Here is a 275,433-nt window from a genome sequence, read left to right on the forward strand (position 1 = left end):
GGTTTGCCAGCACAAGGCTGGGTGTGGGGCTGGTCTAGGTGGGCATCCACAGAGAGGAAGAAGTGTGAAGGAGGCCCAGATGATAAAAATGACCTGGGAGGCTCTCATTAATAATACATCTTCCCAGACCCTGGAATGTCCAAGGAAGGGTCCTGGGAAGTTATATATGCCACGCCCCCAGCTGAACCTCAACAACAGTGACCTCTGCAAACATCAGCCACAGCCTCTCTGCTTCTCTTGGAAAACTGAGGGAGCTTAGCCTCAGTGACCCAGTCAGCAAAATGGGCATAAAATGGTAGCAGCCTCCCAGTGTTCTTTGAAGATAATAATTCGATAATAATGCGCATGAATGATATGGCTCCTTGCCTGAAATTGGCAAGCAAGTAGCTATTACTACTGGTTTTTTTTTTACGGACACATTTATCCAACCAGAATCCTCGGGAACCTGTCCCAGACTCCCATATGTAAGGAAACCCATTCCAGGTCATCCAAGATGCTTTCCACACTTCGCAATTCTTTATTTGTATGTGTGTCCCTTGGTTGTGTCTGTCTCCCATAAGAGAGTCCAAGTTCCAAAGGGAGCAAGGAGAGAGGCTCCGGTCTGGCAAGTTCGCTGCCCCATCGGGCAGAGTACCCGGCATCCAAAGTCAACAAGGGAGTCACCTTTGCCCCGGAGCAAGCTCCGCCCCGGTCCATCCCTGCCTCTCGCCTGACCTTTCCTTCCAGTCTTAAACTGCGAGAATTATATTGGCCTTTTATGTTTCATCTGAAAGTGATTTCCTTTCGGGTCTGCGTGTGCAAAGGTCTTAAAATCATTACTGTCAGGGCCGGCCCCGTGGCCCAGGGGTTAAGTTCGTGCGCTCTGCTTTGGCAGCCCAGGGTTTCCCCAGTCCGGACCCCGGGCACAAACCTAGCACCGCTCATCAGGCCATGCGGAGGCGGCGTCCACATAGCAGAACTAGGACCCACAACTAGAATGTACAACTATGAACTGGGGGGCTTTGGGGAGAAGAGGAAGAAAAAAAAAGATTGGCCACAGATGTTAGCTCAGAGGCAATATTAAAAAAAGTAACATAAAATGATTATTGTCTCTTTGGAATGTCCTGTCCCCGACATTCCTACCCCCCATATTCTGGGTCTCTGTTTCCCCGTGTATTAACTGTGTGTCTCTGAGGTTTTGACAGCAGGGCACTCACAGACCCTGGAGGGATGGCCCCTCCCAGGGTTAGCCAGTTGCTGGAGACAGTAAGCTATTCTCCTGCTAGTGGCTGCACCTTTCATACGTAAACGATCAATCCGAGCCCAGACCCCAGAGCCCAGGCAGTCCTTTACCAGCTCCTACAGTTCCCGGGCAATATTCCCCTCCTCATCACCCTACGCCAGGCCCCAGACAACTTGGGACAGCCCCTCCAGCCCAGAACTTTCTGAAATTATTCAGACTAGCCAGTCTGAAACCCACTTACCCGGCCTTGTCCATTCCTTCCCACAGAAGCCACAATAAAAGCTTTTGCCACATTTTCCCCTCACACCTGCTTCTTGACCAACCCTGGTGCTTCTCCCATGTGGCCCTGCGTCGCATGGTGTGGGCCCTCTTCTTGGGCACTGTAATTATCTTTTCAAAGGCAATTGTCTCCCTTGCCATACCTGAATAATAATAAAGTCTACTTTTTTTTTTGTGGTGTGGAAAATTGACCCTAAGTTAACATCTGTTGCCAATCCTCCTGTTGCTGCCAAAGTGGAGTGTGTGAACTTAACCACGACAGTACTGGGCCAGCCCCAAAACCTACATTTTTAAACACTCTGAATGAGTCTCTGTGGTAGATGGCGTAAAGACTTCCCAAAAATGTCCACGTCCTAATCCAGAGGACCTGTGAATATGTGACCTTGTTTGGCAAAAGGGACTTCGCAGATGTGATTAAGTTAAGGCTCTTGAGTTGGGGAGATGATCCTAGATTATCAGAGTGGGCCCAATGCACTCTCAAGGATCAGCATAAGAAGGAGGCAAGGGGGTGACAGTCAGAGCAGGAGATGTAGGGGCTGGCCCAGTGGCGTAGTGGTTAAGTTCACGTGCTCCACTTTGGTGGCCTGGGGTTCACGGGTTCAGATCCCAGGCACAGACCTACACACCGCTCATCAAGTCATGCTGTGGCAGCGTCCCACATAAAAAATAGAGGAAGACTGGCACAAATGTTAGCTCAGGGCCAATCTTCCTCGCCAAAAAAAAAAACAAAACAGAGAGAGAGAAAGAAGGAGATGTGACCACAGAAGGTTGTGGACAGACTTCTGGACAGACTCTTGGTCTAACAGGTGAATCTAGCAAGCAAACTGCATCGGCTTTAGAGTGAGTACAGTTACATCCACGCTGTGCTGCAAAGCAGCCGTGCAGGCCACCGTCAGCCTGTGTCAAATGAGCTTGCAACCCCACACCTCATGACAGAGGACGCCAGCTAGATAGGCCCACAACAGGAAGAGATAAAGGGAACCTTGCTCTCACTTTTCCCAGCTGCATTTCTTAGAGATTGAGGGGCTAATTGATGACCCTGGTCCCTGCCTCCCTCCACACACAGATGACATCAGCATCTCTGAGCCTGTTTGATGTATAACCAAGGAATTTTGTGTGCGTGTGTGTGAGGAAGATCAGCCTTGAGCTAACATCTGTGCCAACCTCCCTCCATTTACTATGTGGGACGCCACCACAGCATGGCTTGATGAGCGGTGTGTAGGTCCACACCTGAGACTCGAACTTGTGAACTCTGGGCCACCAAAGCAGAGCATGCAAACCTAACCACTACACCACTGGGCCAGCCCCAAGGAATTCTTGTTTATGTCACCTTCAATGCATAATCTAGAGAAAAACGCAGATGTATGCTATCTCTTTTTTGACATATATGAAATCTAGTTGTCAGTTTTCCTTCCTCTCCCCTGCAGGTACAATGTTTTGTGAAAAAGCTATAAGCTGCACTTAAACTCACGTACTCCAGAGCAGTTGCTCAGAATACTCTGTTGAACTGCTGCCAAGACTCAAAGTCCTCACCTTGATTATCAAAGAGGCTTGTTTAATTAACCTTGACCCAGACTCTTTATTTCAGTCGGCAAGGTCAAAGTGATTCAGAGCCATGAGCCAAGAAATGGTGGCTTCTAGAAGCTGGTAATTCAAGGCAAGGAAATGAATTCTTCCCTCAGAGCCTCCGTCAGGAGCACAGGCCTGCAGACACGATGCTTTGAGCCCCGTGAGACCCATTTTGGACTTCTGATGCCCAGAAGAGTAAGAGAATACATTTGCATGGTTTTAAGCCACTAAATTTGTGGTGATTTGTTACAGCAGCTGCAGGAAACTAATACAGACTTTCTCCTTCTTTCTCTGGGTCTCCATCCCTCCCACCTCCCTTCTCTGAGTCCTCCTTCACTTCATTCACTAAAACACTAAACTCTTCCCCGTGCATCTCCTCACCTTTTTCGTGGTCATAGCAGCGACCAGAACTCTCAAAGTATTAACACCGATACTATTCCTGATGGTGGTAATTTCTTACAGCAGCCACGCGACACGAATACACGCTCATACGAAGTAGCTAACAGTTCTATAGCACTTATAATGTGGCAGGTGCCAACCCAAGCACATTATAAACAACAATTCATTTTATCCGCACTAAATCCCTCCAAGGTAATTATCATCACCAACCCCATTTGACAGATGAGGCAAAGAAGACAAGCCACGTCACTTGCCTAAGGTCCCACCGTGAGTGAGTGGCAGAGCTGGGAGTGGACCCCCAGCAGGCTGTGGCCAAAATCTGCACTCTCAAGCAGGGGCAATGTTCTTTTTGACACTGAATCTACGCTCAAAAAATTCTGGTGAATAAATGGTTTCATGAATAAAGGCTGTGTTCTCTTCCCGGCACGCTGTCCACCCATCCCTTGTGTGGTTGACAGTTTCTGTGTGACCTTTAATTTCACAGGTGGTTTTCTAACACTTAATGTGACCCGGGTCATCGCCTCCTTTCTTCCTTCCTTCACACCCCATCGCCTGCAGGACGAGCTCTTTGACTCACCACAAATGGCCCAGTGAGGTGCCCTTTCTAGGTTTATTTTTCACACGCCCCCTGCCACCTCACATCCTGGGTTCTAGGCTCTCACTTCTAAAGGGACCCAGCTTTCTCTTGCACGGGTGGTTTTGTCCGTCTGGAATGCCATCTCTCCTTCTAAGCCTGGGAAGTCTCCATCAGAATCTCCCAAAATGCAGTTGGATCATCATCCGATCTGCCCAGCCTTCCCCGGTCCCCAGACTGGGCTAGGAGTAACCACCCCCCGGCCCTCCACACTGCCTAGTGTTTGCACCGTGACGGCAACATCATCCAGGACTCTGTCCTTCTGGAGCCGTGTATGCGTCTCCTACTGCTGCTTAAACACAGGATCACAAACTTAATGGCTTAAAACACGAATTCATTATCTCCTGGTTCTAGAGGTCAGAAGTATAAAATGGGTCTTGATTGGTTAAAAGATCAAGGTGTCTGCAGGGCTTTATTCCTTCTGGATGTTCTGGGGAGAATCTGTTTCTGGCCTTTTCCAGCCTCTAGAGCCGCCTGCATCCCTTGGCTCGTGGCCCCATCCTCCAGCTTCAAAACCACCTTGTCTCATTTTCAAATCTCTTACTCTCTTCCATGGTCACATCTCCTTCTCTGATTCTGACCCTCCTGCCTCCCTCTCATTTTGTAATTACATTGAGCCCACTAGATAATCCAGAATAATCTCCCCAACTCAAGATCCTGCACTTAATCACACCTGCAAAGTCCCTTTTATCAGGTAAAGTCACATACTCACGGGTTCTGGTGACTAGGACGGGGGCATCTTTGGGAAGGGGGCATTATTATGCCTTCTACCGGCTGTGTCTGTTCCCCCCACCAGAGGGGGGCAGGAAATGGGGTGAGGTTCATCTCTGGGTCCCCAGCATCGTCCAGCACATGGCCAACAGTAAAGTGAGTAACAACGTTTGCTGAATGAATATGTGAGTCATGCCAATATTGTCGTGGGTGCCACAACAAGAAGCTGCCTGAATTAGTCCCTGCTGCTCCTGCTGAAGACCCTTCAGGGTCCTCTCCAAGCCCTTCGTGACTTCTCCCCTGCTTGCCTCTCCAGCCGCATCTTCCATCACACTCACCCACCATCTTTTTCTTCAGCCGCACTGGCCTTTTTTCAGTTCTTAAAAAGCTACTTAGGGGCCGGCCCAGTGGCGCAGCGGTTAAGTTCAAGCCTTTCTCTTCTTGGCAGCCCGGGGTTCGCCGGTTCGGATCCTGGGTGCAGACATGGCACCAGTTGGCAAGCCATGCTGTGGAAGCATCCCACATATAAAGTAGAGGAAGATGGGCATGGATGTTAGCTCAGGGCCAGTCTTCCTCAGTAAAAAGAGGAGGATTGGCAGCAGTTAGCTCAGGGCTAATCTTCCTCAAAAACAAAAAACAACAACAAAAAACATACTTAGCTCTTTCCCATCTCAGAGAACTTGCTCATGCCATTCCTCTGCTGCTGTTCTCCCCACTATCAACCCCGCTGGACCGGCAGGTGCACGAGGACAGAGAAAGCATCTGTCTCATTTCCAGTGTATCCCCAGGACCTGGCACAGATTAGATGCTCAATAAATATGTGTGCTCTGTTGGGAGGACTGTCTGTTGAGTGACCTTGAAGGCTCTTTCTGGAATTCCTGGCTATGACAGGGCTGGGAGAGAGGCTTCCCCTCTCGCCAGGATTTCAACTTCCTCCGAGGTCTCTCAATGATGCTGCCAGCAAGTCCTGGAAAGCGCTGGCAGCCAAACTCACACAATTTGGTACCCAAGCTCCAAATGGATTTGCCACACTTTCAAAACCCTCGTTTTGCTTGTCCTGTAAAGAAAGCAAGAGAGCTAGGAAGTGGGTGTCTTTTGGGGGTAGAGTGTAGCAAGCAGCACCCCAGCTGAGCAGCTCCTGCCAGAAGACATGAGGGAATGGGCTCCCACGTATTTGCTGACCCTCTGCCCCAAAATGCCACTTCATGTTCTATGCCCTCCGTTCATCCCCTGGCTCTCACTGTAGGTCCCAGAAACTCTGTCACATCCTTAAGCTCTGAGGTCTGCCTCCCACGATGGAAGGTGCCTGACCTGCTGAGCAGAGGATTTGTTCTCCAGACCAGTGGTTTTCCTTATTTAATTATAAGTTAAAGAAAACAGAGTGGACACAGTTCAGCGAGTGGACTCTGGGACCACACTGGTTGGGTTTCAATCCCGGCACGCCCACTTTCTGGCTGTGTGACTTCGAGCAAGTTTCTTGTCCACTCTGTGCCTCAGTTTCCTTATCTGTAAAATGAGGCTGCTTCAGGACCCACTTCAAAGATTTGTTGTGAGGATGACACACAATAATATTCAGAAAGCCTTTAGAACAGGGGCAGGCACCAGTGGCCCAGCATGAGAGCCTTGCTGAATAGACTCAGGCAAATAAAAAGGTCGAGAAAGGTACAGAGAAAATGACAAGACACTCTTGGATGCGATGCCCAGACTGGCCAAGCCTTAATGGATTGCCATGGTTGTTTCAGATCTCTTTTCATCAGGCATAAAATGTGACAGAGTTGAAGCCCCGTGTGGCCCGTCCCCAACCACAGTATCCCCTTTCTGACTTCAGAGGAAACTGCTCTCCTGAACTTGGAGTCTTTCTTTCCCATAAGTGTTTCCAGTTTTTTTCTTTTTTTGTTTTGAGGAAGATTAGCCCTGAGCTAACATCTGCCACCAATCCTCCTCTTTTCGCTGAGGAAGACTGGCCCTGAGCTAACGTCCATGCCCATCTTCCTCCACTTTATATGTGGGATGCCTCCCACAGCATGGCGTGCCAAGAGGTGCCATGTCCTCACCCGGGATCCGAAACGGCGAACCCCAGGCCGCCGAAGCGGAACGTGCGCCCTTAACCACTGCACCACCGGGCCGGCCCCTCCAGTTCTTTTTGAAATAAGAATGTACCTATAAACAATACATTGTACTGTTTGACATGCTTCTGTAGGTCATAGAAAAGGACTGTTTGCCTGTCATGTCACTTAATTTTTTTTCTCCAAAGTTTAAGTTTTTGAGATTCCATGCCAACAAATTGTGAGGTTAGTTCATCTGCTTTCCTTGCTACGTGGCGTCCTGTTGTTAGAATTGGCCGCGGTTTATTCGCCACTGTCTTTCTACCGGTGGCTGCTTCCAATTTCGAGCTATCACACTCAATGCTGCAACAGGTGTTCTTGCACGTCTTCTCGGGCACAGGTTTGAGCTACTCAAGGGTTGATATCTTCTGTCTTGGACAGAAATCGCCAGACCACAAGATACGCTCATTTTCTACTTTACCGGATATTGAAAAATGATTTCTCTGGGCATATGAATGCACCACCAACAATTGTTAATTATAACTCTGTATTCTGAAATCATGTAAGAACTTGCAAAACAGTACAGAGTTCCTTTGGACGCTACACCCAGCTTGCCCCCAGCGATATCGTAGACAACCAGAGCACATTGTGGGAACCCGGAACTGATATTGCTACATTATTTAATCGGGTACAGACCTGAGTCTGTTTTCACCAGCACTTATTCGGATTTACATGCACTTTAAAAATTTTCTAGTGTGCAGCTCTACAAAATTTTTCTTTTTTCTCCCCAAAGCCCCAGTACGTAGCTGTGTATCCTAGTTGTGATGTGGCGTCCTCTGTGCAATCCCTTCACATTTTTATTCAGCAGTTAGTGTGAGCTTGGAACCTGGAAGTCTCTGTGCGAAACTCAGATCTTAATTAAATGTCTACAAGGGAAGAGAAACGGACGAATGTGCTGTAGGTGAAGTTGGCCAGCCCTTTGCCAATGGACTTAGAGAATAATCACTTACTATATTTTAGAGTAGACCCCAGAGCTCAGTTAACCCTCTTAACTCTGTGTAAGTAAATGCTATGGTGACCTCTGTTTTCCATAACAGAAAAGTGAGGTTCAGAGAGGGAAACCCCTTGCGAAAAACAGTACAGCCAAGAAGTGGCATGCAGGGGTTTGGAACACGCCAGCCTGGCCCCAGGGTTCTTCAGAAGGAGGACAGCCTGGTTCCTAAAACCCTGGTCTCTGGGAGCAGCCAATTTGCAGGTCTTCACATCTCGGCTGTGAGATCTCAAACAGATGACCATGGTTCTCCGGGTCGGCTTCTCCCCCTGTAAATGGAGAGCAATAGAACCTAGTTGGCGGGTCTGTGGTCAGAAGTCAGGGATGAGGAAAGGAAGGCGCGGAGCCGGGGGCCTGCGCCACAGCAGGCGCTCTCTAATACTAGTAATTATTATTATCTTTGCTGTTACCATCCTCGATCCCTCTCTGGACAATTCCTAACGGTGCGCCGCGTTCTGACCAAGAGCCCGGGGAAGGAGGAAAGGAGACCCCCGAGGGTTGAAGTTGCCAAGAAAAGAGAGCCCCTCCCCTTATGTCACGTGGTTAGATGACTCCCGAGGCCAAGCATGAAGTGTTTCTGGTCCCACCCCCCGTAAGGCGGGGCCAAAGGGGCGCTCTTCCAATGGTAAGCCAGATTTAAATAACCTCCTTCTTTTTATTGGAGGGACTGGAGGGGTGCGCAGGCCCGTTGGCCAATGAGAAGCGGGGCAGAGGCAATGAGGGCGGGTAAAATGACCACGCCCCCTGGTGGGCGGGGCGTCAGGTGTTTAATTACCGCTGCGCGAAGGTTGCCAAGCCTTGCGACTCTTGAGCTTCGGCGATGGCGCTGTGCTGGGGCATCGTGTCTGCCGGCCTCATCTCCAGCGACTTCACGACTGTGCTACGGACGCTGCCTCGCTCCGAGCACCAGGTCCGCCCTCCCTCCGGAGTCCTGGGGAAGAGCAGGCCGGGGGCCCGGGACTCCTGGGGCTGAGGGAGGAGGGAGTTAGGGTTCTGGACTTCTGAGTCCCCAAGGCAATGAAACCACCTCTAATTCCCTACTCACTCTTTCTCCAAGTCTGTCCTGTAAACACGAGCTCCGTGAGGCTTGGGAGGGTCTTGATCTGAGCTGCTGTCAAGAGGAGTAATTTAGGTATTAGAGGATTTAATAATCGCTTCCCCAGATCTCTCTTTCCCAGGACGCAGATGTCCAGTTTCTCCCTCAGGCCCGCATCCCTTCTCCGTCCTCTTGGAGGATGTAATGTTTCCTCACCCCGGGGCCTCCTCCATCGCCTCCCTCCCATCCACCCGTCTTCCACGCCTGCACCAGCCCCTCATGTCTGACCCTGGCGGCCCTCCAGGTGGTGGCAGTAGCGGCCCGCGACCTGAGCCGGGCGAAGGAGTTTGCGCGGAAACATGACATCCCCAAGGCCTACGGCTCCTACGAGGAGCTGGTCAAGGACCCGAACGTGGGTGAGTGGCAAGGGCCGCGGGGGCCCCCAGGGCGCTGCCTCCTGGCTGCCCCGTAGGAGATGAAAGGCTCCGCAGGGTGGGTCAATCCCTTTGGGCTTCTGGGCGGACCTTGGGCTGGGAGGCGGAGCTATAGGAATGGGTTTGGTCTGGGATTGGCTGTCTAGGATTAAATTGCGTTAAGAGGCCAGGCCTCAGCGGTAAGGGGGCGGGGGGCTGAGGGAGGCTGTTCAGGCGTTAAATATGCCCTGCGGCCGGGTTTCCGTGTTCCCAAGTGGCCTGGATGGAGAGCAGGGACGGTGTAGTTGGACAACAGCCTGGCTCCGGAGTCAGGCTGCCTGAATTGGCATTCTCTCTCTGCTTGCCCCTCTCAGTTTCCTCATTGGTAAAACGGGCAAAATCATAGTATCCACTCCTTGGTGGTGTTGTGGGGATTAAATGATTTAATATGAGGATTTCAGAAGGCTGGAAATAATCTGAAGAAAATAGAGGGATGGGAGAGGATGGTTAGCTCCTTCCTAATGGGACACTAGGGTTTGACCACTGCCTAGGACTTCCTCCCGGGTTGGGGGAATCGGGGTTTCTTGGGTGCTGGGGGCGGGGCCTCTGAATTGTGGGCGGGGCTCCGAAGGTTGCGGTGGGCGGGGCTTCTGATCTCTGGCCCTCCTTCCCCCAACGCTAGAGGTGGTCTACATTGGCGCCCAGCACCCCCAGCACAAGGCTGCGGTGCTGCTAAGCCTGGCAGCGGGCAAGGCCGTCTTGTGCGAGAAGCCCCTGGGCGTGAACACTGCGGAAGTGCACGAAATGGTTGCTGAGGCCCGATCCCGAGGCCTCTTCCTTATGGAGGTGAGAGCAACGAAGCACTGCTTGCCACTACTAAGCATGGTTGTCGGTGGACATTTTTGGAGGAACACCAGGGAAGGGTTTATCAAGAGTTAAGACCACAACAGGTACTGGGGTCGACGCACTTGCGAGGATGTGGTTGGGCTATGCCAAGAACTCCACTGGCACCATCCATCATGGGTGGGAGCCGTTGCTTTTGACCCTTAGCAAACATGGCTGCCTGAGGGGTCCTTTGTCAGCCTTTCAGAAGAAGATGCCAACAGTGAAAGTGGCCAAGAATGGCAGTGGGGCTTGGTTTGGGTGGATTTCCAGGGATACAGGTTGGAAGAACCAAGGAACTCCCTGGACACCCTCAACACCAAGCAGCCTTAGTTTTTGCCCCTATCAAACTTGCCTACTTAGAGGGGTCTTTGACATCTTGCAGATTGCCAGGAATAAAAATGGCCGCCAAACGCCAATGACTAGTGCCAGCAGTTAAGATGGCCCCCCAGAAGCTATTTTCATGTTAAAGAGCATTGTGGTTCTTAAACGCCTTGCTGTAGGTCCGCCAGTAGTAGCAATAGCTGCCATTTACGTCCCCGTGTCCTATCTGGGTATTGTATGCCCAATATTGCCGAGGCTCCCAGTCTACAAAGTTCCATATGCCCAAGAAATACACAGTCAAGATTTAATATGGTTCCTCTGGTTCTTGCGGTGCCTTGTCAGTGCCAAAATTCTGAGTTTATCGCCTCCTCATTTTTACTGGCACCTAAGGTGTGCCAGATCCAACTGTAGGAACCGGGGACTCATAATGTCCAAGACACAGGCTCAGTTTTCAAGGAGCTCAAGGTCTGCCACAGTCATGGAAATGGGTGATCCCAGAGTTGCCCATTCAATGAGGTTTGCCCAAGTCAAGGAGGTTTCCGGCAGGTAGGGGCTGACCTGAGCCTTAAAGGAAAAGTAAATTGCATGGGTAAATAAAGCCAGAAGGGGAAAGCAGAGTTAAGATTTCAAGGGAACAAGAATGGGCAGACTTTGTGTATTTAGTATGAACTTGATCTTAGGTCAAGATTTCTGGCTTTAGAGTCAGAGGCATCTAACTCCCATCCCCCAGTTCCTGGCTCTGTGACCTTGGGCAAGATATTTGACTCAACTGAGCCCCAGTTTTCTCATCTATAAAATGGACATAATGACAGCTACCTGGCAGGGATGTTGCGAGGATTCATTATGCAAAGTATGTAGGTAGTTTCTTGCTCAAAATGCATCCAATTAACAGGAGCTGATATTAGGCAATGAGGAGCCATAGAAGGGGACTGAGTAAGAGTGAGAAAGGGTCAGCTCTCGGAAAAGGAAAGGTCCCACTGGGGCCATATCGGGATGGACTGGAGGGGGCCGACTGGGTATATGAGCTGACTAGGTCTGCTGTAACAAAGTACCACTGCAAACTGAGTGGGTTAAACAAGAGAGATTTACTTCCTCACAATTCTGGAAGCTAGAAGTCTGAGATCAAGGTGTCAGCAGGATTGGTTTCTCCTGAGGCCTCTCTCCTTGGGGTGTAGATGGCGCCTTCTCCTCCCCGTGTCCTCCCATGGTCATCCCTCTGTGCATGTCTGTGTCCTAATTTCTTCTTATAAGGACGCTAGTCCTATTAGATTAGGGCCCACCCTAATGACCTCATTTTAACTTAATTACCTTTTTAAAATCCCCATCTCAGGGGCCGGCCCAGTGGTGCAGCGGTTAAGTGCGCACGTTCTGCTTTGGCGGCCTGGGGTTCACTGGTTCGGATCCCGGGTGCAGACATGGCACCGCTTGGCAAGCCATGCTGTGGTAGGCATCCCACGTATAAAGTAGAGGAAGATGGGCACGGATGTTAGCTCACAGCCAGTCTTCCTCAGCAAAAAAAGGAGGATTGGCGGCGGATGTTAGCTCAGGGCTAATCTTCCTCAAAAAAAAAAAAAAAACCCGTCTCCAAATACACTCACTTTGGGAGGTACTGGGGGGTTAGGACCTCAACATATGAATTTTCTGGGGACACAATTCACATTGGGGGACTGGGGTAATGGTCCAGATGAGGAAGGACAAGGAAGGGCAGAGCTGAGGTCATGGGAATGGAGCGGCGAGGGGAGGGCAGAGAGAGTCAGGGTCAGGGGGCACACAGCTCAGGGACCGTCAGGCTGTGAGAGGAAGAGGGAGGGGTCTTGTTTGGAGACTGGGGAGCAGCGGGTAACCCCTCAAGATTGGGCCCCAGAAGGGAGAAGACCTGGTTGGCTGCTTCTTGGGTTCCGACCCCTCTCCTTCCCTTCCCGCGTCCTGATCTCGCCCCTCCGTGGTCCCCAGGCCATCTGGACCCGCTTCTTTCCTGCCATAGAGGCTCTGAGGGCTGCTCTGGCCCAGGGAACGCTGGGGGACCTTCGAGTGGCCCACGCAGAATTTGGGAAGAACTTAACCCACGTACCGCGGTCCATAGACTGGGCCCAGGCTGGCGGGGCCCTGCTGGACCTTGGCATCTATTGCGTCCAGTTCATCTCCATGGTCTTCGGCGGGCAGAAGCCAGAGAAGATTTCAGCCGTGGGACGGCACTACGAAACAGGTACAGTCTGGCCTGGGCTAGCTGATGCTCAGAGAAGTGACCCTCTCTTCATGGGAGCACCGAGCTAGGAAATGTCTCCCAGCCCTTGACACTCAGATTAGACAGCTGGAGGAACTTCCGGAATGAATCAGAGAGCATCTGAGTTGAGTGTGTGGACAGGCTCTGTATTGGGATTTGCTGTGTGATCTTAGCCAAGGGACTCAACATCTCTGAGTCTTAATTAGTTACAGGTAAAATGTCAATAACAGGGCTGTCATAAGGAGTTAACGAAGTAACTGTTGAGGCAACTGGTAAGCAGTTAACAGAAACGATGATTATTTTTTGAAGTTGTCTCAATTTGTTCTGCATAACAAGCTACCCCAGAACTAAGTGACCTCAAATAATCATCGTTTATTAGCTTGTGATTCTCTGGGTTCGGCAATTTGGGCTGGGCTCAGCGTGGCTGGTTCTTCTGCTGGTCTCACTCAGTCAGCTGGCTGTTCCACTGGGCTGGATGGTCTACAAGGGCCCCACTTATATCCTGGAGGTGTTGGCTATTGTCTGAGGAGCCTTGGTTCTCCTCCAGGGGCCTCTCCAGCTGGCTAGCTCCGGCTCATTCACATTGTGGGCTCAGGGTTCCGGGGGCAGCAACAAGAAGGCAGGCCCCAATGTGCCACACGTTTCAAACCTTGGCTTCTGCCATCTTTGCTCCTGTCCCACGGCCCAAAGCCAGCTCAGATTTCAGAGATGGGCAAACAAACTGTGCCTCTTGATGGAAGCTGCTGCAAAGTCACATTGCAAAGGAGGCACTCATAGATTAATGAGGGGAATTCCTGGGGCCGTCCTTGCCAACGGCACCACAGAAGGGAATGAACAGCCAGGAGAACAATACGTGGGGGGCCATGTCACCCTTCAGAAAACTGTGTCAGTCTAATGTCTGGCCCATTTCTAGGCTCAATGGGAGCTACAACAGATTCCATGTATCAGGCTCTTCCTCTGCATTAGGCTTATTATGGGGAGGGTCTCCCTGAGGCAGATAGAAGACAGCTGTCCCCATTTCACAGATGAGGAAACTGAGGTACAGAGAGGGGCAGTGACTTATCCGGGCTCACACAGCAGACCCAGGCTAAGAACTTGGGCTTATCTGAAACCAAAGAGAACGGGGTCAGTGAGTCCTTCCAGCCATGGCCTGCCTGACGCGTTCTAGAACCAGGCTAGTACTTTACATGCTGTAGTTAATTTTTAACTAATGCTTATTTATAAGCATTATGTACATCATATGTCACATATACATAAGCTCTTACTGGGATCTAAATAGGCTTCTAAATGCTTTATGCATTTTACATCATTTAATGTCATATTTGTACAACCCCAGGAGGCAGGTTCTATGATTATGCCCATTTTAGAGATGAGAAAACTGACTCTCACAAACCTACACGAGAGGTATTTACAGAGGCGGAAACTGACGCTCAGAGAGGTGAAGTCTCTCTTTTTTTTTTTTTAGCATATATTTATTTATTTACTTATTTTGGTAACAGCTTTACTGAGATATGATTCACATACCATACAATTTATTCATTTAAAGTGTACAATTCCATGGCTCTAGTATATTCACAGAGTTGTGCATTTTCACCATAATTAATTTTAGAATATTTTCATTACTCAAAAAAAAAACCACACCCACTTCTCCCATGCCCCCCAGAGCCCTAAGCAACCACTAATCTACTCTCTGGCTCTATGGATTTGGCAAATGTTGGATGCTTCACACAAATGGAATCCTTCAATATGGGTCCCTTTATGTCTGCCTTCTTTCACTTAACGTTAAGTGTTTTCTGGGTTTATCCATGCGTTAGCACGGATCAGTGCTTCATTCTTTTTCAGTTCTCTAATTGTCGTATTAGAGACGAGATCTCTCGCCCCAGGTTCCTGCCCAAGGCAGGATTTGAGGCCAGGCTTGCCCCTGTCTTGTGCTTTCCCCCAGGTGTGGATGACACCGTCACTGTGCTACTCCAGTACCCAGGAGGGGTCCACGCCAGCTTCACGTGCAGCATCACCGTGGAGCTCACCAATACGGCCTTCGTGAGCGGGACCAAGGGCATAGCCCAGGTGAGGCGCCACCGGCCGAGCTGGAACCGGCCCAAGTGCTGGGAAACACGGCCCTTCGCAACAGGAGTGGGCCAGCTGTGGCTGCTGCAGCTGGATACGTGCTGAACCAGCGTCCTCCTACACTGTTGCTAAGGAATCCATCCTCAACAACCAGGCTATGAGACGGGGTTTGGACCTCCTGGCTCCTTCCTAAGGGTGAACCTATCAGTCTGCCGAAAATCCTTAGGGCTGAGGAGAAACCAGTTCTTGTGTGTGTGTGAGGAAGATTGGCCCTGACCTAACATCTGTTGCCAATCTTCCTCCTTTTTTTTTTTTCTCCCAAAAGCCCTCCAGTACATAGTTGTATATCCCAGTTGTAGGTCCGTCTAGTTCTTGTATGTGGGACGCCGCCACAGCACGGCTTGATGAGCGGTGTTAAGTCTGCGACCTGGATTTGAACTGGTGAACCCTGGGCCATTGAAGCAGAGCGTGCAAACTTAACCACTACGCCACTGGGCCGGCCCCCGTGAGAAGCCAGTTCTTATCAACCATGGTCAGAGGGCAGTCTGACCTTTGGAATTGCTTGCAGGACAGGATCTGGGCATTAGCAAAGGGCGGCTTCCTGGGGCCATTTGTTGCTAGAAAGATATCTTGTTCTTAGCGGAAGAATGTGGACCTTGCCCCAGACTCGAATTGCAAAATTTGGACCTTGCCCTGGCTGTATCTCTATATTTCTATTTTGGCCTAGACTTCAGGATAATTTAGACTTCCCAGGGCTCTGGGGTGAAAAAAACAAGTCGCCTAGTGGTTAAGAATAGGTGCTGGGGACCAGCCCCGTGGCCGAGTGGTTAAGTTCTCGCGCTCCGCTGCAGCGGCCCAGGGTTTTGCCGGTTCGGATCCTGGGCCCGGACATGGCACCGCTCGTCAGGCCACGTTGAGGCGGCATCCCACATGCCACAACTAGAAGGACCTGCAACTAAGATATACAACTATGTACTGGGGGTGATTTGAGGAGATAAAGCAGAAAAAAAAAAAAAAAGATTGGCAACAGTTGTTAGCTCAGGTGCCAATCTTTAAAAAAAAAGAAAAAGAAGGTGCTGGATTGTCTAAGTCTCCTCGCAAAGGGGATTCACACAGATGCAAAGATAAGCTGTCTTCACTAGGACTAAGCATCAGCTTAGAGAGGACTTTGCCTCTGGGGAGATGAACAGAGAGGCTTCTAGTGTCACATCCGTGCTGCTAAGAAACAAACCCCCAGCAGCCGGGGATGGGGGTGCAGGGACCTCACTGAGGATAGAGGGCTACTACTCCTAGCCACCAGGTGTGAGAGCGGGGCATCACCAGGCAGGAGCCCCCAGCAGCCCTGTTGGGGAGGGCAGTAGGGCCACCTCTTATCTCCCTCCAGATCCTCCACCCCTGCTGGTGCCCAACAGAGCTGGTGGTAAACGGGGAGCATAAGGAATTCCCACTGCCCCCAGCCCCCGGCAAGGAGTTCAATTTTACAAATGGAGCAGGCATGACTTACGAAGCCAACCATGTCCGGGAGTGCCTGAGAAAGGGTAAGGATGTGGAGGACAGGGTGGCAGGGTGGCAGGGTGGCGGGGCATGCCTGGGAGGGGAGGTGGGCCCCTCCCCACCAGCCACTCAAGCCGCTGATTAGAACTACATCTCCCAGGACTCTCTGGGGCATCCATCTGCCAGAACCTTATATTACTGTGCCTCATGGGATTCTGGGAATTGTAGTTCTGTGGGTCTTTCGGGCATGAGTAGGAGGGGTCCCTAATTGCACTCTCCCCTAGGCCTGACGGAAAGTCCTGTGATTCCCCTGGCGGAAAGTGAGCTCCTGGCTGACATCCTCGAGGAGGTGAGGAAGGCCATTGGAGTCACCTTCCCACAAGACAAACGCTGATGCATGCCGTGAATAAATAAAGACATGGCTTCCACAGAGATCTTGGAGGTGGTGATTTGGTGGGAGCTGCAGAGAGCCCACCACCAAAGGGGTCACGAGAGAATAAACTTGCTGGAAGGATGTGGAGAGGGGAGGAAGGCGGGGTCAGGACCACATTTTTCACAAGCTCCTGGAGCAGACCCTGTGGGCAGATCCACAGTTCGCTTGCCTCAGGCTGTGACCTCGGGCCGGGAACAGTCTGTGGGAAGGAGGTGTCCCAACTGTACCCTCCCCCAGCCTCTCTCTGCTCTTGTCTCCTTATCAGTATGGTACCCACCACCCTCTGGTGGGGATTAAATGGGAACAGGTATATGAACAGCACAGCACACAGTAGGTCCTCAACAAATGTTAGCTGATGGCCCTTCACTCTGAGGTCAGGCCTTTCCTGAACTGGCCTTCAGAACGTCCAGGCCTCCGTGATGGCACAAAGAGTCATTTTGACGGGAAAGAAGGGATGTGCCTTCACCAGAGTTTCAGTGGCCTTACTGGCAGAGCCTGGGTCATATGTCCCAAATTACAAGCAGTTGGAGAGCAGCTATATGTAGGTCCTTGGCCAGCCAATTAGGGTCAACTCTGTGCTCTAGGCAAGGTCTAACTTTCACATTTTCCTGTAGTTGTGAGGATAGGTGAGGTTATGCTGCAGTAACAAATAGCCCCCAGATCTCAGCTTAGCACGACAGGTTTATTTCTCACTCGTGTTAGCTTTTGGCCAAGGGTTCTGGTCTGTATGTGTCTGGGATCCAGGCTTAAAGAGCCACTACAATCTGAAGTCCTGCCCATCGCAGTGACTGAGGAAAGAATGCCCTGGAGGTACCAAAACTTAAATGGTCTGACGCATAACGACATACATAACCTCTGATGAGTTATTGGCCAGAACTAGTCACATGGCCTCAATGAACCAGAGGGAGTCCAGAAAGTTCAATTCTACTAGGTTTTAGAAGATGGAGATGGATATATTGCGTTTATGACACTAGTCACTCTCACTTTGAACAAGTAAGCAATTTGCAGAAATCTCAGAACAGAACCCAATGGGATGTGTGCAGCATCTGAGTTAGGCCTGAAAAGGCAAAGAGGAGGGCCTCCCTTTCAACCTTTCCTGGTACCGGAGTGAGGATGTGGTGTTGGGCATTGGTGTGTCCATCTTACACCATGAGATGGAAGCGTGTGTTGTGGATGGTGGAGCAACAAGCTAGAAGGATAGAAGAAAGACACGATTACGGAGGCCGGCATGCCCCAAGATTTGCAGGGTGAGTTGGAAAACTGGAGACCTGATGTTTCGTTCCAGTCTCGTTCCAGTCCAAGTCGGAAAGCCTGAGTACCAGGAGAGCTGATGGTGTAGTTCTCGTCCAAAAGCTGGCAGCTTGAGACCCAAGAAGATTTGACGTTTCACTTTGAGTCTGAAGGCAGTCAGGCAGAGAGAATTCTTTCTCACTTGGGGGAGGGTCCACCTTTTTGTTCTATTCAGGCCTTAATTGATTAGACAGGCCCACCCACATTAGGAAGGGCAATCTGTCTACCAATTTAAATTTTTTTTTTTTAAGATTTTATTTTTTCCTTTTTCTCCCCAAAGCCCCCCCGGTACACAGTTGTATGCTCTTCATTGTGGGTCGTTCTAATTGTGGCATGTGGGACGCTGCCTCAGCGTGGCTTGATGAGCAGTGGCACGTCCGCGCCCAGGATTCGAACCAATGAAACATTGGGCCACCTGCAGTGGAGCGCGCGAACTTAACCTCTCGGCCACGGGGCCAGCCCCAACCAATTTAAATGTTAATCTCATCCCAAAACACACTCAAAGAATCACCCAGAGGGGCCGGCCCCATGGCCGAGTGGGCACTCCGCTTCAGCGGCCCAGGATTTTGCCAGTTTTTCTTTTTTTTTCCTTTTTCTCCCCAAAGACCTCCAATACATGGTTGTATATTCTTAGTTGTGGGTCCTTCTAGTTGTGGCATGTGGGACACCACTTCAGCGTGGCTCGATGAGCAGTGCCATGTCTGCGCCCAGGACTGGAGCCAACGAAAGACTGGGCCGCCTGCAGCAGAGGCGCAAACTTAACCACTTGGCCACGGGGCCGGCCCCAAATATGTATCTCAATGCACGGAAGCTGAGAGGAGGGCTTTTTTTTTTTTTTTTTGAGGAAGACTAGCCCTGAGCTAACATCTGCTGCCAATCCTCCTCTTTTTGCTGAGGAAGACTGGCCCTGAGCTAATATCCGCGCCAATCTTCCTCTACTTTATACGTGGGATGCCTACCACAGCATGGCTTTTGCCAAGTGGTGCCATGTCCACACCTGGGATCCGAACCAGCGAACCCTGGGCCGCTAAAGTGGAATGTGCACACTTAACTGCTGCACCACTGGGCCAGCCCCAGATTTTGCCAGTTTGGATCCTGGCCATGGACATGGCACCGCTCATCAAGCCATGCTGAGGTGGTGTCCCACATAGCACAACCAGAGGCACTCACAACTAGAATACACAACTATGCTCTAGGGGGCTTTGGGGAGAAGAAGAAGAAGGAAAGAAAAGAATCACCCAGAATAAAGTTTGGCCAAATATCTGGGCACCCTATGGCTCAGTCAAGTTGACACATAAAATTAACCGTCACATAAGTTCACACACTCCACTTCCGCGGCCCAGGGTTTGCCGGTTTGGATCCCAGGCATGGACCTACACACCTGCTCATCAAGCCACGCTGTGGCAGGCGTCCCACATATAAAATAGAGGAAGACTGGCACAGAGGTTAGCTCAGGGCCAATCTTCCTCAAAACAAACAAACAAACAAAAAAAGAGGTGGAGTCCAGCTCCCCTTCCCTTGAAACTGAGTGGGCTCATGACTGATTTGTAGCTGTCACAACGAAGCAGAAGTGATTTTGCACGACTCCGGGGGTTACATCAGGAAAGGCGTGCAATTTCTTCTCTGTTAGCTGAAACCCTCTTGAAACCTTCAGCCATCACATAAATAGCTCAGCTGCCCTGAAGCCACCAAGCTGGGAGGGAGTCCTAACTATCCAACACAAAGAAACCACACAGGAAGCCTTGAGGCTCCGTTAAAATAGATGTTCCCTCTGGTCTCAACTGTTTGAGCCCCTCTGCTGTTCCAGCTCCAGCTGCCGAGTGACCCCAAGCTGCAATGCCCACTAAGCCTTTCCCAGTCCCATCACCCATAGGCTTATGAAAGATGATAAAAGGGTTGTCACTGTTTTAAGCCACTAGGCTCCAGGCTGATTCGTTACGCAGCAATAGCTAACCAGAACAACTGGTACTTTTACAGCAGCAGAGATGGAGTCACTTTTAATATGTCTAGGCAGAAGTGGAGCCCTGAAGTCCTACTTATTGTTCTCCACCCTAGAAACTTTCCTAGGTCAGCCCCCAGGGCCCTCTGCCCTGGAATAACTCAGCCGCTAGAACATCTGTTCTTCCTCTCCGTTGCCGCGCTTCCTCAGCGTGCAAAGTGTTCTTCCTTTCCTGGCTCTCAGTGACTTCTACGTCCTGGTATTCACGTCCTTGTGTAATCTCCTCTCCTCTGACAGTGCAGGACCTAGTGACCTGCTGCTAACTGTGGAAGTGATGAGATATCGCTTCCAAGACTACGTTATAATCAACGAGGACTTCCGTCTTGCTTGCTCTCTTTGATGAAGCCAGCTGCCATGTTGCAAGCTGCCCTATGAAGAGGTCCCATGGCAAAGAAGTGAGGATGGCCTGTAGCCAACAGTCCTCAGCCCAACATCTCTCAAGGAACGGCACCTTCCCAACAACCATGTACGCATGCTTCGAAATGGACCCTTCCCCAGTTGGGCATGTAGATGAGATCAGAACCCCAGCTGACACTTTTTCTTATAGGCTTATGAGAGACACTGAAGCAGAGGACCCAGCTAAGCCACACCCAGGTTCCACCCATAACTTACATCTTGTAATAACTTTAAAATATGTATGAACTGTATTTTTCTTTGTTAGAAGAATCGTAAAATATCATTTTATCTCTTTTCTCTTGGGATATACATCAAAGAGAAGATTCTACTAGATTCCTTGTCTTATAACAACATGTAAGAGATATTTCTTATTACCAGTGGCCCATGGAAGGGCTGTGAGCAGGGGACGGCCAGGGCCAGCTCTGGGTACAGAAAGACCCTCCTAGGGGCCAGCCTAGTGGTGCAGTGGTTAAGTACGTACATTCCACTTCTTGGCAGCCTGGGGTTCACCGGTTCGGATCCCGGGTGCGGACACGGCACTGCTTGGCATGCCATGCTGTGGTAGGCGTCCCACATATAAAGTAGAGGAAGATGGGCACGGATATTAGCTCAGGGCCAGTCTTCCTCAACAAAAAGAGGAGGACTGGCAGTAATTAGCTCAGGGCTAATCCTCCTCCTCAAAAAAAAAAAGACCCTCCTAGGTCCACAGAGGGGATGGACAAGAGGGTCTAGGAGTGGGGCTGAGTAAGAAAGCTCTGTCCAAATGATACAGCTGTCAAGCTGGAGACCCGAGAGCACCCATGAGAACTGTACAACTTTGGCAAGTCCATCCGCCTCTCTGGGCTCAAGTTTCCTCAGCTGTAAACAGGCCGTAATTATCCTAGGTGTATTAGCGATCTATTGCTGTGTAAGAAATTGCCCCCAAACTTAGCAGCTTCAAGCAACAATAAACGTTTATCATCTCACACCATTTCTGAGGGTCGGAAATCCATGCGTGGCTTAGCTGGCGGTTCCGGTTTAGGATCTCTCAGGAGGTTGCAGTCAGGATGCTGGTGGGGACGGCTGGCATCTGAAGGCTTGACTGGGGCTGCAGGATCTGCTTCCAAGGTGGCTCACTCTCACGGCTGGAGGATCCTTGCCGCACGTGTTTCTCTGGAGGATGACTGCTTGAGTGTCCTCGCCACAAGGCAGCTGCTTCCTCTAAGGCGAGTGAGCGAAGAGACAGTTAGGCAGAAGCTGCAGTGACTTTTATGACCTAACCTAGGAAGTGACACTCTGTCATTTCCACAATATCCTCTTGGTCACACTGGTCAGCCCAACTCACCGTGGGAGGGGACTACACAGGGACATGAACACCTGGAGGTGAGAATCACTGGGGACCATCTTGGAGGCAGGCTTCACAGGGTCAGCATCTTTATTATCGTAAGCAATTTGGACTTCAGAATTATCTAAAAGGTTTTCTCCCTTCTACTCAACAGCTGTACTGTTTAGACATCTGTGGCTGCATTCAAAGCCCTTTCTTCCCTTCTCTGTAACTAGGGCAGAGGGCGGGCTAATTCCCTGGGCCGGACTAACAGACACAGATGAAGCCAGCTCCAAAGCTAACAGGAAACACTATTCTCCCAAGGACATGCTTAAAACAGAGAAACTTTGTTCTCTAAAATCATAAAGTGTTGGACATTCTATCAGTAAAAATGAAACATCCCACTCTTGCCTGTAGGATCTAAGTCATTTGATCCAGAGTAGCATCCTGGATTTTCAACCCGGTGCACAGTTTCAGATAAAGGGTTTCTGGACCCGACACTCCACATCTACATTCATCTTGTAGTTTCCGAGGATCCAGGACCCTGGTTCCTCTCCACAGTCCGCACCTGACGTTGCCCCTGCCTCGCTTCCAGCCTAACATTTGGTTGTCACTTAAACTCCATTCTTCCTCCAAATCCTGTAATAACCCTACTTTCTCCTTTGTTTTTCAAGATGCCCCAGGGTTTCTCTGTGGTGTGGCCTTCATCATCGCAATGGGTCAATAAACTTGACTTTGTCAGACTATGTTCCTGGCAGTGTTACACTGATGGACTAGGACATCTATAATCTTCAAGTGCCAGGGCTCCCAGCGACACTCGGGACAGAGCTCCTTTCTCTTATATGTCCAAACCCTTTATCATCTGACCCCAGCCTATTTTTCTGATCTGAGTTCTTTTTTTTTCTTATAAAGATTTTATTTTTCCTTTTTCTCCCCGAAGCCCCCAGGTACATAGTTGTGTAGTTTTAGTTGTGGGTCCTTCTAGTTGTGGCATGCAGGATGCCACCTCAGCATCGCTTGATGAGCGGTGCCATGGCTGCACCCAGGATCCAAACCCTGGAAACTCTGGGCCGCCAAAGCGGAGCACGGGAACTTAACCACTCAGCCACGGGGCGGCCCCTGAGTTCCTTTTTATTATTATCATTTTCTTTTAGGGTAGATATAATAATTTCCATACTGTAAAGTGCACGTCTTATGCATACAGCTGAGTGACTTTTTACGTGTTTCTACCCAAGTCATCACCACCCAGATCAAGATATGGCACAGTTCAGCCACCCCAGGAACCTCCTTTGGGGACCCTCCTGGTGCATACCTTGCCAATCTATCACGGTAGATTAGTTTTGCCACCTTTTCAACTTCAGATTCCTTTTACTTTCACTCACACATACCTATTCATAGGCTTTAGTCATCGGAAATGCCCTGCCCCAGTGAATGCCATTTGGGGCCTATAGTGTTCCTCTTTGATGGGCACTGGCTGTTCCTTCCGCCCTGGGAGGGCTCAGATCCCACCCGAAACTTCTGACAACGTTGCACGAATGAATGAATGAAGGAAGGAAGGAAAGTCACAGCGGCGACGGAATGGGCGCCCCGGCGGGAGGGCGCCACGACCGGTTCCTGCCGGGAAGCACCGATCGGACAGTCACGTGACAGGGGCCGCGCCCCCCCGGCAGGTGCGGCAGGTGAGGTCACGTGACCGGGCGGCCGTGCGGGGCGCGGCCATTTTGCGGGGCGGTCACGTGAGAGACGCACGTTCCGCGGGGCGCTCACGTGACTGGGGGCGTGCTGCGGCCGCCCGGGCGGACCCGGCGAGAGGCGGCGGCGGGAGCGGCGGTGATGGACGGGTCCGGGGAGCAACCCAGAGGCGGGGGTGAGGCGGGAGGCAGACGGGCGGGAGGAGGGCGAGCCCCCTCGCCGCCGGCCCCCCGATCCGTCCCGCCGGCCCGGGGCCGCGCGATCTCCAAGCACTCCCGGGCAGAAACTCCCGGATCCGGCGCTGCCAGCCAGCAGCCCCCTCCCTCCCCGGGGGTCCCCGGCTCTTTGGCCTCCGCGCCCCGATCCCTTCCTGCCTGGCGAGCTCGGACCCCCGAGAAGCTGCAGACCCCACAATCAAAGCCCCCGGGCAGGCCCGGGCTTGTCGCCGGCACCACTTCCTGGTGGGAGGGGCGGGTCCTCCCCTCTGCCCCCTCAGGCCAGGGGTCTGGATGCTTAAAGTGTTCCCTCAGCCTCCTCCCCCGGAAGAATGTAGGTTACAAGCCCAGGCTTCCTGCCCTTCCTCCATCAGGGACTCAGTTGTCTGAGCCCCCCAGGCACTTGGTCCAGGGGGACCCGGAAATGCAGGGCCCCCTAGCGTTGTCCTCCCTCAGGGATCATGAGCCACCTCAGTTCCCTGGTTCCCCTAGGACCCAAGAGTCCAGGCACCTCTTCCCTCCTTTCTCCTCTAGGGCCCACCAGCTCTGAGCAGATCATGAAGACAGGGGCCCTTTTGCTTCAGGGGTGAGTCTGAGGCCTGATTATCGCGGAGCGGATTGGAGGAGCGATGCCCCATTCTGATTCTGCACCCTCCCCCGCTCCATTCCCACTCCAGTTTCATCCAGGATCGCGCGGGGCGGATGGGGGGAGACACACCCGAGCTGGGCCTGGAGGAGGTGCCCCAGGATGCGTCCACCAAGAAGCTGAGCGAGTGTCTCAAGCGCATCGGAGATGAGCTGGACAGTAACATGGAGCTGCAGAGGTGTGGCCCCTGGGACCCAGGAGTCCCAGCTCCCGACCCCTCTTCCCCTCGGAGCCTGAAGTCCAGGCTCACAGCCCCCTTTACCCTCAGACCCAGGGGTCCAGGGCCCCGCTGCTCAGTTCAGCACTCTGGACTCCCAGCCCTCCCTCCCCACCCCCCTAGGATCTTGAAACCCTCCTTCATGGAGCCATCTTCCCCACTTTCCTACATGTCCCCCTGTCCCTTTTGCCCCGTGCTGGCCTCTTGCTTTTCGCTTCAGCCTGGCTTGGGCCTTAGTTTCCTTATGTTTGGTAGAGGGTGGATGCCAGGGTGTCCACACTGCCTGGCCCTCCCTCCCCAGCACTGGCTTTCCTCTTTCCTGCAGGATGATTGCGGCCGTGGACACGGACTCCCCCCGCGAGGTCTTTTTCCGAGTGGCAGCTGAGATGTTTTCCGACGGCAACTTCAACTGGGGCCGGGTTGTTGCCCTTTTCTACTTTGCCAGCAAATTGGTGCTCAAGGTGGGCGGCTGCAGGGCGACGAGCCCAGGGAGGCGTCCCTCCGGCCTCTGAGAACCTGGGGGTCGTGAGGTCCACCCCTGTGGCAGCCCAGGAACCAGAGGGAATGGAGAGAGATGGTTATGGGCCGATTGCTCCTTCCTTCATTTATTCATTCAACAAACATTTATGGAGCCTACTATGTGCCTGATCTATACTCAGCACCCAGGATGCAGCACTGAACAAAGCAGGCTAGGTTCCTGCTCTCCTGGCGCTCATGTCGTGTGATAAGTGCTGAGAGAAGTAAACTAGGGTGATGTGATTGTGTGTGGTGGTCAGGAAAGACTTCTAAGAGGAGGTGACCTTAAAGCCAAAGTTGGAATGACAAGAAAGATGCAGTCATATATGAGGATCGGGGGAAAGGCATCTGGTAGAGGGCACAGCAAGTGCAAAGGCCCTGAGGTAGGACCAAGCCTGGTGTGTTGAGGGCAGTGAGGGAGCCCGTGTGGTTAGAACAGAGCGAGGAGGGGGAAGGGGTGGGAGATGAGGGCAGATGGCAAGGGGTTTCTTGGGTCACTGTAAAGACTTTAGCTTTACTCTGAGTCAGACGGGAGTGACTGGCTGGTGTGAAACAGGAGAGTGACTTAGAAATTTAAAACATTATGCTAGCAGGTAGAGCACAAAATTAATTGTAGAGTCTAGATTGCTGGTATGTGGCTGTTGACTGTGGAATTCTTTTAACTTTTCTCTGAAAATTCTCATGATAAAATATTGGGGGACGGGAAGCCCAACAAATTGTTCTGGGCATTGTAGGTAGAAAAAGGGATTATGGGGCACAGGGCAAAGGCTGGGCAGCTGGTGAGGGGGCACCTGTAAGAGTCCTGGCGAACGATGGCTGACCTGGACTCAGGTGGTAGCTGTGGAGGTGGGGAAGGAGGTTTCTTGATGTGTTTGGCAAAACCGAGCTAATGAGGCTTGAATGTTGTGCGTCAGGGGACAGGAGTCAGGGTGATGGTGGGGCTGCATATGGAGCTGGGGACAACAGGGGAGAAGCAGCCCAATAAAAGGGTGGGAAGGGCAAGTTCAGGGAGCTAGAGAGAGGTCATGGGTAAGGGAGGTGTCAGGTCTTACCTGGTCTGGAGTCAGAAAAGCCCTCTCTGGGGAAGTGACATTAGACCTGAGCTCTGCAGAATGAATGAAAATTCGCTTAGCTGAGGCCTGTTTAGGCAGAAGACTCGGCATGTGCAAAGGTCCTGAGGCAGGGAAGAGTCTGGTGGGAATGAAGACATGGAAGAAGGTCAATGAGGCACAGCAAAGAAGTGGAAAATTGGAATGTGATCGAGTCAGAGCCTTCACACAGGGCCTCATGGGCTGAGCTCTGCCTTTTGGTCTTTATCCCCAGGGGTACTGGGGAGCCATGGAAGGTTTGTGAGCAGGGCAGCTGAAAGCGATGAGATCCAGTTTACAGTTTACAAAGCTCATTCTGATTAAGTGGAAAAGAGACTGCAGGGGGGGCAAGAGGGGAGGCAGAGAGTGGAGAAAGGAGGCTTGGGGCCACTGTCCCCAGACAAGGAAGACAAGGCTGAGTCCCTAAGTCCCACCCCACTCCCCGCAGGCCCTGTGCACCAAGGTGCCCGAGCTGATCAGGACCATCATGGGCTGGACACTGGACTTCCTTCGAGAGCGGCTGCTGGGCTGGATCCAGGACCAGGGTGGTTGGGTGAGGCCTCTGGGACCCCTGAGCCCACCACCGAGCTGCCCCCTCCCTATTTCTAGATCATCAGATGTCACCTATAAAGCATTTCCTCACATGTCTGATCCATCCCCCCCCCACCGTTCATTGGGCACCCACTGACCTCTCTGTGACCTCTGACCTCCCGCTGACCCTTGACCTAACTAGTGCCTTCTGGCCTCCTTGGTGCCTCCCCTTCCTCTGGAGTCCCTCAAGTCTTCTTTAGTACCTGGTCACGCCCTCTGACCCCTCTCCCTTGCTGATCCCTGAAGTGACTGCTGTCCCTGTCCCCAGGACGGCCTCCTCTCCGACTTTGGGTCACCCACGTGGCAGACAGTGACCATCTTCGTGGCCGGAGTGCTCACCGCCTCGCTCACCATCTGGAAGAAGATGGGCTGAGGCCACCAGCTGCCTTGGACTGTGACTCTTCTGCATAAATTATGGCGTTTTGCTGGGAGGGGCGGGGATGGGGGCAATTTTCTTACTTTTGTAATTATGGGGGGGTGGGGGGGTGGCCTCGGGGGGCAATAAACCTCCTTGGGCCACACTTCAGCGTCTGAGTCACTGGCGCACTCCCTGACTGTCGCAGGGGACCCAGCTTCACGTGCTGACACAGCTTTTTCTGAGGGTGCCCAGCGCCCTCTGTGGGTGCTCACCCTTCCCAGGGCCCCGGAAGCAACTCAGGTCACATGTGGCAGCTCTGGGGCGTTGTGCTGGAGGCAGCACTGGGCCAGGCCTGAGCCCAGGGGTGTGGGGGGAGAAGAGGGCAGCAGGGTGCCGAGCAGGCCTCCTGGGCCTGGGGAACTAGGGCCTGGAAGCTTCCACCAGATGGGACCACAGGAAGTTGCACTTTACTAAAGTGGAGAAGCGCAGAGCCAAGGGGAGGGGAACTTGGGAGGTGCTGGGGAGGGCGCTGGGGCCCCGTGGGGAAGTTACTGGAGGTCCGAAGGCTGAGGGGGCTGGGACCAGAGGGTCCAAGGGAGAGGATGAGGCCCAAGACTGCTGTGGGGGAGAAGGGGGGCAGGGAGCTGGGGTCTGGCCCAGGAACTGGGTGGGGCCCCCCAGGAGAGGAGCCGGCCCCAGGAAGATGTTGAGCTCAGAAAGGGGCCTGGCAGATTTAGAGACAAGCAACCAGAATGAGATCACTCAGAGTCAGTCTGTTGTCCCCTCTCCCTGGGTCCCTGTCCCCTTCTCCCTGGGTCTCTGTTCCCCTCTTCTCTCTGGATCCCTGTCCCCCTGTTTGGAGTCTCTTTCCCTCTCTCTCTGGGTCCCTGTCTCCCTCTCCTCCGTGGGTCTCTATCCCCCTCTCCTCTCTGGGTTCCTGTCCCCCTCTCTTTGCGTCCCTGTCCCCGTTTGGAGTCTCTTTCCCCCCCTCTCTGGGTCCCTGTCCCCCTCTTCTCTCTGGATCCCTGTCCCCCTGTTCGAAGTCTCTTTTCCTCTCTCTCTGGGTCCCTGTCCCTCTCTCTCTGGGCCCCTGTCCCCCTCTCTCTGAGTCTCTGTCCCCCTCTTCTTTCTGGGTCTGTCTTCCCCCATGTCCCGCGATCTCCCCCAAACCCCATCTCTGTCCATCCTTCAGATCATCTTTGTCGCACCCGTTCCTCATTGCTCTCCCTCCCCCTGTGAGCACTTTCCAAGTCACCTCTCCACCTGTGGGACGTGCCTGAGGCTAAAGGTCTTCAGGATGGAGTGAGAGATTTGGTGAAAGAGTAACCCACAGAGCCTGGTGACCATGTACCTGGGGCAATCGCCCCTCCCCCAGAGACACCAAGTCCGGGGAGAGATGTCAAACAGCTAAGATAGCAGTGAGGGGAGGGGACAAGATGGCCACAGGCAGGAGCCCAGAGAAAAGACCAAGGGAACTAAAAAGACAGAAAGACGCGGGGACAAAGCACTGAAGACGGCACCTTGGGGGAGGGGAACAGACTTGGCTCTGAGCCCGGTCTAGCGCCCGGGGGCCCAGCCAGAGAGCAGGCAGCCCCCCCAGAGATGAGGTCAGCGTGTGCCCACTCCGCCCCCGGGTCCCAGCCCCTTCCTGCAGCTGAGTTCAGCATGACTCAGCACGGCTGCTCGCCTGGCCATGGACACCCCTTGAGGACCCCGGACAACCGCCTGGCCCAGCATCCCCTTGGTCAGCAGGGACCCCGCCTGGGCAGCTAGGAGTGGCTCCTCTGCCAAGCAGGCCCTGACCTCCCCCCAACGCCAGCGGCTTCAGCTTCGCTGCCCCAGCCCGCTGGTGGCCTCCATGAGGGCACTCCATAAGGCCAAGTTTCTGTCTTTATGTCTGTCTCCCCCTCAACTACGGGGAGCTCCCAGAGAGCGGGGATGTGGTTTGAGCAGCTCTGGCCTCCGGCCACCAGCCTGGACCTGGCACACTTTAAAAACGCCCATCGGTCGAAGACAGACACCCTGTCCACAAGTCCCCAGACCCTCCTTGTTTCCCCAGGACCCAGGCTGTTCTGGGTGTCCTTGAAGGGCAGGTGTCACGCAGGACAGGGACAGCTTCAGAGAGAGTGCTTCAAAGCCAAATAGAGTTCCCAGAGTCTCCAGCTGCCTTCGAAAGAGTCCTCAGGAAACGCAGCCTCAGCGACACCCCAAAGCGCCAGTGTCATTGTACGCCTCCCCTTTTCTGCTCCCAGAAAAACAGTGCACCCCTGAAATAGCCCCAAGGCATTCCAAGTGGCTCAGACAGTATTTGAAGGGCTCCAAAGGGCTCTCCAAGACCGCTTACTTAAAAAAGCCCCTACTAGGCTTCCAGAAGCATGTGTTTCCCACTCCCCGGGGCTGAACCGCAAGGCTTTCCAACAACTATCCTTTTAATCCAGCAGATCACCACAAAGGCTTAAAAACCTCTCCTGGGAAGGCTCCAGGAAAACACAGACTTCCACTGCGAACTCCAAGGCTCCAGAAACGCCCCCACTTGTGAGCGAACCGCAGGGCTCCAGGGCCCCCCTCCCACCCATCTCCCAGAGAGATCCCCAAGGTTCCAGAACTATCATCTCATCGCCTTCCAAACTTTCCAATGATCCGGCGACCCCTTAGCTCCCAGAGCAAACCTCAGTCATCTGGAGGACTCTGCACCTCTGAGCAACCCGAGGGCTCCAGAACAGTCCATACTCTCGGAACACAACCCCAGAATCCAACCTACTTTCCTGAGACACCCCCAGGACCCCAGCATCATCATTTTCCCAGTGTCCCCAGGGGTTCTAGGGTCCCCACTAGTCTTCCACCTACCAGAGAGACCCCCAGAATCCCGTGACTTCCCAGAATCAGCCCCAGGACCTTGGCCTCCCGCGCAACTCCCCACCCCCCAATTCCTCATTTCACAACAACCTCGCGCTACAGTCGCGTGACTTCCCCATCCCCAGGCTGGGGGTCCGGGACTTCTATCGGCTCGCGATTGGTCGCGCGCGGCCCCAGGCCCCGCCTCCCGCCACCGCTGATTGGCCGATCGCACTCCTTGAACGCCCCACCCCCCAGGGCCCGCGCGCTATAAAAGAAGCCGCCTTCGCCACGCTCCCTTGCAGTGCGCTAGGCGTCCCACGGCTCTGTGTCTTGCTTCAACAGTGTTTGGACGGAACAGACCCCTGGGACTCCTCTTTTTCCAGCCTCCGACCACCCTCCAACCTCTTTTCCAGTCTCAGCCTTCGGACCAACTTCTCAACCATCCTCTACCTCCGGCGGGATCCACTAATACCGTTCTTTTGAGCTCAGCTCCTTACTGCCGATCAACCATGAGCTCCCAGATTCGTCAGAATTATTCTACTGAAGTGGAGGCCGCCGTCAACCGCCTGGTCAACCTGTACCTGCGGGCCTCCTACACCTACCTCTCTCTGGTGAGGATCCCCAGGACGCCCCCGGCCCAAGTTTCCCCCAGCTGCGTACCTCTGGCCTTCTGCGCACGCGCTGGCTTTCTTTGTCCCGTCGGGTAGTCGGAAGGCGGAGTCCGCACGCCTGGCCTCGCCTCCCGCTAACCGTTGTTCCCGCCATCTCTTCCCGCAGGGCTTCTATTTCGACCGCGACGATGTGGCTCTGGAGGGCGTATGCCACTTCTTCCGCGAGTTGGCGGAGGAGAAGCGCGAGGGTGCCGAGCGTCTCTTGAAGATGCAAAACCAGCGCGGCGGCCGCGCCCTCTTCCAGGACTTGCAGGTAAACAGGGTGCGGGCAACGGACTGCATCTCCCGGCAGTCCCTGCGCGCGAGGCTTGTTGACCGTTTGTTTAGGCACCGCGTGGGCTTCTGGGAGATTGAGTCTGGTCATGTGCGGGCTGTCTATTATGATTGGGAATGGAGGCGCACCCAGTTCCCCCAGGACGTGGCGGTGTAGACTGCGGCGTCGTCTCCTGGGGGTTGCTGTTGTAGGAGACCGGGGAGGTGGGGGGTGGGGGTTTGGATAGGAACCCTTAGACGGTTTTTTGCGCTAGGCTCTTTACCCCCGCAACTGCTGGGAAATGTCGTTTTAGTCCTTTGCTGGGTAAGTGGCTAGTTCTGAGCTGTTTTCTGTATAGAAGCCGTCCCAGGATGAGTGGGGTACAACCCTGGATGCCATGAAAGCCGCCATTGTCCTGGAGAAGAGCCTGAACCAGGCCCTTTTGGATCTGCATGCCCTGGGTTCTGCCCAGGCAGACCCCCATGTAAGTACTCTGTTCATCTGTGTCTACTTACCTTGAGCTACCCAGACATGAAGCTTACGTTCTAAGCATTGGCCTCGTGATTGGACAGCTATCCTTCTGAGCCTCGTCACCCATCTGTCATACTATTGTAAGTGGCAACATTTTCTCTTTTATCTTTCAGCTCTGTGACTTCTTGGAGAGCCACTTCCTAGACGAGGAGGTGAAACTCATCAAGAAGATGGGCGACCATCTGACCAACATCCAGAGGCTCGTTGGCTCCCAAGCTGGGCTGGGCGAGTATCTCTTTGAAAGGCTCACCCTCAAGCACGACTAGGAGCCTCCGGAGTCCAGCGGCCTTTGAGGGGGCCCCTTTGGTATCCCCCTGGCGTCAGAGCTTCTGCCTGAGCCTCTCCCTGCAGCCACTAGAGATAGCTTTTTAACTAGCCTGGAGCCTTCTGCCCAAGCCTGGACCAAATGGAAACAATAAAGCTTTTTCCAGCAGCTGGTGGTTGTGTGTGTCTGTGTGGTGTGGGAAATGGGGTGGGATCTGTTTTCACAAGGCTTCTAGCTGGACTGGGCTGGCAAGCCGGGGGAGTTGGCTCCACCTGTCTTGCCTATTCCTAAGGCTTGTCCTCACCTGTGGGGTGTGTTGCAGTAACGGGTTCTCTGGTTCGCCAGGCTGTTAACAGTCCCTCCTAGATAGGAGAGCCCAGATTCCAGGGAAGTCTAAAGACCTGGGGTTGGTCACTGGAAGCAGACACTGTTAAAGAGATACCAAACAGTAACAAGAAACGAGTCTGTGCCAGGCCCTGCCAACCTCTGGCGGTTAAGTAGAATTAGGAGCTCCTTTCTGTGGGTGAGTTGAGGCTATTAACGTAGAAATTGCCCGTGGCAACCAGGAAGCACACCCAGGGTGCCACACCTGCTCTCCAATTTGAAGCACAGCTAGGAAGAACTCAGAGTGTGTCTGAGCAGCTGGGAGCATGGGATGTGCAAGAGATGCTGAGCTGGGGGTTTGGGGCTGAGCACAGAAACGGGAAGGTGAAACTTGGGGCCAAATTCAAGTGGGAACTGAAGCTGGAAGAGGGTTTACAGGCAGCTGCTGGGCCCAAGTTACGAAACAATCAACTCTGACCCACTCCCCCTTCCCTGATTTGGGCAGAAGAATCGAAGAGGAAGTGGCTGCTGGACTCCTGTTGTTGGGTCTGCTCCCCACCGTGACCCTTGCTGTCCCTGCTCTTTCAGGGAGGGAGCTTCTGTGTGTCACACAGTGGCCAACAGGAAGGATGATCGCACTCCCAAATCCAAAAAATTGGAGCTTTCTACGCCCCTGAAAAGCGATTGCTTTGGAGATGCACGTATGGCCTAGTGAAGACTAGATCGGAAAAGGAAAAGATTTTTCCTGAAAACACAGCCATCTAGGGGACAGTAGAGCCAAAGATCAGAGGCCACAGGGTCCTAGAAACATGCTCTAAACTAGTGCTGTCCAATAGGACTTTTTCAATGATGGAAGCGTTCTATATCTGCGCTGCCCGATAGGGTAGCCACATGCGGCCACAGTGGCTGTTGAGCACGTGCACATGGCTAATGCTGCTGAGGGATTAATTCAAATAATCACACGTGGCTCCGAGCTACCCTACAATCCTTTTTCCAGTGACACCCCTTTCTGCCAAAGGGAGCTTGAGCCAAGTTTTCGCCATTTGCAAGTCAAGTCCCAAGTAAACACAACAGAGGTGCGTTCCCTTGAAATAAGATGGGAATCAGACTGGCAATCCTAATCTCTTCCAAGACAGCAGGATGAGACAAGGGATCAGGGACCCAGGGGTGGGCAGGGGGAGGAACAGAGGAGGCCACAAGGAGAGGGGGGCCAGGAACAAGGCCCCTCATGTCGGACCAGACCTGAGATTCTTAAATATAGATGTATTTTTTCATCTCTGGACACACTTCAGTCACACTCCTTCCGCCCTCCCCCTTCCCAACGGCAAACTAAGTGCATTAGACACAGCACAGCACACGTGAGGGGCCCCTCCGTTTCACCAAAGCTGGGAGCGGGGCACAGCTTGGGGATGGAAGAGCCTCGAGGTAAATATAGAGGTTCTAGAACCCAGTGGGCCCAGTTTTAGACCAGGGGAATGGGACCAGGATGCAGCACAGTCTTAAGGTTCTAGATTCAGCAGCCGGCACCTAGAACCCAGTGGTTTCACGGTGGGTCTAATGATTGGGGATTGTGGCTGGGAAGACAGCCAGTTCTGTCCTCAGCCGAGGGGTTCCCTGGAGGCCACAGAAGGAGCCTGGAGATATAAGGGAGAGCTCAGACGCACGGAAGGAGTAGGATCCGGTCCAGAAAAGGCCAGAAAGGCATCTAGACCAAGACTGTCTGTTCTCCAGTAGGAATGAGAAGCCAAGTGGTTCTGCCCCCTCCTTGCTTGGCCAAAGTGTGGAGGAAGAGGGGGGCAGAGATGGAGAGATCCTGCAGGCAGAGCTGGACAAATCAGGGAGGGCTGGATCCGAGTAAACACCAGTGCCCTGGCCTGCAGCCCGAGTTCTGGAGTTGAAATGGAGGAACTTCTGCATTCAGTAAAGTCCCTGAAAGTGCCTAGTTCTGGACTTGATTGTCCCCATTAGCAGGGATACCACGCGGTTTCCGGAGCTTGGTGGCCCCCAGGCCAGGCCTGAACATGGCATGCTCAGAGGGCTGTAGAATTGCAAACCACAAAGGGCTCTAGGAGCCTGGAAGGCAATAGGCCAGGTTTCCTAAAACCTCTGGCACCACAGTAGGGTAACGGCAGAGTCCTGGCCTCTGGGACCCGGGCCAGGCCTGGGGGACTCCAGGGCACAGATTGTGCATTCTGGAACCCAAGAAAGGCACAGCGTTGTGGGTTCTGGAGTGTGGGGATTCCAAGAGCTAGCTAGAGGGGGCTGGACTGTATGGCGGAGGGGGCGGGGCTGTGGACCCCACAGAGGGTTCCGGATTTGGAGCAGGGTTTGGGAACAGCGCCCTTCAGCATCCACCCTCTGGATGAGGCAGGCAGTGCGGGCGGGGAGTGTGGGGCAGGAGACTTAGTTGCGCTCCTCGCCCAGGGAGCTGGCGGGGCTGAGGGGCTCGCTGGGGGTGCTGAGCGAGCTGGAGGGCCCCGTGTCCACCGAGCCGCGCTTGCTCCCGCTCGTGGAAGAGGTGCAGGAGGCGCGACGCGGCCACTCCGGGGCGCGGATGTTGCGCCGGTCCTTGGCGGCCTCCTCGTCCTCGTCGTAGCGCTCACTGTCTTCATCGGGCGGCACGTCCCGGGGCTCCTCCTCGTCCTCGCTCTGGTGCGGGCTCGAGTGTCGTGACAGTGAGGGCGACGGAGGCACCGATGCAGGCCGTGGGTAGCGGTAGCCCTGGGTCTGCGTACGGACGGGGTTGTGGGCACAGACTGCAGAGTGAGCGGAGGCCCCTACAATCCTGCCCAGGCATCCAGGGCCCCTGACGCCTTCTGATCCCAGGAGGGAGGGACGCCCCACCCTACCCCACCCCAGCCCTCCAGCTCCTGGCCCACCAGAGAGACCCCGGGTCCACTCACCGCATCAGCCTCGCGGGGCTCGTAGGTGAAATGTTCTGGAAAGGCCTTGGCCAGCGCCATGTGGCGCGCGGACATATAGTACTTGAGGGAAAGAAGTGAGTGGGAGGGGAGGCGTCAGGGGGCGGGAGCCGGACCCCCGGCCACCCCTGCAGACCCGGAGCGAGGCGAATCCTGGCCACATCCGTTATGCAAATGAGCACACTCTGAGCACCTCCAGTTGGCCCCTATGCCAATTATCCATCTTCCTAGCTCCGCCCCTCAGGTAGATAAGCAGAGCTATGATTTGACAGTCTCTGAGCCACATCCCAAGAACACGGGTGGAATTCTCCAGTCGGGTACGTCTTTGGCCACGCCCTTATGCAAATAGAGCACTTCTGACCAATGAGGTCTTCCCGCAAACGTTAATTTCTTAAAGGGACAGCAACTGCTACAGGTAGGAGGAGACCGTGTCCCCTGCGCCAGCCTTTGAGCTGAGGAATCAGAGGCCCAGAGCGGGAAGCGGCCGATTCACTAGCAGAGGACAGGGAAGGGAGTTATACCCGGCCTAGGTATTTCCAGTCCAGAAGGTCGGAGAGGCGCTCCGTGCGGTTCCGCTGGATGATGCGCTGCCGCCGGCTCTGCTGGCAGAAGCTGTAGAGGAAGGAGGTAAGCTGCGAGCAGGAATCATCCAGGCTGCGGAACCGCCGGTCCAGAATGTAGATGCCTGCAGGGGCCAGGACGGGGGCTCAGAAACCAGACTGGGGAGACCTTCATTCTCCCTGGGACCCTGTGGCACCAGGACCCCTCCTTCCCTGGGACTAAGGAGTTCCACCCCCTCCTCCCCAGGATCCAAGAGTCCCGGCTCTCAGTCCGGGCGCTGACCGTAAGCTGAGGGGTCTGCGATGTGTTCCTCCATGAAGCAGCCGAAGCCGGAGAGGTTGGTGGAGATACTGGGGATGCCCATAACCGTGCACTCAGCTGCAGGAAGGCGTGAGAACAGCCCACTTAGCACTTAGCAAAGTCTTAAATCTCAATAGACGCCTCAACGGCGCCCTCTACTGGCATCTTTACCAAGTGCTGGGCGCTGAGCCGAGCAAGTCAGGAGTGGAAAAACCAGGCGGGGCATTGGACTATCACAGTCTTCGAGCGGAAGCTAAGAGGCTTAGCAAAAGGGAGTTCACTTGCCCCAAGGCCTCAGGATGAGGAGAAGTCTTTAGTTGGGCGATAAGGATGCTAATTTATTGAATACGTACTCTGGGCCAATGTCTATCATTTTACTTAATCCTCACAACCTGTAAGATACTTTCTTGGGCCAGACCATACTGTTTTGGTTAAAACAGCTTCAGTCTGTTTTGACAGGAGGTAAGAAAAAGTCTCTCACTATTACTATTGCTGTCTACAGAGCACCTACGATGCCTTGTTTCCTACCTTAACGCTGAGAATTGGTTCAAGGAGTTTGTTATAATTCTCGTGGAAATGTTTCTAAAAACCTCTGTAAGCTGCAAAAGCAGGCGCTAACTATAAGGGGGCTTATGGGAAAAACAGGGTTGGGGCCGACCACACAAAACCTAGGCATCATTTTAACCATGGATGAAAGAAAACTGGCAAAATTCCTAATTATCATGCAAGCATAGTTTAAAAGACTTGTTAAATTACTCATAAAGTAAAAATTACTACGGCAAATGTGGTATTTATTTAGCCTGAAAAACATGCGAAAAGATGTGAGGAAGGGTTGAGTTTGGGGAAACCACAGCAAAATGTCCCCAAATGAGGGAGAACTGCCCAGGAGCTGTTTCGGCTCGAAGCTGGTGTCTGAAGGGAGCCGACAGGAGGAAGGGGGAGGCGATGGGCACCAGGAACAGCTCCGAGTGACTTTGCCACATTCTTTTGTGTTCAGTGAACTGTGCATTCAGCTGCTTTATTTGGGGGGGCCAAATGTCAGCCATGTGAACTGTGACATCAGTCCTCCAGTTAAACATCACATGAGCTACTGTGTTTACAAAAACACACTGTAGCAGAACAGACTGTTGCCATTGCCCCTGTTTTTTTAGGGTTTTTTGGTGAGGAAGATTGGCCCTGAGCCAATCTATTGTCAATCTTCCTCTTTTTGCTTGAGGAAGATTGTCGCTGAGCTAACATCTGTGCCAATCTTCCTCTATTTTATTTGGGTCGCTGCCACAGTATGGCTTGACGAGCGGTGCTAGGTCCGTGCCCGGGATCTGAACCTGCGAACCCCGGGCTGCCAAAGTGGAGTGTGAGAACCCAACCACTACGCCAGCGGGCTGGCCCTCTATTGCCCCTGTTTTGCAAAGGAGAAGCCTGAGGCTCAGAGAAGCAGAGTGCCTTGCACGGGGATTGTGCCAGATCTGCCCAGGACCCTACCGCCATGCTGCACTCACCTGGTGTGTAGCCCCAAGGCTCATAGTAGGAGGGGAAAACCCCAAGGTGGCAGCCACGGACAAACTCCTCATAGTCCACGGGGAGCAGGGGGCTCGTGGAGGAGAGGAACTCTGGGTGGAAAATCACCTGGCAGGGAAAAAGAAGGACACAGCCCAAGAACCTTATGTCGCTACTCCTCAGATCCTAGAGAGGCCCAGAGAGGGTGGGAAATTTGTCTAAAGTCACACAGGTGAGTGGCAGGATAAAGATTTGAATCCAAGTCAGCTTCGGAAGCTAAGGTTCTTTCTAAACATAGCGATCTTTTGATAAACTATGGGAGATGGGGAATGGAAGGCCCAGGGTTCCCTCTGCATGCCCCCGCCAGGCCCAACCCACCCTGGCCGCTGCCCTCACCTTGACCCTGTCAGCACTACTATTGAAGAGGCCGATTCGACGGATGGTGGTCAGGATAGGGTCCGAGGAGTCGTCCAGCATATTGTGGGTGCACACAGGGGGAAAAGACTGCCGCTGTGGGGGCCACAAGGGGAGTGGGGGTAAGGAAAGAGACATGCTGACCCTGGGGATCCAAGGAGACTACAATTCCTACCAGGTTGTGGGGTAACCAGCCCAAGAGATTCCCAGGGGTTGTCGATTTCCTGCTTGACTCTATCTGTAAAGGTTCCCTTTCCCCTTTAACCACCATGAGCTGAAAAGAAACTACAATTCCCAGCTGTCTTTGAGGCAGAGCCAGGGTTAACATGCCCCACGGACTACAGGGAGTTGCAGTTATCTTGTTCTGTAGTCTTGGCTATATCATCAAATTCAAAGGAACTTTAACTCCCCCCAGTAGACCAGGCCAGAGACTGTGCCAATATGGTGGCAAGCTTCAGGGGCTGCTGGAAGTTGTAGTTTTTTAATGAAAATCCTGGATCTCTTTCCATGTTCCCTTTAAGTGGCTTGTAATTACCTCGACTTCCACCCCCCACAGCGGCCCAGAAAAAGCACAATTCCCAAGAGTCACTGGAGGAAGATAGAGCTAGTGTGATAGAAGTCCAGGGGGCTGCTGGGATGTATAGTTCTTTGCAAATATTCCATCATTTCTCTCAGTAAAAGTTCTGCACACCTTCAGTCTACTGACTCCAGGGGCCCAACAAACTACAATTCCCAGCAGCCCCAGGGCAGAAACACCCTCAGTGAGGCAAGCAGCCTTGGGGATTGTTGGAAATTATAGTTTGGCCAAAAACAATTCACACCTTGTTTATGCAACTTGGCTGTCTAGGTTTCCATTCTCCAGGAAATGGCTCACCAACCCTGGCCATAGGTACCAAAGACCCTTGACTCCAGAGAACAAAAGAACTCTAACTCCCAGAAGTCTCTGGGGTAGGGAAGTGTCAATATAGCAGAAAGACCCAGGGGCTGCTGGGAATTGCAGTTCTCATTTGGTGACTGCCGATCTTCTCTAAGGTTTCCCATCCACCTAATTCCAGTTACCTGCCAATAATGTAAAGAAGCTACCACTCCCACGAGTGTTTGGAGACTAAGACACAGGCAAGGGGATAAGAAACAGCGGCTGCTGAGAGTTTTCAATGTTCTCTAGGAAAAGATAAGTGTTTTAGCTGACACGTTGGCTCTAGTGTAAAAGAGGCCCAACAAAACTACCATTCCCAGCTGTCTCTGGGGAGAGAGGTGGAGCTAGTACGCAGCAAAGCCCAAGGACAACTGGGAGTTGTAGTTCTCCTTTTGTGGCTAGCTTGACTTCCTAAGTTCCCTTTCACCTGTTGTCCATTGACCCTGGGTACTCAAAGAAATTACAATGCCCAGCAGCCCCTGTGGCAGAATGAGTCTCAGGAAAGCAGGCTGCCCTAAGGGCTTCTGGGAATTGAAGTTCTACCAGTCAGTTCACACTCTTCTGTGGACCTCAGAATTGATTCCCCCGATAAGAGCCGCCCAATAAAGCAGAATTCTCAGCAATCTCTGGGGTCAGAGCTAACACGGCAAGCTGCCTCTGGGGCTGCTGGGAGTTGTCACCTCTCTGCTCAGGGGTCCAAACCATACCTGCGTGGCAAAGATGGCTCTCTTCATCATAGTGAAATCCTCCTTGTCCAGCATCTTGTTCATGTCCGGGAGGCTCCCACTGCGAAGCGAGCAGAGGGATGCATCTGAGATTGGGTGGAGAGAGGGGTTAGGGTCCAGGAGGGCGCAGGGCTGAGGGCGGGGCACTCACACCAGCAGGGATTCGTAAAGCTTCCTCCCGAACTTCTCCTTCACTGTGTTCGCCGTATCCCTGGAAGGGGCAGAGCGACATCATATACACACCAGTCACTTATTGTAGGCTTCCGGGGCAGCTGGGAAACTGAGGTCTGAGCAGAGAAGCCCTGGGGATTCTGGGCTGGAGGATGGGGACCCAGGGAACAGGCCCTGGAAGGCTCGGATCCCTTGTGCCTTGCATCGGCTGTGTGGCCAGGGATAGGTGGCCTTCCCTCTCTGACTTCAGTAACTTATCTGTCAGACAGGGACAAAAATAGAATCAACCTCAGAGGTTTGCAGTGAGAACTCGATGAGGTCATGACAAAAAGTGCACAGTGCCCGGCACACAGTGAGCCTTCCAGAAATGTCAGCTATTATTAGGACTTCTCCTAGTCCTGGCGGTGGCAATGCTAAGCCCCATTTTATAAAAAGGGAAAATTATGTTCTGAGAGGAAACTTTATGTACACGAGTAATGCTAGCAAAGAGCGCCACCCTACAGCTCCAGTGACATCCCTCTGCTCACAGCCCTCCCAGAGCTCTGGCCTCATTTTCTACCCCATCTCTCTAAGGCACTCTGCTTCAGCTCCACTGGCCTCCTTGCTGTTTCTCAAACATGCCTCAGGACCTTTGCACTTGCTGTTCCCTTTGCTGTTCCCCACATACAAACAGGACACCCTCCCTCATTTCCTCTATTGGTCTCTACCCAATGGTACTTTCTCAGTGTGGCCTGTCCTGACAACTGTCTCATATTCCAGTCCTTTTATTTTTTTGCCAGAGCACTTTCTAGAATTTTCTAGAATGTGAGCTCCATGAGGGCAGGGATTTTATCTTTCTTGTTCACAGCTGTGTTCCCAGGGCCTGGAACAGTGCCTGGCACACAGTAGGTGCTCAGTGAATATCTATGGCTAATGAATGGGTTTTACAGATGAGGAAACTGAGCCTTGGAGAAGGGGAGTGGTTTGCCTAAAGTCACAGAGCCAGCAAGGGTCAGTGGCATGAGTGGGACCTCACTGGTTTCATATCAGAACCCTGATGGTGCTGTCACACTTGTCCTGCCTGCGACTTCTTACTGCCCCCTGTGCTGGAGGCATCTTAAGCAAGTGACTTCAGTAGGAATTGGTGGGGCGGGTTGATCCTGTTACAGATGACAAAACTGAGACTCCAAGAGGAACACTAGACCCGGAGCACAGAGCTGGGCGTGGGGCCGGCCGGGTGCCCGGGCCAAGGCTGCTGACCAGAGCTGCTTGCGCACGGCTTGCCCCTTGAGGGTTTCCACGTTGAAGTTGTTGGTCCGAGCCGGCATGATGAAGAAGGCGACCACCGTCTGCTCGCTGCCATTTACCTGGGGCCGAGGAAAAGGGGCCGAGGTCAGGATCACCCACCCTTTCCCCTCCCCCAAGACCACTAGGATCCTGCCAGGCCCCTTCCTGTCAAGGCGAATTATAGGACAGAGTTACTATCCCCACTGAGACTCGGATCTTCTTTCTGGGTGTCTGCACCTGCCCTACAGACGGGGTTCCCAACCCCCACCTCCCCGGGTCCTGTTCTCGCCGGTTATGTACTCATCTTCTCATCCTCCTTTGTCCCCTCGTAGCCCAGGCCTTACTCTGAGCAGATAGTTGAGCCGGGCCAAGGCCTCCAGGAAGACGTCAGCCCCCTTGTTGGAGAACTCGTAGCGGCCGGCGATAAAGAAATACAGGGTCTTATCCAAGTTGAAGTCCAGGTGCCTAAAAAGCCACAAGACAGGGTGAAGCCAAGATCCTCACCCTCTAGCCCTGGCTCAAAACTACAAACCCCAGAAGCCACAGGGGCAAAGAACATCTTAGACAGTACAGAGGCATCATGGGACTCATGGGACTTGTGCCTCTTTTCTCCTTAAACGGGGATCTCCTGCAATACTCAGCCATTGTTCTGACGCTCAGGAACTCAAGAGTCTGAGCCCTCAGCTGTCCCCTCCCTTAGACCCGGGAGTCTGGGCACCCAACCCCCACCTCTCTCAAGACCTGGGTATCTGGCCCACATACCCATAAAAATGGCCACGCACAAACTCCTGGATTCGGGCCTTGCTCTGAGCATGGAGGTTCTGGAACTCATGCATGGCAGAGAACTTCTTCACATTCAGTCCATTGGGGGTCACGATATCTAGGCATGGGGGAGAAGGTCCCATGTTTCACTTCTTCATTCAGATCAATGTGGTTGAATGAATAAATGAAGGTAATTCCAGGAATATTAAGGAGCTGGCCAGCCAGAGGCCTTCTGGGAGTTGTAGTTCTCACATCCATTGAGAATTGATGCTATAGCCTGGGAAGAATAACTGGTTCTAACACTGCTTTTCTCAAAAACAAAATCCAGTGAACCTCCATCCTCTTTCAGAAGACCAATATCCACCTTAGCCAATAAAATAATTTTCCCTTTTCTGAAATGAATGTCAAAGAAACTACACCTCCCATTAGCCTCTAGGGTACAGCCCGGCAGCCTCATATGCAGGCCATCAACTTAGGGTCTTCTGGGAGTTGTAGTTCTCTGCTCTTTACAATAAGAAAATTGGTACGGGCCTTGGCGTAGACCGTCAACTACCTCATTCATGTCTCGGGACCCCCTCCTATGCCCCACCTGGTTTCCTCTTGAGTAGGTGCTGAGCCTCAATGGCGGTGATCTGGGACACGGTAGTGAAGACGTGAGTGCAGTGGGCTGCCGCCCGCTCCATGCAGTAACGGTGATAAATTTGCCTCTCACCAGCTTCCTTGTCCACGTTGAACTGGGCAGGAAGGGACGGTGGTTAGGTTAGGAGAATGGGCAGAAGACTGGAGGTCCAGATTCTGGGGTCCTGGGCGAGGTTGGAGCCGGAAGCTGGACTCCTAGGTCTGAGGGAGGAGGGGCCTGGGGTCTTGGACTCCTGGGTCCTGGGACAAGAGGGAGCTTGATCTCCTTGGGCTTCGCAGACAGCTTTGGGCTGTCCTGAAATACTGGCCGCCCCCACCTGCCACACTCCCGGCTCACATTCTCCAGGTTGTTGTAGAAGTCCACAGCACCGGCACACAGGTATCGCCCCAGCAGCGTGGCGTGGGTGGTGAAGATTGTAGCCACAGGCAGCCGCCGGGCACGGCACAGGCAGAGCCCGATGCCCGCCAACCACTCGTGGAAGTGTGCAACCACATGTGGCTTCTCCTCGCTCTGGGCCAGGAACTGTGGGGCAGCAGAGACAGGGCCACTGTGTCTCCACGTGTGTCGTGAAGATGATCAGCCATCCCCAAAGTGGACGAGCAAACTGAGGAGAGATAAATCACCTCCACTGCACAGAGTGGGCCGCCAGCCCCTGCAATCCCCATTGGACAAGGAACTGTACAAATCCTTGAGGCAGCCAGACCCCTGACCTCCTCCCCAGAGGCTGATGGGAGCTGGGGTTTTTCAGCCAACCTTCTAAGGCCCAGCAGGGCTGAACTGGAAAGACTGAAGTTTCAGTGTTCCCAAGTCCTAGACACAATTCCTGGAGACCTTTATCTCAATCAAGAGTAGAACTGCACCCAATAGTGAGGACTACAACTCCCAGAATGCCCTAGGAGCAGCCAGTTCATTAACTCTTTGTCCCAGGGCATGGGAAACAAAGTTTCTTGAGCCTTTTAAAACCTAAAATGGGGGAAGAACCAGGATTCCTGGTTCTCTAATAGGCTGGGGTTTCCCAAACATCCAGGGTGCCATCTGAGAGCTACGTCCAGCGAAGATCAGAGTAGAGAACTACAACTCCCAGAATTCCCTGGGGGGGGGGGTGAGCCCTCCAGCCAGACCAGCCTTCCCAAGAGGTAATGGCTCAGAATTCTTATATTTGGAAGACTGCAATGAATGAAGCGGAGTTGGGAGTTTAGGTCTCTGAAGAAAGAAGTGTCTGGACCCCTGGATGTCCAGGTTCCCAAAGGTCAGAGCTAATCCTTGGATTAAAGGACCTACAACTCCCAGAATGCCCTGGGAGAAGCCAGCCACCCTCTGACCTGGGGCTGATGGCCATTGTAGTTTTGGGCCTGGGGTGGAAAGGAGTGACATGGGGACTGGTGGTGGGGCCTACCTCACCCAGGAACCAGGTGGTGAGGAAGCCAAAAAGGACGGCGTCGTTGGCCTCACGGTCGTACCAGGGCACCCCGATGTTGCAGGTGTCCCAAAGCTCTCCCTTCCAGCGTTCCAGGGCCCAGGCTGAGGCCCCCACATCCAGGAGCACCACCAGGGGGCCCCCCTCGATCAGCCAGCGCCCGAAATACACCTGGGGGGCCCAGAGGGAGGCTCAGGGTTTCGGCCACACATCTCTGGGCACAGCACTTGTGGTTCTCTCAGCCACAGACAGATGCCTGGGCTTCCAGCCTTACTTCTTCCACCTTCTGTCTGCTAATTTCTCACCCGCTGCCTGATTTCTCTCTTTGCTGTTAGTTATTCCCACCACAATCTTTCTCCTTCTCCGTTGCAACATTTCGCTGTCCCTTGCTCAGTTTCTATAACTGCTGTCTCTCTCCCATCTGCTGCCTCCTTTCTCTCCTTAGAATCACACGTTTCCCACGTCCTGTCTCTACACCCCGACTGCCTTGTTTTCTACCCGCTAATCATTTGTCCAAGTTGCTGCCTCGTTTCTGTGCTTTCTGCCACATTTCACCAACCACCCTGTTGCTTTCTCCCACGATCTTTTCTTCCTGCTGCTAATTCCTGGATACTTCTGTTACTGTTCTGGCTGCCATATTTCTTCCACCCACTGCCTTGTTTCTAACCCTTTCGCCATATATTTGTCACCTGCTGCCTCTTTCCTCTGCCCTTACGTCCATTTTGCACTCTGCAGCCACATTTCTAATACTGTCTGCCCTCCTTCCACGCCCCAGGGCTGCATTTTTCTACCCACTGCCATGTTTCTAAGCCTCGCTGTCTCATTTCTGCCCCTGCCACATTTCTCCAATCTGCTTTCCTCCTGAGACCATGGCCTAGGTCTGGGCCTGCTGCCACAACTCTATCCAGCTGACAGATAGTCATACGCCTCCCTAACCTGGCTTTCCCCAGCCTGGGGAGCCTGACCCCAGTGTCCCTCCCCCTCCCAGCTGTTGCCTGCCCTTTTGCTGGGGGGGGCTATTCTTAGGCCCCCAGCACGTGGGGAGCAGCTGCCATGGGGGAGGGCTGAACTGCTGTAAGGTTCCTTAGGGACACATTCGGGCCTGACTGGACTCCAGACCCCACCCGACCCCAGAGGCTGTGAATGAATGAAGGAATCAACCACTGTACTTCTCGCTCCCAGACCCCAACCTGTCTGTGCTTCGGCCCCGCTGCCTCGTGGCCCTCTCCTTGGGTGGCAGCCCCCTCTGGGCTCATCCTTCAGCCCTCATCGGAGGCCCTGGGACTCTCCACTCTTTAACCCCTGGCTCTGCCCATCTGAAACTCAGTCCCCTGGGTCTCTCCTCTCTTCATCAGTATTCCATCTTCCCCTCTCCTTCTAGGTCTTTCTCTCTGAAACACTGGGCTGCCTCTCATGTATATCCAGACTCTGTCTATCTCCCTATTGCTCTAGCCCCTGGGGCCACCATCACCTCTTGGGACACAGTCTCTTGCCATCCGTCTCTCTCCCTTTGTCTGCCTGCCCACCTCACTCTGCAAGCTCCGCTGTTTATAGTAATAACGATGACGAGGATGATGATAACCACGACACAACAGCTCACACGCATTGCTAACTTCACGCCAGGCACCAGACTGAAGACTTTATCAACTCTTTCACCCTCCCAACAACCCTACTAGGGTTCATAGCAAGTTCATTAACCAAGGGCACACGAGCAGGGAGGGGCGAAGCTGAATTTGGACTTCAGCCTCCAGAACCCCTATTCTGGCCGCCTGCCTCCCCGCAAGCCCACCTCCCCCAGGTTCTGTCTGGCTGCCTTTCCATCTAGTTTTTTTTCTCTCTCTGGGTCTGAGGATCTTGACCTCTTGGGACCATCTCTTAGTCTGCTGTCTGTCTGTCCATGCATCACATCTTAGAACTTGGGGTTCACCCCACACCTCCCGGGGTCCTGCCTCTGCTGCGTGTCTGTCAGTCTTACCTCCTCTATGTCTGCCTGGGAAAGTCCTGGGTCGCCCCGGGTTTCTGTCCAGCCCCTGCCTCTTCTGCTGCTGCTCCCACCCCGACCTCGGGCACCCGCCTCCCTGCCCTTGGCCGCCCATGCCCCACCTTGCAGCCCTTGCTGTTCATGGAGTCCAGCGTCCTCTTCAGGGCCGGGGTTGGGGGCTCGAGCAGCTCCACCTGGGTCCTCACGCCTTGCTCCGTGTATGGTCCCACCAGGTAGTAGTTGTCGCCCCATTCATCCCCTGTCACCTTCGCCTTCGTCTGTAGCACCGTGTAGATGCCACCCACTGTGGGCCCAAGTACGTGAGGGCAGGCCCCAGCCGAGGTCCACAGCTCTGGGACCTGGGGTGGGGTGGGGCGCCATGGGAGGTGCCGGGGCCCCGGACCTCTGGCTTAGAGGGAAGAGGGGACTGGTAGCCAGCCCATCCTTCAGAGTCAGAGGGAGGAGAGGATACAGTGCTGGAGGGCAGTGCTCCTGAGTCTGTGGGAAAAAGGGGGTGGGTCGGGACTGAGGGAGGAGGGGGCTCAGGCCAGATTTCTGAGACTGAGAGAAGGGGCTGAGGGCTTGGGCTCCTGGTCCTGAGAGAATTAGCATGACAGAGCTGACAAGGATTACCAGGACCCAGGGTCCCGAGTTCCGGGCTCCAGGAGCTGGGTCTAAAGTCTCACTCAGCCTCTAGGACACGCTCTGGGAGAATCTCTCTTCATGGCCCTATTTCACTTCCTACAGTTGCCCAAGAGAAGCTGGAATTGTCATTCCTTGCCTCCCCAGGGACTCTGCCGACCTGTCCCCCAGTCTCTTCTGCCAGCTGGGGACACAGGCATGCAGGGCCCTGCCCCTTCCATGACTCCAGTGCAGACTGAGGAGTCTGGGCCCCGAGCCTCCTTACCTCCTGGGGCTTGGGCCTTGGTGACACATGGCTCTGTATTTGCAGGTCCCCTCCCATGGTGAGTGTCAGAGCCAGTCCCTTTCTCTCCCAAAATTCAGCAAAGCAAAACCCCAGCTCTCTCCCTTTTAAGGAGTGAAACTGCCTAGCTCCTGGGATTGCGGCCCCAGGCTTCTCCAAACCCAGAACCTCAGGCCCTTTGGGGCCCAGGACACAGAAATCCAGGCCCCCTGCCACTCCCATCCCAGGGCCCAGCCCCTGACCAACTTAGGACTTCCCAGCCTTCCCCCTTTCCAGTACGCATGTGTCTGAGGCCACGGGTTCCTCTAATCTTAGGAATCCATAACCCAGGCCCTCGGCTCCTCCAGAATCTAGGCATCCAGGCCCCAACTCTCTCTCTCCCTAGGGTTTAAGAATTAGGGTCTCCAGCCTCCTCCCATCTTTACTGTCAAGTGACCAGTTCCCCAGATTCTCCCACCGCGACTCATGCATCCTATCTCCCATCCGATCTTCCAAATCCGGAGTTACATCCCCAGTCCCTTCCGCCAGGGCCACCGTTCTGTAACACAGCCACTTCCCAGGTTTGCACTAGGAAGTGCCAACCCCCCATCTCCTTCCCTGTTCAGGACCCAGGTCTCTGGTCTCTCGGAAACCTCCCTCCCGGACCTAGGAATCTTTCATTTCAGCCCCCTCTCCCCTAGGACCCAGGACCCGGGTTTCCAGCCTCTTTTCATCTTAACAGTCAGGCGACTCATCCCCGCCCCCTAGGTCCCAAGAGACATACCCCAACCCCTCCTGAAGGACATAGGAGTCATAGGCTCCTTGCCCAGGACCCAAGGGTCATGCCATGTAGCCCCGGCTCCCTGTTACTCAAGAGTTCCGGGACCCCATCCCCGACTGCCCTTCTCTTCCGGGGCCCCCAGCCTGGCGTGCTCACCCTTGTTGGCCACCTCCCAGGCCACCTCGAAGAGCACTGTATTCTCCAGGTCGAATTCATCCTCCCAATCGTCCAGTCCTGGCAGTGAGGACATGGACAAAGTGCGGTTTAGAGGCATGGCTGAGGCGGGAAGGGGGCTCCGGAGGCCACAGGTAGGGTCCCCGGAGGTGCTTGGGGAATGCACTGGGCAGGGTGCGGGGGCAGGCAGCTGGTGTCCGACGGGAAGCTTGCAACGCCCTCGGCTTCCTATTGCAAGACCGTATCCCCAACCCGCAGCGCTCAGACGTACGCAGGAGGCGGCCGCAGCGTCACTGAGCTGAGTGGGGCCCTGCAGTGTAACCTTGCGGCCGCCAGGAGGCGGTGCCCGCCCCCCGGCCAGCGCCATTGGTCCGCGCCCGGGGGCCGGGGCTCCCGCGTCTCCTGATTGGTGGACAGAATAGGATTCGCTCTGCCCCGCGACTGCCTTAGCGGTCGCTGCGAGCTCTAGGAGACGGGGCTTGTAGCTGCGAGAGCTGATTGGCCCTCAGCTCTGTCAATCCGAAGCTTGAGGCCCCAAAATTGGAGGGAGGAGGAGGGAAGAGGGTGGAATAAAGAGGAAAGAGAGCGTGGGGGACGTGTGGTTGCCCAAAGTGTTGAGAATTTTGCAATCAGCCTCAGCAAAGAGGTCTGGGTAAAAAGAGGAGGAGCCAGGAGGCGTTGGGAACGGACCCAGGAGTTCCGGGCACCCATCTTCGAGCTCAGCCCCAGCAGATGGGCGGGGCCTAAAAAGTGACGCTACGCCCCCACGAGGAGAGTTTGCATATTTATGAGGGAGCACAGAGATCTTTGGAGGACCTATCAGGCTAGAGGGGTCAGAATGCTTCGTTTCTAGCGCATTTCCGTTTCCGCTAGGATATTGGCGGTTGGTGCGCATCATGGCAACCGTGGTGAGTGCTGGCATGCGGAGGACTGAGGAGGGAACCGGCACTCCCGGGTCTAAGGAAGGAGAGGCTGGGGGCTCGGGTTCCTGGTGCTGAGTGGGGAGGGGGCTGGGGGCACAGACTCCCGAGTCTGAGGGAGGAGAAAAGGGGCTGGTATCCCAGAATCCTGGGTTCGACTGGATGTTCATGGTCTCGGTGGTCAGATCTGACCCCATCATGTTGTAGGAACTCTAACTTCCGATCCTCTAGGCGCAATCAACGGCCAGTTCTGCAGTCCTTTGTCCTCAAGTCTGATTTGGGTTGTAGTGTCTTGGGCTCCCAGCCATCCAGGAGCCTTGGGTTGTCGATGGTGTGAATGGCACCTGAGTGCAGGGAGAAGCGCAGGCGGGGACCTGTCTTATGTGGTTGAGATCGTAGAGTCGCTTAGTGAGTCTTGAGCCAAAAGAGAAAAGTGTTGAGAACCCAGAGGGTGTCAGTGGGGAGGGAGAAAGGGCTAGGAGTCCCAGAGCTTGGGATCTTGTCATGGGATTGTTTTGGTCATTTTCGTATTTCCAGCGCCTCATGCGGGGCATGCGCGGTGTGGATGCTCAATATGTCGTACTTGAATGTTTGAATGAATGAATGCATGTGAACTTCGTAAAAGAGAGACCATATACACTGGGGCTGGCACCAAGTACTTGCTTGAGAAACATCTGAATGAGGAAGGGAGGTGATCTTACCTTGGGGGTTGGACTGGGCTTCCCGATGCCTCGTTTCCCATGGTGACCCCAGTCAAGATGGGGGAATGGTGGGCTGAGAGTTACTGGTGCCTGGGGGGTGAAATTTGCGCCTGTTTCTGCTACCATGGCAAAGAGGGTGGCTAGGGAAGCGGAAGAGGGAAGGGCAGTGGCCACACTCCTGAGACCCGTCCCCTGGGCCTGGATGAAGTATTGGAAGTGTGAGGGGATGGTAGGTGCTGAGTTTCAAAATGCCCTCTGTTGCCTTGGGGTCAGAGGGCAGCAGGGGGAGAAGAGGCTTATGATGAAAGGAAAGTCCTTGTCGGAGGCGGGTCAGTTGATGCTGGGATTGCCGAGGGTTGGAATTCCTGAATCCCCGTCTGGTTTTTTGCCTTGTATAGGGTCTGAGAGGCTGTGTAGGGGTGTGTGGAGTATGTTGTCATTTTCTGATAGTGGTTGTGGGCGGTGTCCACTGCTGTTGGGTTCCAGCCTCCTATGAGGAGAGAGTAGGAGGGAGGGGTCACAAACAGCAAGGAAGGACGCTTGTGACCACGTGGTGGCCAGGAAGTCTAAACTCTTGGTTCCAGAGAGAGGAGGCTTCCACTGCGTCAGCTGCCTGCCTCGCCACTCGTTCTGGTGGAAACAGGGGACCTGGGGGAAGCAAGAAGGGTTGGGGGCAGGTGGCCGAGGGGCTGGTTCAGTATGCTGACCCCTTAGGCCTCTCCTTCCTTAGTAGAAATTATGAAATATTCCAGTGTCAAAAAATAATCGAACAGGACCCACCACCCAGATTTTTTTAACGACTTAATTGAGATAGAATTTCCATACCACACAATTTACCTGTTTACATTGTACAGTGCAGTGGCTTTTGGAACATTCACAGAATTGTGCAACCATCCTCTCAGTCAATTTGAGAACACTTTCATCACCCCAGAAAGAAATCTTGTACCTTTTATCTGTCATCTTCCTATCCTCCCATCCCTCCAGCTCTAGGCAACCACTAATCTACTTTCAGTTTCTATGGATTTGCCTGTTCTGGACATTTCATAGAAATGAAATCCTACAATGTGTGACATTCTGTGTCTGGCTTCTTTCACTTAGCATAGTGTTTGCAGGGTTCGTCCACCCTGTGGCAGAGATCAGAAGTGCATTCCTTTTTATGGCTGAATGATACTCCGTTGTATGGACAGACCACACTTTGTTTATCCATTCATCCGTTGATGGACATTTTATATTGTTTCCACCTTTTGGCTATGATGAATAATGCCTCTGTGAACATATGTGTGGACCTCCTGAGGGGGCTTCTTGAATTGTCCCAGGTGGTGTTTATCCATCTCTCCTCCCCAGACGAGAAGGGGTGGTGGCTGGCTCCTCTCCTCTCCTCTCCAAGGAGAGCTGGGGACACAGGAGGCCTGAGGACCAGCTTGTTGAATGGGGTCAGCACTTCGGTACATCATTCATTCAAACCCCGAATGTTGGACCCCAAAGTGAAGAAGAGAGGTGTCGTCCTTGCCCTTCGTGGGACTCAGATCTCGAGCAGAGAATGCTGGCCCCAGCAGTCTCCTTCCTGAAAGTCAGATTACACGAGGAGATCGGGCTCCTAGGGGAGGCCCTTCCGTCTGTCTGGACCTCCAGAGACCCTGAATGTAGGCCAGCAGGTGCGGAGGCCAGCGAGGGCCTCCCTTAGTGAACGACGCTGGATCTCATTCAGTGAGGGGGCGGCGAGAGCAGGCGGGACTCAGGGACTTGGACGTGCAAAGGCCAAGTGACAGCTGGGACGGTGCAGTGCAAGGGTGACTGGGAAATCAGCAGGGGCCGGACCACGTCCAGCCTGATACCTGCTCTGCTGGGTTGGTTCTGTCTTTACCGTTATGGGGGCGGGGAAGACTTCATCCTTCACCAAATAATTCCTGGGCACCAAATATGTGCTAGGCCCTGGAGATGAAGCTGTGAACACGACAGACACGGTTCTTCTCTTCCTGGGACTCAGTAGTGTAGTGGGGTCAACCAACTGGCATTAAGTCCGTGACAACCGAGAAGTGGGGGGACTGACTGTGTTTGGGCTGTCAGCCTGTCAGTGGGGAGAAGGAGAAAGGACTGTTTCCTGGGAGGCAGGCGGGAGGGACAGAAGAGGAGCTGGTGGGAACTGGGACCACAAGAGCTCTTCTGAGGTGTCCTCCTCCATCCCCAGGCAGCCACAACCAAGGTCCCAGAGATCCGCGATGTGACGAGGATCGAGCGTATCGGTGAGTGAGTGTGGATCAGGAACAGGACCGAGACCCTGCCTGCCCCGTGCTCAGGAGCCCCCCGCGAGGGAGGCAGCCTGCGCACCATCCTCCTGTCTGATGGGCAGGGTCCTGAGTTGCCAAGTGGGGCCAGATGGCGCGTGGGAGACCATGCCGGGCCCCAGCACCAGGCCGCCCTGCTGCTGGCTTGGATACCCTGGTTGGGCCCCTGGGTGTACTGTCATTCCTCTCGGAAATCCTAAAAGCGGGTGTTTGCTGATTGCTTGCTGGGGTTGGCCCTGAACTGAATGTCCCATACACCCAGCCCACACCGGGACATTAGTTCCTTGAGGCAGGGACCGGGTCTGGCTCAATTCTAGCTGCGTCCCCCGCACAGGACCCAGCAGAACAGACGCTCACCACGTAACCGCTGAATGCATGAGTTTGCATCTCACTGAGCCCTTGCATCAGCCCCACAAGGTGTGTGCGTGTTGTGACTGTTGTCCCGTTTTTAGCTGAGGAAGCCCGAGATTCAGAGCAGTCGAGCCACTAGTCCCAGCTCACACAGCAAGCTGAAAGAATGAATTTGTTCACATTCATTCATTCAGTGCCTCCAAGCGAGGCAGCAAGGAACTGTGGCTACAAGCCTGGGTTCTGGAAGCATACTGCTGCGTGCCACCTCTGAGCCATGTTGCCAGGGGCTAGTTCCTCTCTGTGCCTCAATTTCCTTACCTGCAAAATGGCGCTAGGCTGGTGGACCACATAGGTGGATATAAGCTTCCGTAAGGTAATCTATATAAAGACCTTAATATGCGGATGCCAGTCCTGTTTCAGCTGTGAAAAGCCGGACGCTGCTGGAACTGAGGACCCAGTAGACTCTAGCTGCACCCAGTACCTGCCCTCGGGGTGCTCATAGTCTAGTGCAGGGGTCAACAGATCTTTTCTTAAAGGGCCAGATAATAAATCTTTTCTCTGTCAAAAATATCTAATTCTGGTGTTGCAGTGCGAAAGCAGCCACACAGTATGTAAGTGAATGGGCGTGGCTGCGTGCCAATAAAACTTTATTTACAGAAACAAGTGGCTGGCTCCCAGGCTGTAGTTTGCCCGGCCCTGGTCTAGTGGAAAGCAGTGAAATCCCAAGTCTTTACCTCTCACTGGCTGTGTGGTCTTGGGCAAGGGACCTAACCTCTCTGAGCTCCCTCCTCTCATCGATGTTGTTGAGGCCCTCAGGTGATTATTGAGCCCCAGAAACACTCCAGGGTAATAATAGCTGGGACTCTGATTTCTCAGGGCCGTGTGGAATGAAATTAGACCTGCAAGGGCACTCAGGCTGTGGACACAAAGTAACTGTGATCATTAGCCCTTGTGGTCAGTTTGTGATCCGGTTCTGTGGTTACTAGTCCTCAGTGACTTGGGTCCTGCTATGATCTATCCCAAGGGCGGCTCCCACTAACGAGCAGTTACCATGTCCAGCCGTCCTCCTGGTGAGTGGAGATTCAGGCCCGCCACCGGACCCAGGAGGAGACCAGAGCTCGGAGGGGAAGCCCGTCGCCTCGGGCCACACAGTGCCATCAGCTGGCCAGTAACCGTATCTTCTGGTTCTTTCCCCACACAGGCGCTCACTCCCACATCCGGGGGCTGGGGCTGGACGATGCGCTGGAGCCGCGGCAGGTAGAGCTGAGGGGGTGGAGTGGGAAGGCTCTTGCGTGGAGGCCTCAGGCGGAGGCTACCCCGGGCCCTGGCGAGTGTGGGGACTATGTATGGTCTCCCAGACCTTTGGCTACATATTTGTAAAATTCAGCCACATGTAGAGTTTTATTCGTCTTAAAAAATTGGAGAGACCTGACCCTGTGGTGTAGTGGTTAAGTTCAGCTTGCTCTGCTTTGGCAGCCTGGGTTCGTGGGTTCAGATCCCAGGCGTGGACCTACACCACTCATTAGTCTTGCAGTGGTGACAACCCACATATAAAGTGAAGGAATGTTAGCTGAGGGCTAATCTTCATCAGGAAAAAAAAAATGGGGGTGGAAAAGGCTTTTTTAGCTTTTTCCCAAAGTCCCGGCCAACAACGTCCTCTTTCATCTCACTAGCCAGGAGGTGGTGAAAAGGCAGTGGTGGCCCAGTAGGAAGTCACTTTGTGCTCTCTGCCTCCCACCCCACAGGCATCCCAGGGCATGGTGGGGCAGCTGGCAGCCCGGCGGGCAGCTGGCGTGGTGCTGGAGATGATCCGGGAAGGGAAGATTGCCGGGCGGGCCGTCCTCATCGCTGGCCAGCCGGGCACTGGGAAGACAGCCATTGCCATGGGTAAGAGACCTCTCCAGGCAGGAGCTCTTCTGGTCTCTGCCAGGTCCTGTCTCTGGTGTAAGTCAGGGTCAGGTTCAGCCACATTTAACAGATATCTCAAAATGGCAGTGGCTTAAGCACTCAGAGTTCCTTCCCTCACATAGAAGAATCTGTACACCAATTAGGTCTTGTTGAGTAGTTCTGTGACGTTTCCCTTCCTGCCTCAGCATCCTCTGCACTTGCTTCCATGTCAGGGTCACCTCATGTTCCAAGAGGGTTGCCTAAGTGCCAGCCTTCCCACCCGTACTCCATGTAGGAGGAAGGTGAAAGAGGAATTGCAGTTAGGGTGTACCTCCCTCCCTTTAAAGGTAGTGCCATTTAAGCAACTGTCTTGGGGCTCCCACATGCTTTCACTTATATCTTATTGACTAGACCTTAATCACCTGGGCATACTTCTGCAAGGGAGGCTGAGACATTAAAACATTTTTCTGTTCTAATTTGGACCATTGCTATCTTAATAAAATGGGGGTTCTGGAACTAAGGAGGAAGGGGAAGATGGGTAGTGAGTCTCTTGCAATCCACTAGCCATTTAAGATCTTTTTACTCACAACTGCCCCTCATTCTCCTTGTTGAACTCCTATCCATCCTTCAAAGCCCTGTTCGGGGCTGGCCTGGTGGTGTAGTGGTTAAGTTTGCGTCCTTCACTTCAGTGGCCTAGGGTTCGTGGGTTTGGATCCTGGGCGCAGACCTACACACCATGTCTCAGGCCATGCTGTGGCAGCATCCTGCATGCAAAGTAGAGGAATATTGGCACAGATGTTAGCTGAGGGCCAATCTTCCTCATCAAAAAAAGGGGCTGGCCCCGTGGCCGAGTGGTTAAGTTCGCGCGCTCCGCTGCAGGCGGCTCAGTGCTTCGTTGGTTCGAATCCTGGGCGCGGACATGGCACCGCTCATCAAACCACGCTGAGGCAGCATCCCACATGCCACAACTAGAAGGACCCACAACGAAGAATATACAACTATGTACTGGGGGGCTTTGGGGAGAAAAGGGAAAAAAAATAAAATCTTAAAAAAAAAAAGAAAGAAAAAAAAGCCGTGCTTGGGCATCTCTTCCTTGTTGCAGCGTTCCTTGACCCCCTCTTTTCCCACTCACTCCCACCGTGTGCTCAGACTGTGGGGCCAGGCAGTGAGAATCAGGGAACAACCAGGTCTTCAGTTACGATAAAGCAGCACTCGTTCGGGTGCCCTGGTGTGCCAGGCCCTGACCAGACACTGGGGACCCTTAGATGAGTAAAACTGAAGCCGTGACTGTGAGGAGTTTCCAGTGTGGGGGAGGGGGTCAGGGACAGAGTCCCCTTCAGGGTGATGTTTGCTATAACGACAGGGGAGGCTCCTGACCCTAATGGGGGGAGTGTGGGGGATGGTAGTTGTCAGGAAAGAGTTACCAGGTGAGTCAGTGCCTGAGCTAAGACTTGCAGGGAGTCTCCCCTACCGGCAGGGAGCAGGGCATGCGGGCGCAGAGGGTGGCCCACATCTGACAAGGAAGAGGCCCACGTCACTCTTGCATGAGGGTTCACTGGCTTCCTGTCTGTGAGTGTCGGCTCAGAGCTGGGCGGAGCCCTGGGAAGGGGCTGGGAGGAGGGCTCGGTGCTTGGAGTGATTGCAGGAACAGCCCTGCTGTCCGCCAGCCAACCCAATGTCCCAGGCCACAGAGAGGGCCCATCCCTGTGCAGGTTCCGGGCTACGTGACGGGGTCAGGGCCGAGCACCAGTGCACGCCCACCCGCCCCCATAATGGCTTCTGTGCCAGCATTCGCTCTGTTATCATCCCTCTTGTACAGAGGGCAAACAGGTCGGGGAGCGGATGAGACTTCTCACGGCCAGGTGGTGCTGGGTGTGGTACCAGCATTCAAACGCGGGCCTTCCGGCTCCAGAGTGTCACTCTCACAGCTCTTTCAGCCCCTTGGCCTTGAACTGCTCGGCACCCCCAAGCCCTGAGGCTCAAAAGCTCCTAGGGGTTGGGAGACCAGCTTGGCGAGTTTATAGGGTCATATGGTTTGCCCTCCGGGCAGTGTGGGGGTTCTGATCCGGGCCTCCCTGGGCAGCCCGCTGTCCCTGGCTTTCTCCATCTCCCTGTCTGCCCCACAGCGCTGATCCCCTCTCTCCTACTCTCCTTCTTGAGGAGGTAGAAGCGGTGCTTTGAGGCAGAGTAGGTATGGGGACCCGGCGGCGCCAGGGCGGCCCCACCTACCCAGACCACCCCCTCCACAGGCATGGCACAGGCCCTCGGCCCTGACACCCCGTTCACGGCCATCGCGGGCAGCGAGATCTTCTCCCTGGAGATGAGCAAGACAGAGGCGCTGACGCAGGCCTTCAGGCGGTCCATCGGAGTCCGCATCAAGTGAGTGCGGGAGCGGGTTGGTGCCAGCTGCCAGCAGCCTTGGGACCCCCTGCCCTGGCCGGCTTGTCCAGTGCCCAAGGGCTCATGGGACTTAGCGATTCCCCAGGGCCCGGACATCGGGTTCTGTCCTCAGCTCTGCTCTCTGACCAGGGAGGAGACCGAGATCATCGAAGGGGAGGTGGTGGAGATCCAGATCGATCGACCAGCGACAGGGACGGTGAGTCTGCTCCCGAGTCTAGGCCGCCTCTGCGGCTGGAGGGTGGGGGTGTCGGGTCCACGCTGAGGTGAGAATCCCATGGAATATTCAAACTGCAGATTGGAGCCATCTGCGGGCCCACAGCAGGGGGTTTATCCATTTGTGGGAGGCGCTGTGAGCAGTTCAGACCAAGTGATGGAGGGGCCGGCCCTGTGGCGCAGTGGTTGGGTTTGCGGGTTCCCATCTGTGCACAGACCGAGCAGCCCCCGTCAAGCCATGCTGTGGCGGCATCCCACATGAAATAGAGGAAGATGGGCACAGATGTTAGCTCAGCAACAATCTTCCTCCAAAAAACCCAAAAAACCAAGTAGTGGAATGACAGAGAAGGTCTGGAAGTTTCTCACAGTTAGTTTCTAACAGTCTTTAAAACCTGTTCTGTGGAAGCTGCAGCTTAGTACCGAAAGGCATTTTCCATCCAGCGTATGTGATAGATGTGAATTACGCCCTTTTTATAAGCTAGGAATTTAACCTTTTTGTTGTAAAATGAAACAGATGCAGTCATGTGTCACTTAACGAGGGGGGCACATTCTGAGAAATGTGTCATGGGGCGCTGCCGTCGTCGTGCGGACATCACGGAGTGTACTTGCCAGACCCAGCTGGGAGAGCCTACTGCACACCTAGCCTGTATGGTGCTCATCTTAGGGGACCCCCATTGCGTGTGTGATGCTGTTGACGGAAACAGCATTTTGCGGCACACGACTATAGAAAGAAACGTGAAATACGCATGTGGTCTAATAAATTATTGTAAATAAATATTATTATTATATAAAGCGAATGTCCTTATAACCACCATGAAGATAAAAAACTAGAGCACCAGCCCTGATGGCCTCGTGGTTAAGGTTCGGTGCTGTCCCCTTTGGCAGCCCAGGTTCGTGTCCTGGTCGCGGAACCGCACCACCTGTCCGTCAGTACCCATGCTGTGGCGGTGGCTGCCGTGAAAGACCTAGAAGGACCTACAACTAGAATATACAACTATGTCCTGGGGCTTTGGGGAAGGAAAAAAAGAAGAAAGAGAGGAAGATCGGCAACAGGTGTTAGCTCAGTGAATCTTTCCCAGCCAAAAAAATAAATAAAGGAGGAAAAAGATAAAAAACTAGAACTTTGCAAGCTCCCCAAGCCCCTTCCTTGTACCTCTTTCTACAACACCCTCAAGTCCCTGCAGAAGTAGCCACCCTTCCCTGGTACCCCTTCTTTTCACGTCATTAGTTTTGTTGGCCACCTGTGCATTCCTAGACACTATACTTTGTACTGCCTGTTTTTAAAATTCCAGTCTAGGGGCAGCCCGGTGGCATAGTGGTTAAGTTCACACGCTCCACTTAGGCAGTCTGGGGTTCACAGGTTCGGATCCTGGGCACAGACCTAGCACTGCTTGTCAGCCAGGCTGTGGCGGCGTCCCACATAAAATAGAGGAAGATTGGCACAGACGGCAGCTCAGCAACAATCTTCCTCTAGCAAAAAGGGGAAGATTGGCAATAGATGTTAGCTCAGGGCCAATATTCCCCACCAAAAAAAAAAAAAAAATTCATAGTCTAGTTTTCCCTTCACCTCTTCCTTTACCTTATAGCTTATCTGTAGGTCTCTCTCTTTATTTTTAATTGAGGTAAAATCACATAACATCAAACTAGCCATCGTCCATTTTGAAGTAAGCAGTGAGTGGCGTTTAGGACATTCACACGGCTGTGCAACCACCATCTCTATCTAGTTCCAGAACATTTCCATCACCCCAGAGGAAACATGTACCCAGTAGGCAGTCCCCCTCCATCCCCCTCGCCCTGCCCCCCCCTTCTGCTCTCTGTCTCTGTGGATTTGCCTCTTTGGCCATTTCGTGTAAATGGAATCCTGCAAAGTGTGACTTTTTGTGTCCGGCTTCTTTGGCCTGGCGTGGTGTCTTCGAGGTTCTTCCCTGTTTGTAGTTCTATCTTAAACATTGAGTCCCAGCCACTAATGAAATGCTGCGTAAAAACTCCACACGCTTGAAGCGCGGGGGATGCCGCGCCGTCACCTTCTGTTTCCGTGTCTTGTGTGGACCCCTCGTCTGTTCCTTTGCTCCTCGTGGTCCGTGGAAATAGATCCAAAGTGCATCATTACATCGCCTTACACCTTTAACACCTGTCAGCAGTCTCTTAAATTAGTCCCGTCTATTGGCAGTTAAATTCCAAATTGTAAAAATATGGTAGGAGAATATTTATTTATTTATTTAAGATTTTGTGTGTTTTTTTCATTTTTCTCCCCAAAGTCCCCCAGTCCACAGTTGGACATTTCCAGTTGTGCGTCCCTCTAGTTGTGGCATGTGGGACGCCGCCTCAGCGTGGCCTGATGAGTGGCACCACGTCCGCACCCGGGATCCGAACCGGCGAAACCCTGGGTCACCAAAGCCCAACATGCTAGCTTAACCACTCGGCCCCGGGGCCGGCCCCTGAGAATATTTAAATAGAAAAAACGCTGTTACCAAGAGAGTTCTTTAAATGGGATTTGGATTACAGGAGAAATCCATGGAGACATCCTCCCTTTAAAAATGTGAAAACCAGACTCCCTTTATCTCCCCCCCAGTCCCAGCCCTTTATCCTGCCACCTGTCCCTTTGAAAGGAGCAGTCACTGTGGCAACAGGCCAGGGGAACGGGAGGTGGCTGGGGATGCTGGGAAAAGCCTGGAAGCCGTTGACTCTGCTTGTTTTGGGACAAGGTGTGGCATTTTTGTTTTCTTAGCTGTGTTTAGCTTAGCTCTGTTTTCTGGGTTTGTGGTCGACAAAAACACCTTTTATTTGGGTCTGAAAAAGGAATGTCTGCGTGTGACCCCTTGGCCGTTTCTTGGGACCTGGGGCCCGTGTTCTTACAGACTTTATCTTTGAGGTCTCTGTGTGTTTACTGGTAGCTTTATTGAGGAGCAGTTGACGTACGAAAAGCCGCAGGCGTGGAAAGTTGACAGGATGTTAAGTTCTGACATTCGTGTTCACCCGGAAGCTTCCCTGGGTCATGACTGTTTTGAAGCTGTGTCAGGGGGACATCAGGGCCCTCTCTAAGCCCCTTGCTTGGCCTGTCACCCCTCCCAGGGCTCCAAGGTGGGCAAGTTGACCCTCAAGACCACGGAGATGGAGACCATCTACGACCTGGGCACCAAGATGATCGAGTCACTGACCAAGGACAAGGTCCAGGCCGGGTGAGCACTGGGGGCCGTACTGGGTAGCCAGGGCGGGGGAGCTCGGCTCCCTCCTTGCCTCACTCCAGCCCTGGGCCCCTCTGCCCCCCACCAACCCCCCGCAGGGATGTGATCACCATCGACAAAGCGACAGGCAAGATCTCCAAGCTGGGCCGCTCCTTCACCCGCGCTCGTGACTACGATGCCATGGGTTCCCAGGTGGGTCAGGGCTCGGGATCCCCTCGCTCCAGGCACTGGAACGGTCCATGTCCTTCATCACCCCCGTAGCCCACAGAGTCTGGGTCCTCCTGTCAACTCAGTGCCATGTTCCTGCTACTCCTAGTCTTTCTCTGTACCCTCTAGGACAGCCGGGGCCCCTCAACTTGGCCCTTTACCCAGGGTTCCTGAAGTCCTCCAGGAACCCCATATCCTTCAGCTCTTGAATGTTCTGGTCTGGACATTGGGCCCCTCTTGGGCTGGGTTTTCTGGATAACCCCCATCTGGATTCCCAGCTCCATTCCAGGGAGCCCCAGTCTCCCCCAGCTCTTTTGGGCTCCCCCTTCACGCTCTGCTCTGCCCTTGTCTCCACCTCACCTTTGGCCCCATAGACCAAGTTCGTGCAGTGCCCGGATGGAGAGCTCCAGAAACGCAAGGAGGTGGTGCACACCGTGTCCCTGCATGAGATTGACGTCATCAACTCCCGCACCCAGGGCTTCCTGGCCCTCTTCTCGGGTGAGGCCCGTCCATCCCGCCCTGTCCCAGCCCCAGCCTGGTGGCTTCCCTGACTCACCGTCTTCCAGGCCTTCCCTCCCCTCCCCCGTCCCCAGTACAGGCCTCTGGTGACCGTGCCGTCCCCTTGTGTGCCGTCCTCTGTTCTCCGTCTGTGAGTGTAGGGTCTCCCTCCCCTCTGTTGCTGTCTGAGTCCCTCAGTGGTCTGATGGTCACACATCCCTGCCCTTTCCCTCCTGAGTTCTGTCCCTGTTCCTCCTCCGTGGGGACGTTCCAGCCTCCCCAGCCCTCCTGTCACTTTGCCACTCCAGTCTTGGTCTCTCTTCCCTCTGTCCCTGGCATCCCGTCTTCATCCACCCTCAGGCCCTCGATCCTGGTCTCCTCTCTGACGCCCCCCCATACCACTCCTGCCTCCCGCAGGCGACACAGGGGAGATCAAGTCAGAGGTCCGCGAGCAGATCAATGCCAAGGTGGCCGAGTGGCGGGAGGAGGGCAAGGCAGAGATCATCCCCGGGGTGAGAACCGAGGCATGGCCCGGGGGCGGAGGATGGGGACAGGACAGACGGGCGGGGGGCCACAGGCGGGGGTTTGACACACGCCCCCCTGGCTCCCAGGTGCTGTTTATCGACGAGGTCCACATGCTGGACATTGAGAGTTTCTCCTTCCTCAACCGGGCCCTGGAGAGTGACATGGCGCCTGTCCTCATCATGGCCACCAACCGCGGCATCACCCGGTGAGCCGGCTGCCAGCTCCCTCAAAGGCCTTTGGGGCAAACGGGGTGCTCTGCGCAGCGGGTATAGCCGCAGGGTACATGGGGACGTTTGTTGAGTACCTCGGTAGGAGAGGTATGGGCATAGCTGCTGTAACCCAGACAGGAGGCTGCACTTTCCCCCTAAACAGGGCGGCGGGTGGTACAGGGTGGGCAGGCAGCTCCACTCCACAAGGAGGTGTAGGCACCGTGTTCTTTCTGTTTTGCTGTTCTCGGCTCCCCTAGGGCTGCAGTTCCCAAACTATGTGCCGAGGCACCCCCTGGTGTTACAGAAAGCACACGAGGGAACTGTGGGCTATTTTGAGTTTTGGAGGCACGCACAGTGACATATGTTAGACACCACATAAACCACTACAATTAGGTCACTTGGACATAAGTACTTAATTAACAGAACTCTTAGTGTTTCTTTTGGCCTAAGGATGCCATGGGAAAATTCCTGAGACGTGAAGGGCACAGGTTCCGAGAAAGCTTGGGAACCTCTGCTGTAGGGTGTTGCCAGCACGCCGGGCCCCGTTGTCCCGGCTGGCTCTTTTCCCCGCCTCATCTGCGTTTTGGCCCACAGAAGGGAGAAGGAAGTGGAGGCAGGCGGTCCCCCATAGGCTAGGGCCCGGAGGCAGCAGCCAGCGCTTCCACCATCATCCATTGCTCAGCACTTCTGGGCTGCACGGCCGCGCCTGGCTGCGCGGAATGCCCGGGAAGGTCAGTTCCGGTGCTGGAGCCAAGTGCCAGCTGAGACTGGCTGGTGGGGCTGGTTATCGCGGAAGAAGCGGACATGGCTCTGGGTCCACATGCTGGACATCGAGAGCTTCTTCCTCACCTGGGCCCTGGACAGGGACGTGGCGCCTGTCCTCAGGGCAGGCAGCGCTTCCTGGAAGGACTGCTTGGACCCTCAAGAACGGCAGGATACTCCTGCTGTCCCAGGAGGCAGATACTGTCTCCGGAGGCAGATAATGTCCCGGCCCCATTTTACCGATGACGACAGCAAGGCCGGTGACTTGCCCGAGGTCACACGTAGAAGGTGGCAGGGCCAGAATTCCATCTCTGAATGACTGAGAATTGGCAGAGACCGGCTGCCAGCGTGTTTGTAGCAGCCACAGAGCAGGGTGTGGGACTGCACACGGGGCCTCCCCTGGGAGAGGCCACAGACCCAGGCGCTCCTCATCCTTGGCAGATTCTGTATTTGCATATCTGCTTACTCGCTAAAATTTACACTCATACATACATCGCTTAACGACGGGACACGTTCTGAGAAAAGTATCATTAGGTGATTTCGTCGTTGTGTGAACATCATAGAGTGAGCTTACACAAAGCTAGATGGCGCAGCCTGCTGCACAGCTGGGCTGTGTAGTGCTAGTGTTATGGGACCGCCATTGTATATGCAGTCTGTGGACTGAAGTGTTATGTGGCGCGTGACTGTAATTGTAACCCCCAAATCGGTGTTCGAGACCGTTTCTTGGTCATTCACGGCTGTGTGCAGAGTGGCAAAAAATTTGAGTCACCTGAAGTGGACACTCCCAACTGAGGTCAAACTAGGCAACGCTCTGCCTTCTTGTTTCAGCTCTTGTGCTGTAAACAAGTGTCCTTTTCATGATCTATTTAGTGCCACATTTGTCACTTTGGATGCTTTTTTGTTGGTGATTTTGCTGTTTAAAATGGCCTCTAGCTGTCCAGCGTCAGGAATACTGGGATGTGCGTCACAGAGGAAAGCCGTGTGTTGGACGAGCTTTGTTTGGGCCCCAGTTAGAGTGCTGTTGGCTCTGAGTTCACTGTGAATGAGTCAATACTGGATATTAAATAAGATATCTTCAAACAGAAACACATAAAACCAGGTTATGTTTGTTGGTTGACAAAAATATTGCAACCAAAGTCTCCCAAGACCCTAACCGTGTATTTCCCCAGGAGCTGTGGCTCAGTACTTGCTAATGGAGTGTTGGCCCCCACTTTCTAGAATGTAACTGCCGCGTGTACGAGAACTGACTGTTTCCTAGCGCCTGCCATGGGCCTGGCCCTGTGCCGGGTCAGGTGCAGCAGGGAACAGGGCTGCACGGGCCCCCTGGCTCGTGGAGCTCTATGTCAGGCAGGAGAGTGGGACCTTGAGCCAGTAATCCCCAACATAGACATCTAGCTAAAACCTCATGGCTCTGTGGGGCAGTGACGCAGTCAGGAACGGCTGTGCACACCGCCAGCTGGGAGCTGAAGGTTAAGTGGTATTTGGCCCAGTGAGTGGGCTGTGGTGGGGGTGTGGGGATTTTCCGAGTAGAGGGAATGGAGAGCCGGGTTCAGGGAGTGTCGCCCTGACAGCCCTCCCTTCCCCCTCCTCCCCAGGATCCGGGGCACCAGCTACCAGAGCCCCCACGGCATCCCCATCGACCTGCTGGACCGCCTGCTCATCGTCTCCACCTCTCCCTACAGCGAGAAGGACACGAAACAGATCCTCCGCATCCGGTGCGGGCAGGGCTGCCTGACGTTCAGGGCGGGACCAGGCTGTGGGCCTGCGAGACGTAGGGCTGGGCTGGGCATCCAAGCTGTGGGCCCTGATCTGGGGTGGGGGCCATGTCGAGAAGGGAGGGGATGTGCCGGTGACTGACCGTGGAGAAAGAGCCCTGGATGGGGGCGGTCAGGAGGCCCAGGTTTTAGGCCCAGCCCATGCCTCAGTGTCCCTTTTTGCTCAGCCTTTTGTGCTTCTGAGGACACAGACTCCAGATGTCCCCCAGGAGGTCCAGCAGCACCCAGGGGGAAGGGCCACGGGGTTGCTGTGGTCGGAAGCCCAGCCCGGCTGAGCTCCCTGACCCTGCCCGCCCGCAGGTGTGAGGAGGAGGATGTGGAGATGAGCGAGGACGCCTACACAGTGCTGACCCGCATCGGGCTGGAGACCTCGCTGCGCTACGCTATCCAGCTCATCACGGCCGCCAGCCTGGTGTGCCGGAAACGCAAGGTCAGCCGGCTGAGAGCCTGCAGGGGCCAGATGGAGTGAGCGAGTGACCTGCCACGCCAGGGGCTCTCAGTGGCTTGTTGATTGAGTCCTAGAACATGCGTTTTCAAAGGCCGGGAGCTTTGGTCTCAGGTTTCTGTCTGTATCTCCTGGCCTGACACACAGCGCTCGGTAAATACTTGTTCACTGCAAGTTGATGCTAAGTCCATTTGACAGATGAGGAAACTGAGGAATGGAGAGGTTGGGCCCATAGCCAGGAAGCAGGATTTGAACCCAGGCGATCTGGCCCCAGAGTCCCCACCCTGACCCCCTTCCCAGGGAGGGGCCCCACTGAGGTCTCTCATCCCCCTTTCAGGGCACAGAGGTGCAGGTCGACGACATCAAGCGAGTCTACTCGCTCTTTCTGGACGAGTCGCGCTCCACGCAGTACATGAAGGAGTACCAGGATGCCTTCCTCTTCAACGAGCTCAGTGAGTGGACCCCGCCGCACCCGCCCCCGAGGGTCGCCCACCCTGCAGAGGTGGCCTGGGGAGCTCAGGCCCTGCCTCTGGCCCTACTGACCACGTGGCCTTCCTTCTTCCCACAGAAGGCGAAACCATGGACACCTCCTGAGCTGACGCCACCCTCGCCCCACATCCCCCGTTTTCTACTAGAGTTCTGACACTGTGACTTTGTATAAAATGGTTCTGAAACTGGACCCACTGTGTGTGTGTATACACGTGCACACGCACCCTGAGCCCAAAAACAACCCCACAGTGTGTAGTTCAAGAAGTCTTTATTGGGAGGGGATGAGAGGAACGTCTGCTGGCCCCAGGAGTTGGGGTGGATGTGGATGTGAGAGGTTGGGATGGGGGATCCTTAGAGGAAGAGGAGGCCTGGGGGGCACAGGCCAAGGGCTGGTCTCTGAAAACCCCGCAGTCAGTGGTCTTGATCTGGCAGGGCCCGCAGTGACAACTGAGGGCCACGGGGAAGGAGACCATGGGGTCCACACCAGGCGGGCAGCCGGGGAGCCGGATGGAAGCAAAGCGCAGCTCACGGTAGGTGCACACTGGCTGGGGAATGGCCGGCAGGGCAGCTGGCATCACCCGCACCTGGAGAGAGGGGGTGCAGCATGAGCATCTGCCTGGGTTGGGCCCTCCCCTGAGCCCCCCCACTGCCCCTCACAGATCCCAACTCAGGTGTCCAGGGGACCCTCTGTGCTCTCCCTCCCACACACCCAGCTCAGACTCCAGTTCCCCGGCCTCTACCCAGGGGGCAGGCCCCTTGCACCCCCGCTGCCCCCTCCCGTCCTCTGTGGGCCCCCCCTGGGCAGCTCACCATGCTGGGGCAGTAGCCGGCACAGATGCTGGTGGTGAAGGTGATGCAGATGGGGCAGGCCTCCTTCTCAGCAGCCAGAGTGGCGTTGATGGGCCGGCACAGTGGCCGCAGTGGCCCCCTGGATGCCCAGACCCCGCCAACACTCAGCAGCATCCACAGCAGCAGCCCCTGGGACAAGGCCAGTGCCTCAGGGCCAGCCTGAGACCTCAGCCCTGGGCCCTCACCCTCCCGTCCCCCAGATACACATTGAGGGACCCAGCTCCTCTGCCTGACATCTTCCATTCAGGGCCCGCCCTCCACTTTGATCCCCCATCCCAATACCCAGGGACCCCCGATACCCCAACACCTCAGATACCCCACTCAGGCCCTGCCCTACCCGCTTCCCTCCTGGCAGGAAGCCTGCTGGCTGTCCACACCTTTGCCAGGTCATAAGACGCTCCCTCTTCGCGCCAACTGGACCCTGGATGGAGTTGCAAGGGGCCCAGGGCCCTACAGCCTTACCTGGAGCGTCTCCATCCTCGGTGCCTCCTCTGCCGTGTTTACTCTGGTCTTACACTACTGATCTTTGCTGGTGCTTACCCTGGTCTTATACTACTGGTCTTATACCCGCAGGCTGTGGGGGAGGCAAGGCCACTGGGCATGCCCGCATGGCAGGGTAACCTGGACACTAATCCCCCCGGGGGCGAGAGGCGGACAAGGTCAGGGAGGTGCAGGAGTGGCTCCCTGGAGCAACCCCTCCCCCCACTCGCTGAGTGGCTAGGCGCCTTAAAGCAGGAGACACCCAGGTGAGACCAACTTCGCAGACTCAGTCCGCAGGGGCTAGAAAGGTCGTGCTGGGGACACATGAAGTAAGGTATAGGAAGCCCTCTGCCGTGCCCCACACCGTGTAGCCGGGCCTGGAGGAACCCAGGGGGAGGCTGGAGCTCGCCCCTCCGACGACCCTCAAATGGAGATGGGCTGAAGCTTCAGGTTCACGCTCCACCAGCCGTGAACTGAAAGCCATTCCTGTGCCAAAGTCCAACCTTAGGAGGGGCATGGCTTCAATATGGGGTTCTGTGCTCAGAGGCGGGGGGCTGCCTGCACCCAGACGCGCCCCCCCTCCACAAGGGCCTCAGCGGGAGCCCGATCTCCCCCACACTTAGGCCCCCAGAAGCCAGGATGCCGGAGCCGAACTCAGCAGAGTGCGGTTATAGGTTCTTTAACTCTCATTGAGTAAGCTCTCCCGCTCTGCCGCCGACGGCGCGGCCCGCCCGCTGGCCCACCGAGCCGAGCTAGTTTTCCCGGCTCAGCCCAGGCCCCGCAGCGGAGTGGGCGTGCCCGGTCTGCCCCGCCCCCACGTGGTGGGTGGGGCTCCGACCTTTAGCCCCGCCCACCGCGCCCGTGTCGTGGTCTTCTAGGCCCCCGCTCTCCCCGCCCAGGGGGCGTGTCCGGGGCGGGGCTAGCGCGCCCGGCTCAGGCAAGCGCCGGCTTCAAGCTGCCGTAGCGGGAGTTTTCGGTGCGGTAGGCTTGCGGCACGCTGTGGATGCCCGGCACGGGCTTCCAGTGAAGGCCGCCCCACGGCAGCTCCAGCGGGCAGAAACGGTCGAGCCGGCGCAGTGGGTGAAGCGGGGGTCCGTAGGACTCCTGAGCCAGAGGCAACGCTCCGCGGTGCGGCACGGCTGGCGTCACCGGGCGGACACGGGGCACGCGGATCTCCGGTGGCCGGGCCGGCCAAGAGGAGCACGGATAGGCCTGGGGCGTCTCCTCGAAGGTCCAGGAGGTCAGCGAGTCATTGCGGCGATATCTAGACAACTCCTTCCTGTTTAGGGGGAGGAGGAGGCAGGATGGGGGGACACAGCTGGATTCCAGGGAGGAGGCTGAAGTTCAGACCTCCGAGGCTGCCCGCCCGAACTCCTGCGTTTCGAGGTGAGGACACATTTGCAGGAGTCGGGGACCCCATGGGAAGGATGGGGCTGGGAACTCCTAGCCTGGACTCCTGGATCCTCGAGTACTTAAGGGTCTGGAATATAGGGTTTTCGCATCCTTGGGAAGGAGTATCTGTGGACTCCAATATCTAAGTAGGCCCCGCCCTGGCCCCCGAGATCCAGAACTCCCTCTTCGGCACTCCGCAGGCTTCATGTTCCTGAGAGTCGACGCTAAGGATACCGGGGCGCTAAGAGGGAGGGGGCTGGGTCTGAACTTCCGCTTCTTGCAGGAGCAGGAGCTGAAGGCCGAGACTACTGAGTCGGGGAGGGGGAACCGACACCGGGGCTCGGCGTCCCACCAGCCTGTGCAGGGGCTGTGCAGGGGGCGGTGTCGAGCGGGGCCCCAGGCTCACTTCGGGTAGGCCCGGAAGTCCCGTGCCGAGGTGGTCAAATAGAGCTGCTGGCGGTCCAGGATGGCCTGGTCGGATACTGGGAAAAGCCGGCCGGCCAGGTCGGGGCTTTTTGTCTAGGGGATTAGAGCCTCATGAGAATCCGGGGAGGAGGGGTGAGCAAGAAAGAAGTTTCATACCCCGTTCCAAGTCCTGGCTCCCAGATTCAGAATCCTTCCTTCAGCCTCCTCAGTCCTTCTAGACCAGGCCCTCACGCCCCCCGCAGAATCCGAATTCCTCCTGACCAATCGCACGCCAGCACACTTGACCTTCCCTCCCCAAATCAGAACCCTGACCAGCCTCACCTCCAAAGTCCAAACCCTTTCTGCCCGTCATCGAACACAAAGCCAAGCCCCCAGCCACAGAAAAACTTCCCGGCTCCGCCCCCAGACTCAAAACTTCCTGGTCCCGCCACTGGAATTCAGTAGCACCTCGAGCAACAATTCTTCCTCGCTTCACCCCAACGGAGAAATGTCTACCCGCGACCCCATCCAGGAATATTCCAGGCCCGCCCCCACGTACAGTCGGCTGCCTAGCTCCGCCCCCAGCCTCAGATCCCCCTCCTAGCCCCGCCCCAGGATTTACTAGTTGCGCCGCCAGCCTCAGAACTGGGATTTCCGACCTTCGGTCCTCTGCTCCCTCTGGTCCCGCCTCAAGAGGTTCAAGTCCCTCCCCCAGTCTATGGAGCCTCCTGATTCCGCCCCAGACCTTTTAGCCACAGCCCCAGACTCAAAATTCCTTCTGGCCCCGCCCCAAGTTCTGCTAGTCTGGTCCCTAGCCTCAGAGGCCCTCCCATCGCACCGGCGCGGCCTTCAACCCCGCTACCCGGGACTGGCCCCCGCGGTGGCGGTCCGCAAGCTCCAGGGGCTGGTGCCCGACGTAGAAGGTGGCGCTCTGGTCCAGGCCGGGCCAGCCGGTGTACTGCGCCTTCGTCTCGCTGCACTGGTGCTTTGTGATCAGAGGGAGGCGCCAGCCGCGGTGTCTGAGCTGCGGAAGGTGATGCGGGGACCCAACGTGAGGGCGCAAGGGACTCCAGTGCGGTCCACAGCCCCAACCCCCACGGACCTTGGCATCCCAGAATCTCACCTTTTCCCCTAAGTCCTTGATCCCCACAGTCTGCGTCGGGTCAGCAGGCTCTGCGGCCTTGGGCTGCGCGTAGGGCCCGCCGTGGGTCTTGGGCGCGTGAGCCGAGCCGGAGGTCGTCTCCCATCTGCTGATGACCTCGTCGAAAGCCCAGATGTGCAAGTCCTGCTTTGCGGCCGGGGGCAGGGGCTCCGCGACCGTGGACTGGGGAGAAGGCGCGGGATGTCAGCTGAAAAGACTTGAGAGGCGGGCCGGTGAGGCAGTCCCAAGTCCCCTTCTCCCTCCAGTTTCAGACATCCAGGTTCCTTGGCCCCATCTCTCAGACCCAGGACTCCGAGACCCTCCTCCTTCGATCTGACAGGAGCCGGAGCTCTCAGTCCCCTTTTCTCTCCACGCCGGGCGTCTGGGTCCCCAGGCAGCTCCTTCAGACACACGACTCTAGCTCCCCAGTCTCCTTGAGGCCAGGAGCCTCTGGTCCTCTCACCTGCACAGTGGGCGGGGTAAAGGGCACGGATGGGATAAAGTGGTGGGCGACGCCACTGCTGGTGAGATGCCAGCTGGGCCAGCACCCAGGCATCTCGGTCCCAGAGATGGGGCGCCACGGGGGACCATGGCGCGGAGCTAGGGTCGGACCGGCCATGGTCCCACCCCAGCCCCGGAGCCAAGCAGGAGCAGGCTTGTTGTTGCCGTTGCCCGGGGCGACAGAACCCGCCCACTCTGAACCCAGCCAATGGGGGGCCTGCAGGCGTGTGGATGGATGGATGGATAGAGTGAGAAAAAGACCCACGCACAGAGGGACAAGGACTTTGAGAGAGGGGCACAGAAACGCAGAGAACTCGGGAGGGGGGAGACCCAGAAGAGAGAGAGTAGAAAGTGGGGAAGAGAAGGGGAAATAGAAGTTTCAGAGTTGTAAAGTTTTAGAGACATAGAGACGGGGGGGGGGGGGGGGGGGGGGGGAGGGGACAGAGATCCAGAGAAGGGGCAGCATAGAGAGAGCTGAGGGGGGGGGGGTCGGAGATCCAGAAAGGGGGTCCAGAGACCCAGAAATAGAGGAACAGAGACCCAGAAAGGAAGGAGGACAGGGACCACCCAGCACATCAGGGAATCCGTGAGAAACACCCCCCTTTCCCACAGGGTCCCAGCCCTCTTGGCTGCCTCCTCCCTCTGCCCAGCCTGCCCACCTCGGGGGTAACGATTTCCAGACTTCCCCGGGGCCGTCCCTCCCTCCCTCCCTCCTTGTGTGTGCTGAAGGAGCCAGCATCGGCCTCGGCTTCGGCTGTCCCGCCTGCCTTTGATTTGGTTGAAAACTTCCACCTGGGGATGGGGGTAGGGGGCGAAGAGGGAGAGACCCACAGGGAAATACTTAGCAAAAAAAACGGGGGGGGGGGTTTCGGAAAGAGCTTTGATGAGTGAGAAAGAATTACAGACTAGAACGGGGGAGAGCCGGTGGGAAACAGACACAAAGAGAACTATTGACCCAGAGACCAGAGACAGGAAGTGAGATGAGAGACAGAGAGGGATGCGGCCAAAAACAGAGTGGGAACCATAGAGCCAGAACACAGAGATGGAGAAACAGAGGCAGCCAGAGCCCCACGCTGCCGAGCGGCCCCCAGCCTTCCCAGTCTGTGTTGGTGGGGGATGGGGGATGTCTATGCCCTTAGCCCAAAGCTGGTCTTAAGAGAGTGTGTGTGTGTGTGTGTGTGTGTGTGTGTGTGTGTGTTGGCAAGAGGCATGAGGCCATGGAGCGGTAATACAGGAAGGGGTGTCCTGAGGGTGTGGGATGTACCCCTGACTTCCCTTGTCACTTCCTCACGTTAAACACCTGTAGGTCAAGGCTTCTGCTTCCTCAGCCCCCATTATCTCATGCTACCAACCCATTCTTCAGACAGGGAAAACAGACACTGCCTTTTTTCTCTTTTTTCTTTTCTGTTGCTTTTTTTTTTTTTTTTTTGAGGAAGATTTAGCCCTGAGCTAACATCCGTGCCCATCTTCCTCCACTCTATATGTGGGACACGTGCCACAGCATGGCTTGCCAAGCAGTGCCATGTCTGCACCTGGGATCTGAACCAGCGAACCCCAGGCTGCCGAAGCAGAACATGGAAACCTAACCGCTGCGCCACCAGGCCGGCCCCAAGGCTGCCTTTTGCAGCCTGGCCCAGGGTCCCACTAACCCCCTCATTCAGGCTTCTGGGGCCCGTTCTCCTGTTGGATTTTCCTGGCTCACTCAAGGCCTCCGTGTGTCCAGATAAGCCCGGATCCTAGCCAGGGGGCAGGCCAATTGGTCAGAACCTCAGGCCCTCCTCAAGGTGTACCAGTTTAAGTTCTACTTCATTCTCAATGGGGGGTAAAGGTTGAGACAGGGTAGGGGGGTAGAAACCTGACTCCAACTGCCCACCAGAGCCAAACTCTCTAGCATCCTGACTCCCTGCCATTCAACCCTGCTTGTGTTCCTACTGTGACGGGGGTCTCACTACCTCAAAACAGAATATTCTAAGTCAACATTCACCACCTGACCAAGTAAGATTTCTCATTTGAACCCTAGCTCCCAGCTAATTGCCTCCCCCACCCACTTCTTGACAGATCCCCTCCTTGTCACTCTCTCCAGAGTGCACAAGGTGATGTCCTCTGAGATTGTGTGGTCAGCTATTTAGAAGCCAAGGGCCTCCAATGGTCAAATCCACCAGAGTTGATCTGACAAGTTGTGTATTAGAGCTGATAAACAGTAGGCACTCAGAAAATATTGGCTATTATTATCATCATCATTACCCTCAAGTTCATCCAAGAGAACTCCTATTCATCCTTCAAAACCCCATTTGGTTTCATCACCTGTCTTGCCCAGATTGAGCTCTCAAAATCAGAGAGCTGTGATTTTGTGACCATTTGATATGTTCCCAAACTGAGGCCCAGAGCAGCCAGGTGCCTCCTGCGGTCCCTCAGGATCCAGTTCTCTTCCTCCTCTGCCTGCCTAGTTCCAGGGCATGGGCCTAGGCCCTGCCAGTCCGGCTGAGGAGAGTGCAGACGCAGGCAGTGTCAATTCGAATCCATCGCCAGCCCACACGGCCCTGGGCATCAGTGGTCAACGCCCGCACGTAGGACTGCTTGGCCTTACACTCAGACACCCAGTGCCTCCGGTCCACACCCCGGCAGCCCCCTCCACCTCCACCAGGGCCACCTTCCCCAGCGCTGTCAGCCTTGCAGCGGGTCTCGAAGAAGTACTGGCGAAGGGGACTGCCACCAGCCGCAGGCACCTCGCCCAGCACCTCCACCTCGCGCCCCCGCAGGTCCACGGCCGTCCGGCGGTCTGTCACCCAGCCGCTGACTGCGTCGCACACGGCCAGCTCTCCCCGGCGACTCGCTGGGGCTGTCTCGCTCACCCCCCGCCGACTGCGGTTGGCTGGGCTGCCCGCTGGCTCCCCAAAGGCCCTGGCCTCCAGCAGGAAGAGCAGAGGGGGGCCCGCGGGAGCGCCCCTGGACAGGGCTACACGAGGGGACAGGAGGTCCCACTCAGGGGCTGGAAATGGGGGCAGTGGCGAGGGTGGGGGATGGGGCTCCATGGGGACACTGGGGAGGAGGAAAAGTAAGAGGATGGGGACGGAGCATGAGGGGTGGGGGCGCATCTCGCTGAGCACCTGAGGAGAGAGAGAAGGAAGCCGGAGTTAAAGAAGAGGGTAACAACTTAGTCGGGGGGCAGAAGTTGGGAATTCCAGGGGGACCTGCACCCCAGAATCACGGAGAGGCCCTAGTTCTAGAACCTTGGGGGACCCCTATATTCTAGGACTTAAAGAACGTCCAACTTCTAGATTAATCTTAATTATTCTACTACTATTACTAATCTTAGCCAACAAATGGGGAAATACAAGCTCAGAGAGGTTAGTAACTTGTACCAGGTCACATAGCCAGCAAATAAATGCAAGAGGTGGGACTTGAACCCTATCGGAGCAACTCCACTCTGTCATGCTGCCTCTACAACCCAGAGGAACCCTAAGTCCTGCAGCCTGGGGGAGGTTTGAGGTTCCCAAATTCTGAGAGGCCACGTCCTGGAATCCCAGGAAGACCCAGGTTCAGCTCAGGACTGCCACTTAAGGAGGCTGTGAAATTGATTCGGGAGTGGAAGACACTGGTGGGGGCACTGTTCTCGACAACATTCTAGAAGCCTGTGGTTTTGGGAAGGGGTGGCACAGAGGGGACTGGGATGCAGCAAGTGGTTACCAGACCTGTCAGCACCTCCTCCGCCTCCGAGCTCCGGGGCTGGGGGCCCCCAGGCTCCGGGGGGCCCCTGTGGGGGACACAGGTGGCCCCCTCCTTCCTGACATCTCAGGAGAGGGAGGGGGCAGCCACCTAGGGGAGGAAGCGGATGGGCAGGTTATATAGGCTGGTGGGGGAGGGGGCCTGAACCCCTGAGCGCTCCCCTTCCCGGTGTTCCTCTTAAAGCGTAGGGGACCCAAAAGTCAAGGCTGCACCCCCTTCCCAGAGGCCCCTTCCCTGCCCAGGTGATGGCTCCTGGCTGGGATGGGAAGCAGATGGGGGATGAGAGGGGAGGGGAGAGGCTGTGGATGGAGGAGGCTGGAAAAGATTACATCCTCCTCAGCCCATTCATCTCCCAGACGGAGCGGGGGCGGGGCTGGCCTGGACACCCGGGTCCCTGAGGGCCCACACTCATGAAGCCCTGGGTCCCCGAGGCTGCTTCCTGGAATGTTCTCTCCTCGCAGGACAGGCCAGGGCCCGTCCAAGACGTCTGCTACACATACCTGGAGTGGCTGCCTGCTCCGGCTGGGAGATGGGGAAATGGCAAGGGGGAGTGTGAAGAGGGGCGCATGTTGACCCAACCGGGACCGGGCGTCTAGATCCCCAGCTGCCTCCTCCCTCAGACCGGGAATCCTGGTCCCCAGCTGCCTCCTCCCATAGGAGACCAGGCGCCAGCTCCCTCTTCTCTCTGACCCAAGAGCCCTGGGCCCCAGCCCCTCCTCCTGCGGGAGCTCAGACCCCCGGCTCCCTCCCTTAGATGCAGGATCCAGGCCCCCAAATCTCTACTCTCAGACCCAGGAGTCAGGACCCCTAGTGTCCTCCTTCCCCAGACCCAGGAGTTCTGGAGGTCAAGCCCCTCCTCCCCAGGTACTCAGAAGTACGGACTCCCAGGTCCCTCCTCCCCGAGAAGATTTAGGCTGGGGTTCCAGACTTCTGAGACCCTGCTGGGGTAACCGGCTGCGGATCCGGACACTTTCCTCCTGCCTCAGTTTCCTCAGCCAAGCCCCGCCCCCGCCGGCCCCGCCCCCGTCCCTCCCTACCCGGGGGCAGGGCGACCCGGGCGCCGGAATCCCGGGGGAGGAGGCGCGGAGGCTCTTACCTGGGGCGCCCTCCTCGGCTCCCGCGGCTGCCCCTGGCGCGGCGGCGGCTCCTCCTCCTGCTCGCTGGCTGCGGGGACGCCCGCGCCTCGCGGCTCGCGCTCCGGAGGGCCCGGCCGGGGCGGGGCGGGGCGGGGCTGGGCGGGGCCGGCGGCGGGGGAGGGGCCGGGGTCCCGCCTTCCTCACGCGTGCCGGGCCTCGGAAGGCCGGCCCGGCTCCCGCAGCCAGCCCTCCTCCCTCAGTCCCCGGAGGCCATGCCCCCAGCTCCTCCTCCCTCAGACCCAGGAGGCCATGCCCCCAACCCCTCCTCCCTCCGACCCAGGGATCCAGGCCCCCAGCCCCTCTTCCCTCAGACCCAGGGGTCCCGGCCCCCAACCCCACCTCCCTCAGACCCAGGAGTCCCGGCCCCCAACCCCTCCTCCCTCAGACCCAGGAGTCCGGGCCCCAGCCCCACCTCCCTCAGACCCAGGAGTCCAGGCCCCCAGCCCCTACTCCCTCAGACCCAGGAGTCCAGGCCCCCAGCCCCTCCTCCCTCAGACCCAGGAGTCTGGGTCTGAGATTCCTTTGCCTTCTTTTGCCAATTTAGTGTCAATCCCGGGGCAGATTCCCACCCTCTCTCTCATCCCCACTTTCCCAGGAGCCCCAGGCCAGACATTAACCAGCTGGGCTTGGGCAGTGATAAGGACCGAGGCCGGGGGAGACAGTGGATGTGGGGGGCTCTCCCACAGTCGTCTCTCCTGGAATTTCCTGGGTGGGGACTGCGGAGAGGGTCTTGTCCTGAGCTCAGAGAAGGGAAATTCAAGGTATTATAGGACTCAGGGATAGACAAAGATAGGATTTGGTTAGAGAAAGTGAATAGTGACAGATGAAGGGGGCTGGGGGAAGGCACAGAAATGGAGTGGGAAAGGGGGCAGAGTCCAAGAGAAAGAGGAGGACAGACACCCAGAGAGAGGGGACACCCCAAGAAAAGGAGACAGAACCCTAGAAGGGGGACAGAGACCCAGAGAGAGAGACCTAAGACAGACGGAGATCAGACGGGAGCTGGAGCCCAGGACAGTCCTACTGGAGAGCCCTGCGCCCCTCCCGGGGAGCTATTTTCAGGAGGAAAACTGACACCCACCTTGGGGGGGGTCACCCATACACCTCCCTCAGCCTAAATATAGCATGGCAAGGTGGCAGGAAGGGTGTCCCCAGATTAGGGTGTTCCCCTCTCCTCCCCATCTCAGCCAAGGCAACATAGAAGGCGGCTACAGTTGTTTATTGGGGTGGGGGAGGGGCACCTCCCAGTCTCTAAGTGTCCACTCAGGTCACCTCCCTGACCTCTCCACACTTCCCTCCATCCCTAATCTCCAAGCACGTCCCACCCCCAACAGAGGGACTCTATGTAACCCAGTCTATGATGAGGTAGCATACGTGAGTTTTCAAAGAGTAATGGGAAGCAGTCCCGGTCCCCCTCTCTGGGTCCCTGTCCCCCTCTTTGGGTCCCTGTCCCCCTCCCTCTGGGTCCCTGTCCCTCTCTCTCTGGGTCCCTGTCCCTCTCTCTCTGGGTATCTGTCCCCCTCTCTCTGGGTCGCTGGTCGCCCTCTCTCTGGGTCCCTGTCCCCCTCTCTCTGGGTCCCTGTCCCCCTCTCTCTGGGTCTCTGTCCCCCTCTCTCTGGGTCCCTGTCCCCCTCTCTCTGGGTCCCTGTCCCTCTCTCTCTGGGTCTCTGTCCCCCTCTCTCTGGGTCCCTGTCCCCCTCTCTCTGGGTCCCTGTCCCCCTCTCTCTGGGTCTCTGTCCCTCTCTCTCTGGGTCTCTGTCCCCCTCTCTCTGGGTCCCTGTCCCCCTCTCTCTGGGTCCCTGTCCCCCTCTCTCTGGGTCCCTGTCCCCCTCTCTCTGGGTCCCTGTCCCCCTCTCTCTGGGTCCCTGTCCCTCTCTCTCTGGGTCCCTGTCCCCCTCTCTCTGGGTCTCTGTCCCCCTCTCTCTGGGTCCCTGTCCCTCTCTCTCTGGGTCCCTGTCCCCCTCTCTCTGGGTCCCTGTCCCCCTCTCTCTGGGTCTCTTCACCCCTTCTGTGGGTCTCTGTCCTCATTCCTGGGTCTCTTACCCCCTCCAGGCTGCTGTGAGAAGTGACTGGCTAAAAGTTGTATTATTTTCAACTTTTCTCAAACCCTTCCCATAACCTGTGCCTTCCTCTCTCTCTGTATTAAAAGGTGGTTGGATTACGTCAGAGGTTTCCAAGCTGAATTTCTTAGCTGTGTTCTGAGTTGACAAGAGGGACTCCCTAAGAGGAGTGTCCCCCTCAAACCAGTTCCCCTCTGATGTGACACAGTCGTGTCTCTCAGTAAGATTTCATTTAACCAAAAAAAAAGGGGGGGTGGTTATAGCTAAAAGTAAAAACGACAACACTCTGTGAACCACTGGACGGGTTTTAATAAATTAATACGATAAAGTCCTTTGAAAGATGCCTGCCACATAGGAAGCCCTATATGTGTTAGTGATTTAACCCGCCTCCTCCTCCTCGAAATGCCCTTTTAGTACTGAAAGACCTCTGAAAATGTTCTGGCTCCGTGAGGGTGACACTCTCCCCTCTGAGCCTCAGTTTCCCTGTTTGTGAGGAATGAGGCTGTTGGACTCAGGAGGTCCTGTGTATACCAGAAGGCTGATGGGGACACATGGGGTTGGCCACAAGCCACAAGCCCTGGCCCCGGGGGACAGGCCACGCGACCTTGGGAAGCCACTCCCATGCTCTAAGACTCTGGTTTCTCCCCTGGAAAGCAGAGTGGGCCCCCCAGTTTGCCTGACAGTCTCCCTGAGCTGCGGGAGGATGGGGTGGCACGCCTGGTCTGGGGTCTCTGTGATTCTGTGGAACAGAGATTGTGCGTCTCTCTTGGGTTCAGGGGAGCTGCATTTGTCTGCCTTTTTCTTTTCTGGTTCTCCTTCTCCGGGGCGCTCTGGTTTGTTTCCAGCCCTGGATGTCTGCCTCTCTCTCTCTCTGAGTGCCTGACAGCCCCCCTCTGGGTCTCTATCCACCACTCTTGGTCTCTGTCCCCGTCCATCTGGGTGTCTGTCTCCCCCTCTCTTTGGGTCTTTGTGCCCCTCTTCCTTGAGTTTCTATCTCTTCCTTTCTCTGGGCCTCTTGCCCTCCCCAGGTCTCTGTCCCCCTCCTTTGGGTTTCTGTCCCCCCTTCATGTCTGGACAGAGTACAATTTCTTCCTCTTTCCCCTTTCTGTGTGGCTCTGATCTCCACGTCTAGAAGCAAAATGGTAGGGGAGGACAGACAGGGGGGCGTTGAATGGCAAAACAAAGCAGGTGTGGGGTAAACGGAAGGAGTGTTGACATCTTCCTAGTTCACCCAGAAGCCCTCTGCGTGAACAACTGAATCCACGGATACAGAACCCAGCCCCACCCCTTGAAGTGAGTGACACTGGGCAAGCCAGTTCAGTTCGTCTCCCAGAGTCTACAATACCACACTCTCTCCCTGAAACATGATTCCTCCCCAGTGCTGTTGTCCTTGGGTCCTTTTCCTACCATTAAGTGCAAAACAAACCAACGTGGCCCTATGGAGCTCATACATACAGTCCGACTCAACCCAACATTCCTACAGGACTCACAGTGACATGACGTAACTCAACTCCGCATGGCCCTACAAGACTCAAACAGTTGTACCACCCAACTGAACCGGCCCTACGAGACTCACATGGTCATACAACTCATTACAGCTCAACTCAATGTAGACCTGAAAAACTTCCAGCCACATCACGGCGCTATTCAACCCCATGGAACCCTGAAAGACATACAGTCATACGTTCCAACCCAACTTAACCTCATGTGACCCTGAAAGCTCACATTCTATCACTTGACTCTTTGAATTTCTACATGACTCACAAGTTCACAGAACCTAAAATAACATGGCCCTAGAAGAATTGCAAAGCCACACAATTTCCAACGTGTCTCAACTCAACTCCATGACACCATGCATGAACACGCAATCACTCCCAACAATGCCATGGGCGGCCACCCAACCTGACCCAACATTGCCCTAGAGGATCATCAAACCACAGAATCTCGCACAATGCAGTTGGACAAGACTCACCCAGACTCGCAACCAAACCCAACCCAACATGGAACTGAAAAACTCACAAAGCTATGTGACCAAACCTATCTCGACACTACCTCTAAAGGCTTCACGAGGCTTTCACAACCCAATGCAACACAAACCAACAGAGTCTCCCGTCAACTCGGCATAACCCAGTGCCATTCATTGCCACCTAAGGAGGTACCCGCAGGAGCTACCAAACCACACAGCTGAAGACCCAAAAAGACTCTCAGCATTCCCCAACTCATTACCGCTTAACCTAGTTCTTCCTAAACCCAACACCCTCCCCCGACCTTCCCCTCCACCCACCCCCCTCCAAGGAAATGTGAGGTCCTGCAGATCTCAACTGTCCCTCACACTTCAGTGACCATGTGTTTCCCAGGGGGGGCCCAGAGTGGAGGCGGTAGCTCGGGTACCTCTCCATCCATCAACCCCCCATTGACCTTGCCCTCCAGTGGGCCACAAGGCTGCGTGTCCACATGGCTGTACATCCCGGCCTCTTCACTGTCTGTCTCCCGATGGTAAAAGTAGCTGAAGTTGGAGACAATGACTGGCACAGGCAGGGAAATGGTCAGCACGCCGGCAATGGCACACAGAGAGCCCACTATCTTGCCACCCACGGTGACGGGCGCCATGTCTCCATAGCCAACTGTGGTCATGGTGACCACTGCCCACCAGAAGGACTCAGGGATGCTGGTGAAATGGGAGTCTGCCCGGTCGGCCTCGGCAAAGTAGACTGCGCTGGAGAAGAGGACCACACCAATGAAGAGGAAGAAGATGAGGAGGCCCAGCTCACGCATGGAGGCCCGTAGTGTCTGGCCCAAGATTTGCAGGCCCTTGGAGTGCCGGGACAGCTTGAAGATGCGGAAGACACGCACCAGTCGGATGACACGCAGGATGGCCAGTGACATGGCCGGCTGGCCCACCCCCCGCTGCCGAGCAAGCTCAGTGCCCAGTGCCACAAAGTAGGGCAGGATGGCCACAAAATCGATGAGGTTCATTACGTTCTTGAAGAAGACTGCCTTGCTGGGGCAGGTTGCCAGGCGCACCAGCAGCTCAAAGGAGAACCAACAGATGCACAGCGTCTCCACCACAAAGAATGGGTCATCCAAGCGAGGCGGGGGTCCGGGTACCTGGTTGGAGCCGTTCAGCCGAGCAGGGAACTGCAGGGAAGAAGGGGTTCAGGGAGGACCATGCCAGGGCTGGGACACACTCGAATGGGCATATTTCTTGTTTAAATATCCAACTGCTTATCTACAAATTAGTCAATAGCCGCTGCCCCCAGACCCCCAGTTACTCAGATGTCTTCATTCCTTCCCAGGATCATAAGGATGGTCCCTGGACAGCTGACTTTGTGATCCCTGATCCTTCACTGGCGGGGCCTCCCAAAATGATGCTATAATGGGGTTCAACATCTTCTCTCCCAAAGTCCCACCCCTAGCATTGATTTTTTTAGATAGGGAGGGCCCTCGCACCTGCCCTACTCCCATGTGCCCTGCCCTCCCCAACTCAGCCCAGACTATATTGGGTAAGACTTTTCTGTACCCCAAACTCTCGGCTCCTCCTCTCATAGTCCTCAGCCCGACTTTCTTTGTAACAGATTCCTCCTACCCCCGCCCTCAGGCCCCACCCTCAGCTGCTTTCTTTGGGCCCTGGCTCTCACCACCTCCAGCCCATGGTTCCCACTGGTTACTGTGCAGACCTCAGATTTTTCAGGCTCTCCTGCACCCCTCAGCTTCGATTTCTTAATGTACTTGTCCTCTTGGCCTTCTGATAGGCCTCCTATTCAAATCCTCAGTCCTGGTCTCCATTAAGCTATACCTTCCCCACCCTCAGTTTTTAATCCCCTGGTCAGGCCCTGTCGCTGCGGTGCCCACTCTTCACAGCCCCTTGCCCCATTGAAGATAGGCCAGGTCCTCCTACCAGGTCTCCAATGCCCCGCCTACCCACAGCCAAGCCCCACCTTCCTGAGGCCCCCGCCTCCCACTGCCCCTTACTCCGCCTTTTGATTGGCTAGGTCTTCGTGGACCCCGCCCAGCTCCTCCCAAACCCCGCCTCTCTCCACCCGGGCCCCGCCCCCTCACCGGGCCAGCGGCAGCCACCGCGGCGAGCCCAGGGCTGTCGCGGTCGTCGCGGAAATCGGGCAGCGTCTCGAGGCAGAAGACGACGATGGAGACGAGGATGACGAGCACGGAGACGACGGCAAGCACGCGCGCGGCCTGCGAGCTCTCGGGGAACTCGAAGAGCAGCCAGAGCTGGCGCGCGAAGGCGCGGCGGGGCAGGGGGCGCTCGGGCGGCAAGGGGCAGCCCTCGTCCTCGCGCAGGCGCGCCAGCGCCGCGGTGCCCAGCCCGTAAAAGGCCACCTCCTCCAGGAAGATGTCGAGCGGCACGTGCGCCGGCCGCCGCAGCCGCCCGCCCGACTGGTAGTAGTAGAGCACGGCGTCGAAGCTGGGCCGGTGCCGGTCGAAGAAGTACTCGCGGCGCGCGCCGTCGTAGAAGCGGCTGCGGCGCACCGGGTCCCCGAGCAGCGTGTCCGGGAAGCGGCCCAGGGTGCGCGCCCGCGTCTCGAAGCGCAGCCCCGCCACGTTGAGCACCACCCGCTCGCAGCAGCCGCACGGCGGCAGGCACCGCGGCTCCATGGCGCGCGCAGCCCCGGCGACCCGCGGACGGACGTGTGGCCCCGACGCCCGACCCGGCCCGTCCCCGCCTCGGCCACCGCCGCCGCCGCCGCCGCCCCAGCCTGGTGTCCGGTGTCCACGCGTAAAAATAGCCCGGCCGGCCGGCCAGGGCGCGGGGGAGGGGGCGCGGTGACCCCGGCGGGGCAGAGGGTGGCCGCGCGCCCTCTGCCGGGGCGCCCGCCTTTCCCCCCAGCCGCCGCCGTGCCGCGCTCTCTCGGCTTCCATCCCGATTTCGGTTCCCCTTTCCCTCTGTCTCTCCATCGCTCGGGATCTCTGTCCTGCGTGACTCCGGGTTTCCATGTGTCTCTCTCATCTCTTTTTTATGAGTGTCTGAGCCCCTCTTTTGGAGTCACCAAATTTCCAACCCTCTTTCTCTCGTTCTCTTGTGTCTCCGCGTCTGGTTCTACCTTACTTTGGGTCTCTGTCAGAGATGTATCTCTGAGTATCTCTATGGATCACTTATCTCTGAGTTTTGTCGTTGTAGGGGGTCTGTGTCTTGGTGTCTCTGGATCTCTGTCTTTGTTTTGTGTCTTGTTTCTCGGGGGTCTGTCCCTATTTATCTCTTGTCTCCCTTGGTCTCTATCTCTCCCCTCTGTCTGAGTCTTTCTGCCTTTCTGCTTCTTGTCTCTCTGGGTTTCTTCTCTCACTATCTCTTAGCCCTGTGTGTCTCTGTCCTGGATTTCTCCGGGGCGCCCCTTTGGGTCTCTTTCTTTCCCTGTGTCTCTGAATTACTGTGGGTCTCTGTCTCAGGGCCTCTGGACCCCTCAGGGTCTCCGGAGTCCTAATCGCTGAATCTCTAGGTCGGCTCCGCCAGTGTCCTCGTGGTTGCTGGGTCCCAGGGACTCTCCAGCAGCTGCAAACCATGAGCATGTGCGCCCCACACCCAGTCCCCTCGCCCGGGTCTCGTCCGGGGTCTCCACCTGAATTCTCTGCCAGACGTTCTGAGAATCCTCCAGGTCCTGAGCTGTAGCCCTGAATAGTGCAGACGGAGGCGGGGCCTGCCAGGAACAGGTGGGAGGTGGGCCGTGGAGATGTCTCAGGGTCACTCGAAGGGACCGAAGGACAGACAGACTGTGGCCTTCCAGCCACCGGTGTCCAATGACACCGCGTAAAAATAGCCGCATCTAGCCTATCGGAAGGGCTTCGGGGGAAGTGGTGGGGATTGGTCGCCGGGACTCCAGGGAATGGGGTCCCGGGCGCCCTCTGCTGGGGGACTGGAGAGAGACACTGAAGGTTATAACTCCCTGCGAATTCTGGCGCTCTGCAATTTCTTCCTGGGATGCTGTGTCACCAGCCCTCTGGATTTCTGTGTCCCTCTCTCTGGGTCTCTATCCTCCCTCTCTCGGGTCTCTGTCCCCCCATCTCTCTAGTCTTTTCTCTTCCGTTCTCCCTGGTCTCTGTCTCCTTTCTTCTCTGTCTCCTCTTTTCTCCCATTCTCAGAGACCACAAAGACACCCCTCTTTGTGGTCTCTGAACTCTGTGTGTGAACTGCTCCCTCCTCTCTGCAGCCCTGTCTCTTACAATCTTCTTCCACTGAGCCTGGAGGGGGTGTCCCTCCTTGCCACTTCCAGCCAATTCTCCCTGCCTCAGCTCCTTTGAAGCTCAAGCTTTCCATGGAGGCTTCTTCTCATCCTTACTTAATGAGCTCATCCCTTTCCATTCTGGCCACTCCCGATCTTTCATAGAAGATTTTGGGTCCTACCCATCACTCTACAACTACTGTCATTATTCTTAGTAATTTCAATATCCCCATAGATGGTCCTGCTGAAACCTGGCCTGCACTGGAAAATCTGGCCTGTGCTGGATTGTCTTTTCCAAAAAGGACCATATTTTTTGTCCTACCAGGTAGTCCCAAGGCTTGCCACACCCTATCTCGTGGAGTCCATGTCACCAGCTTTTGACGACTCCTTCAACTAATAGACCACCTCGGAAGGAATACTGTGATTTCTGAGGTTGGGTCAAAAGGCAACTTTCCGCACCACTCTTTTCCCTGGGACACTTGTGCAGGCCAGATGGCGAGGCCCATGTGGAGAGGACGCTAGGGTACCAGCCCTGAGCCCTGGCTTGACTCACAGCTGATCACCAGCACCAACCTGCAGCCGTGTGAGTGAGCCATTCTGGAAGCCTGTCCTCCCCCAGCCAGGCTACCCCTGCCGATGCTCCTGGAGCAGAGATAAACTTTCCTCCCCAAGACCTGCCCACATTGCAAACTTGGGAGGGAAATAAATGATCTTCGTGGTTTTCAGCCATGCAGTCTCTGGGTGGTTTGTTACAAATGCTGCAGGAATAGATAACCAGAACATGACTTCTCGCTACTCTGAGCCCATCATTTCCATCGATCTTGCCCTCCGCCCCATACCAGCCGCCCACTTTCTTTCTTTCTGTTTTTTAAAGTTTTCTTGAGCTACAATTCACATAGCATACAATTCACCCATTTAAAGTGTACAACACAAAGTCTATGCTCTCCTTTTTCCCATCAACTGAGTTTTAAAACCTTTGAAGTCCACCAGCATGAACAGTGCATTGACTCTTACCTCTTCATCATGTCTGACTCCCCCCACCTTGTCCTCCCCTTGCTTCTTTCTTCTGCTTCCACTGTTCCACGTCCACCCATAAAATCACTCTTCCACACGTCTCTAACTCCCTTGCTTATGACCCCCTCCAGGGCACTGTTGGGGCCAAACCCTAACCCTAGTAAATCCTTCTCTCACCTACTCTGTGCCTTCCCAGGGGGCCCTGAGCAAGGCTGGACCCCAAAGTACCCTCCGCCTCCCCAAGATGGCTGTTACCCATCTTCGTTCTCCTCGAACACCCTACAGCGCCCTGGCCCTTCAGTCAGCTGATTGCCTCACTCCTCATTCCACTGAAAACGTAAAAGCTCCCAGAACGCTTCATCTGCCCGCAGCCCATTCTACCATCTGCCCGGATGACCTGCTTTTCATCCGTCCCACCCCAATCGAAGACCAACATCTTGCCTCGTGTCCTGGATCCCATCTCCCTGTTCTACCCGCAGACTCTGCTCCTGTCATCACTCTTACTTCTCCTGTATCATCAGTGTGGGAGGCAGAATGATGCCCCCCTGAAAGATGTCCACATCCTGACCCCCGGAACCTTTGAATATATCACCCTATATGGCTAAAGGGACTTTGTGAACATGATTAAATTGAGTCTCTTGAGTTGGGGAGATTATCCTGCATGATCTGGGTGGACCCAACGTCATCATGAGGGTCTTTATAAGAGAGGTAGGAAGGTCAGACTCATAGAAGAGGCGAAGATAGAAGTAGAGGTCAGAGAGAAGATGCTACACTGCCGACGTTGAAGATGGAGGAAGAGGTCATGAGCCAAGGGATGCAGGCAGCTCTAGAAGCTGGAAAAGGCAACCAAACGAATTATCTCCTAGGGCCTCCAGAAGGAACCAGCCCTGCAGACCTATTTTAGACTTCTGGCCTCCAGAAGTGTATGCTAATAAATGGGTGGTTGTAAGCCACTAAGCTTGTGGTAATTTGTTACAGCAGTGACAGGAAACTAACACAGCGGGTCTCTCCCATTCCTTGATATCATTCCCACGTTATAATAATATCTTTTTTTTACTTTTAATTTTGAAATACTGTTAGACTTACAGAAGAGTTGCAAAGATTGCACACAGATTTCGTGAATATCCTTCACTCAGCTTCCCCTAATGTTGGCATCTTACATTGCCGTGGTATATTTGGGAAAACCAAGAAATTGATGTTGGTGCAATGCTGTTGCGTGAAGGACAATCGGATTGCCTTTGCTTTTCCACTAATGTCCTTTCTCCATTCCAGGAGCCAACCCAGGATACCACATGGCTTTTAGTTGCCACGTCTCCTTATCTCCTGCAATCTGTGCTCGTTTCTTACTTTTTCCTTGTCTTTAATGACCTCAACACTTTTGAAGAATACTTGTCAGTTACTTTGTAGACTGTCCCTCAATTTGTGTTTATCTGGCATTTTATCTTGATTAGATTGAGATTATAAGGTTTTTTGGGGGGTGGGGGAAGAATGCCACAGAGGTGAAGTCCTCGTCTCATCACATCATATTAGGGGCACATGATGTTGATAAGCTTTATCACGAGTGATATTAATTTTGATCACTTGGTTAGGATAGTGTCTGCTGGGTTTCTCCACTGTAAAGTTATTTCTTCCCTTTGTAATTAACGAATATTTGAGGAAGCCATCTGTTTTGTTCAGTCAAGTTTATTGAGATTTAATTTACATAGAATAAAATTCACCCTTTATAGCGTACATTTCTATGAGTTTTGGCAAATGTGTAGTCATGGAACTGCCACGACAATCAAAATATAGAACAGCTCTGGGGCTGGCCCATGGCCAAGTGGCTAAGTTTGCGCACTCCGCTTCGGCGGCCCAGGGTTTCGAGGGTTCGGATCCTGGGTGTGGACATGGCACCGCTCATCAGGCCATGCTGAGGTGGCATCCCACATGCCACAACCAGAAGGACCTACAACTAGAATATACAACTATGTACCGGGGGCCTTTGGGGAGAAGAAGAAAAGATTGGTAACAGATGTTAGCTTAGGTGCCAGTCTTTAAAAAAAAACAAAAAAGAGAACAGCTCCAACACCCCCCAAAGTTCTCTCCTTCCCTTTGTAGTCAGCTGCTTTCCCCAGCTCCAGGTCTTGAAAAGTACTGCTGTTTTCTCTCCCTCCATCCCTGTAGTTTTGCTTTTTCCAGAATGTCAAATAAATGAAATCATGCAATATGTAGCCTTTTGAATCTGCCTCCTCTGCTTAGCATAATGCACTGAAGATTCACTCCTGTTGTGTGTGTTAATGGTTCTTTCCTTCTTAACACTCAGTGCTGTTCCAAAGCCTGATGTACGCCCGTTTGTTTATACATTCACTGTATATGAGAGACATTTGAATTACATTTCATTTTTGGCGGTTACAAATAAAGATGCTATAAAAATCCATGTACACGCTTTTGTGTGAACATAAGTTTTCAGGTCTCTTGAATAAGTAGCTAAGAGTGGGTTTTCTGGGTTGTAGGATAAGTCCATGCTTAACTTTTTGAGTGTGTCAGGAAGATTGGCCCTGAGCTAACATCTACTGCTAATCTTCCTCTTTTTGCTTGAAGAAGATTGTCGCTAACATCTGTGCCCATCTTCCTCTATTTTGTATGTGGGATGCTGCCATAGTGTGGCTTGATGAGCAGTCCTAGGTCGGTACCTGGGATCCCAACCAGCGAACCCCAGTAATATGGTGCATATACTGCGTATTATATAAAACCTGCGTGGGAGCCAGCCCCGTGGCATTGTGGCTAAGTTTAGTCCTCTACTTCCCTGGCTTGGGGTTCGTGGCCCCCATCTTGGGCACGGACCTATGCACCACTCATCAAGCCCCGCTGTGGCGACATCCCACATACAAGATAGAGGAAGACTGGCACAGATGTTAGCTCAGGGCCAATCTTCCTCCCAAAAACAACAACAACAAAACAACACATTATGAAGGCAGGTTTAGCTTTGTTTATTTCCTTTAAACTTTGTATTTTGAAAGAATTTTAGAATTACAGAAAAGCTCCAAAAAATAGTGGAGTTCCCACGTGTACATAAACAAAGCAATTATGTCCAAATATTTTTTAAAGTACGTGCTTTTATACTACGTTTCTTGAAACGTGAAATTAGTCACTTACATTTTGTAATAATTTCTGTAATTATTAAACAGGCAAGTGGATCTATCCAAAAAACTTAAAATACAATACTTAACTCCTGATAAGTCTGCAGAGCCCTAACTAACAGGGCTGCTGACTCTGATCTCAGGGCCAACATGGGGTTCCTGTCATCCGTCCTAAAACAGGCCCTTTACACTTGCTGTTAACCCTGCCCGGATCTCTCTTCCATCAGGCCTCTGTTCAAATGTCACCTCTTCAGCAGAGCGTTTCATCATCTTCCTTTCGTTTTTTTTTTTAAGATTTTATTTTTCCTTCTTCTCCCAAAGCCCCCTGGTACATAGTACATAGTGTATTTTTAGTTGTGGGTCCTTCTAGTTGTGGGCTATGTGTGACACCGCCTGAACATGGCTTGATGAGCAGTGCCACGTCCGTGCCCAGGATTCGAACCTGCGAAACCCTGGGCCGCTAGAACGCGCGAACTTAACCACTCGGCCACGGGGCCAGCTCCGCCCTCCTCCTCCTCCTTTGTAAAGTACCCCGCTCTCACCCTCCATCCTCTTACTCTGCGTTATTTTCCTCTACTGTGCAGACCACTATCCTAAATTATATTTATCCTTTTAAATGCCTTGTCTCCCCCAGTACAATGTGAGCTCCAAAAAAGAAAAGATTTTACTTTAGTCACGTGCTACATCCCCAGAGCCCAAACGGTGCGTTCGCTGAATAGCTGTAGATTTAACACGTTAGACACCTACGTAATCACACTATTCACGGAGGGACTCTTTGCCAGCCGGCGGAAGGGTATATCACAGCGCACAACGAAACACGCATGCGCGGAAGATCGGGGAAGTGTGTTAGGGAAAGGGGCGGAGCATCGAGAAGAGTCTCGCGGACAGAGGCGGTTGGAGGCCCGAGCGCGAGGCGGAGGGGGAACGCTTGGTGAGGAACGCGCGTGCGCACTGCTGCCTCTAGCCTGCCGCGGCAGAGTTTAAGGTGCCCGAAGGCGGGGGTAGTGACCTCGCGCCTGCGCAGTGTCCGCGGCGGCGCCAGGTCCTTGTGTGTGGGTTGGCCTCGACTCGCGCGGCGCGTGCGCAGTGCCGACGGCGGAGGGATTTGAGGCCGGTTCCACCCCTTGCCCCTGTCGCGAGCCGAGGCCGCGCGGGCTCGTGAGCAGCGGCCTGGTTCGCGCGCTAGGTGGGAGACGGAGGCGGACGGGCGCAGACGCCACCGGAGTCTAAGCCAGAGTACGAGTCCTTGCTGCTGAGGGGCCGCCGCAGCCGCTGCGAGCCCTCGGACCGTCGCCAGGCCGAGGAGGGCGCCGCGCGGCGGGTGAGTGTGACTGAGTGGCCTTACCGGGTGCGGGGCCGCTACCCACAAGCCCCCGCGGTGGGCCCCAGTCCCTTCCTCGCGGCCGGGCCCCCTTCCCGCGCCGCCGCCACAGCGCCTTTCTGCATCCCTTACCCCGAGTCCCCTGGGCACTCAGGCCCTCTTCCCGCAACTCCCCCGCGGTCCCTTACCCACAGGCCCTTGCGGTGTGTTGCCTTTTTTTTTTCCTTCGCTTCCGCGGCGTCCTGGACCCTTACCCACAATTCCTTTCGCCTCTAGGGGCCTAGGTCTGTTACCCACAAGCCCCTGGCTTGAGGGGTTTGTTGCATATGACCCTCTCCCGTTGTTCGGAGACTTCCTGCGACCCTTGCCTTCTAACGTGTTCCCCAAGGTCTGGGACCTCCAGCCGCCCCTGCTCTGGATGTCCCTTGTAAGGGCCCTTGATTGCCCCACCAGCCCCCAGGGAACCTCTCGCCCCACAGTTCCTTGCGCAGGACTCAGACTTTGCTCAGAAACCCTTTTTCCATCTTTGTTTCCCTTACCGGCCTTGCCCCACCCTCGCACAGCCCTCCCCGAGAACTTGCTTTCTCATTCGGGTCTGCTCCTTTCCCCCGTGACATAGGATCCCTCTGAGCCCTGTTTCCCTCTTTTCTTGGGAGTCAAGGAATGACAGGGCCTTCCTCTCTCCCCGCCCAGCCTCACCCACGGCTGTCTTGCTTCTGCTCCCAGACTTGGCAAGATGACCCAGTTCCTGCCGCCCAACCTTCTGGCCCTCTTTGCCCCCCGTGACCCCATCCCGTACCTGCCACCCCTGGAGAAGCTGCCCCATGAAAAACACCACAATCAACCTTACTGTGGCATTGCGCCCTACATCCGAGAGTTTGAGGTGAGTTCCCTACGCAGACTTGGAAGGGTTTGGGTTTTACGGGCCGGGGGGCCGGGGGGGGGGGGGGGGGGCCTTGATTTGGGAGTCTAGCCTCTGGCTGTTTTCTAGCAGTGTGATTTAGGCAGGTGACGTACTCTTTGTGATTCTCAGTTTTCTTGTCTTAAATGGGATTGACAAAACATGCCTTGTAGGGTTTTTGTGAAAACTCAGTAACTAGCAGTTGGGGATACGGGCGGGCTCTGGAGTCAGGTAGTCCTTGGCGCTCGCCGTTGATCAGCTGCATGACCTTGGGCAGGTGGTGTATACTCTTAGTGCGTCGATTTCTTCATCTTTAGCAGGGGATGGTAGAGTTTTCCTCATAACACTGATGGGGAATTAACTGCAAAATTAGTGTTGCGGGGCCTGGCCCCAGTCAGTCAGCAGATGCCCACGTGCATTACTGTATTTACTGTTTTTGTGATGTTCATGAAGTTTTAGCACCGTGCGAGGGGGTGCTTAAGACCATCGGCTTGAGAATTTCTGCTCTGCTCCTGCAGGGTAAACACGAATACACGAGTTAGGCTCCAGGGCCTCAGTTTTTTCATTCGTGAAATTGCGAGAACAGCATTCATCTCCTAAGGTGCCTCCGAGCCCACCTGGGAAATGCTGGCCCGCAGCCAGCAGCCAGGAGAGGGAAGTTGTGGCCTGGAGGTGGAGGGAGTCACGGAGCAGGAGTAGCAGAGAGAACAGAAGATTGGCCCTTTAGTGGGATTTGCCTCCCTCAGTGAACCATTAAACTAATTTAGCGGCTGCAGGCCGGTGGCACTCCGTGACAACGTGGTCATGGGCCAGTTACTGCTGCGGGAGCAGCTGGTGAGACGTTCCAGGACGGACGGCCCTCAGAGAGCATTCGCTTGTTTGCCTCTGAGCCCTGTGCTCTCAGCTGCTTTTGCCTCAGGCCTGATCCCGATTCCTCTCTGTGATAAAGGACAAAGCTGGTGTAGATTGTGCCTTTGGTAAACACAAAAGAAGTCATTTTATCTTCCTAGTATTTTTAAAGAAAAACTATAAAGTTAAAAGATTGAATTTCTATGGGGCTGACCCGGTGGTGCAGCGGTTAAGTGTGCACGCTCTGCTTTGGTGGCCCGGGGTTTGCTGGTTCGGATCCCGGGTGTGGACATGGCACTGCTTGGCAAGCCATGCTGTGGCAGTATCCCACATATAAAGTAGAGGAAGATGGGCGTGGATCTTAGCTCAGGGCCAGTCTTCCTCAGCAAAAAGATGAGGATTGGCAGATGTTAGCTCAGGGCTAATCTTCCTCAAAAAAAAAAAAAAGATTGAATTTCTGTTATTGAATTCAGTGGGTATAAAAACTCTGTCAGATGGTTGTACAAGTTTGTGAACACTTAGTCCTGATTTCTTTGCTTTTCTTGTCACAGACCAGTAACGGTTTTCACATAGCATCGGTCCCAGGACCACACTTTGATCTGCACCACTCCCCTGCCTCTGCTGGTGGGGGAGCTGTCCATGTTTGTTTGCTTGTGTGGGGGGTTGGGGTCGGGGGATGCATGGCTGAGGTGCCTATTATTTACGGGATGGGTGTCCCTTGCCATTTCCCCCAGTCCCTCCTACGCTGTCACCTCTCTCTCTGTTCCCAGGATCCTCGAGATGCTCCTCCCCCAACTCGAGCAGAAACCCGGGAGGAACGCATGGAGAGGAAGGTATGTATTTTTTGCCTCCTGCCTCCGAGTCTTTTTTACCTCTTTCTCCAGGATGTTCCCTGGTATCAGGGCTTCTGTCTGCATTCACTTGTCCACCTTTCTCCTGACAGAGACGGGAAAAAATTGAGCGGCGACAGCAGGAGGTGGAGACAGAGCTAAAAATGTGTAAGTCTCTCCTTCCTCCTCTCACCTGTCTTTTCCTTCAAACTCTCCTGCATTTCTTTCCCTCAACCTCAGGATCCTATTTTGGGAAAGTGAGGTTGTTAGTTCACTTTTTTAGCCCCCAGTGTTTGCCAAGTGCTGTGTTTGGCATTAAGCAGGAGGACGCAGAGTAGGAGTAGGTAGAAGGGAAGCCTGGAGCCTCAGGCTGCGTCCTGCAGGGCGGTGCACTCGGAGGGGCCACCAAAGCCCGGCTGGGTCTCACAGGCTGAGGCAGTGAGGTCCGGGTTAGTGAGGTACTTCTGGCTCCGCCTTAGCTCCCTGGCCCTTCGGCTGGGGATGTTCCATCCCTTCCAGGTACAGGAGGAATTGGAGTGCAGGACAGGTATGCTGTAGCCATTAACCAGACTTCACAAGATGGTCTCCTGTCAGCCTCAGCTGGCCCTTTCTTGTTAGAGCGGGGGCCTTGTGGTCGGAAGACTTGGCTTTTCCTCCTACCCCCAAAAGGCTGGGGTGAATCACTTCACTCTGAACCTTATTCCCGGAGTGGCGCATTTTCCCGGACTGCTTGTGCAGATGCCTGACGCCTGAATCCGGGGCATCTAGCTGAGCACACTCTTGAGCCCTGACTTTCACCTCAGCTGCCTTCCTGTCTTGTCTCCAACTCCTCGAAGGCATCTGAGACTCGTGTCCAAACCGCAGTCAAGCCCCCCCCGCCCGGGTCTGATGTCCTTTGGGTGTTTCCTTCCTTGGGACATGGCCATCCTGCTTTGCAAGCTGTGACCTCAGTTGTTGCCATCCAGTTTGTTTAACATTACCTTTCTTTTTTGCCCTTTCCCCAGCCTGTCGCTGATTCTCTGTCTCTGCCAAGTCCTGTGGGTCTTTTCTAAGTACCTTTCTGTGTTAACAGCTTCCTTTTGCTCTCAGCATAAAGCCCAGAGTCCCTTCCCTGCCCGCTGTTCCAGACTCGTCATGCACTGTGCTCCCTTCCCCTCCGGCCTTAGCCACACTGACCTCTTCTCATGCCTCATCCTTTCCGGATGGTCTCCTGTCATTGGGCCTTTGCCCAGGCTGATCCCCCAGTTTCTGATGGTACCTTGGTTTATGAGTAACGGCCCTTTGGATCTTCATGCAGCTGTCACTCCTCAGGGAGGCCTTTCCTGACTTGCTTGCTCAGGTCAAGTCCCCTTGTACGCTGAGAGCCCTGAGTTCTGTGGGGTGATCGCTTCGGTCTGCAGGGGGGATTTGCTGGTAAATACCCATCTCTACGTGGGAGGGTCGCGCTTGCTCTGAGAGGGCAGGTTTGGGTGGGATTTCCTCAGCACCGTGGCCCCAGCTCCTGTAGGACCTGGCACACGAAATTCTTGGTAGCACTTAACTTGGGAACTCCTTCAGCTCTGTTGCTAGGGCACAGGCCTTGTGGTCTGACCCACCTGAGTGTTAATCCTGCCTCTGCCACTTACAGCCGTGTCACCTTGGATAAGTCACTGCTCCCCTTGGATGTTGTTTTCCACACTTTAAAAATGGGATTCTGGCACGTTAAACACCGTGAGGATGCAATCAGCCAAATTCGAAGTGTGGGAAATCGTATAGGACAGATTTGTGACGCAGTTTCTCAACACAGGACAAAGACAAAAGGACAGCAGGGAGTGGACCGTGTGTATTAAAGAGTTGAAAGACACATCAACCAAATGATAAGTGTGGAGCTTGTTTGGATCCTGATTTAAATGAGCTAACTATAGGGGCCGGCCCGGTGGCGCAGCGGTTAAGTGCGCATGCTCTGCTTCGGTGGCCCGGGGTTCACGGGTTTGGATCCCGGGTGTGGACATGGCGCTGCTTGGCAAAATTCATGCTGCGGCAGGCGTCCCACTTATAAAGTAGAGGAAGATGGGCATGGATGTTAGCTCAGGGCCAGTCTTCCTCGGCAAAAAGAGAAGGGTTGGCAGCAGTTAGCTCAGGACTAATCTTTCTCAAAATAAAATAAATGAGCTAACTATAAAAATCTAGTTTTGAAACAATTGAGGACTTTTGGACACTGGGTCTTGGTGAGGCTAAGGAATTAATGTTAACTTTATAAGGTGTAATAACTGGTTCTAGTTTTTTAAAAGTCCTTGTCTGTTGGAGACTAAAATGGTGCATCTGGGGTTTGATTTAGAATACTCTGGTGGGGTGGGGGTGGGTATGAAACAGGTGGCCGCGCCTTGATAGTTGCAGCTGGTTCACAGGGCTTCGTCGTGCTGTCTCTACCTCTTGAAGTGTTTGAACTTCTCCGTAATGGAAACGAGGAAGGAAGGACTGGGTCGAGTGCAGTAGTGCTCCTGCGCCCGAGAGCCTCGAGCTGCGGAAGCTTGCTGTGCCTCGTCACACTTCACAGCTGCCGTTCAGGGCCGCGCCGTTTGCCGAGCACTTGCTGTCCTTCGTGTTACTGGCTTCTCACAGCTCCCAAGTGGGGTGTGGGGTGCTACTCCCATTTTTAACAGGAAGAAAATGGAGGTGTGTCAAGGCCGAGTCTGCTTACCCAGAGAGAGTTCTGACATGTTTTCTCCACCCCCTAAAAGCCCAGTGAGGTTTCCCAGAGCCACAGTGCAGTCCTTTGAGCCCCTGCTCTGGGCTGCCACCTAGATGATCCCTGTAACCAAGGACTTCCCGGGGGCAGGATGGAGTGTGGTGGCGGAGTGTGTGTGCTCACTGGTGAAGTGCTGACTGACTTGGGTTCTCTGCCACCCTCTTTCAGCTGATGTGTTCTTTCTTCAGATACGTAGGTACTGTTGGGTTGACTGCACCAGCTTTTAACTTGTCACACTGCTGGGCTTCTGGGGGGCAAGAGCTACAGAGACTCACGCAGCGTGCCTGAGGTGGCTTCCCCTTTGACTTGCTGGGCCGCTCCGGGCCGCCTGGCAGGAAGCTCCGCTCTCCGCTGTTTGCGCTTCATGCAGTGCCCCAGGCGGCAGTCGTGGGCCTTCTCTGGAGGCTGCAGTGTCCTGCGGTACCTGTTAGACCGCCCGCTGCCTGGTGTCGGCGAGGCATGTTTCCTGTTGCTGCTGTGACACCTCCGGGTCTCCCCTTAATTTCTTATTAGATTCCCTTAATTAGTTATTCCCTTAAATTTGGGCTCAGTCTTCTGCTTTTTAAGAAATTCCCTAAAGTCATCTTGAACTTCATTTATTTGCAGCCAAACCCTCTCACAGGAAATGGATCTGTGACTTTGTCTCTGGCTTCTTGCAACACCCAGACTATCTTCCTGAGAAGCTGGTGCCTGGGGGTTTAGTGTGGGAATGTGGTAGTCGGACCGCCTGGGCTGAGCCCTTGGGCTGGGAGGCAAAGCCCAGCTTGGCCTCTGCTTCTCTGACACCTCCCCTCTTCCGTGCCTTGAGGCTTGGCTTTCTTTCCATTTGCAAAACAGTGGTGAATAATTCTCAGCATCCAGCGCAGTGTGTGTGGGCGGCCTAATTATGCATTCTGTAAATTATTAATATTAGCTTTCTTATATTCTCCCGGAATGTGGCAAGTCCTCCTGAGGGTTACACTGTATTGTAGAGAAGCTGCCTCTGCGGTGCAATGGGCAGGATGCCTTTGGGGCCTGGCAGGAGACAAGGGCCGTGGTGTGTGCTGAGGCCACCACACTTGGTGACAAGGACTGCTTCCCAGGCTGGACCCATCAGAATCGCCCACAGAATTGGTTTTGTAATAGATTCTGGCTCCTTTCTCTGGAGGTAGTTACTCCTCAGTGGCCTTGCGATAGTAAGGCTGGGAGTAAGAATCTGATCAGCCGCTGGCCAGCTCCAGCACCAGCCCTGGGTTCCTCCCTGAGGCCATGGGGCAGAGGGAAGAAAGCAGGGCTTGGCCCCTGCTCCCAGCCTCAGGGTTTGATCTCAGCTTTCCCTGCGGGCTGTTGTTGCAGGCCATGCCAGTGGGGGGCAGTGTGGCCCTGCAGTTGAGGGAGGAAGCTCAGCATACCCAGGGACGAGGCTGCCTCTCCAGAGATGCCTAGCTGATCACTCACACCTGGAGGGACCAAGGTCGTAGGATATGTAGGTCTGAAATGGCAGTTGGGCCAGCCCCCGTCCTGTTGCCTTAAAGTCAGCCTTATCCCCTCTTGCCAACTCTGCCTAAATGGGTCACTCGGATAGAGGCCACTGTGCTTCAGGGAACTAGAGCTCAGAGAGGGTGTGCTCAAGGTCACCAGGTCAGCAAGTTTTCTTCTAATGGGCATCTGCTTGCCTGTCTGTGTCTGTTTGGCTACATGAGACTATGGACACCTACTTACAAATTCTCTTCTTCCTGCACAGGGGACCCTCACAATGATCCCAATGCTCAGGGTGATGCCTTCAAGACTCTCTTTGTGGCTAGAGTGGTGAGTCCCCAGCTCCTCTTCCCCGGAGCCTCAGAGGAGTCTGGAACCCTGGGCTGCGGAGAGCTTGAGTGTGGGACACAGGACAATAGGCTAGGTCCCGGGAATGTTCTGAGGGCTTTGGGATGGCTCACTTCTCCCACTTAACTTCCTATGTGTCTCCTTGTAGAACTATGACACAACAGAATCTAAACTCCGGAGAGAGTTTGAAGTGTACGGACCCATCAAAAGAGTGAGTGGGTGTGGCAGGGGGTATGTGGATCGGGGGTGCGGGTAGGCAGAGGGAAGGCTGACTTCCAGCCTTGAGGACGGATCGCGTCATTTCAGAGTCCATGGCCTGGCTTTACGTCCTGACTCCACTTCCATGCAGCAGGCTTTGGGTAGCAGAAATAAAAGTAAGAAGCAGTGATTGCTCGTTGTTGATTTATTTTTAGAGCAGGGGTTGGCAAACCGAAAACTTCCTGTTTGTCAATAAAGTTTTGTTATTTGTTTAGCACTGTCTTTCTGTAAGGCAGCGTCGGGTAGTTGCGACAGACACTGTGTGGCCCTCAGAGCTGGAAGCATCTGCTGCTGGCCCTTACAGAAAACAAATGCTGACTCCTCTTTGAGGGCAAGGCTTTATGTTAACTGAGATTGCTTCATTTGATTTAAAAGCTAGTTAAATGCTCTGGGCAGTAGTGAGGTCATCAAGCACCTAAACTGCTAAGACCACTTCCATTTGAGCATCAGTCATTCTGGGCTCTTGAAGGGCACAACGAGGGTCTGAGGCCATGTGTCGCTGGCATCACAGGCTGTGTGATGGACGGGGTGGCATTTCTGAGTGTTAGAGCTAACCTCTGCCCGCTGCCCCCAGATACACATGGTCTACAGTAAGCGGTCAGGGAAGCCCCGGGGTTACGCCTTCATCGAGTACGAGCACGAGCGAGACATGCACTGTGAGTACCCGCCGGAGCCCTGCCTGCTGACCCTCCTCTCTGCGCCCCAGCCCCTCCCGGCGGCTGTCCCCACCCCCACCCTGCCAAACCTGACATTAGCCATGTCTCTTCTCCTCCTCCCTCTGTTTCTGATATATCTTTTTTTTTTTTATATACGTGTTTTTTAAAAAACAAAAACCAAAATCCCCTACAACGTGTGTGTGTGTGTGAACCCGGGGAGGTAAGTGTCACACGTTGAACCTTAGGGGCAAGGAGGGAACTGGGTGGGGGCTGGGGCCACTGGAGGTGGGGGAGGGGTCGGATTTTTGGGGAGCCTCTCCCCATTCCCCCCACCGGAGTTGGGGGCGGCCAGGTTGGAATGAGGACTGGCTTTTGAACCTGCCCTCTCTTACTCCCAGCAGAGCTGGGGCTGGGCCACCCGACCCTCCGCCTCCCCACCCCTGGCGCCCCACCCTGTTCCTCAGCAGGCAGTGGGCTGGTAGGCGTGTTCAGCGCCTGCCCCCCTATCTCCAAAGCCCCCTTTGAGGCTGCGGCGGCGTTCACATGGGCAGGGATGGGTGGGTGGGGGCGGGCAGGGCTGCGGCGTGTCCAGGGGCCGCCGTATTAATTGACTGTTCTTATTGTCACTGCAGCCACCACGCAGCTGGCTTGCAGCTGATGCTTACGCTCCCCTTACAACACCTCAGTGTATGGTTGGTATAAGGGTTTGTATCATGGGTAAGATCACTCAGCACCGCACACCAGCCCAGCTTAGCCAGGCAGCTCAGGAGCAGCGAGGTGTCCCTCCTCCCGCCCCCAGTCACCCCTCAGTCTCCCCGCACCCAGGACCCTTTCCTTGTTTGGGTGCCCTTTGTCCCTCCTGCCCTCCGATCCATATGCTCTCTGATGATCTTACTGATCCCAGGAGGAGAGGGAGGAACCCTGATGGGAAAGGCAGCTGGCCTCTCCAGTTGGGCTCCACCCAGACCCCGACTTACCTGTCTTCATGATGTCAGCGGCAAGGTGGCGGGAATACTGAAGATGGGGTGCGCTAGGGCCAGGGCTCCATGTGGAACCCTTCACCCTTCGCTCACCTGCCCCCGTGCCTTCTGTGGGGCTGTCACTGGTGACCCTGGAGAATCTTTTTTGGTCGCTAGATTCGGGGTGCTCTGCCCCCCCTTTCCGTCTGCCTTATCACGGTCGAGGCCTCCTGAGGGGCTGTGGTGCCAGCCGCTCTCCAGAGTGCATGGAATTGGGAATTGGGATGTGGGAGGGATCAAGTGACAGGCTGCAAACTGCTGAAGGTGTTGTAGAATTTACTGAAGACCCTTCCACTGTCTAGAGACCTAAGAGAGGGAGAGAGAGAGAAGCCTAGAAGTACACACGTCACATGTTTTCTTTGCTGTTACTCCCGGGTTGGGCATCTTTTGGGGTTTGGGACACTGAACCAGAGCAGGGTTCCTTTGCTTGACTGTGTTCCCGGTCCTTAAAATTCCTTTCCCCACTACCCTCCTCTGGGTTCAGGGGCCAAGTGGCCCCTCCTCTGATCATGGGCAGCACTCCATCTCCTGGACCCCCGAGGCTGTCACCTTGTGTGCCAGCCTTTGGCTGAAGCAGATGGTGGGAGGGAGCGTGGAGGTCGAGGTGGAAAAGTCACTCTGTACTGAGAGGGGGTGGGGCGTGTGCCTAGGTTAGCGTGGACTTTACTGGGGAAAGGTGAGGGCCGACAGGTTTGCTAAGGCCTCCCCAGCCTTCTTTTCAAATTCAAACAAGGCGGTCCCAGGGCTTTCCAGCTCCCAGACTTAATGTTGATTCTTGTCTCCCCCTTTTTCAAGGCCTCCGTGAGGTTTCTTTGGGGTCCACCACTTCCTCTGCCTGTCTCCAGGTGGTGCAGGAGATGTGGTTCCTCTCCCTGTCTGGGGCTCCCTAGGACCCCCCCATTTCCCCTCCCTGTAGCATTAGCTGACCTTATGGTGGTGGGTGTGGGGTCTGTGCGCGTGCTCAGGTAAGCTTGGGGGCTCCAGGTAAGCGGTCCCGTGTCCCCCCCCGGGAAGCCCGCCTCCTCGCCAGGCCCCCAGGAGTTGCCGAGCCCCCCCATTCCCGCTCGGTTTGGACACCCGCAAGGCCGGCATCGGTAAATGGCACCTTTTTCTCTTCCTCTGGTTGTTATTTGGGTGGGGAGTGGGCTGGGGCGGGGCAGGGTATTGTGGTTGGTCGACGACAACCCCCTAGGCCAGGGCTGGGGGTGGGAAACAGGGACTTTTTGGGCCTTCCCCACAGCCCCGTGTGAGACAGGCCAGGGGATCGGGCCTGCCCTTCGCTGTGCCCTGCCCAAGAGCAGGAACACGCTTTTGCCCGCATCTCCCCCTCTACTCCTCCCCCTTCCCCACGCTCAGGCTGGGGTGGGCTCCCGGCCTGTGTTGCGCTGGGGGTGTGGAGGGAGAGACGGGCTAGGGGCTGGGGCTGGGTGGCAGTCAGTCGTCTCAGGTAAGGCAGGCATTTTCAGTAGCACCGCACGTCTCCCAGGCCTCCCTCCACTTTCCCTCTCTCCCACCTGCTGTCGGGGGCCGCTCCAGGCCCCCTGGGAGCCCCATACCCTGCCCTTCTGCTCCCTGCCATCTCCTGAAGATGTCTCCCATCCCCTCTGGTTCATTTTCTGTTCTGATGTCTGTTCCTGCCACGCTCACCCTGCCCCCCCAAAAAACAGAAAAAGAAAACTGGTGTGAACTGGGGTGCGGAGGGGCCCAGCTGGGCCTCCTCCCCCAGCATGATGTTTTAGGGTGCATGCCTGGGGTTGTGGAGGAGCCCTCCCCCACAGCAGAGTCCAGCCTTAAGTTAACCTCCAGTTTCTTTGCAGCGACTTTGGCCGCCTTGGCGGGAGGGGGCTGCTCTATCAAACGGGTGTAGCAAGGGCCTGGGAGCCCCAGGGGATGGGGGTTGGGAGTGGTCTTGCCCCCCCAACAGTGATTGGGGGCGATAAGGAAGCAGGTGTTGAGATGGAGCAGGCCCCTCCCTGGGTTGGGAGAGGGTTGGTCTGGCTGTCAGTTGCCTGGCTGTCTAATGGGCGTGTGCGCGCGCGTGTGTGAGTGCACTGATGGGGACGTGGGCGTGGGGATCCTGCAGAGCTGGGCCCTGTCCTGACTAGAGGACCCTCTGGGGACTCCTCCCCCTCCCCCCTCCCCACGTCTGTTGCAGCCGCTTACAAGCACGCAGATGGCAAGAAGATTGACGGCAGGAGAGTCCTTGTGGACGTGGAGAGGGGCCGAACTGTGAAGGGCTGGAGGCCCCGGCGGCTTGGTGAGCACACCCTGCCTGGGTCGGGCCCTGGGGGTCTGTGCTTGGCGGCTTCATCCTTAGCTGTTTCTTCTACACCCTTTGCTGCTTTCTGTCTTCTCTCCCCATTAGCCAGCTGCTCACTCCCTCCGCCTCTCCAGCTCATCCTGTCATCACCATCATATTCCTGGTGTCTGTCTTCTCCTTCTGAGTTACCGCATAGGAGCAGGAGCACTGGCCTGAAGAGGCCAGTCCGGGATCGAACGCGGGCTTGTGCTTACTAGCTGATGGGTTCCCCTTTTCCTGCTTCATTTTCCTCATTGTGGAAAGTGGGAGTAACCTCAGAGTTCACTAGTCAGTGCCTCAGATGCCCCCCTTGGCTGGAGGCGTGTGGTAGGTCTTGTAAGTGTCTCCCTCTCCTCTGCTTACACTTTGCTCTTGCTCATTCCATTGGAGGTCTGTTTGATCACCAGCTGTGTACCAGGCTTGTAGGCAAGAGCAAGACATACATAGACAGCCTTTGCCCTCAGAGCCTCCTACGTTAGTCCCCCTCACTGTCTGTCTCTAATCATCATTCACCATCCCAGTCAAGGTCAGTTTGGTTGCAGGTATCAGAAGGGTGTTCGAGCTTCCTAAAGTATAAACGGGCCTTGTCGTACAGGATCCGGATGTCATTTGGAGCGCAGAGACTTGTGATGCTGATGGGCCTGGTAGCTGGATCTTAAAGCTGTCAGGAGCCACCTCTGGCATCTCTGCAGCTCCCTTCCACCTTGTGTGCTGTCTGTGCAGACTGGTCTGCTCTATCTCCCTGCACTGGCCCTGTGTGGCGTTCTACAACTCCCCGCTTGCCACCCAATCCTGGATAAGTCTCTGCGTTTCGAGGTGGGCAGATCTGAGTGGCTCAGCATTGGGCCTGGGCCTAGGCCTGGGCCTGGGGTTGAGCTCCTGCCGTCCGCACACGCCTGTTGAAGACTGACTCCTGCGAGGGCGAGTGACAGTTCTCAGAGACGAGGGTCTTCCCTGGGCAGGCATCCCAGGCGGGTCCAGTGCCCTCTGCTCTTAGTCCTGCCTCTCGGCCCGCTGTTCTCACTCTTGGCTTGCCTGTGCTGGGTAGACCACACACTTACCTGCTGAGTCTCTGAACTTACTAGACAGATTCTTATATTGCTGTCTGGTTTCCCTGGGATGGAATGAGTTCTTCAGCCTGCTATTTCCTGTTTTTATTTCCAGAATCTTGTAGTTTGATTGGCATTCAGACTTTCTGATAGTGATAGCTGGTACATCTTGACCTAGCTTGTGTGCAGAAATACATATAAGCCACACAAGTTTTAGGAAACAGTAATTACCTTTCTGCAGGCAGTACATACTAGTATTTTGTATTCTGCTGCTTTCTTTCCTTTCTTAGTATATTGACGGCAACCTACAGATGGATGATGTGATTCACTGCTGGGTTGTGACCTGAAAATCGAAAACACTGGGCTATTCTGTCCCATACCTGGGACATTCCAGGTGCCTCATCAGTTGCCTGGCCCTATTTGAATGTCTCTGATAGCCAAGCAGCCTGTTTTTTTTCTCTCTCTCATTGCTAAAGCTCATTATATGGAGCTCCAGCCTGCCTCTCTGAAGCTTTCTTCCAGGGAGGGAGGACAGAAGAGAGCACGAGGGGACAGGTTCTGGAGTCAGCTGGGAGTCCTGTCCCAGCTCTGCACCTTCCTTGCCCAGTCACCGTGGGCAAGTGACTGAGTTCGTTTCCCCATTTGAAGGAGACTGTCCTTGTGTTGAGTCGTTTGACTGCTGCACATAGACCTTTATATCATGGATGCTGTACCACATGCTGGTCACAGTGAGCAGAGCCCCGACTTCCTTGGTGCATCACAGTCTGCTGGGAGAGGCAGGTGTTCATCAGCTCACACACAGGGATAATTTGAAACTCCACTTGAAGTTCTGGGAAGGAAATGTATGTGGTGTGTAAAGTGTATAGTGGAGACCGGCTTAATCCGGTAAGTCAGGGCAGGCATGCTGAGGAAGTGATGTTGGAGCTAGCGTGTCGATGGTGAGTAGCAGTTAACTAGACGAGGAAGATGAGATGCCAGGGGAAGAGATGAATGATCCAAAAAACTGGGGCAGGAAGGAGATGGAGAGCATGAGGAGATTGGAAAATGCCTAGAATGGAAAGAGCCGGGGGCGCTTGGTTTGAAGGGCCAGGGCCAGCCCTCGTGGACTCTGGGGGCCCCTTGAGGAGGAGTTGGGACTTCAGGCAGCATGAAGCCCTTGAAGGCTTTGAAGCAGGTCATGTTTTCCTTTAGATCTGTGTGCTTTTGGGTTTGTGTGAGGACAAGGATGTCTCGAAAGGAGGGTCTGTGAGGAGGCTGTGTGTCACGCGTAGTGGCTAAGAACGTGAGCTTTGGAGTCTGATTACAGCTGTTTCCCTATTCTCTGTAAAGCCCGGTTGTCATGTTGAAAGAGTGCACCCAAAATGTCCTCATGGCCCTTGGCCCCACAGACACCAACAGAGGTGGTTGGTGTCCGTCTCTTTGCTCTTGGATGCCCCTCATCTTCCTTCCTTCAGTGCCCTGCCCAGACTGACCCTCTGTTCACCTGTCCCCGCCCCCAGGAGGTGGCCTAGGTGGTACCAGGAGAGGTGGGGCCGATGTGAATATCCGGCATTCGGGCCGTGATGATACGTCCCGCTACGATGAGAGGTAAGATTGGGCAGCCAGTTTCCTGGGACGGGGCGGTCGTGTGGGGGGAGCCCTGCCACAAACCTCTGCCCACCTTATCCAGGCCCGGCCCCTCCCCGCTTCCCCACAGGGACCGGGACCGGGACCGCGAGCGGGAGCGCAGAGAGCGGAGCCGCGAGCGAGACAAGGAGCGAGAACGGCGACGCTCCCGCTCTCGGGACCGGCGGCGGCGCTCCAGGAGTCGCGACAAGGATGAGCGGCGGCGCTCCAGGGAACGCAGTAAGGACAAGGACCGGGAACGGAAGCGGCGAAGCAGCCGGAGCCGTGAGCGGGCACGACGTGAGCGGGAGCGCAAGGAGGAGCTGCGTGGTGGTGGAGGAGGTGGCGACATGGCAGAGCCCTCTGAGGCTGGCGATGCGCCTCCTGATGACGGGCCTCCTGGGGAGCTGGGTCCTGATGGCCCTGACGGTCCAGAGGAAAAGGGCCGGGATCGTGACCGGGAACGACGTCGGAGCCACCGGAGTGAGCGGGAGCGGCGCCGGGACCGTGACCGAGACCGGGATCGCGAGCACAAGCGGGGGGAGCGGGGTGGTGAACGGGGCAGGGATGAGGCCCGAGGTGGAGGTGGGGGTGGCCAGGACAACGGGCTGGAGGGTCTGGGCAACGACGGCCGAGACATGTACATGGAGTCTGAGGGAGGCGACGGGTACCTTGCTCCAGAGAACGGGTATTTGATGGAGGCTGCACCAGAGTGAAGAGGGCATCTGTTTTATTTGGACGTGTTCCTACCCACCCCCTGCTGTCAGCCTCTCCCACAACCTTGGCCGCCACCTAAGTTTGCCAGCCAAGGGTAGGAGTCTCATTTGTTCTGGTTCCTTGGATTTAAAAATAAAATTAATTTCATGTTGATAATGGGCACCTTGGTTTCGTCTTCACTGCTCTTAATATCTTCCCCAGGAGGCTGTCACCTGACTTTTGATGGCCCTGCTTTGGTGTGAGTTCCACAGCATGCCTAAACTTGAGCTTTCTGACCTAAGCCTGGGGCCTCCCCCGTACACCGGAGCTGTCTGAAATGGGGTAGATGCGAAGTCCTCCCTAAGGGTTTTTGATGCCCTTGGTGTCTCTTCCTCCTTTTCTTACCTCTCCTGCACATGCCCGTGTGGGGCTGTTCATGCCCCTGTCTTGGTGGGAGGGTGAAGCTGTAGGCGCTAGACCACTCAGTGGAAGCGGCAGCTCCGAATGTGTGGAAGGGACGCTGGTGTCTGAGGTGGGGAACAGGAAGAAGGCTGAGGAAATGAAATGTGAGAGCAAGGTAGAAGGATAAGACGACTGGGGAGAGCAAAAAGTCCGCACAGGGCCAGGGTGGAAATGGCCTCCAGCTCACTGTGGAGTTTACTCCTAATGATGGCAGAGGAATAACAAGCAAGAAACAGAAGTTGTTCCATCAGCAGTTGGGGTTTCAACACATTTCTGGACAGAAGATTAAATCAGACGACGGTGAGAAGTCTTCAGTCTGGTGACCATTTGGGAAGGAAGCCAGTCAGCCTTGCAGAGCCCCAGAGGCTGCAGACTGCAGCTCCAGGCGTAAGGAGGCTGGGGGCCCGAGGCAGGCTACACAGAATAGTGGTCCTGTTTCAGCGCTCAGCACGTCCGGGAGCCGGGCATTGGCTGCCTAGGCAAATACAAGACCGAAATGCTTTCATCTTCTGGAAGTTTCTCAGCCTAAAGGAAAACTTGGCCTGAAAACCTAGAGGCAGTCTGTCAGTTAAATCTGCCTGACATCCATGAGGATTCTGGTATGCTGTTTGAGTCCTTAGAAGCATACCAAACCAAAGGTCACAGGAGTTTGAAAAAAATCCTGCAACAAGAGACAGCAAGATAAACAAAAACTGGTCCTGGAAGAAACAGGGAGTAGAACAGAACTTAAGATCTCTAATTAGTATACTCATTGATATCCCGGATATTGCAACTGGACTTCTGGGATTGGCTAGGGAGAATAGCCCATTTCGGACTAGCCTGACACAGACCAGTTATATAAAGACTGGACAAAATATATAAACACAACTCATGAAAGGCATTGGGGGGTGATCCTTAAGAAAAGGAGAGCACTCAGGAGAACTTCACATTCACCCTGGCCTTTTCCTTGAGGATATCTGCCAATTTAGCATGGGGGAACAGATGCACAGTGGCAGTCCCCCACTGGGCTGAGTTCACAGGGCTTGGACCAGAGACAGCTGGGTAAAAATTCCCAGAAGGGGCCTTGAGCCCCCAAATCTACATGGAATCTTCCATCAAGGCATTTGTCCACTCCTAAGCTGCTCGTTGTCCTTGCATAACCGCCAGGGGACTCATCAGAAAGCAGTAAGGGAGGCCAAGGAGCTGAGCAGAGGTCTCATGACGCATGCAGTTCTGGGGGAGACGGGTTTGGGTCCATGGCCTGCCAAGGTGGAGTGGCCATGCTCGAGATCTCCAGAGTGACACACTATTGGAGTAAGGCCACAAGTGACATAGACTAGGCCTAAGAAAACCTAAAACCATGGGGCCAGACCGGTGGCATAGCGGTTAACTTTGCATGCTCCGCTTTGGTGGCCTGAGGTTCCCTGGGCACAGATCTACATACCCTTCATCAAGCCATGCTGTGGTGGCGTCCCCCATATAAAGTAAAGGAAAATGGGCACAGATGTTAGCTCAGGGCTAATTTTCCTTAAAAAAACCCCCCTAAAACCAGACCTCATGATTTAGGTGATCTCTCTGCCAGGAGAAAACCTAACCCCCTTTGGAGGAAGATATTCAGAGCTTCTACAATTTTTAGTACACAGTGCTCAGCAACTACTAAAAAACTATCAGACACACTAGAAAGAGGACTTGAATTACAGAAAACCAAGAGAAAAAAATAGATAATAGAAACAGACCCAGATGTGACTCCGACGTTGCAGTTATCAACACTGAAATAACGACATGTTCACAAAATAAGGGAAGGATGGAGAATTTTAACAGAGATCTGGACTCTCTAAAAAAAAAAACGCCCAATGCAAATTTTGGAACTGGGAAACAATAATTGAAATTAAGAATTTAGTCAGTGCATTTGATAGTTGACTAGATACTAAATAACCTGAAATGTTCCTGTTAGAAACACAAGAAGTGCTAGAGGGAAAAAAGAACTAGACGAACTTTCTTGAAAGTAAGAGAAATCTCACAATCTTTTGGGGAGGTTAACTGAGGATATACTTCACGAAAATGAGGGATTTAAAAGAAGAAACCGGACCTAGTTTAGCAGACCGGAAGACGGGAGTCCCAAGATGGCAGGTTCTAGAGAGTACATGCTCCAGACTGGGATCAGCGGACTGAAGTTTCCAAGGAATTTCTAGATGAAAAGATTCAGTAAAATAACTGTTGCGATGGAGAGCTTGAAAGAAACTGAAAATGTAATGGAAGAAGCAAAAATAGACAGAAATCAGAAAAAACCAGAAGCTTGTTCGAGAAAGGAAATGTAATCACAGAACACTGCCTGGCCTCTGCAGTAGACGGTAAGGACTTAGACAGAACGTGAGCACTTTATAGATTGACCTAGAAACTAGTACCTAAAACTACTGTGGGAAGAGAGGGAAAAGGTGGGGAGAGCAGAAAACCAATATGCAATATATTACTGACATCTAACATTGATAAATTGAGGAACAGCATGTTTCTTAGATAAAGAAGCAACCAGCAGATTAAACATCTCTAAGTCGTCGCCTCTCGCGGTGGGGAGAGTTAGAAGGACAGGGGCCGGGGCTTTTCAATATTAGCCCCTCTGTATCATTTGATTTTGTTTGTAACTGTAAATATGTTATTTTTTGCTAAAATTAGAAGAGAAAAAGAAATCCTGTGAAGGAGAGGGATAGACACCTTGCTCCAGTCCTCTCACTTTGCAGAAGCCCTTTCCTGGGCTCGACGTCCCCACCCAGCGAATGGGGCAACAGCCAGACATCCCCACAGTCCCGTCTGCATTTCCTACACTTCTTTGGCCTCTAGAGAATCTGATAGCAGTGCCCACTCCCTTTTTAAAAAACACTCTCTTCTCATGGTTTCTCCTACCTGCTTACCTTTCTACCTTTCTGGCCTTTCTTTGTCGTCTGAAATGCTAGGAGTGTTAAGGACTCAGTCCTAGGTCCTCTTCATTCTGCATTCTGTCCCCAGCATTCTTGTCTGCTCTTACGGTTTTATTTACCACCTTTGCCCCAGTTCCCCAAACTGCTTGGATACTGCACGGGCCCCTAAATTCAAAATAGCCAGGATCCCTCCTCCAGCACAGACCATCTTAGCAAAAGGCCCCATAAGCACTGTGATACCCGCTTCTCCACTGCCCAGTGCTCAGACACCGTTAATTACCAAGACATGTCCAGAGACAGCTCCACATCTGTCCAGCTGTCCTCTGGGCCTCTGCCCTGGTCCAAGCTCCACGGGCTTGCTGGGAAGCCTCCTGACTGGTCCCCCTGCTTCCGCTCTTGCTCCCATCCAGTCCACAGTGGCCAGAGTGATCTTAAAAGACATCTTTAAGGAACCCTCATACACTGTTGGTGGGAATGCAAACTGGTACAGCCACTATGGAAAACAGTATGGAGATTTCTCAAAAAGTTAAAAATAGAAATACCCTATGACCCAGCCATCCCATTACTGGGTATCTATCCTAAGAACCTGATATCAGAAATCTCAAGAGTCCGTTGCACCCCTATGTTCATCGCAGCATTATTTACAATAGCCAAGACGTGGAACCAACCTACATGCCCAGAAACTGATGATTGGATAAAGAAGATGTGGTATATATACCCAATGGAATACTACTCAGCCATAAAAAAAGACAAAATTGGCCCATTCACAACAACGTGGATAGACCTCGAGGGCATTATGTTAAGCGAAATAAGCCAGTCAGAGAAAGACGAACTCTATATGACTCCACTCATAGGTGGAAGTTAGTATATTGATAAGGAGATCTGATCGGTGGTTACCAGGGAAAAGGGGGGGTGGGGGGAGGGCACAGAGGGGGAAGTGGTGTACCCACAACATGACTAACAAAAATGTACAACTGAAATCTCACAAGGTTGTAATCTATCATAACATTAATAAAAAAAGAAAAAAAAAAAGACACCTTTAAATAATATATTTTACTCTTAAGAGTCCCCATGAAGTCCAAAATCCTCAACAAGCGTATGCCAACACACAAGGCCACGCACAAACTGTATCCTGCCAACCGTTTAAATCCTCATCATAAGCCGCTCCTATCGTTACTCTGCTGTCCAGCCAAGTGGGCTCTTTCTGCCTGGAGAGTGACCCATGCCCCACCTCATAATGATCTTACCTCCAAGGACTCTGTCAATGTCCCTCCTAGATCGTCACCTCCCCACTCCCAATTCTGACCGCAGTCCTAGTTGACTGTCTACCTCCCCTCTCCCATAGACTAAGCGCAGGGAGGGCAGTGGCTTATCTGCCCTGCTTACCACCGTGTCCATCGCCTTGGGCCCAGATGTTTAACGTACGTTTGTCCAATGAATGTGGAAAAAAGGGACAGAAAGGGGACAGACAGGCGTGGCGGGCAAGGCAGACAGAGGCCGCCATAGGAGGGGTCGCAAACCAGACAGACCGACGCTGGCTGAGGGCAGGGCGGCGGGACCCGCGGCCGCAGGTGGAGCGCCGCGCACGGCGGGCCGCGCCTCCGCAGGGGGCGCCCGTCGCCGGGGGCGTGGCCTCGCGCGGCCCCGCCCTCCTCGCCGGCGACCGGGCGGGCGGGCGGCTCGCCGCGGCGGCGCCGACATGGCTGCGCTGGTGGAGCCGCTGGGGCTGGAGCGGGGTAAGCGCGCCGGGGGCCCTGCCCGCCCGCCTGCGGCCTGCGCCCTGGACCCCGGTCCCCGCCCCTCCCCCGGCAAAGTCCGGGCGGGCGGATGAGGCGGGGGTGGGCGGGGCGGGCGCCGGGAGTCCGGAGGGCTGTGGGTGTGGGAGGGTCCCTGGGTGAGCAGGCCAGGGAGGGGGCGCCCGCCGCACACCCCCGCCTGTGCGCGTAGGGGGATGCTGGGGACGCTGGGCGCCCGGCTGGCCGTAGGCTGTCCGTTGCCACCGGCGACTCTGCGGGTGTCCGACTGGGACGCGGCTGTCCTTCCCGGGGTCTGTCTGCGCTCGCTCTTACTCGATCTCTGGCCGCATCTCTCCGCTCTTCTCTGCGTCTTCGTGTCTCTGACTGTGTGTCTGCTGCGCCCCGCCCCCGCCCCGCAGACGTGTCCCGGGCGGTGGAGCTCCTCGAGCGGCTCCAGCGCAGCGGGGAGCTGCCTCCGCAGAAGCTGCAGGCCCTCCAGCGCGTCCTGCAGAGCCGCTTCTGCTCTGCCATCCGGGAGGTGAGAGCTGCGCGGCGCTGGGGCACGAGCGGGCGGCCGCCGTCCTCCTCCTGGTCGCCCGGAGCTCGGAGACTACGCCTCCCAGCAGCGCCTGGGGCGGCCCGCCTCGGGGTGCCTGCGCTTCAGCACCGGGGTTCTCTGGGAGTTGTAGTTTCCTCGGGCTCTGGGTTGCGGGGGCGTGGCGGATCCTTGGGTGGGAGGGTCTGGGGGCCTGGATTCATATGTCCGAGGAAGGAGGCGGGTGGCAGCTCCCTGATGCCGCTGCGTCCTCATCAGGTATATGAGCAGCTCTATGACACGCTGGACATCACCGGCAGCGCTGAGATCCGGGCCCACGCCACTGCCAAGGTAGGCGCTGCCCGGACCCGCTCCCCATCGCTCACGGTAGTCACTGAACTGCATGGTCTAGCTCAGGAACTTTTTTGTTTCCTTAAAGATTGGCACCTGAGCTAACAACTGTTGCCAATTTTTTTTCTCCTGCTTTTTTTCTTTCCTCCCCAAATCCCCCCAGTACATAGTTGTATATTTTAGTTGTGGGTCCTTCTAGTTGTGTCATGTGGGACGCTGCCTCAACATGGCCTGAGGAGTGGTGCCATGTCCGTGCCCAAGATCCAAACCCTGGGCTGCCCAAGCAGAGTTGGGAACTTAATCACTCGGCCTCAGGGCCGGCCCCTCAGGATCTTCTTAATGTCAGTCATTTCTGTTTCCTCCTTCATGATTTTTGCCAAGTCTGTGTACCACCCTTACTATTACTTATTTATAATTTATTTTAAATAATCTCACTTTCTTTTTAAGGTTTTATTTTTCCTTTTTCTCCCCAAAGCCCCCTGGTACATATTTGTGTATTTTTCAGTTGTGGGTCCTTCTAGTTGTGGCATGTGGGATGCCACCTCAGCATGGCTTGATGAGCAGTGCCATGTCGGAGCCCAGGATTCGAACTGGCGAAACCCTGGGCGGCCGAAGTGAAGCGAGGGAACTTAACCACTCGGCCGCGGGGCTGGCCCCCCCATTTTTAACTTAAACAAGTGTCACATAAAGGCATCTTTAGCAACTACAAATAGAAACTAGTACCACATGCCTGATTAGAAGATAACCTTAAACATCTATACAATGAAAACAAACGAACTAGCGGTAAACACTGAAATCTTAGTGAACTACAGTTCCATGCTGTTTCTTGCTGCTTCCTAGAGGCGCTGAGCTCCTTGCAGGCTTTGTTTTTGTGTGTTAAAAAGCGAGACTGAGGGGCTGGCCCCGTGGCCGAGTGGTTAAGTTCGCGCGCTCCGCTGCAGGCGGCCCAGTGCTTCGTTGGTTCGAATCCTGGGCGCGGACATGGCACTGCTCATCAAACCACGCTGAGGCAGCGTCCCACATGCCACAACTAGAAGGACCCACAACGAAGAATACACAACTATGTACCGGGGGACTTTGGGGAGAAAAAGGAAAAATAAAATCTTGAAAAAAAAAAAAGCGAGACTGGTAAGTGTCCAGTATTCAGGACACACGACAAATGGAGACTTTCTCTTGGACATGTCTGAAGGATCAAAGTGAACTCAAAGGGACAGATGTCATTACAGAGTGATCGTGTGATGAGCGGGGGCAGGCGCCCTGTGTGCGGGGAAGGTGATCTGGCCTCAGTCGCTCTCTCTGGCCCAGATCCTCCACCCCAGTCTGCTTGCCCACCATGGAGGGGCCCTCACCTCCGGCTGCTTTCTCTCTCCCAGGCCACGGTGGCCGCCTTCACAGCCAGTGAGGGCCATGCACATCCCAGGGTAGTGGAGCTGCCCAAGACAGATGAGGGCCTGGGCTTCAACATCATGGGGGGCAAGGAGCAGAACTCACCCATCTACATCTCCCGTGTCATCCCTGGAGGCGTGGCTGACCGCCACGGAGGCCTCAAGCGTGGGGACCAGCTGCTGTCGGTGAATGGTGTGGTGAGTAGGGGGCTGAGGTCGGGCTGGGGTCACAGTCTGTCCAAGGTAGCATGGTCCCTGTTTTTGACCTTCATTCAACACACACTGGTTGAACACTGCCTCTGTGTCCAGCCTTGTGCTCGGCACTGCTGCGGGCCCTGAGAGAAGTTGACCTCAGCTGCTACATTCAAGGACTCCCTCTCTGATGGGGGAGACAAACTCTGACTAAAGTAGTCCTGACCCAGGGAGATAATACTGAGGAAGCAGAAAGCATTGGACGAGCCCAGATGTGGCACTGGACCAGTGTAGATGAGGGAAGTTTTTGTAGAGGAAAGAACATTTGAGTTGGGTTTTGAAGAATGAGTAGGAGTTCTCCAGGCAAATAAGGTGAAGATGGGTTTTACTAGCTGAGAGTGTTGTAGGTAGAGGCTGTGACTCTGCTTTCCTGTGGGCTGAAGAGAAAGGGCTTGATTCTGATGGAGGTCTGGGGCATCCAGGTAATCACTGTGGTTAGAGTAGGTGGAGGCATAACTGGGTGGGTGGTTGGGGCCAGCCATGCAGGGCCTGAGTGCCAGCCTGAGAAGCTGGGACTTTGTTTCAAGGGTTGTGGGGAGCCATGGGACCTGTGAGTCGTGGAGGGGTAGGCTCAGCTTGGAGGTATAGAAGGACCTCTTAGGGACTCCGTGGGGGATGGACTGAGGGGACACTGGAGGCCAGGCCAGGGAGGAGGCTACGGTGAGAACCCACAGGGGAGAGGACAAGGCCTGAGCTGGAGCCAGGGTGGTGGAGACAAAGAAGAGGGAGTCGGGGCAGGACAGATAAGGCTGGGGATTAGTGGGCTGTGGCGGGGAAGGGGACAGAGATGGGCAGGGAGGTCTGGCTCAGTGACTGAAGGCATATGGGGCTTGTCCCTGACATAGAGAACCTGGAAGGTTTTGGGGGAGGACACTGAGCCAAGAGTTATGAGGACACGAGGTCTTGGCATCTCAGGGTTGGTACCAGGCTCCCCAAGGGATGGTCCCATTTCCGGGGTGGGGGCTGGGTGAGGGCGGTGGGCCCCAGGCCCAGCTGTCTGTGTACCGCCCTGCAGAGCGTTGAGGGTGAGCAGCACGAGAAGGCAGTGGAGCTGCTGAAGGCGGCCCAGGGCTCAGTGAAGCTGGTGGTGCGTTACACCCCTCGCGTGCTGGAGGAGATGGAGGCCCGCTTTGAGAAGATGCGCTCCGCCCGCCGGCGCCAGCAACACCAGAGCTACTCGTGAGCCCTTGCTCCCACACCCCTGGGGTGTCCACTGCCTGCCTTAGCTCCAGACTCCCAGACCCGGCCAGTGATTTCTGGGACCCTGATTGCCACCCCCAGCCCTGGCTCCTCTCCCCTGGGATTCTGACCCTTGACCTGACCCATGCACTCACCCCACAGTGTTCTGGCTATATCCCTTGGGGACTCCTGGCTCACTCCCATCCCAAGATCTGGAACCTCCTCTCTCTGGAATCCCTCAACCCACTTCCCTGGGCCCTTGGCTCTGGAACCCCGGACCTGGCTCTCTCCCAGCCCTCCCGGGATCCCCTCCCCTGAGCCTGGCTCCCCTCTCTTCACCCTCCTTGCAGGTCCTTGGAGTCCCGAGGCTGAAACCACAAATCTGGACCCTCACCCTCATTCCTTCCCCTGTACAGTATTTATTGTCACCGGCTCCTTATTTAAAGATCTTTGACCCTCACTGAGTGTCTGTGTGTCTGTCCTGCATCCTGGGTTAAGAGTGTCTTGACATGTGGGGGAGGGAGAGAACCTGAGGTCGAGACCAGGCCCTGAAGAAGCCCTTTTCAGAGTCTGGGAGCAGAGTTGCACACTCTTCCCTACGTCTGAAGGCGGAGGCTGGCGGGCTTGCTAGGGACAAGTCCAAGGCCAGAGACTGGAACCCGGTCTGGGTCTGCGTGCAGAGTCAGAACTGAAAACAACGCGCCCTACCCTTAAGAGAGTCTGAGGGCGGAGGCCAAGCCCCTTCCTCCCTAGCTGGTGGGATGGTGGAGTCCCGAAACGCTGCAGGAGCCAGTGGGCGGCCTCTGTGTGGGCGGGGCGGAGCGAACCATTAGCCTCGTCCGCCGGGGGAGCCCTGCAGGCCGTACTATCGTCTGCGGGGGAGGCGGGGGTGGGGGCGCCGCGTGCAGTTCCCCAGGCGGGCGCAGGGGGGGCAGAATAAGGTGCACTCGCCGACCCGGCGCTCATCCCACCTTCCAACCCGAGCGCGCATCTCCGGGAGCCGCCCCCGCCTTAAAATCCAACCTTTCCTCTCATCTCGCCGCCGGCCCAGCCCTCCCGTCCCGTGCGGCGCCAGGGCCAGTGTGCGCCACCGCCGGGATCCAGGGTCGCGACTCGCGTTCCACGCCGAGCGCCACTCGCTCCAGGTGACATCATCCCCCTGCCAGGCTCCGCCTCCCGCCCCAGCCGCCGCACGCCGCGCGCCTATTGGCCGTCGCGCCTTGAGCCCCGCCTCCCGCTCTCCGCCCGCGCGACCCCTCCCGGCCCGCGCGGAGGCGGGGTTTAGCCGCCGGCCGGCGCCGACGCCGCTTCCCATTGGCCACTCAGGGCCGTCTGTCAGCCTCCTGTTAAAGGGGCCACGACCGCCCGGGAGCCGCGCGGGGGGGGAGGGAGGAGGAATTTTTTTGGGGGGGAAGGTGGGATTTGGGGGGCGCTGGTGGGCACCCCTGGATCTGGCGGCTGCGGCCTTGCGGGGGGAGGCCGAACGGTGACTGGGGCAGGGGGCTATTTTCGGGGGTAGAGGGCTGAGACCGTGAGGGGAAGGGGGGTCCCCAGCGCCCAAGCCGGAGCAAGAGACGCGGAGCCCGCGCGAGCAGCGGAGACAGGGCTCCGGAGCCTCAGATCCGGGCCCCGGCTGCCGCCAGGGGCCCCGCCCGGTCCCCCCACCCCACCCCACGTCCCTCCTGCAGCCCAGCTCCGCCCGCAGCCGCCGCGGACCAGGTAGGTAAGAGACCCGGCCCGGCCCGCCTGGCAGCGCCCACCCCAGGGACCCCTCGCCGAGATTCCCCCGCCTCCCAGCGATCCTGGATTCCCTTCTTCATCCCCGGGGACCCCAGAGCCCAGGTTTCCCAGCCCAACCCCAGAGACCCAGGCGTGCCCCTCCCGGCTCCTAGAGTCCCCAACCGAACCCTAGAATCCCAGGCGTACTGCCGCCTTGCGCCTCCTCCAGGGCCCAGGAGCCTGGATTTCAGTGCAGCCCCGGGAACCCCCTCTGGACCCAGGTCCTCCTCCTCAGCCCCGTCCCGGGAGCTCCAGACACCCTCCGCGGCTGTGTCAGACTCCCCCGGCGAAGGCCGGCCGTCCCCCGTCGCGTCCGCATAGTCCCCCATTCGCGCACCCCGTCTGCCCATCTCCAGCCCTCCGGCTTGAACAGCCGGCCGCGTCCCTCAGTCCAGGCCGGCTTGGCAGCCGCCCTGGCCGCAGGCCCGCTCTGGAGCTGTCCATGGTCAGCGCACTCGGCAGCCTCGCCTCCCCCACCTCCCGCTGCCGCCGCCGGAGAGGGGGCGCCGGCGGCGCGGGGATCCCCCCCGCCGCGCCTTTGACCCGGGGATACCCGGGCCCTCCCCGGCCCGGGCGCCCGGGCCTCAGGGTTCCGCTGGTCAGTCTCCCGGCCCCATCCTCGGCACCCCAGGTTTCTGGGACCCTATCTCTTTCTGAGGAGTCAGGGCTTCTGAATGTTCCTGCCCGGTCCACCTTAGGGACATTGGCATCCAGGGATCCAGCTCCCACCCAGCTCTGGGAGTGCTGTCAGCTTTAGCTGTGGGGCTAAAAGACCCAGCTGGTAGCCCTCACCCCCTCAGGACCTGGGAATAGTTTCCCAGACTTTGTCCCCTTTAGAGACCCAGTTCAACAGCCCCTGTGCCCCTCAGACAAATATACCCAGCCTCCTGGCACCCCAGCATCTGTTCCCTGAGGGATTCAGGCGCCATGACTCTCTCCCTGTTTCAGGAGTCTCGGAATGCAATTCTTAATGCATTTCTTAGGCTTCTGCCTACCCTCCACCTTGGAGACCTAGAGGCCCTGTGCCCAATCTTGCATACCCTCAGGGACCCAGGAGTTCATCTCCCAGTGTCTGTACTGCCCACCAGCCTTTGCCCAGGCTGTCTGCCCCAGCCCTGCTTCCCAACCTCCCATCCCTTACTTCCACAAGGATTCAGAAGTCCAGGTCGCCAGCTCTGCCCCACCCCCCTACCCCAGGTTTCTAGCTCCTCAGCTCTTACTCTTAGGGACCCAGGTCCCTATGGCCTCACAAGCCCCCATCAACTTGACATCTCTGGGGACCTTGACAAACCCCTGCCTCATCCCCGTACCATCTCAGGCGCTGGGACCCCTGGGACTCTTCACTCTCTCCCCTGAGACCCAGCTTCTTAAGATGTTTCCAGCACCCCATTGCCTCCTGAGGCCCATATGGTGATGTCCCATCCTCTGAGTACACCCTCTCAGGCTGAGGAGCCAAACATACATCCCTTCTTCCAGATGCGCTCTGTGGCCTAGGCTCATTCTTTGATCTAGAACCTGCCCACTCTCTTCTACATTTCTGGTTAAACATGTGCCCCTGGGATGCTCCATGTTCTAGAGTCCTTCTAAATCCTAGAACGCTTCCAGTCAACATCTCTGTTCCATCTTCACCCAAGGCATGTTCTAAATTCTAGGCTAGGTGCCAAATTCCAGGCACGTCTTTCCCCAAGTGAATTCAGATGTCTAGATAATACTCCCGAACCACATTCTGATCCCACCCTCTCCTCAGACATGTTCCAAAGTTTTAGAAACCAGTCCTTGCTTGTTCCCTGCTAAAATTTCATTTTAGGTGTGTTCTAGGTTCCAGCCACGTCCTTGCCATTGTTCTAGATTCCATTATCTTCCCAGGGACATTCTAAGTTCTAGAATGTGAGTGTTCCAGCTATGTGCCCTCGCCTTTCTCCAAATTGTGTTATCAATTCCAGAATGCACTTCCTAGTTTTAGGTTCCATCCAATTCTACACTCTTAAATATAGAGGATTCCCACTGAAGTGTTCTACATTATATCTTCTTTCCTCAGATTCTAGGTTCTAGAACCATCCATGGCCACCTTCTCTGTCCATCTTTCCCCTAGTGTGACCTTAATTTAGAACTTGTCCCCTGGTGGATTGTGGGCCTCCTCCTCCATCTGCCACTTCAGCATTCCAAGCATGCTCTAGGCTCTTTCCTCTTCTGGAGTTTTCAGCCTAGAAATGTCCTCATTTCCAGAACATCCCCACCCCCCTTTGCCAGCTCAGTCCTTATGCCAGTAAATTCTCAATTCCCGGCATGCATCCTTCTGCATCTTCCCCCAGGCACTTGTAAGTTCCAGGCAAACTCCTTGCTACTTTCTAGGTTTTTCTTCACCTCCTGGGCATTCTGAATTCTAGAGCATATCTTCTGTCTTCTGAGTTCTAGCATTATCTAGACATGATAAAACCGAGAATGCAACCCCTGCTATATTTTGTGTTCTACCTTCATCGCTGGTAGATTCTGAGTTCTAGACTGTGTCTCCTGACTAGGTTTGTTAGGCATTGCATTAGGTATGTTCTTAGATATCATTATGCTCCCCTCTGTGTTTAGGGTTCTGGGGTGACCCAGATATGCTTTACATTATTGATGGCACTTGGCTGATTCCAGGTTCCAGAACTGGGTTCTAGAATATGCTCCTCTCCTTGGTCCTACGTGCGGTCTTACCCCAAGCACATTGTAAATGTGGAAGTGTATGTCTGCATTCTGTACCGTGCCTTCATGCCCGTGGCTTTCTAGAGTCTACACTGAGCCTTGCTGTGTTTTATTTCCTTCTGGGTGAATTTGAAGTTCCAGAGCAAGCCTCCCTCAAGCACGCTGTGGTGCATCTCCTGAGTAGGTTCTGGGTTTTAGATACCACGTCGGTTTCTGGCCTCAGGCTGGCCTGCCCTCTTATAAAACATTTTCCTGAATCTGGCCTCTGAGTCTTGGGATTCAGGTGTCTAGATTTCCAGATGCACCTCTTCAAAGACCCGGGGTACAGGAGCCCAGCCGCCTCCTCTCCCCTGTCCCAGACTTTGGACATAGTCTGCACGTTGGGTGGGGCTGGGAATTATCTACTCTCAGAACCGGTTATGCCGCTGCCCGAAGGGGGAGAAGGAAAGGAGGGAACACAGTGAAAAGTCTCTCCTGCTTTCGGCCGGGCCAGCCGGACCCGTCTGACCTGATGTGTGCAGAGGGAGGGGCTCAGGAGACCTCGCTTCATTTCTGCCCACAGCTCCTGCACTTGGACTCCTGGGTTCTGGGGGAGGGGGGGTCTGAGGCTGGGATTTCTGGGTCTAAAGTTGGAGGTTGAAAGCCCAGACTCTGGTGTCCTGGGGGAGGAGGGGGGTGTGGTCTGTGACTCCTGTGTCTGGGGAAGGAAGGGACTCAGGGACCTAGACTCTGACCTGAGGGAGGAGGGAGCTGGATCTTGGACTCCTGGGTCGGTCGTGGGAGATAGCTAGCATGGCCTCCTGCCAGGATTTTTTTTTTCTTCCCAAGTCGAGTGGGTCTTCTTCTGGAGCTGGGGTCCAGATCTCTGGGAAATTGAAGGAGGCAAGAGTTGGGCTGGATAGCAGGTGACGACCATCACTGTGACATCGTACAGGTAACCTCGTGCCAGTGACCTAATTCTGTGACCCCAGTGCTGTGGCCTCCTGAGGGCATGGTTCTCCCCTGGGGCTCGGTTTTCTCTTGCAGTGGGTCGAGGGGAATTCTCAGAAGGGCCAGAATTGGTAGAGGCTGATTTTTCCACATTCACTCAGGCAATGCCTGGGTCACCCGGCTTCGGGTTCTCTGACTCGGCCGGACCTAGATTGGCTTCCAGTGCCTGGTGGAGTCTGACCTCGGTTTCCCCAAATGCTCTCGCCCACGTAGCCCGGCCTGGTTTCCTGAGAGCAATGGGTTTCAGCGTATCCCGTGTCATAACTGGAATGGAGAGGCCTCAGTTTCTTCTGTGCAATGCCTGGGTTGCCCCGCCTCAGTTTCCCCTGCGTAGTATCTGAGTGGCGGTGCCTCAGTTTCTCTGCCTGTGCCTTGAAGAGGCCGATCTCTGCTCCCTGCCCCCTCCCCGCACCCGCAGGCCAGCACCGCCGCCATGATGTGCGAGGTGATGCCCACCATCAGCGAGGATGGCCGGCGGGGCTCGGCGCTGGGCCCGGACGAGGCAGGCGGCGAGCTGGAGCGCCTCATGGTCACCATGCTCACGGAGCGCGAGCGGCTGCTCGAGACGCTGCGCGAGGCGCAGGACGGGCTGGCTACGGCGCAGCTGCGGCTGCGCGAGCTCGGCCACGAGAAGGACTCGCTGCAGCGCCAGCTCAGCATCGCGCTGCCCCAGGTCTGGGCGGGGCCGGGGCGGGGCTGGCGGGAGGCGGGGCCTCGACCCGTGAAGGCAGGGAGTGGGCGGTCTGGAAGGGGCGGGGCTTGACACTTGGAAGGGCGGAGTCGGGGGTGGGGTGGGCTGTCGGTGATGGGCGGGGCCTGGGCCTCTAGAAGGGGCGGGGCATAGCGGGCAGGGGCGGGGCCTTCAAACTCTCAGGCCTGTGGAATGAGGGAGACGGGGAAAGGACTGATCTGATTGTCCCGATCCTGTCCGCATCTGGACAGGAGTTTGCCGCTCTGACGAAGGAACTGAATTTATGTCGGGAGCAGTTGCTGGAGCGTGAGGAAGAGATTGCAGAGCTGAAAGCGGAGCGGAACAACACGCGGGTGAGGGGTGTTGGGGGCGGGGCCAAAGTGGGATGGGCAGGACCTCCAGGTGTTGCAGCCTGACCCATCTTTTTTCTCCATCTCGCCTTCCTGTCCTCTCCTCTCCGCTCCCACTGCCTGGCCGGCCTCCTCTGGTCCTCTCCTTCCTTCATGTCCCCTCCCCTATCTTCATAACCGTTCTCGTTTCCTGTGCCACTCTTTCCTTACGGTGTTCCCACCTGTCTGAACCACTCTCTTCCTCAACGCTGCTTCTCTTCCCTTGCCTCTTTTCCCTGGACTGACGCCCTATCCGTGTAGCTTCTCCTGGAACACCTGGAATGCCTGGTGTCCAGGCACGAGAGATCACTGCGCATGACCGTGGTGAAGCGCCAGGCCCAGTCCCCGGGCGGGGTTTCTTCCGAGGTGGAGGTGCTCAAGGCTCTAAAATCCCTCTTCGAACACCACAAGGCCCTGGATGAGAAGGTATGAGAATCAGAGGAGCCTGGATGCAGAATGGAAATCCGTGGATGGCTGGGGCTGTCCTGAATGGGAGAGATTCTGGCTGTGATTGGTTGGGGATGTCCTAAGTGGGAAGAATGTTGACCGTGATTGGGACAGGCTACGCCCACTGGGACCATGAACTGGGGCGGGGGGTGGCTACCAGGGGATGGGGCTATCTTGGTAGCTGGCTGAGGCTGTACACCCATTACAGATAGAGGAATCTTAATGTTCCCTATCAGGCCCGTCCCAGGGGTGTTCTGCGTCACGGTCAAACGTCCTAGATTGGGTTTGATCTCCATCTCACTCCATCCTGCCCCCATCTCCAGGTCCGGGAGCGGCTGCGGATGGCGCTGGAGCGGGTGGCAGTGCTAGAGGAGGAGTTGGAGCTGAGCAATCAGGAGGTGGGGGGGCGTGGCCAAGAAAGGGAGGGCTGGACTAAGGAGCCCCTCAATGGGGTGGAGCTGATTGGGTGGGTTCCGAATCTGTTGGGGGCAAGACTAGGGCAGAGGGCCAATGGGGTTGGACTATGCAGAGGAGTAGTGGGGTTGCTAAGGAGGAACTCATCGTCAGGGCTAAGGGGAACACTGCTCAGTGAGAGTGAGACTAAGGTGAGAAACAGGGGCTGGGGCTGAGGGAAACTGACTACAGAGGAAATGGTTGGATGAACAAAGTCAGGGCTAAAGAGGACACGCCCACAAGGAGGCTAGGACAAGAGTAAGGGTGGACTTCCTCTCTAGTGGGCGGCTAAGGAGAGATATAATGAGGGCGCAGGGTCTAAGGGTGGACTGTGAAGTGGGGGTGGCCCCAGCAGGGCGGGGGCCAGTGGGAAGTAGATCGGGGGGTTCTGGGACTCCCTTCGCCCTGATCTCCCTTTCCCGTTCCCAGACTCTGAACCTTCGAGAGCAGCTGTCCAGGCGCCGGTCGGGGCTGGAGGAGCCTGGCAAGGATGGGGATGGGCAGGTAAGAGGTAGAAATCCTTTGCTCCCTTGCTCTTCATTGGTCCCCAGCCCTGTGACCTCGATTCAGCTTCCTAACTTTGTGATGGTCCTTTTAATGTTTGGTATGATCCTCACTGACCCTAGGACATCTGAACCCGTAAGACCTTTACTGGCCTTTGACCTCTGATTCAGGTCACCTAGCTAATTTCTGTGACCTCCATGACCCTACAGATCTGTGATTTCCCCTATCCCCCATTAACTTTCTCCTTGCATTCTTTCTATATCTCTGTGTTTCCCACTCTGAGTTCTGTCCCTTCCTCCCTCACTGTCCCCATTCCAGACCCTTGCCAATGGCCTTGGTCCTGGCGGCGATTCGAACCGGCGCACGGCAGAGCTGGAGGAGGCCCTGGAGCGGCAGCGGGCGGAGGTGTGCCAGCTGCGGGAGCGCCTGGCGGTGTTGTGCCGCCAGATGAGCCAGCTGGAGGAGGAGCTGGGCACCGCCCACCGCGAGCTGGGTAAGGCCGAGGAAGCTAACGCCAAGCTCCAGCGCGACCTCAAGGAGGTGAGGCCGGAGCCCCTGGTGGGCTGCCCTCTGTCCCTCCCCCAACCCTCCCCCTTTGCCCAAAGTCACAGAGCTCATGAATGGTGGAACCTGGATTCAGTCCACAAGCCGTGTGGATTCTCCTCTCTGGCCTCAGTTTCCTCACCTGTAAAATGGGATTTATGATCCTTGTGAGAGGGTTGGCATGTGGCACGTACATGGTAGGCATTCTGTAACTGGCCGCAGTTATTACGTTATCATTGGGAAATTCTCTTGTGCCTCTAAATTGAATTCCTTTGTCTGCATTTCACCCCTTCCTCGCTTAGGCCCCTTGATCCCAACTCTCATACCCCAGGGACTGCTGGGAAATGTAGGCTCTGGATTCTTGAAGGCAGTGGATGAGAAAGAAGAGTGAGCACTCTACTCTGGGGCCTTCACCTCGGATTTTAAGCCTGGATGACCCCGGGGCCTGTTGGGAAGTGTAGTCCCCCTGTGTGGGCTCCGAGGTGGGAGTCCATTTCCCATGAGACCCTGGAGCACCTTCTCTGGCCGCCTAAGCCTGCGCTACGCTGGAAGGGAACTTCGTTTCCCATGAGACCCTACGGCACTTGCTCTGTGGTTCTAAGCCTGGGCTATGCCGGAAGTTGCTGAAAAATCTAAGGCCTGGATTTCTGAGGCGAGTGGGCCAAGAAGAGTGGAGAGTTCCCATCCCACAGGCCTTAGGTCATCCATACTAGGAGAGTCTAACCCTAGATGCTCATAGGAAGTGTGGTACCACCCTTTAACTCTCAGGTGGCAGGGGACCCAATATTGGCTATTGCTGGGAAATCTTGGAAGGTGTGGTTCCACCATTCTGACGCTCCGATGGCAGAGGACTTGATTTCCCAGGATACCCTAGGGTGCTTGACCTGAGATTCTAAGCCTAGGCTACCACAGGGCCTTCTGGGAGCTGTAGTCCATGCGGCCGTTTGCCACCTCTGCAGGCGCTGGCTCAGCGGGAGGATATGGAGGAGCGGATCACGACCCTGGAGAAGCGCTACCTGAGTGCCCAGCGCGAGGCCACGTCTCTGCACGATGCCAACGACAAGCTGGAGAACGAGTTGGCCAGCAAGGAATCGCTGTATCGGCAGGTGGGGGCGTGGCCGGGGAGCAGCGATGGGGGAGAGGCCGTGGCCCGCTTGATCTAGCTTCTCCCCTCCTCCATCTCTGTCATTCTGCAGAGTGAAGAAAAGAGCCGTCAGCTGGCCGAGTGGCTGGACGATGCCAAGCAGAAGCTGCAGCAGACTCTGCAGAAAGCGGAGACCTTGCCCGAGATAGAGGCGCAGCTGGCCCAGCGCGTGGCGGCCCTCAACAAGGTCGGGGGACGCCTGGGGCGGGGCCTTGAGTCTCTGGGGGAAGGGGCGGAGCCTGGAGGAGGCAGGGCTTGAGTCTGGACAGGTCGTAGATCTTCAACCTGGATTCTGGGGGAAAAGGGCGGGCCCTGGGGTGTAGGAAAGGGATGGGACTTGGAATGGGGGAGGGCCTGGAGGTTTGGGGGGCTGTTCTCTAGTCTGGAACGAAAGGATGGGTGGCCTGTAACATGAACTGAGAAAGGGACAGGGCCTGTAGACTATACAGACCGGGGCAGGGCCTGAATCGCAAGTGCAGGGTCTGAAGTCCTGCGGGGGAGGAGCCTGGAGCTCTGGGGGCGGAGCCTGGCACTCAGCCTTGGAGGAGGTGCGGCTGGAGCCTGACTGGGTCACAGTGGGACAAAGTCAGATGCCTTGGGTTCCATCCACTAGGCTGAGGAACGTCATGGAAATTTTGAGGAGCGGCTTCGGCAGTTGGAGGCCCAGTTGGAGGAGAAGAATCAGGAGCTACAGCGGGTGAGGGGGCGGACAATTGCAGAGAGGGCGGGGCCTTGAGGCTGGGGGAGGAGCTTAGGTAGGGGGCTGGCTTGGGGGCGGGAGCTTAAAGCAGGGGCTGCGGTCTGGGCCAGGTGGGCTTGAGCGCCTCTGTCCGGCTCTACTTCGGGCAGGCCCGGCAGCGGGAGAAGATGAACGATGACCACAATAAGCGGCTGTCCGAGACCGTGGACAAGCTGCTGAGCGAGTCCAACGAACGGTTACAGCTTCACCTCAAGGAGCGCATGGGGGCGCTGGAGGAGAAGGTGCGCCCCAACCTAGGGCTCTGATAAGCTGGAATTCTGGACTGCCTTTTGCCAGAATCCTGGGGTCCCAGACATTTGCCCGGGATCGCTTACCTGAGGTCTCCCCAAATCTGGGCATCCCGAATTCAACAGACTTCTCTACTCTATTGCTGGGACCACTCTCTCACCTAGTCCTTTTTTTTTTTTTCTGCTTTTTCTCCCCAAATCCCCCAGTACATTCTAGTGTATTCTAGTTGTGGGTCCTTCTAGTTGTGGCATGTGGGACGCCGCCTCAGCATGGCCTAATGAGTGGTGCCATGTCCGCACCCAGGATCCAAACCGGTGAAACCCTGGGCCGCCAAAGCGGAGCAGGCGAACTTAACCACTCGGCCACAGGCCGGCCCTTTCACCTGGTCTTAATACCCCAAGAGCTGAATTCTGGGCCACCCGTACCCTGAGTTCTTGGTTTTTTTCCCCAAGTCTCTAACCCTGTGGGCCCTCAAACTCTGAATCCACGGAGATTATACAGGAGGCCGGATATTGGGGCTCCCAGGGACTGCCCTCTGCAGATGCATCTTTGGCCCCACAACCCTCACTCCTTGCAGCTTACCATTCACGCCCACTTCATCCCCCCTAGGGTCCCCTCAGGCCTGTCTCTGGACACTTACAGCCCCCAGGGCCTGCCCCTTCCAGGCTCCACCCTCACTCTGCACCCCTGTCCCCCACAGAACTCATTGAGTGAGGAAATTGCCAACATGAAGAAGCTTCAGGACGAGTTGCTGCTCAACAAGGTATGGAGGCGCCTGGAGGGCGAGGACCAGGGAAATGGCGCTGTCATTACTGGGGTTGGAATCAGCCGGGCTGGAAGGGGCTGTTCCTCAGGGGCAGAGAGGATTCTGACCCGACACCTCCAACCCCCTCCCTCCAGGAGCAGCTCTTGGCGGAGATGGAACGGATGCAGATGGAGATCGACCAGCTTCGGGGGAGGCCACCATCCTCCTACTCCAGGTGACAGTCATCTTCCTGCTCCACCTCTCCCCAGGGAGCCCCCTTGGCCGGGGTCATCCTTTCTGATCCCCAGATCTCCCCCATGCCCGCTCCCTGTCCTCCTGGGATTTCCCCTCACTTTTGATCTCTGACTTCATGACCCCTGACCTCAAACTCCTTTTCCTGATCTTTGACTTCAGATCCCTCTTCCAGTCCCCTGACACCAGACCCTTCCCTGTGACCCTTGACTTCTCTTTCCTGACCCCTTTGTCCCTGACTGTCTCCCCATGCCCACAGGTCTCTCCCTGGCAGTGCCCTGGAGCTCCGTTACTCCCAGGCACCCACATTACCTTCTGGCGCCCACCTGGACCCCTATGGGGCTGGCAGTGGCCGGGCAGGCAAGAGGGGCCGCTGGTCGGGGGTCAAGGATGAGCCCTCCAAGGTCAGCAGCCACTTTTGGGGCCCGGACTGAGCAGGGCTTGGGCGGGCAGCAGTGGGAAGTGGAGCCCAATAGCCGGGTTCTGAAAGGGGGCTGGGTGGAGGCAGGCTCTCCCAGACCCACGCTGTCTTCTCTTCTCCTACAACTAACTCCATCATCCCCACTTGCCTGGATGTCTCTGCACATGGATGTCCTGCTGCCTGGTGAGAACCTTACAGGAATGATGGGGTGGAAAGAGGGGTGGGGCCTGGGGGACCGTGGGCAGGGTGAAGAATCCTAGAATGGGTGGGACCAGGTGAAGAAAGGAAGCAGGCAGGTTGAGGGAAACAGTAGAATCAGGGGAGGGGTGGAGGCATGGGTGGTGGGGGTGGTCCAGAAAATGGGCCTGTCAGGAGAGAAACCTGGGCTGAGAAAAGTGTGGGGGAACTGGGTCAACATGATGAAGCTAGTCAGTATCAGGGAACACGGACCAGGTCATGGAGGGTGCGCAGAGTCGGGAGAGGTGAGGGAAGATCCAGCATCTACCTTGGCCCCCGCCCACCTTGCATCCCTCTGTCCCCACACAGAGACAGGAGTGGGAACGGTCTGCTCCTGCGGGGTCCATGCCGCCCCCATTCCCTGGGGAGCTGGATGGCTCAGACGAGGAGGAAGCGGAGGGAATGTTTGGGGCTGAGCTGCTCTCCCCCAGTGGGCAGGCTGACGTGCAGACGCTGGCCATCATGCTTCAGGAGCAGCTGGAGGCCATCAACAAGGAGATCAAGTGAGCGCTGGCCCGGTCCGGCTCCACTCTGCCCCCATCTCCTCTCCCACCATCTTCAAGGGTTTCTCCCAGCCCAACACCCCCTCCAGGATCCAGGGATCCCCCAGGATACACCTAGAAGTCTCTGATGTGCTATCTCTCTCTCTATACCCCCAGCCAGGACTCACGATTTCCCAATACACCAAAGACTGCATCCCCAAATACCAAAATTCTCAAAACAATATATCAGAAATCCTCTAGTACACCATGGATTTCATGGCATCACACAACCAGTATCCAGAGTCTCACAGTACCCAAAGAATCTCGACATAACACAAGATACCCAGCCCAAAATACCGAGGATCTCATTCTAACACCTCAAGAAGGTCAAATCTAGATACCAAGAGCTTCTGCCTAATATAACAAGAATCTTCGATTTATTAAGAATCCCTCACACCATCATGTCTACACTGATTCCCCAGCAATTGCCCTATTTAGCAGTTCTCTAATAACACACTCTCCCTGGGCCCCAGCAAATATGCCAACGTGACCACCACCTTCGATTCAAACTCTTTCTGATGAGAGGCATCGACTCTCACCTACTGAATGACCTCATGACCTTTCCCAGATCCTAGGTTGACCTCAGAGTCCCCGATCTCATCCTGATCTTATTACGACCTTGCTCTTGCTGCCCTCCTTGGAACTTGACCTCTTGCCCAGAGTAATCCCTTTGTGATCTTCCAGAACCAGTTGGTTATCGTCAGGGTTGCCCTGATGCAGACCCCTCATCATTCATCCTCCCCGATTCCTCCATGACCTCCTGAGCCTATGGTGACCCCTGACTCCCCTTAAACCCGTGAGACCGTCATGAATCCACCAAGACCCTCTAACTTCATCCTGCCTTCCCCAGGATTGTTTTCGCCCCATCGAACTTTCCTGGCCAGTTGGGATCCCCAGACTCCCTCTCCCATTGTCTGCCTAAGTCCTCTCACGCAGTCTCCTCCGTTTCCCTCCTCAGGCTAATCCAAGAGGAGAAGGAGACAACAGAACAAAGGGCAGAGGAGCTGGAGAGCCGAGTGTCTGGCTCCGGCCTGGACTCGCTGGGCCGCTACCGCAGCAGCTGCTCCCTGCCCCCCTCCCTCACCACCTCTACCCTTGCCAGCCCCTCCCCTCCCAGCTCTGGCCATTCGACACCCCGCCTGGCACCCCCTAGCCCTGCCCGTGAGGGCACCGACAAAGCAGTGAGTGTTCTGAAGCCTCCTCAGCTTGGTGGGGTGGCAGGGGGGTCAGAAACAGGGCTCCCCAACAAACAGCAACAAGAACCCCTCACACCAGTCGTTTTCAAAAGCAACCTTAGCTTTCCCTAAAAGTTCCAATTCAAAGGGCGAAGGGTAAGTTGAGTCACTGGATTCCTGAACCTTAATTTGTCCTTTAGTCAGATCTGGCCCACTTTTACCTGTTTTATGCATTCATTTTTTGCGTAGGATTTTTTTTTTTTAATGTTTCTATGACTAAACATACATTTGAGAACTATCATTAGATCCTCAGAATTGACCTCTAGGGAGGCATAAGAGATATTAGTCCTATTTTATTTCCTTAAACTCAGCTTTCCTGCTTCCAGAACCTGTGACTCATTAGCTTTCCTTGAGGCTGAGCAGATCCCACTCCTGACACCAGAAGCCAAGAGACTATAAACATGGGCTCATCAAGCTCCAGGGGGACTGCGCTCATTGCCTTTATGTTCCTGCAGCTAACCCCGACTTGTTCTAGGCTACCTTCAGAAATGGTGCCCCAAACCAGGGGCATCCCAGACACCCCCTAGTAGACATCCCAACGAATGAGCCCCCAACATGACCCCTCCAACTCAATCCAGCATCTCTGCCTGTCTGTCCCCAGAATCATGTCCCCAAGGAGGAAGCTGGGGTTCCACGAGGGGAAGGGCCAGCCATCCCAGGAGACACCCCACCTCCCACTCCCCGCTCTGCTCGCCTTGAGAGAATGACCCAGGCCTTGGCACTCCAGGCGGGATCCTTGGAAGATGGGGGGCCCTCACGGGGAAGGTCAGCAGGGACGAGGGATGGGGCTTGGTCGGGAGGATGAGAGGGGAGTGGACAAAGACTTGGGCTGAGAAGAGGCATCTTAGATGGGGTCTGCCCTCACTCTGTCCTTCTCACCTAGTGAGGGCACCCCAGATTCCCTGCACAAAGCCCCTAAGAAGAAGAGCATCAAGTCATCCATAGGCCGTCTCTTCGGCAAGAAGGAGAAGGGGCGAATGGGACCACCAGGCCGGGACAGCTCTTCTCTGGGTGAGTACCCTGATTCTAACTCTCCTTTCCTTCCCTCCTTCCGTCTTTCCCTTCCTCCCTCCCTTCCTTCCTCCCTTCATCTCTTTCTTCTTTCTTCTTTATATATTCACTTGACATTCATTCGTATCTTCATTCATTTGATAATTCATTTAGAATATGGAAGGGACCAGACTTGGCAGAGGTACAGGGGAGGAAGAGGGACAAGGAAAGGGCCTTCTGAGGCATGCCCAGGTGACTGGGAGTGGTGGTGGTAAATGAATTTGTTATTTCATTCATTTATTTTTTAAATAGAGAAAGAAGGAGGAGCATCCTAAAGGCAGAGCCCCTGGTATGCTGGAACCCGCTTGTTCTGGCTTGCGAGAGCCAATAGTTAAATTTTCTGGAATTTGTGGGCTGCTTGCCATCATATTGGTAGCTTGAAATTGGCATGGTGGGAGAATTTACACCATGGAAACTGGCAAATGCCACAAAGCGGGGATATTCCCTCCCTCCCCAGGGAGCCAGTTGTTAAACATTTACCAGCACACCACTGCCACTTTGACACAGCCAGCCCACTAAGTCCAGCCCTATTTTGGAGATGTCGGATGTCTCCAATTTATTGCCTGGGAGGTGACATTGATCCCTGTCTGGGTTTATCACTCTCACTATGTGGCCTCATTTACTACTCCCTTGGGGCCTCTGCTTTCCTGGGATCCTTCTCACCCACCTTGGCATGAAAGATTCTGCTTCCCCATTGAGACTCCAAATTTTGGCCCCTCCTTGTCTCCAGCTGGAACACCCTCAGACGAGACATTGGCCACTGACCCTCTGGGGTTAGCCAAGTTGACGGGTCCAGGAGACAAGGACCGAAGGAACAAGAGGAAGTGAGTGTGTGTGGGTTGGGGGGAGGGCTGGTGGTCCTAAGTGAAAAGAAAATGCTGGGAGAGGGGGTGTCCAGGATCCTGACTTGCTTGCCTGGAAACTTGGGAACTCCTAGAATTTTTCCTTATTTTTTCTCTTCTCTGTCAATGGAGGTGGGGAGGGGAGGATGACATACAGAGATTCACATGCATTTTTTTTTAACTTTCTGCCACATTTTCTACATTCCTAAAAACTGCCTGTGGTGGGGGAGGTGTTGTAGTGAAGAGAGCTATCCAAGAGGGCTGGGGGTCTCTACCCCCTGAGAGCTCCTGCCCTGGCCCCCTCTCCCCAGGCATGAACTTCTGGAAGAGGCCTGCCGCCAGGGGCTGCCCTTTGCTGCCTGGGATGGGCCCACCGTGGTCTCCTGGCTGGAGGTACTGGGGCCCAGAAATGGCCTGACTCTTGATCCCACCTCTGTGACAGCCCCACCATGAGAAGCTGGCCAGATCCACCCAGCACCATCCTCCTAGCCCAGAGGTGGGGGAGGGGGGAGGGGAGGAGGCCCTGAGAGGGGTCAGGCTTCTTGTTGATCTTGCTGTTGTCCTTTCTCCTTCTCCCCCCTACCCCTGCCCGTCTGGCCATGCCTGCCTTGGTCCTGTTCTCCTGTTGTCTTTCCCCATGTCTCTCCCTGTCTCTCCCTCTGTGGGGTTCTCTGTCTCTGTTTTTCTGCCTCTCTCCTCTTCTCTGTGTTTTTGTCACTCCCCATACTTCTTCCTATGTCTCTGGGTCTTCCCATGTCTCTCTCCCAATGTCTATTGCTCCTTTCTCTTTCCATGTCTGCCTTGTCTCTGTGTCTCTTCACATCTCTGACTCTCCCCATTTCTCTCTTTCCCCTTTGACTCTGGCATTCCTCTTCTCTGTCTCTCTTCATTTGTCTCCCTGTGACTCTCACATCTCTTTGCCTCGCCCTATATGTTTCTTGTCTAACTTTCTCGTGTCTTTCTGTTTCTCCCCCACTTGCCTTTCCCCATCTCTCTGTCTCCCTCTCTTTCCTTCTCCCTCCCATCCCTCCTGTTTCTCCTCCGATATCTTCTCTGTCTCTCCTCTGTCTCTGTCTCTCTCTCCCCTTCTCTCTCTTTCCTTTCCTTCCTCCCTCCTTCTCTCCCTCCCTCTGGTCCAGCTGTGGGTAGGCATGCCTGCGTGGTATGTGGCCGCCTGCCGGGCCAACGTCAAGAGTGGGGCCATCATGGCCAACTTGTCAGACACAGAGATCCAGCGCGAGATCGGCATCAGCAACCCGCTGCACCGGCTCAAGCTGCGCCTTGCCATCCAGGAGATGGTCTCGCTCACCTCCCCCTCGGCTCCCGCCTCCTCCCGCACGGTGAGTGTCCAGCGGCCAATCCCAGCCCTGGCTGCCTCAGGGCCCCGCCCCTTGTCCTCAGACTAGCCAATCCTGGGCCGGCTCACTCCCGCGCTGACTGGTAGACTCTGCTGCTCTCTGTTGTCTCTCACCTGCTTATCCCTGATGGGGAGTCTCCCCTCAGGTCTTCCTGACCCCCGTTTATCCCTAACCCTCAGTCTGTGTTCCACGCTGCAGCCAGAGGGACCTCATCCCAGAAATAAAGCCAAATTCGTGTGGTTCCCTGTAAGGCCCTTGATGAGGGGCCCTTCCCTGCTCCTTCCCTGACTCCGCCCCCCGGCACTTGCTTCTCCCTTTTCTTGGAGACCCCCCTCCCCCCACCAGCTGTTTTCCCCAAGGCTGGCTCCTTCTCATCCTTCTGGTCTCAGCTCAAATGTCACCACCTCAAGAGGCCTCCCTAACTCAACAGCTAAACTAGTTGCCCGCCCCATCAACCCAGTACACGAACACCTAATTTTTTACCATAAAATTTATTGCCTTCTAATAGTTTATCCTTTTGGTCCATACAGAAAATTATGTGCACCCATGCCTAATTCAACAATGGTGATTGTTAACCCCTTGCCGTGATTGCTCTTTACCTGTGTGTGTGTGTGTGTGTGTGTATCTGAAGCACTTAAATGTAATTTGTGGACATCATAACAGGTTAGCCGGAAAAATTACTTCAGTGTGCATCTTCTAAAAATAAACATTCTCCTATGTAGCTACCATGCCGTTATCACACCTAAGAATAGCGACATTATCGCTAATTTCATCTACCGTTCAGTCTTTATTCAAATTTCCCCTTGTGTATCCCAGACACTACAGCTGTGCCTGGCACTCATGAGGAGCTATATAAGTGTGTGAATTCTCACTTCATGGGGTTGTTGGGAGCAGGTGCTCAATAAATGTGAATACACGGCCCCCTCTCCCCCAAACATTTGCCCCGTTGCTGTATCTGCCACCTCATTCTGCATCCTCGCTCTGTACATCTGCGTGAGGTTGGCGAGGTGACACCATTTGCACAGGGCCACGCAACAAAACGTCTAGCAGAATCCCAATTCAAACCTCACTTTGTCCAACCCCAAAGCCGGTGTTCCTTTGCCTGGTACACAGCAGGTGCTCAATAAATGATCATTCTTTTTCTTTGTCACGGTGTGGCCCAGAGCAGGGACTGGCCTTACTGAGCCAGAAAGCAGACTGTATATAAATATGCATGGCCTGGGCCTCCAGGAGGAGGACTTTCTTCCCCTCCCCTATCCGGAAGCCCTCTCTCAACCCTCCTTCCCCTCCCCTATCCGGAAACCCTCTCTCAACCCTCCTAACACTGCCGGCCCCTCAGTCCACAGGAAACGTGTGGATGACACATGAGGAGATGGAGTCCCTTACGGCCACCACCAAGCCTGTGAGTGCCCCCTGCCGGCAGCCTTGGGGGTGGCACTAACTCTCCCTGGGGAGGGACAGGGGGCGAGTCTGTAGCTGTCTGTCTGTCTGTTCGTCCCTCCCGCCCTCCTCCGCCTGCCCCTTAACCCACCCCTTCTCTCCCCTCTTCCCACTAACGGGTCAGGAGACCAAGGAGATCAGCTGGGAGCAGGTAGGGGGCGCGGGGCGGGACGTGGGCGCATGTCCAGGCTGTGCACGCTGCATGGACGCCCCTCCTTCTCCGAGCCCCGCCCTTACCCTTGCCGGAGCATTCCATCATCACCGCGGGGGGGTGCTGCGCGAGCTCGGCTCTGGGCTGTCTCACTGTGGCTTGGTGGGGGTGGGTGCAGAAGCCCGGACTGTTCCGTTGTTAGCGTGGTGCACGGGCCATTCCATTATCGTGGGTTGCAGGGGCTCCAGGGACTGTTCCATTGCTGTAAACTTGAGAGACGCTAAGCAGCAGGTTTCCCTCTCATTGAGGGGGCAGTGGGACTGTTCCAGCGTACGGGGCAAAGGGGGAAGCATTTGGGGAGGACTGGCTGCATGTTAGGCTGAGAAGTTGGGGAGGAGCTACACTTTGTTCTCAAGAAGGGGGAGGCACGAACTCACGTGAGGTGGAGGAACTGTGTTGGACTGGGGTGTTTGTGTCCAGTCAGGGGGAGGTGTGGGCTGTTTCCTATGCCAAAGGGAGTGAAGGACTTCGGGCTCATCCAGAATATTATCCTGGGTGAGATACAGCCTTAGACCAGTATTTTTGGGACAGTGCAAGAGTGATGGCTCCATTATCCTTTGTTGGAGGGAGAGCTCCTTTGGAAGAACCCACTGTCCTGGCTTGAGGGAGCGGTGGTGTTGTACTGATCCGTTGTTCTGAGTTGGGACAGAGCTCGGCTAGAGCTTCTCAAACTTGAATGTATAGTTCAGATCACCTGCGGGTCTTGTGAGAATGCAGGTTCTTATTCAGTAGCCTGGGGTGGGGTCTGAGATTCTGCAATTCCAGCAAGTTCACAGGTGATGGTGATGCCGCGGGTCTAAAGACCACGCTTTGAGTAGACAAGAGTTTGTTCTGTCATTTTGAAGGGGTGGAAGACCACTTTGGACGGGTCCATTGTCCTGAGCGGAGATTGGCCATTGGCCTGCTATGGGATGGAGAAAGAACAATCTTGGATTGGGGGGTTGGACTATACCCTTTCATACGTACGTGGGAAGGGGTCAGAGGGCCTGACCCTTCCCCCACCTGCCCATGGCCCCAGATCCTGGCATACGGCGACATGAACCACGAGTGGGTGGGAAACGACTGGCTGCCCAGCCTGGGGCTGCCCCAATACCGAAGCTACTTCATGGAGTCGCTGGTGGATGCCCGCATGTTAGATCATCTTAACAAGAAGGAGCTCCGGGGCCAACTCAAGATGGTGGACAGCTTCCACAGGTGGGGGCTGCTTGGCCAGTGGGGACTGTCCAAGGGGAAGCCCTACTTCTCGAGTCTCTGGGACTGGTGATGGGAAATTCCTTGGACTATCGTTGGCCCTTTAGCCTGGATCCTCAGGAACTCCTGACCGCTGTGCCTCTTCCACCAATAAGGTGGTCCACTAGGAAAAGTCCAAAACCTGAGACAGCCTGGCTAGTTGACCCCACACCCCTTCCAGGTTAGCCCATAGGAACTGCCTGTTTCAAGAACTCCGGCTTCTGGGGAGGTCAGCAGTTGATAGAACTGACGCAATGGGACAACTCCCCGAGCTCTCCCAGAAGACCACAGCCAATGGGGAGGGCCCAACAGGAGCAGCCGTCACTGGGGTTGTGAATGCTCATCTGTGACTCCATTTCCCCTGCTGCTCAGGGTGAGTCTGCATTATGGGATCATGTGCCTGAAGCGGCTCAACTATGACCGGAAGGACTTGGAGCGGAGGCGGGAAGAAAGTCAGACCCAGATCCGAGGTGAGCAGAAGAGTCTGAGAGTCCGGCCCCCCGGAGCCAGCTGGAGGGTTTGGGGTTGGGCTGGAGGAGGGGTGGTTAGGGAAGCGGAGGGAGGCCAGGGAAGAGGAGCCTTATTGTAAACTAGGGGGTGGAGCCAGCACAGGGGGCGTGGCCAGGAAAAGAGAAAATGGGGCGTAGGTATGGGCTAAGTTGGATGGGCCTGCAGCTGAGGGTCCCTTCCGTCCCCAGACGTGATGGTGTGGTCCAATGAGCGGGTCATGGGTTGGGTGTCCGGGCTGGGTCTGAAGGAGTTCGCCACGAACCTCACGGAGAGCGGGGTGCACGGGGCGCTGCTCGCCCTGGACGAGACCTTCGACTACTCCGACCTGGCCTTGCTCCTGCAGATCCCCACGCAGAATGCGCAGGTGAGCTGCCGCTTGGCCCGGGGCCTACTGGGTATCCCCACCTCACAGACCGCACGCTGCAACCCCTCCTCCACCTCTCCTCCCCAGGCCCGGCAGCTCCTGGAGAAGGAATTCAGCAACCTCATTTCCTTAGGCACAGACAGGCGGCTGGACGAGGTAGGCGCAGCAGCAGCTCAGAAGGCTGGGCTCCCAGCTGCACTTGGAGGGTCGGAGCTGAAGGCTTGACTTTGCCAACCAGCGGTGGTTGGAGGCGGGGCCAGGAGGGAGGCGGGGTTAAAGGAGAGCTGAAAGCCGGGGAGGGGTGGAGTCGAAGGAAGGGGCGGGGTCAGAACGGGGCCCTGGTCCCTCACCGGCTGCCCGGCCCCTATACCTAGGACAGCGCTAAGTCCTTCAGCCGCTCCCCATCCTGGCGGAAGATGTTTCGAGAGAAGGACCTCCGAGGCGTAACCCCCGACTCAGCTGAGATGTTGCCCCCCAATTTTCGTTCGGCCGCCGCAGGGGCCCTGGGCTCGCCGGGGCTCCCTCTCCGCAAGCTGCAGCCGGAAGGTGGGCGGCTCCCAAATGCGACAGCCTCTCCCGCCCCCTTTCCTCGGGATAGGAAAAGGACCAACTTAACATTCCAGAAGCCTCCCTCTCCAGATTCCGAAATGGCCTAGCCCTTTCTCCCCCACCCATGACAAATGGACCACTCCAGTATGCCAGCTCCCTCCTTAGGGTGTGGAATGGATTCATCTTACACCCCCTTTGCAGTGTGGGAAATGAACTCGCCCAGTGCCACCTAGGGCACCTTGGATGAATCCAAGGATGTAGGAAACGGAGGGAAACCGGCGGAGAGCCAGGCGGTTGTTGTCACCCCGGGAGGGGAAATCCGAGGGAGGACGCTTGGGGTTGAACCTCGGAGAAACCCTGGGGAGGATCTGGACGGAGTGGGGTGTGTGATGCTCCAGGCTGAACCGCTGCTCGCTCTCCCTCCAGGCCAGAGTGCTGGCAGCTCCCGGGCAGACGGCGTCTCCGTCCGGACCTACTCCTGCTAATGTAGGCCTCCAGGTGAGGACTGTCCTGGGCGATCTTGGGGGTTCGGGGCGGCCCAATGGATCTTCACTGCTGCACGTACTGCCCGGCGTCCATACAGGTGACCTCACTCGGATGGAAGAATCTTCCAGAGGCTGGGCTTTTCCCCCTCCCGCCCAGAGTATGGTCTCGCCGGGGAGAGCGGGCGGGGGCGCTCGCGCCGCGGACCGGACCATCTGTACAGACAAGCGGGAAGCGCGCGTCCCCGCCTCACAAATGGACTGGGCCTGGACCAAACCACAGGAACTGGACTGAGAGGGGGAAAGAAGCGGGCAGGAAGAAATCCCGCCCCGAACTTCCGCCTCCGTTTTCTCTACTTTGTAATTTATTGATCGGTTTCCGACGGGAGATGGAGGCCCTTTCCCCGCGGGGAGGGGGCGGGGCTTCCCTCCCGGGCCGCATGCGGGGAGAGGCTGCCCCCTCTCTTTTCTCCTCCCCAGTCGCGGGGCCCAAGTCTTCCTTCTCCGTCCGAAAGGAGGGGAGGGGGGACTCGCTGCTACAAGCCTCGCCCCCTGTGCCACTCAGCCCCGCCCCGCCGCGTCCGGTCGCCGGTGCCTGGGGTCAGCGGCGGCCGGCGTCCCTTCTCCCTCCCCAGTGTCTCGTGTCCCCGGGGCCCCTCCGCCCCCCGTGCTGTGGCCGTGTCCGTGCCCCGCGGGTAGGGGGTGCAGAAGTGCGCTCCCCGCTCCCCTCCGGCTCTGGGGTTTGCATGGGAGAATCCTCTTTCCACGATGCCACTGGGCGACGTGGCGTGAGGGGAGGGAGGACGGTGGGGGAGCCCTCGCCCCCGACTCTTGGTCGGCCTCCCTGCCCCAGGCGTCACTCAGTGATCACGGGTAAAGAGAACTGTTTCAAAAAGCTCCCATGTTGACTGATTTATTTGTCAGGACCTTAGGAAAGCAAACCAACCACCTCGAGGACCAGGCTCTGCCTCCCTCAGACCCACGAGTTCAAGTCCCCAGTCCCCACCCGCGTTCCCCGGTGCCCTGACTATCCAGACCCCACACCTGACAGTGTGGCTTTAGGGAAGCACGTTTATTCAGAGAAATAAATATGGCTCGTGGAAGGGGGTTTGGAGGGCTGGGGAGGTATGTCTGCGCGCAGCCACGCCCCCAGGTCAGGGTTCCGGAGTTTCCAGCATGGCCGCCAGGGCTCTGGAGAGAAGGACGCAGAGGTCAGTCTCTGTCCGAAGCTCACCCCAGGGCGCTTACAGATCGTTAACTTGCTCATTTCACCGACAGGGAAATGGAGTCCCAGGGTGCTCCAATAACTCATGGTGGGATAGCGCCACTCTAAACAGGGCCCTTAAAGTCCTCCCCCCCCCCCCCCACTTACTGGTACAGGGACGAGGAGAAATAGTCGACGTAGCTTCCTGTGGGACAGAGGAGAGAAGAGGCTTTAGGGATCCTCCACGGGCGAAATTAGGGGGCCGCTTTTCACTCAATCCGGGATCAGGACTAGCTCTGCCCCCTTTTTCCTAATTCCTTCTACAAACTAGATTCCTTCTATTGGAACTCCTTTGAAAGCCCCTCTCCTTCCTCCTTGCTCTGGGTGTCCCCATTCTCCAGTATTCTGCTTGCTCTGACCCTGCCCACTGGGTTCTAGGCGCACCCCTCAACCCTCCACCCGCTCTTGCCTCCTAGGCTTCGGAATCCATGCCCATCCTTCCCTGCGTGCTGGCCCTGCTCCACCCATAGACTCAGCTCTGGCCACGCCTCCCCGCTTAGCCCCGCCCCAAGCCTTATGGGCCCGCCCCCCGACTTGGCTCCGCCCCCGCCAGGGTTGGCCTCTCTGGGCCCCGCCCACGCTCACCTGGACTGCAGACCGTTTCGCAAACCAGCGGGCAGAGGTAGCAGAACTGGCAGTGCTGGGGGCGGGGATGGGGAGAGAGTGAGCGCTGGGATGGGGTTAGGGGCGGAGTCGGGAGGGAGGCGGCGGCTGTACAGCGGCCAGAGGTGGAGGGTCAGGTCAGGGGCAGGATGGGCTGTGGAGTCAGGGCTGCATCAGCGGTGAGGGCAGAGGCCAGGTTTTGGGACCAGGGATGCTCCGATGGTTCTGGGACATCCTGGGGCCTAGTGGAGCCTGGCGTCCGGGGAAGTCTCACCTGGCACTGGTCACAGTGCTCTCCCATGTTCTCCTCGTCGCAGTGACAGTTCTCACATTCCGTGCACCGCTGGGGACCGGAGGGGGCTGATTAGATGGAAACCCTAATCCCTCCTGCTAGTCGACTGCCCCGCCCCCTGGAAAATTCCCCAACTCCTCATCCTCGTCCCTCCAACACTGACTTCAGGATCTTCCCCCAAACCCGCTTTCCTCCTCCCTCATTTCCCTATTGCAGGGTGACCCTATGTCCCCTGTCACTGTGGGCTGGACCTGTGCTCTCTTCACCCCCTATCTCCTATTCTCCCCACAGCCTTTCAGTCCCCACTCCTGTCCCACATGCCCCCGACTCTGCCACGGACCCTCCTCTCGGTCCCCACATCCGCAGGTGCCGCTCAGGCCTCACTGTCTCTTTCCTGGATCATTGCCCCACCCTCCTCCCTGGTCTCCTGGCCTCCAGTCTGTCCCCCACATTGCCCCAGAAGTATCTTTGTTCCCTCAGAACTGCCCCTGCCCCTCCTTTACTCAGCGTCCCCTAAGGTACCCCTGAGCCCTGGGCCAGATTCCAGGGACTGGTTGGTAGATGGATCTGGGCTAGGGACATACATTGCAGAAGGTGCAGTAGCCACACAGGGACCCTGGCTGGTAGTTCCCGTACTCCTGGGCATCCCGTGGACCTGTGGGGACAGGAGGGCAGCAGTGACCCAGGCTGACTCTGCTCCTCCCCGCTCCCCCCCCCCCCAAGCCAGATGGCTTACCAGTGTCTTCCTCACTCTCCTCACTGGAGGCACCTCCAGCCACCTCCTTCCTGGCCCGTGGGTTGGGGATGATGGTGAAGGGGAGCTCATCTTCCTCGTCTTCTTCCTCCCGGTGCTCTTGGCTCAGTGGAGCCTGAAGCTCAGCCCTCTCTTCCCTCCTCTCCTCCTCCTCCTCCTCCTCCTCCTCCTCCTCCTCCTGGCTCAGGCTGAGACCATGACCTTCCTCTTCCTCTTCCTCATCCTCCTGACCCAGGCTGCCATGATGGGTGCCTTCTCCCAGCTCTGAGCCTTCATCATCTTCCTCCTGGGAGCTGTGGTCCTCTTCCTTCTCCTCTTCCTCTTCCTCCTCAGAGTCTCCGCCCCTGAAATGGCTTCTATCCTTGACCCCCGTGTGCCCTGGGGGCTGGTGGCTAGTTTCCTCTTTGATGGACCCTCTGTGGCCAGTCCCTTCATCTCCGTGGCCTTCTTGCCCATGGCTGGGAGCCTGGTGGCCAAGCTTGGCAGAAATGTCCTCATCTTCCTCCTTGGGGACTCCGTGGTGGTGACGGCCAGGGACTGCTGTTTCATACTCATCTGGGAAGTCCTCTTCCTCAGAGCTCTTGTGGCCTTCGGGTTGGTGGCTCGCAACATGGTGGCTGAACTTGACTGCGATCTCCTCCTCTTCCTCCTCATCCTCATCTCCAAGGCCATGGTGGGTAGGTCTGGCAACTTTGTGCCAATGTTCAGTGGACTCATCCTCATCTTCCTCATCTCCATGGTGTCGGTGCCCATGGCTGGGGACATGATGGTGATGTTCATCTGAGGCATCTTCATCCTCTCCCCTCCCATGCCCTTGGTGCCTGTGAGCCTGGCGTCTGTACTCAGTAGCGACGTCATCATCATCATCATCATCATCTTCATCATCATCTTCTTCTTCTCCTTCCTGGCCTTGGTGTCTGTGGCCAGGGACATGATGGTGATGTTCATCTGAGGCATCTTCATCCTCTTCCTTCCCATGGCCTTGGTGCCTGTGGGCCTCGTGTCTATACTCAGCAGAGACATCATCATCATCATCTTCTTCTTCATGGCCTCGGTGCCCGTGGCTGGGGACATGATGGTGGTGTTCACTTGAGACATCCTCATCCTCTTCCTTCCCGTGGCCTTGCTGTCTGTGGGCCTGGTGTCCGTACTCAGTGGAGACACCCCCCTCCTCCTCATCTTCCCCATCATCCTCTTCTCCTCTGTGGCCTTGGTGTACATGCCTGATGATACGATGATGACGCTCACTGGACACAACTTCGTCCTCATCCTCATCTTGGTGGCCATGACTCCTGTGGCTGGGGAAGTGGTGCCCATGCTCGGCCGAATCATCCAGGTCTTCGTTCCCATGGCCTCTGTGCCCATGGGCCTGCTGAGCATGCTCTGTGAAGACCTCCTCCTCAGAGACATTCTCATCCCCAGCCTCATGGCCTTGGTACCTGTGGCCTTGGACTCGGTGACTGTATTCCCTGGAGACATATTCATCCGCTTCTTTGTGGTCTCTGTGGCTCTGGAATTGATGCCCACTCTCTGTGGAAACATCCTTGTTCTCATGTCCATGGCCTCTCTGGCTGTGGATGGGATGGCCAAACTCAGCAGACCCGTCCTCTGAGGGCCCTGAGACTCCTGAATGGTCGTCCCAGTTGCTGGGGCCGGGCCCAGCCCCTCTCAGCTGCTGGGTCATGGCAGGGGGGAGGAGCAGGCTGGCCACGGCAGCCCAGAGGACAGAGGTGTGCAGCCATGGCACACGATGGCCCATGGGGAGCAACAGGGAGCAGAGCTTCTCCCAGGGCTGGCTCCAGCTGCTGCTGCGGCTGCGTGGATGAATGTTGGGGTCCTTGTCCCTTTTGGGGTCCTCCTCTTTCTCTCTTTCCGTGGCTTTCCTTTGCTGTGTCTCTCTCCACCTCTGCCTGTCTGCCTTCCCCTGGCCCTCACTGCCAGGCTCTGGACAGCCCTCTGAGGCAGAGTCAGGAGCCCCCTGACCCCCCTCTCAGGCCCTCCCTCCCACTTCCCAGCCAATAGGGTCTCTCCCCGCCCCTCTCTGTGGCTAAATTTACTCTGAGCCCTGAGTTATTCTGGGCCAGTCCCCGCCTGCCCCTCCCCCCTGCTGGGGAGGGGGTGTGTGAAGGGGTCTCCTTGGCCAGGAGAGGAGGACCAAGGGACTTAACTTTAGACCGCCAACAAGTTCATGTCTGGCAGCTGCAAAGACAACACCTAGACTTCTAGCTGGCCAAGTTGGGGCAGCCTGAGGCACCTGGGGTGTCAGGGGGGACCCTCTGAGGGAGAGACCCCTGACATGGAAGGATTGGGATTAGATTTGGGGCCAGAGTTTCCGGCCAGAATGGGACCCATTGCTGAGAGAGTGGATGCCAGTATGGAGGGCCTGGAGGTGGGGAAAGGAACGCTGCTCCCAGCCCCGGTACTCATGACCTCCTGTCCCTGGAACTCGGATCCCAGGGCAGGGGACCCGGCCAGGCCAGGGCTATAAATACAGCAAGGAGGGTGGGGGGCTCAGGTTACCCAGTGGCCGCAGCTGTCCCTGTCAGAGAGAGCCAGCAGGACACATGTGGCCCTGGCTGCCTGTTGTCACTATCTCCCACTCCTCATCCTGTCACTGTCGCCCTTGCTCTTGTGTCCCCATCCCTCTTTACAGGTCTCCCTCTCTCTCTTGTGGTTCCTTCACCCACTCTCTCAAGGTCCCCATCCCCTCTCCCCAGGATTCTGTCCCTTCTCGCTCTGAGTGTCTGCCCCTCACCCAAGTCTTTGTCTCTTTCTCTCTCTCTGGGTCAGTATACCACCCCCCAAATCTCTGTTCCCTCCTCTTTCTAATTCTCTGCCTCCCACCTAAGTCTTTGTGCCCCCGTCCAGGGTCACTGTGCCACCTTCCCCCATCTCTGTCATCCCCCTGGGGAGCTGTCCCTCTGTCTCTGGGTCTCTGTCCCCACCTCTGAGTCTCTGCACTTCATCTAAGTCTTTCTTTCTCTTTTGGTCAGTGTACCTCTCTCCTCTGGATCTCTGGGCCTCTTTTTCTGATTCTCTGCTTCTCACCTAAGCTTTTGTGTGCTCTCCTCCTCTAGGTCTGTCCCCCTCTCCCTGGGTCTCCATCTCCATATCTCTGGGTCTCCGTCTGCCTCTCTCTGGGTCCCCATCACCCCTCTCTCTGGGTCCCCGTCCCCCTCTCTCTGGGTCTCTGTCCCCCTCTCTCTGGGTCCCCATCACCCCTCTCTCTGGGTCCCCGTCCCCCTCTCTCCGGGTCCCCGTCCCCCTCTCTCCGGGTCCCCGTCCCCCTCTCTCCGGGTCCCCGTCCCCCCCTCTCCGGGTCTCCGTCCCCCTCTCTCTGGGTCTCCGTCCCCCCCTCTCCGGGTCTCCGTCCCCCTCTCTCTGGGTCTCTGTCTCGAAGTCCCGTCCGGCCCTCTGCCCCGCCTCCCGCTCTGCGTGTCTCCGAGACTCCCGCCCCCCCCAGACTTTGCCCCGCCCCAGGCAGGGCTGGAAAGTGGCGGATCCGGTTTGTCCGGGGCGGGTCTGGAACCCGGGTTCATAGACGGGATGTAAGGAACCGGATAGGTTGCGGCGGCTGCGGCAGCATGGTGGGCTCAGAGAAGGAGCAGGTACAGCAACCGGACCCCCGGGACGGAGGGAACAGGGAGCTGGGGGCCTGGTCTCCTCGTTCCCAGAGAGGAGGGCGCTGGACACCCAGATTCTTGGGTCAGACGAAGGAGGGTGGGGGGGCCCGGACTCCTGGGTCTTTGTGGAGGGGTAGGAAGGGAACTAGGAGGGGGTCGAGACTCCTGAGTCTGGGGGAGGAGGGCGCTGGGTCCCAGATTCCTGGGTCCCAGGGCGGGGCGCGGGGTGGGTGCCTCCGTGCCCCATAGGACTGAATGGGAGCCCCCCATTCCCACCCCTTGTTCCTGGCCCCAGAGCTGGATCCCCAAGATCTTCAGAAAGAAGACGTGCACGACGTTCATCGTTGACTCCACAGACCCGGGGTGAGGAGTTCGCCCCGGGACCGACCCCTGAGTGTCCCCGGCCCGCTAGCCCCGCCCACCTCAGACCCCGTCCTTCGGCCCCTCCCCCGTGCCAGTCTCTGCGGACACTCCCAAGGGCGTTCCCTGGTGGTCCTCTCCCTCGGGCGGGTTTGGGTCTGTGCAGACACTTCCAAGTTCCCATTCTCTCGTTCAGGTTCAGTGTTAAGGGTCCGGGACTCGGTTCTCTTCTTTCCTTCCCCGTGTCTCTCCTATGCGTCTCTGTCTCCTTGTGCCACTTTCTCTTTTTCTTTTGGGTGTTTCTGTTGCATTCATTCATTCATTCATCCAGGAAACTTCACCGAGCGCTCCCGAGGGGGCATAATTTTCAGGAGCACAAGCCCGACCAAAGTTCAGATCTCCCCTGGGACACGTGCTGTGTGGCTTTGCGCAAACCGTTTCACCTCTCTGGGCCTCATCTGGGCATAAAAACAGGCCCTGTCTCCAGGGATTATTGGGAGAATGAAACAAGTTAATGCTTGTGATATTTATGGAACAATGCCCAGCACATAGTAAGCCCTGGAAAATATCAGCAATTCTCACTCTGGGGTAGCAGTTATGACTGTGGACAGGCCCCGTTGTTTGTGCTGGATGGCTGGGGACACCGAGTGAGCCAGTCTGGTATTTGCCCCCTTAAGGAGCTCCCTGCCTTCAGCGAAGGTCTCCCGATGGGTTCTGAGTTTCTAGTTGTTCTTTTTTTTTTTTTTTAAAGATTTTATTTTTCCTTTTTCTCCCAAAGCCCCCCGAATACATAGTTGTGTATTTTTAGATGTGGATCCTTCTAGTTGTGGCATGTGGGATGCTGCCTCAGCACAGCCTGATGAGCGGTGCCATGTCCACACCCAGGATTCGAACCGGCGAAACCCTGGGCCACCGCAGCGGAGCGCGCGAACTTAACCACTTAGCCACGGGGCCGGTCGCTCTAGTTGTTCTTAAGACAATCTTTAGGGTGTAGGAAATGTCAACATTCCTAATTTAGTGTGTGTTTTGTTAGAAACATATTAGTGCAGTGTGGCTTGCAATCGTGTAGATAAACAGATATACATTGCTGCCGGCGAGTGCCCAAAACCTTTTTGTCCCTGGAAGTGTGGTCAAGAAAGCTTAGGGACCTCTTGTCTGGCGGGAGGCGGACAATTGTAAGGCAAGGGGATGGGAACTGCAACGGATGCGCCACTGGACCCCAGGGGTGCAGAGAGGAGGCATCTGGCTAAGACTGGGGAGGGGTCACGGGGTGTCACTAATGGCTTCTGGAGGAGGATGGGCCAGTGAGGTGACATTTGAAGGACAAGTTGGAGCTTGACAGTTGAAGGTGGGCTAGAGAGGAGTGTGGACAGTGATCCCAGGGGCAGGAAGATCATGTGCAAATTGGCAATGTGGTGTGGCTTGAAAATGGAGCAGAGTTCAGGGAGCAAGGAGCGCTGTCGCGAGAGAGGAGGCCACAGACGAGGGCAGGGCCTCAAATGCCACCCTGCGGGGCTGGGACCTTGTGCTGGGGCACTGGGGAGCCACAGGAAGGGCAGGGTCAACTCTGGGTGTGGAAAGGCTCTCTAAGGGCTGTATGAGGATGAATAGGAGTTCAGGAAGCCAGGGAAGAGGCTGGGCGAGGGTCCGGGTGGGAGAGGAAGAGGCCTGAGTCAGGCCAGGACTGGGGGACACAGAGAGGAGGGGGCAAGGGCAGGACTGATGGATTTAGAGAGTGACGGGGGAAGGAAGGAGGATGGTATCTGGTTTGGGGTCTGGGAGACAGCGAGGTTGTCCCCGAGATGTGAGAACCCAGAAGGATGAGCAGGCTTGGCATATGTCGCCGAGCTCAGAGTGGGACTTCGTGCACAGGAGGGGCCTGGGGGGAACCGGGGGCGTTGCAGACCTGGGTCTGGGATTCAGGGAAAGATCTGAGACTTGAGAAGTCTTAGCCGTAGATGGCAAAGAAACTGGGGAAGGAGGGGGTACGCCACAGGGGAAAAAATGTGAGAAGTCAGGGAGGTTGCAAACTGGCAGTTCTGTGGCCCAATGTTTTTGCATAGAAGAGCAGTTTTAACAACCTGTCTCTGAATGCCTCAAGACAAACATACCTGCCTGACATGATGGTGTCACATGGATGGTGACACATCCACTTGTCTGGAGCTTCTTTCCGTTAATGACTTGCCTGGCCCCTGGAGGCATCGAGTTTGAGACCCGTGTAGGGAAGCTGGTGGGCCTTGCTCCCGGGAACACCTGTACTCAAGGGAGACAGAGGAAGAGAAAGGCACAGATAAGGTGGGCACAGAACACCAGGGATGGGGGGCAGGTGTTCTCTGCCAAGGAGGAGGTTTTCTGGAATTGGAGCCCTCTAGCTGTGACCAGCTGCTTTGTGATAAAGTCAGATGAGACCTCAATACAGGCCATTGTATTTGGGGACACGCAGGTAATCGCGGATCTTACAGAGAACAATTTCAGTTTGGGTGGCCGCACTGAGGAAGGGGAGGGTAGGACGTGAGGAATGCAGAGGGGGAGTCTGCCAGTGCTGTCCACCAGAACTTTCTGCGATGGTGGCAATGTTCTATATCCATGTCCAATATGGCAGCCACTGGCCACGTGTGGCTCCCGAGCACGTGACATCTGGCCTGAGTGACTGAGGAACTGAATTTTTAATTGTATTGAATTTTAATTTATTTGGATATAAAGACTCCCATGTGGCTAGGGGCAACTGTATTGGACAGCACAGGTTCTAGAACATTCCATGAAGGAGTTTGGCCAGGCAAGGCTAGTGGGAAGTAGATGGAAGGGACCGAGGGGGTCCAGGGATGGGATTGAGATGGGTGAAAGGATCAAGTGGGTAAACTGAGGCATGACAGGACCCTGGAGGTAGACTCAGAAAGGAGGGGTGTGTTCCTCATTGTGGTTGGCCATTCTGTTAGTGTCTTGACAACTTCTGCCAAATCCATGTACCACCTGTGTTATTCTTTCCACAAAACTGGCCCTTCACTCACAGCTCACTCTGTTTACGTAAATGCGGGCAGGTCTCCCCTGATATCTGAATCCTTTCCAGAATCAGGGACCAAGGAGATCTAGATACGTTTTCAAATAAACCCCTCATTCCCCAAACTCATGTCGCTTGCTCTTTAAGACTCAGGTGCCAATCCCCTTTGGATGGCAAGGATACTTGTACATTTTTTTAGGGGGAAAAAAAGTTTCACATGTAATCACCATAAATGGAAAATCTGTTCCATTTGCCACAAAAAGAAAAAAAATAAAAACCAAGCCATCAAAGACAATTACAATGCAAAGCAAAGGAAGGAATGTACCTTCTGGCTAGATGCTATTGCCAGCCCCATTTTCTGAGGCTGAGGCCAGCTCTTCTCTGTCAAAGAGTAGCGATGGGTTTGCCCTTAGAGATATTCCAGCACCGGCGGAGCCTCTCTCCTTGACTATAATCAGAGCTGAGAAAGGAATGACTTTCTCGCTGCGTTACTCACGGTTATTTAAAGCTCTGTGTGCAGTTCTGCAGAGGCCGCTCTCCCACTGGGTCTGGTATGCAGTCCTCATTTCAGGAATATTGCGTGATTTCATTGGCTCCTCATAGTTCCATGGAGTAGGCTGTGTTCTTACCGTCTTTCCGTTTGAGGAGGAAATTTAGTCTTAGAGAGGTGAAGCCACTCGCCCAAAGTCACACAGCACAGCCACTAGCGCGTGTGCACTTTCTGAACCACTCTCTGGATTTTCCTTTTTGTGGGGAATATCATCTGTTTCGACTAGGGGCAGCGGGGACCCCCCTCCCCCACCCCCTGCACTGCTTCATTTTGGGCCCTGCAGGCAACAGCGAGGGTGGGCCACAGCGGTGTCCTTCTGGTGGGCACTGTGACTGTGGCTGCCCTCCCGCGCCAGTCTGTCCCTCAGGCTGGTCGGAGCCAAGGAGGGGCAATGCCAGGGGCAGCTTGGACTGTGACTGCCTCTGGGGGCATGCAGAAATATGGAGACTTGTACGGGATTCTGGGGGTCGGTGGGGACAACCCTGGGGTTCATGCTCCCCCTCCCTCTTCCCCCTCAGGGGGACCTTGTGCCAGTGTGGGCGTCCCCGGAGTGCCCACCCGTCAGTGGCTGTGGAGGATGCTTTTGGGGCAGCTGTGGTGACCGTGTGGGACAGTGACTTGCACACCACGGAAAAGCCCACCGATGCCTACGGGGACCTGGACTTCCAGGGCGCCGGCCGCAAGGCCAGCAATGTGAGGCCTGCATGTGTGGGCAGGGCCAGGGTGGACCAGCGGGGTGGCACGCCTCAGGGGCTCCCAGAGCCAGGGTCTGGGGGTGCCCCAGCTGACTGCTGTGCCTCCCCATTTGCCCATCTCTGTCTTCACCTCTCTCTGGGTCTCTGTCCCCCTCTCTCTGGGTCTCTGTCTCCCTCTCTCTGGGTCTCTGTCCCCCTCTCTGTGGGTCTCTGTCCCTCTCTCTCTGGATCTCTGTCCTTCTCTCTCTGTCTCTGTCTCTGTCCCCCTCCCTGTGTCCCCTCCTCCTGTGTGTCCACAGTTCCTCCGGCTGTCTGACCGAACGGATCCAGCTACAATTTATAGTCTGGTCACTCGCACATGGGGCTTCCGGGCCCCGAACCTGGTGGTGTCAGTGTTGGGGGGGTCGGTGGGCCCCACCCTCCAGACCTGGCTGCAGGACCTGCTGCGACGCGGGCTGGTGCGGGCTGCCCAGAGCACAGGTGACTGAGGGTGGGCGGGGGCTGAGGCCTCCTGGGCTGGGGCTGACTGCTCATCTCCCCCAGTTCTCTGGGATGCTGTCTCCCCACCATCTCTGTGTGTGGGTTTTTGTCTCACTCTCTATTCTCTCTCTTTCTCTCTCTCTCTCTCTGTGTCTACATACCTGTGTCTTTGGACCTCACCATCACTCTCTGTGTCTCTGTGTAGGGGCCTGGATTGTCACCGGGGGGCTGCACACAGGCATTGGCCGGCATGTTGGTGTGGCTGTGCGGGACCACCAGACAGCCAGTACTGGGGACAGCGAGGTGGTGGCCATGGGCGTGGCCCCCTGGGGTGTGGTTCGGAATAGAGAGAACCTCGTCAACCCCAAGGTGGGACTCAGGATCTTGGAAAAGGAGGGGCTGGGGACCCGGACTCCCGGGTGTGGGGGAGGCGGGGCTGGGGGCTGGACTCCTGGGTCTGAGGGAGGAGGGGCTGGGGGCTGGACTCCTGGGTCTGAGGGAGGAGGGGCTGGGGGCTGGACTCCTGGGTCTGAGGGAGGAGGGGCTGGGGGGCCTAGACTCCCGGGTCTGAGGGAGGAGGGGCTGGGGTCTGTCCTCCCGGCCCTGATGGAAAGACTCCCTGGTCTGGCCACTTGTCCCCCAGGGGTCGTTCCCTGCAAGGTACCAGTGGCACGGCGACCCTGAGGACGGGGTCCAGTTTCCCCTCGACTACAACTACTCGGCCTTCTTCCTGGTGGACGACGGCACCCACGGCCGCCTGGGTGGGGAGAACCGCTTCCGCCTGCGCTTCGAGTCCTACATCGCCCAGCAGAAGACGGGCTTGGGAGGTGAGTGGCTTCTTCCCCTCGCGACCCAAAGCTCAGGATCCTAGTGGTCCCGTCTGGTCGAAATTTGGGGGTTGCAGCAAGGAATTTCCTACGGTCAAGCGTCTTCGTCCAACATTTGCTGTCTTAAAAAAATCTTTATCTCGAAGTCTAAAATACACAAAAGTGGATGGCTTGATGAGTTTTTAACAAGCTGAACCCGCTTATGCAGCCAGCACCCAGATCAAGAAATAGATTATTTCCAGCCTCCAGAAGCCTTCTCCTCCTGCACCCAAGGGTCACCCCTATCCTTCTTCTAATACCATGGAATGGTTCTGACCACGTTTCTGCTTCATATAAATGGAATTCTGCCCTCAGCACAGTTTTGTCTGGCTTCTTGTATCCGATGTTATTTCTGTGAGATTCGTCATTGCATGAGTCGTAGTTTGTAAATAACCCACGGGCCAAAGAAGAAAGAAAAAGAAGCTAGAAAATGTTTTGAATCGAATGATAACGAATATATGACATACCATCACTTTTGGAATGCAGCTAATGCAATACTTAGAGGGAAATTCGTAGATTTAAATGCATAGATCAAAAAAGAAAAGAAGAAAGACTAAAAGTCAATGATTGAAGTTTTTTTTTTTTTAAACCTAGCAACAGAACAGCAAATCAAATCTAGAGAAAGTAAAAACAAGGAAATAATCAAGACAAGGCAGCAACTGATAAAATAGAAACAAATGTGCCGTGCAGAAAATCAACTCAAACAAAAGCTGCTTCTTTGTAAACATTTCCTGTATTTAAAAAAGCGTCCACTTAATTCTTAAACTTTACTTAGCTTTTTGGCAACTTTAATCTTATTTTTAAAATTATCATACACTAAAACCAACTTTTGGGAGTGTACGGTTTTGTGAGTTTTCGCATATTTAGTGATCTATGTGAGCATTTCCACAATCAGGACACAGACCAGTTACCATGAATGCATTCCTTTTGTACCCGACCCCTGGCAGTCACTGATCTGTTCTCCATCACTCTAGTTTTCTCTTTTCCGGAAGGTCCTATAAATGGAATAATATAATACACGACCTTTTGAGACTAGCTTCTTTCACTCAACATAATGTATTATGGCAGCTTTAATATAGGCTCATTGGAACAAATCAAAACAAACGAAGGTGTATCAAGAAAAAGTTAATGATCTTCCTTTCTCAGCTCCAACCCCCTCTACTGGGGTAATCAGTGTTATATAGTTTTGAGTTTATCCTTTTGTACCTTTCTCTATGCTTATAAAATCCTTTGTAATTATATTTCCACCTGTATAGTGTTTCTTTCTTTTTTGTATTATACATATACATCTTACACTTTCTTATGACTATCTCTTTTTTTTCCCCTTTTTCTCCCCAAAGCCCCCCAGTACATAGTTGTATATTTTTAGTTGTGGGTCCTTCTTAGCTGTGGCGTGTAGGATGCTGCCTCAGTGTGGCTTGATGAACAGTGCCATGTCTGCGCCCAGGATCTGAACCAGCAAAACCCTGGGCTGCTGAAGTGGAGTGTAGGAACTTAACCACTCGGCCACAGGGCTGGCCCCTATGACCATCTCTTTAGGTCCAAACTTCTCTATCTTGCATCTCCTTCTAATAGTTGCATCATATTCCTTGGTAACAGATGTGGCACCTGTTATGTAAAATTTTCTCAGTTGATGGATACTTAAAGTTCTACCAGCGTTTGGCACTACAAACAATGCTGAATAACTATCTTTGTGTGGACATCTGTAATTACATACGGGTGTTTTAAATTATGTACAGTAGATTCCTGCAGTGAGATTGCTGTGTGTCTGTATTAACAGATAGTACTAGAAAACTTTCTAAAAATTTGTAGCAATTTTCATGCCCATCAAGAATATGTGAGGGTTCCTTTTCTGCCTAGTTTCAACCAGGTCTGGATATTTTTTTTTTCTTTTAGAAAGCAAACATTTCTCATGCTGATTCCCCATTTTCATTCTTGACCATTTTTTAAAAACATTCCTTCTTTTTTTTTCATGGAAAGATTTTCTCTGAGCCAACATCTGTTGCCAATCTCCCTCTTTTTTCTTCTCTTTTTTCCTCCCCAAAGCCCCAGTATGTAATTGTATATTCTAGTTGTAAGTCCTTCTGGTTCTTCCATGTGAGCTGCTGCCAAAACATGGCTACCGACAGACAAGTGGTGTGGTTCTGCCTGGGATCCAAACCCAGGCTGCCGAAGCGGAGACGATGATCTTAACCACGAGGCCATCAGAGCTGGCTCAGCTCTGGATATTCTTGCTTTAAGTTTTTTTTTTTTTTTGCCAATCTGATGGGTGAAAAGTGACGTCTCGCTTTCAATTTGATTTTTTTAACTTATCCAACCACTATTAAAAGATATAAACCTATATTTTGTCAGCCAGTCAGATTTCCTTGATTATGAACTGTCTATTGATATCCTTTGCACACTTTTGAGTTGGGTTATTTCTTTCTCATCTTTTTGTGGGAATTCTTTGTCTCCTGTCGATAGCTACGCTTTGACTGTTAGATGTATTGTAACATTTTTAAAACATACTTTCATTATGCTATTTCCATAAAAATTCTACCATTTTTATGTGGTTAGATATTTTTGTTGTTTCTTTCAGAGCCTCTCGGTTTCCCGTCTTTTTAGAAAAGTCCATCCCACTCCAACACTATACAAATATTATCTCTAGGTCTTCTTGTTACTATCTTATATTTAGACCATTAATCCATCTGGAAATGATATTTGCATGTTTTGAGGTAGGGAATCTACGTTTCTTTTCTTCCAGATGGGAAGCCATGTTTTCTTCATGACTATTTAATAAATAAACCATCTTTTTCTGGCTGAATTGAAGTGCCACTTTTTTTTTTTTCAAGGAAGATTAGTCCTGAGCCAGCATCTGCCACCAATCCCCCTCTTTTTGCTGAGGAAGACTGGCCCTGACTAATATCCGTGCCCATCTTCTTCTACTTTATATGTGGGACGCCTGCCACAGCATGGCTTGCCAAGCAGTGCCATGTCCACACCCGGGATCCGAACTGGTGAACCCCGGGCCGCTGAAGCAGAACGTGCGCACTTAACAGCTGTGCCACCAGGCTGGCCCTGAAGTGCCACTTTTATTTTATTTTATTTTATTTATTTATTTATTTTAAAGATTTTATTTTTTTTTCCTTTTTCTCCCCAAAGCCCCCCGGTACATAGTTGTATATTCTTCGTTGTGGGTCCTTCTAGTTGTGGCATGTGGGACGCTGCCTCAGTGTGATTTGATGAGCAGTGCCATGTCCGCGCCCAGGATTTGAACCAACGACACACTGGGCCGCCTGCAGCGGAGCGCGCGAACTTAACCACTTGGCCACGGGGCCAGCCCCCTGAAGTGCCACTTTTATATACTGAGTTCCTGTATATGTTAAAATCTGCTTCTGAAACTTTTTCTCTTCTACCTCTCTGTCTATTCCTGTGCCAAAACTATGTTTTGATTACAGCAGTTTAATCTGTTTGAATATATATTAGGGAACATTCTCCCTCACTGTCCTTTTTCAAAAATTTCTTGGCTCTTCTCTGGTATTTATTTTTCCATATGAATTTTAAAATTATTTTATTCTATTAAAAAAAAAAGAAAAAGAAAAACACCTCCAAACTCCTCCTACTCCCCCTTTCCCCAAACTGTATTGAATTTATGTTACTTTGTAACAGGTCGACATGGTATTAGTTTTTCCATTTATTCAGACTTTGTCCTTAAATAAAGTTTATCCAATTTCCTCATAAAAATCTCATGCCTTTCTGGATGAATTAAGTCCCAAATATTTTATCAAAACATGAATAGGATACATATTATTACTAGTTTGGAAAAAATTTTTTTATTTTTGTGTATTTTTCTTGTGTCAATCCTCTTACCAAATTCTTTTTATTAATATTTATTTATTTTGAGTGGAGTCTCTCCAGTTTTCTGAGAATATAAATCATGTTTTCTTCACATAGATACCTTTGTCTCTTCCAGCTTAAAAAAAAAACACCAGTTTTCATTCCAATGATTTCATTTTCTTGCTTTATTACATTAGCTCAAAACTCCCAGATGAGTGTGAACAGTAGTAATGTTGTCACGTTTCTTTTTTTTTTTGGTTCTTATTTTAATGGGAATAGAGTTAGTATAAAACTATCTTATATCCTTTTGCTATTGGCCTTTGATAAATATCTTTATTGTGTTTGGATGGTCCTTTTTAGTCCTTATTTCCTTCATTTTCTGTTTGAACTTTCCTCCTCTCCTGGTTCCCGGGTGGTTAATCAATTACAGGATTGACTCACACCAGAAATACCTGCCTCATTTGGAAACCCAGGAGCTCAGGCCCCCAGCCCTCTACCTCCCTTGGGAAGTGGAGCATTACTGTCTTCAAAATCTGGCCCCTCCAATGTGCTCGAAGACATGACCATTCCCATAAACCTCAGGACAGAGGGTTAGGCAGAAGCCAACATTTGCCCCAGGGACTCCTGGGAAATGTAGTTCTCTCCCATCCTTGGCAAAGGCTGATGGGAGATGACCAAGCCCCCGGCTCTCTTCTCTCCTCAGGGACTGGAATTGACATCCCTGTCTTCCTCCTCCTGATCAACGGTGATGAGAAGATGCTGGAGGTATAGGGGTCTGGACTCCTGGGTCCTGAGTCTTTGGGGAGGAGGGTCTGTAAGTCTGGACTCCAGGTGGGGTGAATACCTGCCTTCCGTGACCTGACTCCCCGCTTTATCCTGTAGCGGATAGAGAATGCCACACAGGCTCAGCTCCCCTGCCTCCTGGTGGCTGGGTCTGGGGGAGCTGCAGACTGCCTGGCAGAGATCCTGGAAGACACCCTGGCTCCAGGGAGTGGAGGGGGCAGACGACGTGAAGTTCGAGATTGGATTAAGCGTTTCTTCCCCAAAGGGGACCCTGAGGTTCTGGAGGCCCAGGTATGACATTAGGGGCCAAACCCTGGATCCTGAGATGGGAGGGAGCTGGGGACCTGGGCCCCAGGGTTTTGAGAGATGGGGGTGCTGACGACTTGGAGTCCTGGATCCAAGGGAAGGGGGGAATGGGGGCCCAGACTTGTGGATTTGAGGGAGGAGGGGCTGGGGGCCTGGACTCCTGGGTCTGAGGGAGGAGGGGCTGGGGGCCAGGACCCCGGGGTCTGAGGGAGGAGGGGCTGGGGCTGGACTCCTGGGTCTGAGGGAGGAGGGGCTGGGGGCCTGGACTCCCGGGTCTGAGGGAGGAGGGGCTGGGGCTGGACTCCTGGGTCTGAGGGAGGAGGGGCTGGGGGATGGACTCCCGGGTCTGAGGGAGGAGGGGCTGGGGCCTGGACTCCTGGGTCTGAGGGAGGAGGGGCTGGGGGATGGACTCCCGGGTCTGAGGGAGGAGGGCCTGGGGGCCTGGACTCCTGGGTCTGAGGGAGGAGGGCCTGGGGGCCTGGACTCCTGGGTCTGAGGGAGGAGGGGCTGGGGGGTGGACTCCTGGGTCTGAGGGAGGAGGGCCTGGGGGCCTGGACTCCTGGGTCTGAGGGAGGAGGGGCTGGGGCCTGGACTCCTGGGTCTGAGGGAGGAGGGGCTGGGGCCTGGACTCCTGGGTGTGAGGGAGGAGGGGCTGAGGGCCTCCTCTCCTGGGTCTGAGGGAGGAAGGGCTGGGGCTGGACTCCCAGGTCTGAGGGAGGAGGGGCTGGGGGCCCAGACTCCTGTGTCCTGGAGGGGAATGGTCTCCTGTGTCTCTGTGGACAGGGCTCTGGAGGAGTTGGGCTGGGGATGCAGACTTTGGTGTTTTGCAGGTGGAGAAAATCATGACCCGGAAGGAGCTGCTGACAGTCTACTCAGCCGAAGACGGCCCTGAGGAGTTTGAGACCATCGTTCTGAAGGCCCTTGTCAAGGGTAAGACTTGGACGCCCAAATCCTTCCCCTCTTTCAGCTCAATTTTGGACTCCTTTCCTGGCCTGGCCACTTTATCCATCTTCTCTAAGCTAAGGTCTGTGCCCCTTTTTATCTCTTTTCTATTATCTTTCCCCTTTTCAGTGTTTCTTGGGGCTTTGCACGATGCTATTTGGACAGTTTTCCCAGGATACTGTCATTATGTTCCAACACTGCTTTCCTTCTGTTTGATCCATCCGTCCATATGTACATTGATCTCTCTGTCTTTCCATCTACGCATTATTTCATTCATTCTTCATTCTTCCATCCATCTATCCATCGATCTTGCCATCCCCCATCCATTGATAATTCCATCCACTCATAATCCATCCATCCATCCATTCTTCCATCTATTCATTCACCCACCCACCCTTTCTTCCTTTCTATATGTGTTAAGCACTGAGGGATAGGGGAGTTAGAGATGAACCAAAGCACTGCCTCCCAGTGGGGAACTCCTGACATTTCATTAAAAATGGTAAACTCAGGGGCTGGCCCGGTGGTGTAGTGGTTAAGTTCACGCACTCTGCTTCGGTGGCCCAGGGTTCTCAGGTTCGGATCTCGGGCGCAGACCTACACACAGCTCATCAAGCCATGCTGTGGCGGTGTCCCATATACAAAATAGAGGAAGATTGGCACAGATGTTAGTTCAAAGACAATCTTCCTCACCAAAAAAAAAAAAAAGAGAGAGAGAGAGAGAAAAAAAGGAATGGCAACTGAGAGGAAGGAAGGATGAAAACCAAGGTAGGGAGCATAATGGCTACATGGTAGAGGCTGGAGATGGGGCTCATTTATTCACTCAACAGACACCATCCCAGGCTCCAGAGACTGAGGCAGACCCATTTCCTGCTCTCAAGGACCCCAGATCCTACTGGGGTTGTTTGGACACAACCTTAAGTAAAATTAAGACCAAAGCGTGAGGGAGGAATCACTGTCGGTAAGGGGAGAAAATTCAAGGAGGAGCTGGGATTTAAATTGGGCCTTGAAAAGTCAGTAGAATTTGGACTCAGTGAGACGGGGCGGTGGGGTAGATGAGTGGTGAGGAGGATTCCTGGGGGTCTGTGGGAATGTGGGTGGGAAAGGTTATTTTCGGTGTCAGAATAGTTTTACAGGGAAAACACCCACTTAGATAAAATTTCCCAAGAGTCATAGTGTCCATTTATATAATGTGTCCTCAGCCCCAGGCCCCCACCCCAATTGTATCCACCATGTTCTGTGGTGTGGCAGAAAGAGCAGTTACTTTCGACTTTGGAGTCAGATAAAGCTGAATTTGAGTAACAGCTTGGCCCCTTCTTTGCTGTGTGACCTTGAGAAAGAGACTTCCCCTCTCTGAGCCTTAGTTTATCTCTCTGAACAATAGAAATAATACCTTGGAGGAGTGTTGAGAGCCTCACAGGCAACTTATGAGCAGTGCCTGGTCCCCCCGGTGTGGGGGAGAGCAATAAATGGGAGCTCTTAATATCATTCCATTTCCTATGGGGACATAACCTGAAACAGAGGATGACCCTCAGTGGGCAAATCGGATTCATTTTACAGAAATTAACTCACCAGCCTCCTAGGAGAAAACACAGCAGCTCTCTAAGATGTGGTTTGAAGGGATGGTGTTATAAGTCCATTACCTGCAGAAGTGGAAGTGATCACGCTCTGCCGGGGAAATCGGAGATAGCTGGACGGGCTGTGATCGCAGAGCTGAACGGATGGGGTTTCAGCAGGCAAGGAGGGAAGGCGGAAGGGAACGAATGCTCCGTAAGTGTCTAGTATGAGCCAGGCACTGTGCTGAGCAGTCGGCAGATATTTATGCCCAGATCCTCCATTCCTGCCTGCAAGGATCGTCTCCCCGATGGTGGCATGAAGCATGTGGCATGAAAGGAAGGTTGGAGACAAGGCCAGTGACGTGGGCAGGGCCAGACCACCCAGCACCCCAATTTTGTCTTGAGAGGCACAGGAGGGCCAGCATCAGTTCTATGTAGAGAAGGACCCTCTGGGACCAGGCAGAGGCAGAGTAGAGAGGAGAAGAGAGACCATGATGAAAAGGAAGAGATTGCTGTCATGGTGGGGGAACGGGATGAAGCTGGGGCCGGAGCTGGGCCATGGGGACAGTAAGGGGGGCTGGAAGGGACAGTGGCAGCACCTGGGGGTCTGCCTCATTGGGTGGACAAAGGGCCCGCCCCTGAGATGGGGAAAGATTGGTTTTAGGGACGGATGCTGAGCTCACTGTGGGACGTGGTGAGCAAGAAGGACCTGGGGGAGGTCAGGGTGATAAATGATGTGTCAAGGCAGAATATAAAGCAAGATGTTATAAGTCATTTATTTCCCTTTTCTTGAAACTGAAGAAAGTAGGGGAGATTCACAGAAATCCCACTCTGAATTTGCTTCTGGGTTTTGAAAAGAAATATAAGCTTAGGGCCGGTCCGGTAGTGCAGTGGTTAAGTTCACACGCTCTGCTTCAGTGGCTGGAGTTCATGGGTTCGGATCCCGGGGGCAGACCTACGTGCTGCTTATCAAGCCATGCTGTGGCAGGCGTCCCACATATAAAGTAGAGGAAGATGGGCACGGATGTTAGCTCAGGGCTAATCTTCCTCAAAAAAAAAAGAAGGAAGGAAGAAATATAAGATTGTGTGATCCGAGGCATATTACTACCCCTCTCTGGGCCTCTTGTTTCTTAACTATTAGCCTCAGAGGTTACGCTCATCAAGCTACAAATTCCTCCCAGTTCGGAACTTCTTCCTACAGTTCTTATTGATAACAATGCTACAAAGTGGGCACCATTATCATTCCCATCTTTTGTGTCTGTGTGTGAGGAAGATGATCCCTGAGCTAACATCTGTGCCAGTCTTCCTCTACTTTGTATATGGGATGCCACCGCACCGTGGCTTGATGAGCTGTGTGTAGGTCTGTGCCCGGGATCCAAACCAGAGAACACCAGGCCACTGGAGTGGAGTATGCGAACCTAACCACTATGCCACCAGGCCCACCCCTATCATTCCCATTTTATAGATGAGGAAACTGAGGCTCCCAAAGTTCAGTGGCTTGCCTGAAGTCATTCAGTTGGTCTTGGTGGAGCTGGGATTGGAACCCAGGCCTGCCTGCCTCAGAGCCCGTCGCTCCTCTCTGCTCCAGTAGATTACCTAGTTTTGCAACACCAATTTTTGGAACAACCAAAATGAGATGAAAGTCCCTCCTGAGCTCTGGAGCTAGATGTGGAGCAAGTGGAGACAGAAGGAAAAACTCTCTCCAAGCACAAGGGCTCTGAGACCCAGCAGGGTCTGGACTTTGCTTCACTTCTCCTGGGATCCACTGCGTACTTCAGACTCTTCAGGCCCTTGTTGACTGCACACGTTTGGATCCAATCAATTGTCGGATCAAAGTTTTAGAGGTCTCTTGTTCTTCCTTGCTGTTTTTTCTTCTCCCTCCCCAAAGCCCCAGTACATAGTCATCTATTCTGGTTGTAGGTCCTTCTGGTTCTTCCATGTGAGATGCTGCCACAGCACGGCTACTGACAGATGAGCGGTGTGGTTCCATGCCTGGGAACTGAACCCGGGCTGCTGAAGTGGAGCATGCCGGACTTTAACCACTAAGCCATCAGCCGTCAGGGCTGGCTCAATCCTTTTCTCTTTTTAACAACCTCCAGAGTCTTCTGGAATCCCTCTAATGTTTGGATCTTTTCCAACCTCATTTTCTGCTACTGTCAACTCTTTCTTCGCACAAGTGCCCCCAAGTTTCAAGAAATCAGAGTGACTCACACTTGCCATCATATCCTACTTTCCCGCACGCGGGCCTTGGCTCTGGCTGCTCTTGCTGCCTTGAAGGGTTTTTCCTCACTTTGGATGCACACCTCCCATTCCTACCACTCTTTCAACAGCCCCACTTCAACGCCCGTCTTCCAGGAGGCTCCTTTGGGTCACTCCCTACCTCTGTGATCGTCACCTCCCCTGGGCCCTAATCACATCCTGTGTTCGCCTCTGAGGGCACCAGTCACTCTAGTTATGGGGTTCTGGGACATATTTCCCCAGGATGAGCTCCTTCAGGGCAGGGACTGTATCTCCATCCCTCCCACTGCCTGGTCCGTAACCGACCTCAACAAATGTTAAATGAATAAATGATTCCTTTTCCTTCTTCTCGGGGGCTCTAAACCACCGGTCTGCCCTCTGCTCCTGAGTCAAATGACCTTTTACTTGTAATAGCCTGACTTCTTAAAAACCCCAGACTCTGCCCAACAATACCCCCTTGATATGGCATTTAAATGTCAGGCATCCGGGGGCCGGCCTGGTGGCGCAGCGGTGAAGTTTGCAGATTCGCTTCGGCAGCCCGAGGTCCGCCAGTTCGGATCCCGGGTGTGGACATGGCACCGCTTGGCAAGCCATGCTGTGGTAGGCATCCCACATATAAAGTAGAGGAAGATGGGCACGGATGTTAGCTCAGGGCCAGTCTTCCTTAGCAAAAAGAGGAGGATTGGCGGCAGATGTTAGCTCAGGGCTAATCTTCCTCAAAAAAAAAAAAAAAAAAGTAAGGTATCCGAAATAGAAGCAAAACAGACCTCCATCAGCTGTTGCCACACTCCCCCTGACTTCTTGCCCCCTCTTCCTCTCACCCTTTCAGCCTGTGGGAGCTCTGAGGCCTCAGCTTACCTGGATGAGTTGCGTTTGGCTGTGGCTTGGAACCGTGTGGACATTGCCCAGAGTGAACTCTTCCGGGGTGACATCCAATGGCGGGTGAGAGGTCGGGGCCAGGAGGTTGGGGATCCTGACACGGGGGATGAACTCTCCTTCTTCCCTGACATTTAGCCGTGCCTTCCATTATGGCCTGTCCAGCTTTCTCTTAATTGTCCATCCATCTCTGATTGTCCATCTGTCCCCATCTTGTTCCCTGTCTCCCCATCCCTCCATCCATCCATGCATCGATCGTCACTTACAGCTCTGTTTCCTCATCTCTTGTCCTTAACCTCTGACCTCAGCTGGACTTCTGTCTGCCTCTGCTCATCTCTTCCCACTTTCATCCCATCCCTGCCAGTCCTTCCACCTGGAGGCCTCCCTCATGGACGCCCTCCTGAATGACCAGCCGGAGTTCGTGCGCTTGCTCATCTCCCATGGCCTTAGCCTGGGCCGCTTCCTGACTCCGACGCGCCTGGCTCAGCTCTACAGCGCGGCGCCCCCCAGCTCGCTCATCCGCAGCCTTCTGGACCAAGCGTCCCACTCCCACGGCGGGAGCACCAAAACCTCAGCCCCTAAACCCTCTGGGGAGCCCCAACCCCCTAACGTGGGGCAGGTGCTTCGGATGCTGCTGGGGGAGACGTGGGCGCCGAGGTACCACGTCGGGGACGCCGGGGATCCCCACCCGGGCTGTGGCTACGGGGAGAGCGAAAGCGTAAGAACCGTGCGAGGCTGGGGTGGGGAAGCGCGGAAGGGCCTGGGGGCGTGGCTATGTCAGTCGGGGGCGTGGCCAGAGTGCGGAGGTGGGGCTGGTGGTTGGGGGCGGGGCCAGGCAGGGTCGGGGGCGGGGCCCATCCTGACCACGCCTCCCCCTCCCTGCAGAGTGGCCTGCTTTCGGACTTGGTCACCCCAGAGCGCAGGCTGAGCGCTGTCGTCGGGCAGGCCCCGTGGAACGACCTGCTCCTCTGGGCACTGCTCCTGAACAGGGCTCAGATGGCCGTGTACTTCTGGGAGATGGTGAGCGCTGCCTTGCTCTCTGGTTCTACCCTCTCCTACGTCTCTGTCCTTTATTTCTGCGCCACTCCAATGCCCCGGCTCTCCGACTCCCTGACTTCTGACGTCACCCCGACCCCCACCCCCATCCTCCATTCCTGAAACGACTCCAACTTCTGCTTCTTTTTTTCCCCGCCCAAATCATGCTTTTGTTGTAACTTGCCTTTTCTGTTGGCGATGTCTCTTGGGCGTTTTTTCTTGTTCATCCATGTGAATCGATCTCATTTCGTTCAAAAGGGTTGCCTGCGTGAGGAAGTCAGGCGTCACCCTGTGGCTGACGGGACGTCATTTAAACATAGTTACACTTGCTGTACATCGCTGTAGTTGCAACCTAGATGGGAACAAAACTAGAGGCAAGGATGCTACGTAACAAGGTAAAGCTTGGCTCCTCCAGGCAGCCGAGATGAGGGCCTGGACAGAAGCAGATGAGATGGAGGTGTTGAGACCTTGGAGAAGTTTGAAAAATTTTAAAAAAAGAAAAAGAAAAGAAGAGTCTTGGGGTTTGAATAGGATCTAAGCTAGAGCCTATTTTTATGCCATAGAAATATCTTCTTTTTTTTAGATTTTATTTTTTTCCTTTTTTCTCCCAAAGCCCTCTGGTACATAGTTGTGTATTTCTTCTTAGTTGGGGGTCCTTCTAGTTGTGGCATGTGGGACGCCGCCTCAGCATGGCCCGGTGAGCGGTGCCGTGTCCGCGCCCAGGATTCGAAGTGGTGAAACCCTGGGCCGCCGAAGCAGAGTGCGCAACCTTAACCACTGGGCCACAGGGCCGGCCCCCATATGCCATAGAAATATCTTGACAGGACTTCTTCAGCCTTGGGTTGTTTTCAGCCCATCAGGTCATCGGTTAAATATAGACCTTTTTTTCATCGAGATAAAATTCACCATTTAAACCATTTAAAACTGTACAGTTCAGCAGCCTTTGATACACTCACAGTGTTGTGCAGCCACCAGAACATTTAGTTCCAGAGCATTTTCATCAGCTCCAAAGGGAGCCTGGTACCCATGAAGGGGCCAGTCCCCATTCCCTCTTCCCTCCAGCCCCTGGCAACCACCCCTCAGCCCTCTGTCTCCCTGGATTTACCTGTTCTGGATATTTTATATAAATAGAATCATATAATATGTGGTCTTCTGCATCTGACTTCTTTCACTTAGCGTGTGTTTCCGTCGTTCATCCACGTGGTCGCCTCTGTCCGTCCTTCATTCTGTTTTGTTGCTGAACGTTCTGTTGTGTGCATAGACCACATTTTTTCATCCATTCATCCACTGATGGACACTTGAGTTGTTTCTGCTTTTCGGCTATCGTGACTAGTGCTTCTGTGAATATTTGTGTCCAAGTGTTTGTTTGAATACCTGTTTTCAGTTCTTCTGGATATACACCTCCGAATGGGATTCCTGCGTCATGTGGTAACTCTACATTTAACTTTTTGACGAGCAGCCAGACTGTTTTCCACAGTGGCTGCGCCACTTGACGTTCTCACCAGCAGCGTATGGGGGTTCCATTTTGTCCACGTCCTCAACAACACTTGTTATTTTCTGTTTTTTTTTTTTTTATTGTGGTAAAATACAGATAATATAAAATTTACCATTTTAACCATTTTTAAGTATGTAATTCACTGGCGTTAAGTACATTCACATTGTTGTGCAACCATTGTCATCATCCGTCTCCAGAACCTTTCATCATGGCAAACTGAAACTCGGTACCCATCAGACAATAACTCCCCGTTCCCACCAGCCGCTGGCAACACCATTCCACTTTCTATCTCCGTGAATTTGCCTCCTCCAGGTACCTCATAGAGATGGGATCATACAATATTTGTCCTTTTGTGTCTGGCTTATTTCACTTAGTATTATATTTTCAAGGTTCGTCCATGTTGTAGCATGTGTCAGAGCATCCTTCCTTTTTTAGGGTTGAGTAATATCTTACGGTGTGGATATACTGCGTTTTGTTTATCCGTTCATGTGTTGACGGGCACATGGGTTGTTTTGACTTTTTGGCTATTGTGAATAACACCGCTATGAACACTGGCATACAGATACCTGTTTGAGTCCCTGCTCTCAGTTGTTTTGAGTATGTATCCAGGAGTGGAATTGCTGGATCTTATGGTAATTCTAGGGTTAGTTTTGTGAGGAACCACCATACTATTTTCCACAGTGGCTGTGCCGTCGTACATTTCTACCGGCAATGCACAAGGGTTCCAGTTTCTCCCCATCTTCATCAACGCTTGTTATTTTCTGTGGGTTTTTTTTTTACTTTTGATAATTGCCATCCTAATGGGTGTGAAGTGGCACGCCACTGTGGTTTTGGTTTACATTTCCTTAATGATGAGTGATGTTGAGCATCTTTTCACAGGCTTATTGGCCATTTATATATCTTTGGAGAAATCTCTATTCAAGTTCTTTGCCTATTTTTTAATTGACTTGTTTGTCTTTTTTGTTGTTGAATTATGAGTTCTTTATATGTTCTGGATATGAATCCCTTATCAGATATACGAATTGCAAATATGTTCTCCCTTTCTGTGGGTTGTCTTTTCGCTCTGTTGGTAGTGTTTTCTGATGCACAAAAGTTTTAGATTTTTTTTTTTTGAGGAAGATTAGCCCTGAGCTAACATCCACCGCCAATCCTCCTCTTCTTTGCTGAGGAAGACTGGCCGTGAGCTAACATCTGTGCCCATCTTCCTCTACTTTATATGTGGGACGCCTGCCACAGCATGGCTTGCCAAGCAGTGCCATGTCCACACCCGGGATCCACCCCGGTGAACCCCAGGCCGCCGAAGTGGAACGTGTGAACTTAACTGCTGCACCACCGGGCCGGCCACAAAAGTTTTAAATTTGGATGAAGTCCAATTTGTCTAATTTTTCTTTGGTCACTTGTGCTTTTGGTCTCATATCTAAGTAACCATTGCCAAATCCAGGGTCATAAAATTTTATCCCTATGTTTACTTATAAGAGTTTTATAGTTTTATAATTATTGTATATATTATAATTATTTAAGCCTACATGTTAGTCTTTTTTTAATTTATTTTTTAATTGAGGTAACATTGGTTTATAACATTATATAAATTTCAGGCGTAAATCATTATATTATACGTGTTAATCTTTTTTTTTTTTTCTCCCCAAAGCCCCATGGTACATAGTTGTATATTCTTAGCTGTGGGTCCTTTTAGCTGTGGCATGTGGGATGGCGCGTCAGCATGACTCGATGAGTGGTGCCATGTCCGTGCCCAGGATCCGAACCGGTGAAACCCTGGGCCGCCGAAGCGGAGCGCGAGAACTTAACCACTCGGCCACAGGGCCGGCCCTGAGAATAGTTTCCATTAGTTTCTTTTTTCCTGCTTTTTGTGGGTTGTTTGTTTGTTTAGTGACTTTTATAAGCTATTTTCGTAAAGTTTGTATTCTTTGTCAGGTGTGGCCACTGAAGTCTGTTACCAAGGTGACCGAAGCTTCAGAGATGTTATCTACAAGGAACCTAGTGGGAGTGATGTTTGTTTACCTATATGACGTTTAAGAATAATCATTAGTGGCTGTCTGACCCTTGGTCTCAAGTCCTCCTGTTAGTTAAGCATTCAGCTAGTGACTTGACAGAGACTGCCTTGAATGCCCGGGGCGGGGGGCGGGGGGGACAGACAAAACTCTCGCAGCTTGGAGCTGGGGTCCGTGTCAGAGCTGTCAGCCTGTTTACAGTTCTGCCTTAGCCTTCCCTTCCTGCTTTTGCTGAGCCTCCAGGTCAGCCAGAGGTGAAAGCTTCGGATTTTCTCTCGTCTTTTGTGAGCATGCCTCCAGTCTCGGTCATGAGTGTAATCTTCTAGATTCCTTGATACACGTAGGAGCTTTTCAAACCCATTATTCTCCAAAGTACCTCTCTGCCCAGCCGCCTCCCTCCCAAGCCGTTCAGTGTATCCGTTGCTTGCCTTGACTGTTATTCTTTGCCTCAGGCAGCTGAGGCTAATATATTTGTCTTGAAATGCTTTCAAAGACCACCTGGGAAGCCGCTTCTGCTCTGGGAAGCTCCAAGACCAGTGAAACAAAGGCAAGCCCTTCAGCTGTTCCTTTAAGGAGCCACCAGCTAGGTCATAGGCCCAACCATAATTATTTAAGAGTAAGATCTGAATCGCCCCCTCTGGTAGCAACAGCCTGCGCCAGGAATGCGGGCCGTTGCCTTCAAGGCCGCCACTGAGCTGGGGGGCAGGTTAGTTAAAATGTCACAGTGCTCTTTTCCTGAAATTTAGCATTTTCTTTCTTCATTAAGCATTCTCTTGTTTGTTGTAAGTTTTCTATTAGATTCCAGAATTCTCAAAAAGTTGATTCTGACAGCTTTTGCCAGCTTATTTGTTGCTTTTGTGGACGGACGGGGTTTTGAAGTTCTCTGCCATGATAGGCGACATCGCCAGTTGCCTTTTGACCTGTGACCTCTGACATTAATGTCACTCCAGCCCAGTTCCAGTCTCTGAACCGCCTGACGTCTGTCATTTTCACCTGATGTCCAGTTTCTTCCAGATCCGTCTGCAAACATTGCTTTATCCTTGGCCTCTGGTGTCCCTGGTTAATTTCTGACATCCGGCTCCGTCTCTCCCTCCATCACAGGCTTCCACCCTCCTTCATCCCTGTAGGAAGCTCATTCCACACCCTGACCCTATCCGTGACCCGTCTCTGTTTCTCCAGGGCTCCAACGCTGTGGCCTCAGCTCTTGGGGCCTGTTTGTTGCTGCGAGTGCTGGCGCGCCTCGAGACCGAGGCCCAGGAGGCGGCGCGGAGGAAGGAACTGGCGGCCAAGTTTGAGGGGCTGGGTGTCGGTGCGTGGGGCATGGGTGCTGGGGGCACGGACAGTGCTGCATGAAGTCCATCTCCCCACTCCCCCTCTCGGGATCTTGCTCCCCACCCTTCCATGCCCTTATTTCTCCCCTCATACTGTCTTCCCACCCCTTTCCCCCTGCCCCCAGACCTCTTTGGCGAGTGCTACCACAGCAGCGAGGAACGGGCCTCCCGGCTGCTCCTCCGGCGCTGCCCGCTCTGGGGGGGTGCCACCTGCTTCCAGCTTGCCATGCAGGCTGACGCCCGTGCCTTCTTTGCCCAGGACGGGATACAGGTGAGCATCTGAGACCCCAACATCCCAGACAGTTCCCAACTGGACTCTGGGAAGCGTGGAGGATAAGCCCCTGCCATTGCGGGCAGTCCGTCGTCTTGACCAGCCCCTCCCCCTGGAGACCACCGCTCCTCTAGAAAGCCTCAGGCCTCTCCCAGAAAGGCTGCTCTTCCCCTAAGAAGCTCCTCCCTCTGCCACAGGAAAGCCAGCCTTCCCCCAGCAAAGCCCACCCTCCTAAAAGTTCCAGTCCGGATAACAGGAATTCCTGGTGACTTTACTAGGAAGTCCTTCCCACTTCCTTACGAGGCCCCCACTCCTAAGTTTCAACTAGAGTGACGTCACCGGACAATTACCTATTGTTCTGGACAAAGACAAACTCTGCTTCAGGAAATCCCACCCTTCCTATAGGAAATCCTGTCCTTCGGGAAGCCCTGCCTGCCCCCACAGTCCCTCCCATCCTGCCAATCCTGACATTTTGAAAACTTTCTCAGTCTCCTTAATCTAAATTTGACAGGGGCTCAGAGAGTCCCACCCTCAGGACAGGACGTTCTGCCTACCTGACGGGAAGTCCCATCCTCACCTGTTGGAATGATTTGGTGGGGCTTTCAAAGAATTACCCAGAGTGCTTTGCTTTGAAGAGTGGTTGAACTCATGGCTTCCAGCTTGCGCCCCTTCCTGAACCTCCCTGTGCCCCATCTGTGAGCAGGGAGAAAGTACTGGTACCTGTCCTCCTGGGGGTGTGGTGAGGGTTAATTGAAGTGCTTAGCCCAGCATCTGCCATATTGGGTTAATAAATGTTAGCTGTCTGCCTCTCTTAGCTAAAACCTGGGACAGGTGGCCCTCGCCTTCCCCCACCTCCCACAGTTATGGTCCTGGCATTGAGCACTTGCTCTGGGCCTTAGAGCTGTGGCCCAGTCCTTGCCTGGGGTCTTCAGGAGGGGGCTGCGAGTAGATTCAGACTCCTGATTCTCCCCACACCCCACAGTCTCTGCTGACACAGAAGTGGTGGGGGGAGATGGACAGCACCACGCCCATCTGGGCCCTGGTTCTTGCCTTCTTTTGCCCCCCACTCATCTACACCGACCTCATCACCTTCAGGTCAGTCCCTCGGGGTTAGATGGGCAGGAGGGGGCGCTCAGTGTCTCCTGCCTGCTCACTTCTGGCTGCCTTTCTACTTGGTCTGTCCGGTGCCCCACCTCTTGTTCATTCTCTTTGCCTTCTCAAACTGGGGGCGTGTTCTGGGAGCTGAGATTTTGGGGGTCTCTCTGTGGTATTGCTAGGGGCCGTTCCTCTGCCCTCTGGCCATGGCTCTGGGGGAAGGTCCCTTTGGGGTGACTCTGGGGAGGCACCTCGCCATCTCCCTGCCATGTTGCTGGGTGAAGAATTTGGGGTCTTTCTGGAGAATTCCTCTCCCACTCTCGCCTGCCCCCATTTCTCCCTCTGTGCTTCCCTCCAGGAAGTCAGAGGAGGAGTCCACACAGAAGGACCTGATGTTTGACATGGATACAGACATCAATGGGGAAGGGCCTGCCGGGTGAGTGAGACACCAGCACCCTGTGAGCTGGGACACCCTGGGCGGCTTCAGGAGCACGGGGCACTGGGAGCAAGGCCAGAGGGGAGACGTGGGGCTTCAGGAGATGGTGGTTTCTTGAAGCCACTGAAGCTACTGAGGAAGTTTCCCAAATGCCACGCTCCAGGCTTGGTTCTGCCACCAAGGAGTTCCTCAGTGGAAATCAACTTGCTTCATGCTACATATACTTCTGTTCCATGTCGCAAGTGGAATTGCATGGATTTGGTTCATTTGGGGATCTTTGGCCTACTTTTTTCCCTGACTCCAGGGCCTTTGTTCTTTGGTGCCCATGAAGGTCTTTTCAAAATCAGGCCTAAACAAATGAAATAAAATATTTATCCATCTTCCGGTAATTCTGCAGCGTGGAGGTGCTGAGGGACGTGGCTCTGAGTCAAGCAGACCTAAGTTCAAATCCTGACTTCGACTTGGGCGGTGACTTCACCCCTGAGCCTCAGCTTTCTTTTCTGTAAAGAGAAGGCACATGGAAGGTTGTCCCTGTGTTAGTCAGGCTGGGGTGGGTAATGCTGCAATGACAAGACATCCCAGACTCTCCGTGGCTGGCAGCAGCGAAGCTTTAGCTCTCCCTCTCACTCCAGTCGCGGGTGGGCCGTGGCTCTGCTCCACGTGGTCTCCACTTTGGGATGAGCAGGCACCTCCGAGCTGAGATGATGCTGGTCTCATGGCAGAGGGAAAGGAGACGTGGTGAACCAGCTACTGGCTCTTAAAGGGAAGTGACGGGTGTCACTCTTGCCCATATTTCATTGGTAAAGCAAGTCGTATGGGGATTCCTCAGCTCCTAATTCTCCCATTGGGAGAGAACCAAAATATCTGGTGCATCGTCATACAGGGTACCGTGATGCCTGATGGAGTGGGAGCGAGGATTCTTGGAGATAATGTGGAGAAAATGCATAGCGTAGTGCTTGGCACGTGGTCAGTGCTCAGTTAATGGGGATTATCATTACTACTGCTATTATTAATACATTTATTATTTATTTTGTTGAATGGCGTGTGTGTGTGTGTGTGTGTGTGTGTATGTGTGTAGGTATAAGGGTCTTAATCTATAGTAAGAGAGAAATAGGAAGAGGCCCACATTTATACCCATCTTTGCATCCTCCATCTCTACTTTAGCCATATAAATGGGGAAAGGATGGACCACACCCTCCAATATCCCAGAAGAAGAAATGTTTCTGATAACCAGACTGCCAATAGTCTGTAAAACCCACTACATACCTCATGAAATGTCAAATTTAAATGTGTGTGTGTATATATATATATATATTTTTTTTTTCTGAGACAATGCACAAAGAATGCAAAATATTTGTCAAGATAGAAGAGAAAACTAGGAAAAAAAAATTTGGACCACTGCAAAAGGTTGGCTAGAAGGCCCCAGTGTCAGGATCAATAATGGTGCCCTTGCCTAGTGATTTCCCAACTTTTGCACCATGTGATGAGGATGATGACGATGACAATGGCTGCTGTCACAGAATACTTACAGTGGGCAGCCATCGTGCTAAATCCTTTTGAAGATAAGTTCATTTAATTCTCTGAACAGCCCTGTGCCGTAAGGTGTATTATTATCCCCATTTTACAGATGAAATAACTGAGGCATTAAGTTACTCTCCTCAGATCATGTGCTTGGTGACAGAGGTGGGATTTGAACCCAGATCCTCTTGTGCCTGAATCTGTGCTCTTAGCCACTGTGGAGAGCCAGTGATCTCCAGGGAGCAAGATCTCCAGGGAGATCTTTGTAAAAGGACAGATCCCTGGCTCCTGTCCCCGGGAAGCTTGCGGTTGGGCCCAGGGATCTGCGTGTGGCCCGGCTGCCGGTGAGTCAAGATGGCAGACGTTGGGAAGCGTTCTGACCTGCCACGTTCTCGCCGTCAGGACCCTGCGGAGGGTGAAATAGGAAACCCCAGGACTGTACTCCTTGTCATTAGGGAGCTGCTCTCTCTGCATCTGACCCCTTTTCCCCAATACTTCTCACTTCCTTTAGCTTTTACCGTTCTTTCCACTTATTTTCTTTAGAACAGCTTGATTGAGATATAATTCACAGACTATTCAGCTTGGCCATTTAAGGTGTACCATTCAATGGTTTTTCACAGAGTATATTCACAGAGTTGTAAAGTTATCACTACAATTTGAAAACATTTTCATCACTGCAACGAGAAACTTTGTACCCATTAACAGTCACTCCCCTCCCCCCACTTCCCCCTGAGCCTCAGGGCAACCACCCGTCTACTTTCTGTCTGTGCATTTGCCTATTCTGGACGTTTTATATAAGTGGAGGCACGCCCTGTGTGGTCTTTTACCATTGGCTTTGTTCACTTAGCATCATGTTTTCAAGATTTATCCACGATGTAGCATGGATCAGTGCTTCATTCCTTTTCATTCCTGAATAATATTCCATTGTCTGGATAGACCACTTTTGATTTATCCATTCATCAATTGATGGCCGTTTGGGTTGTTTCCACTTTTGGGTTATTATCTTTCTGCTTGGTTTATAAAGAGAGGACACTTCTTCAAGCCAGTTTGGTTTTCCTGTTAGCTTTTTGAATTTATTATTATTAGTATGACTCATTTTAGCCTTTCTTATTTGAGGTCAGAATTAAGAGTCAGGATGAAATTGGGATACAGGATCAGAACTCAGATGAGAAGGGTCAGCAGTATGAGTGGGCCGAGAAGGTCAGGATTCAGAAGCCAGCTAGGACTGTGTGGTCAGAGATCAGACATGGGGAAGGAAGAGTTGTATGAGAAAACTGGGCTGGATAAGCTGATATCAGAATCTGTGGGTCAGAGGTTAATATTCAGGGACTGAGTTGTCAAACCTGGGGAGCCGAGGTCATAAAAGTGAGGAGTCAGAGGTCATATTTCAGGGCCAGAGGTCAGGTAGATGGTCTAAGGTCAGACACAGAGTCAGAGATGGTGAAGGTGAAAGAAGAGGGACTTGGAGTCAAAAGGCAAACAAGAGGCAGAGGTCATCCCAGCGGTGAGAGGCCAGGAGGGTGGAGGAAGTCCGAGGTGGCAGGCCAGCAGTGTTGATGCTAGGAGATTTCAGGGGTCAAAGGTTAGCTACAGGAGTCAAAAGTCAAGGAGGTGGTGGACATCAGACTTAATTTCAGGACAGGCAGGGCCAGAAGTGGTGAAGACGGAAGAGGTCAGAGGTGAAGGGTTAGGGGTCTTGCTAATGGTCAAGGTTCGGAGGTCAGACTGAGCCCTCATCCCTTGTCTCCTCCTCTCCTCCAGGCTGGCAGAGCCCCCCGAGAAGACGCCCGAGGTGTTGAGGCAGCCCGGCCGCAGGGGCTGCTGCAGGGGGTGCCCCCCACGCCTGCGCCGGTGGCCCCAGTTCTGGGGGGCGCCGGTGACGGCCTTCGTGGGCAACGTGGTGAGCTACCTCCTCTTCCTGCTGCTCTTCGCGCGCGTGCTGCTCATCGAGTTCCGGCCCGAGCCGCCCGGGCTGCTGGAGCTCCTGCTCTACTTCTGGGTCTTCACCCTGCTGTGCGAGGAGCTGCGGCAGGGCCTGGGCAGCGGCTGGGCCAGCCTGGCCACCGGGGGCTCCAGGCCGGACTCCCGCCACGCCCCGCTGCGCTGGCGCCTGGAGCTCTACCTCCTGGACACCTGGAACAAGATCGACCTGCTGGCCCTCACCTGCTTCCTCCTGGGCGTGGGCTGCCGGTGAGTGGCCCTGTGACCTTCATCTTGGCTGTGGCCGGCCCCGTGGCCGAGCGGTTAAAGTTCTGTGTGCTCTGCTTCGGCAGCTCGGCTTTGGGTGTTCGGATCCCCAGCCGGAACCTACTCCACTCATCAGCCATGCTGTGGAGGCATCTCACATACAAAATAGAGGAAGTTTGGCACCAATGATGGCTCAGGGCCAATCTTCCTCAAGCAAAAAAAAAAAAAAAAAAAAAAAAGAGGAAGATTGGTGACAGATGTTAGCTCAGGGTGAATCTTCCTCACCAAAAAAAAAAAAAAAAAAAAAATCCATTCTTGATCAAAAGTACTGCATAAAGATGGTCTAGAAGCAGTTTGATCACATATGAATATCTGGCTTTAGGGGGCATAGGATTAAAATGAGAACTCCACTGCTTCTGCTGCCATTGATTCTAGATTTGGAGATTACCGGATGTTTCTGTGAGCCCCCAAACCTGGCCCTGCAACTGCATCACTGTCCCCGGTGAGCTCAGTATCTTCCCCCAGACACCAGGCCAGATGCTGGGTGCCACCCTCACGTCCTGCCTCCTCTTCCTCCACAGGCTGGCAGTCCCAGGCCCTGTCCTCATGCCCCCGACTCTCAGTTCCATCCCCATCTCCACCTCCATGGCCGCCTCTCCCTCCTGGACTCCAGTCTCTTCCCTCCAGTTCATCCCCCAGAGGGCCCCACAGGGTCTTCCTAGACCCAGAGCTGACCTGTCCCTGCCTGCTTCCTGTGGCTCCCCAGGACCCCTGGACAGAGCCTGCGCTCCTGGCCCTGGCACTGGAGGCCCCGCTGGGTGCAGGCCGCCCGTCTCTGCAGGGCTGTCTCCCCTTTTCTTTCTCTTTCCTTTGTCTACACTCCAGCCTCTCTAAGAGCTACTTGCATTTCCTTCATCACAGGGACAAAGGGCTTTGACCTTGATCCTAGATATTTCCAATCTGAAAAATTATATAATTGTCATCAGAGTTTTCCTGATGAATTCTTATCCAGGAAGTATTTTCTAGTGAAACTTCCTTGATCCCTTTTATATGCAGGGCAGTTAAACTAGCTTCAATTATTTTCATCTTCTGTTTCTGAAATTATTTCGGTTTGGTTAGTTATTATTGGGTTAAGGGTTATGACACATATTTGGTTCATCGTTCGTGTTTTTGTCTGTATTGAATTTTGCCAAAATCCGGGGTCTGTGTTTGTGAATTTTGCTTTGTGGCTTTTATTTCTTGCATGGCCAGTTTTCCTGGGTCAAAAGTAATAGGTTCAGATCTCATCAGAGAGGTTTGAATGTTCTGTCAGCTTTTTAGTCCATAAAAACTGTGACTGTTTCTGCTTATTTCTTAGCTAACTTGTAAAAAACAAATTGCGAGGAATTACCCTCAGATATTTTCTCTTGCCCAGACTGGGCTGTGTAATGTTAGTTCATTTCTTCCGTAGTTTCCAGATCAAACTGTGTGGTGCCCAGAGAGAGGGCAAAGGGCAAGTCAAAACATCCTTGGGAATAAATGGTTTTGTCTTTGGGTCTTGGCACATGCTGTTCCCCTTCCTGAAACACTTTGTCCTCCTCTCCTTGGCCAAGCCGACTTCTGCACTTCCTTTAGGCCTCAGCTTTGCTGTCTCTGTCTCTGCAAACTTCCTTTATCCTGCCTACCTCTGGGTCCTTCCTTCGTGTTCCCCTGATGTCCTGAGATCACCCCCAAATGGTGCTCTGTGTATGGCTTGTGCTGTCTTTCTCCTCACACAAGATTGTAAACTCTTCAAGCCACATCTATCTCATCTCCCAGCAACTTAAAATATCTTTGAAATACAGTCTGTCATCAAAGAAATGCAGAAATATGTCCTCACTGAACGAGATTAAACAAATGAAGAAAGACATAAAACAGAAACCAGTGATTTTCCTTGATCATTTCAAGCGTCCTCCCTTTCTCAGCAGTTACCTCCATGAACAGTTTGGTGTACATCCTGCCTGTTCTTTTTCTATGCATTTACATGGACAGTTACACATACTTCTTTCATACACAAATGACATTATATTTTCTGTTTTCTTCTGCAACTTTTTCTTTTTGTCTACAGTATGTCCTGACATTCTTTACACATCAATATTTGCAAATATACCTTATTCTTTGAAAATGCCACATCAGAATCCAGAAGAACGGGTTTTAGCTATGGTTGGCTAAAGATCAGACAAGACAGGCTCCTCCTTGCCAGAGTTTAATGAGTGAATGAATTCTTTTCATAAGGCAGTGAGACAAAAATTCTGAATTTCAAGAGAGAGAAATCAGGCCAAAAGTTTCTCCACAAGGTCTCTTTCATTTTCTACTCAAGATAACGTGAAGTTGTAATCAGATATTAGCTGCTCTGGGTCCAATATTCTGCTCATAAAGTTTCTTTTTTATAACGTCCTATCAGTGAGGATGCCACTCGTCTTGAGGGGGGCAGACAAAGAGCTCTGTGGACACAACCTAGTAACTGTTTACAAGGGACGAAGGGCCTTGGCATCCCCTTTCATAAGCTGGATGGTTTGACAGCAATGACACCCCATTTTCTCAGTGGACACAGGGAGAGGCGTGCTCCTCTGTACTGTTAGAAATGCCACACGGTAATTTGGGATGAGTAATTTATTCAAACAGCAAGATGAGAGTTTTGCAGAAATCTTTGCTTCTGTTTATCTTCATATTTTGTGTGAAGTATCTTTTGAGATGAAAGGACCAAGGCCGTGTGCTACCATGCTCAGGAATACCAGTGAGATTTTAGATACTTTGTCAAACTCTGTATTTTCTAGTGAGGAAATAATTATTGCGTGGGAAAAAAAATCCAAAGATCTTGGCTTACACGGGCGAAATTTCCAATGATCTCCAGAACTGAATGGATGACTCATTTTATTTGCCAATCCCTTCCGGATTGACATTTCGATTGTTTCTAATTTTTTATTATTCCAAAGTAATAAAAGTTTACATCCCGGATTAAACTTTGTAGGTCAAAGGGTACAGATATTCTTGACTTATTTCAGAGTAATAAAAGTTTACCTCCCGGATGTAAACCTTGTGGGTCAAAGGGTACATACATTCTTGACGTGAATCCATTTCCTTGTTAAAATAGCTTCATCCGTTTACAGGCCCACCATCAGGGTAAGAGAGTGCCCCCTTGAGGACATGCCTGAAAATACCTGATGTTTTCAATCTAAAGTTTTGTAGCTGTCTGTTTAACTGTTACCGTTTTTGGCAATTGGATGGGTCAAAATGACCTCGCCTTGTTTTAATTTATGCGTCCCTGACTGCTGGATAAGTTGGGCATCTTTCATGCCTATGACCGCTTGTACTTAAGTCAACTGTCTTTTCACATCCTTTGCCCCAGTTTTTAAATTTTATTTTATTGTGTTCATTGATCTCTTGCATATATATATATATATAAACTGGTAAGTGCTCTCCCTAATTTCAAAATCGTAATCCTTGGTGATTTTGTTCTAAATATCTTCTCACAGTCTGCTGCTTGTCTTTTCACTTTTGTATGTTATCTTAAACATTCTTTTATTCTTTTACTTTTCAGTTTTAAATAACCTGAAACTTATAAGCTTGTTGCAAAAAACAGTTTAAAGAGAGCCAGCCCTGATGGCCCAGTGGTTGAAGTTCAGCATGCTCTGCTTCAGTGGCCCGGGTTCGGTTCCCGGGCACAGAACCACAGCACTCATCTGTCAGTAGCCGTGCTGTGGTGGGGGCTCACATGGAGGAACTAGAAGGACTTACAACTGGAATATACAACTATGTGCTGGGGCTTTGGAGAGGGGGAAAAAAAAAGAAAAAAGAGAGGAAGATTGGCAACAGATGTTAGTTTAGGATGAATCTTTCCCAGAAAAAAAATATTAAAATATTTAAAAAAGAAAGCACAAAGAATTCCCATACACATTTGACTGAGGTCCCCCAAGTGTTAACATCTTACATGATCAAATCCAGGAAATCTTATTCAAATTTCACCAATTATCCCACTGATGTCCTTTTTCTGGTTCAGGTTCCCAAGTTGCCTTTAGTTCTCATGTCTCCTTAATCTTCTCTAATCCACACAGTTCTTCAGTCCTTCTCTGACTTTTTTTCTGATTTTCACATAATTATGTCTTTTTTTTCCCCCCTTTCTCTTACTTTTATGACCATAACACTGTTGAACAGGCCAGGCCAGATATTTTGTAGAATTTGCCTTGATTTGGGTTTGTCTGATGTTCCCGCAAATTGAGGCTATGCATTTTTGGCAGAAATTTTCGCTTGTCTCAGTCCATCATCTTTACATTATTTTTTGATGCACAGAAGTTTTGTATTTCAAAGTAGTCGAATTATTCACTCTTTTCCTTTGTGATTTCATGTCTTACTTATAAGGCTTTTTTTCGTATATGACATCTTATCCTATCTCAAGCTCTTGAAGAAATTCTACATTTTCTTCTAAAGATTTTACTATTTTTGCCTTTTACTCTAGGTTTTTAATCCATCCAAAGGTTAAGTACATGATGATGCAAAATAGGGATATAAGTTTCAATTTGCCCGTAAGGATTGCTGATGTTATCGGCCTTTTGACTTTCCTCTGTGAATTGTGCGTTATTCTTTATCCGCTTCCCTGTCAGGTCGTTTGTCTTCTGCTTATTCATTTGCTGGAACTCTATATTTTGCCTTTTATGGGTTGGGCAAATATTCCAGCAGTTTTTCAAGCTCGATTGTTCCAGGGACCTCCCAGCTTTTTGCTCAGCCCTCCGTTCGTGCAGCCACTGTTTAATGGGTGCCTGCGCCCTGGGAGGCCCAGCTCGGCTGGGAAATCTGAGGAAACCCGGGGAACTCCGAGGCTCCTGATTCTGGCCGGGGAGAGGCCGCAGCCTCTCCTGAAGCCTGGTGTTGGGAAGGTTTCCTTTGCGCCCTGTGACCCTTGAGTGACCCCTGCGCGTCTCCCCACACCCTAGGCTGACCCCAGGCCTGTATGACCTGGGCCGCACTGTCCTCTGCCTCGACTACATGGTCTTCACACTGCGGCTTCTGCACATCTTCACTGTCAACAAACAGCTGGGGCCCAAGATCGTCATTGTGAACAAGATGGTGAGGGGGCGGGGCCCAGAGGGGGCGGGGCCAGGAGTGGGAAGGGCGTGGCCCTAGGAGAGAAGGGTGGGGCCAGGGGAGGGAGGGGCGTGGCTGAGGGGAGGGGTGGGGCCAGGAGGGGGAAGGGTGTGGCCAGGGGAGGGAAAGGTGTGGCCAGAGGAGAGAAGGGCGTGGCCAGAGGGGGGAAGGGTGGGGCCAGGAGAGGGAAAGGTGTGGCCAGAGGAGAGAAGGGCGTGGCCAGAGGGGGGAAGGGTGGGGCCAGGAGAGGGAAAGGTGTGGCCAGAGGAGAGAAGGGCGTGGCCAGAGGGGGGAAGGGTGGGGCCAGGGGAGGGAAAGGTGTGGCCAGAGGAGAGAAGGGCGTGGCCAGAGGGGGGAAGGGTGGCGCCAGGAGAGGGAAGGGTGGGGCCAAAGGTGGAAAGGGCGTGGCCAGAGCAAAATACGGGAGGGCGGAGCCAGGGAGGGAAGGGCGTGGCCAGAGGACTGGGGGGCGGGGCCAGGGTAGGGAAAGGCTGGGCAAATCTCGGGAAGGGCGGAGCCAGGGTAGGAGGGTGTGGGCCAGGTTTGATCACATCTTTCTTTCCTGCAGATGAAGGATGTCTTCTTCTTCCTCTTCTTCCTCTGCGTGTGGCTGGTTGCCTATGGGGTGGCCACAGAGGGGCTCCTTAGGCCCCAGGATCATGACCTCCCGGGCATCCTGCGCCGCGTCTTCTACCGGCCCTACCTCCAGATCTTCGGGCAGATCCCCCAAGAGGACATGGACGGTAAGGAGGGATGAGAGGGACTGCCACCCTCCCTCTGAGTCTCCCCTCTCTTCCCCCATCTCCGGATCTCTATACTCCTCTCTCAAAGTCTCTATCTTTCTCTCTCTGGGTCTCTGACTCCTTCTCTTTCTGGTATTCAGCCTCCCTGTCTCTGGGTCTCTGCTCCCCCACACCCTTCTGAATTTCTGTCTTCCTTAGGTCTCTGTCTCTGGCCCCATCTCTGTCTCCCTTCACAGTGGCCCTCATGAACCACGTCAACTGCTCCTCGGAGGAGGGATTCTGGGCGCACCCGCCGGGACCCCAGGCGGGCTCCTGCGTCAGGGTTTATGCCAACTGGCTGGTAGTGCTTCTCCTCATCATCTTCCTGCTCGTGGCCAACATCCTGCTGGTCAATTTGCTCATCGCCATGTTCAGGTGAGGCCCAACTGCTCTCTGATCTGACCTCACTCAGCATGGCCCTTGACCCCAGCATGACTCTTGATCCCAGCTTGACCCTTGACCCCACCCTAATCAATTCTATCTTTAGTCCCTGAACTCTGACTCAGACCTAACTATGGCTTGTCCCCAAACCCAGCCAGACTCTGCTCCTGACCTGGACTTTGGACTCTAATCCTCTCCCTGAGCCCAGGTTGAATATTTAAAACAAGTTTTTATTGTGCCAAAATAGATATAACATAAAATTTGCCATTTTAAAGTGTATAATTCAGTGACATTAATTACATCGATAATATAATCACCGCTATTTCCAAAACGTTTTCATTACTCCAAACAGAAAATGTGTACCCATTTAGCAGGCAGTAACGCCCCATTTTTCCCTCCCTCTAGTCGCTGGTAACCTGTAATCTACATTGTGTCTCTATGAATTTGTCTTTCCTAGATGTTTCGTATAAATAGAATCATACAATATTTGTCCTTTTGTGTCTGGTTTATTTCACTCAGCATAATGTTTTCGATGTTCATCCATATTGTAGCATCTATCAGCTCTCCGTTCCTTTTTACAGCTGAATAATATTTCATTGTATTGATCTAAGACATTTTGTTTATCCATTCATATGTTGATGGAAACTTGGGTGGTTTCCATCTTTTGGCTATTGTGAACAATGCTCCAATGAATATTGGTATCCATGTGTCTGTTTGAGTCTCTGTTTTTATTTCTTTTGGGTGTCTTTCTAAAATAGAATGCTGGGTCATATGGTAATTCTATGTTTAGCGTTTTGAGGAACCACCAAACTGTTTTCTACAACAGCTGCATCATTTTACATTCCCACTAGCAATCCATGAGGGTTCCAATTTCTCCACGTCCTTGCCATCAGTTGTTATTTCCCTTTTAAAAAAATTATAGCCATCCGAGTGGGTATGAACTGGCATTTCATTGTTGTTTTGATTTGCGTTTCCCTAATGACTAATGATGTTGAGCATCTTTTCATGTGCTTATTGCCCATTTGTACATCTTTGGAGAAATGTCTATTCAAGTCCTTTGCCCATTTTTTAGTTACGTTGTTTGTCTTTTTGTTGTTGAGTTGTAGCACTTCTTTATGTATTCTGGATATTAAACTCCTATCAGATATATAATTTGCAAATATTTTCTCCCATTCTGTTAGTTGTCTTTTTCTTTTCTTTTAATTTTTTTTTTTTTGAGGAAGATTATCCCTGAGCTAACTACTGCCAATCCTCCTCTTTTTGCTTGAGGAAGGCTGGCCCTGAGCTAACATGCGTGCCTATCTTCCTCTACTTTATACATGGGACGCCTACCACAGCATGGCTTGCCAAGCGGTGCCATGTCCGCACCTGGGATCCGCACCGGTGAACCCCAGGCCACCAAAGCGGAACGTGTGCACTTAACCACTGTGCCACCAGGCCAGCCCCGTCTTTTTCTTTTCTTAATGATATCTTTTGATGCACAAAAGTTTTAAATTTTGATAAAGTCCAATTTATCTACTTTTTGTTTTTTTGCTAGTACTTTTGGTGTCATATCTAAAGACCCATCATCAAGTCCAAGGTCATGAAGATTTACTCCTATATTTTATGGTTTTAGTTCTTGAATTCAGGTTGTTGGTCCATTTTGACTTTATTTTTGTGTATGGCATGAGGTAGGGGTCCCACTTCATTCTTTTTGCATGCAGAAATCCAGTTGTTCCAGGTCTATATGTTGAGGAACCTGTTTTTCCCCCACTGAATGGACTGGGCACCCTTGTTAAAAATCAGTTGGCCATTGTATTAGTTTCCTAGGGCTCCCCTAACAAAGTACCAAACAGTAGGTAGCTTTAAACTACAGAAATTTATTATCTCATGGTTCTGAAGCTAGAAATTCAAAATCAAGATATGGACAGGGTTGGTTCCTTCTGAGGGCTATGAGGGAGAATCTGTTCCATGCCTCTCACCCAGCTTCTGAAAGTTTCCTGGCAATTTTGGTCTGCAGATGCATCATTGCAATCTCTGCCTTCATCTTCAGGTGGTGTTTTCCCTGTGCACATGTCTTCATCCAAATTTCCCCTTTTTATAAGGACAGCAGTCATATTGAATTAGGGACCAACCCTAATGACCTCATTTTAACTTGATCACCTTTGTAAAGACCCTGTTTCCAAATAAGGTCAGATTCTGAGGTCCCAGGGGTTAGGATTTCAACATATCTTTTTTGCGGGGGCATAATTCAAGCCATAACACTCATAGATGTATGGGTTTATTTCTGGACTCTCAATTCTATTCCATTGGTTGATATGTCTATCCTTATGCCAGTACCACACTTTTTTGATTGTGTAGCAAATTTTGAAATTGGGAAGGGTGGGTCCTCAGGCTTTGATCTTTTTCAAGATTGTTTTGCCTGTTCAGGGCCTCTTGCAATTCCCTATGAATCTGAGGATCAGCTTTTCCATTTCTACAAACAAGGCTGTTGAAATTTTGATAGGAATTGCATTGAATCTGTAGATTGCTTTGGGTGGTATTGATATCTTAACAATATTAAATCTTCATATTCATAAACACAGGCTGTCTTTCCATTTATTTAGATGTTCTTTTAAATTTCTTTCAGCATTGGAAAAATTGGATTGTGATTTTTAGGGTATAAGTCTTTCACCTTCTTGGTTAAATTTATTCCTAGGTGCTTTATTCTTTTAAGTTCTATTATAAATGGAATTGCTTTCTTAACTTCCTTTCTGGATTGTTCATTGAAGGTATATAGAAACACAATTGATTTTTGTTTGTTGATCTTGTACCCTGCAACTTTGCTGAGTTCATTTATTAGCTTTGGTAGATTTCTTGTGATTCTCTGGGATTTTCTATATATAGGATTGTGTCATCTGTGAATAGAGAGTTTTACTTCTTCCTTTCCAATTTGGATGCCTTTTATTTCCTGTTTAAGCGCTCTGGCTAGAACTTCCAGTATGATGATGAATAGCAGTGGTGAAAGTGGGGATCGTTATCTTGTTTCTAATCTTGGGGAAAAGGTTTCCATCTTTCTTCATTGAGTGTGATGTGTTGACTTGAAAAGCCTCAAAATGAGTTTATTTGGGAATAGCCAAAAGAATTGCAACTTGGCATGTGCATGCTATGGCAAACCATAGGCAAATGCAGCAAACAAGGAAGGGGAGCTGCCTTTATAGACCAAAAGCAGGAGTAGGGAGGGGCTGTGCTAAAGGAAAGTCCATCGGGGGAAAGGAACAGTTCAGGGTGGCAACGGCTTCTCATTGGCTGAGCTGTGGCATTTCTCATTGGCTGAGCTGTGGCGTTTCTCATTGGCTGAGCTGTGGCGTTTCTCATTGGCTGAGCTGTGGCGTGTCTCGTTGGCTGAACTGTGGTGTTTCTCAATGGCTGAGCTGTGACGTTTCTCATTGGCTGAGCTGCAGTGTTTCTCATTGACTGAGCTGTGGTGTTTCTCATTGGCTGAGCTGTGGTGTTTCTCATTGGCTGAGCTGTAGTGTTTCTCATTGGCTGAGCTGTGGCATTTCTCATTGGCTGGGCTGTGGCATTTCTCATTGGCTGAACTGTGGTATTTCTCGTTGGCTGAGCTGTGGCATTTCTCATTGGCTGAGCTGTGGTGTTTCTCATTGGCTGAGCTGTGGCATTTCTCATTGGCTGAGCTGTGGCATTTCTCATTGGCTGGGCTGTTGCCAGGTGGGGAGAGAAATCTTCCTTCAGTAGTAGCTTTACTTCCTGTCCAAGATGCAAGCTCTGTCTCTTCCTATTTGGTATAATTGATGATGTGTGATAGGGCATGAGAGCTCCCCCTGCAGGCCTTCTGACTCCAATTCAGATAAGGTTTATTTTATTAATTTTGTTTTTTATTTTTATTTTTATTAATTTATTATTATTTTTAATTATATGTAATTAATAATTATTTTAAGTATTGTTAATTATTTTTATTAATTTATTTTTATTTTATTAATTTATTAATTTTTTTGGTAAGTACTCTTTGTCATGCTGAGGAAGTTTCTTTTCTATTCCTACTTTTCTGAGTTTCCCTTTTTAATCATGAAAGGGTATTGGATTTTGTTAAATACCTTTCTGTGTTGTGTCAATTGAGATGATCATGTTTTTTTCCCTTGTTCTAGTAAAGTGGTGTATTATATTGATTAATTTTTGTATGTTGAACCACGCTTGCATTCCTGGGATAAATCCCATTTGATCATGTTGTATAATTCTTTTAATATGCTTCTGAATTAGGTTTGTTAATATTTTGTTGAGAATTTTTGCATGTATATTTGTAAAGGATATTGGTCTGTAATTTTCTTTTCTTGCGATATCTTTGTCTGGCTGATATATACTGGCCTCATGGAATAAGCCAGGAAGTGTTCTCTCCTCTTTAATTTTTTGGAGTAATTTGAGAAGGATTGATGTTAATTCTTTTTTAAATGTTTGATAGAATTCACCATTGAAGGGTTTTTTTTGTTGGAACACTTTTGATTAGTGATTTAATCTTTTTACTTGTTATAGGTCTTTTGAGATTTTCTATTTCTTCTTGAGTCAGTTTAGGTAATTTGTGTGTTTCTAGGAATTTGTCCATTTCATCTAGGTTATCTAACTTGTTGGCATACATTTGTTGATATTCTATTATAATCCTTTTTATTTGTGCAAGATTGATAGTAATGTCCCCATTTTCATTTCTGATTTTAGTTATTTGTGTCCAGGCTGACTTCTGAACCTGACTCAAACCTCTATCCTAATTCATGACAGCATCCCCAACTTGACCCCTGACAGCTGACCCTTGGCCCTCTTGATCCACCTTATGTAATATCCTCTGACTTTATTGACCCCAACATCTGCCTGCTGCCTTGGACTTCAAGCAGATGTTGCCCGACATCTAACCTTGATCCCCTACTCCTGACTGGGCCTTGACCTCAGGTGACCCTTGGCTTCTGTTCTCCACAGCCACACCTTTGGCAAAGTACAGGGCAACAGCGACCTCTATTGGAAGGCGCAGCGTTACAGCCTCATCCGGGAATTTCACTCTCGGCCTGCGTTGGCCCCACCCCTCATCATCATCTCGCACGTGCGCCTCCTCCTCCGGCGATTCTGCAAGCGCCGTGCCCATTTGCCATCCTCCCCGGTCTTCGAGCGTGAGAGCCGGGCTTGGCCCCAAAGAGTGACACACCGGGGGCAGGACCTAGAGAGAAAGAAGAGCGTAGCTAGGGTCGGGGGGATGCCCAGAAGCACTAGTGGGCGGGGCTTAGACTGACAGGGGGCGTGGCTGGCGCACTGGGGGCGTTGCCTGGGGAGAGCGCTCGGAGGGTTTGGAGTTGGGTGGCTGGGTGGAGAGGGAGAGGTCCGATCATGGGTGGGCCCCTTGACTCGGTCCTGACCCCTCCCTCCAGGGCTCCTCCTCTCGGAGGAAGCTGAGCGGAGGCTGTTGACGTGGGAGTCGGTGCAGAAGGAGAATTTCCTGCTGGCGCGCGCGCGGGACAAGCGGGAGAGCGACTCTGAGCGTCTGAAGCGCACGTCGCAAAAGTGAGGGGGCAGGCTTCCGGCCTCGTGGGTGGACCCCCTGAGTTGAGTTGAGCGAAGGGAGCTGCGGTTTCAGAGAGCAGAGCTAGAGGCGGGGTCCTGGGATGCTATAGAGAAAGGCGGAGCTCTGGGGCGGGGCTGGAGGGATGCTGGCACCTGCCTGAAGCCTTGTGTCCCCAGGGTGGACACGGCGTTGAAGAAGCTGAGACAGATCTGCGAATACGAGCAGCGGCTAAAAGGGCTGGAACAGGAGGTGAGAACCCTGGGCCGGTCTGAGGGAGTGTGGCTGAGGTGGGGGCAGTGGGGTTGCAGTTGGTGTCCTGATGTCCCCCCTGATTCCCAGGTCCAGTACTGTAGCCGTGTCCTGGGCTGGGTGGCCGAGGCCCTGAGCCGCTCTACGTTGCTTCCCCCGGGGGGGCCGCCACCCCCGTCCCCGCCTGTGCCCAAAGGTCAGTGTGGAGCATCTACCTGTGGATCTCTGGCCTCTGTCACTACCTACTTTTCGGGTCTCTGCTCCCGTATCTCTGAGTGTTTTCTCTTTTGCTGCCCTTCCTTTGTCCCTGTTTCACTCTCTCTGTCTCTTTTGTTTTTTTCCTTCTTTTTGCCAGTCTCCCATTTTTTCTGTCTTCCTCTCCGTGCTCACCACCTGTTCTCTTTTCTCTCTTCCCCCTAGACTGAGTCCTGCTGGTGGACTTCAAGGAGTAGCCCTCGTAGGGAGCTTTTGCTCCTGGAGTAAGGCCTAGCTGGTCCTTGACTCCTGCACCTGGCGGCCTTTCCCTTGAGGTGGGGCCCCATGCCCATGGACAACCACCTGGGCTGCTGTCGGGACCACTGCAGGGAGTGTCATCCGTGCCTCCCACGGCAGGCCGGCTCCTCCCGGAACCAGCCCCACGCTGGCAAGATCAGCCTCTGGAGCCCAGGCGCTGCCCCTCTGAAAGCCCTGCCACAGCCTGCTGGGCGGGAGAAGGCTGCAGGGCCCTGGGGGCGCAGGGACCATAGACCCCACTCACACCTCCCCACACTGGGGAAATAAAGCCATTTGAGAGGAGTGGGGCCTGGATGCTTGATTCTTGGGGAACTGGTGGCTGTCTAGATCCTTTGGGGTTGGGGGCTCGAGCTGGGGGAGGGTTTGCTTGGTCAGTTTGCTGCTCTGTTTCACATATCTCGAGGTCTGTTCCCTCTTAGCGTGACTCTTCCTGTGCCTCAGGCCCAGCACCTCTGGTCTGCACTGTTTTGATGGCTCTCTCTTCAGTCGGACAAGAACCCCAGCCATCTGCAACCCCCTCTAGTTCCTACTTTCCAGTGGAAAAAGAGCTCAGTGATAAAACGCAAATTATTTCCTGAAGTGGGGGTGGGTGGGCACTCTCTACATCTGCTCTGGCAATCGGGGAACAGATGATGCAAATTTGAGGCGATAACTGCATATGTGTCTTTAAAAAGTCTAATTAGTGGGAAATTGCAGGCCACGCACGCACAGAATTGAGGCAAATATGCATGATTATACAGGCAGTTTGACTAAACAACCCAAAACAAACTAAACTGGTAATGAGAAGGCTGAACTGACAGCGATTATTAGGTAAATAGCAAGAAAGCCACCAACCACCAACACATCCAAAAATCAAAACCAAAACATCCTTTCTCCAAATTGGAGGAATTCCAACTCTCTGCCACTGTGGGTGCAGAGTAGCTTTGAAACATTGCCAAGTGTTACGTGGCAGCCCGACTTCTCTGGGAGACGCTGAATTGGTTCTCGCTAACCCAAGTGGTAATAATAATGGTAATGCCAGTGGTGCCAATAATAACAAAACAGTGAACTTGGAGTGCTCTCTCTGTGTCTGGCCTTGAGTTCTGGAAAGTGCTTCACAAGTCCTAAATCAATGAATTCTGATGACAACCATATAAGGTAGGTCCTAGTGTCTCCATTTTGCAGATAAGAAAACTGAGGCACAGATAAGTGACACACATGAGGTCACACAGCTGGAAAGTGGCTGCGTTTGAATAGAAACCTGGGCAATCTGGATCCAGAGCCTTGGTAAAGCATCAAGTTGTATTTAGAAATGTCAGATGCTACAAAGTCCTAGGAACTCACTCAGTCGGCGTGCTGGCTTTTTAACTTATTGTCTCAGCTCCAAATCCGCCGTTCTATACTCTACTCTGTGATGCTGGGGCTGGAATCCTGCAAGCCACGTTTTTTGCCTTGTCAGCTGGGTTCCTATTAGGCTCTGCCTAAAGGGGGCGCTAGAAGGAGCCCAGCGGCTGGCGGAGTAAGAAGGGACTTGCTCCTTTCTCTTTGCTTCCAGTTCCTAAGCGTCCCCCCCAGAACACTGCTTCCTCTGACAGCAGTAGTGGGTTGTAGCTTTTAGCTTTCCCCCCCAGCACTCCCAGAATCAGTTTCATTGTCTGCCTTCAGTTACACCAGCTCCATCCAGGCAGCTCCCCCCCCAACGTTTTTCTTTTATTAAGTAAATGAAACCTTTCTTTTTTGTCATAATTGTTGTGGGGAAAGATTCCACCCTGAGCTAACATCTGTTACCGATCTTCCTCTTCTTTTCCTCCCCAAAGCCCCAGTGCATAGTTGTATATTCTAGTTGTAAGTCCTTCTAGTTCTATGTGAGCTGCCACCACAGCAGGGCTACTGACAGGTGTTGTATTTTCACACCTAGGAAATGAACCCAGCCTGCTGAAGCGGTGAGAGTGCTGAACTTTCTGAACTTTAACTACTAGGCCTTCAGGGCGGCTCCAGGCAGCCCCTTTTCTAGTCTGGGTTTCAGTTCCACAGGGAGCACTTCTCGGACAGTTTAGGTTCTGATAACTATTCTCTTCCCTTTATCTCCCCAGTCCTGGGGATGATATCTGTTTTGTGCAGTAAATAGGTCTGTGCTAACTCTGTGTTTCTTTCTACTCCTTTCCCAGTTTCCTGAAACCCACTTAATTTATCTGAGAGCTTTGTATTAGTTTATCTCTGTTGAACTGTGTATGGTCAACTTAAAAGGCAAATTTGCCTGTTATTTTATCTTAAAATGAGTTTATTAGAGTATAGCCAAAAGAAGTGCAATTCAGGATGCATATGCTAGGCAAACCATAGGCAAATCCAGTAAACAGAGAAGGGGAGCTGCCTTTATAGGGAAAAAGGGGGAGAGGGAGGGGCAGTTCTAAAGCAAAGTCCATTGGGGGAAAGTAACAGTTCAGGGCAACCCTGGCTGCTTGTTTGCTGAGCTGCCACTTTCTCATTGGCTGAGCTGTGGCGTTTCTCATTGGCTGAGCTGTGGCGTTTCTCATTGGCTGAGCTGTGGCGTTTCTCATTGGCTGAGCTGTGGCGTTTCTCATTGGCTGGGCTGTGGCGTTTCTCATTGGCTGAGCTGTGGCGTTTCTCATTGGCTGAGCTGCGGCATTTCTCATTGGCTGAGCTGTGGCGTTTCTCATTGGCTGAGCTGTGGCATTTCTCATTGGCTGGGCTGTTGCTGGGTGGGGAGAGAAATCTTCCTTCAATAGTAAAGTAGTTTAGTTAAGTTTTACAACTTCTCACTTCATTTACATGCATAAACCCATTTGGAAACCGAAAGTCCCTTAATTGAAAAGGAATCTTGACTCTTGAGAAATTACCCTAAAATACTGCTATAAGTTTATGTTTTAATTAATTAATTAATTATTTTTTGAGGTGAGGAAGATGGGCCCTGGGCTAACATCTGTTGCCAGTTCTTCCTCTTTTTGCTTGAGGAAGATTGTTGGTGAGCTAACATCTGTGTCCATCTTCCTCTGTTTTATGTGGGATGCTGCCACAGCTTGGCTTGATGAGTGGTACTAGGTCCATGCCTGGGATCCAAGCCTGTGAACTCCAGGCTGCCGAAGTGGAGCATGCAAACTTAACCACTACCCCACCAGGCCGGCCCTATAAGTTTATGTTTTAAATTCTCCCTACTTATATGTTTCCCTTCAATGAACGTATTTCAAGAAACTTCTCTATTGCATAGCCTGAGTGGTGGATATCCTGACTCCTTTGCATGGTAGTTGGTGACCACAAAGGAAAAGTCTCCATCTGTGCTGGTGCTGTCTTTTTGGAAGCCTTGCAGAGTTTAACTGGGCCATCATGAAGGTGGAAGGTATTCCCTCTTAGGAGTGATGGTAGGTCACCAGCAAGGCCAGTAAGTGACTGGGCGTCCATTAACCAAGAGTGAGCAGTGTAGTCATGATCTACTAGTCTAGGGTCCTCTGGAGGGGCAGCTGAGGGCATGGGACAGCTCTGGCATCCACCAGCCTAGGATCCAGCAGGGCCCCCCAAGCTGTCTGCTCCAGATCTCAGATGTCGGGGAGGGAGAGTGACCATCAGTAGAAGAATATGTAAGCCACTAAACCCCCAAGCCAGCAGGTCATTTGAAAGAGGGGTGCATTTTATACAAAAAAGAAAACTCCAGATAGAGAGGCTGCAGGTCGTCAGAGAAAAGGGGCAACAGACTGCAGCAAGGACTCAAGAATGCATGTACTTTACGACTGAAGGCTGAGGACCTGAGATATTAAAGGGACAGCGCGGCTGCTCAAACCTGCAGCCAAGACCTGGAATGGATTTAGTTGCTCCTATGGAGTCAAGACTTCGACAAGCCAAGGGGCTGTTACAAAACCTGGATTGGATTTGAGAAAACTGTGGGTATTGGACATATGTTTTTGTTTCTTTTGGGTAAGACCTAAGATTGGGGTGTTTGGGTTGTATAATAAGCATCTGTATAACTTTATATGAAACTGCCCCTCTTTCCCTAAGTGGTTGCACCTTTTGCATTTTGCATTTCCACCAGCAACGTAGAAGCGAGTTTCAGTAGCTCTGCATCCTTACTAGCACTTGCTCTTATCAGTGTTTTCAATTAGCCATTCTAACAGGTTTGTAGTGGTATCTCATTGTGCTTTTAATTTGCATTTCCCTAATAACTAATGATCTTGAGCATCTTCTCATGTGCTTATTGCCATCAGTGTAGCTTCTTTGGCCAAGTGTCAGTTCAAATCTTTTATCCATTTAAAAAATGAGTTATTTGTTTTCTTATCATTGAATTGTAAAAGTTAATATGTTCTGGATACTCCTTTACCAGATATGTGTTTTGCAAATATTTTCACTCAGTATGTGGCTTACCTTTTCATTTTCTTAATGGTGTCTTTTGGAGAGCAGAATTTTCAAATTAACAAAGAAATTTTTGTCAACATTCTCTTTTATGTTTCATAGTTCTGTTGTCCTGAGAGACAACTAACCCAAGGTCACAAAGATTTTCTCCTCAAACTTTTATAGTCTAGGGTTTTACATTTAGGTCTTCAATCTATTTGGAGTTCATTTTTATAGAGAGAGTAATGTTAGAGTCAACGTTATTTATTTTTTTTGCATATGGGTTGCCTAGTTGTTTTGGCACTGTGGGTTGAAAAGACTGTTTTTTTCTCCACTGAATTATTTGGTACCTTTGTTGAACATCAATTGACCATATATGTGTGGGTCCATTTCTAGGCTCTCTATTCTCACTACATCTATATGTCTGTCTTTTCACCAATATCATACTGTTTCGAAACCATAGCTTTATACGAAATCTTGAAGCCAGGTAGCGTGAGTCCTCCAACTTTGCTTTCCCTTTTCTAAATCGTTTTAGTTATTCCTGTTCCTTTGATTTTTGACATAGATTTTGGAATCTGATTGTCAGTTTCTTCCAACAACCTGCTGGGATTTTGTTTGAAATTGTATTGAATCTACAGATCAGCTTAATGTGATTGACATCTTAATGGTATTGCATCTTCTGATCCATGAACATTGCATATCACTTAATTTAATTAGGTCTTTTTTAAAAAAAAGATTTTATTTTTGCCTTTATTTTATTAAATTTTTTTTTTTCCTGTGGAAGATTTGCCCTGAGCTAACATCCATGCCAATCTTCCTCTATTTTGTATGTGGGTGGCTGCTGACAAGTGGTGTAGGTCCGTGCCTGGGATCCAAACCTGGGCTGCCAATGTGGAGTCCACTGAACTTAACTGCTAGGCCACGGGGCTGGCCCCAGTTAGATTTTCTTTGACTTCTGTCTGGACTGTTTGTGATTTTCAGCATACAAATCATGCACATATTTTGTTAGATGTATTCCTATACAATATACTGTTGTATAAGCTACTATTCAATAATTTTAAATTTCTCATTGCTTATTGCTAGTATACAGAAATACTGATTTTTTTGTATATTCATCTTGTATTCTATGACCTTGCTGAATTCTCTTTGTTAGTTCTAGTATCATTTTTGCAGATTCTTTAGGATTTTCTGTGTATACAGTCATGCTGTCTGTAAATAGAGGCGATTTTATTTTGTTGTTTCCAATTTGTATTTTATTATTGTGGCAAAATACATATAATATAAAATTTACCATTTTGTCCCTTTTTAAGTGCACAATTCAGTGGCATTTGGTACATTTACAATGTTATACAGTCATTATCACTAGCTATTCCAGAAGTTTTCATCACTCCAAACAATAGCCTTGCGCCCATTAAGAACTCACTTCTCATTCTCCTCTCCCCCGGCCCCTGGCAGCCACCCACGTGCTCTCTATCTCTGTGGCTTTGCCTATTTTGGACATTTCATATAAATGGAATAATAAAATATGTGGTCTTTTGTGTCTGACTTCTTTCACTTAGTGCAGCGTTTTCAAGATTCGTCCATGTTGTATCTTCATTCCTTTCTACGGTTGAATAAGATCCATCATATGGATATATCACTTTTATTTTATCCATGCATCCATTGACAGACATTTGTGTGGCGTCTGCATTTTGGCTATTGTGAATAATGCTGCTATGAATGTTCACAGACAGGTTTTTGTTTGGGCACCTGTTTTCAGTTCTTTTGAGTAGACACTTAGGAGTGGAATTGCTGATATTTCTATATTTAACTTTTTTTTTTTTTAAAGATTTTATTTTTTCCTTTTTCTCCCCAACGCCCCCCGGTACATAGTTGTGTATTCTTCGTTGTGGTTCTTCTAGTTGTGGCATGTGGGACGCTGCCTCAGCGTGGTTCGATGAGCAGTGCCATGTCCGCGCCCAGGATTGGAACCAACGAAACACTGGGCCGCCTGCAGCGGAGCGCGCGAACTTAACCACTCGGCCACGGGGCCAGCCCCTCTATATTTAACTTTTTTAAGGAACTGCCAACTTGATTTTCCCGGGGGCTGCACCGTTTTACATTCCCACCAGCAATGTATGAGGTTCCAGTTTCTTCAAATCCACACCAACACTTGTTACTTGCCATTTTTTTTGGTTATTGACATTCTGGTGGGTGCAAAGTGGTATCTCATTATGGGTTTGACTCACATTTCCCTAATGAGTGATGACGTTGAACTTCTGTTCACGTGCTTGTTGGCCGTTTGTACATCTCTGGAAGGAATGACACTTTTTGGTAGTGACCTCCACTACCTGTGTTGCATTGCCTGCCACCCCATCACTAACTAAGGATGGATGGGCCTTGGATGAAGACAAAATGAAGGCCGTCATCTTGAGGACTGTCTGGGCTCAAATGGATATTTCATAGCTTAGAAAAGACAAACTGTTGGTCCTGCAGCCCCTAACTGCAAAGGAGGTCCAACAAGGATCAGCCTTTACGGATCCTGGAGACACCATACCCCACAGGCAGAGATTTCTCTTAAGCTGATGCTGTGGTCCCTGACTCACGCATGTTAGACTCCTTGGTCCACGTTCCCCAAGGAGGAAAATGCACCTGAATTCAACTGATAAGGCTCACAGTGGGGAAAAGGAAGCTGAAGTCGCTTTGTGGGGTCAGGACTTTGGGCCAATTCAATGTGCTGTTGTGGCTTCCACTATCGAACTTATAATTGGTATTGATGTTTTGCATGTTCATACTGTGAATGTCCCATAAGTGTCAGATGATTCTCCCATCCAGGGACTATAGCACGTGTGGTCCTCTGCATGGTAGTCTACAGAAACGAGGCAGAATTCCAAAAGGAGAAAGGAAAATCGCAACTTTAATGACTTAGTGGTCTCCGGAGTGCTCGCAGAGGCCGTTTCCCTTGACAACAGCGCCACCTGCCAGATGCAGCCGCTATGTACACCCCTTTTAAGAAAAGGCGGCTATGAATTGTTATTAAGCTCGCCTTGAAGGGAAGGCCTGACTCCTGGAGACCTTGGATGTCCTAACCTTACACCTCCATTTTGGTGTAGGTCAGCTTGAACTTGACAACTAGTAAGGTCCAAAATGCTTAAATGTAAATGGTAATTCAAGAACACAGCCGGCCTGGTCCTCCTGTCATCTCAGTTTTGCAATGGAAAAGTAGCAGCTACCCCTTTGAGGGGAACTTTATCCCCTACTCCACTGCCTGAAACCAAGCCGCTGGCTCAGTGGCGCCTCGATCCACAGACATTCCCATAAGTGGCCGGGCCTGGTTCGCTGCTGGTTGGCTAAGTTAAAATCTGGTGGGGCCGGCCCTGTGGCCAAGTGGTTAAGTTCGCGCGCTCTGCTTCGGCGGCCCAGGGTTCGGATCCTGGGCGTGGACATGGCACCGCTCATTAGGCCATGTTGAGGCGGCGTCCCACATGCCACAACTAGAAGCACCTACAACTATGTACTGGGGGGATTTGGGGAGAAAAAAGCAGGAAAAAAAAAAAGAAGATTGGCAATAGTTGTTAGTTCAGACGCCAATCTTTAAAAAAAAAAAAAAAAATCTGGTGGTGTCCACTAGGGTCCAGCAGCCGTTCAACCCCAAAGCCAACCGCAGAAGCCAGATTGCAGGCAGTTGATGGTTAAGGTATTGGCTGGGACTTTCTCCTTTCCCTCCGTACACTGGGATCTGGTATTATTGATTGTTAGAACAGTTTCCTCAAAAATCTGTTCAAGAATATATTCCTGATTCTACATTCCTCACCTCCTTCTGGTCCACACACCTGAGGCAGTTTGGTCCCTGAATGTGGGTGTTTCCAGAGAGGCTTCCTCTCTTCTTGGTTGCCTCCTGGATAGTGACTGAGACCAAAATTGTAGGGATTCATACAGACCTGTTTTGAAAATTAAGGATTCTGCCCCATGACTATTCTTGGGTCATCTTTCTTTCTTTCTTTCTTTTTTTTTCTTTTTTTGGTGAGGAAGGTTGGCCCTGAGCTAACATCTGTGCCCATCTTCCTCTATTTCATATGTGGGACGCTGCCACAGCATGGCTTGATGAGTGGTGTGTAGGTCCACACCTGGGATCCGAACCACGTGAACTTAGCCACTATGCCACCGGGCCAGCCCCTTGGGTCACCTTTCTTTCTTCTTGCTGGACAGCCTGGTGGTTACATCCTCCAGGTGGCAGCCTGGCCCAAAGTGGGCTAACTAAGAAGTTCAAACTAAATTCTGGTATAGCCACCAGCATTCCCTTTGTGGCTTGACATGGCCCTAGGTCAGGGGTTGGCAAACTACGGTCTGTGGGATAAATCTGTCCTGTGAGCTAAGAACAGTTTTTACATTTTTAAAGAGGTGTGAAAAATAAGTAACAAAGAAGAATATGCAACAGAGACCACATGTCCTGCAAAGCCACAAATATTTATTATCCAGTTCTTTGTAGGAAAAATTTGCTGACTCCTGTTTTGGTTGAAACTACTTGCTGACACCACCCATGTGGCTTCACCAAGTCAATGGAATGGTCATCCAAATCAAGGTCAACAACCAAACTCATGCTGCAGGACTGTCCAGCAGAGATACCTCACCCAATGCAGCCCAGTGCAGGGGGCTGGAGGCTTCCACCCCACATCCACCAAGACCACCAACCTCCCCTGCGGAAATTAATAGAAGAAACCTTAACGAAATTGGAGTCAGGAAGGCCTGTAGGGGGAGCTCTCACGCCCTATCACACATTAGTCAATTACACCAAACAAGAAGAGAGGGACAGTTGCATCTTTGATTGGAAGTAAAACTACTTTACTACTGAAGGAAGATTTCTCTCCCCACCCGGCAACAGCTCAGCCAATGAGAAACACCACAGCTCAGCCAATGAGAAACACCACAGCTCAGCCAATGAGAAACACCACAGCTCAGCCAATGAGAAACACCACAGCTCAGCCAATGAGAAATGCCACAGCTCAGCCAATGAGAAACATCACAGCTCAGCCAATGAGATATGCTGCAGCTCAGCCAATGAGAAATGCCACAGCTCAGCGAATGAGAAATGCCACAGCTCAGCCAATGAGAAACACCACAGCTCAGCCAATAAGAAATGCCACAGCTCAGCCATTGAGAAACATCACAGCTCAGCCAATGAGAAACACCACAGCTCAGCCAATGAGAAACGCCACAGCTCAGCCAATGAGAAACATCACAGCTCAGCCAATGAGATATGCCGCAGCTCAGCCAATGAGAAATGCCACAGCTCAGCCAATGAGAAGCCCCGTTGCCTCCCTGAACTGTTCCTTTCCCCCAATAGACTTTCCTTAGAACAGCCCCTCAGCCTCCCCCTTTTTCTCTATAAAAGCAGCTCCCCTCCTTTGTTCTCTGGATTAGCCTATGGTTTGCCACAGCATGCACATCTTGAATTGCAATTCTTTTGGCTTTTCCAAAATAAATTCATTTTGAGGGTAAAATGCCAGGCAAATTTGCTTTTTAAGTTGACACCTCATACAGAGAGGTCACCTCGCATGTCTTTGCTTTCCCCTCCAAGCTTGTGGGAATGCCTTAGAGTGGGGAATGTAGGTCACATGACAGCACTCCAGCTGTAAGGGTCAAGAAGCATTTAGCCTGGTAGGGACATGAAAAATGAAAGGACCCCAGACTAGGAGCCAGAAGACTTTGATCCTCTTGTCGCCTCAATCACTGACTGGTTGCTTGACCTCAGGGCAGTTTTCTTCTCTGAGCCTCCTGCAGTATCCACTTCCTGAAAGGAGAGGTGGGTGGAGGAACCCAGCAAAGGGCCTGTCTGTTGCCCTGTCCAAGTATTAACAAGAGCACAGGGACTTCTCGCAGCGCCTGGAACAGTGTCCTCTGTGCCAGGACTTCTCATCCCCCAACTTCTCACAAAAACAAACTTAGAGCTGGATCTCTACCTGACTTAGATGCATCACCTATGCTGGCTTTTATCTTACTCCCACCAGACGCTTGGTGATACCTGGTTCATGGTGGCCCGTCCTGGCTCTGAGAGGTGAAGAAAGACATAGACGTGAGGGTGAGGGTGGAAGGGGGACCAGGCCTACTCTGCTCAGCTCCAGTTTCCCGAGCTGGGTCACCTCAGACCCAGGGTCCCTGGAGAGCAAGGGAGGAGGAAGGAGGTGAGAGGCTTGGGTGTGGGGAGGCCGTGGGGCCTTTTGCCTCTGACCCTTTCAGGGCTCTCCAAATGAGGCTGTAGAAGCCATTACACTGGGGATGCACGAAGAAAAATTTAGAATTTCTACTTATGTCTATTTTTTTAACCAAAACAAGCAAAACAAGTTAAGCTTTATTGATATTAAGTATGTAGAATGACAGTACTTCACATGTAAATTTTCTACATATGTTGGGGATATTTTCTCAAATTGTCGTCACTGATAGGGGAGTGTGATAAAGAATGTTTAGCGATCTCCCAGGTAAACAAAAGGTGTGAAGGGCAGGCGAAGACTTGGGAAGTGATTGGGAACCAGAGTGAGTGGTGATGGGAGCTGGCACTGATCCCCACGGTCAGGACCTTTGGGGGTTGGGAGGTAGGGAAGAGTTTTTGCCCGGGAAATCACTAGGGGGTGTGCCTTCTAGAAGGCACCTCCACTCCCTAAGCTGCCTTAACTCCGTGTGACATTTGAAGAGGCTGGGTAGTGTTAACTATTCCCGTAGACAACCTAATAAGCTCCAAGTTCTCCAAGACTCCTTGGTCCCTAGCCCACGGAAACCATGTGACCCACCTCCCAGGGCCCAAGTGGCTGAGAGACTCTGCCGGAAGTAAGAACGAAGCATAATAGCCAGCTGGAGAGGACCTCCACACCGGTGCTGTTCCAGCATGCTAGCCTCTTGGTAGCAGGAGTGAGATGACAGTCGTGGGACACATTGGTCACCAATTACCAAGTTAGATTTAGGGATTAACACACCTTCTGGATTGAGTGATACTGACGGTTGCAAAGTTACCCCACAGTTTGGCTCAACTCCAGGACAAGGAGGGATCTAGAAACTCCGTATCTGTGTCCCGAAGGCAGAGAGAGATTGGGGTCACCACGCTGGATACTCAGTTCACCAGAGGTTGGCGATTTGGTGGATGTGTGTGTGGGAGGAGGCTGACATCTGAGCTGCTCACGAAAAGAACGCTATGCCCACAGCCTGTGCTTGGGGTCCCAGTGGACCGATTTATTGGCCCACAGAATTGTTGCTCCAGATCCATTCTGAGAGGACAGTCCTCGAGAAGTTAGCCAGCCCACTGATCCAGGTTGGTTGGGAAGTGGGGGGTTGGAGAGAACACTGTCTATCTCCATGACAACTAGGGAGGTTGGGTCCTAGAAAGTGCTGTGATGCCCATCACCGTTATGCCAAAATGGTGCCCCCACTTCACAGGAAGAAAGGGGGCACTGGGTCCAACCCTGTGAGCAGTTCAGTTGATTTCTTCTGAGGTCTCCAATCCCAGAGAAGAGTGGTCCACTTAGCAGAACTGATACTATTCCAGGAGAGGGAAGAGCTCCCGAGTTGTCCATTTCCTTCCAAGGCCAAATAAGTGATGTCACCGGTTGCTAGGAAAGTTGTCCACGTGCCCCTCCCCCTCCTTTCTGGTAGAACCAGTTATTCCTGTAGCAAAATGGGCACTAATGTGGACAGTTATGGGGTGGATTTGCTGCCTTGGAAAAAGGGGTGGTGTCAGCAGTTACTGAACAGATTTCTTGTGATTTTCTTTGGTCTCCCCGTGCTTGTCACTGTTGTCTATTTCTGTTGAGATTGGGCTCACCTGCCTCGAAGGGACTAGGCTGGCACTCCTTATGGACAACATGGAAGTCAGGGAGGAAATGCGAGGCAGGCTGAGCCAGGAAGAGTCCTGACTGGTCACACTGGAGGGCAGGTTGGACTGACGTAAGGGGACCACGTCCGGCCCCTTGTCCAAGGTCAGGCTGAACGCTTTCAATGAGCTCTCGCTGTTTCCCTCCTGCATCTTGAAGTTGGACTTCACCAAGCGGTGCTTAGGCCATGCGAAGTGCTTGATGGGGGCCAAGGGCATCTTTTTGGACAGTGGCTTTTCAAAGCGTTCAGAGGCAATGTGGTCCTGGAGGTGCCACCACTGGTAAAGTGGGTGGACTGGGATTGGCAGAAGCGTGAGGATGCTGAGGAAGGTGACCCAGCCCAGGGTGTTCTGTGGGTAGGGCTGTTTTACCTCCTGGGTCTGGGGGCAGAGAGAGCCGGGGGCAGGCGGGGAGGAAGAGGCAATGGTGGCAGGGTTTCAGTTCATGTGCTCCTGGGGATTGGATTCCCCAGGGGCTGAGAAGCTGGCTAAAGGGTCCCTGGGGACAGTAGGAGCCCAGACCTAGGATCCTGTGGGGGGAGATCTGATAAGGGGTCCCCAGAGTGAGAGTGGCAGGCCAGGGTGGGGGAACCTCACCACGCTGCTGTTCCAGGCAATGTAGTAGGGGGGTACCCTCTGGTAGAGCTGGATGAGGCAGATGATGAGGAGGGCCAGCAGCCCGGGCAGGGTCATGTAGCACAACAGGAAAGTGAAGAAGGACCACAGAAAGTGGCCCAGCTCACTCGATATTTCTTCCCTGAACCTGGGGTGGAGGCGATGGGCAGGGACGTCTGGAAAGGAGCTCTCCTCCAGCCACCAGGGCCTGGAGCGCTTGGGAGGGTTGGCTCACCAGCCCTCTGGTTCTCTCATAGGTGTTCAATGCTTTGGGCCTGCCGAGGGCTGCCAGGTCCTCCCTGAGGCTGGGTACTGCCTCTTTTCTCCGCTTGGGAATCCCCTGATCCAGGGGGGCGCACCCCTCCAGCCCTCTGCCTTCAGATTAGCTCATGTGGCCAATGGTGGGGGAACCTGAGTCCCCTGGGTCCTGACTGCTCCTTCCATCAGGACCACCTGGCTGCCCTCTGATCACTCCCACCTGCACTGTCGTGCTCTGAGCTGGACCTCCCTGCTGTGGGACGGACAGAGGGGGCAGATCACCCCCCAACTCTTCTCAGAGACCTCGGATGGGGTTCCTGGCTGGGCAGACCCCGGGGCTTGGACATCACCTTTTAGCTCCATAGATCCAGGCCAGGGCCACATTCTGGAAGGCCACAATGGTGATGAGGGTCAGCGGGACCAGGCGGTCATCAAACAAGGACATTATGTAGCTGCCGGGGCGACTGGTGAAGACGAAGCTGCCCAGGAAACCTCCCAAGCAGACGACTGCTAAGGCAGAGGCAGGTTTGGCCACACTGAGGTGTATGTGTAGGGCTGGGTCAGGGGTCGAACGAGCCCTGGAGATTGGGGGTGACCTGGGGACTGGGGGCAGCAGGGCAGGGTTTTCACTGGGGTGAGAATCCGTGGTACCTGAGAGCAGCTGGGGATAATTCCTGAAGATGGAGTTCTGGAAGGGAACAACAATGCCTTCCAGGATTCTTATCAAGGTGCTCAGCTCTGTGACGGCAAGCGTCAGGAAGAAGAGGATGGCCCAGAGGGAAGAGGCAGGGAATAACGAGACGACTTGGGAGAAGGCTGCGAATGCCAGGCCAGGGCCCTCCATGAACTGTGGGGGAGAAGGCTCAGAGGCAGTGGCGGGTCTGGAGCGGGGGGAGTGGTGCCGTGATGGAGTAGCGGTGGCAGAGGAAAGAGGCACAGAGCGGGGGGTGGGTGGCGGAGGGCCGAGCGTTTCCCTTTCTCGGTTTTGTTAGGCGTGTGAGCGCCAGCTCCTGGGGCCTCAGTTTCCTCCTCTGACAAATAGGGATCCAAAAGTTGAAGTGAGAATTGAAGTAGATAACTTAGCAAAGGCCCTGGCACATACGAGATGGTGATGGAGACGTGACGATCACTGTTACTTCCTTCAGAAGATGCTGAGGTGGCCCACAGGCTCCTGGGAAATACATTTCCCAGTGTCCTCTGGGGCCTGTGGGAAGCACCCTCCTGCCCGCACAAACACACCTTTTCCTTCTGCGCTTTGATGCTGCAGGACGGGGAGAAGCGGATGACCTGGTCCTGGAGGTGTCGAGGGAGGTTGCTGATCCAGTCTAAGTAATCCAGGGGGGGCTGAAGCAGGATGTTTTCTGGGGGCTTAGCATCCTGAGGCAGCACCCCGTCGTCTATCAGCTTCATCAGCTTTGAGACGCCCCTGAAGGGGAAGCAGAGGAATGGAAAGGGGATGGAGAAAATAACATGAAACATGAGCATTTCTTTGCGGAAAAATATGTTGTTTTGTGTGTATCATCATTTACGTGTCATGGTGCTATAAAGAGTTTCGTTATTTTTTCCCCTCAATTTTTTGGCCATATCTCCATGTTGCTGAACGTAGAATGAGTTTCTTGTTTCTGACTACTGCACTGGACTGTGTAATCCATATTTACGATCCATGTTTTATATGTGATTCCCCAAACAACGAGGCCGCCTCCCATGATCACAAACGTCGCCACGATGACCACCCGTTGGCGGGGCTGTGTGAGACTTTCTCTGGGGTATATACTTGGGAATGTGGTCACTGGGCCATACATACCAGGCTTACTTAATTTAAATGCTGCCCAACACTCAGCTCTCTTCTATTCTCCTGGTTAGAAAGCTTCTCTGACAATCTACAGCTCCACGTTTCCTTATCTAGCCTTGCGACTCAAAGCGGGCTCTGTGGAGCCGCAGCGCCACCTGGGAACTTGTTAGAAACGCAGAATCCTGAGCCTCCCCAGGAGATTCCTAAGGCCCATTATGGTTTGTGAAGCTCTATTTGACAAAGGACAGGGGGCTCCGGTGGCAGTTCTTCTAGGACCACCCTGTCCAATATGATAGCCATTAGACACGCAGGGCTAAGCAAAAATTACTTACAATTATATAAAATTAAAAGTTCGGTTCCTCAGTCTCATTTGCCATATTTGGTCACATTCGCCACCTTTCAAGTGCTCAACAGCCACACGTGGCTGGTGGCTACCGTATTGGACAGTGCAGGTGTAGAGGGTTTCCGTCAAAAAGAGCTATTTGTGACACTATCTATTGGGCAGCACTGCCCTAGGATACAGTGGCTCTCAGTCTAGGCTGCTCATTGGAATCACCTGGGAGCCTTTTTAAAAAAAAACAAAAAACAACCGTTTTTATTGAGCTATAATTTACAGACACTAAAAAGCACAGATATTAAATGTACACTTCAATGAGTTTTGACAAATGACCCATGCAACCAACACCACAATCAAGACACACAATATTTCCACCACTCCAGAGAGCTCCTTTGGGCTTCTTCCCAGGCTATTCCCTCCACTCCAGAGGCAACTACTGACTTCCTTCACTACATATTCGTTTTGTGTTCTTGGATTTCCTATAAATAGATTCATACAATGTGTAGTCTTTTGTGTCTGGCTTGTTGCATTCAATAAGATGTCTGAAATTCATCCATGTTGTTGCACATGTCCATAGTTCATTCCTTTTTAATGACGAATAGTATTCTGTTGGTTGAATGAATTTACTAAGATTTATCTGTTCACTTTTTTTTTTTTTTTTTTTTTCTGAGGAAGATTGGCCCTGAGCTAACATCTGTGCCAATCCTCCTCCACCAGCATGGCTGGTGAGTGGAGCAGGTCTGCACTCGGGATCCAAACTCGAGACCCCAGGACACTGAAGCTGAGTGCATGGAACTTTAACCACTCAGCCATGGGGCTGGGCCCCTGTTCACTTCTTTTTGTTTTGTTTTGTTTGTGTTTTTGGGGGTTTTTTTTTAAGGAAGATTAGCCCTGAGCTAACATCTGCCACCAATCCTCCTCTTTTCGCTGAGGAAGACTGGCTCTGAGCTAACATCCATGCCCATCTTCCTCTACTTTATACGTGGGACACCTGCCACAGTATGGCTTGATGGGCAGTGCGTAGGTCTGCACCGGGGATCCCAACCGGCAAACCCTGGGTCGCCGAAGCAGAACATGCGAACTTGACTGCTGCACCACTGGGCCAGCCCCCTGTCGTTCACTTCTTGACGAACATTTGAGTTGTGTACAGTTTGGGTCATTATGAATAATGCTGAAGCCAAAATGTCTATAGATGGGATGAATGTTCATTTCTATATGTCTTTTTGTGGCGTGATTTTCATTTCCCTGGGGTAAGTAGGAGGGGAGGGATAATGAGTTACATGGGAAGTGTATATTTATAAGAACCGCTAAACAGTTTCCAAAAACGGTCATATCATTTTACACTCCCACCAACAATGCATGAAACTTCCAGTTGCTTTACACGCTCACAAACACTTTACAGTTTGTCTTTTTAATTTTAATGATTCTGGTGGGTATTAAAGTGGGATCTCATTACGGTTTTACTTTGAATTTCCGATGATTTTCAACACCAATGATATCGAACCCTTTTTATATAAGCTTACTGGCCATTTGCATATGTCCTTTTGAGGGCAAGACTTGCCCATTTTCTAATTGTTTGGTTTTGTCTTGAGTTGTGGGAGTTCTTAAAATATTCTGGATAAAAGTGATTTATCATATACATACATACGTGTGTGTGTGTGTGTGTTAGTTATTTTCTCTCGGTCTGTGGCTTTCCTATTCATTTTCGGAGTGGTGCCTTTTGCTGACCAGAAGTTTTAAATTTTGATGAATCCGTCTTGGCACCTTTTCTTTTATGGTTCTTGCTTTTTGTATCCTAGTTAAAAAAAAATCTTTGTTAAGCCCAAGGTCATAAAGATATTCTAAGTTTTCTTCTAGAAGCTTCATAGTTTTAGTTTTTACATTTAGATCTTTGGTTCATCTTGAATTAACTTTGGAGTTTGGTGTGTGGTAGTGAGCAAAGTTTATTCTTGTCCAGGTGGTTATCCAGCTCTTCCAGCACTGTGTATTGAAAAGACTTCCCTTTACCACGGGATTGCTTTGGCATCGTCAGTGAAAATCAGCTGATCACACATGTGTGTTGGTTTATTTTATTTTGTTCTGTTGATCTGTTGGTCTGTCCTTAAGCCAATGTAACACTGTCTTGATTACTGTAATTTTATAGTAAGTCTTGAAATCCAGTAGTATGAGTCTCCCACTTGTTCTCTCAAGATTGTTCTGACTATCCTAGGGCTTTCGCATTTCCATATGCATATTTTAGAATCAGCTCATCGATTCTATGGTAAAGTTTGCTGGGTTGCGAATTGCCGTTGTGCTGGAGCTATCGATCAGTTTGAAGAAAACTGATATCTGAACACCAATGACTCTTCAAATCCATGAACGTAACATAGCTCCTCATTTGTTTAGGTCTTTAATTTCCCTTAGCAATGCCTTGTAGTCTTCACTATGGAGATCTTGCACATCTTTTATGAAATTTAGCCATACTATTTGATGAGTTTTGACGCTATGGTAAGTGGGTTTGTTTTTTAAATTCCATTTAACTATTATTTGTTGTTAGCTTGTAGAAATATGATTATTTTTGTATGTTGACTTTTCTTGTATGACTTTCCTAAACGCACAGGAATCCTAAATGTTGATTCCTTTGGGTTTCCTAAGTACGGGCTTATGCCGTTTATGAATAAAGAGAGTTTTACTTCTTTCTATCCAGTCTCTGTGCTTTTTATGTTTTCTTCTTGCCTTTTCTTCACTGGTTGGGAACTTCACTATGATGTTGAACAGAGATGATGGAAAGGTATCCTTGCCTCGTTTTCAATATTAGGGGAAAGTGTTCAACATTCCACCGTTAGGAATAATGGTAGCTGTGTTTTCGTTGTTGTTGTTGATATTCTTTACACAATGGTTCTCAGCTAATGGTGATTCCCTCCAGCCTCCCTCCTCAGGGACATTTTTGGTCGTCGCAGTTGAAGTGGGGGGTTGACACTGGCATCTAGTGGGTTGAGGCTGGGGATGCCGCTCAACATTCTACAACGCACCAGACAGCCCACCCGCCAACAAGGAATTATCTGGCACAAAATTCCGATAGTGTCGAAATAGAGAAACTCTGCCTTAGCTGATGGAGTAAGTTCTGTTCTACTTCTAGTTTCTTTGTTTTGTTTTTTTTTCACGAATAGGTGTTGAATTCTGTCAAATCCTTCTTCTTCTTAATCTGTTAATGTAGTGGATTACACTAGATGGTTAATTTCTGGGATAAACTCTCTCACTCATAATGTGTATTATTTGTTTTATATAATATGGACTAAATTTGCTAAGACTTTGTTAAGAATTTTTTCATCTGTGTTGATGAAGGGTGTTGTTCTGTAATTTTCTTTTCTTATAATGTCCTTTAGGTGTCTTGGTATCAGGGTTATGCTGGCCTCAAAAAGAGAGGTGGGAAGTGTTTCAGCTTCCTTTCTTACCTGAAAGATTTTGTGTTGGGTTGGTATTATATCCTCCTTGAATGTTAGATAGACTTCACCAGTGAAGTCATATAGGTCTAGGATTTTCTTTGTGAGAAGGTTTTAAACTATAAATGTAAATTTTAAGCCCAGAAATGGGGGCCATTTAGATTTCTATTTCTTCTTCTGTCAATCTCGATAATTGGTGCCTTTCAAGGAGTTTGTCCATTTCCTTTAAGTTACTGAATTTATCAGTATAAATTTGATCGTAACATTTCTTTATTATCCATTTACTGTCTACAGGATCCATAATGATGCTCCCTTTTTTTATTCCTAATATTTTAAGTCTGTATTTTCTTTCTTTCTTTTCTATCAGTTGCTGAGAGGGAATTGTGGAAATCTCCAACAATGATTATGGATTTATCTGTTTTTTTTCTTTAGTTCCTAAAATTTTTTATTTTGAAACTCTGTTATGGGTGCATAAACATTTATATAATTCGGTCTTCCTGCTGAATTGACCCTTCTATCATTATGAAATGCTCTTCTTAATCTCCAGTATTACTTTTCTTGACTTTGTTTGATATTCATATAGCCACACTGGCTTTCTTATGATTATGTGTTTGCATGGTATGTTTTTCCATTCTCTTACTCTAAACCTAACTGTGTCTTCATACAGGAGATCTCTTGTAAACAGGATATATTTGAGTTTCTCATTATCTAGTCTGACCATCACTGCCTTTTAAGTGGGGTGATTAATGTAATTATCGATATGGTTTGGTTTACGTCGACCTTCTTGCTATTTGTTTCTCTTTGTCTCCTCTACTCCTTTGTCCTCCTTTTCTGCCTCTTTTTTGGTACTTATCAGATAATTTTTTGCTTTCATTTTATCTTCTTATTGCCTTTTGAGTTGTGCCTCTTATTATTTTGTTTTTTGATGATTACTCTAGAGCTGTGCTGTCTAATACGGTGGCCACGAACAAGATGTGGCTATGAGTACTTGAAACAGGGTGAACATGACTGAGGAATTGAATTTTAAATTTTATTTAATTTTAATTAATTTAAATTTTAAAAGATAGGTTATTCGGTTATTGGAAAACTTTTAAGTATGTTCGGAACAATAGGGTTTCTGAAAGTACTTTTTCAACTGTATGCTTTTATGAAATCTAAATACAAACCCTTCAGTCAAGAATTTTCTTAAAAAACAAAAGGGCTGGCCCGGCGGTGCAGCGGTTAAGTGCGCACGTTCCGTTTTGGTGGCCTGGGGTTCGCCAGTTTGGATCCCGGGTGCGGACATGGCACCACTTGGCAAGCCACGCTGTGGCAGGCGTCCCACGTGTAAACTATGAGAAGATGGGCATGGATGTTAGCTCAGGGCCAGTCTTCCTCAGCAAAAAGAGGAGGACTGGCAGTAGTTAGCTCAGGACTAATCTTCCTCAAAAAAAAAAAAAGGGAATTTTCTTTAGTGTTCTCTTGGTATAGATTTTCTGGTGATGAATTCTCTCAACTTTATCTGACAATGTCTTCATTTCACTTTCATTGTTTAAGGATACCTTTAATGAATATAGAACTCTAGGCTGAGATCCTTTCAGCATTCTAAAATATTTAATTCTATTGTCTTCTAATTTCTCGTTCCTAACAAGAAGTTAGCTATCGTTCTTATCGTTGTTCCACTGTATGCAATGAACTTTTTAATTTTTTGATTTCTTTAAACATTTTCTACTTCTATGTGGCTTCCAGAAAATTGACCACAATGTGCCAAGGTGTGATCTTCTTTGCGTTTATCCTGCTCAGGATTTTCTAAGCTTTTGAGATCTGTGGGCTGATGTTTTTAATAAAATCTGGAAAAAACCTGCCCATTACTTAAAAAATTTTTTGCCCCAATTCTCTCTCCAATTATATGTATATTAGTCTTACAGGTCACTAATGTTCTTTTTCAGTTTTCCTCATTTTTTTTTTCTGTCTGTTCTTCACTTTGTGTAACTTCTATTTAGCTGTCTTCAAGTGCACTGACCCTTTCTTCTGCTGCTTCCAAGCCATATTAAATACATCCAGTGAAACTTTCATTTCATTTACTTCTTAAGTTCTAGAACTTCTACTGGGTTCTTTTTTAGACTTTTCTTATCTTTCCTAAAATATCTCCATTATCTTCACATACTTCATTCCTCTTTTCTATTCAATTTCTTAACATATTTATAACGGTTGTTTTAAAGATTTTATTTTTTCTTTTTTATCCCCAAAGCTCCCTGGTACATAGTTGTATATTTTTAGTTGTGGGTCCTTCTAGTTGTGGCATGTGGGATGCCACCTCAGCGTGGCTCGATGAGCGGTGCCGTGTCTGGCCTGGGATCTGAACTGGTGAAACGCTGGGCCACCGAAGTGGAGCCTGTGAACTTAAGCACTTGGCCACAAGGCCAGCCCCAACATAACGGTCGTTTTAAAGTACTTGTTTGTTAATTCTAATGTCTAGATGATCTTTGGGTCTTCTTTTTTCTCTTGGCTATGGGTTACATTTTCCTGATTTTTGGAATGTTTTGAGATTTTTAATTTTATGCTGGACATCTTATATAGAAGAACAAAGGATAAAAGTATATTATTTGTTTTATTTTGTTTAGTCTCAATAAATGTAAGCCTTCTAGGCAACTAGGATGAGGGCTAATAATTTATATTTTTCTAAGAGTTGAGTTGAACTGGGGCTGGGTGACAGTTTTAGTTAAGTTTTTCTCTGCCTTCATATGGGATTAAGGAAAGCTCACTTTGCCCTTGAGCCACGTCCCCAACTTTCTGCACCACCCCCCCCCCCCCCAGCAGGGACTAATTCCTTTGATGTTGTCATAATTTGAGTTGGAATGGTTAGATCGTAGCTTTTGATGTTTTTGGTTTATCTTTGTGTTCACCTCTGGCGGGGCCATAAATCTGAACCCCATAAGACTGTACACATTCCCTCTGCTTGCTGGCCCTGACTCCACGGCAGCTTCTGCCACTTCCTCAACGCAATTCGTGGGAATAGAGTGAAGGAAATTGTTAGGCCAAGCAATTGATTTGTGTTTTGGGGTCTCTTTGAGATTCCAATATCTCTTGGCAGCCCAAACTGTAGTTAAATCCTTGGGTGGTCTCTTCTTGTCTATGCAAAGTCTCTCCACCTATGACAGGCCTGCTTCTCCACCCACCTGCACCCAGATTGGGCGCTCACCCCCAGATAGACAGGCACTCGGGACTCTCTCCTCACTTACGATGGGCTCATTGCTCTCTAGGATTTAGTTCATTACAGCTTCTTTGTGTCCACTGCTCTTCAATAACTTTATAGGAAAGTAAGATTTTTATTTTATCCATTTGAAAAATTGCTGCTACCATGAGAGCACGGACTTTTGGATCCTTCAACATCCCAACTGAAAGAAGAATTCTGCCTTAGAGCTTTTAAAAATCCCAGTGCATGAATGCACCCCAGATCAAGTAAATCAGCATCTCTGGGGGTGAGACTCAGACATAAACATTTTTCTAAGGCTGCAAATGATTCCAATATGAAGCCCAGGCCAATAACCACTGATTGTGGCTCAGAACGCTCTAACAGCCTTCTTTATGAGTTAAATAACTGATTTTGAAATCTTCTTTACACCTTTTGCAATTTATGCAAATCTTTGGACAGTCATGTCTCTGAGACTATTATCTATAAAGTGGTGGATGTTAGAATATTTCCTTTTTGGCTATTTTCTCTGAGAACAAATGTGATATTATTGTTATTATTATTGTTGTTGTTGTTGTTGTTGTTGGAGAGGTTTGAGTTTGAAGGTCCATGAGGCTGGGGGGTTGCTAAGGTAGAGGGAGGGGGATCTCTTCTTGGACCTGCAAGGCTCTGATTACTCACTTCTCAACACAGGCGTGGCCACTGGTGGCGGCCCAGAATCCCAGCACTATAAAGATGATGGATGTGGCCAGCAATGAGGTCACCAGGTTGACCAGGGCCATCAAGGAGGCCACCTGGGCATAGTTGCTGCCTCCAGTCTTGCAGGAGGACAAGTTGATGATGGTGCCCATGCCCAGGCCCAGGGAATAGAGCACATGGCTTCCTGCCTGACGCCACAGGTCCAGCGAGGCCCAGGCAGAGAGCTGTGGATAGGGGTAGGTGAGAGAGTTGGAGAGTGGGCTTAGATGGTGGAACCACCAGTGAGCTGGCAGAAGGGCAGGCTGGGTGGAGAGCAGAGGAATGAGAGGAAGGCTGGGGGCAGAAGGAAAGATGTAGGGGAAGGAGACTCAGGGAAGGCCTGGGGAGGTGAGGGAGGGAGAAGGGTTGGAGTCCCCGGCCTCACCTCTATGGTCACCATACGTCTGAGGCTGGCAATGGCACCTTCCAGAAAAAGACTTCGGATGAAGAGGCAGAGGAGGATGTAGAGGAGGAATACCGAGAAAATCAGCATCTGGTCAGGTGCGTCATGACAAAAACCAGAAGTCAGGAGAAGTGGGGAGGAGGGGAAGACAGAGGCAAGCATCAGCAGGGGACTGCAGGTCAGCGGGAGTAGAGAGATGGAGGTGAGCAGTGTTAAGGTGGCCCAGAGGTAACAAGAGGGGGCTATGGGAGGACTATTCTAGGGAGGCGACAATGTTGTTTGGGAAAAAAAATCCACCCATTAATTGCTCAGGAGTAAGGGGTGAGGCCCCAAGTAAAGATGGCTTTTAAGTGGTGGTGCAGTTGGACACTGCTAATTCATGGGTCTTGGTTTTATGGCCTCTGTGTGAGCTTAGGGACAGAAAGTACCAAGGGGAGAGGAGCCAGTGAGGCTGAAGGCTGCATGGAACTTCATAGGTGAAGGGGGAGAGAAAGAAACTGAGAAGAGACTTTAGGAGAAAGGAACACGGTTAATAGGAATTTTAACGTTTTTCTGCTCTGGGATGGGTGAGGGAAGCCCCCCGGCCCCCACCCCAGTGCGCTCTCCTAAGCCTTTAGTAAAGTCTGCTTTTGTGTGAGTGGTTTATTCTGGAGGCCGTGAAGAGATGGTGAGTTGAGTTTCAGGGATGCGTGGGGTGAAAGTTAATGGCTTGCATAGACGCAGGTGAAGTTAACAAAAAGGATCTACACACTGAAATAAATTTTCCATGTAAGGAGATTATCCAGGTGCCAAGGGGATGGATTGGAAGTATGGATTGGGATAAAATTCTCTAAATGGGAGACTCTGGAAAGGAATCAGTGCCAATTGGCTCCTTTAGGGGTTAACAGGCACTGTCAAACTGCGGGAAGGTGGTGGATGCAAGGCTCAGGGGGTGAGGCTATGGTCTCATCTCAAAGGCTGCCTGTAGGTCTCCACACGCAGTGACACAGGGATGAGGGATGGTGAAGAGGGAGTTGGGTCCATACAAGGCATTCCTTCATGTCATGGATGAGAGAAGAGCAGTTCCTTGGGAGAACAGTGGTTGACACAGCTGCCTGGGGAAAGGACACCTCCCTGAGGATCCCTGATGGAGATGCTGGGTGGCCACATCTGAGCTTGTCCTCTGGGTGGGTGGAGGGTCATGGGGCTTGGAGAAGAGAGTTGGAGGGTGCCGGGGCAAAGAGCCTGAGGATCTTTGGATTTGCAAAGGTGAAGTGGCAGCGGGATCAGTGGTCAGGGGTGGCTTACCGGTATTGATACCTTTAGCCCCGTAATCATGATTAAGAAGAGGAGGAACCAGGCTGCGAAGATGCCCAGGGTGAGGTGCAGGACGAGGGCCTTGACCCCTTCCTCAATGTGGCCTGAGGCACTCAGGGTGGTGTGGTACCAGAAGTACTGGTGGGACACAGTCCGAAGGCAAGAGAGGTCTGGAGGGACCCAGGTGCTTAGGCACCACCTCACCTGGTGCCTGCCCCTGCTCTTCATTTCCTCCCCTTTGGCTCTCACTCCTTGGTGCCCCTGCCTCCCTTGGCCCTGCTGGCCCTCTCTCTCCCTCTCCTCACCGGTGACATTGATGTTCTTCACTAGTGGGCACTCGTTCCAGGGCAGAGGGTGATCAAAGGAGTGGCTCAGGTAGGAGAGGCTCCAGACAATGATGACACTGTTATACAAGCTCACCAAGATGCACACCTAGGGGTGGATACAGTGGGCCTGACGGGCAGGATGGGCGGAGACAGGGGACCTGGAGACCACACGGGGTGAGCTGGAATGCCTCTTGGCTGGGCCCCTCATTCACCATTATGCTAGCGTAGCCTATGCCGCCCAGCCAGGGGACGAGCTGCTTCCAGATCCGGACGTTGTCCACACGAAGCCATTGCTCCATGATCATCTCAATGTACAAGAGGGGAATTCCAAACAAGAGGAGCATGAAGAAGTACACCAGGATAAAGCTGCCTGAAGAAGGGAGCCAGGAGCTGTGCTCAGGCAGCTAGGAGTCCTGGCCCCCCTCCTCTTTATCATTTAGGAGTCTGGGTACCCTCCCCTGAGTTCTCTCCTTCCCCAGGATGCAAGAGTCTAGGTTCCCAGCCTTCAAACTTCTTCCTTAAAACTCAGGATCCAGGTCCCTGGCCTTACCTCCTCCATTCCGATGACACAGGTAAGGGAAACGCCATATGCTGTCTAATCCGATGGAGAAGGCAATCTGGATCATGGTGATCTCGGTTCTTTTAGTCTGAGTGAAGCAGTTTTGTGTCTTGGTGGCCAGAATCTCCCTGGTCAGGCGCCTCAACGATTGGGACACGTAAATTCGGGGTTCTTTGGGGACCTCTTCGTCTGCTATTTCTTCAAACGACTCCATGACTTTCTTCTTACAGGCCCACTAACTTCTGAAGGAATCTTGGGGTCACCAAGAATAGGAGACTTTAAGGGACATGTCTCAGATGCCAGACTGCAAAATTCCATGACAACTAGGGCTTTAGAACAACGGAGGCCAGAGTTTAAATCTTGGCGCTTCTCCTCACTAATTACTTACTTTGGGCAAGTAACTTCATCCCTCGGAGACTCAGTTTTTTTCTTACATCTATCTTACAGGCATAAATGAATTTAAAAATATTTACTAACTGTTATAGCATGAGCACTGGCCAATCAGAATACATGCCAGCTATAAACACCACAGTATCAGCATAACATCAGCCCTTCCTGAAAGGACTAAAAATGATCTACTGGATACTGAGGGGCCGGCCTGGTGGCGTCATGGTTAGGTTCACAAACTTCGCTTTGGCGGCCCAGGGTTCACAGGTTTGGATCCCAGGCGCGGACCTACACATGGCTCATCAAGCCATGCTGAGGTGGCATCATACACACAAGATAGAGGAAGACTGGCACAGATGTTAGCTCAGCAACGATCATCCTCAAGCAAAAAGAGGAAGATTGGCAACAGATGTTAGCTCAGGGCCAATCTTCTTCCACACACAAAAAGATATACTGGATGATATTGAATGCACGTGGATGGGAAGAATGAACATAGTTAAAATGTCCATACTACTGGGGCTGGCCCCGTGGCCGAGTGGTTAAGTTCGCGCGCTCCGCTGCAGGCGACCCAGTGTTTCGTTGGTTCGAATCCTGGGGCGCGGACATGGCACTGCTCATCAAAACCACGCTGAGGCAGCGTCCCACATACCACAACTAGAAGGACCCACAACAAAGAATATACAACTATGTACTGGGGGCTTTGGGGAGAAAAAATAAAATAAAATAAAATCTTAAAAAAAAAAAATGTCCATACTACTTAAAGCTATTGACAGATTCAATGCAATCATAATCAGAATCCCAATGACATTCTTCACAGAAAGAGAACAAAGAATCTTAAAATTCATATGGGGTAACAAAAGACCCTGAATAGCCAAAGCAATCCTGAAAAACAAGAACAAAGCTCGTGGTATCGCCATCCCAGACTTCAAAATATACCACAAAGCTATAGTAATCAAAACAGCATGGTACTGGTACAAAAACAGGCACACAGATCAACAGAACAGAATTGAAAGCCCAGAAATAAAACCACACATCTACGGAGAGCTAATCTTCCACAAAGGAACCAAGAACATCCAATGGAGAAAGGAAACCCTCTTCAATAAATAGTGCTGGGAAAACTAGACAGCCACATGCAAAAGAATGAAACTTGACCATTATCTTTCTCCATACACAGAAATAGACTCAAAATGGACCAAAGACTTGAAGGTAAGACCTGAAACCATAAAACTGGAAGAAAACTTAGGCAGTACACTCGTTGATATCAGCCTTAAAAGGATCTTTTCGAATACCATGTCTCCTTGGACAAGGAAACAAAAGAAAAAATAAACAAAGACTAAAGAGCTTCTGGAAGGCAAAGGAAACCAAGATAAAAACGAAAAAACAACCCACCAACTGGGAGGAAATATTTGCAAATCATGTATCCAACAAAGGGTTAATCTCCATAAAATATAAAGAACTCATACAACTGAACTACAAAAAAAACAAATAACCCAATCAAAAAATGGGCACAGGATATGAACAGACATTTTTCCAAAGAAGATATACAGATGGCCAATAGGCACATGAAAAGACGCTCAACATCACTAATCATCAGGGAAATGCAGATCAAAACTACACTTAGATATCATCTTACACCCATTAGAATGGCAATAATCACTGACAAAAAATAACAAATGTTGGAGAGGTTGTGGAGAAAAGGGGACCCTCATACACTGCTGGCAGGAATGCAAACTGGTACAGCCACTATGGAAAACAGTATGGAGATTTCTCAAAAAAGTAAAAATAGAACTACCATATGACCCAGCCATCCCACTACTGGGTATTTATCCAAAGAACTTGAAGTCAACAATTCAAACAGACTTATACATCCCTATGTTCACTGCAGCATTATTCACAATAGCTAACACGTGGAAGCAACCCAAGTGCCCAATGACTGGTAAGTGGATAAAGGAGATGTGGTATATATATTCAATAGACTACTACTCAGCCATAAGAAGACAAAATCGTTCCATTTGCAACCACATGGATGGACCTTGAGCATATTATGTTAAGTGAAATAAGCCAGACAGAGAAAGACAAACACTGCATGATTTCACTTATTTGTGGAACATAAACTTATGGACAAAGAGAGCAGTGTAGTGGTTACCAGGGGGAAGTGGGTTGGGGGGTGGGCCAAAGGGGTGCAGGGGCACACTTATATGGTGTCTGACAAATAATGTACAACCGAAATTTCACAATGTTACAAACTATTATGACCACAATAAAAAAACAAATTAAAAAAAAAGTTATACTGGTTATTGAGCGCCAAGGACACACCAAACTTTATTCAAGCCACCCAGGTTTCTTTTCTTTCTCCTTCTGGTCTGCTTGGAACTGCTAATGCACATAGACTTCTAGACCAGTGGTTCCCAAACCTGCTGTCTATTACAATCACTGGAAGGGCTCTCAAAACATAAAGACTCTCGCCTTCTATTTTCCTAGCTTCCCTCTTCCACATTCTGATTCAGCAGATCTAAGGTGGGACATAGAGCTTGGTAGAATTAAAAAGTTTCCTTGGGGTTCTAGCCTTGGAAAGGCAGCATGAGAGCGCTAGGGACTCGTTCCCTACTCAAACAAGCACACTTTGTGAAAATTATAAAGAAAACATTTAAGGTCTCTGGAAATTGTCCTAAAGGCATATAGCAAGTTAAGAAACATTTATTTAAGAAAATCTACTAAAAGTCAATAAGAAGAGTGAGTCTGTGACATTTGAACTACAGCCTGCTCCCTCCCTCCCCATCCCTAGCCCAGTGTTATGGAAACTCCACGCCAGGTGGATTCATCCAAGAACACAGGGTTCCCTCTCTTCCAAGATCCCACTCAAAGGCTACAGTATCTTCCCAGGAGGGGCATGCCACCTGCATTTCTCATTCCTCTCCAGCTACAGGCTGCAGCTCACCAGTAAAGTGGAGGTTACATGCTAGGAGAGGTCGGTAAGGTGGAGGTTACATGCTAGGAGAGGTTAGTAAGGTGGAGGTTACATGCTAGGAGAGGTCGGTAAGGTGGAGGTTACATGCTAGGAGAGGTCGGCAAGGTGGAGGATACATGCTAGGAGAGGTCGGTAAGGTGGAGGTTACATGCTAGGTGAGGCAAGTCAATAAGACCAGAGGCTAATGTCCCATCCAGCACCCTGCTCCTAAAGCTCTCAGGGAGAAGCAGACCACTGTCCCCATCCAGCTCTGGAGATTTTGCCCAGGGAGAGAGGCAGGACTTAAGAACAAACAGCTCTTCCCAAAAGAACTGACTTTATTTGGAAGAGAGCGTGAGGAAGCTTAAGCCTACGGGTACACTAAAAAATAGTGGAGACTTTGGCGGTAAGCAACTAAGAGAAAGCTGGTAACTTCATGAGAGACATAAGATAAGCTGTAAGCCAGCTCATACACCAGAGAGAAGCAGGGAAACAGCAGCTGAGAAGACCCCTCCCAGGGTCAGAACAAACCTCAAACACTGAATTCAAAAACTACTCCTGTAAAGGAGCCCAAATTTAATTGTATCAGACTGTGGAGCAATTTATGCTTCAGAGCATTGTCAAAAACAATAGAGCAATCAGCTGGACGTTAGAGGATCCTAGAATCTGGGTGTGATCAGGGAAAAAGAAAAAGAGAGGGGCTGGCCCCGTGGCCGAGTGGTTAAGTTCTCGCGCTCCACTGCAGGCGGCCCAGTGTTTCGTTGGTTCGAATCCTGGGCGTGGACATGGCACTGCTCATCAAACCACGCTGAGGCAGTGTCCCACATGCCACAACTAGAATGACCCACAACGAAGAATATACAACTATGTACTGGGGGGCTTTGGGGAGAAAAAGGCAAAAAATAAAAAAAAAATCTTAAAAAAAGAAAAAGAGAGCTCTTCTAAAGCAACTGTCATCCCACGGTGACGGTGCATGCTCAAGGTTGTGACCTTTGAGGATTATACACCATGACCAACTGGGATTTATCCCAGCATGCAAAGTTGGTTTAACATCTGACAATCAATTAATGCAATACATCACACATCAATTGAATAAAGGACAAAACCTATGTGATCATCTCAGTAGACACAGAAAGCCCATGTGACAAAATCCAACAGCCCTTAATGATAAAAACACTCAGACTAGACACAGAAGGAAATTTTCTTAACCTGATAAAGGGCATCTACAAAAATCTACTGGTAAAGTAACACTTAATGGTGAAAGACTGAGTTCCTTTCCTCTAAGATCAGGAAAAAGACATGAGTATCTTCTCTCACCACTTCTATTCAATATTGTACTGGAGGTTCTAGCCAAGGAAATTAGGCAAGAAAATGAAATAAAAGACATCAAGATTGGAAAGGAAGAAGTAAAACTATTTCTATTTCTGTACCGTATAATCTTGTATGGAGAAAATTCTAAGGCATCCGCTAAAAAATTATTAGAACTCACAAGTAAGTTCAGCAAAGTTGGAGAATACAAGATCAATATAGAAAAATAGGTTGTATTTCTATACATTTGCAATAAACAATCTAAAAATTAAACTAGGAAAGCAATTCCATATATGATAGCATCAAAGAGAATAAAATAGCTAATAATAAATTTAACAAAAGGACAAAACTTATACTCTGAAAACTACAAAACGTGTTGAAAAAAATTAAAGAAGATATAAATAAATAGAAAGAAACCCAAACTCATGGATCAGAAGACTTAACATTGTTAAGATGGCAATACTTTCCCAAACTGATCTACGGAATCAGCATACTGCATATCAGAGTCATAGCTGGCCTCATTGAAGAAAATGACAAGCCGATGAGAAAATTCATATGGAAATTCAAGGGGCCCAGAATGGCTAAAACAATCATGAGAAAGAAGAACAATATTGGAGGACTCATACTTCCCAGTTTCAAAACTTACTGCAATGTTACAGTAATCAAAGCAGTGTGGCACTGGCACAAGGAAACATGTATAGACCAACAGGATAAAACAGAATAGGGAGCTCAGAGATATACCTTCTCACATATAGTCGGTTGATTTTCAACAAGCATGCCAAGGTTATTCAATGGGGGAAAGAACAGCCTCTTCAACAAATGGCATGGAAAAACTGGATACCCACATGCAAAATAATGAAGTTAGACCTTTTCCTTACACCGTATACAAAAACTAACTCAAAATAGATCAAAGACCTAAATTTAAGAGTGAAAACTATAAACCTCTTCGAAGAAAAAATAGGGGCAAATCTTCATGACCTTGGATTTGGCAAGGGTTTCTTAAATATGACACCAAAATATGTCCTCTTGTGCATCAAAGGATACTATCAAGAGAGTGAGGGGCTGGCCCTGTGGCCAAGTGGTTAAGTTCACGACCTCTGCTTCGGTGGCCCAGGGTTTCGCCAGTTTGGATCCTGGGCGCGGACATGGCACGGCTCATTAGGCCATGTTGAGGGAGCGTCCCACATGCCACAACTGGAAGGACCCACAACTAGAAATATACAACTATGTACCGGAGGCTTTGGGGAGAAAAAGGAAAAAAATGAAATCTTTAAAAGACAGTAAAAAAAATAACCATAGAATGGGAGCAAAATATTTACGAGTCATATATCTGATGAGTCTAGTATACAGATTATATATAGAACTCCTACAATTGAACACCAAAAACCAAACAACCCAATTAAAAAATGGGCAAAGGACTTAAACAGACATTTCTTCCAGGAAGATACACAAAAGGCCAACAAGCACATGAAAAGATGCTCAACATATCTAAGCGTTAGGGAAATGCAAATCAAAACCACATGAGATACCATTCTATACCCACTAGGATGGCTATAATAAAAAAATGGAAAACAACAGGAATTGGTGAGGATGTGGAGAAATTTGAACCATTATGCATTGAGGGTGGGAATGTACAATGGTGCAGCCACTGTGGAAAACTGCCCAGAAGTTCTTCAAGAAGTTAAACATAGAATTATCATATGATCCAGCAGTTCCACTTCTGGGTATATACTCAAAAGAATTGGAAGCATAGTTAAAAAAAGAAAGAAAGAAAGAAGGACTGAAGGAAGGAGGGAAGGAAGGAAGAAAAGAAAAAGAAAGAAAGCAGGGACTCAAACTGAAACTTGTACACCAGTATCACAGCAGCACTATTCACAATGGCCAAAAGATGGAAACAACCCAAGTGTCCAAGAACAGATGAATGGACGAACAAACTGTGGTATATCCATACACTATAATATTATTTATCCATAAAAGGGAATGAAATTCTGATATGTGCTATAACATGAGTGAGCTTTTTTGTTTTTCCTGAGGAAGATTTGCCCTGACCTAACATCTGTATCAATCTTCCTCTATTTTTCTGTATGTAGGTTGCCACCACAGCATGGCTGCTGATGAGTGGTGTAAGTCCACACCCAGGAACTGAACCCAGGCCACTGAAGCAGAGTGTGCTGAACTGAACCACTAGGCCATGGGGCCAGCCCCATGAGTAAGCTTTGAAAACGTCATGTTTAATGAAATAAGCCGGACACAAAAGGACAGATGTTGTATGATTCTACTCATATAAAGTATCTATAATAGGCAAATTCATTGAGACAGAAAGTAGATTAGAGGTTACCAGTGGGGCTGGAGGGAGGGAGAAATGGGGAATTAGGCAAATATAAGAGGCTATTGACTGGTTGGAGCAGTTGCACAGCATTGTGACTGTACTAAATGCCGCTGATTTTTTTTCACTTTAAAATGCTTAATTTTATGTTATGTGAATTTCACCTTAAATAAAATAATAATAAAAAAGGAAGGTGAAATCATAATGTTATTAGACAGACAAAAGTTGGGAGGATTCGTCTTCAGCAGACCTGCACTACAAAAAATATTAAAGGAAAATATTTTAGCTGAAGGAAAATTATCCTAGATGCAAGCACAGAGATGCAAGAAGGAATAAAAGACACCTGCAAGGGTGAATATGTAGAGAAATATGAGAAACTATTGACTTCTTAATAGCAATAATAATAGCAATGTATTGTGGGCTTTATGATACGTAGAAGGAAAATATTTAGAACAATGGCAAAAAATGGTAGGGAGAGGGTAACTTCCTTAATTCACAGCCTCCCTAAACCTATAGCTAACACTACACTCAAGGGTGAAGTAGGAACACTTTTCTCCTGAGGTTGAGAACAAGACAAGGAGGTTTGTTATCACCACTTCTATTCATATTGTACCAAACTTACAGGAGAAGAAATAGAAACTCTGAATTGTCTCATAACTTTTAAATAAATTGCTTCTGTAATTATTAAGATTCCTCCAAAGAAAACCTCAGGGCTGGATGACTTCACTTGTGAATTGTACTAAACATTTGAAAAATAAATACTACTAATCTTGCATAAGATCTTCCAGAATAGAAGAAGTGGCGGGACCAGCATAACCTTAATACCAAAATCTGTCAAAGGAATTATGAAAATCACATGGCAATGTCATTCATGGACATTAATGCAAACTCCCAAACCAGATACTAGCAAATCAAATCCACCAATATATATATAAAAAAATTACATCACAACCGAGCTGAATTTATTCTAGTAATTCACAGGAGTTTAAAAGTAAAAAATCAATCAATGATAACATAATAAAGGATAAAAATCATATGATCATCTCAATATTTGAGGAAATATTTGATAAAACCCAATAACCATTCATTAAAAAAAACCCTCAACTCTTAGGAAACTAGGATTAGAAAGAAACATCCTTATTTTCATAGACATTATTTACAAAAAAGCTTACAGCAAACATCACACATAATGATGTTTGAAGTTGTTCATGTTGAAGGCTTTTCCTTGGAGCTCAGGAATAAGACAAGGATGCCCACTAGCATCTCTTCTAGTCAAACTGAATTTAAAGTCTGAGTAGATTAATAGCATTAATGGCCCCAAGTCTTCAATTTTTCCTGTCTCCACCCCCTTTGCAATGTGAGTCTGCAGTTCCTCTCACTAAGGAGGCAATAAATCTACTATCCTACTCGAATCTGGGCTGGTGTGCCAATAGAGAGCCTAGGCTTCAAAAGGCCTTCCTTGTTACTGGTTGCTCTCTTATACTTCTGCTATCACCATGAGGACACGTTTAGGCTAATCTCTTGGGAAGTGAGACCTGTCAATCAGAGCTGAAGCACTCCTGTGGTCCCAGCTCAGGCGAGCCTAGATCAGTCAATAGCCAGTCAATTCCTTTACAGATTGCTGAGCCCAGCCCAAAGACTCATGAGGTACAAGATTAAATTCTTGTTGTTTTACATCACTGAATTTTGAGGTGGTTTGTTAGTCAGCATTTTGGTGGCAACAGATAATTGATACAAGGCTCTAGAAAGTGCAATAAGATTTTTAAAAGTTTGGAAAAGAAGTAACACTGTTGTTATTTGCAGATATGATTGTGCATGTAAAAAATAAAAAAGAATCTATAGATACTTTATTAGGATTAATAAGTGAGTTTAGCAAGGTTGCTGGGTACTGGGTTAATGGAATACAATTAACAGCATTTTTACATACCAGCAAGAAATAAATAGGTAATGAAAAAAATTAAAGGTAACATTTATAATAACATGGAGATATTTCAAGTGCTTAGGAATAAATTTAACAAAAGAAAGACAAGACCTCTATACCAAAACTTATAAATAATTATTAAGAGAAGGAAAAGTTTCAAATAAATGGAGAAATAGTACATGTCAACCAGAGAATGGTGGAAATAACAGTATTAAGTAATTAGGATGCAAAAATATATATTTATATGGAAAAAATAAAACTTGATAATTATCCCCCATCATACAAAAGTTAAATCATGAGGATTACAGATTTAAACATGAAAGGCAAATTCATAAAGCTTCTAAAGAAGTTATCTTTGGAGAATATCTTCATGATCTGGAGGTTAAGAACGATTTCTTAAACAAGACTTAGAAAACAGTAACCATAGGGAAATAAGAGATAAATCTGCGTTCATTAGAATTCAGAACATCTGTTCATTAAGAGACACCATTAAAAGAGTCAAAAGCCACAGAGTAGAAGAAAGTTGCCAAACACGTAGCTAATAGAGGGCTTTTATCTGGAATCTATAAAAAGCTCCTACAAATCGATAAGAAAATATAAATAACCTAATAGAAACATAGTCAAGGAACTTGAAGAGATCTTTCACCAAAGTGGTTCTCCAAATGGCCAGTGAATGTATGAAAAAATGCTCAGGTTATTTAATCAGCAGGGAAACGGAAATTAAAAGCACTATGAGGTACCACCACACACCAGTCAGACGGGCTAGAACGAAAAGACTGAGAACGCCAAATATTGGCAAGAATGAGGAGCCGCGGGAAATCATACACTGCTGGTGGGAATGGAAACTGACAAAGTTATTTTGAAAGATGAGTCGGCCATTATCTGTTAAGATTGAAGATATACACATCCTGTGAACAGCAATTTCACTCCTAGGTATAAGTGCAACAAAAACGTGTGTACACATGCACAGGAATTTCCTTAATAGCATTGTTTGCAACAACCCCAAAAGGAAACAACCTAGAAATCCATCACAGTAGCAAGGATAGAGAGGGATATGGTCGCTACAAAGGAATACTACACAGTAAAGAAAAGACATGAACTACAGCTACACTTAATGACATGGACAAGTCTCAAAAACTTCACACTGAGTGAAAGAAGCTATGTCCTGAAGAATACATGTCCTATGGCTCTGTTTATATAAAAGTCCAAAAGAAACAGGCAAAAGTAACGTAAGTGTTCAGGTGTGCATACTGAGGTGGTAAAACCATAAATAAAAGCAAAGAAGTGATGATCGTGAGGGTCAGGAGAGTGACTCCTTGGGGGGCAGGAGGCCTCGGTGGTTGGAAGAGGCTCACGGGAGTGTTTCTAGCATGTAGGCGATGTTCTCCTTTTTTGACCAGGATGGTGGGAGTATTTGCTTTATAACAAATCATTGAGTGGAACATTTCAGTTTTGTACACTTTTTGGAATATGTATTATATTTTATAATAAAAAAGAGGTATATATGTATAAAAGAACATAACGGAGTCCAAAACACACTGCTAGGTGAAAAGTCACAGAATATCAAATGTATGATACCATTTATGAGAAAAAGATCCACATAAAGAAAACCACACATTTCTAAGCGTTCATAAATACGCATGTAAATGCGTAGAAAACTCCTTTCTGGCTGCTCTTTCTCACACTAACGCCCTCCCTAATGTCCCTTCCCATCCTTCCTCATTCAGATAAATTCAACGCATCACTGGTGTCTCCTCTCAGATCTAACTTCCTCCAGAAAGCCGACCCTGATCACCTGGGCTGCTTCCCTGCTGCAGGGCCTGACATGTAGCTGGAAGTCTCCAGAGATCTGTTGAGGTTTTAAGAACCTCATGTGAAAGGAAACGTCCTTTCACATGCCCAGTGCAGTGGCCCCCATAGGCTCCATCCGGGGGCAGTCCTGATTAAAATGCTTCCACAAACTGTTGAAATCTGGAAATGCTGCTATTTGTCTATTCAGATTGCATCTCCCTGACTTTCTGTGTCACTAGGACAGCCCCTGTTGGGTAACCAGTGTCCAAATCTGGTTTGGGAAATGTGGCTTGTCCCGTTCCACCCCCTGCCCCATTCAAGAGCCCAGTGCCCAGACTCCAGCCCGATGGGCAGTCCCCCTGCCCTGCAAACACCTCCTCTGTGGGCAGTGCTGGCACCAGCATCGGCTTCTGTACCACAGCTGCACACCAGCCAGGTGGATTTGACCTGGCGACTTGAGAAGATGGCTGAGGGAGGATGTGATTTGCAAAGTGGGGGCATTGGCTTCCTCTTGGTTTTAGTTTAACTAGGTGCAAAGCCTACACAATCATTTTTTTATTTTTTCTGCTTTATCTCCCCAACCACCGCCCCACCCCCTGTACACAGTTGTATATCTTAGTTGCAGGTCCTTCTAGTTGTGGGATGTGGGACGCCGCCTCAGTGTGGCCTGACGAGCAGTGCCATGTCCTCGCCCAGGATCCGAACCCTGGGCTGCCTCAGCGGAGCACATGAACTTAACCACTAGGCCATGGAGCTGGCCCCCACACAATCTTAAAAGATACCATGATTTAAAATGTTCTCTCCTTTAAGGTTTTGGAAAGCGGCACAGCCAATCTTATAAATTGTATGATATGATATCATATGTATATGTGAATATTTCATACATGTGTATATCTTACAAATCAGATATTATTATTAATATATATTATTTATTGGACATATATATAGAATATAAACACGTTAATATATTCCATGAACATAAGTGTCTTTCTTACAAATTGGATATTGTTATAGAATATGTATTATACATGGGATAATATGGTTAAAGGTAACATATAGCATACAAATATATATTGATATATTCTCTATGAACATATGTGTGTGCATTTCTTACAAACTGGAGATAGCTTGGAGATTACACATATATATTTCCATTATATCATAAGTATTTTCCTCTGTAATAAAGCATTCTTTGAAAATATGATTTTTATGGCTACTTAATATTCCAGAGTTATTATATAAACCTGATCAAGTCTATCGTCTGCTTAAGTCTCCCCGAGGGGCCTCATGGCCCTGTTTAGTTCAGCACCCAGGGTCCTTCCTCAAAGGTCCCCTGCGTCCTGTTCCTGTTCCCACCTCCCACCCTGCCTCCAGCTGCAGCCACCCCCCTGTCACCCTTTCAAGGCTTCGTACCTGCAATTCACTCTGCTGCCGATGCTCCCTCTGCCTTCAGCCTCGGCCTGGGATAATCGTCTCTGTCACCAGTCCGGCCGACCTGGATCTGTGCGCTGGGTCTTCCTCGGCCTCTGTGACCCCTGCTCCGTCTACTCTCCGCCAGGGTCTCGGAGAAACAAAGGAGCGACAACCTGTTTGAAGGCCAGCTAAGAAACCGTTTGATCCGGCCGGGAGGGTCCCCGGAGTCCACCTCGGAGCGAGTCAGGGCAGGACGCACCTACCGCATCCCAGCCCCACCGGCCTCAGCCCCGGGCACCTGCGGGGATATGTCGGTGTCTCCAGGGCGGACCCATCCGCGACCTGAGTGGAGAGAGAGAGAGAAGCGGGGAGGAGAGCGAGGAGGGCTGGGGGTGAGGAGGGGGTGGGATGGGTCACCGAACCCTTGCTCCGCTCGCTGGCCTCTACCACCCCGCCCCTTCGCGCCCCGGGTCCGCCCCTCCCCTCCCAGGCTCAGGGCATCCTCGACCCCCTAGTTCCTGGGATGAAAGGGAGATGGCAAGGGAGGCTGGGAGGTTTGGGCCCAGAGACGGAGGGGTGGTGGCTGGGGGAACAGACGCCTGGCTCCCCGGGAGGTCAGGAGCTGGGGCCAGGACTCCTGCATCTCTCTTTACCCGCCACTGACGCGCGAGTCTGGAGAAGACCGGTCGCTTCTGAGGGCTCTTGCGGGGGGTGGGGGGCTGTCTGGGCGCGCGACCAGGACCTGACGGGCTGCGGGAGCCACTGCCGTTGGGGCCAGAGGCGATTTTAGTATTTCGCGGCAGCCGGAAGGCGATTTAGGCAATTCACCCTGGAGATGCTTACATCTGAAGTGCCCCCTACAGACCCCCAGCACAGACCCTGCCCCTGCCTCTGTTGATTCACTCGTCTGGGCTCCAGATCTTCAGGTCGTAGACCACTGCCACGGTCTTGGCCCCATGGTACCCAGAGCTCTGAAAGCTGACGATCTGTGTGCTTCGCTGTGAAGCACAGCTCAGGTCTTCCCGTTCCTTCCCACTGCATCTTCCCTGACTCCTTGGAGCATCTTCTCTCCTAGTTTATTCTTTGAGGGAGGATTCTTGGGGTCAGCAGTTGGCAGGCAGGTTTGGCCCTGCGGTGGGTGGAGGGAGGTCACCGGTTGCCAGGCAGATTTAGTCTGGCTAGTAGACTTAGTGGTGAACATACTTTGTGGATTGTGGAAGGGGAGAGCCAACATAAGAACCTAGGCGGCTTGTTTCAGAGTTCACCTCTTCACCGCTGTGCTATAAAGACTCAACGTAGCATAAAGCTTCAATGTCTAAAACAGGGTGGTCCTGGAGCAGATTTACACAAGTAGCTTGAGGGCATAAAATAATCTAGAAGAGGACCTGGGTACTGATGGAAATCAGGATGTGATAAAGTGGCATTTCAAATCAGTGGACAAAGCACGAGTTATTCAGTGATTGGGCTGTAACAGCTGGCAAGACACCTGGGAAAGAATTGTGCTCCTTACATCAAAATACATTTCAGGTGGGTCAAGATCACAACGTGGAAAATGAAAAACGTAATTCACTACCAATAAGTATGGGTGAACATTTCTATCATCTTGGCACAGGGAAGGGCTTTCTAAGAAGAATATAAAAACAAGACTCCATAAAGGAAAAATTTGATAAGTTTGACTATATAAAAACAAAACCTCTGTGTGGGAAAATGAAAAGAAAATGAACCAAGTTAAAAGGTATCAAACTTGTAAAAAATTTCAATATTTATGACAAAGGGCTTAATTTCCCTAATATACACAGAGCTTTAAAAATTACATAAAAGGATCAACAACCCAATAGACAAATATGCATATAAAATGAAGACTGTTGAAAAATAAGTAAAGTACAAACTAGCTTATGATCCAGCCATCCCACTTGTGGGCATATACCCGAGGGAATTAATCTCAAAGAGATACTTGCATTCCCGTGTTCAGTGAAGCATTATTCACAATAGCCAAGATATGGAAACAACCTAAATGTTCATCTATGGATAAATGAATAAAGAAAATGTTATACATAAAAAGAATGGAAGGGCCAGCCCCATGGCCAAGTGGTTAAGTTCTCAAGCTCTGCTTTGGTAGCCCAGGGTTTCACTGTTTCTAATCCTGGGTGCGGACATGGCATGCTGAGGTGGCATCCCACATGGCACAACCAGAGGCACTCACAACTAGAATATACAACTATGTACTGGGGGACTTTGGGGAGAAGCAGCAAAAAAAAAAAAAAAAAAAAAGGAGATTGGCAACAGACGTTAGCTCAGGTGCCAATCTTTAAAAAAACCCAGCAATGGAATATTATTTAGCCATGAGAAAGAAGGAAATTCTGCCATTTGCAATGACATGGATGGACCTTGAGGGCATTATGTTAAGTGAAATAAGTCAGAGAAAGATAAATACTGTATGATCTCACTTATATGTGGAATCTGAAAAGGACAAACTCATAGAAACAGAGAGTAGAAAGATGGTTGCTGGGGTCTGGGGAATGGTGGAAATGCGGAGATGTTGGTCAAGGGATACAAACTTCCAATTTTAAGAGAAATAAGTTCTGGGGATCCAATGTACGTATAGTTAACTACTATATGACATACGTAAAAGTTGCTAAAAGAGTAGATCTTAAGTGTTTTCGCCACCAAAAAAAGGTAATTACATGAGATGATGGAGGTGTTAACGTTATAACTCTATTGTGATAATCATTTCACAATACATATGTGTATCAAATCATCACGTTGTACACCTTAAATGTACACAATGCTATAAATCAACTATATCTCTATAAAGCTGGGAAAAAATCTCTAACATATGAATAACAGTGGTCCCCAAAGTAAAGGGAACAGATGGAGAAGAAGCAACAAGTAAACTAGTAATGAAAGGTAATGTCTTCCCTTAAGGAAAAACCCATCTTTTGCACTGTTAAAGCCTTCATTGGCTTCCAGGCAGTTCTGATAAGAAAAGATATATATCTGGGCATATCCTGGTGAAATCTGTGAACTCCAAGAATTGAGAGCAAATCTCACAGGCATCAGATAGAAAAATAAGTTACATATAAAGAAAAAAAGGATCAGACTACCATTGGACTTCTCATCTCCAGCACTGGGAGGCAGAAGACTATGGAATAACATATCTACAGAGATAATAAGAGAAAAAAAGAATGGCAACCTGAGAATCCTTTATTCAGGCAAGATATTAACTTTCAGGGCAAAAAAGTAAAACAAGATATTTGAAGATACACAAGGTTTTATAGAGAGTATCATGTATGTCCTTCATCTGAGGAAAATCCTTTAGAAAGGACTCAAGTGAAAGAGTAAACAAATCAGAACAAAGAACTCAAAAGAAAGGAGGAAAATGAGGGGAAGTAATATGTGGTAAATAATAGACTCTGAATCCTGTTTTATACATACATATATATGCCCAAGTACACGTACAAGTGAAAGTGTATATATACATATATATGAATACATGTGCAGTAATTAAATACTAGATAATGATAATCTTCCCAGGAATGTGTAAAAATTCTCTAAATAGGATTTTTTTTACTCAAAAGGGACAAACTCCAAGAGAAGTTTAATAATAGTTTAATACTTTTAGTTCCATACTATCTCAGCAAAAATCTAGGAGTTAGGGGTGAAATAATGAGGGAAAGGAAAAGAGTTCCAAATGTCTCATCTTATTGGGGGTGAGGGGATGGCAGAAATGGGGCATCTTGGTGGCGGAAATAGTAGGTACCTTGTTTTCCAATCATATTAGAGAAATAGACTTGTGATTATGAGCACTGCAAGGTGAATGGACCCATTAGGGGAAAAGAGCAACAGAGCCTCCACATCAACAAGAGGAAACGTGAATATAAACTTGATCAACTCAGGAGCCGGCCCTGCGGCAAGTAGTTAAGTTCACACACTCTGCTTCAGTGGCCCAGGGTTTCGTCAGTTCAGATCCTGGGCACAGACCTAGCACTGCTCATCAGGCCACACTGTGGCAGTGTCCCACATAGCACAACCAGAAGGACCTACAACTAGAATATAGAACTATGTACTGGGGGGCTTTGGGGAGAAGAAGAAAAAAACAAAGAAGAACATTGGTAACAGATGTCAGCTCAGGCGCCAATCTTAAAAAAAAAAAAAGAAAACTTGACCAACTCAGAAAAAATTTAAGAAAAATGTCAGTCATTACACTAAATGTGAACAGACTGAATTCACCTATTAAAGACCAGAGGCTGCAGAGAGGGATTAAAAAAGAAATCCAACTAAGTGCTGTTAACAAGTAACCTCAACATAATACAAAAAGAGAAAAGAAAGTTGAAAACAAATGGGTGGGCAAAGTGAAACAAAGTAAATGCAAACAAAGACAAAGCAAAAATTGTGATATTAATTTCAGAGAAAGCAGAATTTAAGGTTAAAAGTACTGAACGTATTAAATAGAGATATTATATAATAGCTAATGCTCAGAAAATTAATAAAGTAAAAAAAAAAGTAAATGTCCAATGCAGCTAGAAGAAACAACAGCCATAAACCTATATATACCAAACAATATTTTGTTTTGTTAGTGCTATCATGTGGATTCCAACTCTTAGCAACGCCTGCGGACAGCCGAGTGGAACCCTGCCTCACCCCCCTGTGCCATCCTCTCATCTTCCGGCGCGGCATCAGACAGTGCTCCACCGCTATCACAGGGTAGCTAAATATATAAAGCATTACCAAATATATAGATTACAAAATATACAGACCATTACAAAACCAAAGATTAAAATATAACAACAATAGGAACATCATACATCTCTTTCAGAATTGATAGATCTAATGGGAAAAAAAAGTAAGGACACAGAGAAATTGAGTAATGCGAACAATAAATACTATTTAATAGATACACAGTAGTATTAGAAAGAAACAATTTTAAGAGAGATAAAGTAACTTTTAATTACTTGGAAATTAAGAAATATACTTCTGGGTAATCCTTGGATTACTAAGAAACTAAGGGGAAAATCACAAAGTTTCCAGGAAGCATAAAAGGGAGAATATTTAATACCAAAACCTTTGGAACACAGCAAAAATCATACAAAAATTTAGAACTCTAAGTCACTTTATTATTAGAGACTAAAGATTGAAAAAAAGGAACTTAAACTCACCTTAAGAAATTAGAATAATGACAAAGCAAACTAGAAAGAGGGAAATTATGATAAGGATAAAAAGTGAAATTAATGCAATAGAAAATAAAAAAATCATAAGTGATCCAAAAATCCAAATGCTGCTTGTGAGCCTGATTTAAGAAAAGTCATAGGAACAAAGTACACAATAGTAAGAATGAGAAAAGAGATACAGCCATCAAAATCAGAATTTTAAGGGAATCCTATATGAAATTCTACATCAACAAATCTGAAACCCTAGAGGACACTGACAGTATCTAGTAAATGTAAATTACTAAAAGTGACCCAAGAATTTTGGGGGAAAAATTAACAGAAGTTATTGGGAAGACGAGTAAAGATCTATCATTGAAAAGGCACTGGGACCAGATGGATTCAGAGCTGAGTTCTATTTAACCTTTAAAAAGCAAATGGGAGGCCGGCCCTGTGGCTGAGTGGTTAAGTTCGCGCACTCTGCTTCAGTGGCCCGGGGTTTCATCAGTTCCAATCCTGGGTGTGGACATGGCACTGCTCATCAGGCCATGCTGAGGCAGCATCCCACATGCCACAACTAGAAGGACCCCCAACTAAAAATACACAACTATGTACCCAGGGGGCTTTGGGAGAAAAAGGAAAAAGAAAATCTTTGAAAAAATAAAAAAATAAAAAGCAAATGGTTGTAGTACCAATTAAACCATGAGGCTCAAATTGTGGTCCATGAACCACTTGTATTACCTGGAGGCTTGATACAAATGCAAATGAATGGATCCAAATTCAGATCTACTCAATCAGAATCACTGGGGGTGGGGCCCAAGAATCTGCTAACCAATCCCCCAGGTGATTCTTTGGTATACCAAAGTTTGAGAGGCAGTGGCCTAAATTGCAGAAAAAGATGGAGAGTTCCTCATTTTACTTTATGGAGCTAGCGTAACTTTAATACGAAAATCTGAAAAAGATGGGTAGAATGAAAAAATTTCATTTATGATGATTAGATGAACAAACTAAACATTAGCAAATAGAATCTAGCAATATATCAAAGGGATAATACGTTATGACTAATGAAGGATTGATTCCACAAGGATGGGTCAATATAAAAAAATCTATCAACAAGGTAAAAATGTATTTGGTAAAATTCAGCAGTTCTATGAATGTACTAAAAAATATTGAATTGTAAGCTTTAAATAGGTGAACTGTATTGTACATGGATTACATCTCAATAAAGCTGTTATAAAGAAAATCTTAGACCTTTGGACAAAGGAATCTTGAGAGGGAAGGGAGAAAGCAGGCGGAACTAAGACTGAATTTTGGGTATGCTGTGGAGAGAGGGCAGACAAGTCAGACTGGAGTCTCCTACTCCTAAATCACTTTACTGGTTTACCTTGAGAGGTGGAAACCAAGAGGTGAACGAGTGGGCGGGGCCAAGAGACGAGGTAGGAGCCAATGGAAAACAAGTGGAACCAGACCCTCCAAGTGGGCGCTGCTCAACTCCTCCATAGTAATCAAGCTCTTTCAACCGCCAAACTAACGCCGTCTCAGCAGGAGTAAATGAGAAAGTCCAGAGAAAAGGGCCCCTTGGACAACAGTTCTTCTCTGACGAGGCACCCCAAACTTCAAACCTCACCCTCACCCCACAACCCTCTCAAGGGCAGCTCACCCTGCATCATTAGGCAATCTGAAATCCTGGGTCTCCCGCTAAGGGCTATCACTTCCTCGGTCTTGTAGGATTTTGTTCATTCAAAAATTTCAAAGCCTAAAGTTGTTCATTGAATTCTCTCATTAATTTTTTGGCATCTCTGCTGCATTTGTAAAAACTAGATTTTTGTTTTTTTGAAGCAGCTTTTGACTTTGTTGATCCCATTTTCTATATCACTAATTTCTGCTACTTAGTATTTTCTTCCTTCTACTTATGTTGGATTTATTCAGTTCTTTTATAAGTGCTTGCTAATAACTGTGTTCCTCTGTCCTTCTAGCCTTCTTGTTCTGGTCAGTGGAATGTAAACAGAAGCGATGTGCTTCACTTTCGGACCTGGTCCGTAAAACTCATTCTCTTTCCCCATCCACCAGCTCACTGGCAAGAACTCCAGAATCAAGAGGAAGGAAGAGCCCCAAGATGAAAGCAGTCTGGGTTCCTTAATGACTGAATGACGTAGAGGCCCCCCACCCTCATTCCAGGCTATACTGTACCATATTTTATAAGCAGGAAATAAAATTTGATTGTATGAAGCCACTGAGATTTTGTATCTGATCTGTTAGAGAAGCTATCATTATTTACCTTAACTAATACAGAAATTATAAATGGTTTCTATCTTTTTTAGTAGTTACCCTTGTAATTTTAACATGCACCCTTATCAAAGTCTGAAGATCAGTATTACATTTATCACACCGCTGAGGTGAATATCTCTAGTGTGTGTTACTGTTGTCCAGTACTTTATGTCAGTTTTTTAACTTTACAAATTAACCGCTGTTTTTATTGCTTTATAGACTCAGTATGTGTTTACATTTACCCACATCACCATCATTTTCTTGGCTTGGCCTTTCTTCTGTCTCAGGTCTCAGATCTTCCTTCTGGGATCATTTTACTTCTCCTTGTAGTACATTCTTTACCAAAGATTTGTGGGTGGAAGACTGTTTTGTCTGCCTGAAAATATGTGTCTTTTGCTCTGTTCTTGCGAAATAGTGTTTGTTGGATTTACAATTCTAAGTCGATAGTTCCTATCTCTTGGCTTCCCCTGCTGTTGATAAGAAACCAGCTGCAAGAGTGGCATTCCGATGTAGGTCATGCCTTTTCTGCCTGATCACTCTTTAGATCTATTTTTGGAGTGCTGCAGTTTCCTTTTTTTTAAATCCTCCTTTGGATATGCTGTTTCCCCAGTCCAAACACTTGTGTCTTTCCCGGATTTTGGAAAAAGTTCAGCATTTTTCTCTTCGCATGTTGCCTCTGACCTGTTCTTCCAATGGCCTCTTTCTGGAACTCCTATTAGATGTATGTTGGACTTTCTTCTGCTATCCTCCATGTCTCTTAATCTCATACGTTTAATACTGGAGTTTATCTATGTTACATTATTGGTAATTTCCTCAGATTTGTCTCTTTTCCTAGTTTTTTTAATTGGTTGTTTAACCCATCCATTGATGTTTTTAATCTTAATGATTTTTTCCTTTCTAAAAGCTCTTATTAGTTCTTTTTCAAATACCCTGGTCATTTTTGGGACTCTCTTGTTCCTTGCTTTCAATTTCAACACCCTCTTTTTGTCTTTAAATATATTAAGCATATTAATTTTATATTATGTACCTGATAATTCCAGTACATTCCATCTTTTCAGGTCTGATTCTGCTACTTGTTGGTGCTGCTATTAAGGTGTCTTGTTACCTTGTGTTTTTTGTGGCCTCACGTTCATTGAAAGTTTATCTGTGGGAATTCTATGAGGCCCAACAGAGGCTGTGTTTCCCCCATAGTTATTTATATTTATTTATGACAAGTGCCAGGGAGCAAGGTGCTATTCTCCAGGCACGTTTTATATTGATCTCAACTTAGATTTTTCAAACCATGCAGGTTGTGTGAATTTGAACCAAAATCCCATGTGACAGAAGATTTGGGGTTACAAATTTTCAAAAATGACACTACTTCCCTCCTATCAGAGACAAGACCAAGACATACACATTTTCTTGCTATCTAACTCTTTCACAGGAGGTATAGCCCTTCAGCTTTCTATGTATAGGGGTTTCCTTTTCTTTCACGGACCCAAGGCTTTGTCTTCACTTAGCATATAAACCCCAAATCTCTAAGTTACCAGAGAGCAGCAATTGTCCCAAAGCAGTTACTGGCTTTAACACTTGCTTACCTACCTGAATTCAAGCCTAGGCTTAATTTTTGACTTCTTAAAGATTTCTCTCAATTTCTTCTAAGCTCATCTATGCATTTAAAGAGGATTATCGAAATATATTTTATGTTACATTTTAGGTATCTTGTAATATAGTGTGTTTTGTTTGTCTTATTTTATCGTCCCATTGCCCCAAATGAAGTCCTCCTTGGGTATTCTTCAATCTCCATAGTCAATCTCTACTCTCTCCCTCATTCCCCACCGAATACCCTTCCTCGAGGCTCCTAGACCACTTTAGTAAAAAGATACAATGTTGTGCAAAGTTTTAAGCCCCTTGGCCGAAGTGGTAAAGTAATTAACTATTCCAAGTATTTAAGAGATATATGAGAAGGTCACTAATTAGCCTATAGTTAACCACTTTGCCATAATCAGTGAATCCACTGATTTCTGAGCAAATTGTCTCTAGTTGGTCCAGTTTACTAGAGGAAGCACCAGGCAGAGACACCTGAGATTCTAGCATTTGAATTTAACAGAGTCATTGGAAGGCAAGACTGGGAGTTAGACACTTTTTTATGACAAAAGTTAAGTTCCACTGAACTGGTTTATCTACCACCACCATTTCTGCCCTAGTTTCCTAGGGGCCAGACCCTACACAGACCAATTCCAAGAGGAAGGTAGCCTAGGAGAAGTAGGGTCAGCAGTCACCATCAACCAAATACTGGAAATCAAAGAACACCATTATTACGGGTCTGGTGAGGGAAAGTGTGGGAGATGTGGGGAAAGACTGCTATGTTAATCCTCATCAGGCCAGAAAACTTTCCCAATCAAGGAAAACAAAAGGTCTCTGGATCCAGTGACATCAGCAGTTGCTACATTTACCTCTTCTAATGTCAAGTGGCCAGCCAGGGAGTTCCACTTTGAAAAGGAAATGATGTTGTATCCAGTGAACCAAGTCTTTATTTCCAAGAGGAATAACTCATGTGGTAGAAAGTTTTTTCCCTGGTTATGTATCCACTTTACTAATCTTCTTTTGACTTTGCCTCCCCTGGAGCCGTGGATGGGGCTTCGGGAAGTTCCCTTTAGCTTCAGGTTTGAAGATTATTGTGGCCCTACTGTGGATCATGGAGACTGAGAGAGTCACCTGAAGGAGGGTGTACAAGAAGTAGGCAGGGATGGGCAAGATGGTAACAACGATGAGGACTACAAGCAAGACTTTGGCCCATGATGGATAAGTTCGGTGCACCTCATTTGACTGTGGAGAAAGGGAAGGAAGGTTTAGAATACCCAGGTTCTCCGAAGTGGAAGGCTGCAGAGGGTTGGGGAAGGAGACAAACCAAGGCAAGAGACTAGATAACCAAATCCCCAGGGCATCAGGGAATAAGATGACTGAGTCCTAGAGGCAAGAGTGGATTGAAAAGTCTTGTCCCCACTCCATAAGGGGTTCTGGGGTCTGGGGAGGGAGGCTCACAATGCTTGAGTCCCAGGCCAAGTAGGTGATGGTCTTCGTATACAGATGAAACAGGGCACTCAGAAACAGGACCAGGAGCACAAGTGGAGACAGAAAGCACCATAGCCAACGATAAATGGGGGAGATGGGGTGGCCCAGCATGATACTCAGGTCTGAAAGAAACCTGGGAGGAAGAGCAACAAGGCTTTAGGAGGCCTCCTCAGCCTTACCCAACCTTGGGGGAGCAGTCAGAGCAAAGCCAGCCTGGAAGAGAGCCTTTAACATTTCTGAAACCCTTCTACTCACCTCCACAACCAGTCTTCTTGCTTCTAATTCACCTCCTTTCAGTCTGATATCTGTCCCAGCCCTAGGAATTTTTTTTAAACATTTCTCTCCCCCATCACCCTCAGGATAAAAGCCAGGTTTCTAAATGCAGTTTTTTCAAGTCCATATATCCAGCTCTCTTTGGTGCACCTTCTTAACCCCAATACATGTGTAAGTTGGGTTCCTTCTGTCTAGAATGCCTTTCTCTCTTTCTCTCCCTTGACAAACTCCCCTTCTTCTGTCTAGATTCTGTTCAAGCATCCTCTCCTTGCCTGACTTCTTTAGGTAACCACCTGTGTTCCTAGAGTGCTCCTGGTTGCCTCTGTCATAGACTTACCAACCTGCCAACGATCTGCTTACATATGTCTTCCTTTTTGGGCTCTAAGAGCAGAAATGAAATGTAATTTATCCCAGTATCCCCAGTACTCACCACAAGGCCTGCCTAGCACACAGGAGGCCCTAAGAAATATTTTAGAGTGAGTGAGTGGACGAATGAATGAACTGATGCCAGGAACCTCTATCACCTGGAAATGCAGCCATCCTTGGATTACACGGTGCTTCTCAAATGTTAGTGTGCAAATGAATCACTTGGGGTTCTTGGTAAAATGCAGAAATAGATTCGAAGATCTGGGGTGGAGCCTGAGGGTCTGCATTTCTAATAAGCTTCCAGGTGATTCCAATGCTGCTGGTCCACTGAGCACACTTTGAGAAGCAAGGGATTACACGTTTCAGATGTCCACACTACCCTGTTTAAAAGTAGGGCTCGGGAGCCCCAGGACTTTAATATAGACTGTTTACCACTTGTCCATTTTACAGCTGTTTTCTCCGGGAACCAGCTCGTGCCTCTCTCCTTCCCACCCTCCTGAGGGTGAGAGCAGGAGGGGTGAACCCTCCTTAGGGACTCTAGCTGTGTGGGTGCATGTAGGAGATCCTGGGTTTGGAACATCACCTCCTGGCCCCATAGATCCAGGCCACGGCCACGTTCTCCAAGATGACAATGAAGAAGAGGGGCAGAGATGCCCAGTAATCATCCAGCAGGTTCAGGTAGTAGATGCCTGAGGGCCTTACGAAAATGAGGCTGCCCAGGAACATAGGCACACAGACACCCACTGGAGGAAAGCATCAGATTTGGATCAATGTCAGAATTCAACTCGGTCTGTATAAGAGTCCCAGCAGGATTAAGCTAAACAATGCCCATAGGTGGGAATGGGGTCATAGGTCAGAGTACCTGTGAGCAGCTTTGTTTGTTTCCTGAGGGAAGAGAAGGTGTCCTGGAGATGGGTAACGAGGCCCTGCAAGATCCCTGTCATGGTGCCCAGCCCCAGGTTTGCCAGCAACAAGAAAACAATAATGGCCCAGAAGGTGGATCCAGAAAACACGGAGATGATGTCAGTAAATGCCACGATGGCCACACCCGGACCCACCATAACCTGTGAGTGAAGGGAGGAATGACAAGGGCTCTGAGCTCAGTCCGTAGAGTCCTAACTCTGTCCCGTTTCCTAGAAAATGATCTTAGCACTGTTAACGAATGTCACATACCCATCCGGCCTTGAGGCACGAGAACTTCCTCCTACAACAGCTGCTGCTTTAACAACTCTTTTGGGTTAACAACTCTTTGGGGCGAATGGCTTACATGCACTCTAGTGCTTGGTGCTACAGAGGCTACAACTGCCTCATCACAAAAGGACACTGTGAACCTTCGTCTTGGTTGTCCAGGATGCTGCTGAGGATGGATTTTTCTGGATTCTACAGACACCTAAGAAGGGCTGAAGTTCCTGGTGCACTGGGAGCTTTGAGAGGAACTCTAGGGCCCCATCCCCAGCCCTTACCTACCTCCTTTAATTTCTCAGGTAAGTTGCACTCAGACAAATGAGGTAGGACCACACTTTTGACTTGCTTGGGGAGGCTGCTGAACCACCTGGAGTAGATGGAGCTTGGATCATGATACAGACTAGCTGGGGGCTGGTCCTCAGGAGAGATCATCCCAGTAGCTACCAGTTTCATCACTGTTTCAGCATTCCTGGAGACGAGGGTAGAATCATATAAAACCATTTGGCCCTTTAAGATAACTTCTCCTCCATTATCTTCCAGATGAGAAGGGAAATCACTAGCCTAGAGTTCTTGATCTGCTTAAAGTAGAGCCTGTGCTGAAACCCAGGCCTCCAGGATCTGTGCACACTGCCTGACATCTACTTTCATAATCACAAAGGTGTTTGTGTGAGGCCAGAGAATTTCTGACCTAAGTGGACCCCTAGAGGAGTCTTTCCTATAGTATCATTGAGGGCTTTAGGACTCTTACCTCCTACTAGACAATCTCTGGATAATGTTAAACTTCTCAGCTTTCTTGACATGCTGGCCTCTCCAACCTCTTTACTCACAACTCTATTCCTTCCACACTTTAGCCATACTCAACTATTAAACCTTCTCCAAGCTGCCATGCTCTCTTGTCCCAGTATCTTTGGTACATGATGTTCTCTCTGCCTAGAACTACCCAACTCCATCCCAACTCAGTCTCCCCCAATTCTATCCTCACACACATTCTCTATATGGCAAATTCCTTCAAATCCTTTCTCAGCTCACTGAACTCAATTTACTGCCATGAAAAGGCATTCAAGATCTATTCTCTTTATCTTTGTGTGTGCGTGTGTTTTATTCATTTCTTAAATTTTTATTCAGGTCATATTGGTTTATAACATTATATAAATTTTAGGTGTACATCATACCATTTCGACTTCTGTATAGACTGTATCGTGTTCACCAACGAAAGTCTAGTTTCCATCTGTCATCATACATATGCGCCCTTTTACTCCTTTTGCCCTCCCCCTACCCCCTAAGAATCTATTTTGATAAGGGCAAATCAACAAGCTGCAGAAAAGTAGTATGGTATGATCCAATTTTTGGAAAATGGTATGTTTTTATATATAGGTCTATGAATAGGAAATATCTGAAAGAATACAAGCAGTGGTTATTTGTCAAAAGACAAACTCAGCTCAGGATTGCCTCCTCTAGGAAGCCTTCTCTGAGTGCCCCAGGAAATCAGTAGCTTCCTCCTCTGTGTCTCCTCATCATGCCTACTACCAGTTTCATTTAGTTTGTGATTATCTGTTTAGTATCTGCTTTCTCAAAAGACTATGATTTTCCTGAGGTCAGGGCTGTGGTCTGATTCACCAACAGCTATGTTTCCAGGACTCAACATGGGGTTTGGTAGATAGATGTTTTATAAATGTCTGATAAGAATTTTTGGAATGAATGTCACAGGAGAAGAAAATGAGGAATAGGCTATGGGGCTCTGGTGCTGTGGGTCTTTTTTTTTTCTCTCTCTCTCTAATCATTCAGCTAAAAGTATCCTCTGATTTTTCCATGGCAGTCCCCAGTTAAGAATGGAGCAAACACACCTTTGAAAACCTCCAACTTTGGGGCTTTCCTAGTTTAGAAAGCCAGCCCTGAAAGAGATAGAGTTGGAGAAATTCAGGTGCTTCTAAGGTTTAGGATGCTCCAATCTGAGGGCCCCGTATTGACTGAACCAATATCCCTGAGAGATGGGGCCTAGACTGGCGTTTCGTGGTCTATTTCTAAGACTTTGGTCTTTGTGACGATCTGCATATGAAAGACTGTGCTCACTGCAGGTAACATTTTTCGCTGTTCTCTGTAGCCAAGTGGCCCATTAAGGCAAATACAAACACCGTAGCTGTCAATGAGGAGGTCAAGTTGAGAAGAGCCACAACAAAGGCGTCAATGACACAGTTGTTGGACCGAGGGATGTACGAGCTGATTGCGGTGAAGCTGCCAAAGCCGGAGCCCCTGGACAAAAAGACTTGGTTCCCTGTCCGGCGCCACACTTCCAAAGAGTACAAGGCTGACACCTGGGGAGGAGAAATACCATGCAAATTGGGGTATAAAGGAAGGAGAGGTAAATCGTGAGGGAGACAGAAGACGAGAAGGGAGTGAAAGAGGGAGCTAGGAGGGCCTCTATCAAATTGACAACTATACTGTCCCTGACACCCCCATTTGGATAAGAGGACTAAAGGGCAGGGGACACCTCACCTTGGCAGCCAACAAACTCTTGAGACCAAAATCTGCACCTTTCAGCGTGAGACTCCGGATAACGAGACAGAAAAGGATGATGTAGGGAAGGAGTACTGAGACATACAGCATCTAAGTAGGAAGTATGATTCAGAAATAGAGTTCACAAAGGCAGAAGTTGGGAGAGTGGAATTAAAGGCTATTGGGAATGAGAGGTCAGATTAGAAGGAGTGAGAAGTTGGAGACCTACAGGCATCAAGTTAGGAGCACGTCAGGGGGTCTCAGACAGAAGGGAGTCCATCATCTTAGTAAGTCAGAGAGTGGCTCACCTTCCCAATAGACTTGGGCCCTTTGACCATGGAGATGCAGATAATTAACCAGGTCACAAAGAGAGAGATGGTGAGATGCAGGACCGGTAGCCCACCGATCTCGATTTCATCTGTGGCCTCCAATACCTTCCGGTACCAGAAGTACGTGGTGGATGTTGTCCGTGAACATTCAGGATCTGAGGTGAACTGGCCATGGAGGAAACTGCAAGACCAGGTGCCTCCCCCTTCTTCACATCCACCCCCTCCTTCCAATTCCATTTTATCATCTTCCTGCTCATCCCTATTCTCTCAATGATCCTCTTCCTTCTTCATTGCCCTGTGCTTTTCTCAGCCCTCCCACTTGCTCTTTTCTTCCCTCTCTTCTCACCAAGACCAACGGAGCTGTTCAGTAAGGGGCAAAATGACCAAGGTAGTGGAGACTGGAAAGACTGAACCAAATAGAAGAGACTCCAGGCCATGAGCACACTGTAGTACAAGCCCATAATGATGCACACCTAGGGAACACAAAGAATTCTGGAGGCAGCAGGGGAAGAAAAGTAGGCCAGTAGAAGGGAGGGATTTGACCTGAGGATTGCGGAACCAAAGGGATTTGACCCATGGAAGTGAAGTCATAGGACCCATTCCAGGACAAGGGTTGGGATGGGGGTGGGGGGTAAAGGGTAGGCCTGGGCAGCCCAGGGCTCCTCACCAGGAAGCTGGTATACCCCACACCACCAATCCAGGGGCTGATGAGCTTCCATACATTAATGCTGCCCCGACGCAACCTCTGACCAGCTGCCATCTCCAGGAAGAGAAGAGGAATCCCGACCAAGAACAGCATGAGGATATAGATGATGACAAAACTGCCTGTGCAGGGGATTCAAGAAGAGGCTCTGAGAACCCTCTGGCTTTTCAGTGCCTGGACTTCTTCCAAAGTCCAGGAGATCACATTCCCCACCAGTGACCTCCCCAGGGCCACAGGCATCAAGAATTCATTGTTTCCACATACCTCACAGTCCCAGGTGTCCAGTCCCTTGGACCCCAATTCCTAGAAGATCCAGATACCTACTTTCCGCTCTTACCCCTGACCCAGGCCTCCAGCCCCACAATCCCTATGAACCTAAGTATTCAGATATCCTGCTCCCATCCTCCCAAAGTCCTAGGTGTTCAGGTACCCAGCTCCTGCCCCAGTCAGAATCCCAAATCCTCAGCCCCTACAAATCTCAGAGACCCTGGAGTAGCCAAGACAGTCCTCTGGCTCCTCACCCCCTCATGGGTCCACGATTCCTGGTCCCCAGGCTTACCACCTCCGTTGTGAAAACACAGATAAGGAAAGTGCCAGATGGTGCCCAGCCCCACAGAGAAGCCCACCTGGGCCAGGAGGTACTCAGTTTTATTGGCCCAGGATGCGCAGTCAGTGGGGGCTTCATCCTTTGGCTTATCTTGGTCTGTGGGCTCCAATGTTTCAAAATTATCTTCATCAGACCAAATGTATGATGACAGAGTGTCAAACTTCTGTCCCTCCCCGGTCAATTCCTCAGTAGGCAACAAGTCGGACTTTACGCTCTGGGAAGGTGAGGTAGTATCAATCAAGGATTTGGAATCCGAAGTTTGAGACAGCTGGAGCTTCTCATCCATGCTCTCACTAACAGTCGTCATCCTGGGTAGACGCTAGTTCCTGCTTCCGCAGGGATGGGGCCTCCTTCCTTGTTGACCTTAAGGACATCAAGAACTGTAGACTTTAGGTATATGAGCTGAGGAAAGACAAGACTAATCCTACAAGTACCCCTGAGGCCTCCCCAACCCTCTTATCCTCGTGTGGACAAGAACATTGAGTCTCCACCTGGGAAAAGATACCAAGAATATGCCTGCCTCTAGAAAATAATAATTTAAAAATACCATTTACAATAATACCAAAAGACACAGAATGCCTAGGAATAATTTTAATGAAAGATGAGCAAGACCTTTACACACACTGAAAAACTATAAAACATTATCGAGAGAAAATAAAGAAGCCCTAATTAAGAGAGATAACATGTTCATGAATTGGAAGTCTCAATAGTATAACCACATCAATTTTCTCCAATTTGATCTATAGATTCAATGCAATTCTTATTGAAATCACAGCAGGGTTTTTGTGGAAATTGACAAGCTGATTCTAAAATGTACAGGAAAGGCAAAAAGCCTAGAGTGGTTAATGCAATCTTGAAGGAGAAGAACAAAATGTAAAGACTAATTATAAAGGTACAGTAATTACGAGAGTATGGTATTGGCACAGGGATCTACGGCACACATAGAGCGATGGAGCAATATGCTGTTCTTTTCAATATGGTAACCACTAGCCACATATAGCTATTTAAATTTAAATTAACTAAAATTAAATAAGATTAACAATTTAATTCCTCAGTCACACTAGCCACAATATCAAGCGCTTGGTAGCCACATGGCTACCATATTGGACGGACAGATATAGAATATTTTCGTTATCACAGAAAGTTCTTTGGATAGCATTGGAAGAGTTCAGAAACATACTCACACATATACGGATCCTGATTTACAACAAAGATGGCACTGCAAAGCTGTAGAGAAAGGACATTCTTTTCAAGAAATGACTAGTTGTTAGGGCAACTGGATATCTATATAAAAATAAATGAACCTTGCCTCCCCAACTTCACATATCAAACAAAAATCTGTTCAGTGCAGATTGCAGTTCTAAATGTGAAAGGTAAAACAATAACATTTCTAGATGAAAAACTTAGAAGAATATGGATACAACTTGAGGGTAGGCATCGATTTCTTAAGTAGGACACAAAAAAACACCAATCATAAAGAAAAAGTTTGACATATTAGACTAAATTAAAAATAGAAACTTCTGTCAATCAAAAGTTACCATTAATTGAATAAACAGACAAGCCATTGACTAGCGGAGGATATTTGCAAAATATATGGTAGACAAAATAATGCCCTCCTCCAAGATAGCCACAGCATAATTCCCAGAACCTGTGAATGTGCTACCTTAGACGGCAAAAGAGAATTTTCAGTGTGGTTAAGTTATGGATCTAGAAATGGGAGACTGTGCTGGATTATCTATGATGGGCCCAATGCAATTACAGGGTCCTTATAAGGAGGAGGGCAAGGGAGGAGAGTCAGAATCAGAGAAGGAAGTGGGATGGCGGAAGCTGAAGTCGGAATGATGTGCTTTGAATGTGGAAGAAGGGGCCATGATTCAAGGAATGCAGACGGTTCCTAGAAGCTGGAAAAGGCTTCTATGGGTTCTTCCCTAGATTCTACATAAGAACACAGGCCTGCCGCCACCTTGCCGTGAGCCCAGTGAAACTGATTTCAGCTTTCTGACCTCCAGGACTGTAAGATAAGAAGTTTATGTTGTTTAAGCCACTCAGTTTGTAGTTATTGTTAGAGCCACAGTAGGAAATTTAAAAAATATATAACCAAAACCAGGATTTGTTTCCAAAAAAATATTTACAAAAGAGAAACACCTACAAAAATCTCTCCCACTGGTTATAGCTAAAATTTCTGGATAGAATACAAAAAACAACTACCTGAGGACTCTGAAAAGTAAACAATCATGGTCAGACTGGGATTTAAGTTAAAACGTGAATAATGACATAATAGGGGGAATGGGTTTCACATTTTTTTCCCCTCCTTTGTCTCCTGATCCAAGTCAAATAATGGAACTGTACAACAAGCACTAAAAGCAAAAACTCCAGGAGAAACTCCCTATTTCCAGAGGACAATGAAAAAGAGCTCCTACGCACCAAAGAATGTGGGAGAAATACTAAATCTCCCTTCTCACCTCAGAGGCTCACCTCTGAATTGCACAAGCATGGAAGAAATGCAAAAGCACCAGAGCAAGGCTTTGAAAACTGAACCACTGCTCAAGTCACAGACTAACCCCAGGGTAGCACATGCTAACCCAAATAGCACAGCAAAGCCTTTGAAAACTGAACTAACATTGTAACCAGCACCCACAGAAGATATGACAAAACTTGCCATCTGAACCTAACTGGGTTGATTGCCTGCTAAAGCTAATAAGCAAACAAAATTCCACATTCTCCTGAGGATATTATATTAACAGGATCCTGGGTCTCACAATAGAATATTCAAAATTTCCAGGATACAATCCAAAATTACTCATCATTAAAAAAAAAGAAAAACACAAGAAAATCTGACCATTTCCCAAGGGAAAAGACAATCAATAGATGTCAACCCTGAGATGACCCAGATGATGGAATTAATAGACAAAGACTTTATTATTTTTTAAAAGTATTTATTTTTTCCAGCTTTATTGAGGTACAACCAACAAATAAAAATTGTATATATTTAAGGTGTAACGTGATGTTTTATTACATGTATACATTGTGAAATGATGACCACAATGAAGCTAATTAACTTATCTCTCACCTCACAGTTACCATTATTTTTGTGTGTGTGGTAAAAACACTTAAGATCTACTCTCTTAGCAAATTGCAGTATACAATACATTATTATTAACTATAGTCACCATGCTGGACACTAGGTCTCCAGAACTTATTCAGCTTATAACTGAAAGTTTGTACCCTTTGATCAACAAACATCTCCCCATTTCCTTTACCCCTCAGCCCCTAGTAACTACTCTTCTACTCTATGTTTCTGTCAGTTCAACTTTTTTAGATTCCACATATAAGTGAATCATGTAGTATTTGTCTTTCTGTGCCTGGCTTATTCCACTTAATACAATGTCCTCGATGTTCATCCATGTTGTCACAAATGGTAGCATTTCCTTCTTTTTTAAGGCTAAATAATATTCCATTGTGCATATGTGTGTGTGTCTATCTATTGATCTATCTATCTATCTATCTACCTACCTACCTACCTATCATATTTTCTTTATCCAGTTATCTGTTAAGGGACACTTAAGTTGTTTCCATACCTTGGCTACTGTGAATAATGCTGCGTTGAACATGAGAGTACAGATATCTTTTGCAGACACTGATTTCATTTCCTTTGGATATATACTCAGAAGGTGGGATTGCTGGATCCTATGGTAGTTCTATTTTTAATTTTCTTTTTTGAGGAACCACTATCCTGTTTTCCATAATGGTTGTACCAATTCACATTCCCATCAACAGTGTATAAGGTTCCCTTTTCTCCACATCCTTGCCAACACTTATCTTCTGACTTGTTCATAATAGCCATCTCAACGGGCGTGAGGTGATATCTCATTGTGGTTTTGATTTGCATTTCCCTGATGATTAGTAATGTTGAGCATATTTTCATATATCTGTTGACCATTTGTATGTCTTCTTTGGAAAAATCTTATTCAAGTCCTTCGCCCATTTTTTAATTGTGTTATTTGTGGGTTGTTTTTTTTTTGTCACTGAATCATATGAGTTCCTCATATATTTTGGATATTAACACCTTATGGCTCTACGGTTTGCAAATATTTTCTCCCATTCCATAGGACACCTTTTCATTTTGCTGATTGTTTCCTTTGCTGTGGAGAAATTTTTTAGTTTGATCTAGCACCACTTGTTTAATTTTGCTTTTGTCGCCTGTGCTTTTTGTGTCACACCCCAAAAAATCATTGCCAAGACCAATGTCAAGGAGCTTTCCCCCCATGTTTTCTTCTAGGAGTTTTGAGGTTTCAGGCCCTACAAATAAGCCTTTAATCATTTTTGAGTTGATTTTTGTGTATGGTGTGAGACAAGGGTCCAATTTCTTCCTTTTGCATGTGAATATCCAGTTTTCCCAACACCATTTATCGAAGAGAGTATTTTTCCCCCACTGTGTATTCTTGGCACCTTTGTTGAAGATTAGTTGACCGACTGTATGTAGGTTTATTTCTGGGCTCTCTATTCTGTTCCACTCGTCTGTGTGTCTGTTTTTATGCCAGTACCATGCTTGTTAGTGTATAGAAGTGCAACTGATTTTTGTATGTTGATCCTGTATCTTGCGACTTTATCGAATTTGTATATTAGTCCTAACAGTTTGGAGGAGTTGCTAAGGTTTTCTATGTATAAGATCATGTCATCTGCAAACAGAAACTATTTTACTTCTTCCTTTCCAAACTGGATGCCCTTCATTTTGAATAGAAGTGGCAAGAGTGGGCATCTTTGTCTTCCTGATCTTAGAGGAAAAGCTTTCAGCTTTTCACCCTTTAATATGATGTTAGCTGTGGGCTTGTCATATGTGGCCTTTATCGTGTTGAGGTACTTGCCTTCTATACCTAATTTGTTGAGAGTTTTTATTAGCAAAGGATGTTGAATTTTGTCAGATACTTTTTTATGCATCTATTGAGATACACATGATCTTTATCCTTCATTCTGTTCGTGTGGTGTATTACATTTATTTGTATATGTTGAACCATGCTTGCATCCCAGAGATAAGTCTCACTTTATCATGGTGTCTGATCCTTTTAATATGCTGCTGAATCAGTTTGCTAGTATTTTGCTGAGGATTTTTGCATCTATGTTCATTAGAGATATTGGCCTGTAATTTTCTTTTCTTGTAGTTTCCTTGTCTGGCTTCAGTATCAGGGTAATGCTGGCCTCATACAATGAGTCACCAGTCAAGTCCACAGACAGTGGGTCTGTTGCCAGGGGCAGAGATGGGTGTGGCTCCTGCCAGTCCCCTGAGTACACTCCCCCCAGGTCCCTGGGTGAGTCCCTGGGTGGGAGGACGGCCTCTGGAACTGCAGGAGAGCAGGCTGGAGCCGGGTCACAGTCAGGGCCAAGTTAGTGGGCCTGCCCCTGGAGGCTTGGAGGGACATGTCTCCTGCCAATTCCCTGGGTGGGCAGGACTGCCCCCAACCGTGGCAGAGTGGGGTTGGCACTGAGCCTCAGGGCCACCCAGAGTCCACAGCTGGGACTGACTTCAGAGTGAACAACCAGGACTGAGATTGGCAAGCCTGCTACCAGGGGTACGAACAGGTGACACTGGGTCTTTGGGCAGGCAGGACTAAGATCAGGGCTGAAGCCAGGTCACAGAGCTGCTGGGTTTGCAGGACTGTTATGGGGACATGTCTCCTGCAGGAACCCTGTGCAGGCACGACTGACTGTAGACTGGCAGTAGAGTGGGGCTGGAGCTGGGTCACAGGGATGCTTCAGGATTTGCAATTTGGTCCACAGCTGGTGGGCCTGATGCTGTGGGTACAGATGACCATGGTTCCTCCTGGGTACCTTGCTGGCTGGAGCTGGTTGCAGGACTGCAGCCAAGTGGGGCTTGAGTCAAGTCCATAAGGGGATGGGGCCACTTTTGTTCTGCACCCAGGACCACATTTGGTGAGCCTGCCACCAGTGCGAGGGCTTGCCTTCTCAAAGAAGCTCTCCTTAGTCTTGGGCTTTCCTGGAGTTTCACAACCTCCCACCTGGATCCCAAAGTCCCACAAAGGCACTTCTCTGTGCGGATAGCTGCCAGATCATTGTTTGTGTGGGTGAGATGAGCTGAGGACCTCCTGTTCTGCCATTTTGCTTAGAAACAAAAGCTATACAAAGACTTTAAAAGTAACTATTATAACCAACCTCCAAGAGGTGAAGGTGTAATGGAACAACAGAAGTTCTCAGCAGAGACATAGAAACTATAAAAAATAACAAACGGAAATTTTAGAGCCCAGAAGAAAAATATTGCCAATAAAAAAATCAATTAGATGGAACGTGAAATGATCTGATCTGAAGAACAGAGAGAAAAAAGATTGAAAACAAAATGAGCAGAGCCTCAGGGACCTACGGGACAGTATCACAAGCCCAAGAATAAGAAAGATTAATGAAGAAAAAATATTTGAAGAAATAATGGTTGAAAACTCTCCAAATTTAGTGAAATATATAGATTTACAGATTCAAGAAGTTCATCAAACCTCAAACAGAACAAACTCAAACAAAACCATGTTCAGGCATATCGTAATCATGCTGCTAAAAGCTGAAAGAGATGAATCTGTAAACCACATGGAGAAAAACAACAGATTACATATAAGCCCACAACAATTGGAAGGATTGTGGATTTCTCATCAGAAAACATGGCAGTCAGAAGTCGGTGGAACAATATCCTTAAAGAGCTCACAGAAAAAAAAGTGTAATATTATATTTCTATATATAGCAAAAATATCCTTCAGAAATGAAGTGCCATAAAAACATCCTCAGATGAAGGGAAACTAAGAGAATCCCTCACTAGCAGACCTGCTCTAACAGAAAGGCTACAGAAAGTTCTCTGGGCTTTAGGGAAATGGTATCAGAGGAGAACTAGGAACTTCAGGAATGAGGGAGGAACAAGAAAAATAGTAAATACTGGAATAAATAATTGGGACTGTTTTTCTCGTAAAGATTTTCTTTAAAATGTTTGACAAGTCATAACCTTGTTTGGGGAGGCTTTCAATGTATATAAACGTACTACATATGACAAGCACAATATAACGGAAGAAGTAAAAGGTCCCATAAGGTAATAAGGTTTCTACATTTACTTGAAGTGGTAAAATATTAACTCAAGTAATCTGTGCAAAATTAGGTATGTATAATATAATTCCTAGAGCAACCACTAAAAAACTTAATTCAAAGATATAGAGCTAAAAAGCCAACAGATAAACTAAAATGGAATACTAAAAATTATTTAAATAAGCCAAAAGAAGGCAGGAAAGGGGAAAGAGAGGATCATAAAACAGAGAGGATAGATAGAAAACAAATATATATACAGTAAATAACATATATATATATATAATGTAAATGGTCTAAATAGATCAATTAAAAAATAGTGATTATCAGATATGGAGAAAAAAGATCCAACTATATGCTGACCACAAAGAAAACACTTTAAATATAATGATATAAATAGGTTAAAAGTAAAAGGATAGGTTTTTGGAGGGGATGATGAAAATGTTCTGAAATTATATTGTGGTGATAAATGCACAATTCTGTGAATATACTAAAAATCACTGAACTGTACACCTTAAACAGGTAAATTTTATGACATGTGAATTACATCTCAATTAAGCTGTTTAAAAAATAAAGGATGGAAAACAATATCCTATGCAAATATTAAAAGAAAACTAGAGTGGCTATGCTAATATCATACAAAGCAGATTTCAGAATAAAAAATTCCCAGGGGTAAGGAGAGACACTACATAATGTTAAAAGATTCAATTCACCAAGAAGACATAACAACCCTGAATGTATGTACACCTAATAACAGAGCTCCAAACACACAAAGCAAAAACTGATAGAACTAAAGAACCCACAATTATACTTTGAAACTTCAACACTCTTCCCTGAGTAATTGATAGAACAAGTAGACAGAAAATCAGCAAGAACATAGCAGACCTAAATAACATTATCAACCAACATAATCTAATTTACATCTCTAGAATGTGCCTCCAACAACAGCCGAATACAAACTATTTTCTTTTTCTCTTTAAAGATTTTATTTTTTTCTTTTTCTCCCCAAAGCCCCTGGGTACATAGTTGTGTATTTTTAGTTGTGGGTCCATCTAGTTGTGGCATGTGGGATGCCGCTTCAGCATGGCTTGACGGCGCCCAGGATTCAAACCTGAGAAACCCCAAGCTGCCGAAGTGGAGCATGCGAACTTAACCACTTGGCCATGGGGCCAGCCCTGAGAAGGAAACACTTCTTAATTCATTTTTTGACACCAGTATGACCCTCATAGCAAAGCCAGACAAAAACACTGCAAGAAAAGAAAACTACAGACTAATATCCCTGATGAACATAGATGCAAAAACTCTCAACAAAATACTGGCAAACAGAATTCAGCAGCATATTAAAAGGATAATGCAACATGACAAAGAGGGGTTTATTCCTAGAACACAAGGATGATTTTCCAAAAGAAAATTGATCAATGTAATGCACCAAATTAACAGAATGAAGGCTAAAAATCATATGATCATCTCAACAGATGCATAAAAAGCATTTGACAAAATTCAATATCCTTTCATGATAAAAACATTCAAAAACTAGGAGAAGGAAACTACTTCAACATAATAAAAGCCACATAGGAAAAACCTATAGTGAACATCATACTCAATGGTGAAAGACTAAAGGCTCTCCCTCTAAGATCAGGAACTTTCACTGCTTCTATTCAATACAATAGTGAGAGTTCTGGCCTGAGCAATTAGGCAAGAAAAAGAAATAAAGCCATCCAATTTTATTTTATTTTTTTTTTATTTAGTTAGTTTTTAAAGATTGGCACCTGAGCTAACAACTGTTGCCAATATTTTTTTTTTCCTGCTTTATCTATCTCCCCAAACCCCCCTGCACATAGTTGTATATCTTAGTTGCAGGTCCTTCCAGTTGTGGGATGTGGGACGCTGCCTCAACATGGCCTGATGAGCGGTGCCATGTCCGCGCCCAGGATCCGAACCCTGGGCCGCCACAGCGGAGCGCGCGAACTTAACCACTCGGCCAGGGAGCCGGCCCCCAGTCATCCAATTTTAAAGGAAGAAGTAAAATTATCTCTGTTCATGGATGATATAATCTTATATGTAGAAAACCCTCAAGATTTCACCCAAAAAACCCGTTAAGATAAATGAATTCGGCAAAGTGGCAGGATAAAAAGTCCACACACAAAAATCAGTTGCATTTCTATACACTAGCAATGAACAATCTGAAAAGGAAATTACAAAAACAATTCCCTTTAAAATAGCATCAAATGGAATAAGATACTTAGGAATGAACCAAGGAGGTGAAAGTCTCGTACAATAAAAACTATAAAATATTGCTGAAAGAAATGAAAGAAGACATAAATAAATGGAAATACATCTCATGTTCGTTGGATTGGAAGACTTATAAATTGTTAAGATGTAAATACTATCCAAAGTGATCTACAGATTCAATGCAATCCCTATCAAAACCCCAGTGATCTTTTTTTGTAGAAATAGAAAAATCCATCCTAAAATTCATATGGAATCTCAAGAGACCCTGAATAGCTGAAACAATCTTGAAAAAGAACAAAGCTGGAGGACTCATACTTCTTGATTTCAAAACTTACCACAAAGCTACAGTAATCAAAACAGTGTGACACTGGCATAAAGACAGACACAGACACCAACAGAATAGAATGGAGAGCCCAGAAATACACCCTTGCATGTATAGTCAAATGATTTTTGACAAGAGTGCCAAGACCACTCAATAGGGAAAGAACAGTCTTTTCAACAAATGGTGCTGAGAAACCTAGATATTCACACGCAGAAGAATAAAGTTGGACCCTTACTTAACACCATATACAAAATTAACTCAAAATGGATCAAAGACCTAAATCTATTAGAAGATAATATAGGGTAAAATTCCCATGACACTGAATTTGGTAGTGATTCAGCAATTCCACTCCTAAGTTTGTGCCAGGAGAAATAAAAACATGTTCACCAAAAAAAACTTTTACATGAATGTTCATAACAGTATTATTCATAAGAGCCCCAAAATGGAAACAAACCAAAATGTCCATTAACTGATAATTAGATAAATAGAATGTGGTACAGCTATCACAATGGAATATTATTCAGCAATAAAAAGAAATGAAATAATGATACATGCCACACAGGGATGAATCTTGAAAACATTCTATGTGAAAGAAGCCAGTCACAAGAGACTATTCCTACTGTATGATTCCATTTATATAAAATGTCCAGAACAGGCAACTCTATAGAACAAAGAGTACATTAGTGCTTATCTAAGGCTGGGGTTGGGGGCTGGGGCAATCTGGATGATGGCTAAGGGGAGTGGTGCTTCTTTTGGGGGTAATGAAAATGTACTAAAATTGACTGCGGTAATGGTTGCACAACTCTGCAAATATACTAAAAGCCACTGAACTGTACACTTTAAATGGGTGAATTACATCTCAATAAAGCTGTTAAAAAAGATAAAGCTACCACAAAAAAATTATAAGGCAATCAGAAAAATCTGAATACTGACTGGATATTTGATGATATTAAATGACTACCATTACTTGTTTTCAGTGTGATAAGGTTTTGTCAGGTTAAGAGGTTCTTATTTTTTAGAGATATGGACTGACATATCTACAGCAGAAATGATAAATTTGGAATTTGCTTCAAAACAATGGGGAGGCAGGCAGTTGGGGGGAGGAAAGATGAAACCAGACTGGTCAGGAGTTGGTCACTATTTAAGATGGGCGATGAGTATAAAGAAATTCATTATGTTACTTTTTTCTATGTATTCGAAAATCTCCAAAATAAAAGCGCCAGGAGCCACAAGACAAGACTCTTTGTCAAGCTCTGTCCCTGATTCAGTGTGTGAACGCCTCTTTCTTTCGCGTCTCCTGATGAAAACTGAGGATGACAATACCTATACCTAGTATCACTCTCGTGAGGAATAAAAGTGAAGACAAGTGAAAGGTGCCCTACCAAGGACGGGGCTCCATTTTGTCTAACAAGGCCAGAGATCAACAACAGTCCAGAAAAAACTCCGCTCATCACACACGAGGCTGGTATGACACACGACTTTAGACAGTAAGGACCTCCAGAGCTACGTAGAGAAGTACCTCCGATGGAAAGCAGTCTTCCCATCTCTAAACAATGCTCCCGACAGCAATGTGAGCTATTCCCAATTCAAACCACCTTGCCGTTGGGTGCCACAGGACAGTCAACAAGCAGCCTGAGGAGAAAAAAATTTAGAGCGGGAGGAGAAAACACACCAAGACCTTCATTCCACTCCCATCGGTTTATCCGGTAGGCCCCTGCTTTTCAATCCCTCTCCCACGGGTTCCACTCCCAAAACTGGAACTGGAGCGGGGGTTGGAGGGCGAGTGGAGGACAGAAAGGAGGATGAGCACCTGGGTTTCCAAAAGGAAAGAGGTCGAAAACTCAAAAGAGTATTTGATCATGACGAGAAGGCGACTGCCTCCTCTCCCCGATTCTCACCTTATCCGACTCAGCAGCGCAGGTCTTCACGCAGACAGGTCGTTTGGATTGTGGGCGTGGCGTGGGGGTAGGGGAGATGGAAGGCGCTGTGGGGGCGGGGCTACGAGGTGCAGGAGCCAATGGGTGATGAGGGAGGTTCACATCCTCTCCAGCTGTCCATCTCCAGCTTGAGGAGCGTGAAACTTCAGAGGTCCGGAGACGTCTAGGATCTCTGCTCTTGATTCACCAGACCCACCCACCTGCCAATGGTTGGGGATGTCTGCTTTTTCTTCTTTTGTCACAGAAACTTACTCAGGGGCAGCCTCCTTGTGGGCCCTCAGCAATCCGAAATCCTGGGATCTCTGAGCATTTAAGGAAAACTCATTCCCTGGATCTTCGAGAATCCCAACCACCTCTACCCACAGCCCCCATCCCCAGTCGCTGACTGACCCCCATCTCCTTTGGGGAAGTACTTCAGCTCAGTTGTGGAGTTACCCCTCCCACAAGTTCTGAGAGACCTACTCAGTTATCACTCACTTGCCCAATCACCTGATTTAGCTCTGTGATACAACCTGCGATGCCGCTTACCAAGCAGATACGGGACTGGCGGGCTCAGCAACACTATTCCGTAATTCCTCAAACTGGTTGTGTGTCCACTCACAGATACACTTAGTCCACAACAGTCCTGGAACCTCTTTTTAAAAATAAGTATTAGATCCATGATAAGGTTACCATGTCTCATTAGCAAGCGTATTAACATCCTTTCCATCTTTGTTGAACCACCATTTCCTGAGTTTCTCTTGGCTAACGACCAGTCTTTGGAAAAAGCAAGTCTACTAATCTAGCACCTGAATTTGCCATGACAAGGAGAGGGCAGGAACTCCGGGCTGGAGATTTGGCTCTCAAAAGAATGGAAGCCTCGTGAGGAAGACTAAATATCTGAGACATTTATAGGGAAGAAAAAAAAAGATCTGCTCACAGCCAGTGCTTAGAGTCCCAGCGGACTGATTTATTGACCAACAGCATTACTGCTCCAGCTCCACGGCAGGGGCGGGGCAGACCAGGCAAGAAGCAGGTTTGGTAGGCATTATCAATGGTGTATACAATGATGGGCATGTGTATATACTGAGGAAGGGGATGGGGAAAACACAATGACAGTGGTAACCCAGGAAGGTGGGGTCTTGGAGGGGGGGCTGAAAACCAGGCCCCATGAGCCCCCAAATATTCTCTTGGGAATAAAAGTAGTTCTGGGTCCATGGACACCAACAGTCTCAAGTTGGTATTAAGAGTTGCTTGTTAGATCTGTTTTGAGGGATATGTGATGTCAGGACAAATAAATGAAGTTAGGAAGTCACAAAACAGGTTGATCGCAATTCAGTTATCATCTTGTAGGATTTCCTCACTCTGGACCTCTTTAATGGGTGATAGTTGGACACTTAGGGGTAGGCATCTGGAGGATATCCTAGACTTGTGCCAGCTCGTGACATTGAAGGGAATCCCATGGGTGAGGCAGTATACAAAGTATGTGGGGATGGGGAGGATGCCAATGATAACAAGGGCAATCATCGCGAGCAGCCCCCATGATGGGTATTGTCGAAGCACCTCTTTTGACTGTGGAGAGATGGGAAAGAGGTTCAGAACATCGGAGTTCCCAGAAGAGGAAGGATATGGAAGAGAAAGGTGGGAGGGGAACTGGGGCGAAGGACTGATGAGTCCTCAGGGAGTCAGAAAATGAGATGATAGGGTCTTTAGGCCAAGGGCGGATTGAAAGATCTGGCCCCGACTCCCTAAGAAGGTCTGGGGTCTGGGGACGGAGGCTCACAGTGCTTGAGTCCCAGGCCACATAGGTGAAGCTCTTCAGAAACAGATGAATCAGAGTAGTCACCAACAGGACTAGCAGTAGAATTGGAGACAGACAGCACCACAGCCATCGAATGATGGGAGAGATGGGGCGGTCCCACAGGATCGCAAAGTCTGCAAGGAACCTGGGAGGAAGGGCCACAAGACTGTGGGAGGCCCAGTTGAGCCTTACCCAGTCTTGGGGGACAAGGCCAGCCTGACCTTAGCATCTTTCAAATATTCTACTTCACCTCCAAACCCCTACCTCAACTCAAGCCTCATCCTCTCTTATCTTCTCCCAAGTCACTCTTCCATCCCAACCCAAGAAAAATTTTCGAACATTCTTCTACTGCTTAGAAACCTTCCATGGGTACTCAGCGCCCTCAGGATGAAGGCCAGGTCCCTTTCATTCATTCCATGAATATGAGAATGTCTATGATGTGCCAGGGACTCTTCTAGGTGCTGGGTATCCACAGTGAACAACACAGACCAAAAAAAGGTAACACTTGATCGTCAGGGAACTTTTCTTAGCTTCTCTGCATGTTCTCCATCTCAATAAATATAAAACTGGGGGCCTAGAAAGCCATTCTCTCTTTCTCTTTGTCTACCTGTTCCTCTGCCCCGACTCTACTCAATCCTCCTCTCCTCTAGGACACCTTCTCTGACTCCCCAGGTGCCCGTGGAGGTCTCCTGGCTACCTCTGCTATAGACTTACCACCTTGTATTGGGATTGTCTGCTTATATATATCTCTTCCTCTTTGGACTCTGTGCTCTTTGAGAAGAGGAGCTCATTCTAATTCATTTGTATCTCAGTACCAGAAGGCTTTCCTGACACAGAGAAAGTCTCAAGAAATATGTGTTGAGTTAACGAATGAATGAACTGACTCCAAGAACCACTATCACATGAAAATGCTGCCACCTGAGCCTTCTGCCCTCAAATTATACCACTTGGATGTCCAAGTCACGCTTGGGAGTTCCTTGTACTTGATGCCCCTGATTATCTTGTTCCTTCTTCCCTACTAGCACTCCCTTGCAGAATTATAGCACATCTCTCAACCTACACCTCTACCACTCTAGCCCAAGCCATTGTTAGCCCTCATTTGGAATATTACGATAGTTCCTGACTGTTCTCTCTGCTTCCCTCTTGACTCCTCACAGTCTGTTCTCCACCCAGCAGTCATAAGCATCTTTTTTGTTTCTGCTGAGGAAGATTCACCCTGAGCTAACATCCATTGCCAGTCCTCCTCTTTGCTTGAGGAAGATTAGCCCTGAGCTAACATCTATGCCAGTCTTCTTCTATTTTGAATGTGGGACACCACCACCACATGGCTGGTGAGTGGAGTATGTCTGCGCCTGGGAACCAAACTCACAAACCTGGGCCACCAAAGCAGACTATGTGGAACTTTAACCACTCTGCCACAGGGCTGGGCCCCATAAATATCTTTTTAAAAAATAAATCTGATAATGTCATTCTCCTAGTCAAAACCCTCCAATGCCTCCTCTCTCATTCTGCAGAAAAAGCTAAGTCCTACCATGGCCTCCAAGGCCCTACATGATCTCCCGCTACCTCTCTGGCCTCATCTCCTAACATTCTATTTCAACCTCCTTGTTCTCCCTGTTGCTCAAAAACTCCAAGCGTGATGCTTCCTCTTGCCTTAGTACTAACTGTTTCCTCTGCTTGGAACAGTCTTTCTCAAAACCTTGTCATAGCTCCATCCTTCATTTCATTCAGGAGTCTACTCAAATGTCCCCTTATCGGAGAGGCCTTCCCTGCAATCTCATCTAAATTAGCACCACTCCACCCTTGATCATCTTACTTACCCTATGATTTTCTCTTGTCAGTTATCACCACCTGACATTTCCATTTGTTCATTTGGTTATTGTCTATCTCCACCATTAGAATGTAAACTCTCTGAGGACAGAGATGCTTGTTTTATTCAATGCTGCACCCCTGGTGACTAAAACAGTGCCTGGCACATATTAAGCACTCAATAAATACGTTAAATAAATGAATAAATAAGAAGGTTTCTCAGAAGGCCCTGAAGTTAACGGTCCCTATGTCACTCTAGTTGGGTGATAATAGAGGCAACAAGAAATCGGTCAACCTTCCTACAGACCCAAGCTATCACCTCCTGGCCCCATAGGCCCAGGCCACGGCCATGTTTTCAAATATGACGATGATGATTATGGGGAGGACTATCCAGTATTCAGTCAGCAGTTTGAAGAAGTAGATGCCTGAAGGTCGAATGAAGAAGAGGCCGCACAGGAACATGAGCACAAAGACAACCACTAGAGGAAATATTGGATCTGGATTAAGGTCAGAGGTCTGGCTGGGTGATAAGGGCTAAGCAGAGGTCATAGACCAGGGCTGGACAAGAATATCAGTGAAGTCAGGGTCATTGGTGGGAGTAGAGCCATAGGTCAAGGTACCTGTAAGCAGCTTTGTATATTTCCTGAAACAAGAAAAGGTGTCCTGGAGGGGGGTAATGATACCCTGCATGTTCCCTATTGTGGTGCTCAGCTCCAGGATCAGCAACATCAGGAAGAAGAGGATGGACCAGAAGACAGACCCAGGAATGAATGACATGGTTTCAGTGACGGCCAGGAATGCAAAGCTTGGGCCCTCCTTAACCTGTTAAGAGGAGAAAGGTCAGGAGTTAAAGAAACTTTGAACTCAACAACAAAAAAAATACAGACAAAAATACATTCTACACTCCCTGTAAAACTTCCTAAAAGCCCTGGGTCAGTGAGAAAACCCCATCTCTAAGCTGACCCTCTGATGTGGAAAACCAATTCCCCTAGCATTGTCCGCAGGAGGGTATTCTGGAAGCTATAGTTCTTTGCATCACCAGGGCTGCAGGTGATCCTGGTTCTTCTGGGATTTTTTCCTGGTGCTAATAAAAGCTGAAATTTCTGTTTTACAGAAGGCTTTGGAATATGACAATAGCTTCCAACTGAGGAACTCTAGGCCTCACTCGTCTGTTTTTACTGACCTTCAAAAATTGTTGCTCTAAGCTGCACTCTGGCACGTGGCTGAGGACCATGCTCTTGATGGGATGGGGAAGGCTCTTGAGCCAGGAGGTGAAGATAGAGGTAGGGCGGTCAAACAGGTTTAGAGGGGGCTGAGCCTCAGGAGGCAGCTTCCTCGTGGCTACCAGGTTCATAAGTATTTCAGCACTCCTGGGGATAAAGAGTTGAATCACATAGAATCATTTTGCTCCTTAGGAGACCACCTCTGGTTCCCTTATCTTCCAGATAGGAAAGGACATCACCAGCCTAGCATTACTGATCTGGGTAAGGTAGACCTTAGAATGAAGCCTAGAAGGCACTGACCTTCAGGGACATGAATTGCTGTGAGCCTGGAGAATTTATGACCGTGGAGGGTCCCAGGAGAAGCCGTATCTATAGTCTTCTTGGGGACTCTGGGGTCCCTGCTCTAGTGATGGGGTCTCTTATTCAGCCCCTACCTCTTCCCTTCCTCCTTCCTTAGACAAGTGGGTAAAAGCCCACCTTCTAAGCTTTGCACTACAGAATGTCAAGGAGCACCATTTACTTAGATTACTATATGCATAATGCTCCCATGGAGTTGTGCTATGTGACAGAAACTGCTTCTTGGACTTTTTGATCTGAGCCCTGCTGACCTCTCTAGCCTTATCTTCCCATCATGACCCTCTGCATACTTCATGCTCAGGTCAGAGTTAACTCCTTACAGTTCCAGGACCTGCCATTCCCTCTCTGGCCCAAGACCAACCCCACCCCCATCGCCATTCTTCATTTGGCTAATTTCTACAAATTCTTAAAAATTCAGCTCACTGCTCTATAAGAACTAAAATGGAAGGCCTGCCAACTCTTATTTATTAGAGCAAAATGCAAGCTGCAGGAAAAGAAGTATAGTTTGATCACATTTTAGAAAATAAAATACTATTCTTTTCGTAACGGGCAAGTTAAATATTTGGACCAACTTTCTTACTGGAAATAACTCAAAAGTCTGGAAGATATTTTTTAATCTTAAAAGAAAAAAATGCTGACAAGACAATAAGGAATTATCAGACAAAAACTGAAGTACAGACAAAAGCAGTGGGGAAAGGGGACTTCCAAAGCAACTTTGCCCTGAAGGTATACGTCAAATACAACAAACTGTACTTGCAGTGTCCAATTTCATGACCTTTAAGAAATAAAAGGAGCATGGGGATCACATATAAAGCACCAGAACCTGACCAAAGTAAGGATCAGAATAGAAAGTCTTCCCCTACATCTGGCACTTCAAAGGGCTACCTTCAGTATAAAAACGAACCAGAAGCTTGTGCCCAACCCTTCCACACAACAGGGAATGCGAGGAAAGTTGCTTCAGAAATGAGCAAAACAAGGGGAAATTTTAAAAGTTCCTGACACGTTATAACCACACGCCAGCACTAGTTTGGATTTGCAGCCCAAATATTTGACCCTGGTTATCTCAAAAGCTCAAGCCAAGAACTGAGTTTCCTTTTTCTCTCTTTCTTTCTTTTTAAGAGTTTCAAGAAGTCTCTTTTTAATGTCCCTATGCATCAGGTAGAAACAAAAGTCCTATCTGGATGAATACACTTCATCTTAGGCCTTAAAGCATTCCTACAAATAATGGTCAAATAAATAGGACGTAGAGACAACCAAGCACACAAAAACAAGATACCATGAGCAATAACTATCAGAAACAATACAGTAAAAATAGACCTAAAGTTACTCCCAAATGTTAGAATTATCAAAGATTATAATACAACTATGTTTACTATGCTTAAATAATAAAAGGCAAGCTTGGAAATATTTGCAGGGAACAAGAAACTATAAATTGACCATGAAGGTTTTAAAAAACTAAACAGAACCTTTTGAAATAAAATAATTGAAATTTAACATTCAGTGTGGATAATTCTACTTCCAGCCACAATGAAGGAGCAGGGGCACCACTTACCCTCCCACTGTAAACAACCAGACAACTGGACAAACTTTACAAAGCACCTGTATTCAGAAAAGAGACAACAGGAAGCACAGGTCTTTGATCCCTGAGAGAAGGGAAACAAATGAGGTGCACCATACAATCGCCCTGGTTTTCTACCTGACAGCACATTCTAGACTATAGAGCAGGGAAGAAGATTGCAAGAAAAGTATGGTGGTCACATTCAGCTGAGGAGACAAAGAGGGGATTCAGGAAGGCTGAAGCAGCTGGAAGTTCCAAGGAAGGATTCTGGGGCAGAGGTAGCTACGAAGACAAAGAATTTCAGAAATGTGCATAGGGGACCTTTGAGTCTTTGCTGAATTTTAAGATGCACATGTGTAGGATGCAAATCCACAACGCAGAGTAAAGAAAAACCTGGAAACATCCAAGTTCTGAATGGGGTATTCAGAAGAGATCCCAGAAAGGCCATGCCTTAGCACTCCTGGAGAAAAGATTACTCTAAAACCACCCTAATGAAGCTTCAAATCAAGCCACAAAAGGATCAAACTGAGCCACAAGTAACATTACCTGCTAGAACAAAGCTCAATATACATTAAAGGAAGGCAACAAAAGCCAGACACTCAAAAACATAAAATTCACAAAGTCCAGCATCCAGTCAAGAATTGGTAAACAAATGAAGAAGGAACAAGATGTGACCCATAACCAGGAGAAAAATCAGAAAATAAAACAGTAAATAAAATAGAGCAATAAATGACAGAGATGATGGAATTAGAAGTCAAGGATATTAAAACTATGTTAAAGGGGCTGACCCCGTGGCCGAGTGGTTAAGCTCGCGCGCTCTGCTGCAGGCGGCCCAGTGTTTCGTTAGTTCGAATCCTGGGCACAGACATGGCACTGTTCATCAAACCATGCTGAGGCAGTGTCCCACATGCCACAACTAGAAGGACACACAACGAAGAATATACAACTATGTACCAGGGGGCTTTGGGGAGAAAAAGGAAAATAAATAAATAAATAAAATCTTAAAAAAAAAAAAAACTATGTTAAAGTGTTTAAAGAAAAATATGAAGCTAACAAGTAGAGAAATGGAAGATATAAAAAAAAAAAAAACCAGTGGGACTTGAAATTAAAAACATAATATCTGAAACGAAAAATTCCCCAGATGAGATTAGCAACAGATTAGACACTGTATAAAGAAAGATCAATGAACCTGAAGAAATAGCAATAGAAAATATACAAAAGGAAATACAGACAGAAAACACACTGAAAAAAGAAGACAGAGACTCAATGACTTGCGGGACAATATGAAACATTCTAAACCAAGTGCATTGGAGTCCCAGAAAAAGAGGAGGGGGAGAAAGGAGTATTTGAGAAAAACATTGGCCTAAATTTTTCCTAATTTGATAAAAATTGTATATCTCCAGTTTCAAGAAGCTTAATGAACCTCAAACAGGTTAAACAGAAAACTGAAAGAAGACCTATGATAATAAAATTTCTGAAAAACAGTGAAAAAGAGAAAATCTTAAAAGCAATCTGAGAAAGAATAAGACACAGTATAGGGAAAAAAAGATAAAAATGAATGCAAAAAAGCCATCAGAAAGTATAAAATCAAGAAGACAAGAAACTACATCATTAAAGTATCAAAAGAAAAAACTGTCAAACTAAAATTCTACATTGAAATATTCTTTTGTAATTGAATATATTTTACATATTCATATAAACATATGTTTCATAACTAAAGGTGAAGTGAAGACTTTCAGACAAATAAAAGTTGAGAGAATTCATTGCCTGCAGGTTTACATTACAAAAAATGTTAAAGGAAGTTCTTTTTCTTTTCTGCTCCCCCAAACTGCAACACATGGTTGTATATCCTAGTTGTAAGTTATTCCAATTCTTCTGTGCGGGATGCTGCCAGAGTATGGCCTGATGAGCAGTGTGTAGGTCCGTGCCCAGGATCTGAACTGGTAAACTCAGGCACCCCAAAGCAGAGCACACGAACTTAACCAGTCAGTCACGGGGCCAGCCCCTACAGGAAGATCTTAAATGGAAGGAAAATGATACCAGGTGGAAACTTGGGATCTACACAAAGGAATGAACAGTGCTGAAAATACAAAATATAAAATCTCTTTAAAAGACATTGATTATTTAAGAAAAAATAATAACGATGTATTCTGTTTAAAATGTGGTGAAAAGAAAAATGCATGACAAAAACAATACAAAGGACAGGAAAAGAGAATAGAAGTATATTGCTGTAATCTTTTTCAATTTTGTGTGAAATTGTTTACTATTATTTGAAAGAAGATGGTGACAAGTTAAAGATGTATATTCTAAACTCTAGAGCAACCATTAAACCCACAAAACAAAAAGGTATAGTGAATAAGACAAGAATGAAAATAAAGATGGAATCATAAAAATCCTTTTAAAAAACTCAATCTAATTAGGAAATGAGGAATAAAGTAACAAAGAGACAGGACAAAAAGAAAAGTAGCAAGACGGTAGACCTCATAAACACTGCAGAATCACTGCTTTCCCTTGAAAATGGCGAAATGCATGCCTGCCCATTCTTACGCCTTATTCAGCATAGCACTGGAGAGTCTAGTCAATGCAATAAAGCAAGTAAAATAATTTTTAAAAGATTAGAAAGGAAGAAGTAAATGTCTTCATTTGCAGATACAAGATTGTGTATGTCGACAAACCTAAAGCTACAAAAATAAGTGAGTTTATCAAGGTCAATGTACATAAATCAGTTGTAATTCAATATACTAAGCAATGAAAAGTTGGATTTAAAATTTAAGAATATTATTTATAATAGAATATAAAATATGAAATCATTAGGGATAAACTTTAGAAAATATATGCAAGACATGTTATAGACTAAAATTTACAAAATATTGCTGAGAGAAATTAAAGCAAAGGTAAGGGGCTGGCCCCATGGTCAAGTGGTTAAGTTCGTGCGCTCTGCTTCAGCAGCCCAGGGTTTCACCAGTTTGGATCCTGGGCGCGGACATGGCACCACTCATCAGGCCATGCTGAGGTGGCATCCCACATGCCACAACTGGAAGGACCCACAACTAAAAATACACAACTATGTACCAGGGGGCTTTGGGGAGAAAAAGGAAAAATAAAATCTTTAAAAAAAAAAAAAAAGAAGAAGAGGTAAATAAACAGAGAGATGTATCATGTTCCTGAGTCAGAAGACACAGTATTGGTAGTTGCTTATTCTCCCTAAAATGATCCATAGATTCAATGCAATCCCAATTAACACCTCTGAACAACTTCTTTTCATAAAAAATTGACAAGGTAATTCTAAAATTTACACAGAGAGCAAAGATGTGCAACAGCCAAAACAATTTTGGAAAAGAACAACACAACTGAAGAACTTACACAACTTGATTTTAAGAAACAGGAAAACATGATTCATACTCAAGAGACGATGATATTGAAACCAGCAGACAAGAATTTTAATGCTGTTGCTCAAGGACTTAAAGGAAAATATACTTACAAGGAAAGAAAAGATAAAGATCACAGCAAAGAAAAAAATTATAAAAGAGAACCATAATAGAGGTTTTAGAACAAAAAAATACAGTATCTGAAATTTAAAAATTCAGTGGGTGGACTGAATCAGAAGTGAGCTGGTAACTTAAAGACACATCAACAGATACCACACAAATCTGAAGAATAGAGAAAAATCATATTTAAAAAATATAATGAACAGAGCCTCAGGGACCTGTGGGACAATAAAAAAAAAGTCTAACAAACATATGTATATGTAATTAGAATTCCAGAAGGAGAGGGGAGAATGAGGCAGAAAAAATATTTAAAGGAAGAATGGCAGAAAACTTCTCAAATCTGGTGAAAAAATATAAATTTACAGATTTAAGAAGCTCAGCAAACCACAAGCAGAATGAATATTTTTAAAAATTGCCTTCTCATCAGAAACTACAGAGTTCAGAAGCACACTTCACCCTGCCTTACTGAATGCAAGTAAAAACCGTACACAGAACACATGGAAGGACTCTGGAAAGTAAATGGTAGCGAGCAGCTTGGGAAGGAAAATAGAACTTCAAGTACCACCAAATTAGTGATGAGTTTCCAAAAATTTTTCCCTCCAGTATCTCCTGGTCTGGACTCAAAAGCAGCATGACACTCAGAACTATGTATCAGGTATGGACAGAAAGAGCTCCAAGGGAAGTTCTCTATTTCTGTTCTAAGGAATAGGAAAGAGGCCTCAAAGTCTCAGAGAAAGTGGGATAAATCCCCTGATTTTTCTTGTTCTTTCTGTCTTATCACACACATCAGACAATCCTGCAGCAACAATGGTGGCTGTGGCAGTGGTGGCTGGACAAATACCCATAACCCTGAGATGGAAACCCTCATCTGACCAAAGAAACTGTGGTCCTAGGAACACGGATAAAGGAGGAGACTCTTGTTGCTTTCTAAAGATTTCTCTCCTCTCAATGCTTGGCCCTGGAGGTCGATGCAGCTGATGAAATGGGTAGCAGAGCAGGGAAACTAAAGCCCTAGTTATTTAGGCAGAAAATCAGGTATTGGGACTTCTAAGAGCTAGGAAGTGTCAGGGAGATTTCAGGTAAGAGGGAGCTCTAGAAAGTGATCCCATAACGTGTCACATGAAATCCCGGGCAGCACATGATTGTTTCTGAGCCTAAACAGCATTCCAGAGACTGTGAGAGCTGGAGAACAGGATATACCACTGCCCAGCTCCCAAACTACTGGTGGTATACAACCAGGATAGCTCCAAATAGCATTGCAAAGACTTTGAAAACTGAACTGACATTGGAACCATAACCCATGTAAGGTGGGTAGAAACTTCCAGCTTAAATCTAACAGGGTCAGTTGCCTCCTGAAACTTAAAAAAAAAAAAAAAAAAAAAAAAAAAAATCAACATTTTCCAAAGAATTAAATAAATGCCGTCTCAAATATATTTAAAATAACCACAATACAATACAAAATTACCTGATATATGAAGAACCAGGAAAATCTCAACATGCCAGAAGGAAAAAGATAATCAATACACATCAACCCCAAAATGACACAGAAGTTTTAATGATCAGACGTTAAAGCAGCTGTTACAATCATACTCTGAGAAGTCAGAGCCAACACTCTTGAAAGAAATGGAAAGAAAGAATATCAGCAGACAAAAGATATAAGAAAAACACTAAGTGGAAAATTTTATAACTAAAAAACATAACAACAAATAAAAAATCCACTTGATCTGCTAAATAGCAGAATGAAGAAGACAGAGGAAAAAGTCAGTGACCTTGAAGATCAGTCAACAGGAAGCATCCAATAGGAACAACAGACAGAAAAAGAGTGAGACAAAGTGTACAGAGCCTCAGAAACCTATGGGACGATAACAAAGGATCTATTATCTATGTTACCAGAGTCCAGAATGAGAGACAAAGGAGTGCAGTGCATAAAAAATATTTGGAGAAATAATGGCTTAAAATTTCCCACATTTGGCCAAAGTCATAAACTTTTAGATTCAAGAAGCTCAGGAAACCTCAAACAGGATCAACCCAAAAGCTCATGCCCAGACACATCAAAATCAAGCAACTGAAAGCTAAACATAAAATTTTTTTAAATCTTGAAAGCAGCCAGAAAAAAATGACACATTACATATAGGGGAACAACAATTTGAACGACTGCAAAATTCTCATCAAAAATGGAGGCCAGGAGGAAATAGCACATTTTTAAAGTGCTGAAAGAAAAGGACTGTCAACCTATAATTCTATATACAGTGAAAACATCCTTCAAGAATGAAGCCAAACGAAAGGCATTTTCAGATTAAAGGAACTCAGAAGATTCATTGCCAACATATCTGCAACATAAAAGAAATGCTGAAGGAAGTTTTTCAGATAGAATGGAAATAATACTGAAGGGAAAATTCAAACTTCAGAAATGAAGGAAGAGCAACAAAAATAATAACCATCTAGGTAAATATAATAGGATATTTTTCTCCCCCTAAGTTTTGGAATATGCATGTCAATTGAAAGTATGTCAGTTGAAAGCAAAAATTATAACATTGTTTGATGGGATTTTCAATGTATGTAAATATAGTACATATGACAACTATAACATAAAAAGGAGGAAGATAAAGGGTCCTACATATAAATTTCTCCAACTTTGTGGCATACGTTGTCATCATCTTAATGATATATTTCAAAGAGAAAATGGTTTGAATTTTGATAGTGTCCTATTAGTAACTATAACAAGGGCTTCCCTACTAAGGGACAACGAGGACTCTAAAGAATAGAGGAATAGCAGACATAGAGGATAGCAGGCACTACCTCTAGGCCTAACACAGATCACTTAAGAAAGGAATGAAGGTGGAATAGACTCCCAGGTGATCTTGTTAAATGAAAAAAGTAAAAAACAAGAGTATAAAAACAATAGTATGGGGGCCAGCCCAGTGGCATAGTTATTAAGGTCGTGTGCTCCACTTTTGTGGCCCAGGGTTCATGGGTTTGGATCTCAGGCACAGACCTACACACTGCTCGTCAAGCCATGCTGTGGCGGCATCCCACACACAAAATAGAGGAAGACTGGCATGATGTTAGCTTAGGGACAATCTTCCCCAAGCAAAAAGAGGAAGACTGGCAATCTTCCTCTCTCTCTCTCTCTCTCTCTCTCTCACACACACACACACACACACACACACACAAACAACAGTAGGCTATCTTTTGTGTAAGAAAGAAGGGTAAATAAGAAAATATACATTTTTCTGCTTATTTTTATAAACAAACCCAGGAAAGATAAACCAAAAAATAATGAACTTGGTTACCTATACGGGATGGGTAGGAATCAAGCTGAAGTGATGTTGGGAAAGTGATGTTTCTCTGAGTATCTTTTTGTATAATTTTGTCTTTTAAACCATATTAATGTTTAAAAAAACAAAATTAAATTAAGTTTGGAGGGACACTAAAATGTCATACAAACAGAAACAAATGATCCTAACTGTATTTCAAATGAACATCACATCCACACTGAATGGAGGAAAAAGAACTAACCCAAGTAATTTTTAAACATAGCATTTTGACTGTAAAATTCAGGAAAAGGACATAAAGTCTTCAACAAATAATGAACCCTGGAATTAGCTGGCCCCCATACTATTGTTTTTATACTCTTGTTTCTCACTTTTTTCCTTTAACAAGATCACTGGGAGTCTCTTCCACCTTCATTCCTTTCTTAAGTGATCTTTGCAATGGTATGGGCTAGCAATTCTGTAACTATTTTGCTGTGTATTCTAACATCAGGATTGAGCAAATGGGTGTGTGCAAGAGAGATCATTACAATCGTCCCAACACTGTGGAAGGTAATTTGGCATTATCTAGTGACGCTGAAGGTGTGTGTGGTAAATTGAAGACACATGGCCACAGTATTTTGCAGCTCCTCTCATCAAGAGGTAAAGCATATTTTTCCACCTCTTTCATCTAGGGTAGCTTTGTGACTTCCTTTGACCAAAAAAGTGTAGGAGCAATGACAATGGGAGCATTCCCATGCTTAGGTTTCAAGACACTTTGTTGATTCCGCCTTTGTTCTCTGGGAGCTGCCCAACAATCTCACTCATAGGTATATACCCTAGAAAAATGTGTACATTAGGAACATGTATAAGAATGTTTAAGAGCCAAAACTGGCTCTTAAACTGAAATGTCCAAATGTTCATTGACAGTAGAATGGATAAAGAAATTGTGGTACAGCCTTGTGTCAATTAATGACAGGGATACGTTTTGAGAAACGTGTCATTAGTCGATTTTGTCTTTGTGTGAACATCGTAAAGTGTACTCACACAAACCTAGATAGTATAGCCTGCTACACACTTAGGCTATATGGCACTAATCTTATGTGGCCACCATCGTATATGCAGTCTGTTGTTGACGAAAACATCATTATGTGACGCATGACTGTATATTCACATACTGGAATATTATACAGCATTAAAAAGCATAGACTACAGCTACACACAACAATATGGATGAATCTTACAATCATATGTTGAATGAAAGAAGTAAAAGAATACAAAGAGAATATATATATAAATGAACAAATTAAGCTACATAAATGGACATGCAAAACTATATTGCTTTATATAACTGTATAAATTAAACTATATTGTTTAGATACGCATACATAGGTAATAAAATATAAAGAAAAACAAAGAACTAATCATAAAAGTCAGGAGAATGCTTACCTCTATGAGGGAGAAAAGAGGTTATAATCAGAGATCATGGAGAGGTTCCAGGGTCATTCTAGTTCTTAACACGGGTGGTGTCTATTTCACAGTTCTTTACACTGCACATTTTGTTTTATGTATGTTTCTAAACATATGTAATATCTCATAATAAAATGTCTTTTAAAAACATTAAAAAATACCATTACACTCCCACCAGACTGGTAAAAATTTTAAAGTTTGACCAAGTTTAATCAAGTGTTGTGCAGAAAGGGGAATACACGGAATTCTCACATATCACAAACCACTTTGAAAGTCAGACAATATAGTAAAACTGAAAGTGTGTATACCCTACACAGCAACTCCATTCCTAAGTATGTACCCTAGAGAACTCTTGCACGTGTGCACATATATGTGCCCAAGCTGCTTCTAGAAGAAAATGGCGGCTATTTTCACGGGTTAGGATTACTGTGGAAATTCAGCTTAGGTCTGCAGCCTCTGGGAATCCTTCTCTGACTAGCCTAGGCAGAATTAATGGCTCTGTTTTCTGTCCTCTCCATCACACCTGCTACCGGTTATCATGAGTTTATGACCGTCTGATTAAGTCCTTAATTCCCCTCCCCTCCTCCCTCCAAAACCAAAAACTCAATGAAAGCAAGGACTGTGGTCTGAGTCACCTGTCCAAGTCCCTGCGGTACACCAATAGTACTTTCTAAATGTCTCATGGATGCTTTTTAAATTAATGCCTGAAGAATAAAAAACAGCAGTGAGGAGACAAAAAAGGTTTTAGTTCTGAGAGTCCTTTTAGGATTTAAGTATGCTAGATTGACAGAAATCCCTGAATTTAGGAGTTGACATTCAGAATGAGGGCATTCAGGAAGTAGAAGGTTCTCCGGATGGGTGTGGTCTTACATGCTGTCCAGGACTCGAGTAACCTTGAATGTTTGCCACTTTTATCATATCTCTGTGGTGGGACTCTGAGGTGGACAGTTGGCAATCTCTGAGTTTGAAGATTTCTAGGGCTAGAAAAGGGCTCTGAGAAGGATAATAGCTGACAGGGATTCTATTGTCTCTGCTTCTCACTCCGAGAGAAAACAGAGGCTTGCAAGTGTGCCTGAGGTTGAGATGTGTGAATGTGGATCTTTGTAACAACTTTAAGGTTAGGGTCTCTGGCTTTTGTAGTTGCCCGGGGCTGGGACCCTTAATCAAGGGGCTAGCCTTACTTTTCACTGCAGTGCTGCGTGATGACTGTGGCCCGGAAGCCCAGGAGAGAGAAGAAAAAAGGTGTGAAAAGCAGCATGGTGACCAGGTTGACAAGAGCCACAAGAAAGGCATCATGGAGACAGTTGTTTGATGGGTGCATGTGCGAGGATATGGCGACAACGGGGCCAAAGCCTAGGCCCAAGGCAAACAAGACTTGGGTCCCTGCTCGGCACCACACATTCATGTTGTACATAGCCGATATCTAAAAGGGAGAAGACAAGTATAAGGGGAGATGTCAAAGAAGGAGAAGAGAACCTTAACAGTGGGGGAGAGGGATGCAGAGGGAGAGATAATGGGGAAAGGATGCCCTAAGAATAGGCAATAGGCGTCCTCCAAGGCCTGATAGGGGAGTGAGGAAGAAATACCTTACCTTGGCAGATGCCAAATGTCGAAGGCCAAATACCGCCCCATCCAGCAGGAGACTCCGGATTAGGAGACAAAGGACGATGAGATAGGGGACTGGTACCAAGAGATACATTACCTGAATTGAGAGTGGGACATATCAGCAACCATGTACCAGTGGGAGTCAACCAACAGTCAGCAGGGATGAAAAGTTCTAAGTCAGAAATGAGGAGTTAGAAGACAGCTTTCAGTAGGAGTCAGGGGCTAGCAGGAGTAAAAGGCCAGTGAGAAATTAGGAGATCCATGAGTGAAAATGCTGGGTGAGGGCTAAAGCATCTGAGAAAGTCAAGAAATCAAAAAATGGTGGCTCACCTTCCCAGTGGACTTGAGCCCATTAATCATGAAAGCAGCAACAAGACACCAGGCCACCAATAAGGACAGGCTCAGACTGAGGACTGGTGGCCCACCATCCTCAATTCTGTCTGAGGCCTTCAAGGTCAGCCGGTACCAGAAGTACATGGAGGGTGTCGTCTGTGCACATTCAGGATCTAGGGGGACCTGGTTTTGGACACGCCTCCTAGACAGAGTAACCCCTCCCCTCTTCTTCACCCCTTCTCCCACCTCCCACTCCTCCTTCCCCTTCCATTTCTTCTTCCTTCTACTGCCTTCCTCTTCTTTATCCCCCCTTGCTCCTTTCTCCTCTTCCAAATTCCCTTCCACCTCTCTGTTTTCCCTTTCTCCTCCTCTTTCACTTCCTCCTCACCAAAGTCAGTGGAGTTCTTCACTAAGGGACATTTCTCCCATGGAAGGTGAAACTGGAAGGACTGGCTCAAGTAAGAGAGAGTCCAGGCATTGACCACATTCAAGTACAAGCCACCGATGAAGCACACCTGGGGGTCAGGGAAGAGGTGGCTGGGGAGGAAGGGTGGGGACAGGAAAAAGGAAGGGATTTGACAGAGGACTGGGGAGCTAAAGGGACTTGACCCATGGAAGTGAAGTCATAGGACCCATTCCAGGACAAGGGTTGGGATGGGGGTGGGGGGTAAAGGGTAGGCCTGGGCAGCCCAGGGCTCCTCACCAGGAAGCTGGTATACCCCACACCACCAATCCAGGGGCTGATGAGCTTCCATACATCAATGCTGCCCCGACGCAACCTCTGACCAGCTGCCATCTCCAGGAAGAGAAGAGGAATCCCGATCAAGAACATCATGAAGATGTAGATAAGGAGAAAACTGCCTGTGCAGGGGATGCAAGGAAGGGCTCTGAGAACCATCTGGCTTTTCAGTGCCTAGACTTCATCAGGGGTCCAGGAAAACATGTTCCCCACCAGTGACCTCCCTCAGGGCCATAGGCATCAGGACTCAACTCTTTACACATCCTTCATAGTCCCAGGTGTCCAGTCCCTTGGGCCCCAATTCCTGGAAGACCCATATACCTAGCTTCCAGCCTTACCCCTGCACCTCTACCCCTCTCATGATCCAAGTGTTCAGGCACCTGGTTCCTATCCTGCTCAGAGTACCAAGTCTCCAGCTTCTACACATTCCAGAGACCTTAGAGTTTAAAGCCTGGACAGGCCTCTGTCCTGCTAGCCCCTTGTGGATCCATGACTCCTGGTCCCCAGACTTACAACCTCCGTTGTGAAGCCACAGGAAGGTAAAATGCCAGAGATCACCTGGCCTCACGGAGTAGCCCACCTGGGCCAGGATGTACTCAACCTTGTTGGACCAGACTGGACGGGTGAAGAGGACCTTACTCTTTTCCTTCTCTGGCACCTGCAGCTTCTCAGGTAAGTGTTTCCGTTTTGCCAGTGGGGCAGCTATCATCCGCAATACAGAGTTTTGCTTGGATTGGCTGGCTCTGCTCTGAGCCTCAAAAGCTTGAGCCTCCCAGGCCCGAGCCTTCGCAGCCCGGGCCTCCAAACCCTGGGCCTCTGAAACCCAGGATGTCGGAGACCAGGTGGCTCTGCGTACTTTATCCCAAATTTGGCTTCCTGGGGAACTCTCAGAAAGCTCAGTAGATGGGGTTTTTGACAGTGAAGGTTCTGAAGCCTGGGCCTCTGTCTTCATTCCAGGCTGACTCTCTGGAGCAGCTCCAGTGTTTTCAAGGGAGGGTCTGCCTTGCTGAGTAGACCTTAAGGACACCGAAAACTAGATTTTAGAGTCAAGGAATGACCGAGTTCCAAAACGACACCTCCTTAAAGCAAACCTCACATTTCTGTCCCTACCACCACTGAAATTCAAAGCACAAGAAAACTCTTACGTAAGTTTTACTTCTTAGAAATGTTTTGGTGCAGGGGACTACGGTAGAGATAGCCAAGCTTATAGTCAGGAATCCCACTCAAAGAGTTTCTGAAAACATTGAGGTATACTCCTCACAGAGGGAGGGACATTTATAGTGGGCTTCTGAATCAAAGAAACTAATTTAATACTAAATCTGCCTTATAACCCTAGGAAAGCTGCTTTACCTCGCTGAGCTTTCTCATCTGTATAACACTCAGGTCTCTGCCCAAATATTGCCTCACCAGACACGCCTTCCCTGCCCATCTATCTAAAATAGCAGCTACCTACCCACCACTCTCACCATTCTATCTACTTTTATTTTTCTTCATAGCATTTCTCACCTCCTGATGTGGTTATCTATTGATCGTTAATCTAGTTATCATCTACCTACCCCCCCACCGCTGCTCTATGCCCAGCAAGAGGATAGCGCTCTACCTCTCATCTGGAGCCACCCTCCTCTTTGTTCTCTGTGCTTCTGCCATTCTCATCTTTTGTTGGCTCCTCAAATGTTCTGCAGGGGAATGGGCAAGGAGCATGCTGAAGAAGAAAAGAAAAAAAAAACAGGTGTAGAAGAGGGGAAGAGAGAGAGACCTGGAGTTTTCTTTCAGAGGGGGAAGGAGCATACCATCCAAAAGCAGAGGCAGTGGGTGGGCATCAAGGCAGCACTGGCACATCCAGGTCACCTGGATAATCGGCTGTGAGACACACTGTTTCCAAAGAGTTCTTAGTAGCTCAGGAAATGCTTATAATTCAACGATAGGTTAAAAAAAAACAAAATTCAGACACAAATCTCTATCTTTAGTTCTAGCTCTACTACATTTAAAAATACAATGAAAGAAAAGGCTGAAAGATAATACATCAATAAATAGAAGATGACAGGATTATAGATGTTTTTATATCTTTCGCTCTGATTTTAAACGAGTTTAGTAAATTATCTAAAAAACACGTATTACTTTAGTAATCAAGAAAAATATGTATTAATAAGTAAAAATTTTAAAAAGGAAGACAATACTGGACACAGAAGTCAGATTGAAGGAGCTCCCGTCAACCAAATGTGTGACAATTAGAGCATCAAAATAAACAAGATAGTAATGGATGAGAAGCCATAGAATAAAACAAGAATCCATGAACTCATAGTGATATAAATAAGGAAAAGAAAAATCTCTTCCTTACAGTAAAATTCAAACTAACAAATGTACAAGGAATGATGAAATCCGAAAATCTTCCTTTGGAAACCATGAGAGTAATAACTGATTCAAGCAAGCATCATCAATGGTTGCTAATACAAGATGATGAAAGTGTGATGGGGACAAATAATTGCCTGGTATTAATGTAGCACCCTACAAAATAGTCTCCTCAAAACCCAGAAAAACAGCACCTTTACAATGTTAGACACTACCTTAACCAAGTCATGGAAGTTACTTGATACCACTTGCCTTCTGATATTATGCACTGAGAAGAACACATCATTTCAGTGGTATTCCTGCCAAAAATGTATAACCAGAATCTAATCATGAGGAAACATCAGACAAATCCAAACAGAGGGACACTACAAAATAACTGGCCTGTATTAAGAATGTAAAAGTCAAGAAGACAAGGAAATATGCAAGAATTCTAAGTCTGAAATAACAACTGTAAGTCTGAAATACGTCAAAATAAGAAGTTACTACTGGAACTGGAAAAACACCTAGGTTGGACTTCCAGTTTCTGGTTCACATGTAAGGAGCTTGAAGTCACCACTCTGTCCTAACAAATAAAAAGCTGAACAGACTGAAAAATCAACAACTCTTCTTGGATCCCTAAGGAAGGTGAAGACAGGGCAAACCACTGTCCCCAAGACTGGAGAGACAGACAGGCATGTGCAAAGATTCACTGACTGCCCGAGCAGAGACTCACGAGTGGAAACCACCATGGGAACCAGTGCCAGGGCAGGAAGATCCTGAACTGTAATTGACGGATTGCTGGAGGCTCAGTGTGGACAACTCCGAGAATTAAAAACTCCAGGGGGATCCAGTCATGGGGGGAAAGGGGCACATTTTTGTGAGTTTAACCTCTAGGAACCAAACCAAGTTCTCACAGAATATTAGAGAAAAATCCCCTGTGCTTCCAGCAAGGGGAAGGAAAAAGGAATCATTTTAAAGTGCTCCAAAACATTCAGTTCTTAACAACGCTTGCCCTCAGGAGAAACTATAAACCAGAGCCTAATCTGCTGGGGTAATATCAGAGTCAAACTGACCTAGGGGAGAGGAAATATCCAACTTCAGCACCCTCTAGCCATTCTGTCCCACCTAAGAAGGGAGGGGAAAAAACCTGAGAAACACATACGAGGGTCACAATTTAGAGGCACAAGCCCACTAAACGACTGAGACCTAGTCATAGGACTAGAGAACACTTCCCTTCTCCCTCCCCCTCACCACCACATTACTAAAGGCCTATTTACAGCAGTTCCTTTTACCCATACATCACATCTGGCTATCAAGAACAAGCTACAAGGCATACCAACAGGGAAAAGACATAATTTGGAGAGACAGAGCAAGCATCAGAACCAGAGACATGGTAGGGATGTTGGAATTATCACACCAGGAATTTAAAACAACTATGATTAATATGCTAAGGGCTATAACGGACAAAGCAGACAGCATGAAAGAATAGATAGGCAATGTAAGCAGAGAGATGGAAATCCTAAGAAAAAAGCAAACAGAAGTGATAGATATCAAAAATACTGTAACAGAAATGAAGAATACATTTGATGGGTTTATTAGTAGACTGGACATGGCTGAGGAAAGAATCTCTGAGCTTGAGGATACCTGAATAGAAACTTCCAAAACTGAAAAGAAAAGAAAACAAAGACTGAAAATCAGAAAGCAGAAAATCAGTAAGGATATAGTCGAACTCAAAAACACCATGAATCAACTGCATATAATTGACATCTACAGACTACTTCAACCAATAACAGCAGAATACACATTTTTCTCAAGCTCATTCACCATGAGAGACCACATTCTGGGCTATAAAACAGTTTAACACATTTAAAACACTAGAAGTCATACAATGTCTGCTCTCAGTCCACAACTGAATTAAACTAGAAATCAATAACAGAAAGATAACTGGAAAACCCCAAATATCTGGAGATAAAACAACACACTTCTAAACACATGGGTCAAAGAAGAAATCTCAAGAGAAATGTAAAGATATTTTGAACTAAATGACAATGAAACACAACTTACCAAAATTTGTGGGATGCAGCAAAAGCAGTGCTTAGAGGGAAATTTATAGCATTGAATGCATATATTAAAAAAGAAAGATCTAAAATCAATAATCTAAGTTTCCACCCTAGGAAACTAGAAGAAGAACAGAAAATTAAATCCAAAGTAAATAGAAGAAAAGAAATAAAAAGAATTAGAGCAGAAATTGAAGACAGGAAATCAATAGAGAAAATCAACAAAATCAAAAGCTGGTTCTTTGAAAAGATCAATAAAATAGATAAGCCTCTAGCCAGGCTAACTAAGAAAAAAAGAAGAGGACACAAATTGCTAATATCAGAAATGAAAAAGGGGACATCACTACAAATCCCATGGACATTAAAAGGATAATAAAGGAATACTATCAACAACTCTAGGCCTATAAATTTGATAACCTAGATGAAATGAACCAATTCCTTGAAAGATATAATCTCCTAAAACTCATACAAGAAGAAATATACAATCTGAATAGGCCTGTCTCTATTAAATATATTTAATAAAGAATTAATAACCTTCCAGAACAGAAAGCACTAGGGCCAGATGGGTCCACTGGTGAATTCTACCAAATATTTAAGGAAGAAATTATACCAATTCTCTACAATCTCTTTCAGAGGACAGAAGCAGAGAGAATACTTCCTAACCCATTCTATGAGACAAGCATTACCCTGATACCAAAAGCAGACAAAGACATTACAGGGAAAGAAAACTACCAACCAGTATCGCTCATGAACATAGATGCAAAAATCCTCAACAAAATATTAGCAAATCCAATCCAACAACGCATAAAAAGAATTATACACCATGACCAAGTGGCATTTATCCCAAGTATGCAAGGCTGGTTCAACATTCAAAAATCAATTCATGTAATCCCTCAACAAACTAAAAAAGAAAAATCACATGATTGTATCAATAGATGCAGAAAAAGTATCTGACAAAATGCAACACCCATTCATAATAAAAACTATCAGTACACTAGGAATAGAGGGAAATTTCATCAACTTGATAAAGAATATCTACAAAAAACCTATAGCTAACATCATGCTTAACGGTGAGAAACTAGAAGCTTTCCCTCTAAAAGCAGGAACAAGGCAAAGATGTCCCCTCTCACCACACCTTTTCAATATTGTACTGCAAATCCTAGCTAATGCAGTAAGACAAGAAAAGGAAATAAAAGGCACACAGATCAGGAAGAAAGAAATAAAACTGTCTTTGTTTGCAGATGACATGATTGTCTATGCAAAAAATCCAAAAGAATTGACAAAAATGTCCTGGAACTAATTATAGAAAGGTTGCAGGATACAAGATTAATATTCAAAAGTCAATCACTTTCCTATATATTAACAATGAACAAGTGGAATGTTAAATTAAAAACATAATACCGTTTACATTAGCACTCAAAAAAATGAAATACTTAGGTATAAATCTAATAAAATATGTTCAAAATCTATATGAAGAAAACTAGAAAACTCTGATGAATAAACTCAAAGAACTAAATTAATGAAGAGATATTCCATTTTCATGGACAGGATAACTTAATATTCTTAAAATGTCAGTTCTTCCGAAGTTGATCTACAGATGCAATGCAATCCCAACCAAAATGCCAGCAAGTTACTTTGTGGATGTCAACAAACTGACTCTACAGGCAAAAGACCCAGAAGCCAACACAATGTTAAAGGAGAAGAAAAATGTTGGAGGACTGATATAACCTGACTTCAATACCCACTATAAAGCTACAGTAATCAAGAAATACAGTATTGGCAAAAGAATACACAAATAGATCAATGGAACAGAATAGAGAGCCCAGAAACAGACTCACATAAATATAGTCACCTGATCTTTGAAAAAGGAGCAAAGGCAATACAATGGAGTAAAGACAGTCTTTTCAACAAGTGATGCTGGAACAACTGGACATTCACATGCAAAAAAAGAATATAGACACAGACCTTACACCCTTCACAAAAATTAACTCAAAACAGATCACAGACCTAAATGTAAAATGCAAAACTATAAAATTCCTAGAAGATAACATAGGAGAAAATCTGGATGACCTTAGGTATAGTGATGACTTTTTAGATACAACATCAAATGCAATCCATGACCAAAATATAAGCTGATAAACTGGACCTCATTAAAATTAAAACCCTGTGGGGCTGGCCCTGTGGCCGAGTGGTTGGGTTCGCGCGCTGCACTGCAGGCAGCCCAGTGTTTCGTTGGTTCAAATCCTGGGCGCAGACATGGCACTGCTCATCAAACCACGCTGTGGCAGCATCCCACATGCCACAACTAGAAGGACCCACAATGAAGGATATACAACTATGTACTGGGGGGCTTTGGGGAGAAAAAAGGAAAAAAAAATTAAAACCCTGCTCTGCAAAAGACTCCATCAAGAGAATGAGAACACAAGCTACTGGCTGAGAAAAAAAGTTGCAAAAGACACATCTGATAAAGGACTGTTATACAAAATACAGACAGAACTCTTAAAACTCAGCAATAAGAAAACAAATAAACTGATTCAAAAATGGGCCAAAGACCTTAATAGACACCTCACCAAAGAAGACATCACAAGGCAAATAAGCATATGAAAATATGCTCCACACATATGTCATCAGGGAAATACAAAATCAAACAGCAACGAGATAGCATCACACACCTGTTAGAACAATCAAAATCCAGAACATAGCAACGCCAAAATGCTGGTGAGGATGTGGAGCAACAGGAACTCTCATTCATTGCTGGTGGGAATTCAAAATGGTACAGTCATTTTGGAATACAGTTTGGCAGCTTCTTACAAAACTAAACATACTCTTACCATATGATTCAGCAATTGTGCTCCTTGGTATTTATCCTAGAGTCGAAAACTTACGACCATACAAAAACCTGCACATGAATGCTTATGGCAGCTTTATTTACAATTGCCAAAACTTGGAAGCAACCAAGATATCCTTCAGTAGGTGAATGGATAGACTGTGCTACATCCAGACAATGGAATATGATTCAGTGTGAAAAAGAAATAAGCTATCAAACCATGAAAATACATGGAGGAAGCTTGAACGCATATTACTAAGTGAAAGACGCCAACCTGTAAACGCTACATACTTTATGATTCCAACTATAAGACATTCTGGACAAGGCACAACTAGAGAGACAGTAAAAAGATGGTGATTGCCATGGGTCACCAGTGGAGGGGTAAACAGGTAGAGCACAGAGGATTTTCAGGCAGTGAAAATACTCTGCGTGATACTACAATGGTAGATACACGTCATTATACAGTTGTCCAAACCTATAGAATGTACAACACTAAGAGTGATCCCTAATCTAAATTACGGGCTTTGAGTGATTATAATGTGCCAATGTAGATTCATCAATTGTAACAAATGTACCACTCTGGTGGGGGATGTTGCTAACAGGGGAGGCTGTGCCTGTGTGGGGGGAGGGGGCATATCAGAACTCATTCTACCTTCTTCTCAATTTTAATGTGAACATAATATTGCTCTTAAAAAAAATAAAGTCTTAAATATGAAAAAAATATATACTGGCAAGTTCCCTGCCATGCCTACTATTTGCCATCAAAACGAAAGGAAGTGTCTTCTAGGAAACATGGTTACATGAACACTGATGTCCAAACTTTCCCATAATCTCCCCACACCCAAGAAAAAAGTCAATTATTATAAAATATTAAAAATATGGGATTAAATGCATCATTTCTGAAAAGTGGTTTCCATCTTCATGTCAAAAATGGAGGAAATTCTGCTACATACACAATAGAGAGGACCAAATGGTACTCCCTGAGGGGTTAATTCACATCCACCCTTCCTGATGAAATGCTCCAACGTTTTGTGGAGTGAGTTATACTTTTCCAGGCAGCTTGTTGGAGAGATAAAAACAACCCCTGTCCAAAGCCCTTCTGCTCCAGTGAACCAACGACTTCCAGAAGCTGTGTCCCAGAGGGCACAAAGATGTGAGCCATCGAAGAGAAAGTCAATGGATTGATGGGTCTCTCCTTCAGACAACTGTGCCAATGCAGCATTAAGAGGGAGCATTAATTGGCACCACAAATGTTCAGAGCTGAACAAAAAATTACGTAGTGAAACCCAGCCTTTCACACAGTATCTTTAATGAAGACGAAAAAAATTGGGAAACACTACTGACATGAAGAGTTAAGTCTAGTCACGGTCCCAGCTGCCCCTCCTCTCTCCATCACACAGCCTAAATCGCTAAACAGCAATATAAATCTAGCCAGTGAGCCTTCAAGCTCAAGATCTGTGAAGAGCATTCTACCTCAAGAATCAGATGATCAACAGGGGTCCAAAAAGAAATTTAATGCCACACAATTTTTAGGCAAGAAACAAGCTAAGACTAATATGTCTTCATTCAAAAACAAATAAAAAGAAAAAAACCCACAATTTGGACCTTAATGCATGTGCACTCTTCTCTGAAAAAAAAAAAAAAAAAAAAAACCTTGGTCAACTAAGATACCAACCAAAATAATAATTGGGATATAAATCCCTGGTGATAGCATAGAAAAATAACAACAATCATTTAAAAAGTATCTACTAAATCTTCCAGCAATAAATATAATATTTTTAAACCCCTATTCAAAATAGCTACAGCCTGCACCGCAGTCATGGTGGACGGACGAGATGGAATTGCTCAGGGGGTGCCATCAATGCCAGATGCTAGCTCAGTTCATCAAGTGGCCCATTTGCTTTGTCAGGAGGTTGGAAAAGATTCATCCCACTGGAAAAATGTTTATTTTTTCAGAGGAGGGAAAAAATGGAACCATTGAATTGATGGAGCCCCTGATGAAGAAATCTCTAGAATCATGGAATTAGTTGGAAGAAGAACAGCCAAAGCAACTATCACGTGTGCATGTTATATCCAGTTTAAAGAAGATAACCAGTCATCCTTGTGCTCTTAGACTTTATAGTGAAGCTGTGAAAATTACCCACGAGTTCCCTCAGATTTTTCTTTGGGCATTGTGCGATAGGATCAACCTTGACGGATTTGTTTATGATTGCAAATGAGCTACATTGAAGACTATTAAAGAAGGCCCCGTTTTTGAAGAAGAATCCTGTGGTTTCCAATAATCAATTTGCTCTCTCTTGAAATTTTATTTACCTAATTTTAGATATTCCAATCTGCACGTGTTTTTATTGTTGTTGTTTTGGTGAGGAAGATTGCCCCTAACATCTGTGCCCATCTTCCTCTGTTTTCTGTAGGACACGACCACAAGATGGCTTGATGAGCAGTGCTAGGTCTGTGCCCAGGATCCGAACCCAAAAACCCTGAACTGCTGAAGCGGAGTGCACAAACTTAACCACTACACCACTGGGCCAGCCCCCAAATCTGCACTTTTTGATGGAACCAGTATACTGACAATTCTCATCTAAGTCCTCTTATAAAGAAGCACTTCTCAAGTATATGGAATGATCAGATGCAAGAACAAAACAGTTGTCCGAGTTCAGTTTTCTGTTTTACTAATAAAAATTAAAATGCTACATACTATGGGTCATTTCATTCTTATTCTTTTAGTCATATATTCAAGCATGAACTTGGAATTTCATAGTTGTAAGGTCAGGTCTTAGACCTACCAAATGAAACCCTACATCAACTATATCAAAGATTTACTCACTACCTCACAAATTATGCCACGTTAACTAATTGTTTGATACTCCTTGTAAAAAATGATTTTGACAAATTAAAAGAGCAAGCAGAACCCTACATCTTCTGTAATTTGTGAAGAACCTCTTTTTTGGGGATTTTAAAACTGAGCACTTACTACTGCCAAACAAGGGACACATGATCATTAAAACAGTTGATGAAATTGTTAGGTTTTTTTTCTTCCTTTCAACTGTCATTATCCTTAGTATGGAATTCCTGTTTACCATCAAGTAATTTTAGGGGTGGGCAAGGAGGGATGTGGCACGCGTAGGCCAGAGGATGATGCAAAATAACTTGTGATGAACTGCATGGCCAGTTAGGTTTCATAGCTTGACCCATTCTTTTCAGTGAAGAAATAAACTAATTCCAAATCCACTTAGATTGTAAATTATACCAAAAATATTTATTTTAAATTGACATAAACTTCAACTTTCATCATACCAAAATACTCTGCAAATTACTTAAAGGACATTGCCATAGCCACTTATGGGAAAGCATTTTAAAGATTTTATTTTTTTTTTCCTTTTTCTCCCCAAAGCCCCCCAGTACATAGTTGTATATTCTTCGTTGTGGGTCCTTCTGGTTGTGGCATGTGGGACGCTGCCTCAGCGTGGTTTGATGAGCAGTGCCATGTCCACGCCCAGGATTCGAACCAACGAAACACTGGGCCGCCTGCTGCGGAGTGCACGAACTTAACCACTCAGCCACGGGGCCAGCCCCGCATTTTATTATGGAAAGTGAAGACAATTATAACTGAAACTTAGGAAGGACACCAGCCAGTGTCAATAACAGCATTATCTTGGATGCTAGAGAAGGGGTCCGTCCTCACTTGTGTTAACCTCCGAAAACTCAGTGCTATTGAATGTTAAAAGTGCCCTGCCTGAAATCTTCCCTTGAGCTGCCATGTTTAGTAAATTGGACTAAATGAAGAGGGGATCTTGCTTTCTGTCGATGAATCCTTTATGCTAATGATTTATGGTGCCACACCTCTGGTCCCAAACTCACTTCTGAGCTGCACAACATCTGCACCTGGCTGTCTGACCAGCACTTCAATTGGAGCAGGTACAGTTTAACCCAGCAGAGCTCACCTTCCAAGTGTTCCCTGATTTTTTACAATAATTTTATTGAGATACAGTTCACATATCATACAACTTACCATATTTCAACTGCACAACTCAATGACTTTTAGTATATTCACAGAGTTGTGCAACGACCACCATAATCAATTTTAGAACACTTTTATCACCCCCAAAAGAAACTCTGTACTGTTTACCTATCATGGCCCAACCCCTCCACCACCACTACTCACCCCCCAGCCCTTAGCGACCAGTAATCTGCTTTCTGTCTTATATGTACGCCTATTCTGGACATTTAATGTAAATGGAATCATATAATATATGGTCTTTTGTGACTGGATTCTTTCACCCAGCATAACATTTTCAAGATTCATCTATACTGTAGCATGTAGCTTCATCCTTTTTTATGGCCAAATAATATTCCATTATAGCACATTTTGTTTATCCGTTCATCAGTTGGTGGACATTTGGGTTTCTACCATTCAGCTAGAAGGAATAATGCTATTATGAACATTTGGGTATAAGTTTTTCTGTGTACATGTTTTCATTTTTCTCAGTTATATGCCTAGAGTGGAACTTCTGTGTCAAATGGAAAATATGTTCAACTTTTTAGGAACTGCAAAACTGTTTTCCAAAGTGGCTGCACCATTTTACACCCCCAGCAGCAGTATACAAGGATTCTAATTTCTCCATATCCTCAACAACACTTGTTATTATCTGACTTTTTTATTATAGTTATCCTTATGGCTGTGCAATAGTATCTCATTGTGGTTTTAATTTGCCCTGTTTCTGTTAAGGTTGCCATAAGCCACCCAATTGCCCAGAAATGCATGAATACCTCCTTTTCACTGCCATTGCCACTGTACATTCAGGTGACTGTCATCTCTCCCTTGAACTGTGACAGCCATAGGTATACAACTGGACTTCCTGTTGCCAGCCTCCTCCCATCATCCAGACAATAAGGCTGTATTAAACATCAGTTGTAACTATTATACTGTAAAGCTTAGAAACCTGATAAGTATAAACAGGGGAATGCTTCCTGGGAAGCATGCAGTAGAGAAACCTCGCAAACACTACCTTAATGAAGTGATCAAGGTTAAGCTCACCAGTGATGTCAGGCGGATATCATGTGCCTTCTAACGTGATGTGATGAGAAGGGCACTTCACTTCTGTGGTAGTTTTTCCAATATCCTGAACTCCAGTCTATCACGAGAAAACATCAGACAAACCCAAATTGAGGGATATTCTACAAACTGTCTGATCGGCACCCCTCAAAACTGTCAAGGTACTGAAAAACAAAGAAACACTGAGAAACTCACAGAGCAGAGGAGACTAAGGAGACATGACAACTAAATATGATGCAAGATCACGGATTGGCTCCTGGAACAGAAAAAGGACATCAATGGAAAAACTGGTGAAATCTGAATAAAGCCTGGAGTTCAGTTAATAATAATGTACCTATGTTAGTTTC

The 275,433-nt window shown here is 49.9% G+C and overlaps 18 protein-coding genes and 1 long non-coding RNA gene across 66 annotated transcripts in view; 8 read left to right on the forward strand and 11 right to left on the reverse strand.

Moving 5' to 3' along the window:
* Positions 1-7,522: 7,522 nt before the first annotated feature.
* Positions 7,523-30,075, reverse strand: LOC111775237 (uncharacterized). Of its 2 annotated transcripts, XR_011422446.1 has the most exons (6): positions 29,942-30,075; positions 26,110-26,248; positions 21,437-21,668; positions 8,956-9,021; positions 8,686-8,879; positions 7,523-8,179 (listed from the first exon to the last, which is right to left on the reverse strand). It is a non-coding gene; the product is annotated as an uncharacterized lncRNA (long non-coding RNA). The 2 variants fall into 2 exon arrangements; XR_002810746.2 differs by lacking the exons at positions 7,523-8,179; positions 8,686-8,879; positions 8,956-9,021 and having other exon boundaries at positions 21,404-21,668.
* On the forward strand, positions 8,684-16,782 carry DHDH (dihydrodiol dehydrogenase). The gene is made up of 7 exons (XM_001489811.5): positions 8,684-8,820; positions 9,251-9,362; positions 10,042-10,205; positions 12,519-12,771; positions 14,732-14,856; positions 16,241-16,394; positions 16,635-16,782. The coding sequence occupies exons 1-7, from the start codon at positions 8,731-8,733 to the stop codon at positions 16,742-16,744; spliced, it is 1,008 nt and encodes a 335-aa protein (XP_001489861.2). The 5' UTR covers positions 8,684-8,730; the 3' UTR covers positions 16,745-16,782.
* BAX (BCL2 associated X, apoptosis regulator) lies at positions 23,514-27,257 on the forward strand. 2 transcript variants are annotated; one of them, XM_023650077.2, is made up of 6 exons: positions 23,514-23,638; positions 24,213-24,264; positions 24,356-24,502; positions 24,867-25,002; positions 26,594-26,698; positions 27,005-27,257. In XM_023650077.2, the coding sequence occupies exons 1-6, from the start codon at positions 23,605-23,607 to the stop codon at positions 27,107-27,109; spliced, it is 579 nt and encodes a 192-aa protein (XP_023505845.1). In that variant the 5' UTR covers positions 23,514-23,604; the 3' UTR covers positions 27,110-27,257. The 2 variants fall into 2 exon arrangements, with proteins under 2 accessions (XP_023505845.1, XP_023505844.1); XM_023650076.2 differs by lacking the exon at positions 23,514-23,638 and having other exon boundaries at positions 23,653-24,264.
* Positions 30,076-30,229: 154 nt separating the features above from the next.
* Positions 30,230-31,820, forward strand: FTL (ferritin light chain). The gene is given in 4 exon segments (NM_001114540.2): positions 30,230-30,543; positions 30,710-30,856; positions 31,215-31,340; positions 31,501-31,820. Coding segments are annotated over 4 exon segments (528 nt in total). The 5' UTR covers positions 30,230-30,441; the 3' UTR covers positions 31,654-31,820.
* A 1,404-nt stretch (positions 31,821-33,224) lies between these two features.
* On the reverse strand, positions 33,225-47,706 carry GYS1 (glycogen synthase 1). Of its 2 annotated transcripts, none has more exons than XM_070222725.1 (16): positions 47,389-47,706; positions 45,670-46,045; positions 43,546-43,737; positions 42,486-42,671; positions 42,099-42,243; positions 41,510-41,627; positions 41,092-41,212; positions 40,721-40,827; positions 39,462-39,521; positions 39,293-39,371; positions 37,652-37,765; positions 37,258-37,384; positions 35,741-35,836; positions 35,419-35,582; positions 34,880-34,960; positions 33,225-34,703 (listed from the first exon to the last, which is right to left on the reverse strand). In XM_070222725.1, the coding sequence occupies exons 2-16, from the start codon at positions 45,688-45,690 to the stop codon at positions 34,380-34,382; spliced, it is 1,935 nt and encodes a 644-aa protein (XP_070078826.1). In that variant the 5' UTR covers positions 45,691-46,045; positions 47,389-47,706; the 3' UTR covers positions 33,225-34,379. The 2 variants fall into 2 exon arrangements, with proteins under 2 accessions (XP_070078826.1, NP_001119597.2); NM_001126125.3 differs by having other exon boundaries at positions 45,670-45,851; positions 47,389-47,689.
* A 139-nt stretch (positions 47,707-47,845) lies between these two features.
* On the forward strand, positions 47,846-64,448 carry RUVBL2 (RuvB like AAA ATPase 2). Of its 3 annotated transcripts, none has more exons than XM_001490185.6 (15): positions 47,846-48,314; positions 51,216-51,270; positions 52,865-52,920; positions 53,409-53,550; positions 55,800-55,929; positions 56,080-56,146; positions 59,236-59,342; positions 59,447-59,540; positions 59,930-60,053; positions 60,471-60,565; positions 60,665-60,783; positions 63,145-63,264; positions 63,625-63,754; positions 64,107-64,221; positions 64,338-64,448. In XM_001490185.6, the coding sequence occupies exons 1-15, from the start codon at positions 48,303-48,305 to the stop codon at positions 64,361-64,363; spliced, it is 1,392 nt and encodes a 463-aa protein (XP_001490235.1). In that variant the 5' UTR covers positions 47,846-48,302; the 3' UTR covers positions 64,364-64,448. The 3 variants fall into 3 exon arrangements, with proteins under 3 accessions (XP_001490235.1, XP_023505843.1, XP_070080784.1); XM_023650075.2 differs by having other exon boundaries at positions 48,312-48,361; XM_070224683.1 differs by lacking the exon at positions 47,846-48,314 and adding an exon at positions 48,317-50,682.
* Positions 64,449-64,505: 57 nt separating this feature from the next.
* Positions 64,506-65,584, reverse strand: LHB (luteinizing hormone subunit beta). Of its 2 annotated transcripts, NM_001197093.1 has the most exons (3): positions 65,570-65,584; positions 65,069-65,236; positions 64,506-64,842 (listed from the first exon to the last, which is right to left on the reverse strand). In NM_001197093.1, exons 1-3 carry the CDS (start codon positions 65,582-65,584, stop codon positions 64,516-64,518), a joined length of 510 nt encoding a protein of 169 aa, NP_001184022.1. In that variant the 3' UTR covers positions 64,506-64,515. The 2 variants fall into 2 exon arrangements, with proteins under 2 accessions (NP_001184022.1, XP_070078827.1); XM_070222726.1 differs by lacking the exon at positions 65,570-65,584 and having other exon boundaries at positions 64,510-64,842; positions 65,069-65,486.
* Positions 65,585-66,520: 936 nt separating this feature from the next.
* SAXO3 (stabilizer of axonemal microtubules 3) lies at positions 66,521-69,386 on the reverse strand. 2 transcript variants are annotated; one of them, XM_005596391.4, is made up of 5 exons: positions 68,989-69,386; positions 68,508-68,708; positions 68,223-68,408; positions 67,386-67,498; positions 66,521-66,866 (listed from the first exon to the last, which is right to left on the reverse strand). In XM_005596391.4, the coding sequence occupies exons 1-5, from the start codon at positions 69,142-69,144 to the stop codon at positions 66,521-66,523; spliced, it is 1,002 nt and encodes a 333-aa protein (XP_005596448.2). In that variant the 5' UTR covers positions 69,145-69,386. The 2 variants fall into 2 exon arrangements, with proteins under 2 accessions (XP_005596448.2, XP_005596449.2); XM_005596392.4 differs by having other exon boundaries at positions 68,247-68,408; positions 68,989-69,210.
* A 1,804-nt stretch (positions 69,387-71,190) lies between these two features.
* Positions 71,191-73,966, reverse strand: NTF4 (neurotrophin 4). Its single transcript, XM_023650078.2, has 3 exons — positions 73,849-73,966; positions 72,719-72,842; positions 71,191-72,133 (listed from the first exon to the last, which is right to left on the reverse strand). The coding sequence occupies exon 3, from the start codon at positions 72,119-72,121 to the stop codon at positions 71,489-71,491; it is 633 nt and encodes a 210-aa protein (XP_023505846.1). The 5' UTR covers positions 72,122-72,133; positions 72,719-72,842; positions 73,849-73,966; the 3' UTR covers positions 71,191-71,488.
* Positions 73,967-76,232: 2,266 nt separating this feature from the next.
* KCNA7 (potassium voltage-gated channel subfamily A member 7) lies at positions 76,233-81,579 on the reverse strand. Its single transcript, XM_023650079.2, has 2 exons — positions 80,005-81,579; positions 76,233-79,083 (listed from the first exon to the last, which is right to left on the reverse strand). Exons 1-2 carry the CDS (start codon positions 80,896-80,898, stop codon positions 78,274-78,276), a joined length of 1,704 nt encoding a protein of 567 aa, XP_023505847.2. The 5' UTR covers positions 80,899-81,579; the 3' UTR covers positions 76,233-78,273.
* A 5,472-nt stretch (positions 81,580-87,051) lies between these two features.
* SNRNP70 (small nuclear ribonucleoprotein U1 subunit 70) lies at positions 87,052-102,449 on the forward strand. 4 transcript variants are annotated; one of them, XM_070224720.1, is made up of 10 exons: positions 87,052-87,572; positions 88,266-88,455; positions 90,093-90,155; positions 90,266-90,320; positions 94,604-94,668; positions 94,835-94,897; positions 95,519-95,600; positions 98,775-98,876; positions 101,467-101,554; positions 101,664-102,449. In XM_070224720.1, exons 2-10 carry the CDS (start codon positions 88,309-88,311, stop codon positions 102,286-102,288), a joined length of 1,290 nt encoding a protein of 429 aa, XP_070080821.1. In that variant the 5' UTR covers positions 87,052-87,572; positions 88,266-88,308; the 3' UTR covers positions 102,289-102,449. The 4 variants fall into 4 exon arrangements, with proteins under 4 accessions (XP_070080821.1, XP_023505851.1, XP_023505848.1 ...); XM_023650083.2 differs by having other exon boundaries at positions 88,299-88,455; XM_023650080.2 differs by having other exon boundaries at positions 87,100-87,572; positions 88,299-88,455; positions 101,637-102,449.
* A 4,752-nt stretch (positions 102,450-107,201) lies between these two features.
* LIN7B (lin-7 homolog B, crumbs cell polarity complex component) lies at positions 107,202-111,519 on the forward strand. The gene is made up of 6 exons (XM_023650093.2): positions 107,202-107,357; positions 107,777-107,895; positions 108,172-108,243; positions 109,617-109,826; positions 110,896-111,059; positions 111,410-111,519. The coding sequence occupies exons 1-6, from the start codon at positions 107,321-107,323 to the stop codon at positions 111,429-111,431; spliced, it is 624 nt and encodes a 207-aa protein (XP_023505861.1). The 5' UTR covers positions 107,202-107,320; the 3' UTR covers positions 111,432-111,519.
* A 44-nt stretch (positions 111,520-111,563) lies between these two features.
* On the reverse strand, positions 111,564-112,171 carry C10H19orf73 (chromosome 10 C19orf73 homolog). Its single transcript, XM_023650094.2, is given in 3 exon segments — positions 111,564-111,812; positions 111,815-111,988; positions 111,990-112,171. Coding segments are annotated over 3 exon segments (405 nt in total). The 5' UTR covers positions 112,095-112,171; the 3' UTR covers positions 111,564-111,686.
* PPFIA3 (PTPRF interacting protein alpha 3) lies at positions 112,142-134,032 on the forward strand. Of its 3 annotated transcripts, XM_023650088.2 has the most exons (31): positions 112,419-112,778; positions 116,349-116,454; positions 116,929-117,183; positions 117,453-117,554; positions 117,852-118,016; positions 118,361-118,435; positions 118,920-118,994; positions 119,313-119,534; positions 120,497-120,643; positions 120,734-120,868; positions 121,295-121,378; positions 121,531-121,662; positions 122,370-122,432; positions 122,570-122,649; positions 122,926-123,070; positions 123,640-123,827; positions 124,825-125,047; positions 125,703-125,866; positions 125,985-126,112; positions 126,882-126,975; positions 127,305-127,386; positions 128,133-128,333; positions 129,691-129,753; positions 129,916-129,942; positions 131,021-131,196; positions 131,605-131,702; positions 131,931-132,106; positions 132,194-132,262; positions 132,481-132,652; positions 133,082-133,153; positions 133,239-134,032. In XM_023650088.2, exons 3-30 carry the CDS (start codon positions 116,944-116,946, stop codon positions 133,138-133,140), a joined length of 3,585 nt encoding a protein of 1,194 aa, XP_023505856.1. In that variant the 5' UTR covers positions 112,419-112,778; positions 116,349-116,454; positions 116,929-116,943; the 3' UTR covers positions 133,141-133,153; positions 133,239-134,032. The 3 variants fall into 3 exon arrangements, with proteins under 3 accessions (XP_023505859.1, XP_023505856.1, XP_070080788.1); XM_023650091.2 differs by lacking the exon at positions 129,916-129,942 and having other exon boundaries at positions 112,142-112,778; XM_070224687.1 differs by lacking the exons at positions 112,419-112,778; positions 129,916-129,942 and having other exon boundaries at positions 115,948-116,454.
* Positions 134,033-134,190: 158 nt separating this feature from the next.
* On the reverse strand, positions 134,191-138,087 carry HRC (histidine rich calcium binding protein). Its single transcript, XM_023650092.2, has 6 exons — positions 136,033-138,087; positions 135,881-135,951; positions 135,279-135,347; positions 134,987-135,041; positions 134,510-134,546; positions 134,191-134,328 (listed from the first exon to the last, which is right to left on the reverse strand). Exons 1-6 carry the CDS (start codon positions 137,807-137,809, stop codon positions 134,292-134,294), a joined length of 2,046 nt encoding a protein of 681 aa, XP_023505860.1. The 5' UTR covers positions 137,810-138,087; the 3' UTR covers positions 134,191-134,291.
* TRPM4 (transient receptor potential cation channel subfamily M member 4) lies at positions 134,265-180,341 on the forward strand. 3 transcript variants are annotated; one of them, XM_023650084.2, is made up of 25 exons: positions 134,265-134,348; positions 139,969-140,036; positions 144,100-144,274; positions 144,576-144,756; positions 144,962-145,125; positions 145,400-145,583; positions 150,142-150,203; positions 150,321-150,512; positions 151,358-151,457; positions 156,090-156,202; positions 156,501-156,854; positions 157,022-157,156; positions 161,855-161,984; positions 162,132-162,277; positions 163,260-163,372; positions 163,731-163,808; positions 167,088-167,516; positions 172,463-172,595; positions 173,182-173,356; positions 173,593-173,770; positions 178,721-178,908; positions 179,164-179,296; positions 179,474-179,546; positions 179,637-179,742; positions 179,967-180,341. In XM_023650084.2, exons 1-25 carry the CDS (start codon positions 134,265-134,267, stop codon positions 179,969-179,971), a joined length of 3,699 nt encoding a protein of 1,232 aa, XP_023505852.1. In that variant the 3' UTR covers positions 179,972-180,341. The 3 variants fall into 3 exon arrangements, with proteins under 3 accessions (XP_023505852.1, XP_023505853.1, XP_070080786.1); XM_023650085.2 differs by lacking the exon at positions 134,265-134,348 and adding an exon at positions 138,702-139,658; XM_070224685.1 differs by lacking the exons at positions 134,265-134,348; positions 139,969-140,036; positions 144,100-144,274; ... (4 more) ...; positions 150,321-150,512; positions 151,358-151,457 and adding an exon at positions 155,005-155,860.
* A 10,330-nt stretch (positions 180,342-190,671) lies between these two features.
* LOC102149641 (orphan sodium- and chloride-dependent neurotransmitter transporter NTT5-like) lies at positions 190,672-218,354 on the reverse strand. 28 transcript variants are annotated; one of them, XM_070224698.1, is made up of 15 exons: positions 217,822-217,892; positions 217,484-217,566; positions 217,225-217,397; positions 205,123-205,383; positions 204,785-204,942; positions 204,552-204,678; positions 204,238-204,416; positions 202,933-203,040; positions 202,491-202,732; positions 194,326-194,512; positions 193,738-193,774; positions 193,437-193,593; positions 192,811-192,976; positions 192,166-192,594; positions 190,672-191,920 (listed from the first exon to the last, which is right to left on the reverse strand). In XM_070224698.1, the coding sequence occupies exons 4-15, from the start codon at positions 205,343-205,345 to the stop codon at positions 191,723-191,725; spliced, it is 2,211 nt and encodes a 736-aa protein (XP_070080799.1). In that variant the 5' UTR covers positions 205,346-205,383; positions 217,225-217,397; positions 217,484-217,566; positions 217,822-217,892; the 3' UTR covers positions 190,672-191,722. The 28 variants fall into 28 exon arrangements, 27 of the variants coding, with proteins under 27 accessions (XP_070080799.1, XP_070080798.1, XP_070080811.1 ...); XM_070224697.1 differs by having other exon boundaries at positions 193,437-193,596; positions 217,822-217,885; XR_011422447.1 differs by having other exon boundaries at positions 191,548-191,920; positions 192,166-192,509; positions 192,806-192,976; ... (2 more) ...; positions 217,225-217,372; positions 217,484-217,885.
* A 7,459-nt stretch (positions 218,355-225,813) lies between these two features.
* LOC100055178 (orphan sodium- and chloride-dependent neurotransmitter transporter NTT5) lies at positions 225,814-245,270 on the reverse strand. Of its 7 annotated transcripts, none has more exons than XM_070224715.1 (14): positions 245,167-245,218; positions 244,788-244,900; positions 234,831-234,873; positions 233,599-234,009; positions 233,004-233,161; positions 232,683-232,809; positions 232,316-232,491; positions 232,008-232,118; positions 231,645-231,826; positions 229,797-229,983; positions 229,192-229,393; positions 228,913-229,072; positions 227,661-227,823; positions 225,814-227,444 (listed from the first exon to the last, which is right to left on the reverse strand). In XM_070224715.1, exons 4-14 carry the CDS (start codon positions 233,951-233,953, stop codon positions 227,196-227,198), a joined length of 2,070 nt encoding a protein of 689 aa, XP_070080816.1. In that variant the 5' UTR covers positions 233,954-234,009; positions 234,831-234,873; positions 244,788-244,900; positions 245,167-245,218; the 3' UTR covers positions 225,814-227,195. The 7 variants fall into 7 exon arrangements, with proteins under 7 accessions (XP_070080816.1, XP_023505885.1, XP_070080812.1 ...); XM_070224711.1 differs by having other exon boundaries at positions 226,704-227,444; positions 231,585-231,826; positions 245,079-245,178; XM_070224712.1 differs by lacking the exon at positions 234,831-234,873 and having other exon boundaries at positions 226,704-227,444; positions 231,585-231,826; positions 245,167-245,268.
* An 863-nt stretch (positions 245,271-246,133) lies between these two features.
* LOC100055225 (orphan sodium- and chloride-dependent neurotransmitter transporter NTT5-like) overlaps positions 246,134-275,433 on the reverse strand; it is a 36,618-nt gene continuing 7,318 nt past the window's right edge. Inside the window, 17 exon segments of the mRNA XM_023650115.2 lie at positions 246,134-246,525; positions 246,527-246,756; positions 246,968-247,130; positions 249,114-249,273; positions 249,415-249,616; positions 249,978-250,164; positions 261,323-261,564; positions 261,733-261,843; positions 262,077-262,252; positions 262,468-262,594; positions 262,783-262,940; positions 263,332-263,834; positions 264,419-264,494; positions 264,609-264,725; positions 269,876-269,957; positions 275,069-275,165; positions 275,282-275,342. Coding sequence (XP_023505883.1) covers positions 246,489-246,525; positions 246,527-246,756; positions 246,968-247,130; positions 249,114-249,273; positions 249,415-249,616; positions 249,978-250,164; positions 261,323-261,564; positions 261,733-261,843; positions 262,077-262,252; positions 262,468-262,594; positions 262,783-262,940; positions 263,332-263,834; positions 264,419-264,494; positions 264,609-264,725; positions 269,876-269,951 — 2,565 coding nt within the window. The 5' untranslated portion in view covers positions 269,952-269,957; positions 275,069-275,165; positions 275,282-275,342 and the 3' untranslated portion in view covers positions 246,134-246,488.

Source organism: Equus caballus, chromosome 10 (assembly GCF_041296265.1).
Source record: "Equus caballus isolate H_3958 breed thoroughbred chromosome 10, TB-T2T, whole genome shotgun sequence".
Lineage (NCBI taxonomy): Eukaryota > Metazoa > Chordata > Mammalia > Perissodactyla > Equidae > Equus > Equus caballus.

Coding starts and splice junctions, on each gene's coding strand:
- DHDH (XM_001489811.5), top strand. CDS start 8,731: ATGGCGCTGTGCTGGGGCATCGTGTCTGCCGGCCTCATCTCCAGCGAC. Junction 12,772..14,731: donor GGGACGGCACTACGAAACAG/GTACAGTCTGGC, acceptor GCTTTCCCCCAG/GTGTGGATGACACCGTCACT. Junction 14,857..16,240: donor GGACCAAGGGCATAGCCCAG/GTGAGGCGCCAC, acceptor ATCTCCCTCCAG/ATCCTCCACCCCTGCTGGTG.
- BAX (XM_023650076.2), top strand. CDS start 24,140: ATGAGCCACCTCAGTTCCCTGGTTCCCCTAGGACCCAAGAGTCCAGGC. Junction 24,265..24,355: donor GGGGCCCTTTTGCTTCAGGG/GTGAGTCTGAGG, acceptor TTCCCACTCCAG/TTTCATCCAGGATCGCGCGG. Junction 26,699..27,004: donor TCCAGGACCAGGGTGGTTGG/GTGAGGCCTCTG, acceptor CCCTGTCCCCAG/GACGGCCTCCTCTCCGACTT.
- GYS1 (NM_001126125.3), bottom strand. CDS start 47,506: ATGCCTCTAAACCGCACTTTGTCCATGTCCTCACTGCCAGGACTGGAC. Junction 40,828..41,091: donor GGCTCAACTATCTGCTCAGA/GTAAGGCCTGGG, acceptor CCTCGGCCCCAG/GTAAATGGCAGCGAGCAGAC. Junction 34,704..34,879: donor AGCCCCGCGAGGCTGATGCG/GTGAGTGGACCC, acceptor GTCCGTACGCAG/ACCCAGGGCTACCGCTACCC.
- RUVBL2 (XM_001490185.6), top strand. Junction 55,930..56,079: donor TCCATCGGAGTCCGCATCAA/GTGAGTGCGGGA, acceptor CTCTCTGACCAG/GGAGGAGACCGAGATCATCG. Junction 59,541..59,929: donor ACGATGCCATGGGTTCCCAG/GTGGGTCAGGGC, acceptor TTGGCCCCATAG/ACCAAGTTCGTGCAGTGCCC.
- LHB (XM_070222726.1), bottom strand. CDS start 65,350: ATGGAAGATGTCAGGCAGAGGAGCTGGGTCCCTCAATGTGTATCTGGG. Junction 64,843..65,068: donor CCGGCTACTGCCCCAGCATG/GTGAGCTGCCCA, acceptor CCCTCTCTCCAG/GTGCGGGTGATGCCAGCTGC.
- SAXO3 (XM_005596391.4), bottom strand. CDS start 69,144: ATGGCCGGTCCGACCCTAGCTCCGCGCCATGGTCCCCCGTGGCGCCCC. Junction 68,709..68,988: donor TTACCCCGCCCACTGTGCAG/GTGAGAGGACCA, acceptor CCTTCTCCCCAG/TCCACGGTCGCGGAGCCCCT. Junction 67,499..68,222: donor CGGGGTTGAAGGCCGCGCCG/GTGCGATGGGAG, acceptor CTAATCCCCTAG/ACAAAAAGCCCCGACCTGGC.
- NTF4 (XM_023650078.2), bottom strand. CDS start 72,121: ATGCGCCCCCACCCCTCATGCTCCGTCCCCATCCTCTTACTTTTCCTC.
- KCNA7 (XM_023650079.2), bottom strand. CDS start 80,898: ATGGAAACCCGGAGTCACGCAGGACAGAGATCCCGAGCGATGGAGAGA. Junction 79,084..80,004: donor CGGTGGCTGCCGCTGGCCCG/GTGAGGGGGCGG, acceptor TCTTCCCTGCAG/TTCCCTGCTCGGCTGAACGG.
- SNRNP70 (XM_023650080.2), top strand. CDS start 88,309: ATGACCCAGTTCCTGCCGCCCAACCTTCTGGCCCTCTTTGCCCCCCGT. Junction 94,898..95,518: donor TGTACGGACCCATCAAAAGA/GTGAGTGGGTGT, acceptor CGCTGCCCCCAG/ATACACATGGTCTACAGTAA. Junction 95,601..98,774: donor GCACGAGCGAGACATGCACT/GTGAGTACCCGC, acceptor CGTCTGTTGCAG/CCGCTTACAAGCACGCAGAT.
- LIN7B (XM_023650093.2), top strand. CDS start 107,321: ATGGCTGCGCTGGTGGAGCCGCTGGGGCTGGAGCGGG. Junction 107,358..107,776: donor GCCGCTGGGGCTGGAGCGGG/GTAAGCGCGCCG, acceptor CCCGCCCCGCAG/ACGTGTCCCGGGCGGTGGAG. Junction 109,827..110,895: donor TGCTGTCGGTGAATGGTGTG/GTGAGTAGGGGG, acceptor ACCGCCCTGCAG/AGCGTTGAGGGTGAGCAGCA.
- PPFIA3 (XM_023650088.2), top strand. CDS start 116,944: ATGATGTGCGAGGTGATGCCCACCATCAGCGAGGATGGCCGGCGGGGC. Junction 120,869..121,294: donor GCGTGGCGGCCCTCAACAAG/GTCGGGGGACGC, acceptor TCCATCCACTAG/GCTGAGGAACGTCATGGAAA. Junction 126,976..127,304: donor GACCGAAGGAACAAGAGGAA/GTGAGTGTGTGT, acceptor CCCTCTCCCCAG/GCATGAACTTCTGGAAGAGG.
- TRPM4 (XM_023650084.2), top strand. CDS start 134,265: ATGTCTGCGCGCAGCCACGCCCCCAGGTCAGGGTTCCGGAGTTTCCAG. Junction 162,278..163,259: donor TTGCCCAGGACGGGATACAG/GTGAGCATCTGA, acceptor CACACCCCACAG/TCTCTGCTGACACAGAAGTG. Junction 178,909..179,163: donor ATCCTCCCCGGTCTTCGAGC/GTGAGAGCCGGG, acceptor CCCTCCCTCCAG/GGCTCCTCCTCTCGGAGGAA.
- HRC (XM_023650092.2), bottom strand. CDS start 137,809: ATGGGCCATCGTGTGCCATGGCTGCACACCTCTGTCCTCTGGGCTGCC. Junction 135,952..136,032: donor GGAGAGTGAGGAAGACACTG/GTAAGCCATCTG, acceptor CTGTCCCCACAG/GTCCACGGGATGCCCAGGAG. Junction 134,329..134,509: donor TTCTCCTCGTCCCTGTACCA/GTAAGTGGGGGG, acceptor CCTTCTCTCCAG/AGCCCTGGCGGCCATGCTGG.
- LOC102149641 (XM_070224688.1), bottom strand. CDS start 205,345: ATGGAGTCGTTTGAAGAAATAGCAGACGAAGAGGTCCCCAAAGAACCC. Junction 204,943..205,122: donor GTGTCATCGGAATGGAGGAG/GTAAGGCCAGGG, acceptor TCCCTTCTTCAG/GCAGCTTTATCCTGGTGTAC. Junction 204,679..204,784: donor TAGGCTACGCTAGCATAATG/GTGAATGAGGGG, acceptor ATCCACCCCTAG/GTGTGCATCTTGGTGAGCTT.
- LOC100055178 (XM_023650117.2), bottom strand. CDS start 233,953: ATGACGACTGTTAGTGAGAGCATGGATGAGAAGCTCCAGCTGTCTCAA. Junction 233,162..233,598: donor GTGTTTTCACAACGGAGGTG/GTAAGCCTGGGG, acceptor TCCCCTGCACAG/GCAGTTTTGTCATCATCTAT. Junction 232,492..232,682: donor GAACAGCTCCGTTGGTCTTG/GTGAGAAGAGAG, acceptor AGTTCACCTCAG/ATCCTGAATGTTCACGGACA.